At 35.2% G+C, this 284,560-nt stretch overlaps 27 protein-coding genes, 2 long non-coding RNA genes, 1 other non-coding gene and 1 pseudogene across 47 annotated transcripts; 14 read left to right on the forward strand and 17 right to left on the reverse strand.

Annotated features, from left to right (window-relative positions):
- Nucleotides 1-669: 669 nt before the first annotated feature.
- LOC117915592 (transcription factor PCL1) lies at nt 670-4,488 on the reverse strand. 6 transcript variants are annotated; one of them, XR_004651418.1, is made up of 3 exons: nt 3,325-4,488; nt 1,049-1,158; nt 670-909 (listed from the first exon to the last, which is right to left on the reverse strand). XR_004651418.1 is itself a non-coding variant. In XM_034831185.1 (3 exons), the coding sequence occupies exon 1, from the start codon at nt 4,271-4,273 to the stop codon at nt 3,338-3,340; it is 936 nt and encodes a 311-aa protein (XP_034687076.1). In that variant the 5' UTR covers nt 4,274-4,488; the 3' UTR covers nt 1,104-1,158; nt 2,172-2,203; nt 3,325-3,337. The 6 variants fall into 6 exon arrangements, 4 of the variants coding, with proteins under 4 accessions (XP_034687078.1, XP_034687075.1, XP_034687076.1 ...); XM_034831185.1 differs by lacking the exon at nt 670-909 and adding an exon at nt 2,172-2,203 and having other exon boundaries at nt 1,104-1,158; XR_004651417.1 differs by lacking the exons at nt 670-909; nt 1,049-1,158 and adding exons at nt 2,411-2,682; nt 2,858-2,932.
- Nucleotides 4,489-20,962: 16,474 nt separating this feature from the next.
- LOC117916501 lies at nt 20,963-21,835 on the forward strand. The gene is made up of 2 exons (XM_034832570.1): nt 20,963-21,385; nt 21,477-21,835. The coding sequence occupies exons 1-2, from the start codon at nt 21,023-21,025 to the stop codon at nt 21,639-21,641; spliced, it is 528 nt and encodes a 175-aa protein (XP_034688461.1). The 5' UTR covers nt 20,963-21,022; the 3' UTR covers nt 21,642-21,835.
- A 1,082-nt stretch (nt 21,836-22,917) lies between these two features.
- Nucleotides 22,918-34,658, reverse strand: LOC117915782 (pumilio homolog 2). 2 transcript variants are annotated; one of them, XM_034831462.1, is made up of 9 exons: nt 33,484-34,658; nt 28,037-29,631; nt 27,809-27,950; nt 27,577-27,684; nt 26,774-26,986; nt 26,441-26,551; nt 24,787-24,981; nt 24,025-24,199; nt 22,918-23,414 (listed from the first exon to the last, which is right to left on the reverse strand). In XM_034831462.1, exons 1-9 carry the CDS (start codon nt 34,105-34,107, stop codon nt 23,377-23,379), a joined length of 3,201 nt encoding a protein of 1,066 aa, XP_034687353.1. In that variant the 5' UTR covers nt 34,108-34,658; the 3' UTR covers nt 22,918-23,376. The 2 variants fall into 2 exon arrangements, with proteins under 2 accessions (XP_034687353.1, XP_034687354.1); XM_034831463.1 differs by having other exon boundaries at nt 28,037-29,628; nt 33,484-34,657.
- A 9,337-nt stretch (nt 34,659-43,995) lies between these two features.
- Nucleotides 43,996-45,785, forward strand: LOC117915776 (E3 ubiquitin-protein ligase RDUF1). The gene has a single exon (XM_034831455.1). The coding sequence runs from the start codon at nt 44,216-44,218 to the stop codon at nt 45,380-45,382; it is 1,167 nt and encodes a 388-aa protein (XP_034687346.1). The 5' UTR covers nt 43,996-44,215; the 3' UTR covers nt 45,383-45,785.
- Nucleotides 45,786-47,275: 1,490 nt separating this feature from the next.
- On the forward strand, nt 47,276-51,499 carry LOC117915778 (E3 ubiquitin-protein ligase SDIR1-like). The gene is made up of 9 exons (XM_034831458.1): nt 47,276-47,482; nt 48,461-48,568; nt 48,702-48,756; nt 48,848-48,900; nt 49,011-49,239; nt 49,385-49,496; nt 49,678-49,726; nt 50,476-50,613; nt 51,185-51,499. Exons 2-9 carry the CDS (start codon nt 48,491-48,493, stop codon nt 51,308-51,310), a joined length of 840 nt encoding a protein of 279 aa, XP_034687349.1. The 5' UTR covers nt 47,276-47,482; nt 48,461-48,490; the 3' UTR covers nt 51,311-51,499.
- A 103-nt stretch (nt 51,500-51,602) lies between these two features.
- On the forward strand, nt 51,603-53,682 carry LOC117915777 (zinc transporter 2). The gene is made up of 2 exons (XM_034831456.1): nt 51,603-52,777; nt 53,157-53,682. The coding sequence occupies exons 1-2, from the start codon at nt 52,174-52,176 to the stop codon at nt 53,546-53,548; spliced, it is 996 nt and encodes a 331-aa protein (XP_034687347.1). The 5' UTR covers nt 51,603-52,173; the 3' UTR covers nt 53,549-53,682.
- A 6,928-nt stretch (nt 53,683-60,610) lies between these two features.
- Nucleotides 60,611-62,815, reverse strand: LOC117916682. The gene is made up of 2 exons (XR_004651586.1): nt 62,253-62,815; nt 60,611-61,224 (listed from the first exon to the last, which is right to left on the reverse strand). It is a non-coding gene; the product is annotated as an uncharacterized LOC117916682 (long non-coding RNA).
- Nucleotides 62,816-69,833: 7,018 nt separating this feature from the next.
- Nucleotides 69,834-70,597, reverse strand: LOC117916764 (cyclin-dependent protein kinase inhibitor SMR4-like). Its single transcript, XM_034832935.1, has one exon. The coding sequence runs from the start codon at nt 70,507-70,509 to the stop codon at nt 70,282-70,284; it is 228 nt and encodes a 75-aa protein (XP_034688826.1). The 5' UTR covers nt 70,510-70,597; the 3' UTR covers nt 69,834-70,281.
- A 7,205-nt stretch (nt 70,598-77,802) lies between these two features.
- On the forward strand, nt 77,803-82,351 carry LOC117916798 (abscisic acid 8'-hydroxylase 2). Of its 2 annotated transcripts, none has more exons than XM_034832971.1 (8): nt 77,803-78,218; nt 78,439-78,757; nt 78,860-79,009; nt 79,274-79,522; nt 79,844-79,945; nt 80,056-80,241; nt 80,645-80,763; nt 81,633-82,351. In XM_034832971.1, exons 1-8 carry the CDS (start codon nt 77,971-77,973, stop codon nt 81,736-81,738), a joined length of 1,479 nt encoding a protein of 492 aa, XP_034688862.1. In that variant the 5' UTR covers nt 77,803-77,970; the 3' UTR covers nt 81,739-82,351. The 2 variants fall into 2 exon arrangements, with proteins under 2 accessions (XP_034688862.1, XP_034688863.1); XM_034832972.1 differs by having other exon boundaries at nt 77,805-78,218; nt 79,856-79,945.
- A 4,413-nt stretch (nt 82,352-86,764) lies between these two features.
- On the reverse strand, nt 86,765-88,324 carry LOC117916799. The gene has a single exon (XM_034832973.1). It carries the CDS (start codon nt 88,177-88,179, stop codon nt 86,989-86,991), a length of 1,191 nt encoding a protein of 396 aa, XP_034688864.1. The 5' UTR covers nt 88,180-88,324; the 3' UTR covers nt 86,765-86,988.
- Nucleotides 88,325-89,679: 1,355 nt separating this feature from the next.
- LOC117916260 (ATP-dependent zinc metalloprotease FTSH 10, mitochondrial-like) lies at nt 89,680-96,858 on the forward strand. The gene is made up of 8 exons (XM_034832211.1): nt 89,680-89,938; nt 90,040-90,289; nt 90,386-90,457; nt 92,134-92,267; nt 93,927-94,403; nt 94,594-95,361; nt 95,688-95,915; nt 96,129-96,858. The coding sequence occupies exons 1-8, from the start codon at nt 89,888-89,890 to the stop codon at nt 96,609-96,611; spliced, it is 2,463 nt and encodes an 820-aa protein (XP_034688102.1). The 5' UTR covers nt 89,680-89,887; the 3' UTR covers nt 96,612-96,858.
- A 1,578-nt stretch (nt 96,859-98,436) lies between these two features.
- Nucleotides 98,437-101,353, forward strand: LOC117917128 (uncharacterized protein C24B11.05-like). Its single transcript, XM_034833356.1, has 9 exons — nt 98,437-98,613; nt 99,550-99,627; nt 99,774-99,839; nt 99,933-100,030; nt 100,126-100,163; nt 100,253-100,340; nt 100,437-100,736; nt 100,895-100,960; nt 101,060-101,353. Exons 2-9 carry the CDS (start codon nt 99,567-99,569, stop codon nt 101,213-101,215), a joined length of 873 nt encoding a protein of 290 aa, XP_034689247.1. The 5' UTR covers nt 98,437-98,613; nt 99,550-99,566; the 3' UTR covers nt 101,216-101,353.
- A 533-nt stretch (nt 101,354-101,886) lies between these two features.
- LOC117917129 (ubiquitin recognition factor in ER-associated degradation protein 1-like) lies at nt 101,887-104,575 on the reverse strand. 2 transcript variants are annotated; one of them, XM_034833358.1, is made up of 10 exons: nt 104,400-104,575; nt 104,111-104,176; nt 103,813-103,893; nt 103,609-103,633; nt 103,482-103,514; nt 103,266-103,387; nt 103,027-103,157; nt 102,685-102,932; nt 102,375-102,589; nt 101,887-102,270 (listed from the first exon to the last, which is right to left on the reverse strand). In XM_034833358.1, exons 2-10 carry the CDS (start codon nt 104,111-104,113, stop codon nt 102,178-102,180), a joined length of 951 nt encoding a protein of 316 aa, XP_034689249.1. In that variant the 5' UTR covers nt 104,114-104,176; nt 104,400-104,575; the 3' UTR covers nt 101,887-102,177. The 2 variants fall into 2 exon arrangements, with proteins under 2 accessions (XP_034689249.1, XP_034689248.1); XM_034833357.1 differs by having other exon boundaries at nt 102,375-102,598.
- Nucleotides 104,576-105,089: 514 nt separating this feature from the next.
- Nucleotides 105,090-110,774, forward strand: LOC117915742. Of its 2 annotated transcripts, none has more exons than XM_034831418.1 (5): nt 105,090-105,314; nt 105,682-105,782; nt 109,339-109,420; nt 109,525-109,604; nt 110,201-110,774. In XM_034831418.1, the coding sequence occupies exons 1-5, from the start codon at nt 105,273-105,275 to the stop codon at nt 110,454-110,456; spliced, it is 561 nt and encodes a 186-aa protein (XP_034687309.1). In that variant the 5' UTR covers nt 105,090-105,272; the 3' UTR covers nt 110,457-110,774. The 2 variants fall into 2 exon arrangements, with proteins under 2 accessions (XP_034687309.1, XP_034687310.1); XM_034831419.1 differs by having other exon boundaries at nt 110,210-110,774.
- A 95-nt stretch (nt 110,775-110,869) lies between these two features.
- On the reverse strand, nt 110,870-128,228 carry LOC117917057. Its single transcript, XM_034833283.1, has 6 exons — nt 126,108-128,228; nt 118,740-120,853; nt 118,248-118,286; nt 113,457-113,493; nt 113,292-113,339; nt 110,870-113,229 (listed from the first exon to the last, which is right to left on the reverse strand). The coding sequence occupies exons 1-6, from the start codon at nt 128,103-128,105 to the stop codon at nt 111,193-111,195; spliced, it is 6,273 nt and encodes a 2,090-aa protein (XP_034689174.1). The 5' UTR covers nt 128,106-128,228; the 3' UTR covers nt 110,870-111,192.
- A 1,854-nt stretch (nt 128,229-130,082) lies between these two features.
- On the reverse strand, nt 130,083-133,111 carry LOC117916836 (scarecrow-like protein 33). Its single transcript, XM_034833028.1, has one exon. The coding sequence runs from the start codon at nt 132,645-132,647 to the stop codon at nt 130,320-130,322; it is 2,328 nt and encodes a 775-aa protein (XP_034688919.1). The 5' UTR covers nt 132,648-133,111; the 3' UTR covers nt 130,083-130,319.
- A 3,259-nt stretch (nt 133,112-136,370) lies between these two features.
- LOC117916837 (scarecrow-like protein 14) lies at nt 136,371-139,458 on the reverse strand. The gene has a single exon (XM_034833029.1). The coding sequence runs from the start codon at nt 138,818-138,820 to the stop codon at nt 136,703-136,705; it is 2,118 nt and encodes a 705-aa protein (XP_034688920.1). The 5' UTR covers nt 138,821-139,458; the 3' UTR covers nt 136,371-136,702.
- A 6,984-nt stretch (nt 139,459-146,442) lies between these two features.
- Nucleotides 146,443-152,989, reverse strand: LOC117916286 (telomere repeat-binding protein 5). 2 transcript variants are annotated; one of them, XM_034832240.1, is made up of 11 exons: nt 152,699-152,989; nt 151,120-151,301; nt 150,166-151,024; nt 149,819-150,028; nt 149,651-149,713; nt 149,467-149,546; nt 148,809-149,050; nt 148,371-148,395; nt 147,895-148,229; nt 147,581-147,644; nt 146,443-147,073 (listed from the first exon to the last, which is right to left on the reverse strand). In XM_034832240.1, exons 2-11 carry the CDS (start codon nt 151,198-151,200, stop codon nt 146,903-146,905), a joined length of 2,130 nt encoding a protein of 709 aa, XP_034688131.1. In that variant the 5' UTR covers nt 151,201-151,301; nt 152,699-152,989; the 3' UTR covers nt 146,443-146,902. The 2 variants fall into 2 exon arrangements, with proteins under 2 accessions (XP_034688131.1, XP_034688132.1); XM_034832241.1 differs by lacking the exon at nt 148,371-148,395 and having other exon boundaries at nt 147,895-148,215; nt 152,699-152,988.
- Nucleotides 152,990-157,826: 4,837 nt separating this feature from the next.
- On the reverse strand, nt 157,827-166,349 carry LOC117916377 (oxysterol-binding protein-related protein 3C). Of its 2 annotated transcripts, XM_034832342.1 has the most exons (10): nt 165,978-166,349; nt 164,676-164,769; nt 162,734-162,850; nt 162,566-162,638; nt 162,360-162,478; nt 161,883-162,004; nt 161,398-161,574; nt 160,875-161,019; nt 158,923-159,101; nt 157,827-158,336 (listed from the first exon to the last, which is right to left on the reverse strand). In XM_034832342.1, the coding sequence occupies exons 1-10, from the start codon at nt 166,073-166,075 to the stop codon at nt 158,090-158,092; spliced, it is 1,371 nt and encodes a 456-aa protein (XP_034688233.1). In that variant the 5' UTR covers nt 166,076-166,349; the 3' UTR covers nt 157,827-158,089. The 2 variants fall into 2 exon arrangements, with proteins under 2 accessions (XP_034688233.1, XP_034688234.1); XM_034832343.1 differs by lacking the exon at nt 164,676-164,769 and having other exon boundaries at nt 165,978-166,064.
- A 1,120-nt stretch (nt 166,350-167,469) lies between these two features.
- On the forward strand, nt 167,470-173,242 carry LOC117917149 (respirasome Complex Assembly Factor 1). 2 transcript variants are annotated; one of them, XM_034833397.1, is made up of 4 exons: nt 167,520-167,877; nt 168,512-168,615; nt 172,597-172,726; nt 172,843-173,242. In XM_034833397.1, exons 1-4 carry the CDS (start codon nt 167,761-167,763, stop codon nt 172,879-172,881), a joined length of 390 nt encoding a protein of 129 aa, XP_034689288.1. In that variant the 5' UTR covers nt 167,520-167,760; the 3' UTR covers nt 172,882-173,242. The 2 variants fall into 2 exon arrangements, with proteins under 2 accessions (XP_034689290.1, XP_034689288.1); XM_034833399.1 differs by lacking the exons at nt 172,597-172,726; nt 172,843-173,242 and adding an exon at nt 169,181-169,724 and having other exon boundaries at nt 167,470-167,877.
- A 680-nt stretch (nt 173,243-173,922) lies between these two features.
- On the reverse strand, nt 173,923-177,983 carry LOC117917145 (PGR5-like protein 1B, chloroplastic). 2 transcript variants are annotated; one of them, XM_034833392.1, is made up of 7 exons: nt 177,697-177,976; nt 177,099-177,161; nt 176,919-177,005; nt 176,093-176,330; nt 175,630-175,703; nt 175,336-175,434; nt 173,923-174,280 (listed from the first exon to the last, which is right to left on the reverse strand). In XM_034833392.1, exons 1-7 carry the CDS (start codon nt 177,928-177,930, stop codon nt 174,194-174,196), a joined length of 882 nt encoding a protein of 293 aa, XP_034689283.1. In that variant the 5' UTR covers nt 177,931-177,976; the 3' UTR covers nt 173,923-174,193. The 2 variants fall into 2 exon arrangements, 1 of the variants encoding a protein (XP_034689283.1); XR_004651628.1 differs by having other exon boundaries at nt 174,193-174,280; nt 175,336-175,447; nt 177,697-177,983.
- A 1,380-nt stretch (nt 177,984-179,363) lies between these two features.
- Nucleotides 179,364-179,435, reverse strand: TRNAG-UCC. The gene has a single exon. It is a non-coding gene; the product is annotated as a tRNA-Gly (tRNA).
- Nucleotides 179,436-180,430: 995 nt separating this feature from the next.
- Nucleotides 180,431-182,885, reverse strand: LOC117916753 (xyloglucan galactosyltransferase KATAMARI1 homolog). Its single transcript, XM_034832914.1, has one exon. The coding sequence runs from the start codon at nt 182,718-182,720 to the stop codon at nt 180,498-180,500; it is 2,223 nt and encodes a 740-aa protein (XP_034688805.1). The 5' UTR covers nt 182,721-182,885; the 3' UTR covers nt 180,431-180,497.
- Nucleotides 182,886-186,572: 3,687 nt separating this feature from the next.
- Nucleotides 186,573-191,147, forward strand: LOC117916881 (RHOMBOID-like protein 1). 2 transcript variants are annotated; one of them, XR_004651618.1, is made up of 7 exons: nt 186,573-187,149; nt 188,337-188,500; nt 189,075-189,238; nt 189,356-189,615; nt 190,255-190,381; nt 190,638-190,865; nt 190,976-191,147. XR_004651618.1 is itself a non-coding variant. In XM_034833087.1 (6 exons), the coding sequence occupies exons 1-6, from the start codon at nt 186,812-186,814 to the stop codon at nt 190,758-190,760; spliced, it is 1,176 nt and encodes a 391-aa protein (XP_034688978.1). In that variant the 5' UTR covers nt 186,573-186,811; the 3' UTR covers nt 190,761-191,130. The 2 variants fall into 2 exon arrangements, 1 of the variants encoding a protein (XP_034688978.1); XM_034833087.1 differs by having other exon boundaries at nt 190,638-191,130.
- Nucleotides 191,148-198,734: 7,587 nt separating this feature from the next.
- On the forward strand, nt 198,735-218,157 carry LOC117916029. 2 transcript variants are annotated; one of them, XM_034831832.1, is made up of 5 exons: nt 198,736-198,896; nt 206,052-206,172; nt 206,203-206,702; nt 216,634-216,750; nt 216,872-218,157. In XM_034831832.1, exons 2-5 carry the CDS (start codon nt 206,058-206,060, stop codon nt 217,751-217,753), a joined length of 1,614 nt encoding a protein of 537 aa, XP_034687723.1. In that variant the 5' UTR covers nt 198,736-198,896; nt 206,052-206,057; the 3' UTR covers nt 217,754-218,157. The 2 variants fall into 2 exon arrangements, with proteins under 2 accessions (XP_034687722.1, XP_034687723.1); XM_034831831.1 differs by having other exon boundaries at nt 198,735-198,896; nt 206,052-206,702.
- A 318-nt stretch (nt 218,158-218,475) lies between these two features.
- Nucleotides 218,476-220,716, forward strand: LOC117916696. The gene is made up of 2 exons (XR_004651589.1): nt 218,476-219,369; nt 220,553-220,716. It is a non-coding gene; the product is annotated as an uncharacterized LOC117916696 (long non-coding RNA).
- Nucleotides 220,717-237,184: 16,468 nt separating this feature from the next.
- LOC117916811 (expansin-A4) lies at nt 237,185-239,584 on the forward strand. Its single transcript, XM_034832992.1, has 3 exons — nt 237,185-237,409; nt 237,795-238,113; nt 238,826-239,584. Exons 1-3 carry the CDS (start codon nt 237,262-237,264, stop codon nt 239,133-239,135), a joined length of 777 nt encoding a protein of 258 aa, XP_034688883.1. The 5' UTR covers nt 237,185-237,261; the 3' UTR covers nt 239,136-239,584.
- A 5,733-nt stretch (nt 239,585-245,317) lies between these two features.
- LOC117917058 lies at nt 245,318-247,203 on the reverse strand (annotated as a pseudogene).
- A 2,626-nt stretch (nt 247,204-249,829) lies between these two features.
- Nucleotides 249,830-253,424, reverse strand: LOC117917060 (factor of DNA methylation 4-like). The gene is made up of 7 exons (XM_034833285.1): nt 253,191-253,424; nt 252,742-252,858; nt 252,410-252,511; nt 251,048-251,116; nt 250,664-250,951; nt 250,289-250,498; nt 249,830-250,132 (listed from the first exon to the last, which is right to left on the reverse strand). The coding sequence occupies exons 1-7, from the start codon at nt 253,422-253,424 to the stop codon at nt 249,830-249,832; spliced, it is 1,323 nt and encodes a 440-aa protein (XP_034689176.1).
- A 15,039-nt stretch (nt 253,425-268,463) lies between these two features.
- Nucleotides 268,464-275,799, reverse strand: LOC117915548 (protein INVOLVED IN DE NOVO 2-like). 3 transcript variants are annotated; one of them, XM_034831124.1, is made up of 8 exons: nt 275,720-275,799; nt 274,543-275,625; nt 273,701-273,882; nt 271,160-271,228; nt 270,776-271,063; nt 270,401-270,610; nt 269,579-269,811; nt 268,464-269,243 (listed from the first exon to the last, which is right to left on the reverse strand). In XM_034831124.1, exons 2-7 carry the CDS (start codon nt 275,441-275,443, stop codon nt 269,581-269,583), a joined length of 1,881 nt encoding a protein of 626 aa, XP_034687015.1. In that variant the 5' UTR covers nt 275,444-275,625; nt 275,720-275,799; the 3' UTR covers nt 268,464-269,243; nt 269,579-269,580. The 3 variants fall into 3 exon arrangements, with proteins under 3 accessions (XP_034687015.1, XP_034687014.1, XP_034687016.1); XM_034831123.1 differs by having other exon boundaries at nt 274,543-275,453; nt 275,626-275,787; XM_034831125.1 differs by lacking the exon at nt 268,464-269,243 and having other exon boundaries at nt 269,339-269,811; nt 274,543-275,453; nt 275,626-275,787.
- Nucleotides 275,800-281,455: 5,656 nt separating this feature from the next.
- Nucleotides 281,456-284,356, forward strand: LOC117917061 (subtilisin-like protease SBT4.4). The gene is made up of 8 exons (XM_034833286.1): nt 281,456-281,538; nt 281,641-281,732; nt 281,829-282,075; nt 282,218-282,811; nt 282,903-283,127; nt 283,220-283,331; nt 283,508-283,721; nt 283,806-284,356. Exons 1-8 carry the CDS (start codon nt 281,462-281,464, stop codon nt 284,354-284,356), a joined length of 2,112 nt encoding a protein of 703 aa, XP_034689177.1. The 5' UTR covers nt 281,456-281,461.
- Nucleotides 284,357-284,560: the final 204 nt, after the last annotated feature.

The raw sequence follows: 284,560 nt of genomic DNA on the forward strand, positions 1-284,560 counted from the left end.
CGACAAGTAGAATTTTGTACCAGAACTCCACAGCTTTGGCCAAGTCAACCAACACAAAACTTAATTTATGAACCATCACTTTCCTCAAAATCTGGCAGCATCATGCAGTGGGATATGCAGGAGCTGTGAGGAGTGGAGACCATGGGAACAGAATATTGGAAAGAGCGAAACAGAAAATAGAAAAAGAGGGCAACATTTCTAAAACAACATTCAAAAATCAATTTTTGAGAACAATTCTTCAAAGCAATCCTTAATTGTTTTGAGGAATAAATTGTTTAGAAACTCAAATATGAAAAATAGTTTTCTCGAGCCATTCTCCATGAAGGCATTTTGTACTTATATATAATGCAAAAATTCCCAACCTATTCTTTGTATTTCCAATTGTCTCTTTAGAACAATCTACAAAAAAAAAAAAAAAAAAACCTAACACTTCAGATTTGTTCTACTTTATTTTCATAACAAATTCTCAAAAAACAATCTACAGTTTGGCAAACGTATTTTTTAAGTTGGAAAACTGTTTTATATTTAAAGAACAAAAAACTATTTCCAAGAACACTTTCCAAACAGACCCTAAAATATTAGGAAGAAGAATAGGTTTTGCATAATCCATTACTCATTTCACTTACCCCAAACCCTAATCACCTAGATGACTTTTCAGACTAGAAAACAAAGATAACCCAACCCATTTTCCATTTTAGCTCTTCAGAAGAGCATTGAAAGAAATAAGAATATTACAGAGACAACACATAAAAACCACCTCAAAATCATCGCCACGGTTACAATAAGTGAGCAATCAGTCTTCAATGATAAAATTGTCTGAACACACACAGAGCTACACATCAACAGCTCGGATGTGGCTCCTGCAGTAATTGTTAAAGGAGAGCTAATATTTTTTATTCTTGGAGATCCCTGAAAAAGAACAGAGAACATAAAAGAGTAGATATGTCTATAACTTCCACAAATCAAGGAGCTTTTTCAAGATAAAACACCAAAATCTTTACAAGGAATTATCTCAGAAACTTGGAAGGGGTTAAGAAAAGTAGGTTACAAAAATCAGACGATCAATTGACTTCAAATCTTCTGAAACAGAATAAGAATCTTTATAAAGGCATTGAATATCCAGCAGGCAAAGCCTGCTAACTTACTTTTGCTTTATTGCTGAAAAGGAAGGTTCAACACACCCATTAATACATGAGAGAGAATAACATTTATCAGTTAATAAACAGGTTAAGAATGTATTTATGGACTGCCATCATCTAGGCTGGAGATAATACACCAGGAACCTCCTGCTATCATGCAATTAAGAACAGACACCCACACACACACACCCAAGAGAAAGATTGATATTTGGCCTGATTCATACATAATCCAAATATAACCTATCTGCATCTATCATGTCCAAGAATACAAATCAAGCAACCATGAAAGTTGAATGACAAAAGATATAATATATAATCTGAAATGCTTATCCAGCCATTTAAGTAGAAACCACAGAAGGATACAATTGACTATGTGTAAGGGTCAAAGACATCAGTTTGTACAAATCATTTCAGTAATTGATAGGATTTTCAATCACTAGAAACTTCAAAATATTCCATTATTAACTCATTCTTGCTTAAGTTTGCACTATATGAGCCTTATTTTGCATTCAGTTTTAAACATGCAGAGGCTCTCTTATGCTTTAATTAGAAATTATAAGTCATTAATTTCACAACAATGGCAATGATGAACAAAGTGGATGAGAAGTTTACACGAGATATGATGCCATGTCCTCAAATGGCACGTAACATACTAACACCTATTAGTTAAAGCATGATTGACCAAGAATAGGCAAGGCAAATATAGAGTTTCCATAAATCGAAATGAGGGGGACAAAGCAAGAGAGAGAGAGGTTAGTGAAACAACACTCCAAAGAAGGTAATAATTGCATCAATCTGTCATCATGAAATATGGCTGCAGTATAAAACCTTTAGTCTTCAGTAAGTAGAAAAAAGAACAGACTTGTAAACCAAACTGAAGAGGATAATTAATGAAGTACCATGAAATAATCCATATAAATATATGACTAATTCTACACACAAGTGTGCAGTTTTTCTTGAATCAGAGATTCAGAATGTATTTATTGAATCAACAAAACTGGATTGGAAGAAAATATTTGCAGAAGAAATTACCTGCAAAACTAAGCATTAAAAAGCCACTCTATCTGCAACAGAAAATGATAGATAATTGAATAGTATCCTTGTGTTTGGGTCAACAGCAGGAGTGGAGTGAGCATGGATTAGTTCAGAAAGAGAAGAACTAAGAGCACAGTAAAAACTTATCGATGAAAGTCTATATAAGGCAAAATAGAAAGTTGATGGAGGTGCTTATTATGCATAATATAACAGTAAATATCAAACCATATCCTAGATTGACACATACAACTTGCAAATGATATTTAATAAGTTAAAAGTAGAAACAAGTCCAAGAAGCTACAGAAATCTCAATCATCTACTTGATCCAATCCTTGATCTCTGTCCTCTTTTATAACACACTTTCTTATAAAGCAACAAAACCCATAAAGCTAGATAACTTGCTGTAGGAAGAGGAACATGAAATCGAGCAACATGAAATGCGTGCCTCCATCAAGAACCTCTAAGCCACCCCACCTCTCAACCCAGTGCATTGTTTCCATTAACATTTCTGTGCCATCATAATCCATTACCGGTCAAAACTCCATAGAAACAAACTCAGAATCATCCAGAATTATAAAACCATAAGAAAGTTAAGTATATTTAGAAAGAAAACAAAGGCACCTATCACAAAAGAAATAATCAGCTCATATAAAGAGCATTTGCTTACTGCCTCCACTGTCTACCTGGAAAATCTTGTACTTCAAGCCAAAGCAGCAGTTAAGAATGCTCAACTCCTAGCTCAACAAATTTTTCCTTTTCTGCAAAGTCAGTTTCATTATCAAATTTTAATGGCGTACCATCTCCAGGTTGTGGGGGAGGATGGTGATGACATTGGTGTTAGACCAAAACACAAAACCATCCAGCATTCACAGACTTGAAACCCCAAGAAGTTGCCACCACACCAAGCAATGGCACCTTCCATAATCTAGATTAACAACAGGAAAATTTAACACAATTATGCAACATAGAGGACACCATTCGAACCTAGCCACAAATTAGCAATCTGGAATAAGCAAGTCCTAGTTTGACACGCCCAGACACAATTCCAATCCGTGTATACCAATATCATTTCTTTATTACCGTCAAATAACTCAACATCAGAAAGAATAACAACAGAGCATACAGAGTTTAATAAGATCAAGAAAGCCACCTCGGGTATCATCTTATTGATCATTAGGACCGACATTTGGGTACGACACAACTGACCAATCTCTCTGCTGCAACATATTATAAGGATGATGAGACTCGTAGCCATGATATCCACCTGGACCTGACATTCCCATATGGCCATGGCCATGTGACACTCCAAGAACGGGCATGTGCATCATCGTCTGCCCATAAGGCATGGGAATTGGAACAGACATGTGACCATTTCCATGACCGTTCCCATGCACTTTTCCGCCAGACTCGTGCAAGCTCTGCGGCACCGGCGTGGACGCGAAAAGATGGTCGGACGAAGATGGACCCTCGTTAGACAGCCCCTGCATCCGTTTCAGGTAAAGTCGATACTTCTGTAGATGACTGGCGACGTTCTCCCGAGTCAAGCCCTCTACGTTCATCAGTTGCATAATAGTCTTCGGAACCGCGTTCTTGATGCCCAGATGCCCCACCACATCCACGAATCGCTTGTGGAGCTGCGGAGTCCAAACCAAACGGGGTCGTTTCAGCGTCCGAGCAGAGGGATCATCGTTCGAATTCTCCGTCCTCATCGCTGAATCGGCCTCCTCGGCGCAATCGACTTTCCTCACCTTCCTTGACTCAGACCCGGACCCGTCCCTATCCCCGGTCTCCTCCGGCTCCACCACCGCTGGCTCGCGGTTTCGCTCCTCGTTGAAAGACTTGAAATTGTTCGACGAGAACGAATGAGACTGCCCTCGAATGGTCGAAAACGTACTCTGCGACGCACGATTCACCTCCAGCAGCGTACGGCACGGCTCCGGCGTTATGCTGAACGCCGACGCCAGCTCCGGAGGGATCAACGGCTGAGATAGGGGAGTCAGATCATCGGCAGCGGGCAGCCCCGCCTCCCACTCGAGCACTCGCTCGTCATCGCCGCCATCACCTCCGTTAATATCACTCATCCTCACTTCTTCGCCCATCGAATTGGTTGAACTGAGCTAGGGCTTTCCCAGGTCAATCATGAACACCGATATATTATGATCCGAATTAGGGAATTAGGTTTTGCATCACGGAGATTGTTAGGAGGGTTGAATGCGGAGGAGGCTTTCGTTTTAGATATTTCGTAAGATTCGAAGGCTGTTTGGAAAAGGAGAAAAAGAAAAGGAAAATAATTTTCAATTTCCCTTTAGAGAGGAAAAGAAGAGAAAAAGTGCAATATCTGATTCCAGATCGGTCCTGTCCAGGTGCCAACGTGGACGACTTAGCCAGATATTTTTGATCTTCTAAATATCTATCCTGCTATCATCATTGGTCGAATCCCTCGTCTACACTACACTAGTTACTCGCCTCCTTTCCTTTCCACCTGTCGCCATCCTAACACCCTTACTCCATGCATTTTTACAACTTTTAATCTCACCCCAAAAAATAAACTAAAACCCCCATTTTAATAATTTATATTTATTTATAAAACTTAAAATAATTAATTTAAGGTTACTTTATTTTTTAAAATTCTTTTCACCAGTCATTTTTAAATTAAACATTAAAATAAGTAAATAATTAGAGGGTCGTGCCACCAGAAGTTGCTTTGAAATGGAGTACCGGGGAGTAGGTGTGAGTGGATGAGTGGGTCCCACTAGAGGGTATTAAGGTAATTTGGTGAGAGCCAGTATTGGTGCACCGCCCTTTGCCCTTGCGAAAGGGTCTAAAGGCATCCCGTCCAGCCAATAGGAAGTGAGAGTGTTGGTGAACAGCTGGTTCAGTGAAACGTGTCGATCTATGGCTGCACAACAAAGCAGTACCTCTGCCTAATGCCTCTGCCGTTGGATCCTTACACAATTCCCCACAATAACACATCCCACGGTGGACATCCCGTAATAATCTCATCAGGTCTGGTCCTGACAACACCGCCAAATCTCACGTGGCCTGGCTCGCTATTCTCATTCCAAGTAGCAATGTTTTGCCCACGTGGCATTTTTTCACCTTCCTCCCAAACCCATAAAATTGTATCACATCGCATAGTATATGTGTTATTTTCAGAATGCATGGGTCCCACTACTGTACTGAACCGCACTTTTCGATAGTACCATTGAAGCCGGTCCGGCGGCATTGATGACATGGATTATATTTATATCCACGTAGCATAATCCTAAATCATGCAACCGTATATCAACTAAAAAACTATGAGATCTTGAATTTTACTTTTTGCTTTTTAATTTTAATGTAAAATAAAAAAAAAAAGTTTACCATGCGTTTCAACAGTGATTTCAAATTCATTTCACAATTATCCTCAAAGATAAAAAAAAACAAAATACATATCAATTTAATATAAAAAATATACGTCATTTATTTTTATTATTTCTTTCGTATTAGTATATCTCACTTACCATTTATTACATTCTCACTATTTTCTTTTTTTCTTTTTTCTTTTTTCTTTTTTTTTTCTCCTCTTCTTCCATCGTAATCCATGGTCACATATTATAATTTTTATTACTATTTTTCTCTTTTTTATTTATTTTTTTTTTAATATGCTCATGTATTTTCTCATAAAATTTCTTTAATTTTAATTTCTTTTTACTCTCTAATTTCTCCATATTTATAGATTTTAATTATTTTTTTGGACATATTAAACTTAAAATGATAATGTATAACAAATAGTTAATATAACAAATTAAATAAAAACAAAAATATATAATGGACAAAAATGAAAATATTATTTCAAAAATGATATACTTGATGATTTTAAATATTTAAATTAAGCTTTAAATTTAAAAATTCTATTTTATTATTTAGAGGTTTATGATATAAGATTTTTTATATTAATACTAAACAAATGATTTATTTATTTTGTAAATTCTATCACATGTAAAATAAAAATATCTTTGTGATACTATTTTATTATTTACAGAATTTTTCTTTTAATTTTCATTTTAAATTTATCATATCAAAATCACAATAAGTGATGATACTTTTATCATTTTTCTTATGATTTTAATTTGATTGTGGATCTAACTTTTTATTTGGTTAAAATCTTTAATTTTTAATTAAAATAAAATATAAAAAATATATATTTTATATAAAAAAAAATATTGTATTTAACCTTTTATATTAACTTTTGGGATCTTCGATAAGTAATTGGAAGTCTTCGCCCACCCCAAAGCAAACTTTGGAATTCTAAGTATATCCATTCTTAGAGGAACCATGACCCCTATCTCTGTTCTCATGATTCATATATTTCTTTGGGGACCCTCAAGAAGAAATTGCAGGTTGTTCCCCACCCCGGAAATAACATTGGAACCCAAGGTACATTCTAAAGACAATTTGGGACATCCTTTACAAAATTTGACAGATCCTTAAAACAATTTAGTACATCCAATCCATGAGCTATCGGGACTTTTATATTCTTACCCATGGTTTGTTTATTTCTTTAAGGATATTTAGAAAGTAATTAAAGGTCGTTCCCTACTCCAAAACAAACTTTGGAACCCTATGTACATCCTTAAAGAAATTTGGTACATTATTAAGAAATTTTGGTACATCCAATCTTTGAGCTATTGAGACCCCTATCTATCTTCTCATGGTCCATATTATCCTTTGAGGTCCTTCAGGTAATGATTGAAGGTCATTCTCCACCTCGGAAAGAACTTTGGCACTTTTGGTACATTTTTTAGAAAATTTGATACATCATTTTCAAATTTTGGTACATCATTTACAAAATTTGGTATATCTTTTATAAAATTTGGTATATCCTTTATAAATTTTGGTACATCCTTAAAAATATTTGACACATCCAATCCTTGAGCTATCAAAACCTCTATCTTATTACCCATGGTCCGTTTATTCCTTTAAGCATCTTTGAGAAATGATTGGAGGTCATTCCTTACTTCGAAATTGACTTTGGAACACTAGGTACATCCTTGAGAAAATTTGATACATCTAATCCTTGAGCTAACGTGATACCTATCTTCCTTCCCATGGTCAATTTCTTCATTTGGAAACCCTTGGGAAGTGATTGGAGGTCGTTCCCCACCCCAGAACGGACTTTGGTAACCTTAATACATCATTTACAAAATTTGTTACATCATTCACAAGTACATTCTTAAAAAAATTCGGTACATCCAATTCTTGAGTTACCAGCACCCCTATCTTATTACCCATGCTCGGTTCATTTCTTTACAGATCTTTGGAAAGTGATTAAAGGTATTTCCTTACTTTGAAACATACTTTGGAACTCTAGGTACATTTTAAAGAAAATTTAATACATCTAATCCTTGAGCTAACAAGATGCCTATCTTCCTTCTCATGATCCATTTATTCCTTTAGACAACCTTAGGAAGTGATTGGAAGTTGTTTCCAACTTCGGAATGGACTTTAGCCTCCTTGATACATCATTTACAAAATTTGGTACATCTTTAAAAAAATTTGGTACATTTTTTATAAAATTTTGTACATCTTTCAAAAAATTTGGTAGATCCTTAAAAAAATTTGGCACATCCAATCCTTGAGCAACTGGGACCCCTATCTTACTACTCATGGTCCGTTTATTCTTTTAGGGATCTTTGGAAAGTGATTGGAGATCATTTCCTACTCCGAAACAGACTTTAGAACCCCAGGTACATCCTTGAGAAATTTTGATACATCTAATACCTGAGCTAACGAGGCACCTATCTCATTTCTCATGGTCCATTTCTTCCTTTGGAGACCCTTGGGAAGAGCTTCGAGTCGTTCCCCACCTCATAATGGACTTTAGCACCCTTGGTATATTATTTACAAAATTTGGTACATCATTCACAAAATTTGGTACATCATTGAAAAAAAAATCGATACATCTAATCATTGAGCTACTAGGACCTCTATCTTATTATCCATGGTTTGTTTATTCCTTTAGAGATCTTTGGAAAGCGATTAAAAGTCATTCCCAACTCCAAAATAGACTTTGGAACCCTAAGTGCATCCTTGAGAAAATTCGATACATCCAATCATTTAGCTAATTGGACACTTATTTCTCTTCTCATGGTTCATTTCTTCATTTGAAGACCTTCGGGAAGTGATTAGAGGTCGTTTCCCACCTCAAAATGGACTTTGGCAACCGTGGTACATTATTTACAAAATTTGGTATATTTTTTTTACAAAATTTGGTACATTATTCACAAAATTTGGTACATCTTTACCTCTATCTTATTACTTATGGTCCATTCATTCCTTTAGGGATCTTTGGAAAGTGACTAGAGATCGTTCCCTACTCCAAAATGGACTTTGGAATTGTAAGTGCATCCTTAAGAAAATTTGATACATCCAATCCTTAAGCTAACGGGAACATCTATCTTTCTTCCCATGGTCCATTTATTCATTTGGACAACTATAGGAAGTGATTGGAGGTCATTCCCTACTTTGAAACGAACTTTGGCCCCCTTGGTACATTATTTACAAAACTTGGTACATTCTTTTATAAAATTTGGTACATCTTTCATAAAATTTGGTACATTCTTTTATAAATTTGGTACATCCTTAAAAAAAAAAAAATTGTTATACCCAATCCTTGAGCTACTAGGACTCCTATCTTATTACCCATGGTTTGTTTATACCTTTAGGGATCTTTGGAAAATAATTGAAGGTTGTTCCCTACTCTGAAACGGACTTTGGAACTCTAGGTACATCCATAAGAAAATTTGATACATCCAATCATTGAGCTACAGGACATATATCTATCTTCTCATGCTCCATTTCTTCCTTTGGAGACCCTCAGGAAGTGATTGAAGGTTGTTCCCCACCTCGAAATGGACTTTGGCACCTTTGGTACATCATTTACAAAATTCAGTACATTCTTCACAAAATTTGGTACATCCTTAAAAAAATTTGGTACATCTAATCCTTGAGCTACTAGAACCCTTATCTTATTACCTATTGTCCATTTATTCCTTTATGGATACTTGGAAAGTGATTTAAGGTCATTCCCTACTCCGAAACGGACTTTGGAACCTTAGGTATATCATTGAGAAAATTTGATAATTCAATCATTGATCTAATTGGATACCTATCTCCCTTCTCATGGTTCATTTCTTCCTTTGGAGACCATCAAGAAGTGAATGGAGGTTATTCTCCACCTCAAAATGGAGTTTGGCACCCTTGGTACATCCTTTACAAAATTTGGTACATCTTTGAAAAAAATTGATACATCTTTAAATTTGGTACATCCAATTGTTGAGCTACTAGGACCCCTATTTTATTTCTCATAGTTCGTTTATTCCTTTAGGAATCTTTGGGAACTGGTTGGATGTGATTCCCTACTACAAAATGGACTTTGGAACCCTAGGTACATCCTTGAGAAATTTGATACATCCAATCCTTGAGCTAATAGGGCACCTATCTCCATTCTCATGGTCAATTTCTACATTTGGAGACCCTCAGAAAATGATTGGAGGTTGTTCCCTACCTCGGAACGGACTTTGGCACCCTTGGTACACCCTTTACAAATTTTGGTACATCCTTCACAAAATTTGGTACATCCAATTATTAAGCTACCAAGACCTCTATCTTCTTACCTATAGTTCGTTTATTTTTTTAGGGATCTTTGGAAAGTGATTGAATGTTGTTTCCTACTTCGAAATGGACTTTAAAACCCTAGGTACATCCTTTAAAAAATTTGATACATCCAATCATTGAGCTAATTGGACACTTGTGTACTTTTCTATAGTCCATTTCTTCCTTTGGAGATCATCGGGAAGTAATTGGAGGTCGTTCCCCACCTCAGAATGGACTTTGGAAACCTTGGTACATACTTTACAAAATTTGGTACATTCTTTACAAAATTTAGTACATCTTTCACAAAATTTGGTATATTCAATCCTTAAGGTACTAGGGCCCCTAGCTTATTACCCATAGTTCGTTCATTCCTTTAAGGATCTTTGGAAATTGATTGGAGGTCGTTCCCTATTCCAAAATAGACTTTGGAACTCTAGGTATATGCTTAAGAAAATTTGATACATCTAATCCTTGAGCTAACGGGACACCTATCTTCCTTCCTATCATCCATTTATTCCTTTGGACAACCTTAGGAAGTGATTGGAGGTCATTCCTCACTTCATAACGGACTTTGGCCTCCTTGGTACATCATTTACAAAATTTGGTACATCATTTAATAAATTTGGTACATCCAATCCTTGATTTATTGAGACCCTTATCTTATTACCTGTGGTTCGTTTATTTCTTTAGTGATATTTGGGATGTGATTTGAGGTCATTCTCTATTCCAAAATGAGCTTTGAAACCCTAGGTACATTCTTAAGAAAATTTGGTACATCTAATTACTTCCCAAAGATTCCTACTGGAATAAACAGACCATGGGTAATAAGATAAGGGTCATAATAGCTTAAGGATTGGATGTACCAATTTTTTTTAAGGATGTACCAAATTTTGTAAAAGATTTACCAAATTTTATAAATGGTATACCAAGGAAGCCAAAGTCGATTCTGAAGTGGGTACTGACCTCCAATCATTTCTTGAGAGTGTTCAAATGAATAAATAGACTATGGAAATGAAGATAGGGGTTTCGTTAGCTCAAGGATTGGATATATCAAATTTTCTCAAGGATGTACTTAGGGTTCCAAAGTTCTTTTCGGAGTAGAGAATGACCTCCAATTACTTCCCAAAGATCCCTAAAGAAATAAATGAACCATGTGAAATAATATAGAGGTCCTGGTAGCTCATGGATTCAATGTGCCAATTTTTTTTAAGGATGTACCAAATTTTATGAAGGTGTGGACCCTCCACCGGTCCACCGACCGGTGTGACTCGCCATTGAAAATAATAAATGTGTGAAAAAACAGTTTTTGAGTTTTGGGAAATTCGTCCCTAATGAGGGACAGTTTTTGTTTGGAGTCACCACTTACTTTTTATTTTTATTTTTGAAATGGAGACAATTAAGTAAGAACAAAAACCCCTCAATGACTCAAATTAGGAAAAAAACGGTCCGCAAAACTAGATTTTTTTTGTCCAGAGATCAAGTTACTTATTAGGAAGGTACCTCATGCGAGATAGCACCCTTCTAGGCTCGAGATCCGGTCTCTACTAGTGAATTGGATACATTGGAGAATATGGGTCAAAGATCAATCAATTCCCCCCAAGCTACATGGACTCATACAATTCTAACCGGTATTCGACATTCATAGGAAATCAACAATCAGAATAATGATGTGTACCTGAGGTCCCTAGCCATGCGTTGTAGAAAATGATGAGTCAATAAGCACAATCACACAACATTTGTAATTCCCAAATCTACTAAAATTTTTAGCCATGGTCAACCCTATATATGCAACCTCTAGTCCCTACCTGGTGGCCACCAAAGTGCAGCCATGGAACTTTATTACTTGGCTAACATTTAGCTACTCCAATTCCATTAATTTTCAGCTAGGAATTTAACACCCTTTTCGCTTGAATTTTCATACACTAATAGCCACAAATTCCATAATTTTCCATTAAAAAAAATCAACTAAATTTGATCAATTAAAGGCCACCAAATTCATGAAAGTAGCATACATGGAAACTTAAAGAATTAAATCCAGAGTTTTTGAAATTTTGGAAACTTTGGGAACGGAAACATAAAAAATTAAATCCGAAATTTTGAAATTTTGGAAACTTTGGAAATGGAAACTTAAAAAAATTAAATTCGGAATTTTGAAAATTTTGGAAATTTTGGGAACATAAACTTAAAAAATTAAATCTGAAATTTTGAGAATTTTGGGAACGGAAACTTTAAAAAATTAAATCCGGAATTTTGAGCATTTTGGAAACCTTGGAATTTTAAGAGTTGTGGAGTTTTGGAAAATTTGGTAGTCGAAACTTAAAGAATTAAATTTGGAACTTCGGGAATTTTGGTAATGGAAACATAAAGAATAAATTCTGAATTTTGGAAACTTGGGAATTTTGGAAATAAAACTTTGAAGATAATATTTAAAATGAAACTTTGGAATTTTAGAATTTTGAGAATTTTGGAAAATAAACTTTGAAAATGGTATTAAAAAAATGAAATTTTGAAATTTTGACTTTTGGAATTTAAATATGAAATTTAAGGGTTGCATCTTAAAAATTCAGTTTAAAAAAAATTAGAAAATCTATTTGAAGATTGAAATTTAAAGATTGAATAAAATAATAAAAAAAAATGATTGTAAAAATGTTATTTGAAAATAAAATATGAAGAAGAATGAATAAAGTAAATGAGTTAATAAGCTTTTTTTTTTTTAACTTTGACAGAGGGGCCAAACAAATGGACTGAACATGCTCCTGCATGTGACATATGGAAGATGGTCATATTGCCACCATTGGCGAGACTTTCGTCCTAGGAAAAAATCTACCCCGAACCTAGGGTAGTTCTAGTAAGGAAGGCCAAAAGGGGGCGCCGCCCATGCCATGGCGATAAAGAAAGCTACCATAGCCATTGGAGGGGCTGCAACCTAGGCCGGCGTCAAAGGAACAAGCCGCAATAGCTCCGGAATGCAGGTGAACTGGGTTGTGTGGTAGAAAAGAGCTATGGTTTAGGTGAAGGAGTGTCGTCTATGCCATGGCAGCAAGGGGAGCCACCGCAGCCACCGATGGAGTGACAGTCCCGACTGGCGACAAAGGAACAAACTGTAACAGCCAGAATGCAGCTAAACCAAGCTATTAGATACTAGAATGATTGGACCCATTTTTTTAAAAAAAAAAATGATCCAACTGAACCGCTAGGTGTGCCCGTAAGAGAAGACATTCTGGTTGAAGGAAATTCCTTGCTAGATCCTGAGATAAATTCTAGCCTCAAATCTGAAAATGAAGATGAGGGTGTAAGTGTACCCATAGAAGATTCCATAGGGCAGGGAGCAACTGGCATATCAGCCAGAGATGGTACGAATGGACAGTAACTCAACGTTTCTAAGTGATCAAATTTGCATGCGAGCCCAAACTTGCACATTCCACGTTGTGCATAGTGAGTGCACTGGGGTGCACTTAGACGGGAAGAAAGACCCATAACACTAAGGACACAATTGGCGGTATAGGTAGGTGCTGAGAAATATAATGGTGTTAACCCATACATCCAACCTGATCCAACAATAGGTTAAATACTTGGAGAGGCTATTGGACTGACAGACGTTGGGTAGGGACAAGGATCCCAACAAAACCACAAAAGGATCGTATATTCAACAAAAATGAAAAGAAAAAAAAAAATCTCATAATAGAGCATGACCGCAAGAGCAAACAGATAAACAAACCATTCTCAATATAAAAGTGGACATCAATTCTCAACTGAAATCCCAAGAGCATGATCTAAAAGTAAACAATTCCAAATCTAATATCAGTTTATAATCAACGGAATTCATAAACGAAAATGAACATAAAAGTTACAGTGATTATACCTAAGAACACATCTTTCATTCTTCAAAAACCGGTAAGTTCTCTTTCTCTAAGTCCCAAAAACTAACTGAAATCCTCCCATTTTCTCTATTTTTTTCTTTTTCTTTCCAATCTCCTCCCTTACTCTCTGAAACGCTCTCTTCTCTCTTTGTTTTTTGTTCTCTTTCTCTTTTCTTCACCTCCCTAAATCTGTTCCTCTTCAAAACCTTCCTAACTTCTCTTCTCAGACTTCATTTTTTTCTCCCCTAAGTCTCCCTTTTATCTCCCTCTCTTGAAAACCTCTTCATTCCCTCTTGAAAATGGCCCCCGTCTCTTCTCCATGCAGCTCATTGGTAACCTCCCTGTCAATTTTTTCCTTTTGATTTCCCTTTTCTTCTCTATTAAGATTCTCACCCGGCTCCCCTTTTCTATTTCTTGTAATCTACTTCTTCTTTTTCCCATCAAAACCTTTTAATTTTCAACAAAAAATCCAACCTCTCTCTCTCCCTCATCCCATGCTGTCCACCAGTTCCCCATTTTTTTTTTTAATAAACTAAAAGAATAAAAATAAAGTTAAACAAACCTATATAAAAAAGAAAAAAGAAAAATGTAATAATAAAAAACAAACATACAGTAAGTACATACTAATAATAATAATAATAATAACAATAATAATAATACTAATAATAATGATATTGATAACTAATAATAATAATAATAATAATAATAATAACTAATAATATAAGATTCCTAATCACCTACACTTTTCTGAAAATAAATACGTGGATGAATAAATAAATAAAGAAGGAAAAAGAAATAAATACCACATGCACATAACAATAATCTAAATATTAAACTACAACACAAATAAAAAAATAAAAAGCAAAATATCAAATTGACACAACTAAACATTGAAAATTCATCTCAAGCAATCCAAATAAGAAAAATCTCGTTAAATACTCACCTAATCTAAAAAATGAATCAATCAAGAAATTAGTCTTAGGTAATTAAGCCCAAAAAAATATTTAAATTACCTAGGTGACCTAAGTGGCAAGTGCCAAGGTGAATTAGGTGGGAATTAAATTAAGGACATGTGTCTAAGTGAGTGTACTTACCGGGCCAAGTGTATTTAAATGGGCCTAGGGTACCAAGAATGCCAAAACAAACCGGTTGGTCCGGTTGAGAAAAATTCTCAAATTTTGACAAAATGTTCTTTGAAGAATAGGGAATCCAACAAAAAAAAAAAAAATGGTGCACAATTTCAAGCTCAGATGAAGGAGAAATGACTAAAACAAGCTAGAATGCTCACGATTTGGACAAACTTCAGCGAGCTCCAATTGAACCGAAGTTTATGTAGAGACCTTAACCTTTAACCTATAGTATGATACAAACCAAAGAATTGACCATGACAGCATTTCATAATGAACCAATCGTTTGCACTAAACTGAACCATAGGTGAACTCAGGTGAAGTCTGAAAACCGATTAAGCCCAAAAAGTGCCCCATGGCCGTGACATACAAAGGTCGAGTACGGGCGACACCCCTAAGATACATGCAAGTGTCAAGGGACAAAATTGAGGGTCTACAGAAGGATGTATCAAATTTTATAAAGAATGTACCAAATTTTATACAGGATGTGCCAAGGGGGTCAAAGTTTGTTTTAAAGTGGGGAACGACCTCCAATCACTTCCTAAGGTTGTCCAAATGAATAAATGCACGATGGGAAACAAGATATGTGTCCTGTTAGCTCAAGGATTGGATGTACCAATTTTTTTTAAAGATGTACGTAGGGTTCCAAAATTTGTTTCAGAGTAAGAAACGATATCCAATTACTTTCCAAAGATCCCTAAAGGAATAAACGATCCATAGGTAATAAGATAAGGGTCTCGGTAGCTCAAGGATTGGATGTACTAAATTTTTTTATGAATATATCAAATTTTGTAAATGATGTATCAAAGGTGCCAAAGTCCGTTCTGAGGTAGGGAACGACCTCTAATCACACTTCCCGAGAGTCTTCAAATGAAGAAATGGACTATGAGAAGGGAGATAAGTGTCCCGTTAGCTCAAGGATTGGATGTATTAAATTTCTTAAGGATATACCGAAGGTTCCAAAGTCCATTTTGGAGTAGGGAACGACCTTCAATCACTTTTCAAAGATCCCTAAAGGAATAAATGGAGCATGAGAAATAAGATAGGGGTCCCGATAGCTCAAAGATCGGTTGTATCAAATTTTTTTAAGGATATACCAATTTTATAAAGAATGTACCAAAAAGGCCAAAGTCCTTTCCAAAATGGGGAACGACTTCCAATCACTTTCTAAGTCTATCCAAATGGATAAATGGACCATGAGAAGGAAGATAGGTGTATTGTTAGCTCAAAGATTGGATGTATCAAATTTTCTTAAGGATGTACCTAGGGTTCCAAAGTCTATTTCGGAGTAGGGGACGACCTCCAATCATTTTCCAAAGATCCCTAAACAAATGAACGGATCATGGGTAATAAGATAAAGGTCCCGGTAGCTCAAGGATTGTATGTACCAAAATTTTTTAAGGATGTATCAAATTTTGTGAAGGATATACCAAATTTTGAAAAAAAATATATAAAGGGTGCCAAAGTCTGTTCCAAGATGGTGAATGACCTCCAATCACTTCCTAAGGGTCTTCAAATGAAGAAATGGACCATGGAAATGGAGATAGGTGTCCCATTAGCTCAACAATTGGATGTATCAAATTTTCTCAAGGATGTACCTAGAGTTCCAAAGTATGTTTCGGAGTAGGGAAAGACCTTCAATCACTTTCCAAAGATCCCTAAGGAATAAAAGTAGCATGGGTAATAAGATAGGGGTCCTAGTAGCTCAAAGATCAGATGTATCAAATTTTTTTAAGAATGTACCAAATTTTGTGAAGGATGTTTCAAATTTTATAAATGATGTACCAAATTTTGTAAAGAATGTATCAAGGGGGCCAAAGTCCATTCCAAAGTGGGGAACGACCTCCAATCACTTCCTAAGGCTATCCAAATGGATAAATGAACCATGGGAAGGAAGGTAGGTGTCCCGTTAGCTCAGAGATTGGATATATCAAATTTTCTTAAGGATGTACATAGGGTTCCAAAGTATATTTTGGAGTAGGGGACGACCTCCAATCACTTTTCAAATATCCCTAAAGGAATGAACGAACCATGGGTAATAAGATAGGGGTCCCAATAGCTTAAGATTGAATGTACCAAATTTTGAAAATGATGTATGAAGGGTGCCAAAGTCCATTTTGAGGTGGGGAATGACCACCAATCACTTCCCAAGGGTCTCCAAATGAAGAAATGGACCATGGGAATGGAGATAGGTGTCTCGTTAGCTTAAGGATTGGATGTATCAAATTTTCTCAATGATGTACTTAGGGTTATAAATAGGGATGGCAACGGGGCGGGTTTTTTCGGGTACCCGCCCCGCCCCGCCCCTAATGGGACGGGGTTAAAATTTATTAAACGGGTTTGGGACGGGTTTGGGATTTTTTTTTTAAACCCGGGGCGGGTTCGGGGCGGGTTCGGGTATTGCCCCACCCCGCCCCGCCCCGCCCCGTTTACATATAAAATTATTTTTAAATTTAAATTTAATTTAATTTTAAAATTAATTTAATTTAAAATTTAATTTTAATATTTTTAATATATAGATAATAATAAATTTTTTTAAAAAATAAGTTATAAAAAATATAATAATTTTATTATTTATAAAATATATTTATTTTAATGTAATTTAAAATTTTTAAAGTAAAAAAAAAAAAAAAAAAAAAAAAAAAAAAAAAAAAGCTAAACGGGGCGGGGCGGGGCGGGTATGGGAATTTCCCATACCCGCCCCGCCCCGCCCCGCCCCGTTTATTTTTTTTAATGGGACGGGGATGGGAATTGATTTTGCTAAACGGGGCGGGGTTGGGATAGGGGCGACCCGTCCCGAACCCGCCCCGTTGCCATTCCTAGTTATAAAGTCCATTTCGGAATAGGGAACAACCTCCAATCACTTTTCAAAAATAGCTAAAGAAATAGACGGACTATGGGTAATAAGATAGGGGTCCAAGTAGCTCAAGAATTGGATGTACCAAATATTTTTAAGGATATAACAAATTTTGTGGAAGATGTACCAAATTTTATAAAGGGTGTACCAAGGGAGTCAAAGTCCATTCTGAAGTAGGGAACTACCTCCAATCACTTCCTTAAGTTGTCTAGATAAATAAATAGGCCTTGGGATGGAAAATAGGTGTCTCGTTAGTTTAAGGACTAGATGTATCAAATTTTCTTAAGGATGTACCTAGGGTTGCAAAGTTTGTTTCAAAGTAGGGAATGGCTTCCAATCACTTTCCAAAGATCCTTAAAGGAATAAACAAACCATGGGTAATAAGATAGGAATTTCAGTAGCTCAAGGATTGGATGTATCAAATTTTTTTAAGGATGTACCAAATTTTTTAAATGATGTACCAAGGTTGCCAAAGTGCTTTCCGAGGTGAGGAACTACCTCTAATCACTTCTTGGGGGTCTCCAAATGAAGAAATGAATCATGGAAAATGAGATAGGTGTCCCATTAGCTCAAAGATTGGATGTATCAAATTTTCTCAAGGATGTACCTAAGGTTCCAAAGTAGCAAATAACCTCCAATCACTTTCCAAAGATCCCTAAGGGAATAAACGAATCATGGGTAATTAAATAGAGGTTTCGATGGTTCAAGGATTGGATGTGCCAAATATTTTTAAGGATGCATCAAATTTTGTGAAGGATGTACCAAAATTTGTAAATGATATATCAAATTTTGTAAAAAATGTAACAAGAGTGCCAAAGTTTGTTCCGAGGTGGGGAATGACCTCCAATCGCTACTTGAGGGTCCTTGAAGGATAATTGGACCATGGGAAGATAGATAGAGATCTCAATAGCCTAAGGATTGGATGTACCAAAATTTCTTAACGATGTACCAACTTTCCTTAAGGATGTACCTTGGGTTCAAAAGTTCATTTCAAAGTAAGGAACAACCTCTAATTATTTCCTAAAGATCTTTAAAGAAATAAACGAACCATGGATAATAAATATAGAGGTCCCAGTAGATCATGGACTGGATGTACCAAATTGTTTTAAGAATGTGTCAAATTTTGTGAAAAATGTACCAAATTTTGTAAAGGATGTACCAAATTATCTTTAAGATGTATCTTGGGTTCCAATGTCTATTATAGGGTGGGAAACAACCTCCAATTCCTTCTCGAAGGTTCCCAAAGGAATATATGAGCTATGAGAATGGAGATAAGGGTATTGGTTATTCTAAGAATGGATATACCTAGGATTCCAAAGTTTGTTTTGGGGTAGGCGAGGACCTCCAATTACTTATTGAGGATTCCAAAGGAAAATATACACCATGATAAGTATGATAATGGTTCTGATTCCCCTAAGCATGAATTTACTTCTTCTTTTTCTTTTTTAAGGATGTACCTATTTTTTATGAAATTAATATAAAAAGGTTAAATTCAATTTTTTTTTTATGAAAAATATATTTTCTTTTATATTTTATTATAGTTAAAAATTAAAGATTTTAACGAAACAAAAAGTTAGATCCATAATCAAATTAAAATCATAGGAAAAATGATAAAAGCATCATCACTTATTGTGATTTTGATATGATAAATTTAAAATGAAAATTAAAAGAAAATTTATGTAAATAATAAAATAGTATTACAAAGATATTTTTACTTTTACATGTGAAAGAATTTACAAAATAAATAATTTTTTTGTTTAGTATTAATATAAAAAAACTTATATCATAAACCTCTAAATAATAAAATAAATTTTTTAAATTTAAACCTTAATTTATCAAATGTATTATTATAATTAATATTTAAAATCATCAAGTATATTATTTGTGGAATAATATTTTCATTTTTGTCCATTACATATTTTTGTTTTTATTTAATTTGTTATATTAACTATTTATTATATATTATCATTTTAATTTTAATATGTCAAAAAAAATAATTAAAATCAATAAATATGGAGAAATTAGAGAGTAAAAAAATTTAAAATTAAAGAAGTTTTATGAGAAGATATATGAGCATATTAAAAAGAATATAAAGGAAAAAGAGAAAACTAATAATAAAAACTATAATAGGTGACAACAGATTATGATGGGAAGAGAGGAAAAAAAAATGGAGAACGTGGTAAATGGTAAGTAAAGTATATAGATGTAAGAGAAATAATAAAAATAAATTATACATGTACTTGTCAAGGTGATATTAAATTGATATGTATTTTGTCTTTTACTTTTAAGGGTAATTATGAAATGAATTTGAAAACACTATTGGAGTGTATGGATAGATAATATTTTTTCCCATTTTACACTAAAATTAAAATACAAAAAGCAAAACTCTAAAATATCATATTTTTATTACTTGATGTATGATTACATGATTTCCCATTATTTTTATTCATTTCTAACAATCTAGATTTTAATGAAGATATCCGGTATAACGATCTGTCTACAAAAATTTGTATATGTCTATTCTATGTCATTTTAATAAAATTTTAAATATATATATTTTTTAATTTTATTAAACATTCAAATTTTTATTAAAAGACATTTTTCGTTAGTAATATACATTTGTTAGGCATGAACATGTAAGCTTGGGTGGGGGTTATGTTGATTTTATGTTTGATTAAGGGTGTTTGTAGTTGCCATGGCATATGGGACGATGGAGAATGAAGGGCATAATTTTTAGTAAGTAGGGTGGGACCAAGTGGCATGAAAGCCAACTGGCATACACTGCTACGACATATACACTAAACACCTTTTTTCTCTTTATTTAAGGTAGTAAAATATCCGACCATTTGGTATCGATGAGATTAAGGAATAATGGTATGCGGTACCAAAACCAAGACATTGAAAGTGCATATGTGACGTCACTTAATTGATGGTGCGCTTTCAACGCTTACCGAGAAGGGAGCCGAACACATTTTGTTCATTTTTGGGCCTTTAAAGGCCCAATCTAATATTTTGGAGGTGCAAGGTGCCCTGTTACCAGGATTTGGGCCGTTATTCTCATTTGAAAACTGTCATGGGCCTCATCTAGGATTGGTCACATTCCTGTGGAGCACAATCACTAAACCTGCAACCCCCTAGAGTTAAAGGATTAAATAAAGAGGTTTTTTTATTTTATTTTATTTTATTATGGGGTCATCATGAGGTTCTGATGGTTATGGCAATCGATAATCACAAGCTTATACAGAAATTACTGTACATTCAAAAAGTACCCTAAGATTCCCCTTCTATAGAGTCAGCACTTCTGCAAGTTGAGCAGGGAGAGAGAGAGAGAGAGAGAGAGAGAGAGAAAGTGGAAGTAGATGAACCATGGCTTCTGCATCTGTATGTGGATCTGTATCTCCACTGCCTTTCCCCTCCATTTTCAACACAAAACCTCCCAATTCGCTTCACATCCACAATTCATCTCTGCCATTCATCCCACTTCTTGCCTTACCAACCACTACCCCTCGAAAGAAAACCATCAATTTTCACCACCCGCCTCATGCAATTCCTCAGAAAAGCACCCAACTTTGGAGAATATCCGCTGTATCTGAAGATGCTTTGCCTTCAGAGGTGACCCCACTTGAGAATTCCCAGCAGATAGTGTCCACTAGTGATGAGGGTGTCTCCACCATTATATCGGCTCTTCTCTTCGTTGCTTTTGTTGCTCTCACTATTCTCACTATAGGGGTAAAGTAAATTTCTGAAATTTGCTCATGTTTTTGGTCGGAATTGATGGTTCTTGTAGTTTTTGGCTGAAATTACGATTGGGGTTTTTCAGGTTATATACATAGCTGTGACAGATTTCTTGCAGAAGAGGGAGAAGGAGAAGTTTGAGAAAGAAGAGTCAGCCAAGAAGAAGAATGGGAAGAAGAGGAAGGTGAGAGCTAGAGCTGGGCCAAGGGGTTTTGGGCAGAAGATTGATGAAGAGAATGGCGATGATTAGAATTCAAAAGAGAGATTCTATGTAAGCTTCTTGATGTCTCTGTACCACTAGTTTTGCCATCCTTAAGAAATGGTAGAGAATTGTGCAATGTATTCTGTGAAGTTCATACGACAAAAGAAAAAACAAATTCTTGGGTGATTTTTGGAGATTAATTAGAATTTTATGAAATTGTTATGAACTGTTCAGGCCTTCCACTTTGAGAATACAGATATCTGAATTATTACTTTTGCAGCAAGACAAAAATTTGATTGGGAGGCTACCTGCTGTAACTGTTTTCAAATGAAGTCATTAAGTTGTTTTCACTTAATTTTTTTAATGATTATTATATAAATATGAGAGAGAAAATTAAACACCACATGTAATAATTCATTTTAAAATATAAAAAAAAATATTAAAAACATTTTTATGTTACAAAATATCTGAAAAACTATCATTCCTTCAAAATTCATATCAACTTGTGATTCATGGCTTTTTCCAACCATCCTGAAAATCAATATTTGTTTGTGGCGTCTGAGAGACCTTGAGTACTGGAATGCAAGACCTGAATTTTCAAGTTAATTTAAACGAGACATGCATCAAAATTGGCTAACTGGTTTAACCTCCCTACAAACTTATGTTTAGCAACTGTCATTATTTGACTCGACATTATTATGGAAAGATGTAGGGAAAGCAAGAAGATGTAGCATCTATAAGATACCTGTAATACTTGGCTGTTCCAATTAGCAGAACAGTCTTCAATTGTTGATTCAGATTTTGAGCCATCAAAGCCACACTGCTAAGTTGACACCTCTAACAGGTTTGACAAACCCCAAATCCAGAAATTTCAAAGAAATAATTTTGCCCCCAAAATAGCATTCTCTTTTTTTTTTCCTGACCCCCCCTTTGGAGGAAAATGGGCTTTGGATTTAACCACAGACATTCATTCCCAAAACAGGTTACAGTTCAGGTTTTTGATTCAATAGTGTGCTCTATTCCACTTTCAAATCCAGCAACAATCACTCTACTCTCTACCATCCTAGCATTATTATCTTACCCCCCCTAAAAGCAATCACAATTGGACATACTTGGTTTCCAAATGGTCCTGCTAATTCAGAGTTGAGGCAATGCCATGAGTATGGTGCAACCAATGGGTGCAATCCCAGGCTGAAATTGGGAAGAATGAAACTACCCGAAAGGTTGACATCTCTTCATTCAGAGAAACTACATATGATTGGAGGAAGAGATTGCATGAAATGAACCATATATTAACACCACCAAGAACAAATACAAAGAAAAGTAGACCAAAACAAGATACTTTGAGCACAGGAGAAAATTGTACTTTAAAAGAAAGAAAGTAGTCGATAAGCATACATTAAACAAAAATATCCTGGCCTCACCTAAACATCAACAGCTCTCCACATGGCGAAATTTGTACAGTCGCGTTAACATATAAACTACCTCACCATTTTAATCATTTTTTACACCCTTAAAAACTTGTATAGTCATTTATCTCCTCTGCATGGACTTCCAAGTGTATTGAACACCTGAACCTCTCAGCTTGCTTGATTATATGTATAAACCTTAAACTACACAATGTACAGTTTTCCAGTACGAGAACAGCTTTATTGCCAATCAGCTCATATCTATCTTAAAGAGATAGTAGAACCATAGCTCTAGATTCCAGAGAAAGAGAAGAAGAAAGGAAGCTCACACTAGCCTCAGTTAGCTGTACAACTTCTTTCTTTCCTATGCCCACCTAAGCAGGGTGTGGAGACTGAATAGCAATTCTCCTTTCTGCAAACAATTTGATGTACAAAGGGGGTTAGAGAGCTATCTGAACATGGAAGAATCATGCATATGTTAAGATGGTATTCATAACACATAAGAACAAAATCAGAATGAGGAACTGGGCATTGATCATTTCCATACACAAGGGTTATCCAATGTTCCCATTAGGCATTTGGAAGAACGTATGCAATCCTTAGCATTTTGTCTATGAGTGATATTTCCACACCAACCAAAGTCAAATGAGTGCACTAATCATGCCATCTAATCGGTAAAATGTCATCAGAAGTCCATATTTCATAGCAAGGCTGAACCAAAAGATCTCCAACCAAAATTTACAAATTCCATTATCAGTGAACTACTAAAAAACTCCTGCCAATATAAACAAGTCAGAAGGAGTATGTCTATGGCAGTTTAACCCACGTGCTATCCACCAATCCCAATTTGTCAGTTAGTCGTGTTTATCTACCAAAAAAGCAGCACGTCCACATCCTAAAAGGAATGAAGAATAAACACAGAAAAAGGCAACTGCAAAGACATGTTTTCTTTCTTAAAAATGCAGCCTGAGCGACTATTTAATATGCATGCTAAAGTAAAATATGAGGGAAAGGATAGGTACCCCCAGCAGCAACAAGTTTCTCTACACGTGCAACAATATGCTTTCCATAAGTGTATTTCTTCAGTGCATTAAGATGAACCTTAATTCGGGACAAGATCAGCTCACGCTGCTGGTCATCACAAGTCTCCAGCACCTTTTGTACAACATAGTTTGCAAACTGATCTTTCATCATAGCCTAGATGCACAAGCAACAAGAACAACAAAGTGGGAAATAACTATATGTTGACGTAACCATGAAATCAAGCAATAAGCAAAATTTTAATAGCATCAGAACCATAGGATTTTTCCTTTCTCAATTTCTTTTTCGACAGACAGCTGTACTGGGAAAATGAAAGGAACACTAGAACCATTGCTAAAAACACTACAAGCAGAACTAATTTCAAACCACATTTAACTCTGGTTAAAAATACGAAAAAAAAAAATGTTATTTACCTAGAATATGACATAAAACATCAAGTTCAAGTTCATAAATCTTGTGAAACCGGCTAGAGGTTAGCTTGGGGAAAGCTCATTTCCCATAAGCCGCTACATCAATAGATGCAGTTCCACTTTAGGCTTACCATGCAAAATTCATGGTTAAGAGAATTCAGAGGTGCCAAGTACAGCATTACCATGGCAGGACAGAGACATTAAATAACAGGTTCCAGAAATATGTTTCTGTTCTGGCTCCACTACCAATCAAAGGCCTTACATAGAAACACTCCCCCATTTGACTTGGTCATTCCATCTAGTGGCAGAAAAGTAAATAGTGATTGGCCAAACCTGAAGAGGCTCATTCTCATCAGTAGTGCCAAGCATCTCATTCACCAGGATCTGGCGCTCAGCAGGACCGCCAAAAGTTAAACACTTCTCCACAACATTGGAGGCAAACTTCTGCTGACTCATCTGAACTATCTTTCCAGCTAATTCCTTAATTATAGCAGAGCGCTCGTGTGGTTGTCCATGCTCCAGAACATGCTGTTAAAAATAAAAGCAAAAGATTGACTAAGAAACAATGAAGTACACACACAGAAACGCCATGACAGGTAATCCAGGCAGAACATACATTTGAATATCGATTTAGACCAACAGCAGGGGGCTCAAAAGTCAAAACTAGCATCACCCAGCAAGATTTGGCCAGTTCAAGAAAGATATCAAAGCAGCACACTTAGTGATCGCATGAAAGTGCCAGTAATTTATAATATCAACAATTTATGCACCCCCAAGTGTCACTGGTATGTGTACATCTCAAGCTAAACACTTTATAGGAAGTTCTTGTTGGTCAGTGCAAAGATTAAGCCTGTCTTGGCACTGGTTGCGCCATTCCAACAAAAATGACTAAGTAAAATAGATTGAGGTATTAAACATTGAACTCTTGATGTAATGAAAAGAAAATGTAAAAGCAGCCTTACACCAAGGAAGTATACGGACATTAATGCTGGATAAATCAATGATGACTTGGTTGATATACTCAATAAACATCTAAGAAAAAAGACTCATTGCATATGCATAGAATGATCAAACAAACATTTAAAAGAAGTCTAGGAATTCTCTGAATCTTCAAACTCATACAAGATGCATATGCACATAAAAGGTTTATCAAGGCCCAAAATGCATGAATGTAACCTAGAGCACCAGAGTTTCATCTTTTACTGAGTCTTTCTGTCTCAGTTGTCTCTTTGTGCTTTATTTAGAAATCCTTGAAGTAGTAATGTGTGACTAATTGAAGACCAAGAATAGTTGTCGCAGTCTTATCACATTTTTTTGATAGGCTATCGTAGTCTATCATATATAATCTTTGTTAATGAATTTCTAGCAGTTCTTGTCACCTAATAACAGAGTCAAATTTGGAACTTGTTGTTAGGACCTATAAACCCTAGAAGCTCTTCTATTGAGCTGTGACTTCAATTACTTCGCAATTTCTTGATCTGTTATCTAATTTATTTACCACAGAGATATTGGATTACAATGATACATCACAAAATAAGTGTGAAACAGTCCCTATGTATATGATGAGGTTCACAACAGAGCAAATATGGCATTTAAAACCAAGTCATTACTTACTAATAAAAAATAAAAAATAAAACCCATCTGGAATGAGAAGACAGAGAAAGACTAAACAATGCAGTTGACAGACGAGTGCAAAGAATCTATGCTGCTAAAGTTTTATAAGTGGTAAGAGTACTAGAACAGAAAAATGCAAAATGGCTGTAAAAAGGGAAATACCAGGCTTGAAGAGCTTAAAGTTGTCAGTACAATGTTCATACAGAAACAATAGAAAAAAGTTGAAAACCATAATCACCACATCTAGTCATCTCAGAAGGCCTGTATCACACAAACAACACTTAACATGACAACAATACTTTATGTCACTGCCAGCTAGTTATAGAAGAAAATGTAAGTCAATACCAGTAGTGTTCTGGAAAAGATTACAAACCTGAACAACATAATTGCCATACTGATCTTGCGCCAGCATGCTAACAGATCCTAAAATCTCATCCATCACTTTACTCTGGGTTTTTGGATCCCTGCAGTGCTCCAGCACTCTCTGTCACATGAAAGACATCATATTAGACACACTTCTTTTTTCTCTGCTTTGTATGGCCTATTGGCATCTTTGTATACATCATCTATACTTTTGTGCACTCTTTTGTCTGATGCTTTTAATAGATTTGATCTTTGCCTATGAAAAATATTGGAAGCACTTCTTCCTTATGTCTTCAAATTGAACCCTCAAGATGTAAAAGATAAGCAATAAAAAATTTCTAACCTGTATCACACGACACCCATATGGATGGGTTGAGAGGGTCACAACCTGATCAAAGAATGTTGAGATGATAAACTGAATAGCACCTTCAGGAACACATTCAATACACTTTTGGATGACATGGTTTCCATTCTGATCACGCACACATCGCATGATATGACCATCAAGCTCCTCAACCATTTTAATCTTTTGATCTGGATCAACAACTTCTATTGCCTGCATGATTAGAAACATTTTATTATTGCCATCCCCAATGAACTCAAATCAGTCACAGTTCAATTAGGATTAGAACTTTGATGAACTTGCAAGCATGGGCACGTAGCAATTATCAAGATTAGCCTCTCTTACCCTCTTTGACTTTCATGTAGTACACAGTAAAATCAGCTGATAAATATAGAGGCAAAGAGATCCACCTTTGAGTCAAGACTACAGAAGCCATAGGGATGACTTAAGACCCATTCCTGGAACAGAGGGAAGTGTACTTGCTGTACATCTTTTCCTAGATGCAAAATTCAAAATTCCTGATTTTGATTGAGCAATCTAAGAACTATTCTATGTTTTTGGAGAATAATGTTCTTAAGATATCCAGAAAGTTCACTCTATTGTAGAGAAGCTTAATATGAAAGCATTATCATTCCTACCATACTAACAGCATTAATGAGCCATCTGTAAATCAAATGACAATCAAGGCGAATGACTGGTGCTACAACTGCAGATAATGAAAGATAGAGAGACCTTCATATGAACAACACACAATATCACACAGCAAAAGTCAAGTTGAGGTTTAGTGGCAAAACTAATGGTACCTTTTGGATCACTCGACAACCATACATTTGAAGGCTAAGTGTCAGTACATGACCATAAAGCTTGCCAGCCAGTTCTCTTCTCTGGGATACTAGTCCATGCTCAAAAAACTGAAAATTAGAAACAGTTGCAAATGTAAAACCATTTAAAATTATATAATAATAATAATGTGTGCAGATACACACACATATAGCGCGCATGCAAGAATCATGCAACGAAAAGAGAATTTCATACCTTTTGTATAACATAGTTACCAAACACATCTGTCATCAAAGAGAGAGCTTCGGGAATGATTTCCTGGTAAACCATGCTTTTCTCTTCTGTTGTGGCTGTTTCAAGTTTTTGTTGAATGAATCGGCTTCCATACTGGTCCGCACTGCTCATAGAAGATGTTAATCACATATCAATTGCAGGATACTATTAGAATAACGTAGCACAAAAATCTCTATGAGCAACATATACCTAAACTCAACAACATGACCAGCAATTTCTGAAAGCTCAAAACATTTGGTTTTGTTACTCTTGAACTCTTCAAGTAGTGAGGAGGCAAAGCCTTCATCCATGTTGCAACCAGCATCCAAGTGCCAGGGTGCCATGACTCCCCCAGCTAAGTTTCTCATCCCAGATGGATATCGCATATTGAGATCATTGTGTCTGATAGGACTTCCTGGTCCAATGGGAGAATTTGGAATAACAGGACTTGCTAGGGGACTTCCAGGGTATGACATGCCAACACCATATGCCGGGTTACCATAGTAACCATGATGATTAGAACCACTAGATTTACTGCCCAAGGGAACACCATACTGTGATTTCTGAGGAGAAAGCAGAGCTCCCAGATAAGCTTTCTGGAGTCCAAGTAAATCAACATACGAATTACCTAAGTAGTTCCTATCTACAGAGGGATCATTAAGAGCAGCAACTTGTGCTGCAGCATATTCAGCCGTCCTCAAATATTGGAGATACATTGGATCCACAAAAGGTGCTTGAAGAGCATTCCCTGCCATGTGATTCCCAATTCTATTGAGATTCTGTGACTCTGATGTAGCAGCCCCTATATTTGGCCCAGAAGCCAAGCCTGCTCCCAAAACTCTTGAATCAATCCCAGGGACTCCCATAGCTGATGCTGCAGCGACATTTTCAAATAATGGTGGCAAATTAGGCGCACCAAGCTGGCTTGCCATCATGGAAGCCAAAGCTGGATTCATGGAATATGCACCCAAACCATAGTTTGGAATTGATGAATTTGTGCTATCTACAAACTGCTGATAATGAGAAGGCAAGCCACCTCCACCGTTATGACTAGACATAGATGATCCTTTCAAGTACGAATTACCGGAGGGAACAGAAGATTTGTGTAATTCAGCTTGCCTATCAGCCATCAAGGAGTTGTTCAGCTCTGAACCAACACCATTGCTCTTAACTGAATCAGAATATGATGCCTTTCCTGACTGAGGAGCAGAAGGAATTTGTAAATGCCCAGATTCAGATTTCTTCAGGTATGAATGTTGCTTAATATTGCTCTGACCACCTTGTAGATTGAAGAGATAGCTTTGATGATTCTCAACATCCTGTTCAATCTGTGATGGCAAATGATTTTCTTCATCAATCACGCCATTTGTTGACAGGTCCATACCAGACAAAGCAGCCACCAGATCTGCAGATTCATTCATGCTAGGTGGGACACTACTAAAAGAGCTAGAACCATTAATTCCTCTCTTTTCAGAAATGGCAGTTCTCCCTCCTCCAATGGGTGTAAGACAGGGGCTAGGAGCCCTAGCAATGAGTTGGGGATCAGGAGTAGTGCTTCTTGATAAGGAACCACCCAACACAGAGGCATAAGTATATGAAGTAGGTGCACCAATATTTTGGACCGTTGATGAGCCCTGAACACTTGCACCGGATCGTAAAACATCAGCAGATTTCAATTCACGGCGTAAATGACCCAACTCTGCTTCAACAGAGCCCAAGGGTTCAGCATTTTCATCAAAAGCATTGCGGCTTGCTGGACGAGAAGGGTGTCCAGAGACAGGAGTGGTGCGCCCTAAATCATCCTGCTTCAATACCAAACTAATTGTTTACCAAAACAATCATATGACGATAATTTAGCAGAAATATGAATGGTGCTTCATCATAATGTTTTATCAATCAAACTTGATTCAAAGGAATGATGATACAACAAGGAACAAGCTAACAACTCATCAAAGTTGGCATATTTTAACAATACATTTGAATTTCTACAAAGCATTTAAAAAGAACATGCCTTCAGAACAAAACTAACAGCTTGACGTTGTGATTAACTGTCTCAAACAACAAGCAAATACATATTAAATAGTTTGTCTAAATCTTTATTCTTTTGGAGCCATGCTCTGGACAGGCATGTCACATATATACCCACCCTTTTAGGCTATTGATTTTAGTTAGGCTGCTTCTTATGTTCAATATCATTTGTGCACCACATTCTTTTTGTCAATTCTCTAATAGGTTTTCAGCATACATTTCTTATTTTATTATATATTATTTTCAGTTGGTTCTGATAAAAAAATAAAAATAAAAATAAATAAATAAAAATTGGTTAGAAACATTATTTAATATTTTGAAATTCCTTTTCATAAGCAAAGTAATGTATTAAAAATACAGAAAGGAGAAAACCATAGCACTTGAAGCGTATCTATACTCCACCCCTAGAGGGAGATGAAAGAGGAGACAGGAATCAAGGACCCAGTCCAATGCCCAGCCCAATCACCCTAACAATGAGGTTAAAAAGGGCAAATTACCATCCCAATAGTATTCCTTAGACCAAGAGAACAAGGATTTAAGGAACAAATATTTCAAAGTAACCACAAACAGCTCCATCTAGCCATTCATATTACCTGAAACGCTTCACTAACCAGCAGGTAATAGAATCCACCTATAGGCCTAATCAAACATTGCTAATCACCTAGATAAGCCCTGCCTGCCAGCGAGTGGATAGATAGGGCAGGCAAAGCACAAAGGGAAGGGATGTCTGAGCAATTGAAAGAGTCAGTTTTTACAACCAAGATATTGATAGAAATACTGGGGTTTGAATACCTCTCCATCTGCGAGGTCATAAGTTCTCCCTTTTCTTATATAGATAAGATAGAAAGGATAGACTCAACTGATATCGCTCCTACTTTTCCCCCCACACTGCCAGTTGCTTAATAGCTCCTCTTAAGGAGAAATGCTACAACCAAAGATACCATTTTGATATGCTTTAACCCAGCATCACAAATTATAAAGGTCAACTTTCAGACATCACATTAGTAGAACTTTGCAGTTTGTAGACTTAGCAATCTCGCCACAAACCAAAACGACATTACTGCACCACAGCGTTGGAAGTTGAAAGGTCAATAAGTTTTGAATATTTACTAAAACTTTATGGGAAAACCAAGAATCAAGATGAGGTGATATTGATGGCGATAAATACCTTAAAGACAACCATTTTTTGGGCATGGTTCTATGTAGATAACAAGGGAAATGCCCCTCACAAGGAAATGCTCCTCACAAGGGAAATGTTCCTCACAAGGACGTTAAATTGGAGATGTGCATATAGAATGTGACATGATAAATTTATCTTCATATAAACTATACAGGAAAAGTATATAGTGGTATTTTCCACTTTTTCCTTATTGGCCTCTGTTTGGTATGTTTGAAAAAACCTCATGTCACTAGTAAAATGGACTGCAAAAGGACAAACTGAATTGTGAATAGGACAATCCAAATTTTTCATCACTAATACACCAGTTATTCTTCACGCATCACAAATTGGGGCTGATAAAGCATAGCACATTTTTTCAATCCAAGTAAAGATGTTGAAGTAGATGCCTCAAATGATTAGCAAAATTAACACCATAAAAGTAGAATTAAAATATTGTGAATCTGGGGGGAATTTGGGAGATCCCTATAAGGTGACCTAATAATAGAGCTTCAATCAAATATGTGTATGGATGAAGAAGGTTTATTAATGCAAAGACACTAGCCCAAGTATTTAAAAATCTCATGTTCTAACATATAAGTTAGAATTTTTAAGAAAGGCCTCAACAAGCAGTATTAGTATATGCATATATATATAGGAAAATTAGGATAAGTACATTAATGAAAGTGCCTAGCAGAAAAAGGGGAGCACCAACCCATGTAAACACAAAGTATACAAGCAGCGCACATAAGTCCCTCCTTTTTTTTGGCCTTGTATATTTTTTTTGGCGCTTTTAATACAATTGCTTTACTTATCAAAAAAAGCACACATACTAAACAGAATGAAAGTAATCAATAACACCAACTGGCTAAACCAATCCCCATTCCATCACTGAGATCCAATAAGGGCAAAGTAGCCAAACCTAATCCCCCATTTGTCCATACAAACAAAGCCTTCAGAACCACACCATTTTAGGAAGAACCCAAATACCATAGTTCAAAAAGGTGCAAAAGTCTTGTAAGGCTTAGGCGCAACACAAGGGGCACACCCAAATGAAGTGAGACACAACTTCAGATACATGTCGATTTTATAAAATATTAAATATCATCAAATTTCAATTAAACTAACAAAAACGTCATGATTTCAAAACCTTAGAAGAACCATCTAACAAAAAACTAATGAAATTACATAAAGCCTTTTTTTTTTTTTTGATAGGTAAAGAAAAAATATGTATTAAAAAGAGAAATGCCAAAAGCACCCCAAAGAACACAGGGAGCATACAAAGGGGGCCTAAAGAACAACCAAAAAAACAAAGAGGGACTAACAAAAAACAGCACTCCTCAACAAGACCCTACACATAAAGCTTAAATATACTGTCAGAAATTTCAAGAATACAATATTATAGAAAGAAAAAGGAAACAACGAAGAAAGCCTCTCCAACAAGGTGCGCCTCTTAGTAGGTGAAGCATTATAGCTAGAGAATGATTGCACCTTAAGCATAGGCGCGCTTTAAGCGGACCCGTAACAACTATGCCAAATACTTTATTATTTCCCAAGCTATGCTAAATATAGATTAACTAATCCAGCCTTTATAAGAAACAAACCTACAAGAACAAGACATCAGCATAAATGATTCAAATTAACCATATGAAGGTGTAATAGTCCAGGGAAAGAACAGGGAGGCAATTATCATTTTTCCTTCAAAACATGTGCCAACCATAGCATGATTTGATAACCCAAAGTTCTCTATATAGATGCAATTTGTCACATGCCCAAACCCTATAAGAGACAAAACTACATGAACAAGAAATCAACATAAAGGATTCAAATTGACATGAAACATAAAAAATTATCATCATCAGCAAAGAGAGTGAGAGAATATCATTTTCCCTACAAAACACGTGTCAAACCTAGATCTTTAAGCTGATGACACAAACTTCTCTATATAGTTTACATGTCCGCCCCTCATAACAAAATTATGTAAACAAAAACTCATAATCTTGACATGTACAGAGGGAGCACGTAATCATCCGTTCAAAACACATGTCAAACAAGATTTTAAAAAGATGACTCAAACTTCCCATATAGATGCAATTTGTTACATGGCAAAGATCGCCAGTACAATAACCGTCAAAATAGACAATCCAAGGAAGGGAATTATACTCAAACCACAATCATTGGAAACGTGACAATACAAATTATCCCTTTAAAGCACATGTCATACCACAACCTTTATTCTGATGATTCCCCATAGAGATACAATATGATATATGTCAAATATGAACAGGAAACCATGAATGCCGCAACAAGGGCAAATTTTTCCTTGGATAGTCAAACTAGCACCTATCAAAAAGTGATAATCTACATTGTAATCAGAATATCTCAACCTTGGATATTCAGAAACAGTATGGTAAGTAAGAAGTGGACTTCAAAGAAAAACCATAGAAGCAGCAAAACCACAGAAGAAATTCACCTGAAAAATTTCTGCAAGACTCTTCTGTTTGCTCCCTAGTCCTAACCCTGACAAGCCGATGAGTCCATCGCCACCCCACTCTGCTGAACCGCAAAGTTTCTCTGAGTCTGCCTCAGTCTCTTCTTTCCGCGAATTAAACCCTGGTGGCATCGAATACATCGATCTACCAACACTACCACTATCATTTCTATTCATTTTCCTTCTATCTCCAATCCCTCCCAATCCAGAACTCCCTCCTTTCAGTCTTTGAGCAAACCTCCAATCCTCCTTGGAAAGCAATGGAGGTGGGAGCCGTGGGTTCAAATTCACATTTGAATAGTAATAAGAAAGGTAAGCTGGATCAGACCTAAGCTCCTCCTCAGACGCGAACCCATTCCCATTCCCATCATCTGGAAATCCCGGAAAGGCAGCTCCACCACCGAACAAACCCCCAACTGCATTCATAGAACCCTCAACAGTTGGCGGAGCAGACCCACTTCTGTACAAATTTAGCTCCTTTTCATAATCATCCGCCTCTTGACGCCGCTGCTCACGAAGCAACAACCCTATATCCTTCTCCAAATCATCCCCAAACGATCCGCCACCGTTTTTGAGCATCGGCCTCCTCCCCAATTCAGACAACATTTTCACCGGCTCCAATTGATCATCCAACAAACCAAAACCAAACCCTAAACCCTAAAAAGCTTCCAGAACCAAAAGCCATGCTCCCAAACACCTAAAACCCATGCTTACAACCTCAGAATCCCCTCTTCCAAACGGATAACAAAAAACCAAGACTTTATAACCAAAAACCAATTTTTTCAACTCCACTTCACCACTTCAGACCCTAAAACCGAAACCCCCCCTCGATCAAAACACGAAACCACAACCCAAAACAAACCATCCTCCCGCGAACTCCGTCTCATGAATTACCCAAACAAATTCCCCACAACATATTTTTCCACTTTCCTTCAACCTTGACAACAAAAACAACGGCAGTGTAAGAAAGTCGTTGCGAGAAACCAGAAAAACAAAAACCCAAAAAAGACAGTGAACTGAGATCAAGAAGAAGAGGAGCGGTATTGACGGTTGAGATCAATCCGGCGGCGATTTGTTCTTACAAGAACCCCTTAGGGTTTTGTTCCTCATCAACAATTAAATACAGTAATGGATTTTCCTTTTTGGGATTTTGTTTTTTTTTTTTTTGGGCGGGGGGGTTTCTTATTTTTCTTTTATACACCTCAAAAACTTGTGATTAATTGTTAATTATTTTTAATTTTCTAATAATTAATTGGAAATATTCCAAAAAAATAGGTGGCAACTGACTAAGTGAAAACCGACTGATGTTGAAAAAATTGCAGATATTAATGATGTTTGTTTTCCTCGTGTTCCAAAAAACTGACTGCCACGTCATCACTTTAGATCCATTTGCTCAGTAAAAGTCGACCGTTAACTCTGTGGTAAATTTATCTTTTAACTCTCTTTTTTTTTCTCTCTCCTTTTTATTTTATTTTATTTCTTATCTTCCATATCTAATTTTAGCCACATAAGCCCAACTTCTGTTTTTGTAATTATATTTCTTTTTTAGTTTTTTTTGTCTAAATAAGATTTTGTTTTAAGAGTCATGAGTTGTATTGAATCTGAAATGTATCTATTATGATTATTTATTTCATATAATCATATATAAAAAATAAAATTTCTTTTAAATACAACCTCTACCAATTTTTCATTTCATGAACCAAATTTAAATTATTATTCAACTCTATAAAACATTCAAAATATATATATTGGAGATCATGATTGAATAAATCCTTACAACTTTAAAATGTATAAATAGATGCTCAATGAAATTCCAAACTTTGTATTAAGGTCAAAAATCAATTTTAATATTATTGTGTCAACAGAAGTTTTAATGCAAATAACGTTAAATCAAGAATACAAAAATAAAATAATCAATACAAAAGTATACAAGATTGTAATGTAGTTCGAACTAACAACTATACTTATATTGTCAGATGAGAAATAATTTTTTCACTATACAATAGAAAATACTATAAATGACAGAACCGAATACAAGTATTAAATTATCGAAATATCTCATTTTTATTTACTTCTTGTCTTTATACCCTATTACAAGCCCTCTCACTTTATCGGGTTTCTTACATTCTTCCTTCCTCTCCGTTCACCTTGTGTAGTTTCTACAAGTCATCTCATATAATAACTTTTTTCCTTTACAACCTATAATATTTATAACAAAATTTTCTATTATTTTTCATATGTTATAATAAAATCTAATATTATAATTATACATAAACTTAAAAATATATTCCATACAATATCCTTTATAAAAAGGAATCTTTATTAATTAAAAAATGGGGATATTTGCATGGGACACTTGTCATAGTATATGAATTCTTACTATATTAACTTTCTTGATGTGATGGAAAATAATTGAAAAGAAAAAAAGAAAAGTGGAAATGACAAAACAAATTGAAGGCTAAAAGACTAACCAAATGGGGAGACAAAGGGAGAATTGGTTAGAGGCCATACTTCCTCAATAAAGCCTAGTTCCAATCCATGGGAAAGTGACTTCCCCCTTGAAGAAAAGTGGGTTGGAATTGGATTCCAAAATTAGGAAATCCAATTAAGTTTGGAAAAGATTTTATGTCAGTGAGAAAAGATGAGTTAATATGAGAAAAGAAGAAAGGGACTCATGTGCTCTTCCACTCTCCTCCATTGCCCTCATATGCTCTACGTCTTCTCCTTTTATGTGAATTAATGGTGAGTCACGTGCACCCATTTGTTTACATTATCTCTTATATTCTCTGCCTCAACTCATATCCATTCTTAGCCATGGAGGAATTCTAGATATGTATAGAAGAAAGCCCACGTTCTAATTCCATAGTCTTTATCAATGGTGTAGAAGAGGGGATGAATAGAATTATTGTAGGATTTAAGATAATTTAGAATTTATGATGAACAAGGGCATTGATTTAATAAAATTTCTCAAAATTTCATCAATTTAATTTTCAATCTCTCAAATAAGATACTCAATTGAAAGTTGATTGAAAAATTTCCAAGAGCATGTTTGATAGTAATTCTTAAAAACGTTTTTAGTATTTCTAACACTTTAAAATTTTTACCTTTTGAGTATTAAAAATGTTAAAAACACTTCTTAAAATCACTATTAAACAAAATCTACGTATAAATAAATGACATTCTCATTTAATTGATTATTTAGATAATATTGTAGGCTTTGAATATTTGAGTGATCAACCTTTGTACATTTAATTCATTTAAGAAATCAATTGAAATGTAATTAGTGGTAATTAGCCACCAAAATTTCATTACATTCCAAACTAGTTTGCCTCCAATTTCAAGAATTTCATATGTTCTTTCTAGGTCATTGTTGCCATAAAAAAAAAATGATGGATAATTAACAAGGGTTTGTTTCATAAGTGTTTTGAATAAATGTCAGTTTAGAAACTCATGATATTTTTAACTTATTTTTTGTGTTTTCAAATATTGTTATGGAGTAACTTTTATTTGTAATGTTCTATTTTCAATCATTTTTTTTTATATTTGTGTAATTATTTTTTAAAATACTTCCCACAAAACAATTGAAAACCATTAAAATATGTTATCATAAAACATTGTTTTTCAAAGCAATTTTACAAAGAAATGATTAATAAACAAATTTTTTTTTCATTTTTTGATTAAAAAAAAATATATATTCTCGAGAACAATATCCAAATATAGCCTAAATGATCTTATTCTTAATGATTCCATGATCCAAGAATTATAGCAGGAATAAAAAAAAAATATTATTTGAATATTTGTAAGTCCGTTTTCTAGGATCAAGGATCCACTTTAAGTAAGTGAATTAATACTTTATTTTATGCCCAATTAGAATATTTTAAATTAATGATTTGTAAACTTATTTTAGATTGATTAAATTAAATCAATTATCACCCTTTGTAATCATTGGGATTCAATTCTAAATTTTGTATTGAGAAATTATATGAATCCTAATAATCCAAAACAAATCCAATTGCATCCAAAACAATATATATATATATATATAGAGAGAGAAAATCACTTGTGGAGATTATTTTAACCTCCATAAATACAAAACATATGTCTATCCATCGTAAAAAATAAAACAAAATAATAATAATAATCCACTAAATTTAAATGAATCATGCATAATTTTACATTACCTATATATACATTCTTCATGTGTGACATGGATCTCTTCCTCAGTGAATCACCTTAAAAATATGTTAAGACTTGACCACTTGGTTACTTAAATGTTTGACCCTTGTCTTTCCTCTCTAAAAGTGATTTTAAGCTTTATTAATCGAAATCTTGATTTTGAGAGTTTTTGGAACTAGGGTAGAATAACGACATTCTTCGAATTTTTTAGGTTTTCTATTTTTGCACACATAAAATAACTTTTGAAAACTTTTTTAATGCAAAAACCATGGTTTTTTACTAGCGGCAAATCCATAAATGAGTGAGATTTACTTTTACGGGAGTAAGATCGAACTAAATAACAAAATTTGTTTTTAGTAAATCCATGGTTTTCTTTTTTCATAGTAAATTTTTATAAAAAAAATTGTAAATTTAAAATTATCATTAAATAAACATCACTTCTTGTTGAAAATGATAATAAACATTATAAATCCAAATATTAATCATCTACAAAATTTAAAAAACCTAGTTGGACATTAACAATCTTTGTTCACATTATGCAAGTGGTCTTTGTTCACATTAACAATCTAGTTGAAAAATCACTTAAAATGTGTTTAACAATGTTTTTTCTAAAAGCGTTTTTATGAGTTTCAACTGTTTCTTGAAAAAACACTATAATAGTGTGTTTAGTAGTGATTTTAGGAAGTATTTTTAGTATTTTTAACACATGAAAAAAATTATCTTTTAAGTATTAGAAATATTAGAAACGCTTTGTGGAATCATTGTCGAACGAACTCTAAGTGATTTTTCATATTCTTTAAAATATTTTATAAAATTTGTTAAACACCTTTTTTTTTTAAATCACTTTTTAGATTAAAAAAAAAAACGCTTCTTAAAATCACGGGTTTATAATTGTCAATGCCACTCGGCCCAAAACCTAAATTAATGATAGTTTTAGCTTCACTATTATCGGATTCCCTCAACACAACCGGCAATAAATAATTAGTTCTCAATGCCATTTGGTCCAAAACCCAAGCTAAATAATAGTCTTAGGAGTTAGGAATGATTAAACACTACATATTATAAATCATAGTCCTTGAAACCAGTAGGTGGGGGTGGGTGCGGCTTGGAACCTGGTAGAGACTTTCATGGCTGACTGGTGGCGTCTTTTGTTGAAGAAAATGTAGTGTCTCGTGAGCAGCTGATGATGGTAGCATTTGGCACCATATGTGAAAGGGAGCAAGGCAGCAGTCAACCCCAGCTTTGCTTTATTTTCGGTTACAATTTTTTGGCTACATGTCACTATTGGTGAGTTGCCACTAAAGAACATGCAAGTATCTCAATGCTGTTGTGCATACACGTATGAAATGGAAGGAACCCACTAAAATCCAAGCCCAATTCAAATATCCATCTTGCGGACTTTAAGCTCAATTTTTTTTTTTTTTATGACATTTATGTTATGTTTGCTTCGGGAAAATACTATCTTATATTTGGTTCTCAGAAAATATAAAGGAAAGAAAAAAAATATTAAAGAAATATGATTTTATCATATTTGGTTATCATATAGAATATTTCAAAGAAAATTAAATGTAATTAAAATTAGTTAAAAATTTATACATTTTAAAATTATTTAATCTTTATATTGATTAGTTAAAATAAATAAAATGAGTTTGAAGTATCAAATAAAAATAATTTATCATATTTAACTCCATTTTTTTTCTTTTTTTTTCTTTCCTTTTACTTTTCCTTTTTATTTTTTTTCCTTTGCATTTTCCCTTAAATTTTACGAGAACCAAACATAGCATAAGGAAAGAAAAAAAAATGCAAAGAAAAATAATTTTTTCATGTTTGGTTATCCTATGAAAAATATCAAAGAAAATTGAATATGATTAAAACTAATTAAAAATTTATGTATTTTTAAATTATTTAATCTTTATATTGATGAGTTAAAATAAATAAAATGAGTTTGAAGTAACAAAAAAAATAATTTATCAATTTTTAATTTATTTTTTTATTTTTCTTTATTTTTTCTATGTATTTTTCTTCCTTGCAATTTTCTTCAAATTTTTTCGGAACCAAACAGAACTTAGGATATTTGAATTCTCCCTTATATCAAGCTTGGTGGCTTTGTAAATAAAACTAATCTCTTTCAATTTTTTAACTTAAAAAACAACCCATTTTGACATTAATACCCCTCAAAATTATAACTATTTACATGTGTTTTTAAATGAAACGATTATTTTTATAAAATAAATAAAAAAAAAAAGAATATTCTTGTTCAAAATGGATATTTTTAAGATAAAAAAAAAGTAGAGGAATAATTTTACAAATTAGATTGGTTTGATCCCCTCTAGGGTATGTTAACATCTTAATGATAATGCTGAAAGTGAAATTTCGGTAGCAAAGTTTCTTGGGTTTCTCCATGAGGTCCTTGATGTTTGGCCTAGAAGGGAAGCTTGGACAAATCCGGAGTATGGTTGAGAGAGATTGGCTATGTTTCATAGAGGTGTAGTATACAGAACTTTGATCAATGCTGAAAGTGAAGTTTCAGTCATGGGGCAACCAAGCCAACATTATTGTCAGCAATGAATGGCTACTCAGGAACCCACCCAATCCATAGGCCAAGAACATGTATCAATGGCTACTTAAGAGATTTTACATGCATTTCCCGTCCTCATTACTATTTTGATGTTGTCGTACACTATAAAGAATATGACATCCCATGTCTGGTACATCTGTAATGAACCCGTCTTAACTATGTAAACACGTTTCAAAGCTATTAGATTTTTCCCAAGAATCATAAAATTCTTTGCAATTCTTTACGATATGCTCACTAACCAACGCTTGAGAAGAAATAGTGCAAAATTGGAGTGGGGTTCATAAATTCTCTATAGCTAAAAGTAGGTTTGTGATTAACTGATAGAGTCCGAATGAGCTGCACTAGAAAACTTCTTTTTGGTGAGGCAAGCTGCAAGGCTGGCATGAGGGGAACCACCACTCCACTCAGTGGCAAAAATGTTCAAACAATACATCTACTTTGCAACCTTCTATATAATGCATAATGCAAGTAGCATTGGACCACAGCACCAATACCTTCTATGGTTAAAAGATTGGGTATTTATCACAGCATTTCATCCAAGCACCACTACAATATTTTGATATTTTTGTGCTTTCAGGGAAAGGTGATCTTGTTCCTTGCTAGCTATTTCCAACCAAGGAATGAGCAAAGGTATATTCCTCACCTTTCCATATACTCTATTGGACCCAGGAAATGGCACAACACAAAGCAGGACCCCATTTTTGTTGATTTTCCCTTACAGTACGTTGTAGTGATGGTGTATAGAAGAAAATGACAGCAAACAACATGAATGTTATCTCATTTCTGGCCTGTTATGAAGTGGGTTTTCTGCTTTTTTTTTTGGGTTTTGGACATTTCTATCACAAGAACACCACAAGTATATAGCTTTTCTTGCAGGTTATTATTCTTTGGGGAAGAAACTTTGATTGGGTAAAATACTAAGAGAGGGAGAGATGAAAAGCATAGCCATTAAAATTGAGACAAAATGGTATTGGAAAAGGTTTGAGATTCCCATTACCATCTCTTTATCGAAAGCTTTCTTTCTAGTTTCCTCCCTTTTTCATTTCCTTTTCCATGAATTTGTGTGGTGACTAGCTCAGCCTTCATAAAGAAACCTCATGACTCTAACTTCCACCTTACACTCATTATTAAAGTGGGATATTGCAGAGAGTGAAAGCTTTAGTCCACTAAACATTCATCTTCCTTCCCAAATCTTTCAAATTACTCATTGCAACCAAAAAAAAAAAAAAAAGGAAATTAAAAAGAAAAACTATGAAGCCATGAAGCAAGAACTGAAAAATACTATTACCTAATGATGCACACTGAACTTTACATGGCTATAAAAACAAGCAACTCCCTTTTACCTAAGAAATCTACCAAAAGAAAGGGGCCATGTGGGAGTTAAAGGGTACTTTTCTAGCGTGCACTTCAACAGAAACTTATGGACCATGCTGTTTATTAGAAATGAAAGGGGTGGTGGAAACAGAGAGGAGTGGGCAACCAATGATCTCTTTCTTTTGGGTCTGTCCCCCAAGGTCAAGAGTGAACAACAATTTGTACTTTTAGCTACTTCTAAATGGGGGTGGGAGAAGGGAGATATAACAGAGCCTTTCCCAACTGTTTTCAATTTTTTTTCCATAGTTGGAAGTAATTTTTCTTTTTAGAAAATGGAATTTTGAAAAGTGTGTTTTCAAAATTTTTAAAAAAGTAATTCAAATGATTAAAAATAAAGCATTATAAATAAAATTTTTAAAAAAAATTAAAAATAATACAAATTCCCATATAAACTTTTATTTTAAAAAATATCGAAGCACCTAATAAGGGTAACTCCATTTTTTGTTATCCCCATATTTGAAACTATCCATTTTCAATTGTTTAGATATTGTGTTGGAAACGTTTTTTTCAATCCGATGTAAAATATCATATTCGTTCTATGTAATAATAATGTCTTTATCGTGTCCTATAAAATTGTGAAATCAAATAAATAAATATATATTTTTCAATGTCAAACAAGACTCAGGATCGATGATCGATTTTAATATTATTTATAATAATTAATTCTTAATTATATAAATACTATCCATTCTAATACGTACACGTAACTTCAAAACATGTGGAGATAGTTAAGTGCAACTCATACTATACAAACTTTTTTCAATCTCATTGGCGTGATGGTAAAACTTTTTGTTGTAGAAAATACCATTGCCTTGTCATTTTCTCTTTTGTTTTTGACTTGTAGCCCATCTTCCATTTGGTTGGCTCTCTTGCAAATTTGATACTGTTTTGTTTTTCCAGCAAGTCAAGTGTACCCTACCACCTTAAACCAGATGGGAAAAGGGAAAGTGTTCCATAATGCAGCCTTGGCCCTTAGGCCACAGAAATTTAAAGTTTTAATTTTTCAATTTCTTTATTTTCTTCCCCGTCTTGTTTAACATGCCTTTTCCATAATTATCAAGATTAGGTAACAAGATTTGAATGTCGAAGACAACTCTTAAGATATTGTGAGAGGTTTGTCAAATGTTGACTCCACATTTTCTTTCATATCTTTTACCTATATTTTCAAGGAATAGAAAAGTCCTTACTTTTGTTATTCATAGGTGATGTCAAAAACCTAATTATTCTTTAATTAAGTCATAATAATTCCCAAACATAGGGTAAGAATATTCATCATTTTATTCCTTTTGTTATTAAAAATAAAAGTTAATAGTTACACGACATCGTGACTTATGTCCTATCAACTATATATTATTTACTAAAATGCTTTTGAATCAAATATAAAGTTTTTTTTTTTACAATAACACTTATTTGAGAGGGATTGTAATTAGGGTGTTGTTATTCACGATACTTTTATGTATTTTTTAAAATATATTGAAACTTCGGGTGACGTAAAAAGAAAGTTAAAAAATAAAAGATATTTATGGAAATCTATTTGGTTTTACTTTTTATAATATTCTTTATGATATGATAAAAAGATTCTCCATCATTCAGGGATGTAGATACGAATCATGTTAAAATTAAAATCTCGTGTGTATGTTTTTTTTTATTATTTTATGTTTGTATTAGTAAACTAGTATTATTTGCATTAAAGTTTTCGTTGGCACAATAATTAGAGTGAAATTAATAAACATAATCGGTTTATTCCTTATCAATTTAAACTTTAGGTTTAAATTTATAGCATAAGAATAACCATGCCAAACAAGTGAAATTAATAACCAGTTCCTCCAAATCACATAGGTATAGAAAATCAATTTATTGTACCGTACATTTATTGAATGAGACTCATCTCACACATCAATCTGCAATTATTTTTTTGTACAAGACATCAAAATGAGAAGGATGCTCCTCTTTTCCTTCGTTTCAGTCGTATTCCGATGTTATTAATTAGAAGGCGAGTGTCAGCCGGCTTCAGCCTCGGTGGGGAATCTTTTTCACCACGAAACGGCGATGATTTGAATTTCAAAGTCGGCATTTTGAACACCACATTTCGCCTTCAAGTCAACGTCTGCCCCCGTCGCCAGCCACGATTCAAGTTGGACGCGGGAGTCGCCCCGATTCTTTTTCCTCATATAATTTATCTCAAATATTACCATGTGCTCGCACCTTTGACCAGTCCACTTCCACGCTCCACTCACGCCGTCAATGTCCATCCAATCGATGGCCGCCACGTAGGGAACGTCCGTCCAATTGCTTTCTCAGCCTCACGCGTCAAGACTACGCCGTTAACCCTCCAAGACGAGTCTTAAAAGCCTCATCTTCGTCTTCTTCTTCTTTGTATTCTTCGTACTCTCTCTCCTCTCTTCCCTCAAAGTTTCGCTCTTTCTGAGCCGTCGGATCTGGGTCGTTTCCGGCGAGTTGGGGCTTCTTGGCTTAGATCTGTTGAGTCAATTCTTGGGATCTTTGGAAGAGTCAACTCGGGTTGTGAATTGTTCAGGTAACCGAGGATCTGAAAAAGGATCGATCTCTTTTGTTGGGGTTTCTGGTATGGAGATGGCTTCGACGACGTCCTATTGGTGTCACAGATGCACTCGTTTCGTTAGAGTTTGGGCTCAAGATAGCATCGTGTGTCCGTACTGCGAGAGTGGCTTCTTGGAGGAGATTGAGGCCACGCCGAGATCGGAGAATCACCACCGTCGGTTTCCGGCGACTGCGATGTACATGCTGGGGAACAACCGGCCGGATTCGGAGCAAAGTGCGAATCTAGGGTTGCGGCGGAGCAGGAGGAACGCCGGTGATCGGTCTCCGTTTAATCCAGTTATTGTGCTGCGCGGTCCGGCTGATGGAGGTGGTGGTGAAGGCGGTGTTGTGGAGAGGAGTAGTTTTGAATTGTACTACGATGACGGGGCAGGGTCCGGGCTTCGGCCGTTGCCGGCGACCATGTCGGAGTTCTTGATGGGGTCAGGGTTTGATCGGTTGCTGGAACAGCTTTCGCAGATTGAAATCAATGGTTTTGGGCGCGGCGAGCACCCTCCGGCGTCAAAGGCGGCCGTGGAGTCGATGCCGACGATCGAGATCGTGTCTAGCCACATCGTCACAGAGTTGCACTGTGCGGTATGCAAAGAGGCGTTCCAGCTGGGTTCGGAGGCTCGCGAAATGCCCTGTAAGCATATCTATCATTCCGATTGTATTCTCCCATGGCTATCTCTCCGCAATTCATGCCCTGTTTGCCGCCACGAGTTGCCGACGGACGTTCCCGGAACAAGGAACTCGCCGGTATCTGGAAATGAAGCACTTTCTCCGGCACCAAATGAAGAAGAGACAGTGGGGCTGACCATATGGAGGCTTCCTGGCGGTGGGTTTGCCGTGGGGAGGTTTTCCGGAGGAAGAAGAGCCGGCGAGCGTGAGCTTCCTGTGGTGTACACAGAAATGGATGGTGGGTTCAATAATAGTGGTGCTCCAAGGAGGATTTCATGGGCATCCAGAAGAAGCCGATCCAGAGAGAGCGGCGGATCACTGGGCAGAGCTTTTCGCAACATTTTCTCATTTTTAGGGAGGTTTAGGTCTTCTTCCTCATCATCTTCTCGTTCAACTTCAGAACCTGGGTCCATTACCAGAAGTCACAGTCACTCAAGTTCGGTTTTCAGTAGATACGTTCGGAGGAGGAGCAGAGCTTGGGTACTGGAAGATCAAAGTGGAAATTCAAGATGGTGAATTTGGGAATGAAAATATAAGAAATTTCAGTTTTTTTTTTGTTTCGCAATCTGGATGGGATCACTGTAAATAGCTTTTTCTTTTTCCTTTTCAAGGGGTCTTACATTTGCTACATAAATGGTCGGGCGTTATTGGTTTTCAAGGATTAAGAATTGGCAGGAGAAGAAGGAAAGGTTTGCAGCAAAGCTTTGGGAAGTGAGGAAAATGGGTTTGCCTTGGTAGCGGATCTAATGGCATAAAAGCTTTAAGACATAAAGCATTCGTTACTTGCTTAATTTTGTAATTTGTGTTCCTACCAAAACAAAAAATTTTGTAATTTGTTTTTAGCTTCTATTCCAATCTCCAGTTATCGTCAGAAATTCTTTTCCTTGTATTCATTTCATCAAGTTTTCATCTTCTCTCACATCTCTCTCTCATCCTTATTTGTCATCCATGTCTTGCCCTTTTACTAAAGCAACTGGCTTCTGCCACAACTTTAATGTGCCAGCCCACTTCAAAACCTCCTGAATTTCTGGCGATGGTTCAGATTATGGGGTTTGTGGTTTGGGGTTGGTATAATATGGGTGAAAGTGGGATATGGTGGAATGTTGGCCTATTTTATTCTCCTCTAAATCAAAACATGACAAAGATTCGTAAATGATGTGATTGGAGTTGCAGCTTTGTTGGTTCTGGTTTTTGCCTTCTTCTTTTGGGACTAAGGAGAAGCTTTTGTTTTCCCATCTGATGGCTTCTGTGTTTGGTGTTTGCGAAGAAATCACTCAGCTTTAGCCTTTAGTCATGTGCCTTGTGGGTGGGATGTAGAGAGGCCTCTTTCCAGGGCAATTTCTCCAATTAGGCGGTTCGCAAATAGCCAAAAAGAAGTGAACAGAAAGCAAGCGTCGAGAAGTCCTGTAAAAACATCTGTGTGGTACCTAAAACCCTAAACCCTGAAGTACCCTTTTTACCCGTCCAGGAATTGACCATTACCTTCAAAAGCAGCTCCCCAGCAGCAACCTGACACTCTACTTGAGGCCCCATTTCCATCTTCGAACAACTTTCTAGTTGATCAAGTTCTCAAGTTCATACCCCCGTGTTCAAGTGTTTGATGCTTACAAATCACTCAAAACAGAGATTTGACCCAACAATGGCAAACAAGGTCCATGCTAGATCTCCCAAAAGGCTTTTATTCCCGATTGGGTGTCTTGCTTGAAGAGGACATTGAGCAGCTCGCATGGCAGTGTACGAAATTGTGAAGCATGCGAATCCCATACCCAATGGGTGTATTTCATTTTATACGCTGATTCCTTAGAAAGCAATTTCAGTACTTCGAGTCCACCCATTTCAAATCTTGATTTTCTGACCATAATCAATTTCTTTTTTCCCTTCAAACCCACACCATGTCGAGTTGAGAGAGATGCCCTGGAACTTGTTTGGTCGGTCCCAAAAATCGAATAATCATTACCCAATAGTTGAGTTCCCAGCAAACATGTCCGAATGGAAGCCATATGACTCGAATCCTTGGGATTCCCATACCAAATAATATCTCAGGCACTCTGTGGCCAAGGTCCACCTCACTGTTAGTAACGTGTTGGAAGCCTATGCTTGGAGTTGGAGGCTAATGCGTCTGTGATTATGGAGGTGGGAGGCGGTTTCGTCCCCTTCTACCGACCTTTTATCTGAAATCAGAAATTTGACATTGACAATTGACAAATCACAATGCCTTTAAACCAAAAAAAAAAATATTGATACCAATTTCATATGGTAAATAATTATAAATACGAACATAATTCATAAATATAAAATTTAAAATGATTAATAATGATTTAGGTGTAAGGCCCACCCCACATGCTGAAATTGAAATCCCACTTTCCTTTTTGCGACTATCGATCAGAGAAGCGACTGCAGATGGTCCAAATCCCAAAGTGCTGTGCGGTTCACACATGACATGCTGTTCGATGTCGTGGCAGCGGTCCGATGACATGCAAGTCCACGTGTCGTGGCATTTCCCAGAAAGGCCTCCAAGTAAATCTACCATAAACAATACACTGCAACTGCAGGAAACACAGGGAATTCACCCGCAAATGAATCTATCCCCCATTCTGCAAATTCCAGTGATTTCAGGTTTCGTGCAACGCTTTTTTCTTGTTCTTTTTTTCTTTAGATTCTCTTTGGTTGCCGAGAAATCGCAGGGAAAAGAGATGCAAAATTCGGAATCTTGAAAACTGGAATTCACTCTCCCATGGTTCCAGGTTTTTGCTGCTTTTCCTTCTGTTTCTCGGCGGCCAAGCGGAGGTTTGTTTCGATGTTGTTGTGTGGATTTCCGATGTGAATGTTTTTGTAAGAAGAATCGGGACAATGTGGATCTTGTGTTGTTGGAATCGGTGTTTGGAGATGTACTAGCGCTAGTAGAAGTAGTTGTCGTTGTCCATCAGTGGTGTTGAGGTGTGGTCGTGGGTGTATTAATCGCTGGTTCTGGAGAAATTTTTAGGAGGGTTACTGATTAGGGTTTTACTGGATTCTTCCTCTCCTGGCAAAATATGGGGAAATTGTGTGTTTGTTGAATGTTGCAATTGTAGCTGTTAATTAAAATTGTAGCTCTAAAGGAGCGGTTTTGACTTTGTTTCGAAGTAATGCTGTAGGTCTGGGATTTTTTATGCAATGGTTTTGCAATGTGGTGGAAAATGATGCTTTGAAAGTGTAAACAGATCTAGAATTCTTTAATAAGAATTAAAGTTGACTACTGCTTCTAGATGATGAGTTTAGTTCATTTTAATTTAACTATATTGATTGGAGAGTGGGAGATCAAGGTTTCATTTAGCACATATGGTTGGCATGAACATTTTGAAGATAAGGGATTGCGGCTTCTGGCTTTGTGATCGGATCAGTTTAATATCGTTTATTATTATTATTATTATTATTTTGGGTCTTACTTCCTGTGTGAGGATAAGCAAAACCTTAATTGCCGTTATATGGGGTTGGTTATGCTTGAATTTAGCTGAGTAATTTATAAGCTTCAAAGCTTTTGCAGATTCTCGAAGGTGTGGATGGCATATTTATAACTAATATACTTTGTGTTCCCCTATCATTTGATTCTTTTAGGTAAGGAGGTTTGCGGTCACTCCTGCAACCATGAGTTTTGTTTTTCGTGGGTCTCGAGCAGATATAGAAAGTGGACTTCCAGGATTTATTCCTCAGAGACCTGCAGTGGTGCGTTTCCTCTCACAGGCATATATATGTCTTATTGTACTGTGTTTTCCAATGTCAGTGATTATATATTTGAGATTATGCAATGGTAGACATAATCCATTGTGATGCCAATTCTTGTCCCTATTTCTATCAGCGTCTTCATCCATCTCGGCCAGTTAACACTAATTCACTGGCTTTTCTTGTCACAGGTAATGTTTCCAATCTATTTGCTCTATCTCCATTATTTACTATTCTAGTTGTGCTCATTTCTAATCCATTCCTTATCTGTTTGCTCGGCAGTGCTTTTGCTGTTTATGATTTTGAACTCTCATCAGATGTCACCAAACTTTCTGGTATTTTCTCACTGGCATCTAATGTGGGCATGTTAGTCTTTCTCAAAATTCTGAAGCATAATTTGTTAAATAGCAATTGAAGAGGTATTCATGTAAATCTATATGTGTAGCTCTGGCTAGTTGTGGGGTTTTTTTTTATGGCCACAAGCTTGAGGATGTATGCAACTTGTCAACAACTACAAGCTCATGCCCAAGCTCATGCTGCAGCTGCCAGTGGCCTACTTGGTCATACTGAATTGCGTTTGCGTATGCCACCATCAATAGCTTTTGCAACTAGAGGGCGATTACAAGGATTGCGACTCCAGCTTGCACTTCTTGATCGCGAATTTGATGACCTGGGTATGGTCAAGTCAATTATTGTGCAACATATGCCATGCTTCAAACTTGAAGTTGAATTCGTGCATTTCTTTAGAAATTATCAGAAGGTTCTAGCTGAGGTTTTTTTTGAAATTGCACTTATCATGAATTATTCATTCTGCCACAGATTATGAAACCTTGAGATCACTAGATTCTGATAATACTTCCTCAACTTCACTGAGTGAGGAAGAGATCAATGCTTTACCTGTTCACAAGTATAAGGTCACTGGTCCACAAAGGTAACTTGAGAGGATTTGTATTGGTAGTCTATTTTCTTGCAGATTCATGTGATGTATCAAGAATTATTATTTTCAATTTTTTTGAAGTTCTCTAGGAGTATTGTGGGGTTTGATGAGAAATCACATTTTTTTTTTTAATGGGAATTCTATTGATTTGATATGATTTTGAATTTGTTAACAGTGAGGGGTCATCAATGCAACAGGCTGCATCTTCTTCAGCCTCAGCTGAGGTATTCTTCTTTTGTTCTCTTAGGTATGATTGCATGACCAATAAGAACATGGAGAGTGATAATAGGGCAATGACAAGTTACTGGTGTTCTGGGTGGTAATGCATTATCCCTAAAACTCTATCAGTTGCTAAGAAGTAAGAATCCAGAGGAAAATAAAAGTTGCAATATTATAAGAATCATGTTCTGTATACCTCATTAAAAAGTTCTTATTATGAACATGGTGACTGGATGAAGTTATGATCATGGAATCCCTTTAAGTCTCCGTGTCAGGTTTCATATGTCAGAAACTGGCCTTTCCAGAATTCTTCATTGAACCTCCTACCTTGCAACCCACCCTTCTTTCTTGAGGGAGATGGTATAACATAAAATAGGTTTACATTTCATGGTTATTAATCAGTGGAGGGCTCATTTGGCTGTTAGGACAGTTTATCTAATAGAGAACCTCTAGACAGGTTATATAAAGTATAAACAGTGTTTTCATCCACTCACTCCATACCTTACTGGGTATAGGACTTCTGTTATAGCATTCATGCCTGCATTTAATCTCTAGTTTATTCCCTCTGGGTAAATGTCAAACTGAGTATAGGAGAAACTTCCTTTGTTAATTTTGTTTCACAAAGCATCTTTGATTGTACATGTCTGTTTGCGGATATAGATGTGGGCATTGAGGTTGGGAGAGGAAGTGGGCATCTGTTTCTTAATCATTATGGATACTCTTTTGTGTACTGTTTTTAATTTTTCACTTCCAGTTTGACGAGAAGGCTAGGCAAGACTCTAGAAAGGGGGACAGCAGCATGAAGGGTTCAGAAGATGAACTGACATGCAGCATTTGCTTGGAGCAAGTCAACAGGGGAGAGCTTGTACGTAGCTTGCCATGCTTGCACCAGGTTCATCATCTTCTTACTGTGATGCCACTAATTTTTTTTTGATTTATTCTGTTTCTTTGTGATAATATAAGTTGATGAATCTGGTTCAGAATGTCACATTAATGTCCCATTTGCATTATTGGATTTTTTTATTCAAGCCTTTGATCATGCTTAATATTTTTGTTTACTTAATTTGATAACATGTTGTACTATTTGCTAATTACCACAAATGCTACAAACAATTTTTTTTTTTTTTTAAATAATCTTTCTTGAAATTTTACCCTAGAGTGTCAAATGTCACCAATTACTCCTCTATTCTCTGCAAAATTAATGAATTATTCTCCATCATTTGAGGATGATATATGCCTTTTTCTATCTATCCATCTGCAGCATACTTTTGAACATATGTTGCCTCTCCTGAAGCTTGTTCTTCCTCTCTTTTCCTAGGAATGTTCTCCAAAATTCTTGCTGAATCTTATCATTGCACTTACTTTGCATCTAACTTTAGGTTGGAAATGAAGTTTATCTTGATATGTATGCCATTCAATTTGTTTTATATTTTGACATTTGTAACTGCTATTATGATTTTCAGTTCCATGCCAACTGTATTGATCCATGGCTGCGACAACAAGGCACATGCCCTGTCTGTAAATTTAGGGTCGGGGCAGGATGGCAGGAGAGCAGGGAGAGTGAAATAGATGATGCAGAAATGGTTTAATTGCTTTCAAAGTAGTACTATCTGTGTATGCAATCATCTATCATACTGGAAAATAATAAATGCTGCAGCATATTTGTGTATAAACTTTAGAAAAGTTGTTTATTTTTGCTTGGGCTTCTTGTGATGAAATCATGGGCACACACCAACTTTGTTAGATTACCATTTTTAACCCTTGTCCTTTGTTTTCAAGCCCCTCAGTCATTTTCATCCTTTATTATTTGTGTTTGTCATTCTTAGGTTATCTGTTGTCACTTTTTTGTTTTTTTTTTCCTAAAAAAAGAAAAAAAAAGAAAAAAGAAGAAGAAGAAAATTTGAGGGTGCTGGCACAATTCTGGTACGGGGCTCAAATATATTTTAGAGAATTCTACTACGACTTCAGGGCAAAAATGCCCTTTAGGCATACTACAGGCTATAAATAAAACACACTGCTACTTTAGAAAAAAGTTGGAAGTTAACAGATTAAAACCCAGCATCATCATCATTAGTTTCGTCATCGCTTTGATCACCCTTGTCATGGTATGCAATTTATGCTATGCTGTTATTTGTCATATCTCCTATATGATGTAATACAGCTCAGGGTCTTCTGATCCAAATTTCTAGGGTTGAATGAGTTTTGGGTTGGGCTGTTGCTCTGGAAATTCTGCCCTCACTGGCCCAATGATGGATGATTAGCATTAATTGTATGATTATTTTCTTATAGTAGCGATATTCCGTTTTGTGTAGTACAATCTTGGAAAGTCAATGCTGTACTGCGAAGTACCAGAAATGGGAGAGATATCTAGCTTTTTATTTTATCATAGCCCCTTTCTTCTCCTATTTGTCCTAGTAACATTAACTGATTCAAACCAAAAGAAAAGAGTTTGATGACCCCATTCATGGCCTCTGTTCCTTCCTCCAAAGCTCTCAAGTCAACCTTGCTAATCACAGCTCTTTTGCTTCTAAAATTCTCCACAATCTACGCTCATGGAGGTGATGACCATGGCAACAGCGGTGATGAAGACTTGCATGAAAGAGGTTTAATTTTGGTGAAAATCTGGTGTCTAATAATCCTCTTCGTGAGCACTTTTGCAGGTGGAGTTTCCCCTTACTTCTATAGATGGAATGAGAGCTTTCTTCTGTTGGGCACGCAGTTTGCAGGCGGGGTCTTCCTGGGGACCTCTCTAATGCATTTCTTGAGCGACTCCAATGAGACTTTTGAAGATCTCACAGCAAAAGCATACCCTTTTGCCTTCATGCTAGCATCAGCGGGTTATCTTCTCACCATGTTAGGAGATTGCATAGTGATCTTTGTTACCAAGGGTAGCGAAAGAGAGGCAAAAGTGGAAGCTTCCGAGGAGGGTGCGACAGAGGTGCCTGTGGGTCTCAACCCAGCATTCTTGCAGACAACATCTTTTGGGGACACCATGCTTCTCATCCTTGCTCTGTGTTTTCACTCAGTTTTTGAGGGCATTGCCATCGGGGTTTCAGGTAAACTCTTTAAAAACACAACTTGCTACCATCATGTGTTACCTTGGAAGCTCTCATTTATGCACAAAAATTTGGTCATTTAACAGACTTTGACATTTACTTGGCTATGTTATGGGGTGCAAAAGATTTGACACTTGCATATAGATCAAGTTTGAGCTTCCCCCTAGCACTGGTAGCCATATTTTGAAGGTTGGGTAGTTTCGATTAACCCAGTACTAGCTTGTTTGTGGGCTTATCTTGATTTGATATTCATATAGGGGTGTGTGTGTTTATGGGTTTTCTTTTGGTAACCTGAAAATCTATCATGCGTTTGGTTGTGATTTGATTGTTTGTTTAGCAGCTTCAGCCGATTCCATCTTAACAAGTTTGTGTTCTTCAGGTACAAAGGCAGAAGCATGGAGGAACCTGTGGACAATATCATTGCACAAGATATTTGCAGCCATTGCAATGGGAATTGCACTGCTGAGGATGATACCCAAGAGGCCATTTGTGACAACTGCGGCCTATTCTTTTGCCTTTGCGGTTTCGAGCCCCGTCGGAGTGGGAATAGGCATTGCCATAGATGCCACAACCCAAGGGAAGGCAGCTGATTGGATATATGCTATATCAATGGGTCTTGCTTGTGGGGTTTTCATCTATGTTGCCATCAACCATCTCGTTGCCAAGGGCTTCAAACCACAAACTCAGCTTTATTTTGACACTCCCTTTTTCAAGTTTCTTGCTGTGCTTGCTGGGGTGGGAGTCATAGCTGTTGTTATGATTTGGGATTAGTGAACTCATGAATTTGGTTTTCCCCACTATTTGTTTCATTGTAGCTGGTTTGAATATCAATAACGCCTGTAAACGATCCTTGTTTGTTGTGAAATGAAAAAGAGAACAATAAAAATGGCTGGTTAAGAGTGATATGAGAAAAGAAGTAGAAAGATGATCCTTTTTTTCTGTCTTTTTAACTAACCCCAAATGTCTTCTCATATATAGACTTCCACTTCCACGCTTAAAAGATACTTACAATAATTCCTTGGGATCACTGTTGTGTTTTAAGGACTTCTCAGTAACAACCTTCCCGCTAAAATTTAATGGGATGAAATATTATGGAAGGAAAAAAAAGTGCAATGCACTAATAAAGTCTTTTAATTATGCCTTCATTATGGCATAATGTTTTCTAGATCTTTGTTGTATAACAAATTTTTGTTCCCACGCATTTTGATGATTTATCTTAGCTTCTTCGATATAACAATTAGTAATACTTTGTGGAATAGGTTATATAGATTATTACTTCATCAAATTTATTGAACATCGATTTTATCATTGTTTGAGAGCTTATGAGTGTAGATAACTTTAGGAGAGATGTATTTGATTCTATCACACTTAATAGATTCTTCTTTAATCTCTACAAAATATGTGCAGTATTATTATTTTTACGAAGTGTTTAGCTTCTATGATTCTTGGATGTGTTTAATTATTGATTTCAATCGTATAAAATTCGAGTTTGAGATGAAAATAAACGGGTTAAGGATGAATTTGTAATTTTTTCTAAAATCCTAAGTGGGGTTGGGAATAGATTTGAATATTGCCTTGTTTTGCTGAGGCATAGCCCCGCCCATATATATATATATATATATATGAAAAAATAATGAAGTATCATGGTTTGGATTTGGGAATGAACACATCGCCGCCACGAAACCCCTCAAGTACCCTTCCCCATTATAACTCTCTTGCACTGCAACCTCGGAATTGATCTTGAATGATACAGCTTAAACTGATCACAAGTACTTCATTAAAACCCAGTGTGATGCTATGTGGGGGTTAGACTTTGTCTGATTTCAACTTATTCTTGATCAGCTTTTACACTGAACGATTAAAATTGATGCCTCTGGTTCACTTTCAGGTGTTGGGTCTCAGCAATTTTAACTGGGCATGCCCCAAATGGATTCTCAATTCTATGATGGAATACATTGCATTAAGGCTTTTGATTTTTTGCATTAGGTAGTCCATTTGGAGAGATCATCATTTTCCCAAAACGGTACAGAGCTTGCATCAGAATGAAGTAGTGAAGAAGAGTGCAAGGGGACCATGAAATAAAGGGTGGTGGTCTCTGAGCTGTCACATTCAGGATGGGAAATTTACAGGGACAATGCAGAACATGCAAAAGGAGTACTTGGATGATATGCAGCTAAGGCTGTTTCATTCCAGTCTTCTCTACAAAAGAGAAGGCTGTTTTATAGAATATTGGTTTTTGCAATTATTCTGATATAAAAATGTACTGTATCTGCATGTCATTATTCTCTTTCTGCTGCAGTATATATATATAAATATTTATTCTCTTCATCAGTTCTTTCCTTTTCTGATGGAATGGTGAGTTTTTGTCATCAATCGTACCTGGGTTGAGTGCTACTTTAAAAGCATGATAACTTGAATTGTGTATGCAATACTGCCACGACTGCATACATTAGTTCAGATGAATTTCAAGCAACCGGTATGCGGAAGATCAGGGCCTATACTTGGACCATGGAAATCAGGCCAGAGAGGAAGAAGCTGTAACATGTTAGGCTACGGAAATAGTTGTCTGATGGTGGGACTCTCTTCGGGGCTAACTTGCTGAATCATTTCGTCCGGCATTGCCCCTGTTCTAGTCACAGACCTCTGGTTCCAGCTAACCCATCCATATAAAAACAAGCAGTGGGCCATTTGTATATATATAAAAGAAAAGCTGTAGTAGGGTCATGAAACTCAGTCTTGAGAGGCTTATTACTAAGGTATGCCATCACCTACTTCATTTGTTTCCCTCTTCTTGATTTGTCTGCTCTGCAAGAGGATGATTTATTTACATTTTATTCAATTTCTTTATTTTCTTTTTTTAAAATTTCATGGATGGATGTTAAAATGGCCTATGGGGGATGTGGGATTTGAAAGTAAGATTTCAGTTTTCTTAGCTTCTGGTTCAATTTTACATGCATATGTAGGTATGTTGAGTTGGGTTAGAATAGTTTAGCTTTGGGGTTAATTTATTATCTATATTTGTAGCGATAACGGCTTACTAACAGAGCTGTCCAGATGGGGCTTATAAAAAAATGGAATAATGTGGCCATTTCTTGGTCAAAGATTTGAGCTCACACACCAGGTTCTCCTTGAGATTTCCGTTATGATGGCCAAGAACTTAATCATCACAATGTGTCTGGTCACGCACTTACTATATGATAATGATGGTGATTTTGGTGGAGAAGACTTATTAATCAATCAATGTGAAGGTGGAGGATCCAAATTCTACCGAGAAAATATTTTCAAATTCATAATCTTTTTCTTTTAGCTCTGTCTGTGCCATCCTTAGGGTCTTATATCTATACGGTCTGTCCCAATATCAGAAAAGGGAAAGTTGTGCAGACCAGTGACCCGCAACAATCCTTTTTTCAGGTTATCCTTTTTACTGTTTAGGCTAAAGGGTCAGAAAGGATGAGGGTTGTTAAACAAGATGGGGCTTTGCTTGGCTACAGAAACCTTGTCCATTATTTTCCATAAGTAAATTGGTGAGTCTTGGTAAAAACTTGAGCTCTGGTTAGCAAGGATGTTCATGGATCTCAGCAGTGAGACCTCCATGTATGGAGTTACCAGAGCTCTCATTAATAACTTCTGGAAAAGCTCTATTGGGGAAGGCTAGCTAGAGCTTTCCCGATAGTAATCCAGGCTAATGAGGTTTTCTACATGCATTAATGTCCGGCCCGGTCTTTCTAGGTATTAGATCAGCAAGAATCTCGGCTAAGAAGTTGTGTTGGAAAGGCTTGAGCTGGTAGGAGGTGGGAGGATGGAGAATAAACATGTCTTAACAACTGTGATATTTTTTTCTAGTTCTTGTGAACTATTGTCAGATCTTCATCATCTACCCTGTGTTGATGGAGATTCTTAGAAATTGACATGCCGCCATTGAAAGGATTGATTGAAATCAGAAGGCCCAAATCATGATATTCTGGATGGTTCTTGATACAGTTAATTATGAAGGGGATTCTATCATGTGGTGGGTTGCAATACCTTCTTGTTGGGAATGAATGGAGGGAGAATAATTGGAGATGGGCCATTCCCTATTTTATAATGAAGCTAAGGTTTAGCTGCAGCCCTTAAATACTATGATATCACTTTTTAACGGATCCCGATTCACCTCTTTTTTCCAAAAGAGGGCAGATGGGGATGCATTTACGATGCAGATCCAATTACTAATCATGTCCTATTATATTGGTAGTTCCAACAGCTCAAGGGAATCTCTCCCTCTCCCCCTCTCTCCCTCTCTGCTCTCATCCAGACAAAAATAAGAGAATAGGACTAGGAAAACAGATGGGGATGATAGTATGCAACATCCTTCAAACAAACGCATCAAGAGGAGTGTAATAACTCTTTCTAGTATTGAGGTTTGATTGAAAACTGTTCAATAATATTATACTAATCTCTTCTCACAACGTGAAACACTTTGTAGCTCAACTCAATTGAAGTTACAGTTTAAATCTACAATACACAAAGGAAAAAAAAAAAAAAGACAAGGAAAATCTATGAAACTGATCTCTTCTTGATTGGATGGCAGAGAGCATATCTGGATTTTCAAACAAACCCAGGAGGCATCACCAAGGAAGAAGGGGGATAGGGAGAGTGAGAGGAGAGGAGAGGAGAGAATTTGCTCCTTACTCGATCTGCCTACATAGCTTGCCCCCTTCCCTTCCCTTCAAGAGTCTCCATGCTTGTTTGAGGAGACAAGCATGCTAACACAACGCTTTATGATGTAAAACTTGGCCTTCTGTTCCTTGGCTAAGTTACTACACTTTCTGCTGATGGAAGAGCTCTTTTGTGAAAAACTCCTCATGAGAGGGGACTTGGAACAAGTGGTCTTTTGTGAGCAACTCCTCATGAGAGGAGCATTGGAGGAAGCAGAGGAACGGCTACTTGAACCTTCCTTCTTCGATGCTTTCCATTTGTCATCCATGTAAAACTCAGAGCATCAGCAGAAACCACACACAGTAAGTGGAGAAAGAAAGAGAGAGAGAGAGAGAGAGAGAGAGAGAGAGAGAGAGAGATGATTGACCAGGGTAGACTGGGTTTGTAGTGGGGAGGGAGGTTTGCTGGTATTTATAATGGTGTGGTGAGCAGTGTTGCAGACGAGTAGTGGGACTTGGTGAGAGTGTTGATTTAGTGTTGAGAGCAGCAGAGACCCACCGGGCCACCCCCACCCATATGATGAATTCAATTGTGTGTTTGATTGTATGGCTGCATGTACCATGGGCATATGATAACATTGGATGCTCCCATTTAGGACATTATTTTCTTCCTCTCTGTACTACCCCCCCTCCCTTCCCCTGGTTCTTGAATTCCCTCTCTCCTCCTTGAGATCCATCATTTCTTCGGGATGACGCAGCTCCTGTACGGTGCTCCATTATGCAGCCCCACCCAAACACATATTCTAGTCCTTCCCCATCTAAAACAAATACATTTTAACCTCGTGAATCATAGTGAATACAAGATATCTGTCTCCCCACACATGGTATGCCCAATTCTGGATACTGGGCGTTAAATGTTCCTTTAATTGAACTCTACCCCCAACCCCATTTTTACCATATAGTTAAAGAATCTCTCTCTCTCTCTCTCTCTCTCTCTCCCTCATTCTTTTCCTCTCTTTTACAGTTAAACACTGCTTTGGAGCTCATGCTTCATGTTTATGGCTTGGATGCCACACCTTTCTTCTCTTATTTCTCCTGTATATTTCTTTTACTGGGATTGTGGTTTGAAAGATATAGTATTAAGAACTGCTCTGAGATTATACCTAGATCAAGTGGGGATACATAGAAAAACTAGAGGTTTGGATTCACATGCACATGCCCCCAATAGTCAGAAAGATTCAATTTACAGCATGGCCTCAATTCAAAATATGCTCTTTGTTTACTCATAAGTTTGAATTCAGACCAGTATGCTCTGCTGAACCAACCACATGATGAAATTGATTTGCTTTCTGCTTATATATTTTTATCCAATTTATCATGTATATCTTTGTTGTAAAACTCACCCTTGTACTTCCATTGCTTTCATTATCTCCATGTGAAACTGTGAAAGTCAAAATCAGATCACCCACTGTCCAAAACTGACCATGTTGGGTTTTAAATAAGACTATAGCTGTACATTTTTGGGTCTGCTTAGGGTTTATAAGGGTGGATTTTTGTGGGTCGACCAAGAGCCAGAGATTTGAATGGTCAAAGAAATAAAAGTAATGGGTCAAAAATAGAGTCACATGGTGTGTAGAGGCTGATATACAATGCACCTCACTTTTCAGCTCATACTTAAGCTATAACACAAAAATTTTGAAAATCATGTGGGTTGAGAATATGAGCATTTGAAGGCCCACATGCAAACATGTGAGCTACACAAGAGGGAGGGCTTCAAACAACCATGGAAACTTTTTAGTACAAACCCAACAAAAACAGGTCAAACCATCTATAATTTGGTGCCTACTACGTCACCCTTCACATTGATCCTCTCTCTATCTCTCTCTCCCTGTATATATATATATATTGTTTTTTGAGGTCTTCACAGTTCACATTGTTGGCAATTTGAATTTGCCTTGTTTTTGTTGACCAATCTACATAAACCAATGGGAATTGGGAAGTGGGTTTTGTATAAGGATTTCCTAGGGTTCCAAAAAGTAATGAAAATCTTGTGTGAACCTTTGAATGGGGCATGGGTCTGAGACTCTGAGTCGTATGACATTTACCCCATGTACCCAACTTGAGCAAGGGAGCCTGGTACAAAGCTTTGGACCCCACTGCTAAATTTTTGGGGATTGGGTCCATTTTCATGGTACATTATTATTAGCCTTGGGCCCCACTCAGACCCATCCAGAATGGGTAGCAGATGAGATGACACCTACTGTAATTTTTTATTTTTATTTTTCATTAAAATAAAATACAAAAATATTCTTCATGACCCAATAAAGAAATTATTAATCAGTATTGATTTAAAAAGCCCCTCATTTTTGGTCCAACTCAATCATTTTTCCAGCTTGTAATACAAACATAAGTATCCTAATCCAAACCCATTATACTTCCTCCCTTTCATTATTAAATTTGGTCATTTACATAACGCTTTTCCACATTAATAGATTTTTCTTTAGTATTATAACCTGATGTCACCCACTTGCAGAATGCAGACAAAGAGAGGTGGTTATGCAATCAACCCATTCATTCTTTACTTTATTCATTTGGTTTTTTTCTAATTTATTAATATTTTTTATTATTATATTAAAAATATTTGAATTATCATTTTAATTTCATGTAGTAAATATAATTATGTGGATGTTTTTTCATAAATAAACAGGACAAAATCTCCAAACAGATCAGACAAAATGGCTAATCAGTCCACAATTCTCTGAGGATTGAAGTTGGATGACTCAAAACCTAGAGGCCTATCATCTTGTCAGACCCAATTGCTCAATTATTCAATCAGTTTTGAAATGGGCTATCTTGGTTTCAACTTTCACCATACAAAAATTACCTAGGAAGAAAGTAAATTATTATGATGGGAAAATTAGTCCTTTGTAGTCAGAGATATATGTGACAGTCACTGACCATCCAATCCTAACTACATATCTCTAGCTCCAACTTCATTTCAATCAAGGGTTTTTTTTTTTTTTTTTACCAAAATTTTTACTAGGTTTAGGCAATATGGGTTCAAATCCAATAGGCAAACAACTGAAATGAAAATCAGAAAAAAAAAAAAAAAAAAAAAAAAGGTAGAAGAAAATAAGCAACATTTGACACAATTTGCATACTTCATTTTCTATCTGAATAAATTTCTTTTTTAGAAAGAAAATAAAAACAATGAAATTTCATACCAACCTGATTTAGTTGGAACATTCTCTTCCTGGATTCTCTTTGTCAATCACCAGAAAAGCTAGTTTATTCAGCATTTGTCAGTAACTATAGGCAAAAGGAGTTTGACAGAAAACAAAGATGGTTTACATGAAGAAGTCTTGCAACTATCACATCTTCCTCCTCCTGAACCTAGGAAAACCTAGTTCTTGGAAGAAAAATACACTCTTTCTGAGACAGCTGACTGTAAACCGTATGTCACAATGAAAACTTTTGTAGTCTGGGATATTTTAGAATAGGGTACCAGGAAAAAGGCCAAAAAAAAAAAAAAAACACCATGCCTGCAAGACTGTTACTACAAATTAATGGTGGGTTTTCTTCATCCATGGAGGCATGAATATTGTACTTAATTTCTCTATTTTGATACAAAAATCAAATGGAAATGGAAAGAGGTTTCATTCAAAACTCAAAACATAACAACTATGGTTGAAGTGGTTGCTCTTTCTTATCAGTTCCATTTCCTTAATTTCTTCTTGCATTGCCACTTTTGATTTAATTTCCATAGAGAGGGCTTTCACCATCAACATTCTGCTCATCCCAAATCTCCTTTTCCTACAAAGACACACATAAATGCAGGCCATGCTTTCAGAATCAAGTGAAGTAGCTAGTAGTGTTCACAGCTCAAGGTCTTCCATTAATGTACCGAAAACTCCTTAAAACCTTAAGTAACATAATCCTAGTTTCATCTCTATTGGAATACAAGCTTTCTGAAAACTTGAGAGTACAATCTCACATGTCTGAACCACACACAACCTTTTTCAAACTAAGATCATTTTCCTCCATAGGAGTCTTTTTCCCTTTTATGAAAGGTCAGATTTCTAAAAGTCCTGGACAATCCCTTCTAGCAAATTAATTCATCCACACAATTAATAGCAGCTCAAATCTTAGGATTGATTACAGGAAAAAATTGAAAACTTAGTTTTGCAAAAGTCAGAGTTTCAAACGAATTTTTGGAGAAACATAAGAAGAACCAAAGGCCCATAGTTTTATATATGTTACCATTCTTGCACCCATCAAATCCCTGGAGAAAAAGCTGGTAGAAGGAGGGAGAGAGACTCTTTCCAAGTATAGAGAGAACTAAAGATGCTGACAAAAAGGTCATATAAATAACTATGTAACAAGCAGACATCACAGGATCCTTTGGAACTCAATGGTCAGAAAGGTCATATAAATCCTGCTTATATAACATAAGAGCATTGCATGATCCTTTTCAGATTCCTTGACCATTCGAACTTTAGTAGAAGTACTAGTTTGCAGTTAACCTGGAAATTTAAGAAACAAACCCTAATTCCATTGAGAAAGAAGCTTTGCAGCTCACACAAGTACTTGCTCATTAGCTTTTCTGTGATCCACAGTGGCAGGCAATGTAAATTTTATAAAACTGAAGGCACTTGTACTATGTGTCTTATCTAGAAAAGCAAATCAAAGGGACCCTAAATCAGAATCTTATGTATTTGAAAACCTATACTAAGCAGATAACAAAAATATATATTGAAAGATAATGATATATAACAAAGAACACATGAATATCATTAATCTTTGGGATGGTAATATGTAGAAGAAAATCAAGGAAGCATCACCTTCATGGTTTTCGCTGTGCATCCTTAACGTACCCTCTCCTCAACATCAAACTGAACATCAGTTTCTTTGGAAATCGAAAGGAAAGAGTAGCCATATATCTGCTGATGCAGCATCATCAAGATTCCCATATGAAAGGAGCCTTTCGAGTAAAGGGGACCTCATATACCACCCCCACTCAAAAAAAGCTTTTGGAGATTGTGAATCTTCATGATGCTGCATCCGCAAACACTGACCGTGGCCTTGAGATTATCCCATGCAAGCAAGCATAAAAAAGGGAGAGAAAACCCTAACCCTAAAAGAGAACACATGAATAAAAAGTAGAGAAAAGCAAAAAACAGAACCTGTAAAGCAAACAAACGCACCCCTATAAATCATTATGCAACTATGCTTGAAAGACCCACCCTGATTTACAAAAATACAAAACCAAAAAAGAAAAAGTTCAAAAAAAGCCCTATTTCTATAGTTCTAGACCTCCGCAGTTGACAGAAGAAAAGTATTGATACGAAGAAAAGATGAAAGAATAACAGTATAGAGTATGATAATAGACACGGCACCTGAGAGTTGCTGTGATGATTGGATGAAGAGGTTTTACAGTTTTTATATACAGGAAAGAGGACACGGGTCTTGGACTGATTAATTTTTAATGATATCATCGAACTGCAATTTGGAGATCCAAAACTACCAAAACCTAATATCTTAAACTATATGTATTCTGAGTTGTACGGACCTAGTCACCTCTACATACAGATGTCCAAAAGGTGGTAATGACATCTGGGAAGAAAATGAAAAAGCTGTCTCATAAAGAAAGGCGGTGCCCAACTGAGTCCAACCCTCATTCCCCATCGATCGGTTTGTGACTTTTCCCCTTGAAATACGTTTGGACCTGCAGGTTTGATAGTACACAATTCAATACTTTTTCAGATTAGTACAAATGAATATTTCAAATTTAATTCATTGTAAGGTTGATTATTCCCATTGGAATGTGTTAATCTTGTGTGTAGTCTTGGACTCTTGGGTGGTTGACAGGTTCGATTTGGCACTTGTTGGTCCTACATTCATATGATGATGAGAAATTTGGGGAATTTGTTCCTTTTTGTGCTAGCATTTCATGTGGGATGATGAGAAAAAGGGGGTCCTCATGACTCACATTATGTAGGTAATTCACAAAGCTTTTCTTTAATTAATCCTTCATATATAAATTTTTTCAACTTCAAAAATTCATACACAATGTGTCATAATTAGAGTTCAATTTAGTATGTATTTTAAAACTCATTGTGGCCCTTTCCCACTATAATTTTCATCCTTCCTTCAAATTGCCCAACTGTCCTCTAATGCTATAATATTAGTAACTCATATTCATTAGTTATTTTCTAGATAGGAGAGGCATCATTAATCCAACTTTAAGCTAGGAAAAGGGAAACCTTTGATCAACAAGGGCAAGTGGCCATGCATGCACTGCTCTTTTTATGTATAATTGACACTAATCATGTCTTTAATTTGCTACAAATTGGAAATGCTATGTAGGCACTACGTGGAAAGGAATCAAATAGTGTTCACCTTAATCGGCGGTATGTGTCGGATCAAATGTATAACTGACCTAGGATATATAATCAATTGCCCTACCCAAGTTTAGGGAACATGATTTTTCAACTATTAGGACATTCACAAAGTGACAGTTGTATAAGAAGAGCATTAGTTTCCCATGGGGGATGGAAAATTTTAGGGCCTATTGGGCCATGGTTTTAACTTTCAAATCCACTATCATGTCACAACCTTTTTTTTACGTGTACTTGTTGATAAGGCAAAAGTTTTTAAAGTAATTTCATATTTCCAATTATTTCATAAAACACTATAAAAGATATTTAAAAACACCTAAAGTTTGAAAAAAAAAATTATTTTAAACACCACAAATTTCCTTTTGTGGCATTCTCAATTCATGATATCAAGTGATGAAAAACCCACCACGGAAAAGAAAGGTGTTAACCCGATTTGATAACTTGTGTTTGTCAAGCTTGAATCAATGATAATGAGTTGTTTATTTCACGGTTGATTGAAATCATGAAAGAAGAAATCGTTAGTATGATATTCAATGTTAAAATAAAGCATGAGGTTTACACCTTACTTAATAAGTGGTTACTTTTAGCCACAACAAAAAAAGAATGATATTTGAAAATCAGGTTGGTGACTTTTAGAAAAAGGTTGAAATCTCTATAATAATAATAATAAAAAAAGGGAGTTAAATCCATTTACAATATTCTCATCACCATCAAGAAGTTAGATTTCGATCTTGACAAAATTTTCCAATTTGCTCATGACTTAGACCCAAACAATATAGATTTTGGATTGCACAACAATAAATTGCAAACAGTATAAGGAAAAAAAAATTGAATAGTAAACCATTAAGATAATTTGAATAATAATATCTCTAACAAAGTAATATACGCAAGGAATATCCTAAAATGATGTATTGATATTTAGTTGTTTATTTATTTATCTTTTATTTATAAAATTATTGATTATTAAAATTGAATTTTATCGGTTAAGCATTGGATTCTAGGTATATCAAAGGGATTATTTCCAAAATCATATCAGCTCTTGTAATTTTAAAGATGGATCATGAAGATATTGCGTTAACTTTACAACAATTACTACTTATTAATCTAAGTGAGCATCCTTTTAGGTCACAAAACTTGACTAAGATTGGAGCTTCCATGATTGTGTACCACCATATGACACACGTCACATTAGTACAAGCCATTGAAATTTCTAAACTGTCCATAAGGAGGGTTTAATTTTGAGATTTCAACTTTATCGGATTTCTCTATGTTTATTCTTTAATTACCACAACATTTTAGTATAAAGTCTACAGTGCACTCGACAAGTCATAGGTTGATTGTATTGAGAAACCCCAAGATTGACAACAACCCACATGCATGATCGTAAATAAATAAATATATAATCATCTTAGATTCGATTCCACTCTACAAGAATATTAAAAAGTTGATGAGGATCAAACCTAGTCCATTGTCCATTGTTCATTATCTGAGGGATCTTTGCTCATACTTATCCTCTCCTTGTTCTTTCTCTGGAAATTTGCTTTTAAAGTAACTAAAAGCTACTTTAAATAGCAAGTAGGAGAAAAATTATGGGTTGTTGTACATCTTGGTGGACCGTTTGGGTTATGGTACCTTTTAACTTTTCACTTGGTTTTTGAAAGATTTGATTACTTTCATGTCACGAAGACTATAGCTACTAAAATATTTATTTGAATTATGATTGAATAAGTGTCATCATATGTGTACATTGGTACACATTAGGTTATTTTTTAGTCTTATAAAGTGTTTAAAAAAAATACAATTTCCTTAGAGAAAATTAGAGTTTATTTGATCATGTAATTAAAAATAGTTTTCTATTTTTAAAATTTCTTAACACTATTTAGTTGTTATTTTCTGTAAACAATTTTTAAAAGCAAAGTGAAATGGAGAATAATTTTCAGATAACAAATATGAGTTGTTTTCACCCGTTTTTAAAAACAAAAGAAAAATATGGGCATATTTGACTATATTTTCTTAAATTTGTTTTTAAAAACTATTTTTAAGTTAAAAAATAAAAAATGGTTTTTAAAAATAAGTTTTAGAAGACATGATCAAATGGACCCTTATTTCTTTTACGTTCGATTGTACCATAAAAAATAATATTAAATTAAATATAATTAAAATTAGTTTAAAATATATACATTTTAAAATTATTTAATTTTTATATAAAATAATTAAAATAAGTTAAATGAGTTTGAAATAACATATAAAAATTTTATTAATTTTAGATTTTTTTTTCATTTTTTTTTTCTTTTAATCTTTTTCTTTATTTTTTTTTCTTTTTTGTATTTTCCCCAATTTTTTTAAGAACCAAACATAACTTCACTTTTTTATTTTGAATAATATCAATAATTATTATGTCAAAATTTAAGAAGATTAAGATAGAAATCAATTTTCCACATGCACACATTCAAAGTTTTTTTATTTTGAATAATTTAACCATGGATTAAGGTATGTAATATTTTAATTCTATATATATTTGAAAAATAAAAAAATTCAAAATTTTTAGGGATTATGAAATTTTTTTTCGTGAATGATTGGTGATCATTTATAAAAGAGAAAATTTAACAAATATAATTAAATAAAAACAACCTAAATTGGGAATCCAAACTAAATTAGGGTTAAAAAGTTCAAAATTTTCATTTATAACACGACACATAACAAAGTAGACCCATGACAAAATATAGTTAATTTCATTAACCTCTCTTGCAGTTTTGACTAAATACAACTAGCTCTTATAAATTTGAAATTTTATCATACACCTTCCTTATCTTGAATGAAAAGAAATTTGAGTAAAAAGAAAAAATGAAAAATGATATAAAAAGTATTTGATGAAATTTCTAATCTATAAGAGCTAAATATATTTAATCAGAATCTCAGTAGAAATGAATGAAATTATTGATGTACATCTTTGCTCACCACCATTATGAACTTAAGAGAAGAACAGAAACCATGTTCACCTGAATCATTATAACATTTGTAAAAGGTAAAAATTTCATGGATAGAATTATAACAAGCTTCATGTACATGACTAGTTAGGTCCCTCTCAATAGCTTTGTGAAAGCCAATTTGGATCCTCACACACATCTTGTATTATTGCACCCATGATTCCCAATTTGGGCATGGCTCCCATTTGGAGTATAAAATGGTCTATTATGATTATTATAATTATTATTATTATTGAAATGATGCGAGGGAATGAATCCCACTCACTTTTCCACCTTGGAGTATACAATAATTGTGCATGTATTTCAATAAACAAAATCTAAAAGCAGTTCAAAAGCACTGTTGAATCAAAGTCCACTAAGTGTTTCAAATGTAAGACTGCTTTTTGAATTTTGTGAAGCTACTATTTATTTGTTAATTTATTATTATTGTAAGTAAAAAGTATAAAATATCTTTTTTATTCCTTTAATTTAATGAGTTGCTACTAATAAACCCTAGTACCTATCTAGAAAAAGAAAAAGAAAAAGAAACAAATAAAATAAATCTAAAAAGCCCATACCCTCGTGCAATTTTTTGGCTTTATTCGATTGTGAAATGGTACGTTTGAGTGATTGAGAATCTTACTAGCAATGGGTCCATGCAAATTGCACTGGACCCCATTTAAATTTTAGGATCCGAATCCAAAGCTGAGAGCCTCAAGATTGTGTGTACCATGTACACTGCTACTATTCATCATGGGGTTACGTATCAATGGGTTCAATTTAATTTTAAACTTAATTTTAATTTTAATTTCAATTCTTTCAACATTGATTGGCCATGATAATTTTGTTAATATAGGGAACTTGAATACGATTGTATCGAATTCATATGAAATTTTTGGGGACTTGAATGCTGCCAAATTCTCATTCGATTTAACTCCTTCATGGTCCCACATGATTTCGCATTAATTTAAATTAAGAAAAGGACGAAAAAAAAAAAATTAGGTCCATGATTACAAGCCCATGGTGGGTCAAAATATGCGACTACCTCTTCAAGCCTGCTATAAGTCAGGCACCAACGTTCTCATTGTGCTATTACTTTCTAAATGAATGGGAGAGTGAAATAAAGTGAGAGCGAAAGATGTTGAATCTAATGAATGAAATGTAAATTATTGGAGAGTGAAATAAAAAGGATAATATGAAAAAGAAAATAGTCCGTTGATTAAATTAAATGAAAAAAAGTATAAATGAAGGGGGAGAAAACTTTATATTTTCTAAACTTTGATTAAACATTTGACAGATATTGTTGTTGTTTTGATCTTGCTAATATGTATTGGATCATGATTGACAGTGATCGATGTCTGGTGAGAATTGGTTTATGTTACAGGTTGGTGACTCAAATTCTATTTGGTCTGATCCAAAAAATCTCTGGTGCGACATAATGATAAAACTAAAATTAAGAGATTTTTTTATGTACAGTTTTTAGGGTTATAATAATTATGTTTTTATTGTAGCCACTCGTATCTACCCCGTTTTATACCAATTTTTGACATAGTGAATTTTATTCTCATTTAACCGTGGTTTTTCTCATCTAAGGTTTTTCACATTAATCTATGTGTTCTTAATAATATATTCAGGACATAATGCTCCCATGATTCAAATTTATCATCATTAACTCTAATATAAATTATCTGATAGAGTTTTGATTATTTCTTCTAAAAATCAATTGATATTTAACAAAAATATGTAAAACCTTTTATAACATTCAACATAATGTAGGCATATAAATAATGTATCTCAACTGGTTGAAAATTAAATTTGTTAAATTCCTTCCATTAATGAAATATTTAAATTAAATTTTAATCGTTCAACGTACATTAAGACAAACTATTAAAACTCCAATGAAATTAAACAAATACTTGTAAATAGGAATATAAATATTAAATTAATAATTATTATATAATATATGACTTTAAAAGATGTTGTACTAGCTATTAAGAATAGTAGGTTCTTACGTGTATTTAAAAATTATTTTAAGAATTAAAATCAATATATGTATAAGAAAGTAAATAGAAGAATAAATTATTTAATTAAGAAATATATTTATAATATAAAGTCGATAATTTGGTCAAAATTTTTTCAAGATATTATAAAGTATGGTTTTAAAGATTATCGTAAGCGATCTTTCCTTTGGTATTTCGTTTCTTAATTTCTTTTCCGTAAAAGAAAAGAAATGTATGGTGCATAGTTATGATGGAAGAAACACGTAGGTGAGTGACATATGACATCATGAAAACGTCACCAACCAGAGACCATTACTCATAATCATCATGGAAACCTAATCTCTCCTCGTTAAAAACCCTAAAGTAATGTTGAGGTTTGCCACACTTTGGGTTCATCAAAAGCATACATATTTTTTGACTCCCTTTTTCTTCCAGCCATTTCTGACCTTGCCTCCCACATGGAATTGACAAACGGCTCCGTTTCAACCCAAGTGTGGGACACCATCTCGTCTCTAAACTTTTTCGCTCTTCTTCCAACGTAAAAAAAGTGATCAAATTGGATCTTATGGTAAAAAATTTAGGGTATGATTTACACCATTTTAAGTAAAATATGTTTACCTATTAATGTATTTGTCTTTAGGGTTTTTTTTTTTTTTTTTTTTGTAATATTACAAAAAATAGTAATGATTAGCTGGCGTCAGGCCTATTTGGGCCTGAAATTGGGCCCTACATGTATCTGGAACTGGACCCGGTTACCAGGGCTGGGTTAGTTGGCCCGAATCACGTGTAATTTTTGGGGACGAAACTGACATAGGACTAACGGGTAGGTGGGTGTGAATCTCCGATCCTCGTAAGAATTTATAATTTGGGAAAAAACCTTAATATAAGAATCATAAAAATTATATTTGCTCATATAAAAAACACTCTACCAATTGGCTATTGGGTCGTTACGATTACAAGGCAAGAAAAGACGACGTTTAACACTTCATGTTGTTCTTCGAGCAGCACAAAAATCAGTATTATTTTATTTATCTAATTATTTTAATATATTTGTAGGATTGATAAGAGACAAAATCAATTGAAAGGTCTAGAATTTACATAATGGAGTTCGGTCTACGTGGGGGAGAGCAGAAAAGGCCCAACCAAGATGCTGATTCCACATTAATGGAATTTACAATCTCAATTGTCAAAAATATTTAATGAAATTTAGATCATATATAAAAGATGACACAAACAAATAGATAAATTGGGCCTAGAACACGAATGGGTCATTTACCCTCTATTAAATAACGGATCCGCCCAGCAAAACATGGGCTTTGACAGCCCAATTCAATTGGAGTGCTATTCATAATTGTACTACGTAAACTTAATTAACTATTCACTTCGTGGTTTGCGTCTCGACGTAGAGTACAACCGGCAAGGCCAGAACCACATCAAGGGAGGCACTACAGAAGGAATGACCAAGAAAAGGAACCATATGCACAAAAGCGACAGCGTTTTGGAAGACTAAGCACAGGCTTGGCGTCTTGGAGCCATGGTGAAGAGGAGTTCAAGATCAGGCGGCTGAAAATACCCGTTCTTGGGTGGCTCTAGCTTCTTCTTATACGAGAACGGCTTCTTCTTCGGCGCCGGTGGGCAGTCCGCCAGCGCGATCTGACACTCTCGGCGTTTCGGAGTGGAGCAGCCTTCCTGTTCCTCCATCGCGGCCTCGTTTCCATATTCGATCATCTCCATTTCTCGACCACTGCCGACAAGAGGACTACAGGAAAAAGAAGATGAAGAAGAAGGTTTAGACTCGGAGATGGAGAAACTGGGTGTTATATAATTTTCTTTATTATCCAAGATTGTGGCTTCTTCCGGAAGGCGCTAGGGGCTTTCGGGGAATCGTGCGGCAAGGATGGCTACAACTCAGCAAGTGCGGTGTCTACGTGTCGAGGTTGGGATGAGCTTTTTCCACCTGGATCGGACACGTGGCTGAGTTTTGCGCGTTGAAAATTGAAATCAGGCGCCAACTAAGGTCGGTGAAAGCGCGGGAAACTCGCTCATAGGCCCGTTTCAATCTAGACCACTAGTTTTTTTTTTTTTTTTTTAATGTTTTTTCGGCATGGATTTTGAAATAAATGCTTTGATCTTGGCGTACTGCGACAGATTCGTTGTGGCGTACTGCGAGAGATTCGCTGAGGATGATGGATGATAACCACTTAAATATATTTAAATTTTAGAAAATGTTGGAGATGTGGAAACTTTATAAAATGTGATTCTTAGAAATTAAAAAAAAAAAAAAGGGAATGAATCCGTTTCAATGATTTTGTGGAATTTGTTTAGTCACAATTATTTGAAGCACGCGCCTTGGAGAATTATTGGGAGAAAAAAATTATTAGGACTTAGAACAAAAAAGTATTTTAGTTTGATTTTATATGTGAAGGAAAAGTATTTTGCGTCATCACTTAAAAACCCTAAAGCATTCATAATTTTTCTCAAAATTTGTATTCTCTACATGCCATCATAGAATTCCAAAACTTCTAATCAATTTTCGATTCTCTCTTTTGTTTTAGTTCATTTTCTCAATTGTCTTAGAATATGAAATAGTAGTTTTACCTTATATATATATATGGAGAGAGTGATGGGGAATAAGAATTTCGCAAAGTGAAGTTAATGCTAATAATAGTGTGAGTAGTTTCATACTATAATAATGTTTAAATATGTTTAAAATATTTGAATATTTCAATTGTTACTTATAAGGATACTTCTCCTATGAAGTTGCCCATCATTCAAATGTTAGCCTATAACATTTAGTGACATTGTTAACTCAAGCAATAACCAAGACAAAAAAAATATTACTAAATAATAGCACAAAAAAATTTTGAGATGTCTTCCAAAAAAATTTGAACTTTAGGTTATCATAGGTGTTGAGTTTTTTTCAAGTTGATGAGTAGATGAAAGCTCTTTTAAACTTCCCTCTTCTAAGAATTATAAGAGTGTGACCCGAAAAGTTTCTAAGAAGGATCAACTAGAATATGAAGATGAAAGTGAACTTTACTAACTAGTAGACATGTTTGCTAAAAGTCTAAGGAAATTTGTTAAAAATTGAAAAAGCAAAATTCCAAAATAAGAAAATAAAATGTTACTAAGGAAAAAAAAGGAAAAGAAAGGAGTTTAACTAAAAATAATTAAATTGAATGCTTTAATTATGATAGAAAAAATACACATTATTGCTTTAATTATCCTAACCCTAAAAGGAATAAAAAGATTATACAAATGACTTTGAATGATTTTGACTTTGAGGTTGAGGAGTCAAATGACTCTTATGAGACTTAAAATGATTCACATATTATTGCTTTCAAAGCCTCTATGAAAGTGACAAACCCCAAGAATATTGAAAATAAGTGAGAACATGCCTATTGGGATAAAAATGATGATTTTGATGATATTAAGTCTACATATTCTACCTTGTATGCTAAAAGTTTGAAATCGAAAAAGGAATTAAAATTTAAAGATCCTTTCATTATGGATTGAGATATAAAATTAATGCAATGAAAGATAGAGTAAAATATTTAGCATCAAAACAACATAGCTTGGTTGAGTTGAGTAAAACCTTGTCCATTGAACTTTAAAATTTTATAAAGAACTCTAACCAAAATAAGATATTTCACCACAATACTAGAAAGTTAGATGATTTGCTTTTCAAGGGGAAGTCATCTCTTGACAAGGGAGATATTGACAACATCAATGAGTTTGTCACTCCTTGTGGTAGTAAGATTATTTTTTGTTAAGCATATGGAGACACCTAATGAAAGGATTCCATCAAGGACCTTTATCAAATGTGTCCTATGTTTTAGGTCTTGACATGATGATAGTAAAGTTTTATATTGAGCTATTATATAGATTTGGGACTCATGTAAATAGGTTAGGTAGTGAGTCCAACTCCCTTATGAATTACATCTTAAATATTAAAAAGAGAATGGAATCTCATTGTATGTCTAAGAAAAGTCAATCTCCTAATTTTTTTAATGGATTGTTTGGTTATAAACTTAAGGGGACACATTCTTTTTTTTTATTTTTTTTTTATGGTATTATTATTATTTATCTATTGCAAAGGGAATCTCAAGTTGTTCTTAATTTTATCTTTTTGCACAGGGAATCCCCAACCTATGCTCTCTTTGCCATTGATAATTATTTTAGGTTGATTTACACACATACTTTTAAACATCAAATATATTTTTTTTAATCATTTTTTTTTTGAAAAAATGAGAAATAAAAAAAAAATTAAATGGTATAAATAGATAAGAGGAATATATATTTATATATGATCATGTGGGATAGTATATTCCATATCTTGTGTAAGATTATTAAAGATGTGAAATAAAGATTGAATGAATTATTTCATCAATTATCTTATCTCATATTTGCTTAAACATAAATATAAAAAAATGAGATAAATTATCTAATCTCATCGTCAATCAAATATGGTCTAGAAGAATTAGTCTTTATTTTGATCCTTTTAATTAACAATTACAAGACCATTTTCAATGAACCAAAATGATTGATCAAATTTAGTAAATCGATTCAATTTCAAAGTTTTTTAAATTTAATTAAAATGATGATAAGATACATTGTTTATATATATATATATATATATATATATATATATATATATATAAATCTTAGAATTAAATTATAAAAAACAAAATTTGCTTGAGATAAATTTTAGTTAATCAAGATCTTTGGACTATTCAATGCAGGCTTCTCATTCATGGATTTTGCTTGCTTATTCTCATGGTTTTTATACACTCTGTGTGGGTTTCTTAGGCTATGGTTGATTCCCAAAAAATTTGATGGAAAAAATAAAGTATAAGAAAAAATGAAAGAAAATAAAAATTAGATTTAAACATGATAATTTATTTTATGTTACTTTAAATTCATTTAATTTATTTTCCTTTGATAAAATATTTTTAAAATATTTAATTTTTTGTTTAAATATAATTATATTTCATTTTCTTTTATAAAAAACTTTAATATTTTCTAGGAATTAAACATAGTCTTAATGATTGGTATTTGTTGAAAGGAGGTATATGAAACAACATTTGTATTTGTGATGGGATAATCAATTAATTGTACTAATACTCGGATTAAGATACACATAGAAACACTACTTAATACATGCATAGACATGAATATTGGGCCAAGGACATGACCCAACCCAAGCTTTCAAAACATATAAAAAAAGTTTGGGAATTGGATTTAGGGTCCATCACATGGCCCAACCCAAAACTTCAAAACTTATGTCAACGCTTAGCATTCAAACTTTACTTCAAGCAAATTTATTACCTTGTTTCTGCAATCATTTTCTATGATTACGATCTTTTTATTTTAAAAATTAAAACAATTTATAGATCATATTAAAACAAACTCAATAAAAAAAATATATCATTGACTAATAACATTTGTTTAACTTAATGAAATTTGTTCCAAGATGGATATTATTGGAAAGTATCTCAAATTTCTAATTAGTATAAATTTTTTTTGTAAATAATATTATATAAAATATTTCATAAGTTGATATATTATTGTAATATTATATCTTTTTATAGAATACGGAAAGTTAGAATATAAAGATTATATCATATGAACAAAGATGTGAAAAAAAATGAGAGATACCTGGTGGAGCAATGAGACTTATAATTTAGGATATGGATGTAAGAAATTGGGAAACATAAGAAGTTTTCAGACACAATAGTTTATTTAGTTTTATTCTCTATAATATTTTATGTGGTATAGTGGAATGATTTTCTTTCATCTATATAGATATAATTGACCGAACCATTTTAAAATATCGTAAATATGATTATTTTATTTTTGTATTATTGAACTAATACATTTGCATTAAAATTAAACTTCTGCTGATATAACATAATTAATATACATTCATACAATTAGCATTTGCCATTATTTAATATCATCATTAATATTGTAGAATAATACCTAAAAATAGTTTGAAAATATTTTTTTGTGTTGCTTAAAAAAAAATTAAAAATTTATTTACATTTTAAACGGTTGACTCTCATTGATCAATTTGAATCCCAAGGTTAAAATGGGATTAAAAAGAAAAATGATAAGACAATGATGATAATCCCCGTGAAGGCCTAAAATCACCTAGTCATCCAGTCTACATCATGCATGTTAAGCACATAACAACAAATACATATTATAACATTAAGGCTCCTACCCAATACTAAACTTTTAGTGTTATTGAATTTCTTTAATCAATTTCAATTCCAAGGTTAAATTGAATTAAGAAGAGGAACCATTTTTTAACAACAAAATTACTAAAAATAATAATGGAAATAATTGAAGGATTTTTGTCTTGATATGTAAAACCACTTTGAAGGGTGGTGAATAGATATTCAAATGATAATCCTCGATATTAAGTTTTTTTATTGCAATTATTTAATTATGATAAATATATTATCAAACTTATATACGGGATTTCTAATCACCTAATTAGACACAATGCGAAAAAACCACCATGTAAACCTCAAAAAACTTAAGGTTATCCTTTGGTCCTAAAGTGATCCATTAATTTTGAAAAGAATGTATATAGAATGATGACCAAATATGTTTACTCTCTTAAATCTTATATTGTTAAAATTTACACGTCTTTTATGTTCGCGACATAACATTCCCTTGATATTAAATCCCTTAGAGACTTTGTCAAAACTTGATGAGGTCCGACTTTCACACTTTTGTAACAAACAACAATTACTTTGAAAAAGGAATGGATCAATGTTAAAAGCTTTGAGACACAGGAACACAACCTTAATTCATAACTATATTCTCTAAGGTTTTCAAAATTTCAATAAAATACTCATTTTTATATTTGAAAAACCCAAGGTTTGGTTTGGAAAACAAATGTCTTTAATCTTATGGAAGCATCTTAGAAAATATGAAGAGGCAAGACTAATATAAAGAAAAATCAGTCAATGTTTGAAAAATGCTTCCTATAGGGCATTCAAATGCTAACGTTTGCATGCTTCCTACAGAACATTCAAATGTTTTCTCCACAAGACATACGTGGCTGGTCAGTATACATCTATATCAAGACCATTCCTTAAAACTCTTTATGACTTGAGACATATATATAGTCCAAAGTCGAATTGACAACAATAAAATTCAACAAAGTACACTGCATGCATGCATCTTCATCCATAAGAAATAAAAGAAAATTGCCAACAATAATGAGAATAGTATTTTGATTATTGAACTTTCTAGAAAATATGGCATGCATGGAAACATTTTCTCTCTGGATAAGAAGTTTTATCATCGTGCTGTTCATCTACCCCAATTCAATTCCAGTTAGATATGACATGTGGATTGAGAAACGTGCCACGGATTCCAGAGTGACCAAGTCAGTGAAGCTAATGGGTGTTGGGGGTTGAGGACTTACTGGATAACCCACAGCTGGCCATCTTCATATTTCTTTACCTATATTTTGACTTTTGACCAGCGTTCTACATCTGATCCTCCATCGCTCCCATTCAGAGCAATCCCCCTTACTTTCTTTCTTTCAATTCATCAAGTATAATAATGTCTCACCATTTATGTATCAATAAGTACCCCTATCCGGTGCCGCACGTCACAATTTAATACTATAAATTGGGGGCTAGGCGTGAAGTCCTCCGTCTACTTTGGCATCCCAAAGATGATCCTCAAATCATTTCCTGTTGTCCTGGAAATTATGGTGGGCCCCATCCAATATGTCACCGTCAGATTGAAGCCACGTGTGCTTTGACCTTTTAAACAAAAAAATCGTTTCCACAAAGCTGCCCGACTGGATCCCTCCACGTACTCCCCCGCCCCCACCCATCGATTACAAAATAGGCGGCTATCTCGAGGTCAGCTGCTACGTGGGCCAATCAGGGGAGCCATCGTGTCGCGGAGACCCTTGGAAAGTCCACCTTGGAGGAATGACGTGTTGGGATTTTCTTGCGGCAGCTGCGTTGAACTGCCGCCGGGTGGCCTGCGCGAGCACGTGCGGAGAACAAGTGTTTGGGATGGACGCTGGGGTTTAGACAGGTGTCAGGGGGATGACAAGTGCGAATGGTATGAAAAGAGGTGGCGCCACCTCTACAGAGACGGGTTCATAGGTGGAGGGGGCACTTGGTTTAAGGAGAGCGCCACACCCACGTGACAGTCACTACCACCCGTGTGTTTCATGGCTAGATTCTCCAGTATTCCAAGCCCAGTAACTTAGGGTATGGCCATGAGTCACAAAAATTGCAAGGTAAATGCTTTATTAGATCACATGCATAAGGATGAAGCATTGATATGGGGTCTATTTCCTGAAACAAAGGGCCGGGGAGATTGGATGGGATGCTTAGGACTTGAGGAGCAGAGTGAGAGAGTGACAGACGCAAGCCAAAAATAGAAAATAAAACTAAAAATGATAAAAACAGACCTCGGAAAACAAGTCGTGGGGTGTGGGCCACACATGGTGCTGAAAAGTACGGGGAGGGTGAAGGAGGAGGGAGAGTCACATTGGCAGGTAGTCGCCCCCAATGCTTACACCTGTGAGGTGCAATTCCCGTTGGCGAGCAGTAGCGTGCATATTACTGTAGCCACTGGTCACGTGTTGATGGATAGGGTGTGGTGAAGTTGTGGGCTGGTGCGGGTCGGGCCAAAACGTGTTGGGTTGACGAGGAGTTTGAGGGAATCACGGGGCAGGGTCTGTCTTTCTCTTTCACATATAATTCCACTTTCCAAATTAACCCACACGCTGTAGAGTAGAGCGTGGTGGTCATACCCACATTGTGTTACATGGTAGAAATGGTAAGAAACACATAAAATAGTCATGCATGTAGTAGAGAGCACGCACCACGTTAGGGGAGTGAGGAGTGAACACCTGGTTCGCATACAACACAGACGAAAGCAGCGTGTCCAATGTGTATACAAGGGAAGATTAAAGAGTGATGGTGGAAGAGTGAGGTGGCCGTGGGGGATTACGGGGTTAGGGTTAAACCACCCACACTGAAGCAAGCTCATGACGTCTGTCTCAAGCTCGAAATCCCAACTCACACCTTCTCCCTCTCTATATATATAAACACAAACCCACTCCACCATTTCGCCTTCACCAGTCATCACAAGTCCCTACTCTTTCTAACAAGTCTCTGCCAACTCTCTCTTATTCTGTCTGCAACCATGCACTACTTCTTCTTCTCTCCTTTGTCGGCTTCTTTTCTTTTCTTTCTTCTTCTTCTTCTCCTTCTTCTTCTGGGAACAGTTGTTGTATTCTTTTCTCTGTTGCCCTTTCGGTTTCTCCAATGGCGCCATCACCAACACAAACGTCTGCCACTGCCACCTGGTTCAATGGGCTGGCCTTATATCGGGGAGACGCTCAAGCTCTATACTGAGAACCCAAATTCCTTTTTCTCCAACAGGCAAAAACGGTACACAAGCAAAGCAACAGAAACGCGTGGAGTTTCTTATCTCTTCACTGATTTTTTTTTTTTTTTTTTCTGTTTTTTTTATGTTATTATTATTATTTCTTAAGGATAAATAGATGCAAACTCATGTGTAAATAGCAAGCTTCAGCTCTTTTTTTTTTTCTTCTTCTTCTTTTGTTGAAAAGTACTTCTACCAGATTTTTGAATGTCTGTTGGATTGCAGACATGGAGATGTTTTCAAGACCAGCATACTGGGATGTCCTTGTGTGATGGTTTCAAGCCCGGAAGCTGTTAAGGTTGTGCTAGTGACTCGAGCTCATCTCTTTAAGCCAACCTATCCATCAAGCAAAGAGAGAATGATAGGGCCAGAGGCTATCTTCTTTCATGAAGGGCCCTATCATTCAAGGCTCAAGAAATTGGTCCAGGCCTCTTTTCTCCCCTCTGCAATTAGAGGATCGGTCTCAGCCATAGAGCAGATTGTTCTCAAATTTCTTCCTACCTGGAACAACGGTGTCGTTAACACTCTGCAAGAGATGAAAAAAGTATAATAATAATAATAATAATTTATGAATTATATTGTCTTTTTCTCGCATATATTTATCTCTGGACCAGAAGAATTTTAACAAGCCCTATCCGTCTCTCAGTATACTTTTGATGTGGCCATCCTTTCGGCATTCGGGCACAAACTCGACTTAGAGATGGAGGGAATCAAACATCTGTATCGGAGTCTTGAGAAGGGCTATAATTCCATGCCTATAAATCTTCCAGGAACTCCCTTCCGCAGAGCCATGAAGGTAAGAAGGCCCCCAATTTCTAGAATTGTCAAACACTCGAGCAACATCTTTTTCTGTGAGTTTGGCTAGGTCCTTACTCAGTCCCACATTGCTTTGAAGTTTAAACAAATATTTCTCAAGCCTTTTGTCTCAAAGCGTGTGCAAAATCAATAAACATTATTGTTGAGTGAGAAACAGACCAATTTAGTTTTGATAAAGTCGGTTTCCTTTTTTGCTTTCCATCTTTTGATGTATAATGATGCGTTTTTACGTTGCTTTACGCAGGCGAGGAAGCTTCTCAACGAGACTTTCAGAAGATTGATAGCAAAGAGAAGGGGAAGTAGTAAACAAGGAGGTGGATTGCTGGGAATTCTTCTGGCAGCTAAGGACCAGCATCTGAATCACCTGAGCGATTCTCAAATTGCTGATAACATCATCGGAGTCATCTTTGCTGCTCATGATACCACTGCAAGTGCTCTCACATGGCTTCTCAAGTACCTACATGATAATCGAGATCTCCTCGAAGCCGTTACCGTAATTTCCTCCCCTTCCTGTTGATTCATTTCCTCCATTTTCACTAATTTATTCATGGACTTGGAAACATCATGGGTATATTTTGTCTGTAATCCGAGAAAATGTTTTCCAGCCTTCTGTTTGCTGTGATATTTTTTAGGTTTCTTGGTTGAGGATTTTTGCTCATTTTTTATTTTCAACTACCTATTCCCAATCATTGTTTTAAAATTTAAATAATATGTGAGAAAAAAGATAGAGTCGGTAGGATATATTTGGAAAAAAAAAAAGAAGATGATGAAAACTTCTGTTCAGTATTTTATGTATTCGTTGGGAATCAATCAGACTATATTGCAGAGGGAACAAGAAGGCATTAAAGCCAGCATATCAGAATCAAATCGAGGCCTTACGTGGGATGATACTCGGCGCATGCCGCTGACCGGCCGGGTACATGTGTTATCATTGACATTGTATAAAAAAATATGTATATTTGTATACATTTATATGATTTATAAAGCTGCAGAGTGAATTAAAGTGATGAAAATGAATTGAGACAGGTGATTCAGGAGACTTTAAGAACGGCAAGCATTCTCTCCTTCACATTCAGAGAAGCAGTCGAAGACGTAGAATTTGAAGGGTACTACATCCCCAAAGGCTGGAAGGTTCTTCCACTATTCAGAAGCATCCATTACTGTGCTGATTTCTTCCCTCAACCCGAAAAGTTTGACCCTTCGAGATTCGAGGTGAATGACCCTTCTACCACACAAACCCATAAATTAAACTGAGGGGGAAAAAAAAGGAAGAAGAAAGAAAAATCGTAATGCCATTTTTCTGAGCAAGATTCGAAGAACATTGTGATTCTATCTTGCCTTTTGGCAGCTCAAAAAACATAAGGTTATCAATGACTAGAATATTATCTACTGTAGAGTCACTTTCAAATTTCATATATAAACCTTTTGTATGTGTCAATGGATCTGAACTTGAAATCTTTCAAGTATCAGATCACGTGAGCCGCTTTTGTAGGGTTGCAGAGTCTTTTGTTTGTGGGGATATACATAGCTTAAAAGAAAAAAAGGGTTTTATCTTAGATGATGTATAAGTATGCGTGATTTTTTTTATATTTTATTTTTTTGTGTGATGGTGCAGGTGCCACCAAAACCCAACACGTTCTTGCCATTTGGGAATGGCGTGCATGCCTGTCCAGGCAGTGAGCTAGCCAAGCTTGAGATGTTCGTCCTCCTCCACCACCTCACCACCTCCTACAGGTCCTTTCTACCTTTCGTTTCCTCTCACCACTATCATATTTTTAGTTTAATATAAACTTTTATTAAAATTAAAGAAATATGTGTCTCAAGGAGGAAGCTTTTCGCTTTTGTTTAAAGGTAAAAGCAAAAGGTCATCCCAATAGATATTTAGTGAGGGAGAAGCAATGGGTATGGTTCACCCGCACACCTGGGCCAAGGTGCTGCTTTCAGTCCGGCCAGGGGTCCCATGTTGTTCCCTAGGCTGTGGAAGTGGTCCACGTCTCCGCCCTGTCTCGGTCTAGGGTTTTTTAATTGGGCTGGATAAGTGGGTACCATTCTACCATAGCAGAATAGAATTGTCAACCTACTGACATCCCTATACGTGGCCTTCATGCAACCCCATTATTCCAACATTATTCTTCCAACTTTTCCACGATTCATCCGTGCACAAAGGAGTGAAGGAGAGCCATTAGACAATCTGTCAAAAAAGCGCTTTTGGGATAAAATTAAGGTTACGTTTTGGTTAATTACACTCAATTTTGAAATTTCATCTAATATTTTGTTTTTTTATTTATTTTTATCTATTATTTTCACTTACCATTTATTTCATTTAAATAAATAAAAAAAACATTCGATGAAATTTCAAATCAACAAAAACGAGAATCAAATGTATGTAGCCAAATCCCAAGAGAAGACGAGCGAAAATGACTCAAGGTAAAATTAACCTGTATGAACAATGGGAAAGGGAGAGGTTGGATGACATGATAAGATGCTTTTGCTCCAAACCACTGCTTTGCTCTGCACATTTTAGGCCACACTATTCCCGACTTGTCCTCATTACAATATTCACGTGTTCTCAAAATATTTAATGAATGATAATTTGTGCTCAGGTGGAAGGTGGTGGGAGGTGAAGATGGCATACAATACGTCCCATTTCCGGTGCCGCAGCGCGGCCTGCCAATAGAGGTGACCCCAAGAAAAGCAAAAGCAGAATAATCAAAGAGCTTTTGCGGATCTCCACGACTCATAGAAGGGTTTTGGCGTGGTTAGAAGCAATGCAACCCATCTTACTTTTCCCTTTTACACTTTAGTTGTAGAGTAGTTGTGAGGGATCCCTTGCATGGCAAGCTTTTAGAATGTTATGTTGTAGTAAACAAATACTAAGAAAGAGTAGATGTTTAAATTTATTTGCATGTACAAGCTTGAGAAGAGGTTAGTCGATGAAGTAGTTGTGCTTATTACTGGATCTCAGTTGATTCTTGGGCGCACTCATATGTAAGGAATGAAGAGTGCTCTCTATGGTTACACGTTGAGCAAAGTCCCAGCACAATTTAGACCAGAGGTTCAAACAATAAGGGTTTGTCTTTTGTGTATGGAGCTGCTAAGGTTTAATGTATTTTTTTCTTAGCCTTTTCTACCTAAAGCAAGGGTGAATCATCACTGCAAGGTTAGCCACACAACAATAACAGAGATATGAGATGTGGAGAAGATGATGTTTGGACAGATAATCATGAATTTTGTCCGGAAAATCTGTGTCATTAGCTGAGAAAGAATGGTAGAAGTTAATGTCACAACATTCTCAAATATATGCATGTTAGTTGTATTTGAATACCTACAATTGTTATCACAGCTACCATTGTTATCACAAGCTCAGTAGATCACACCAAGAAAAATTCATGGCATCAATCTCTCTGCGAATCAGTTCTATCTAAAGATAAATTCGTAAATACATATCACTTACAAAGAAATGTCAGGGCAATGTGGGGCTGCACAGGACTCATCTTGAACAAATAACCCCATTCTTGAGAGCAAATTTGTTCCTTTGATAATTCATAGGAAGGCATCCTCATTTAACAAATTTGGAAATGGCAACAGGAAAGCTTTGAGCAACATATACAACACAAGAATGCTACTTAAAGACATCCAAGCTTAAATATCACCCCAATATTGAGAATGTATGGGAAGACATCCTTATTTAACAAATTTACAAATGACAACATGTAAGTTTCGAGTAAGAGAATGACACAACACATTCTAGAGTACACATGGGGAAAGATAAATGAGAAACACAGAAGAAAGAAAATCCCAGCCTACACATAGGAGAAAGATATCATAAAAGAACGAAGAGAAAATATTATAGAATACGTTAGATTATTCTCTGGATATTATAGTCGTTTTGTATATGGTTGAACAATTATAGGAATGTTCTAGAGATGTCAAGAACCCCCAAGGCTCTGGATTGTTATTTGGGTGCTTAATACATGGGAAAAATGGGTAACTAGAACAACCAGATTTTCAATTCCTTTAGAACGATACAACATTTATTAGTAAACAAAGTTTTAAAATTGTAAAGCTTTCTTAGATGCTGAAAGGTACTAATTCTTTATCTCCAATAAGCTATAGTTATTGATTTAGTACTATCTACAAAAAATGAGTAAATAAACAACATTTCACCACAAATTTTTCTTATAATCAGCTAAAACACATCAGAAACATATGCGTACATGGCATTAAAAAAAAAAAAATCTTTCTCATGGTACTTGGTGAATGGATTGAATTGCAAATATAAAATAGAACAGTTAATAAACAATACCATACCTAGAAAGGTTCCAATTACTATACGAACCACGCCACCATTGACTTATATTTTCCTTGTTATTCAAAACAGAATGAAATAAAAATCAAATAACAGGACAACAAATATCATCACCAAATAGGCAATTCATCTTTATTATTTTTAAAAGAGCCACTAAAGATATATTTAATGAAGTTTCTTCAATTCATTAAGATGGAAGCCTACCAACTAACAACTATAGTAAGGCTTGTGTTTTATTAGAGGAAAAAATGCAAAGTTGAAGTCTCCATATACATCACACTAAAAGCGTTCATTCTTAAGAAGGCCAGAACCCAATGTGGGCTCCATTTATTGTTTGTGGCTATTGCTTTGTTTCAGAATTAGTCATTCTCCTCATTAAGTACAAAGCAATAGACACATAAAAAAACAGATACTCAAGAATCAAAGAAATGTAAGTCCAAACAATTTACTGATGGCCAAATAAATTCTACAGAAGTTGACAAAGCAACAAATGATAAGAACAAAATAAAATAAAACAAAAACAAAAAACAGAAAGCAGGTTGTAATGGAAATTATTGTTGTTTCAATGACATAATATTGCCATTTTCCACAACAACCAACCGAAACAGCCAGGAAACAAAGTTTAGTAATTAATATTTTATTATATTGAACAACTATTTAGCAAATGCTTGGCATAAATCCAGATTGTCAGTTTCTAAGTCAAGTCTTCTATGAAATTCTTCACCTTTAAATCCTTCACTTTTTAAATTATATCAAACAACTATTTAGCAAACGCTTAGCATAAATTAAGCCATCTGATAACATACACATTCACTTTGACATCCTTCCATGTGACATGACATACCAACATTTTAAACCATTCAGGAATGACTGATTTTACAATTATCTTGTAAAATTTTCTCTAGCACTTTGAGATGTGTTTCATCGAGGCCACTTCGAAAGGTATTTTTATAGTAAAACACTAAAGAAAGAACTAGTTTATGTGGTTGCTTCTCTATTTTAAGTTTACAATATTCATTTAGAACTGTGCAGAAAGAGTGCTATGAGAGAACTCTGAAATGCTGCTAATAAAAAACCTTCCATAAGGAGAAGGGAAAATCTGTATTTAACAGAATCCACCTTTTTATCTCCCGAGTGATGTTAAAACAACACTGACATAGTATCGAGTGCTTGGTGATGCAGTTGCTTGTTGTATAGGACAAAAACTGGCAGGAAACCAGAACACCTAAGTTCCTAACAAAGAAAGAAAAATTGACACCAAATTGTTGCTTATTAACATAGATCCTTTCCCTATGCCATATCATTTACCTACAGCTCAACAAAAACTATTTTTGGTAGCCTGAACCCCACAAGACTTTCCGTAGGCTTTAGGTATAAGAGGTAAAATGGAATTATTTTAAAACAACAAGATGAAGTATGAATGTTATTATCAAGGCCTCATCTGTCAACACAAACATTTGTTGGAACTATGAATATTTGGGGAGTTAAAACGGCTAAGTCTAAGCATGATTTTATAACCTAGAGAAAATTTGATCTCAGCAGCTAATAAACGACAAACTAGCAATTTAAATTTAAAATAAGAAATTCTCTCTTTGTTTTTTAGAGCAAGTACAAAAATTTTGGTTTCCTAGAGGGTTTGCATTTATATCGTCTTTAATCTTTCCGAACATACAACAGCAACACTAAAATATCAATCTCACAAGAATAAGCAAGGACAATATTCTTCTTCAAAGAATTGTATTCAGTTGTTATTCTGACTCTCTGTTATTCTAGGTTAAGATTCAAGAAATGTCTACGCACTCGGTTCTTATTCTAGAGTATACCAATTGCGTCTGTTACTCTAGAGCATATGAACTGAGTGTGTTATTCCAGAGCAAAATTGAGTGTATTCTTCTAGATTATGGGAAAATGGGTATGCACTCAGTTGTTATTCTAGAGAATAAAAATTAAGAGTGTGTTCTTTTACCATATAAGAAAGTGTGTGTTATTATAGAGTATAAGAAACTGGTCGTGCCTTCAATTATTATTCAATAGCACAATAATTGAGTGTGTTATTGAATGTAGAGTACAATAAAATGTGACAGCGAAAGTAATACGATTGTTAATATCACAACAATTGTTTCCCATTATGAACACTACATTAAATAGACCAGTTTTATATTGATGGCCGTTCTCTGTTTTTTATTCTTATGGTTTGTATTGGGCAAATTACCAAAATATTTAGCAATTAGAATTTAAGAAAAGAATGAACTTTAGACATATTTGGCACATTTTTTTTTCTTTTGATCAACAGAATGATCCAAATAAATGAGAAGGCACATAAGCAGATTAGACAATATCCTTAGCAAATCATTTGAATATTTAAACTTATGTCTATTTAGTCTATTTGAGTATCCTCAGCAAATCATTAGAAAATGTGGGTGTGAAAAATTAATGGACATTTCTTTTTCTTTTTTACTTATCAAAAAATAAATAAATAAAAGTCCATTAATTTTTCACACCCACATTTTCTAGAACTTTCTATTTCAAGGCAGCTGAATCTTGGTTAGATGTCTAGAAAGCTTTCCTTCATGGGGATCTCAAAAAAGAGGCTGAGGCATTGCCGTGTTTTTTTTTTTTTCCAATTCAATTTTCCCCTTCACCAAATCTAATTTTTCCAAACTTAGATTTGCTAGACCATGATGATCAGAAGCTATAATTCAATATATATTGATTTTGATCATCGAGTTACATTTTACAAACTCATATCAATCTTTTTGACTCTCATTCTGTTTTGTCCCACTAGTAGGTGACACTTTTTTTTTTTTTTTTTTTTTTTTTTATAGGTAAAACAGAGAGTATATATTAAAAGGAAATGCCAAAACAGCGTCCCAAAGTATATAGGAAGTATACATTGGCTGCCAAAAGGCTCAACCAAGTGGAGAGGGCACTAGCAGGTGAGACTTGTCATTGACTAGCAAGCCAAGCTGGGGTTAGAGCTTGCCTCAGGTCACTCAATGTACCCATGTGCTTGTTGAAGAAAAGTTGACATCTAGAACTAAACCATATGGGGAAATTGTAGCTTTTGGCTGAAGCTTACCTCTTCAAACATTTTCAGAATGCATAAACAAGTCTTCATACTGGAGTTGCAGAGGCTTTAGTGAATTATTTTAAGAGGAATATGAAATCAAGGCCAAGGGCTCAATAAGAATTCCCAACTAGCACAAGAAAGATAATAGATCAAAAGCCAGTTTACTTTTGCAAATGTCTTAAGACCAACCTCACCTCCTGTGCTTGAAAGGGACCTATAGCTCCAAAAAAACTGCTATTTCTACAGGGAAAGGTAAGGAACTAAGGATTATTAACCATTTAGCATGAATCAAAGAAAGATCTATCCAACCAACATCATCACACCTTGGTAAACTAACTAAAATGAAAGCATAATAATGAATGAACAGACAAAAGCATCAATTAAGTTTTTATAGGTAAATTAAGAACTCTAAATTGATAGGAAAAGAGAATAAAGAAACATGAGAAACAATCATTAAAGGAAACTGCACACCTCTTCTATCTAATCTATCATGTCCTTTCCCTGGTTGCAAAGCTTCATTCTTTGAATCCCAGAAATTGATTGCAACATGTAAAAAAGCAACTGCATATTCTCACACTGACTAATAAACAAAAGGGATGAACTTGTACTTAACTTTATTTGCATACTCCATATAGTTCTCCCCAAAGGTCTCCACCATCGAGGCTTCCTCCAATTTTACTTTCTGCTCATAATACATCAAGCAAACAGCGATGACAAACAGGGAGCTGATGGGTGCCCGGAGTGCAAGACAGTAACTCACAAACAGAAGCATTGTAGATGCATATATTGGATGACGGACCCATCGGTAAGGCCCAAACTGCACAACTGCAGTAGGCACCACCACTTTTTCTGAGTACTTTGCAAGATATAATGTTGAGTGGTACTGCATAAACAGAGTTACCATTATCAATGCCCACACCCACAAATTGTTCCAACCACCTGGAATGAGGTGCAACTCTGGCCCTTCATATGCTGCCAGCCAATGCCCAACCATAACTCCAATGCAGAACAAAAGGCGATGCCAATTGGGTGGGCTCACATCCCATTTGGGATCATGCGGCCGAAGGAAGTAGTCCCCATAGAGGCGCTTCCTAACACTTACATTGAAAAAAAAGAAATAATGATACACAAAAAAGAACACAAAAGGCCATCCTTCAAGGAAGCCATTGAAATGGGCAGGTGGGACAAGGGTGAGCCAAGTAAAAACCGAAGTAACAATAGCAATTTGTTCAAACACATGAGCTTCACCGCACAAATGCCTGCGAAGGCAATACAAGCCATAAACCGCAACCCCAACAGCCAAAAACCATGGCCAGAACAACCAAGTCCAGCTGAAGTACATCCAAAAGAAAGGGTTCAACAGCAAATTCACAGTCCGTTTAGTGGCTGCAATGGACACGCATAATATCCCAGACCATTTACATATATCAATCGGGGTCAATTGAGAAAGGGTCGCTTTCAATGAATCAAATGAGAGGTTTTTGAGGGGTTTTAAAACTGGGTTCTGAGATTCTGAGCTGGTAGAGTTGGAATAGGAGCATTTGGGAGGACACAACAAATGGGTTCTCCTTATTTCTGGCGATAATGACAATGGGCACGCACGGAAAAAGCATTTCGAAGGGGGTTTGATGGTTTTGAGGTTCGAATTGTTGACATGTAGCTGGACTTGTAAGTGTTTGTTAAAAGGTCTGAAAGAGGGCTTGAAGGTGTTTGCGACAGCAAAACCAAATGGATTTATTCTCGAGTTGAGGAACACCGACGTGGCCTCCATTGTAGTGCAAGGTAAAGCGAAATGACGGCCTGCAAAGAGCCGAAGTCGATCAGAGATTACTAAGAGAAAGGGAGATGAAGAACTGAAGAGCCTTTTCTACGTGTCCGTGTGCCGTATTATCTATGAACTGTTCTCAGGGACGAGTTTGGATCCTTAGTGTAGTATATTGGGTTGGGCCTGGTCCATGTTTTTGACATCTAGTATCACTTGAGCCAAGAAGCGAATAGTAAAACAAGCAAAAATAGAAAAAAAATATGTAATTTTTTTTATTGAATAACCTGAAATAATAGGAAAATGAATAAAAATAGGAAAAAGCTAAGGGTTTTTTTGTGTTTTCAGAAAAAAAAAAATTATGTTTGGAAAAATTCTAGAAAACAGTTTTTGTTCTAAAAAAAAATAAAAAAATGTTAGGTTGAGTTAATAAAAAAAAAATTAGAATAAGTAAAACAAAATACATGTTTTAAAGTTTTTTTTTTTAATTAATAAAATGTTTTCTTCCATTAACGTGATATTATAAATATATAAATAATTTTCATATGTGCAATTCATTTAAATTAAAAAAAAAAAATTAAATTTTGAAATATTTATACTAGTTATAATTTTTTTAAATAAATGATGACTTTATCACTATATGTAAGTATATTGATTTCAATAATTTAATAAAGAAAAAAATGTTTGTGGTTGGGTGGAGCTGTGGAAACACAAAAAACAATTAAGAAAACACAAAAAGAAGGAAGAGAAAACACGAAAAATAATTTATTATTTGAACAATAAAAAGACAATAAAAATATCTTTTTATAGTTATCAAAAAATTGGTTTTTGATAACACAATAAACACAAAAAACAAAAACACACTTCCTTTCCCAAACAAATGTTTTTTAAAAATAGTTTTAAAATCAATTTTTGAAAATCGTTGTTTGATATTTTATAAAATAAAAGTTTATTGGAGAATTTAAAATGATTTTAAACCGTTTTTAATATTTTTAAATATGTTTTTAAAATAATTTTTATATTTAAAGCTTCCTTTTTAATCATTATAAATATATTTATAATTATTTTTAAAAATAGCTTTAAAAAAATGAAAACAACCAAAGAATGTTACATGAAAACATTATTTTCTGTCTTAAAAAATAAAAAATAAAAAATAAAAAGTAATTTCCTAGTTGTTGTTCTAAAAAAATTTTGCTAGACTATAAAATTTTTTATTTGCTAATTGTGAAGATAGGATAAAAGTTAAATATAATAAAATTTATTTTAAAACTTATATATTTTAAAATTATTTATTATTATTTGGTTACTATATTTTTAGAAATATTTTAAAAAATAAAATATGATGTTTATAAAATTTGTAACGGCATGAACAGCCGTATAATATTTTTAAATAAAAGCTAATTTCTTGGAATTCTTTCATAATAATTTATTGGATTTTATTAATACTAATTTGAAATTAAAAATTGTTTAAAACCATTGGCATGGGCTACTGCCGTGTTGCCCAAACAACTGAAAAAGAGAAACACCCACAAAGCAAAGATATCAGGCAAACAGTCCCTAGTATTTGTCTATCTTCATTCGAACTTGGAACCCTAACTAGAAAGAAAAAACATTTCTCTCAAATGACGAATCTGTGAACCAATCGTATAAGATTTGCTTCCTTGGATCCATTTGAAGAAATCCCAGTACTCTATTTCTGCTTCAGATTCGTCAAATAATGATCTTGTCGAGGCTTGGCCGCTCTCTGTCACGATCCTCTGCTGCAAAAGTATATAAGTTTTCCGCTTCTTTTTGTTTATTTGAGTTGATTGTTTTGCGTATTTTTATTTATTTTTTTATTTATTGATTTCTTTTTTTTTCGTTTTGCAGTCACGGAACGTGTTATCTGGTGGTAATGTTGGAAGATCGGCGTTTTTGAACGAAGCCCTTTCCAGGGCACCGCATTACAGTACCGACCTGGGTCAACTGGATGGTGGTTTAGGGTTTTTGAGGGGATATTTAACTTCCATTGGAGCGAGCAGAGGGTTCGTCGGGAAGTCGTATTTATCTGATTTGAATTTTGTTCTTGCGAACCCGAGAATCCGAAGGTTTTTATCGAGTGAAGCCCCTAAGAAGAAGAGTAAGAAGTTCATTGGCCTTTGTTTTAATCTTGTTGACATGCTGATTATTTTAATGTTTGATAATGTCTGATACATGGTTTGCAATTCAATTGCAGATTATGAGAATTTTTATCCAAAAAATAAGAAGGAAACCCCAAAAGGGGAAGAGCAGAAGTCAGAGTCAAAAGGTGAATTTCTCATTTAATGGCGTAATCCTTATGTTCTCTTTTTCTTTTTGCCATTTTGTTAGGGAAGAAATAGGTGCTTGGGGAAAAAGGTCGCAAGAAATTGGGTATATATTTACAATTGTCAAGTGTATCTGGAACAATACTTTGTAGGAACTCAGGATTTATATTTGGGCTGTTATTTTGTTTTTTTAAACACAATAACAACAATGAAGTCTTAAATCCCACCTGTTGGCATAAGCTACATGAATTTTTGTGCTTAAAAAGAAAAAAAAGAAACAATGAGACATCTCCTCTCTTTGTTCCCTCTGCATCAATTCAAGTGCCTTTTTGTCTTCCTCTTCTCCCTTGAGCACATTCGACTTTATTTGAATCGCATCATTGTTAGCAATCAATGGACACCCCTTTACCTATTGAATAAGCCCGTGCTTGTATTGGCTCACCATATCTTTTATGCTCTATGCCAGCTACCTTGTACAGCTCCTCCTCTACCCTGCCTTGCAACTGGCCATTTGAAAGATAGAACTTCAGTATGACACTTAGGACACACCACTATATTTTTATTTGAATTTTTCTTGAGGGTGTTTATTTTCAATTGCCCTATAAGAACAGATAGAAGTTTGTGGTAGAGACAGCAGATGTGCCATAAGGCATTATATGATCTGTCTACTGGATGTTCATTATTTCATGTTGGAGCTTGTGGCTGTTATAGTTTCTCCTTTATGCAGGATGTATGCTTGTTAAGGTCTATAGGTAGTTTTGTCTCAATTATTTCCACATTAATGAACTAAATGGAAGTTTTTTTCTTTGTTCATAACTTTGTATGAAAATGCCTAGTCAGATAGCCTGATAATAGTGTGCTGTTCTGTAGAATTGAGGGTTTGGTTGGGTTGGGCTAGGAAGATTTGTTTGGTGTCGCAACTTTTGTGCTAGGTTGCCAAAAGAGAATAGTTGTGATTCATGTGAGAAATTCGTTATCATATTTGAGGATGACTATTGAAGAACAGAATACTGAAAAGAGGTGATTGCTTGTTTAAAAAATCCAATACGGTTATTCTTTTTTAGACATTTAATCTATGAGGCCATTTTTTAACTAAAAATTCTCTCTTTATTAATGAGAAAATTAAATTGGGCTGTAAACAATTGTGGTGGAGGTGCACTGTTTAAAAGTTTTAAACTTATAGCAGACAGATGAATCTGTCATTCACTACAGAAAAATATACACGAGAAGACAAGAAGAAGGCAGACCAAGAAATGGACAAGCACCACTTTTACTGGACTGGAGAAATGAAGCTACCATCCATCACTGAACATTATATAAGAGAAGAACAGAAATTATGTGATGATTACTATACTATGGGCATGCATAACTTAAAATAAAGGAGTGAAATTAAACAAGCTAAGTTCTAGAAACTAAAGAGACTTGTAAAACTTGGATATTGGCCGAGTATCTATTGTGTTGTTACTTAAAGAACGTCAAATATGCTACTAAGATTCCTTTTAGATAAGTAGGATGCCATGCTGCATCTGTTCTTGGTTTTTCAAATTTTCATGCATATAACATGTTGCAGTTTTTTCTTTCTTTTAATTCTTTTATGTTGTTTTATTTGTTCTCTATGGAATATAGCATCTAGAATTTTTTGCGTGCTCTAATTACTTCCCCCCCCCCCTAATTTCAGAGGATTCAAACACAGATGATCAAGGAAATTTTCAGGAAACTTTCATGAAGCAGCTTCAAAATGTCCTAACTCCTTTGTTGGTGATTGGGCTGTTTCTTTCATCCTTCTCTTTTGGTCCACATGAACAGAAGCAGGTAAACATCATTTAGATTATGTTTTAAGGACCTGAGTTAGTTATTTATTATGCTATATTCTGGAATTATAGTTATTTTTCATGATATGATTGATTACAGTGGCATGGTGTGTGTTCCCTGATTTCTATTTTCCCCCTATTAGTTCTGCAAAATTGTATACTAAAATGTCGAATCACATATTTAAGGTTTTATTTTTTACTGACTTCATATAGTTCCTAAATTTCTTTTTTATTTTTCTAATTCATCTTGCAAAATTAAAGTTTGGAAAATCATCTTTTTTTTTCTTTATAAGTAAATTTTTGTCCCCATTAGGACTTGAACCTGAAACCTCCCACAAATCCTCCCCAAATCAATATCTTTTTAAAGTTCCCCTTTGTGTGGTGTAAATGTGAACTTGATTAGCCTAATGATTGGAGGTACTGTCACCTATCAAAAAAGGGGGAAAAATATTCATGCAGCATCTGTGTGAATTTGAGTGCATTTTCTCCCAATTATTTACTGAAATCATTAGGATATAACCATATTAAATGGAACTTCCTAGGAGTAGCAGATCTCTTTTACACTGCATATTGGCCTTAACACGCTGATGGAAAACCTTGACCCTCTTTACCATTACGCTGCATGTAATATAGCAAAACATGGATATTGAATTTCCTAGGAGTAGCAGATCTCTTATGCACTGCCTATTGGCCTTAACATGCTGATGGTAAACCTTGACCCTCTTTATCATTACCTTGTATGTAATTTATAGCAAAACATGGATACAACATTTTTGTTTTCTCTGCCTTTTTATTTGCAATGGTCCCACTTATTGAGTTCTAATTAAGACATTGTAAACTCTCCAGGGCCTTCACAGGACCACAACTTCTCAATTGAAAAATGATGCATACTTGAAACAGTAAAACATGTTAGTTGCTTAAAAGAATCTGTGCTATAATGCTGCACCCCTGCCTTAAAAAAATGACAGAAGAAATGTGTAACACAACTTCCTAATGACAAAAGAAGTACAGCTTAACTTATTGTTGTGAGTTTCTTCTATGCTTTATTTTTACCAAATTTCTGTGCCTAGAGTTATATCTCTTCTTGTGGTTTGGTGCTTCTTTCACTTAAACTGTGTTTGCAAAATATAGTTCTGAGAAATTTTTTCATGAAAGAATTTATATTGGTGATCCATTTAGTTATGTCTCTTCATTAGAGAACAAAACCAAAGCTCTTTACAAATGAAACTTGTTTTATTTTACTTGGCAAAAACTTTCCAGAAAATATATTCTTTTCATGTGGGTTATTAAATTGCTACTGGGAACTCTATTTATCGGTAATTTAAATAATAACTTATTATGTAAATGTATGTAATCTGAAGCTTCAGTAGGCAAAGTGGTAGCCTATCCTAAAATGTGCTAAGTTGTTTCTCTGCATCTTCTCATGGAATTTTCTTATGATAGTCTGGTAGCTTTGTTCCTCTTTTTGCCTCTACTTTAATAATTTTTTGGGTGATTGCATGGTTCTGAGGCACTTGAACTCAAAGGTTGACTTTTACTTTTCACATGATAGCATAATTCATATGTTGATGACTTGTGCCTGCCAGTCATTTCATTTTTTCCAATTTGCCTGTCTACATATGATTTAGCTTTTTAATGTTGGTTTCTGAATATGTTGCAGATTAGTTTCCAAGAGTTTAAAAACAAGCTTCTGGAACCAGGTTTGGTGGACCACATAGTTGTTTCTAATAAATCAGTTGCAAAGGTGTATGTAAGGGGCTCACCGCTCAATCAAGCAAGTGATGATGTTGTCCAAGGGCCAATTAATGGAAGCCCTGCAAGAGGAAATGCTCAGTATAAATTCTTTTTCAATATTGGTAGTGTCGAATCTTTTGAGGAAAAGTTGGAAGAAGCTCAAGAAGTATTAGGGATCGACCCTCACAACTATGTTCCTGTTACATATGTCTCTGAAATGGTCTGGTACCAAGAATTGATGAGATTTGCACCCACACTTGCGCTTTTGGGGGCCCTCTGGTACATGGGGCGGCGGATGCAAAGTGGATTAGGTGTTGGTGGTACGGGTGGAAGGGGCGGTCGTGGAATATTCAACATAGGAAAAGCCCATATTACGAAAGTGGATAAGAATGCTAAGAATAAGGTTAGCTAACTGTTTCTTTTGTCAAAGGTGGTTTGTCTTTAGTTTGCAGCATCCAATATTTTTACAGTATGCAATAATTATTATATCCTCCTTGCTCACCTATGGTTATAATCATTCGATTTTCTCTCTCTGACTATTATTATTATTATCATTATTATTGTTTGTTTATCTATTTTTGGACCTAGTACAGGTCTTTTTCAAAGATGTTGCTGGATGTGATGAAGCAAAGCAAGAAATCATGGAATTTGTGCACTTCCTCAAGAATCCTAAAAAATATGAAGAGTTGGGAGCAAAAATTCCAAAAGGTGCTCTTTTGGTGGGCCCTCCAGGCACGGGGAAGACCCTTCTAGCAAAAGCAACTGCAGGAGAATCTGCCGTGCCTTTCTTATCCATATCTGGTTCAGATTTTATGGAGATGTTTGTTGGTGTTGGACCATCCAGGGTGAGAAACTTGTTTCAGGAAGCAAGGCAGTGTGCACCTAGTATAATATTTATTGATGAGATTGATGCAATTGGTCGAGCAAGAGGACGTGGAGGCTTCTCAGGTTCCAATGATGAGCGTGAAAGTACTCTTAATCAGTTGCTTGTAGAGATGGATGGATTTGGAACCACTGCTGGAGTAGTTGTGCTTGCTGGCACTAATCGACCTGATATTTTAGACAAAGCTCTGTTGAGGCCTGGTAGATTTGATCGCCAAATTACTATTGATAAACCTGATATTAAAGGACGTGATCAGATATTTAAGATCTACCTGAAAAAGATCAAACTTGATCGCGAGCCGTCATATTACTCTCAAAGGCTTGCGGCCCTCACTCCTGGATTTGCAGGAGCAGACATTGCAAATGTTTGTAATGAAGCTGCTTTAATCGCTGCAAGGAATGAAGGAACACAGGTCACAATGGATCATTTTGAGGCAGCTATAGATAGGATAATTGGTGGTCTGGAGAAGAAGAATAAGGTAACTCATTTTTGACTTATTGCATTTGTTATATGATTCTTCGTCTAATGTTAAGATGTTTTTGTCATGAACATATATTTTTTTTTAATGCTAATTACTTCATCAAAATAGTATGTGCATTGAGTTTTACCAGTCGTCACTGAGAAATGATGTCCTCCAAGCTTCCCATTGTGTAGAAAAATGGTGTATGGGGTACTCTTATTCATCTTCCTCCAGTGGTTAATGTTTTGGGTGGCATAAAATTCTTCATCTCACACTCACATATTTCCTTTTTTAATTTTTAAAACCATCATAGGAAAATTTTCACATCCATGTCTGTTAAGCAGGTGATAAGCCAGCTGGAAAGACGGACTGTTGCTTACCATGAATCAGGTCATGCTGTTGCTGGTTGGTTCTTGGAACATGCGGAACCCTTGTTGAAAGTGACTATTGTTCCTCGTGGTACAGCAGCACTTGGTTTTGCCCAGTATGTTCCTAATGAAAACCTTCTCATGACCAAGGAGCAGCTTTTTGACATGACATGTATGACCCTTGGTGGTCGAGCAGCTGAACAGGTAGCTAATATTTCTTTAGTCTTTTCATATTGTTGGGTAGGATTAATGTTAAAAATGCACAAAGAAGCTATCTGATGTTTGTAACTCCTGAAATCAGCCTTGCATATTTAGTATATTTGCTTACAATATTAGAAAAGAAAAGACGAACCTCTAGTGTTTTGGTTTCAGTGTTTCCACCGTGATGATGACAGGGTTCATTTCCTATGGATGCAGGTTTTGATTGGTAGAATATCGACAGGAGCCCAAAATGATCTGGAGAAGGTAACAAAGATGACATATGCTCAGGTCGCAGTCTATGGTTTTAGTGACAAGGTGGGCCTCCTCTCTTTCCCTCAACGGGAAGATGGATTTGAGATGACCAAGCCCTACAGCAGCAAGACTGGGGCAATCATTGACACGGAAGTGCGAGAATGGGTTGGTAAGGCTTATGAACGCACTCTTCAGCTGATAGAGGAGCACAAAGAACAAGTAGCTCAGATTGCTGAGCTGTTACTTGAAAAGGAAGTTCTTCACCAAGATGACTTGACCAGAGTTTTGGGAGAGAGACCATTCAAATCACTTGAACCCTCAAACTATGACAGATTTAAGCAAGGGTTTGAAGAGGAAAATGATAAGAGTGGGATAACTCAAGACAGCAGCAGAACTGAGCCAGAGAATGGTGCACCACCTCTGGAACCAGAGGTCGTCCCCGCATGATAACTTTGGACATTCTTTGTGCTTGTACATGAATAAATTAAGCTGTTTACATGAATTATAATATTGTACAACTGTCATTTCTGATTATAGCAGCATTATCTCTTTGGAGAACTCTCTCCAAATTTTCTTCAAGGAGACCAGGTTATGGCTGTTTCAGATGATATCCTTGTAGATTGAAGTGTAGCATGGTGGTGAAATGTTTTTAGTTAAGCCATCAGTAAGTAAACTTGTTGATTCTCCTTGGTAATCTTTGCTTTCATGTTTGTATAATCATGCTGTTGGACCATTTGGTACGTGATGATCATGCATACTAAATTATTTTTTAAAACATGTTTTTAATTCCATTTTATGAGACCATTAGGGCCCATGATAAAGCTTCTATAGCCTACATAGGCATGCAACTTTCCTGCACTACCGGTTTCTCAGGCTTTGTTTTGAATTCTGATCATTGTCTTTTATGACAACAATCAATATTATGAAATTATGGAAGGCAATTGATCTAATTTGATTAGCGTTTTTTTCCTTTACATTTGTGATGGGTTTTTTGACCTTTTAAATTGAATTGATGAACAAAGTGCTCGTTTGGATATCCTTTCATGTTTTTTATTTTCATATGAACTATACTAATTTTATATCATATAAAAGTTATTTTTGCGGGGATTTGGTAACCTAATTTAATAACTTAAAATGGTTTAATAATTTAATTTAAATTATTAAATAAATTAAGTATTTTGGATAAAATAATTTAATGATATGATTTAAAGTTAAAAATAATTTTCAATAATAAATAAAAATAATTAATTTATTTTTAGATCAATACATCTATGAAAAACGCTTGATAAATCTTAAAAAACACACCAATATTATATATTCCCATTGAAAAACCCAATTGACATAATCATGAAAAAACTCGATATGATCATAAATCTTATAAAATGTGCCAATATCTCAAGTTCTATCTTTTATAGCACGAAGAAGCCACTCTTGGCATGATTATAACTATGACAAAAAGAAAACTGGAACATCATCACAATCACAAGTTCCATATTGAATGATTAGGAGAATCATGATCATATAATTATAAATGGGAAGAGAGGTGGATTCATCTAGAAAAAATTATCACGTGGGCACTGCCCTAATGTCAAAGAAAATGATGACGAAAAAAAATAATAATATATTGTGTCCATGCCTTTGCCATCTGTGTGTTTAATAATTATGAACCAACTGCTCATCTGCTTTCTTTCTAATAATGCCCGTCTCTTTCAATGCCCCCAATTATTGTACCCCGTACACCGTCACGTTTCATTTTTTTTTTTCCCTAAATTAAACAACCGAGATCTAATCGAAAATTCCCAATATCTCATCTGCATCACATATTCTAAAATGTGAAAATAATTTTAAAGATGGGTTTTCAGGCACATCATGAGAGAATCAGATGTGGAATAGACGAAGAAAATTTGAAGTCAAGGGGTTAAACTTTGACATCATCTTCGGATTTTAATATTTGGGTTGAGGTCAATCCCATTTCCTAGAACAATTTACGTACCAACTCCGCGTAACGCTTTAAAATATAGGTCACATGTTACGAATTTTGGTTTTTTTTTAAGGTATTAATACTAATCACGTGATTATGAAGTTTAATTACTGTAAAATTTAAGAGATTCTGTTGACATGGACACGTGTCGAGAATTGTGGAATTGAAGCCAGACTTGAGGGACGCGGCAAAATCAAAGTATCAAAGTACATGCGGGTGGCGTGTCGCGATATGAGGGGGCCATGAGAAAAGAAGGTCGGGATTTCAGCGGAAAGGAAAAGTAAGGGGCGTCTCGGGTGACTTTTCCTTGGCTTGCCATCCACGGACCACGCCTTCGAACGGCTTTGCCTATTTAAACCCCCTCACCCTCCTCCCATTTCAACACATCTCTCTGTTTCTTTACGCTTTGAGTTTGAGTTTGATTTTGATTTCTCTCTTTCTCGGCGATTTTGGGCTTGGTGGTGTTAGGTAATGTTCTCGTTTCTTGTTTCTGTTTGGTTTCTGAGAAAATGTGAGAGAGGGGAAGGAATGGCGTTTTGAAGTGTCACTGGATTTAGAAAAATGCTACTGTTTCCGGATTTTTTTTCTGAAGCTAGATGTTTTTTCCGATGAGAAATGTTGGAAATGGAAGAGATTAAAATTTTCGGTCTTGGATTTTTCATTGTTTAGGGCACGGGGAGTGAACACAGGGCTTGGTAAGGATGAATATGACTGTTAGGGCTTTTTAGTTGAAAGCAGAAACAAAAGAATTCCAAAGTTAGAAATGTGCGTTTGTGTCGGTGTTTTTTTTATTTTCATAGCAGCCAAACAGAGGGCTGGAGTGCCTATTCTCAGTAACATTGCTTGAATTCTGTGAGATTTCTTAGAATGAGATTTTTTTTTCCTTTTTAAGTAATATGATGCTTTGGGTGTTTGAGACTTTGGGATTAGATTTATGTGATCTGATTTTTAATGTTGAAATTAAAAGTGTATATTGATTAAATAAGGAATGATTATTTGTGAGCATGGCGTTGAAATCTGAATCTCTTCAGATTTTGTATTGGGTCCTTCGTTATTGAGGTGTAAGGAGTTTCAACTTCCTTTGGGAGCATGGTGTTTGGTTGAGTGAAATTGAAGAGCCAAAATGAGATTTTGAAAGTTTTATTTCTTTTTTGCATTGCTACTTCAAGTTCACCAAATCACACCTTTGGCGAAAAGTTTCCTTCTATCTCTAGACTTACTTGTTCCAGAACAATCATTGATGTAATGCATTTTTCATCAACTTGAAGGTGCCAAGGTTATGTTTAATAATTCTTTCTAATATTTCCAATCCATTTCTGCATGATACAAGGATTTGGGCTATATAAGATTTGAGCTTTTTGTTGATATGCTTATGTTAATGCTCTGCCCAAATTTTTTATTCAGAAACCTGAAAAGTTGAAATGGATCATGAAGACTGCTACCAGTATGATCAGACATCAAAATATGACTGTCTTCTATTTGGTAAGTTTTTATGATGAAATTCTTTTTTCCTTTAAGAACTGACTACATTATTTAGAACATTTTTTAATTGGATCTTATGAACACCCTATATTAGTTGGAGTATTTTTTGGAGACGATTATTAGAACTAATTGTATTTAAATTTCAGATATAGATGATACCCTTTATCCCCTGAGCTCTGGGTTGTCAGCACAAATCACAAAAAATATTCAAGGTAAGGCGAACATGATTTCCTGATTCCTGATTTTCATGGAAATTGTTAATTTCTCTTACTGATCATAAACCTTCTATCAATACCCTTATCTAGAGTATATGCTTCAAAAGCTTGGCATGGAGGAAGATAAAATTTCTGAAATGTGTGCTTTACTCTACAAGCATTATGGGACGACAATGGCTGGTCTCAGGGTATGCTTTACTCTACAAGCATCTGTCCTTCTGTTTGATATCTTTTTAAATTACTAATGAGAGCATGTTAAATTATCATGGTTTCTGTTTTCCAGGCAATCGGCTATAATTTTGACTATGATGACTTCCATAGGTACTAATTCACAACACCATCCCACACCCCCCACCTTTCTGTCCTTTTGCATTTTTATGTAAAAATTATGACAATTCTCTGTTTTGCAGTTTTGTTCATGGGAGATTACCCTACGAGTTGCTAAAACCCGACCCTGTTCTGAGAAGTCTTCTACTTAGCTTGCCTATTCGAAAAGTGGTAAGTTGCTTCTATTCCCAATACATAGACCATATGATATAAATGTTTTTAGCCCTTTTTCCTTGTGGTGACCTTGGTTTGGTGCTTGTGAAATAGGTTTTCACAAATGCGGATAAGGGTCATGCAGCTAGAGTGCTTAATAGGCTTGGTTTGGAGGACTGCTTTGAAGGGGTTATATGCTTTGAGACTCTGAATCCCATCAACAAAAGCAGCGTTTCTGAGGCTGAGCATGGCTCTGAGCTTGGAAGCTCCGGAACTGGCTCTGCTGGAATTTGTGACATTAATCATCTTCTTAGTGTTGGTTCAGTACTTCCAAGGACCCCAATTATTTGCAAACCATTTACAGATGCATTTGAAGAAGCTTCCAAGATAGCCGAAATCGATCCTCGAAAAACAGTAAGATAACCATTATGGGCTTATTGCATTCATTGCCTGTTGGACCTTTCTAACTATTATAAGTAGCCTCATGCAGAATACCCTTTCCATTTATTTTATTTCTATGCTTTTCCTGGACGATCCATTTCTTTTAACAACTTAAATTCTTGGTTTTCCAGTTGTTCTTTGACGACAACTTTCGCAACCTGCAAGGTGGGAAAAGTGTCGGCCTCCACACTGTGCTGGTAAGTTGTTGATGAAGACTGAAATAGTTCCATGACATTTTTCATAGATGGTATGAGAATGTTATCCTCACTAATTTTTTACAAAAAAAATGGATGTAGGTTGGCTCTTCCCACAAAACAAAAGGTGCGGATTATGCACTGGAGAGCATCCACAACATCAGGGAAGCATTACCAGAGCTCTGGGAAGCCAATGAAAAGTCAGAAAATGTCATGCATGCTGGAGAGATTGCAATTGAGACACCAGTTAGAGCCTAGTTTATAAGTGTTTGTGATGAATAATGAAATATTTGGTATGTATGTCACCCACGTCACTGTATTATTTGTGTGGTGGCTATGTTGTTTCTCTATTACAATTATCAATGATATCAAAGGCTCTTTCTTGAATTTTGTTCATCTAGCTGTCACCTCTGCTATTTACTTGCAAATATGAAACTCACTGGAAGTCCTGTGAAGCATAACGTGGACACAGGAAATCCATGAAAACGGTCACGGAGAGAAAGTTACAATCCAAGGGACGGTTGATAGGATCATTAAATTTCTATTGAAGGTCTAACTACTCACAGCTGTCTGTTCTATTTTGTGGGCCCTAAAGGCCCATGTTTCTGTTGGTCTAAATTTTATCTTGAATAGGCTGGGTTCGTTACCACCTGGGCTTAACTGCGACTGGAACAAAGATCTATTTTGGGCCCCGGCCTACCATTACCACCTGGCTCTAAAACCAAACCAAGGGTAACATATCACTCTGTTTGAAATTTATCATGTTCCACTCTTGAGAACAAACTAGTGTGAAGTTAAGAAGAATATCATACTGCATTCAAGCAGAGCTCTTTGCAGATTTACACAAAACTAGGGGCAATCTGTGCTATCTTTGAACAAACAAATCAGTAATAATAAGTCAATTTTGTATGAGAAGAAATTGCTAATAATTCAAGTGTGAAAAAGAAAAATGAAAAACTCCATTAAAACGAGCTTAGGAATGTTGAAAGCTCAGAGGGCACAAGAAGACATGATACGTAAGTCCTACCCGTGGAACTTGCATTTAGTTTACTGCATGATGCAGTATGCTCAATGTGGGTATCAAGCCGTGCCTTCTGCTCATGCTAATTTCAAATTTTGGGTAAATGGTAACATATGGTGAACAAAAAGAATGAATAAAGGTAGAGAATATTGGATTATGTTCTCCCTTGGCCAATTGAAAAAAAGTATAACCTTCATGATCAGTCTTGCAGTGTATACTTCTTCCCAGTGAATGCTTGGAACTTTGGTTTTTCCACTTCCTGAGGGTGCTTTTGACTGGCCATTGGGGCAGCCTACATCACCAAAGCCAATGCATAAATTGTTAGTTCCTAATTATAAGGTAATATGTTACCAGTCATAGGGCTCTTGCGCCACAAGATCAGGAAAAGAGGCATACTTCTGGTGTTTCTTTTGAGCCAAACACAACCTTTCTAGACTGCTGAAATGTAGTAGGGCTGGATGACGCGGGACCATTGGTTCCATCAGTGTCTTCTGGTTGCTGGGGCATGGGAGAGGAAGAAACTACTGCCACTGATTCTGTTATAGGCTTCCCATCCAACCGTCTTGCTGAACCAGTGAATGGCTTGAATTTAATTAGTTTTGTGGCAAGCTCTGTATCAACTGAAACATTGTAGATTTGCAATCATGTCAGTAGAAATCATCAAATCCCTCAAAGAAACCAAGGAAAAAAGAAAGAGGAGAAAAACCTTCTGACTGTGTCTCACTAGACTCTCTAGATTCTGTCTTGCTAGAGAGGTTAGATGGTTTTGGTTCTTCGGCTTCTTCATAATCAAGAGGAGGAGCAAAGTCCACCTCACAGTCTGTGTCAATAATACATACCGCAGCAGAGGGTTTGGTGTCTACTATATCAATGTAAAACTTCTTATTGCTATAATCAATCACTATGGTGTCACCAGTAGTTAAACAAGAGAAGCTCCTCAATTTAGTCTCCAACCTGCAAGAAACATGAAGAAGTAAAAGAAACATAAAAAGAAAAACATCAAGCTGCTCTGATAATGGCGTAAGAAACTCCAAAACAGTTGACTTACATGGCTCTCGGATTGGTGATGTCTAAGAAGTTCTTAGTATGGGGCTGCAGCTGCATATATGTTCCAGCCGGTAGGCTCACATTCTTTACTTTCACAATGTCTCCCTCTTCTAAGAGCAAGTTTTCCATCATCTAAAGTTTGAGATAAAAAAGAAAAAAAAAAAAAAAAAAGATCACCACAAAAGAAATAAAATCATAACATTCCACAAAGAGAAAAGGGGGAGAAAATAACATGCATACCCAGGATGGTAAGTGCATTGTGCCCTCCTTTGCAGTGAATTCTAGCACCCCACAATGAGTAACTCGTCCAGAGGCAGGATTTTTGAGTTTGAATAACATTGGGAAACTAATTTCTAAATTTGCTGCAGGGGGTAATTATATCAATAATTTCATGCTAATGCATTAGCAGAGCAGGAAGAAAAAGCAAAAGAGGAGAGACATGGAGGATCTACTAACTGAGGAGGACAAGCGCCGAGGCAGGCATTATAACTGGAAGCAACAAGAAATCACAACTAAAATGAGTAATGGCGAAGATAAACATACAAGAAATGATCCAGGGATCTATTCAAGAATATAAACATACTTTTATCACCCATTTCGAGCTGTGGCTGCAAGAATTCAGCACCAAAAAAAAAAAATGGTATTAGTGCTGTATCGAAGTCAAAGAAATACATTAGAAACTGATTACAAACATCAATTACCCCAATAACTAATGAACAAAAAACAGTTCAATCATTGAAATTCCTTTGCTTGGTTAAATTCAATTAACCAGAAATAGTTCTCAAACCTTATTCAAAGAGGAGGCAGGTAAGCAATGATATATCTGCTTGAAGATTGGAAGATCATCATCATAGAAGTATCCGTAAGACTACAACCACCAAACCAAACAATAATGTGAGTGAATACAAGTCCAGTTCGGGCTGAAATTCCAGCATCTATACAAATAGAAACCCAGAGCGTAAACCCTCCCACATCACAAACATGCAAAGGACTAAACCCTACTGCCTTTTTTCCATTACTAAATTTCTTCTCCATTAACAATTCAACATACAGAAGAAGAACAAACAGAGCTAGGGGTAACATACCATGATTACTGGTAGCCGGGTCAAGAAAATCGGAGAGATTTCCTCCACTAGAAGATCGCTAACAATCTGCACCCAAAAACCAACATCAAGTAAACAGAAATAAGTGAGCGGATTCATATGAAAATTAAACCCAATTCTCATCAACATCAGAAGTTAGAACCAAAAGCAAAACTCCTGTTATAAAACAAAAGGGTTAAGGTAATAATTCATAACAAAGACCCATCATAATATACAATGGAGCCCCAAAGAAAAGAAAATAACAAGAAAGAAAAACCAACGTAGCACATACCCAAAAGAAGAGAGAGTTTTTAAGGTTTTGATCAAAGATCGATGAAACTTGGAAAAGGGCTGGCAGTGACCCTTTATAACGGAGAAGGGAGTTGAGTGTCGTGGTACTAGTATGAATGAGATTCTGACTAGAAACCCGGAATTTGAAGTGATTTTATTGGTTTGAGATTGGATGTCATGATTATCAACATGTTCCGTTTCTTTTCTTAAAGTTTTCGATTTAGGAAATCTGTCTTTTTTTTTTTTTTTTTTTGCCTTTTTTTATTTCTTAAAATAAAAGGGTTTTTAAGGAAAAAAAAATATATTATCAATCTTTCATGAAACAAATCTTAAACCTCTTTGCATGAATGAGGAACTCCACCTTGGAGAAGGTTTGGCAGCCAACTTGGATCATCATCCCACGTGTCTGGCCATATAATTTAAATATTTAAAAGCATAAACTTGAAATTAATTTACGAATTTTATTCCTTTGTTCAAGAATATGGTTGAAAGAGGGTTTAATTAATTAAAATAATTTTATTAAAAATATTTTTAAAGACAATGGTTTAGTATTTGAATATAAATTAAATAATATTTTAATAGTGTTTCTATTAATTTATGAATATATATATATATAAAGTAATTTTAGGAATAAACCAAACTCCGAATCGAGTATCATGGGCCTGAGAGAAATCGGATCGAGTATTAGCCCGATCCGCCTGAAGTGTAACCCTAGCAACAAGGACCCTCGGAAAACTGCCCGCCTTCTCTAGTAAAACAGAGAGAGAAGGAGAGGTGCAGAGGCGTAGAGCGAGAGGTCGAGAGGGAAAGATTGTTGCTTCGAGCTCTATTGTGAGTTGTGATAGAAGGGAGGCACAGCTCCACGGAAGCTAAAATGTCAAAGCGGGAGCTTTCGAGTACTTTGAAGAACTTGAAGGTAAAACAATGGCAGACCACTAATAATTCTTGGAGTAATTTTCTATGTGTATTTTTCGTTGACTCCTGAACTGGGTTTCTCTTTAATCTTTTTGGGTATCCTTTGTTTCTTGGTAATTTTTCTTTATGTTTATGAAAATTCAACTTATTTGAGATTGTTTTGACATTCTCAATTGAAGTTTGAACTGGGTCTTGCTTAGATTCATCTGAGTGCTCTCAATTTCTTGATTTTAACATGAGATTTAAACCGGGTGTTGCTTAAAATCAGCCAGTGGTCTTCCTTTTCTTTTCTTTTTTATGAGACGCCTGATTTGGCCTTGTCAATCCAAGAAGTGATTTTGGATATGTACCTCTCTTGTTTATAACAGTTCATGCAAAGGGCAAATCAAAAAGAGGAGAAATCGAAGAAGGAAGAAGAGGTTAAACCTGAGGACAACTTCTTTTCACCCAATACCGTTAAAAGAAAATGGTACATATCTTCTTCTTCTATTGGTTATATTGAAATTTCTCATCAATCTCTGGTTGGTTGCTGAGAGAGTGGAGAAGAAATTTGAAGCCTTACACTTTAGTAACACCTGGATTCAGCCCTGTAACTTCAAAGGGCTTCCTTTGTGATAACCAGATAACATAAACTGGTTTCAAATTTCCTTTTATTTTCTCATCCTCCGTTTTCTCCACATCTAAATGGAATATGATGGATTTGGGCATTACCATGATTCTTGTATTCCTGGTTGATTTTTAGATGTTAATTATTATGAAGTTATTATTTCTGATATTGGCTGCATTATTTCATACATGCATTCTGTTTATTCGAGTCTAATTGACCTGCACTATTGAAAAGGGGAGAGGCAAGCATATTATCTATTTATCTTGGAATGAAGGATTTTTAGAACTAACAACTGCAAAGTAGGGTGCCAGTTTACAGTTGATGATCTTACTGGAGCAATTGTTATTGTGCATTCTGACTATAAGCTGTCAACTTCAAGTTGTACCCATGCATAATTGGACTAGGCAATGAAATTGGTTCTCTGGAGATTGACGGTCAATTGTGTATAAAATGGGTTTCAGAGTAGTAATGTCTCTGCTTGAAAAAAAAAAGGTAATGATCTCATCAAAAGCACGTATGGAAGAATGCCACGCTACTCTGAACTCATTTGGTTCAAATAACCTTCAATCACCTATGCGGTGGCTGTGGGATATTGGTAGACTGGTCATTTCATTTGATTATTTGTAATTCACCATAACCATCACATGGTTAATGCATGGACTAAAAATTCACTTTCATCAACTACGAAGGCAATGATGAACTAATTGTGACAGAAAGAGAACACTTTATTTGAAGGTTGCTACCCAAACTAGGTCAGCCAAGTCAGCCAAGTCAAGCTGTGGCTGAGCAGGTTGGCTGGTGACTCCATTTCAAAGTGGATCCATGGCCATCCTTGTCTAATGTTGATGATTAGAAATTTCTTAGTTTGCATGGTAACTAGAAATGATCTGGTTTTCACTGATTTTAGTTTGTGCGCCTTGCTCTGCATAAAACTAGGCTTTTTCTTTTTGTTTCTAGGTTATCTACTGATTTTTTTTTATAGGAAACAAAAAAAATATATATTGATAGAATTAAGAAGTACAAAAGAAGGATGAGGAATCCTCTCACAAAAGAAAACTAAACAACAAGAATACAAAAACAATAAGCTAAATGGTAATTACAAAAAGCAAACTCTCTTTGCTAGACCACCCCATTGGAGCTATACACTGCTAGCCAATCTAGTTGCAACTCATTAAGGGGAATGCCCTTAAAAGGCTGATTTTCTTATTTTGAAAATGAAGGTTTCACATTTTTCTGTTTTTCTCTCTGCTTTTCTTTTTTGTGGCAATCATTCTCTCAGAAGTCAGCCACTTTACGATGTCTTTTCATTTTTGGATTACTGGTGATTGACTTGTCTATTGATACATTATCATTAATTAAAGGTGTGAAGGTTACAAATAATTAAACATTCATGACTAAATAACAGGCTTTGATCTGATAAGGTCATTTAATGGTTGTTTGGAGCCATTAGGTTGGTGTGTCTGGTTCTTTTACTCTCATATGCTTCTTAATGTACTAGCTTCAGAAGGATTCCAATTGCTTTAGCCCTTTTATGGATTCATCTGTCTAAAATCTCTACTGGATTGTCTGAACCAACTATGTGTAGATATCACCAAAAGGTTATAGCAGGAAATTCAGGGGTGCCAAACTTAGGAGTCCTTCACAGCGAGCACTTATTTGGAGAGACCAGATGATCATACAATGTGGGGAATCATTCAACATGATATGAAGATCTATTTATCTATGCTACTCGTATATACTGATACTTGGGGATGTTTATTTTTGGCATTTCTTTCTCCCCCTTGGAAGCACTCCTTGACAACATTCTTTACAAGATGAAATGTTCTTCCACTTTTTGAAAACTTTGCATGATATAACATTCTAAAAACTTAACACTTCCTACATAGGACTGTTACCAGATCATGGTGGCTGCTTAGTTCATTGTTCAACATGCAATATTCCTAGTGCAAGTTAGGGAAGCCAAATGGTTATAGCAATGTTTCAATATCAATATCAATGTTGTGATATCACCAAAAGGTTATAGCATGCATTTAGGGTAGCCAGATGTAGAGTCTGTCACAGGAACCACTTATTGGGGAGATTAGATGATCATACAATGCAGGGGAATCATTCGGTCTAAGATGGAGATCCAGTCATCTGTGCTTCTCATTTATACTGCTACCTGGGAATTTTTATTTTTTATGTTTCTTTTTCTCTATCTTGGAAGCACTTCTCGAAAAATTCTTTACAAGATAAAAAGCTGTGCCTGTTCTTGAAAACTTTGCTTAATATAACATTCTAAAAATTTGACACTTCATGGAACTACTTGCAAAATCCTGGTGGTTATTGATTTATTGCTCAACATGCAACATTCATAGTGCAATGTTCCAATGTTTATGTCAGTCAGGTACCACTTTGGCCACTGTATGATAGAAATTACATCCTAACCATGAGCATTCATGCATATTTAGAAATCCAATGCAGTTAAATCAGGTAATCTGACCTTCGCCACCCTAATATGAAGGTTATGGGATTCTTGTGACTGTGTTCAGTTTAGGACTTTGTGGCCAAAATGTTCCCTGCTGCCATTTTCATTCATATCCCAAAATTGATTTTACAGTTCATGTCCTTAACCTTAGATCTCTTGGTGAAATCCTTCTGCTTCAAATCATAGGCTCCTAGTGTTACAACCCAAGACTGTTATGATTCATGCTAATACCTCAATCAAGAAAATTTGGGCCTCAAACTAGAGTAGGACAGGTTTCATTTTTCACAATTATAAGCCTTCTGGGAAAAAGTGAAAAAAATGAAAAGTAAAGAAACTGTACCATACTATGACCTTTTGCATTACACTTATTTTTGAATAGTTGAAAATAAGGACATTGCTGCTAAGAGATTTTGTAAATTGAAAGGGTTGTGCAGGTATTGAAGGGTTCGATGAAAATTTGGTGTATTAATACAGATATAATTCATCTGTGTGGTAGTTGTAGAAAGATGCAAATCTTTTTAATGGGGTCTGTTCTTGACAAGTTGTGGATATGAGAACAGATGTTAGCATCCTTTTCTTTGTTTGACATGAATCAAAGAAGAGCAATCATGCTGTGGCATGTTATACAATGTGCAATAGCCACCTGTAATCTATTTGAACATCCTTAACAGCTGTCTTAAATGCTTTCAACTTCTAGAAATGCACTTCCTGATCTCCCATGTCCTGCAAAAAGTAGGTGTAAACTGTCATATAAACAACCTTATTTGAGTGAGGTATCTTGCAAATACACTGCAAGATTAATACTCCCCATAAATATGCTAGTAGAATTGTGTATTATGGAATAGCTTCTACTACCTTTTTGGAGCTACTTATTTACTGCCATTTCCCCCAGATGGTTTCAAATGTTTAACTAGTTTCATTTGGATAACTATTGCTTTCACATATGTGCAGTGTGGTTATAATGGAAGGAGATCCCCATCCAGGAGCAACAAAAGGGCGCATGTCATTTCAAAATTTTAATCCTGCTATTGATGTGAGTATAAGGTCATGTGACCTGAAAAGTTTTCAAAGACTATTCACCTCCTGTGCATCTATTGTGGCTTTTGTTCTCCTTATCTCAAAGCCTTGTCTTGGTAGAAACTGAATGATGCAGCCAACCCTTGTCAGCCAGCAGTCTCTGCCACCTGTTCTAACAATCAAAGTGAAAAAAATTGTAGGTGGGTGGTTTGATCCTTTAAATTCTCTTGAACTTTTTTATTCTATCAGTTCCTTATATGATCTTTGCAGGATTGTTCATACTGCTCTTGAACTAATTCTTGACATCTATCTGCAACCTTTGGAAATTGGGATTAAAAAAAATAAAATACTGCTTCAAATTGGTTTGAGAAAATTGCTGCAACCTTCTGTCACCAGTTATGGTAATATTGTCAATCCTGTGAACATAGATTCTGAAACTTTCTGTCACCTGCTTCAGCTGTAATCTACAGAAAATGTGCGTCATAAAATTGTTACCTGAGTGCAGATTGTAAGTTAAGATTTCCTTGAGTTGATTTGGGATTGTTTAGTTATTTCATGTCAAAATATGGTGGAAACCAACTCCTGAGTTTCCCTATGACTTCGATTGGCTGGAAGCTCATGTATTGTTTATGTAGTTCCATGGAGTCAGGGGATTGCAGCAATTCACTCAACCAAGTTTGGAGCTAGTTTCAGGGTTTCCCATGTGTATGAGTCTCTTCTCCTTAAAAAAAGGTCAGTCTCATTATGGAAATGTACCGATACAACTTCTAATTATTTTCCATTTACATTGTTAAAGAGAAAACAGGTCTTCATTAGATGGAGAAGAGAGCATGAATGTGGATAAACCCAACTGCGATTCAAATGGAGACCTTAAACGGAAACAGCCTGAAGAAGTGTCTGAGTCTCGACGTCCAAGCAAATCACCCAAGGATGACCAAGGTGCTCGGAAATCATCCCCAAACAACAGTAGAGGTTCTCACAAGCAATCAAAGCACGAGAAGCTGGACTGGAATGTTCTGAGACCACCAAAGAGTCAGAACAAAAGAGCATAAACTTAATCAGGCCCTTGCCATTCACATTCACAATGGTTTGACGTCCTCTCTATCTACTAGCAGCTCCTAATAGTATTTGAATTTTGTAACCTTGTAATTCTACTAGTAATGGTAGTCAAATTTCTTATCCAGCGTTTATCTATTCATTTTTAGAGGGATGGGATTTGTTTTTCTTTCCTGTTCTTTTCTCTTTTCTTTTTCAATTAGTTACTGTCATTCCCATAACTGTGAAAGAAAATTGTATGCTACTGTCGATCTAAGGGTGTGGATTCTGCACTCTTCAGGGCACCATCTTTTCAAGCCTTCTGGAATTTGACATTTGATCTTCGAATAACAGTATGATGTTAGGTGGAGTTGGTTTTTGATTCTCAAACATCCCAAAAACCAACCCACGAACCACAGCACTAGGGAGATGATCAACTCAGACGTCAAGAAGGAAGAAGTTAATACAATGCAATGTGATATGGAAACCACACACTGTTGGGGTTCAAGTTCCTCATATTTGCCAGAATACATAGGCTTAGCTACCAAAAATTACTCAAGATGCTATCATTACATTCTATAGGCCGTAAAATAACTGCCACAAGTTCTGCTTATGAGTTATGAGCAAAGACGACATCCACTGACAGTGATCATCCATTGAAGGAACAGTAAGAAATATGCAGTAACAGAATACTGCTGCTAATACACCATGATCCTCCTTTCTGGGTGGTACATTGCTCGCATTTAGCAACTCCTAGCAAGGCTTCCAACAGGAGAGAGCATGGATTGTTCTCCCCTTCCAACCCTGCAGCATCCACCCACCATCCTCCTCCACCATAAAATTCTTATGAAAACCTTGCTTCACAGTAGTTCTCACTCTGGACAAGATCTCCTGGTCTAAAAGAAGCTGCCTGAAACCCGCCTTCACATCCCGAGCCTGCCACTGCTTGTATGTTTCTGGCCTTTCAAATCTCTCTGAACCCTCATGAGCTATGATATTCATGGAATACCTTCCATAAACCACTTTCTCAAACAGCATCCTATCTTGATCTTCTCGTGGTACAGTAGCATCAAGCATGTCAAATAGTGCATCATACTGGTGGAGTGCCTCCTTAAACCTAAGTAGGAAGAAGGGGCCATTGAAGGAACCATTCACAATTCCATGGATGAAAATTTCTGGATCGATCCTCCTGATTAGGTTGAGAACGGCATCCCTAGGACAGTCTTCCACTACGGTCTCATCCAGCAGGTTCTTTAACCTATACAAACTGTTCACAACAAGCTTCTCATCTTTGTCAATCTTGAGATCCTCAAGTCTGATATTTTCCCACTTCTCTGCTATGGCATGGTACTCAAAAGGGACCTTAAATCTATTACAATAATCTGCTAAGCGATATCCTGAATCCTCAACCCTTTCAGCTGGCCGAAAACCGGGTTGAGGAAAGTCTATTCCAGTAATGCGTAGTCTGGGAGGCCCACCAGGCCTCTGTGAGAGATGCTGGATGAAGGAAGGCCATTGGAAACCAAAGAGAATACCAAAATCAATAATGTGCAGCCTTGTTGCTTTCTCAGCTACTTTCCCAATCATCCAGTTTGCAAAGAAATACGACATTCTCTTGAAAGGGCATGCTGAGGCATATACCTTGTAAGCTCTTATGATATCAGCAGCTAACGGCCTTTCAATAGCAGGGGCTTTGTACTCTTCATATATCTTCATTCCAAGGCCAACCAGGCGTGCCTCAAGGCCATTAGCAAAGAAATGAGCCAATCTTTGGGACCCATCACCCATAGGAGAGGAGTGTTGCCTAATCAGCTTCAGTAGTTCAGTTGCAGCTCTCTGATCATTGCCCGCCACAGCTTGTGCGCATTGAATTAAAAGTGACCTCAAATCCACCACTTCCCCTTTACTGCGCCTCTTAACGCGGCCTACTTTAGTATTAGACCCTTTTGATCGCTCATTCTGCTGCAACTTCTTGCTTGCTTCATCATCATTAATACAAAGCTTGGACATATTTAAATCGTTATAGAGCAATGCCTCATCAAAAACATTGGGTGGCTCAGAATTTTGAGCATGAACTGCCATTTGTTTTGTACTCCTCCCTTGCAAATCACCACCATCATTCTCATGTTGATTTTTCTTTCCCTTCAACCTAGCTTTTTCCCGTGATTCTGAAGGAGCTGATATATCCCTTACACGAGCTACGGGTTGGCTCTCACAACATGAACCAGGAGCTAGAAAGGTACTTACGGAATTGTCTAGCAGCACATGGTTGATATCACTGAAGTTCCCTGGAGAGCATAAGATTTGTGAATTGGACTGAAAATTGGACTGCAACATATGGTCAAGAAGAGGGGTATGCTCGAGAGAGGCTCCAAAATGGCCTAGATCAGAGAACCAGTTTGAATCAACAAAGTTGGTAGCAGCACTAGAACTACTGGAATTCTGAACAAAATTGCCATCTGGATTCGCTGAGGCTTCATCAATATGGCGAAGAGGCAGATGAGTCTCACTGAGGACTTCGTAGAAGGATTTCTCAGCAGCTTGGAGGGCCAAGCTATCATGCAACGTGTTTGTCTTTTCCTCAATATTGTCTTCCATGAGCATCCTGTTTATGTACTTGAGACTAGCATTGAAGAAGCCCCCTTCCTCTGGGGAAGCCTCTTCCAGTCTCGGCCCTGCAGATTGAGCTCCATTACCAGGCTGAGAATCGTTTGGATGGGAAGGAGGGTCCATGAGACAGGCACTGAAGTTCAGGAAGAGATCAAAAAGGGCAAGAAGTTTAACTGCGTCCTAAGTTTGGTTTCTCAGAAAACTGAGGGAAAGAAAAAGAAAATATAGAGTTTGTGCTATACAATATGACTTAAATTCTTCAGAAAAAGGGCAGCGAAGATCAAAAGAAGCTGAAAGAATAGACAGAATACCATAAATACTATAAATTCAGTGTAGCTGAGAGAATAGACAGAACATTGAAAGTACACACTGACGAGAGGGAAAAATCAGCGGAAGAATTCACAGACCAAAGGAGGAAATCTCCTGCTGATCGGAGAACTAGAACTGTATAAAAAGGGATTTCCAAAAATACTGTATGGGAAGAGATGCACTGTGGAGCTTCAACATAACTTACTAACGGTTCATATACGTTTGATTAGCTAAGCACCAAATAAAAAATGATTATCATCAAAGGAAAAATACTACGGTACCGCACGCAGCCGGATTTTTCTCAATAGTACGGTAAATTAAAAAAGTTATGCTTAAATTACTATAGTAGAAGAAGTTATTACAAATATACGGTAGTTTTTGCCACATAGGAGAGAGGATTTGCCACTTAGGAGAGAGGAGAGAGGGTGAATGGATAATTTTTTTTTTAAAACCAAAATCATCTTTTCAAATTTCAAAAGTTAAAAGGGAAATCGTCTTTTCAAAAGACGAGTTCCATGAAAAAAAAATTAGTATTTAAAAAAATTCTCCATTTACAAGGGAACTCGTCTCTTGAAGAGACGAGTTCCATGAAAAAAAATATATATTTTTTAAAAAATTCCCAAATTATTATTTAAAGAAAAAAAAAAAACAATTCCTCAAAGGAACTCGTCTCTTCAAGAGACGAGTTCCATGAAAAAAAAAAATATATATATATATATATATATTAAAAAAAATTCCCAAATTATTATTAAAAAAAAAAAAAAAAACAATTTCTCAAGGGAATCTCTTCAAGAGACGAGAAAATAAAAATATTTTTTTAAAAAAAATTATCAAATTAAAAATAAAAAATAAAAAAATTCTCAAATTATTATTTAAAAAAAAAACAATTCCTCAAGGGAACTCGTCTCTTCAAGAGACGAGTTCCCATGGGAAAATTTTTTTTAAAAAAAAAAAATTATTTTTTTTTAACAAAAAAAACCCAAAAAAAAACAAAAAAAAAAACAAAACAATTCCTCAAGGGAACTCGTCTCTTGAAGAGACGAGTTCCCATAGAAAAAAATATTTAAAATTTTTTTTTTTAAATATTTCCAAATTAAAAAAAAAAAAAAAAACACAATTCCAAGGGAACTCGTCTCTTGAAGGGACGAGTTCCCACGGGGAATTTTTTTTTTTTTTAAATGTTTTTTTTTTAATAATACCCAAATTTAAAAAAAAAAAAAAAAAAACAATTCCAAGGGAACTCGTCTCTTGAAGGGACGAGTTCCCATGGGGAAATTTTTTTTTTTTTTTAAATGTTTTTTTTTAATAATACCCAAATTAAAAAAAAAAAAAAAAAAAAAAAAAAAAAAAAAAAACAATTCCAAGGGAACTCGTCTCTTGAAGGGACGAGTTCCCATGGGGAAAATTTTTTTTTTTTTTAAATTTTTTTTTTAATAATACCCAAATTAAAATTAAAAAAAAAAAAAAAAAAACAATTCCAAGGGAACTCGTCTCTTGAAGGGACGAGTTCCCATGGGGAAATTTTTTTCTTTTTTAAATGTTTTTTTTTTTAATAATACCCAAATTAAAAAAAAAAAAAAAAAAAAAAAAAAAAAAAAAACAATTCCAAGGGAACTCGTCTCTTGAAGGGACGAGTTCCCATTTTTTTTTTTTTTTAATAATACCCAAATTAAAAAAAAAAAAAAAAAAAAAAAAAAAAAAAAAAAACAATTCCAAGGGAACTCGTCTCTTGAAGGGACGAGTTCCCATGGGGAAAAAAATTTTTTTTTTTAAAATGTTTTTTTTTTTTTTTTAATAATACCCAAATTAAAATTAAAAAAAAAAAAAAAAAAAAAAAACAATTCCAAGGGAACTCGTCTCTTGAAGGGACGAGTTCCCATGGGGAAATTTTTTTTTTTTTTTAAATGTTTTTTTTTTTAATAATACCCAAATTAAAAAAAAAAAAAAAAAAAAAAAAAAAAAAACAATTCCACAAGGAACGAGTTCCATAGGGAAATTTTTTTTTTTAAAAATATTTTATTTTAAAAAAAATACCCAAATTAAAAAAGAAAAAAAAAAAAAACAATTCCTCATGGGAACTCGTCTCTTGAAGAGACGAGTTCCCATGGGAGAAAAAATATATTTTTAAATTTTTTTTTTTTAAATTCCCAAATTAAAAAAAAATAAAAAAAAATCCTCAAGGGTCCATTATATATTTTTAAAAAAAAAAATTCCCAAATTATTATTAAAAAATATATTTATTTTTTTTTTAAAAAATAACAAATTATAAAAAAAATATATTAAAAAAAAATTTCTCAATGTAACTCGTCTCTTTAAGACACGAGTTCCCATAAAAAAAATTCCTCAAGGGAACTCGTCTCTTAAGAGACGATTTCCCTTTTGGAATTTTTTTATATTTGAGATTTTTTTAAAAAAATATATTAATTTTTTTTCATGTGAAGAGACGAGTTCCCTTAACGAATTTTTTTTTTTTTATAATTTGGGAATTTTAAAAAATATATATATATATATATTTTTTTTTTTCATGGGACCTCGTCTCTTGAAGAGACGAGTTCCCTTGAGGAATTTTTTTTTTATTTTTTTATGGTAACTCGTCTCTTCAAGAGACGAGTTACACTGAGGAATTTTTTTTTTAATATATTTTTTTTATAATTTGGGATTTTTTTAAAAAAAATAAATATATTTTTTTTATGGGAACTCGTCTCTTCAAGAGACGAGTTCCTTTGAGGAATTGTTTTTTTTTTAAAATAATAATTTGAGAATTTTTTTAAAAATATATATATATTGGGCACTTTTTTAAAAAATATATATATATATTTTTTCCATGGGAACTCGTCTTTTGAAGACGAGTTCCCTTGAGGAATTGTTTTTTTTTTTTTTTTTAATTTGGGAACTTTTTAAAAATATATATATGAACTCGTCTCTTCAACAGACGGGTTCCCTTGAGGAATTGTTTTTTTTTTTTTAAATAATAATTTGGGAATTTTTTTAAAAAAATATATATTTTTATTTTTCATGGAACTCGTCTCTTCAAGAGACGAGTTCCCTTGAGGATTTTTTTTTTTTTTTTTAATTTGGGAATTTTTTTAAAAAAATTTTTTTTTTAAAAAAAAAATATTTTTTTTAAAAAAAAAATATTTTTTCTCCCATGGGAACTCGTCTCTTGAAGAGACGAGTTCCCTTGAGGAATTGTTTGTTTGTTTTTATTTATTTATTTATTTTTTAATTTGGGTTTTTTTTAAAAAAAAAATATTTAAAATTTTTTTTTTTCCCATGGGAACTCGTCTCTTGAAAGAGACGAGTTCCCTTGTGGAATTGTTTTTTTTTTTTTTTTTTTTTTTAATTTGGGAATTTTTTATAATTTTTTTTTCCCATGGGAACTCGTCTCTTCAAGAGACGAGTTCTCTTGATTTTTTTTTTTTTAATTTGTGTATTTTTTAAAATAAAAATATTTAAAATTTTTTTTTAAATAATATTTTGGGAATTTTTTTAAATATATATATTTATGGAACTCGTCTCTTCAAGAGACGAGTTCAATTTTTTTTTTTTTTAATTTGAGAATTTTTTTTTTAAAAATATTTTTATTTTCTCGTCTCTCCTTGAGGAATTGTTTTTTTTTTTAAATAATAATTTGGGAATTTTTTAAATATATATATATATATATATATATATATATATATATATATATATATATATAATATATATATATATATATATATATATATATATATATATATATATTTTTTTTTTTTTTTTTTTCATGGAACTCGTCTCTTGAAGGGACGAGTTCCGTTGAGGAATTTTTGGGAATTTTTTTTCCATGCGAACTCGTCTGAGACGAGTTCATTGAGGAATTGTTTTTTTTTTTTTTTAAATAATAATTTGGGAATTTTTTTTAATATATATATATATATATATTTTCATGGAACTCGTCTCTTGAAGAGACGAGTTCCCTTGAGGAATTGTTTTTTTTTTTTTTAAATAATAATTTGGGAATTTTTAAAAAAATATATATATTTTTTTCATGGAACTCGTCTCTTGAAGAGACGAGTTCCCTTGTAAATGAGGAATTTTTTTTAAATACTAAATTTTTTTTTCATAGAACTCGTCTTTTGAAGAGACGATTTTCCTTTTGACTTTTGAAATTTGAAAAGATGATTTTGGTTTTAAAAAGAAATTATCCGTTTACTCTCTCTCCTCTCTCCTCTCTCCTAAGTGGCAAATCCTCTCTCCTATGTGGCAAAAACTACCGTATATTTGTAATAACTTCTTCTACTACAGTAATTTAAGCATAACTTTTTTAATTTACCGTACTATTGAGAAAAATCCGCACGCAGCCTACCCGAGTCCAAATGGACCCTCAAGGAAAATATGAAAGGAAAAAAAATTCAATTTATATATTTTTAAATAATTTAATTATTATATAAAAGAAAAAGATTTGTAACATAAATTTGAAGAAAAATCTGACATTCCTTAAAAAACAAAAAAAAAAACAAAAAGGAAAATTGATCATCTCTGTGTCTTTACTCTTTAGCGATTGAATGTTATCACTACCGAATTTTCAATTCCCTAGCAATCTGGCCAATGTTTGATCGGGATAGTGGGAGTTGGGTTCAAAAGAGGCGGCTCTGCCCAGTGACATACTCTGAATCCCTGCAAATACAAACAATCTTATAATTTTCTGCCTTCCTTCTGTTTTTCGAGAAGAAAAAGGAGGTGGCTATGCATTTAGTCTCAACCGATGACAAATTCAACAAAAAGCAAGGCGGCAGTGCTCTAGTGGTGCAAAACCCCAGGTCTTTGTCAGAATTGATGAATAACTGAGGAAGCTATTATCCATTTCATAGATTTTGGAACAACCCAGAACCAGTTTCTACATTTTTCTTTACCTTTGATCCTTCTGCTTCATAATTTCCACATTCCCATCTCTACATATTGTAATTACAAACTGAACCACGGTGCCCCCAACTACTACACTCACAGCTAAGTAATATCACAAAGAAATTGGTAAAATTACCAAAAAAAAAAATACAGACTAAACCAGAGTTCAACAGAATCTGACTATATCTTATATTTTCTTCAAATCTCTTCAACAAAGATTTCTAGGGCTAACTCCATTTACATAGTAAGAAAGTGACTAAGAATGAATGACAAGCTGCACAGAAAGTTCCTGGAACCCACCATAGATTGATGATCTGGTAAGCAAAACATAGAGCTCACATATTCAGCACTATGTAAACAAGCACCGAGTGTCTGAAGGGACCGTCATGGTAAAAAGAATTCAGTATCTTTGCTGGGTTCTCTCACAGATCCAAAAAAAATAATCTAGTAGAGGACTCTGATCCACCTTTCTGCCTTGAAGAAGCCCTGCCTTTCAAAGCTCAGAATGAGGTTTCCAACAGGAGATGGCGTAGATGATTCGCCCCTTCCAACCTTGTAGCATCCACCCACCATCCTCATCCACAACAAAATCCTTATGGTAATCCAACTTCACAGTACTCCTCACATTTGTCACTATCTCCTGGTCTAATGGAAGTTGCCTCAACCCTGCCCTCACATTCCGGATCTGCCACTGCTTGAATGTTTCTGGCCTTTCGAACCTCTCTGAACCCTCACATGCTATGATGTTCATAATATCCATTCCAAATATCTCCCGCTCAAACAGCATCCTCTCTTGATCTTCACGGGGTACAGTTGCCTCAAACATATCAAATAGTGTATCGTAGTGGAAGAGCGACTCCCGAAACCGTGTGACGAAGAAGGGGGCGCTGAAAGTCCCATTAACAACCCCATGGATGAACACAGCAGGGTTAATCTCCCTGATTAATTTCAGAACAGCATCCCTTGGACTGTTGGCAACTACTGTTTCATCAAGGAGGTTTTTCAGCCGATACAAACAGTTCACAACGACAACCTCGTCTTTCTCAATCTTGAGATCCTCAAGTCGAATGGTATCCCACTTCTGTGCTATGGCTTTGTACTCAAATGGGACATGAAATCTGTCACAATAATTTGCTAATCTTCGGCCTGTCTCCTCAACTCTTTCTTCTGGGCGAAATCCAGGTTGGGGATGGTCTATTCCAGTAATCCGAAGCTTGGGAGGGCCGCCGGGTCTGGACGAGAGGAGCTGGATAAGGCAGGGCCATTGGAAACCGTAGAGAATACCGAAATCGATAATGTGCAACCTTGTTTCTCGCTCAGCTAGTTTTGCTATGGTTCGATTTGCAAATTTATGACTCATCCTCCTAAGAGGACATACTGTGACATATAACCTGTACGCCTTTATTATATCACTAGCCGGCGTTCTTTTCCTAACGAGGGCTTTAGACATCTCCAATCCGGTGCCAGACAAGCGTGCTTCAAGGCTATTGGCGAAGAAATGAGCCAACCTTTGAACCCCATCGCCACAAGGAGAGGAGTGCTGCCTGATCATCTTCAGAAGGTCATTTGCAGACCTCAGATTACTGCCGGCCATAGCCTGCGCGCACTGCGTTAGAAGTGCCCTCAAATCCACAACTTCCCCTTTGTTGCCCTGTTTCTTACGACGCCCTGCTTTACCATTAGCTTTTGATTCCCCATTCTTCTGCAATTTCTTTCTTGCTTCCTCCTCAACGATACAAATTCCAGACACATTTAAATCTTCACAAAGCAATGCACTGTCGAAAACCTCAGATGGCTCACACTCTTCAGCATAAAGTGCAGATTGTTTTGTGCTCCTCTCTTCTGAATCATAACCATCACCCCGTTGTTGCTTTTTCTTTCCTCTGATACCACCCTTTTCCGCCTCCAGAGCCTTTCCATTCGCTTCAAAAGGAATCGCTATATTGTTCTCCAGATCATAAATTACACGTTCAACAGATTGGCTCTCCCTAAAAAAACCACCTTTCAAAGGGGCACTTACAGGAGAGTCTATGAACTGTGAATTCGACATAACATTGGACTGCCATACCTGATTCACAAGAGGGGTTTGCAGGTAGGAGGCTTCAAACTGGCCTGCCCAGTCTGATTCAACAAAGCTATTAGCAGTAGCATCGCTGTTACTACTGGAACTGCTGCAACTTGTCACAGGATTATCATCTGGGCTCTCGATGTTTCGACCAATAGACTGAGGGGAATTGGGTTGAGGGAGAAACGGCTCACCAAGAACATCATAGAAGGATTTCTCAGCAGCTAGGAGGGCCACGCTGTCCTGCAACATGCAATTCTTATCCTCCAAGTCCTCTTCCATAAGAATATCACCTATGTACTTGTACATAGCAACGGAGAAGTCGCCTTCTTCAGTTGGAGGCCCTTCCGGTGTCGCCCCAGATGTGGCCGAGTTACAAGGCTGATGATTGGTTGGTAGGAAAGGAGGATCCATGGTGCCCTGGCTGAGCTTGTTGGATCTCTCAACAAGATTCTGATCTGAATAGCTGAAGACCGACACCGAGTCGTGGTCGAATTTGAATTCTGGCATGGAACCAGAAAATTCTCCGAGAAGGGTATCCATGGATAGCTAGAGAACATCAGAGCGGAGATTTCCCACAAGTCTAAAGCTAGAAGAATGAGGAAAAAGACAATAAAATTAGGAATCCGAGCTACATATAATATGGCTTCAATTATGAACAGAAAAGGAAGAGAACAAGAGAGGGCAGTAGAAGATCGTCACAGGATACGATTTTTTTTTGGGTAAATTAAGTGGGAAATCATCTACCAATAACAGGAAAATCAGAACTGTTTTCACACTCGGGTGCTTTCCGGGAAATTTTGGTGAGCAAAGTATCTTTTGATATTCCCAATGAGTGATGCTGGACGGACCCTTAACCCACGCGACACAGAAAGCGAGTGTGAAAGATCGAGACTGGGCTTGTGGAGGAAGGTACGGCACGCGTCTCGGCTGCGGTTTCATTTAGATTTGAGGTGTACAATTAATTAAGATTAACCTTCCAACAATAACCCATTGTCTCAAAGCGGACAGCCGCCACAATGCGACATTTCCATCGCCTAAGGTGGATGTGGCGGTGAATTTTCGCCTTTATCGATAAAACCTAAAAGGAAGTGACATGCCGAAATTTGTTACTTATTTTTACCGTCTCTTTTTCATCTTTCTTATATCGTCTCATTTATAATCATTGGCTCGACCGATAATTCACACGTGAAAAATATGACATAGGGATAATCATTGCCTACATCTATTTTTGACAAACAAAATCTTTTGTATTTAATATACATTAAATTCTTTTATATTTTTATCATATATACGTGTATAAAATAGGTAATAAAAATATAAAATAAGTCATGGGTATACATGAGGATGAAGATAAGTGAAAGAGAAGAATCAAAATTTTGACAAGAGTGTTATAATTATTAAATTTAAAATGTAGTCTATACATAAGATAATTATAAAATATTTATAATAAAAAATGAGATATATCTGAAATTATAATTGTAAAACATGCTCTTATTAGAAATAAAAAAACATAAAATTATAAATAAGTTAATTAATTTAGAGTAACTTTAAATTATAATAGTAAGTTATTTTATTAAATATAATTAATAACTTAAATTAAATTATTAAATTATATTAAGTTAATAAATTAATTAGTCTTTGGTAAAACTTAATATTTATTACTTAATGATTTAAGTTAACTCATTTTTAAGTTGTTATCTTAAAATTTATTACTTGTTTTTTTCTTAAGTAAAAATAATTTAAAATTTATTTTAAGTTTTCAAATATATTTACTCTCATTAATGGTAATTAATGTTTATCATCATTAATTTTAACTAATATCTATTTTTATTAATTTTTAAGTAATAAATTTACTTATTAAACATCCATATTTAAAGTATTTTAATATATAAGGTAACTTTAAAATATTTACTATAAAAAATGAGTGGTAAATATAATTTTATTAGATGTGGAAAAATAAGATAAAAAATATTTACTAGTGAGAATAAATTAAGTACTTTAAGTTAATATTTAAAATCATTTTTAAATTTTAGTTATAATACTAAATTATTTTAACAAATATGTTTAATCTACTTAATAATTTAAATTATGTAATTAAGTTACTTTAAGTCATTAAATTGATTTATATCAAACATGTTTAATCTACCTAATAATTTAAATTAAATTATTAAATTGATTTAACACCTTTTCAATGACATATAGAATGGAGATATTTTCAACTACTCCATGACATGTAAAATAGATAAACAAAACCATTGGACCTTGGTTCTAATAATTCCTTTTGGATTGACCAATAAAATCAACCCAAGAAAATATAGTTCCCATAGTTTGAAAACGAAAGCTTGTGTTGATTAAATGTTAATTTAGGTAGGGGGCAAAATAGAACACGTACAATTATTTCAGGCCAATGTTTAATTAAAGATGCAAATTTGGCTGGTTAGTGCCTTGTTGAAGGTCTTTTTTTTGGGGGGTGGGGGTGGGGGAAAGGGGGCCACTTGCCGCACTGGCCAGTGGCCACATGGTGGCTCCGGCAGTGACAGGCACTGACCCAGACAAAAGGCCAACTCAACCTCCATTATTATTACTTATTGACGCAGTCTCCAGCCGTGAAAAAGGAAGTGGCACTTGTGAGAGTGGACCAGATTCATGGCAGCCTCTCACTTTTCTCCCACTTAAGCCAGCAATCTTATGTGTATGATTCTGATTCTACCTTTTCCAACATTTTGTTTGTTCATGCACCCGTCTCATTCCATTAGAGTTGAGTCCTGGTCTAATATCGAGCTTCTCGTGGCTCGCTATGCCTCAAGCTGCTCCAACTCAGCATATTTTCAATCTTCCTCATGCTTCAACACTCACATTTTCAGTTTGGATTATGGTACCATCTGTCGTGAATATCCTTTGTTTGGTCACCATTTTTTAGGGTTATAACTTTGCCGGCCTGTGGAGTCTAACTTGAAATATTCAACCAGTGAAATTCAACTTCATTTTTTTTTAAGCTGGAATAAAGTTCAAATGAAGTATATTAGACTTGGATTTTTCAGATTGCATAATTTTTTATATATTTATACCAAATTTAAATAATAAATAAGACCGGATTTCAAGATAATAATACAAAAGTAAAATTAAATTTATATATCTTTTTAAAAATTTTAGAAAGTTTACAATATGATTATGATTTGACATTTTTATTAAATTTAAAATGAAATAAAAATAATGCATAGAATAATATAAATTATAAATATTATTCAAATATTAATTTAGGTTCGAATAATGTTTAGATTGCCCAAACCCTAACTTGGGCCTAACCCAAAGGGTTGCAAAAACTTAATCTAAACTTAATTTAAATATTAAAAATGGTTATCTAAATTTGTCCAAAGGTTGAATCAACTCAACTAAGTTTTATTGGGCTTATCCTTACAATTTTAGAAAACAAGTACTTATTTTAAAAGAAATATAAAAAAAATTATAATATATATATATATTCGTAACTTAATTTTAATTCCCTTAACTTTTTTCATGAAGAATTGAACATGAAATTTTTTTTATAAATTTTCTTTTCTTATATTTTTTTTTTTCAAATTTTTTAAAAATCAAACATAATTACAAAAGAAAAACATAAAAGAACAAAAACAAAATTAAATTAGAAAAAGTGAACCATTTTTTTTTCTTTCTCTCTATTCGTGCTACTGATGAATCCAAATCAGGCAGGTGAAGTTCTCAGTAGTAGGATCAACTAGGGATGGCAAAAAAAATCTTTCGGGTCAGATTCCACAAGGGTCCCCATGGTAGGGCGGGAACAAGATGTCATAAACATAATCGAGGTTGGAGGGGAGGAAACATTGAAAACACAAGTCAAGGATACAGGACCACAGGACCTGTGCTCCACCAATTAATATTTTATAAATAATAATATATTTATATTATTACAATATTTATTATATTTACATTTTGCATTAATAATATATTGACTATCTATTTTTATCTTGGATTTGTAACCAAAAGTAGAAAAATTAGATTATAATTTTCTTGTAAGTTCATTTAAATTATGATTTCAAGTCCAATTATATTAGAATTTATAACAAAAAAATATATATATTAGAAGCATTTTAGGAATAGGTATTTCCATCTTGATTGCATTATCACTAACTTTAGAGCTCTTTGGAAGTAGATAGATATTCAGACATGAAAATAGGGGTATAAGTGAGCACTACTTCTTCAATAGTTTGATTGAGTTTGATAGGAATTTTCTCACCATTTTTTGTTATCATTCACAACACCATCTTTTAAGGTTGCCACTAGAAGAGATGGTCCCCAATACTTCAATAATAGAAGCAGTACTTGCACTTGAATTGTCCCTTTCTTTCCCTAAGGTAAGCCCTCTTGGATAGAGTTTTATCCCAATTTGGACTGACCCTTACCAAGGCTATAACTAATCTTTGAACCTAAAGACCTAGTCATCCTCTTTAGTTGGACTTCAGTCCAGGTTTCTAACTCCCTCATGATGAAGGAATTTCTCTGAAAAGGAGGTATATATCTTATTTTCATCATCTACATCTTTGAAATTTGTATTTTTTTTTTCTATTAATTTTGATGTCAATCTCCATAATCAATTTTGGTTGACTTAATCTTGCCCCTACAGTAGTACTTAGATTCAAATTTAAACGACTAACTCAAATCCACCTCTAAACACACCTTTAGAAACAAACCTTTGGCGATCTCTTCATTCTTTTAATTGACTCTTAAAATCACCCTAGTTTAAGACATGATTTTTTTTACTATATTGGCTCCCCAATATTCAATAGGAAGACCAATTATCTAAGCACATAGAGTGGTTAACTAAGGATTTCACTAAAAGGATCAACTCCCTCTCTCCATTTTTAAGAATAATAACTTGTTTTTTAATATAAAAAAAAAAATGTCTTTCTTCCCATACCTTAGAGCAATCCTCAAAAGTACAAAATTTAAAGAGAAAGAAGTCATTTCCCAAATCTATGAAAAATGACTGACATGAAGTTTTCCATTATATTTTCATTTTAAAAGATATAGATTTTAGAAGAATCAACTTTCCCAAGACTTTACCTATGAGGTAAAGCTTGGAGAAACTCTCACAACAAGCCAAGTCTTCTAGACTAGAATTTGAGATAGGCTCGAGAATGGGGACATAAGACACAGAATAGACTCCTAACCTTAGTAAGAATACCTTTGAAATCCATTTTATAGAAGGAGAAACCATTAGAATAAGCGAAGACCAACAAGGAGAAGTCCCAATATTTGGAATTAGTAAAGAACTTAGGGGAGAGCATGCCTTTTATAAGCGCCAAAAATAAGACTAACCAAATGTGGAGGTTTAGGTAGCTTTCAATTGTCTTAATCTATTGGTTCCCTTGAAAAGCCAAGAAGGAACACGAGTAGTCAAAAATACATTCAAGAAGGAAGTCATTCTTAGTGATACCATTGCTGATCAATGATTCAATTAATTCAAACAACCCGTTGATCTAATTTTAAAAAACCATCATAGTAACTTAAAATTCCCGCTCTTTAACCATTTCAAACAACCCGTTGATCTAATTATATACTAAATGAAAATGCTTAATTTGTAACACAATTTGTTTTCTTAAGAGAGAGCATGACATTGGTAAATATATATTTTACAAAACGGGAAGGGCCTTTAAACGTACCTAGTGAACATTTCTTGATTTGGTGGGCGAGGAAAGAGGAAAAAAGAAAGGCGAAAGCAAGAGTCGATAGTGGTAGCAGAGCAGCATATAATGTACACTACTCCATGGCTTTTCAAGCTTCAAAGGTGGTGGCAAGGCTTCCAACAGGAGATGGCATAGATGACTCGCCCCTTCCAACCGTGGAGCATCCACCCGCCATCCACTTCCACCACAAAATCCTTGTGGTAATCCATCTTCACGATACTCCTCACTTTCATCAGTATCTCCTGCTCTAAGGGAAGCTGCCTCAACCCTGCCCTCTCATTCCGAGCTTGCCACTGCTTGTAAATGTCCGGCCTTTCAATCCTCTCTGAGCCCTCACATGCTATGATGTTCATGATATCTTTTCCATATCTCTCTCTCTCAAACATCATCCTTCCTTCATCTTCACGTGGCACTGAAGCATCTAACATATCAAACAACGCATCGAAGTGGAACAATGCCTCCCGGAACCGTGTAAAGAAGAAGGGCGTATTGAAGTTTCCATTTAAAACACCATGGACGAAAATATCTGGATTAATCCTCCTGATCAGTTCCAGAACTGCATCCTTGAGGCACTTGTCTGTTACTGTTTCGTCAAGCAGGTTCTTCATCCGATAAATGCTATTCACAACAAGCACCTCATCTCTGTCAATCTCCAGGTCCTCAACTTTAATAGTCTCCCACCTTTGCGCTATGGCTTTGTACTCAAATGGGACCTTGAATCTCTTACAATAATTGGCTAAGCGGCGTCCTGTCTCCTCAACCCTTTCTGCCGGCCGGAAACCAGGCTGAGGAAAATCTATCCCAGTGATGCGGAGCTTGGGAGGCCCACCAGGTCTCAAAGAGAGGAACTGGATGAGGCAGGGCCACTGGAAACCGTAGAGGACGCCAAAATCAATAATATGCAGCCTTGTTGCACCCTCGGCTAGCTTTGCAATCACCCGATTGGCATATCTATTTGACATCCTTTTGAAAGGGCAGGCAGAGACGTATAACTGGTAGGCTTTGATCACATCAGGAACTGATGTCCTCTTGGTAGCAAGGGCTGTATACATTTGTAATCCTGTTCCAGCAAGTCGTGCCTCAAGGCTGTTTGCGAAGAAATGTGCCAATCTTTGAGATCCATTGCCGAAAGGAGAGGAGTGTTGCCTAATCAGCTTTAGTATATCATTTGCAGCTCTCTGATTGTAGGCTGCCACGGCTTGTGCACATTGAATTAAGAGTGCATTCAAATCCACCAGTTCCCCTTTGTTGCGCTTCTTCTTAACACGACCTGCTTTGCCATTCGACCCTTTTGATTGCTCGTTCTGATGCAACTTCTTGCCTGCTTCACCATCACGTGGGAGCAAGGCACTATCAAACATCTCATCAGATGGTTCATCAGGCTCTTCAGTGTAGAGTGCTGAATGCTTGCTACATCTGCCTTGGGAATCATCGCCTTCATCCGGGTGTTGATTTTTCCTTCCCCTCGGCCCATTGGATGAGTAAGACCTCCTATCTTCCTCTGCATCATTTTCTTCAAAAGGAATCCATGTATTAACAGTATCATACAGCTCTGAATTCGGCTGCAGTATGTGATTTACAAGAGGCGTTGGTACAGGAGAGGCTTCTAACTGGCCTAACTCAACCATTTCGAATTCAACAAAGTTGTTGGCAGCAGCATTGCTGTTACCACTGGAACTGCTGCAACCCAGCACAGAAGCATCATCGGGACTATGGAGATGGACGTGATATGGAGGAGGATTGGGCGGAGGCTGAGGAGGAGACCGGTTTCCGAGGACATCATAGAAGGATTTCTCAGCAGCTAGGAGGGCCACGCAGTCCTGAAACATGCAGTTCTTGTCTTCCAATTCGTCTTCCATAAGAATCTCGCCCATGTACTTGAGCATTGCAGTGGATAACTCGCGGTCCTCTGCAGAATCCTCCTCCAATCTGGCACCAGAAACTGTAGCCGAGTTGTAAGGATGAGATTTGGTCGGGAGGAAAGGAGGATCCATGAATCTCTCAACAACATTATGATCTGAATTAATGGAAACCGACTCATGGTACAATTTATGCCCGTTCTTGGAGCCTGACAATTTTCTAGGAATGGAATCCATGAAAGCTGATGGAAATTTGATTTCCAACGTGTAACTCTAATCCTCTGTTTCGTTCTTAGAGAACCGAGAAGAAAATAAGAAAATGTCGAAGAAAGACAGAAATTCACTTCGGGAGACTTTCCGAGCTAGGGAACTCTGGGTTCAGACATAGGTCCACAAATGCTATCTGCCGAAGACGAATTCGTGACGCACGCGCCCATCCTAGGTGAGTGGAACAACGAAGGGAATTAGGGATGCACCGGAGACTATTCCACGCGCCCCCATTGCGGTTGTCATTGTACTGATGTAGAAAATCCACCCGCACGATCCCACTCTTTCGCAATTGCAGGTCAATTACCGGATAGCCGCCACAAGACGACAAGTTTTATTGACTCTTTAACCTGAGCCGCCACTCTACTCTACTTAAATTACCATAACGCCCTGCCGGCTAGCTTGCGTCAAAATTGCGAACGGAAGGGTTGAAAAACTAATAATGTAAGTCATATTTTAATCGTTTAATTCTTTAATATAATTAATGTATATATTTTATCACCGCAAATAACCTTTACCCTAAATAATAATTTTTTATGTTCACAATTGAATTTTTTAATAACAATCATTTGCATGGATTGAACGAACTAATAATTTATGGTGAAAGGTTTGTCATTAAGCAGTTTTTCGTACGGAACATTGTGTATTAATGAATACAAAAATAAATTAATATTTTTTTTATCAACCACTTAGTATTGGCACTATAGATTTATAATATCTTATATCAAATAAAAGAAAAAATTTATGACGTTAACAATATATATATATATATATGAATTCCTTTTGATTATATAAACATATTTTAAAATTATGTTTTCATTACACTTAGAATAAATAATATCTTGAGAATAAGTGGTTAGGTTTTTTATCTCGATATGACCTTTTATTTATTCAATTCTCTTGTTCATCACAAGATAAAGACATTGTGTTTGTATAAGGCATTTTGGGAGATATCACATTAAATAAGGGAAATACATTTATATAATTAAAAACGGGTCAAATATAATTGATCACAATGAACCATATTTTAAAAACTATCTTGTAATAATGATTAAGGGAATGTGTAGAATTTTGGGACATTGAGAAAGACATGGATTAATGAATACCTCCTGAGGTGGTTGTTGTGGCTGCTGGTGAGGAAAATTTAAGGTGGACCACCGCCCTTTCAAATTTTCAATAGTTAAAAGGGGTATCAATAATGTTAGCGATTTTCCATAATTAATTAGATTCATGGCACTTAGATTGGATTCATCATGGAACATGAACCTTTTTGTACCACTTTTACCTCATACCTTGTACTATTTTAATAAAATATTTCCAGAAATTTGACTAAAGGTCTCTGCTTCAGTCACTGGTTTGAAGTTTTGTGGACACCTGTTCGAAATCAACAATGTGTTCATGCACCTGTCTCGTCTAAGATGCTGTTTTTTGGCCCTTTAATGACACTTTGATTAATAGGCGTTGTTTAAAAGCAATTATTAAACGAATCTCGATGTCCTCACTATATTATAAGATGCTGTAACAATCGGACTACGTATTAGTGCAAGCAACACCGCCTTCATGTAGAGACAATTGAAACTCAAAATCAACAAATATCTCTGCTCAAACATAAAAAAATTTGGATCGTAATTAGATAAATGGTTGAACAAATAAAGTAAATTCTGAAAATAAATTGATTTAAAAAAAAACCAAAAAAAAAACAAACACCCTTTAAATTTTAATCATTTTAACAATTATTATCTTTTTAAACCAGATATCTAAAAATTTGAATAAAAACAATACAAAATAAAAAATATATTCATATTTGATTTTAATGATCCCACTTCCATTACTTTCAAAAAAATAAGCAAATCATGCATATGGAATAATAATAAAGTGCTCAAAAAATGACCTTTGGAAGTAATTTTCAATTATTTTAAAAATAAAATTATTCCAAAAACTCAAATGTAGAAAAAGTATTTACGCTATTTTCAATTTATTCTGTAGGAAGATACCGTGGTACAAAAATTCACATGCATTAGGCCAAACTGCTATCATACAAAATTTCAATCAATTACCTTCATAGTTTGAATATAAATTAAATTAAAGACCCTAATGGGACAAAGCTTACATCTGAAAAGACGATAAGAAGTCAGAGCACGCGCACAAGAAAATGGAGCCCCAGGATTGTCCAGTTCTGGACTCTTACGCGGGAATCCAACAGGAGGAAGCATAGAGAACTCGGCCCTTCCAACCCTGCAGCAGCCAATCCCCATCTTTATCAACCAAAAAATCCTTATGATGGCCCACTTTCACCTTGGTCTTCAATTTCTTTGCGAGCTGCTGATCTAGCTTGAGCTGCCTGAACCCAGCTTTCAGAGTCCGAACGTGCCACTGCTTGTATGTCTCCGGCCTCTCGACCCTCTGGGATCCTTCACATGCGATCACATTCATCACCTCCCGCCCGCAGAATTCTTTCTCAAACATCAACCTCTGTTCATTTTCACGGGGTGCGTTATTATCCAAAACGTCAAACACTGCAGAGAAGTGAAACAGTGCTTCCCGGAACCGTGTGACAAAAAACGGGGCATTGTAGGAACCATTAATAATAGAATGGACAAAAATCTGAGGGTTGATTTTCCTGATTAAGCCCAAAACAGCATTCCTTGGGCTGTCCACCACAATTGTCTCATCAAGTAAGTTCTTAGACCGGAAGAGACAGTTCACAGCAATCGCCTCATTCCTGTCAATCTTAAGATCCTCAATTCGGATAGTTTCCCACTTCTGTGCTATGGCATTGTACTCAAATGGAACATTGAATCGTTCACAATATTTTGCCAGTCGACGCCCTGTCTCCTCAACTCTTTCTGCTGGCCGGAAGCCCGGTTGGGGAAGCTCTATTCCTGTAATTCGAAGCTTGGGAGGCCCTCCAGGTCTGGCTGAGAGTCGTTGAATGAAGATGGGCCATTGAAAACCATATAGGATACCAAAATCGATGATATGAATCACTGTTGCTTTCTCAGCTAGACGTAAAATCATATGGTTTGCAAAAAAAGCAGAGATCTTCTTGAATGGGCAGGCTGCAAGAAAAAGTTCATAAGCTTTCAACATAGCAGCCGCTGACACCTTCTTGGAAGCTAGGACAGTATAAATCTCTGTCCCAGTGCCTGCCAAGCGTGCTTCCAAGCCATCAGCAAAGCAATGAGCTAACCTCTGATAACCATCACCAAAAGGGGATGAGTGCTGCCTAATCTGCTTTAATAGTTCATTAGCAGTCCGGTGATCATCAGCAGAGACGGCTTGTGCACACTGAATCAACAGAGTCCCAAAATCCACAACCTCCTTCCCACTGGACTGCTTTCTAATGCGTGTCTTTTCACCATTAGAGTGTGCACTTCCATACACCTGCCAGGTATTGCAAATTCCATTATGCAAGTCTTCATCACCAGTACAATAGTAAGAAGGCTCTGCTTTATCATCAGAACATAGCAACACCTTATCAAACATCTCCGATAGCTCATCATCGTCTTCTTCCAAATCAACGGCTGACAGCTTGCTTCTCCTTCCTTCTTCTAATTCGATATCAGCCCTGTGAAGATTCTTTCTTCTCCTTAACCATTTAGGTGAATTCTCCCTCTCATCCTTCTCTGTCTTCACAACCACCCTTTGAGTCTCCACCTTTGATTGTGGAGGCAATGTGCCATTCCCCAGATCAATAACAAGATTAGTAGCCTTAGGAAGGAATTTACTAGCTTCCTCTACCCCTCTCTTGAACTGCAAGATCGACTCACTATCACTAAAAATATTTGGAACCAAGACTGTTTTTGGTGAAGAGTCAACAACTCCATTACCGATGTTACTGAAGCTATCAGAAGAGGTGACAGAAGACGGCGAAGCTGATCCTAAAGCAGACCCAAAAACATAATTTTCAGGAAGAGGGTTTTGTAGGAAAGAGGATTTGTAGTTACGATCACCGGGATCAACAACCCACTGATGGTTCGCAGAATTGTGAGCATCAGCACTCCACTGAAGATTACTAGTACCATTGATACGACTGCTATAACTACCATAGTCACTGCTACTGCCCGAAACGCTATCATCCGGGCTGTCAACAACTTGGTCAACATGAACAGGGGGCTCACTCCGGAAGGTAGGATTTTGCCCACCAAGAACGTCGTAAAACGACTTCTCAGCAGCTTGTACCGCCAGCGGATCGTGGAACATACAGGCTTTATCCTCCAGATTCTCTTCCATAAGCACCTGGCTTACGTACTTGAGAAAACTATCAGAAGAGTCACCGTCATCGGAAGAATCTCCATCTGGGCTCAAGCTCGAAGATTGAGCAAACACACCCAGGTTCACATCAGGAGGAAGAAAAGGATGATCTAAGAAGTTAAGATCTAGAGGCGAGTGAGCATCAAATGTGAATCCATTTTCAAAATTTGGATACTGATCTGAACCAGTCAAAAAGGCTTGACCATTGAATTCGATACCATTCATCGCATCAACAAATCCCCTCAAACGTGGATCCATAGCCGAAATCTGAACCCTAAAAAATCAATTCCCACTAAACAACTAACTCTCAACCCTAATTTAGATTTCAGTTCCTATTTAGAGATCAACTGTAATTTACAGAAACCCAAATCACATAAGAATAAAAAAAATCATTGATACAACAACAAAAATGGAAAGGAAAAAAAATTTAAATTTGGACATACTCGTATCGAAAAGAAGTTACCAATACGGGCGCTACAGAGAAGTGAAGCAAAATTCAAGTTCAAGAACCCTGAAAATACATGAATTTGTAGAGCAAAGGAGAGAAGAGAGAGTTTGGAACCCAATCCCTAGAGGGGAGTAGAGGGAAAACAAACTGAACAGGAGGGTTGAGACCAGACTGGACGGTGCGATCGACTTCATATAAAGGAGAGGATAGGAAAGAGGGGATGCTAATCCTCGAAGCTTCTGTGAAGGCATCGGACGTGGCACTGCCACAATGCCAAGCTCCACCGGCTATAACCGGTCCTTCCGTCCAACAAGTGACTCTCCTCGCCACCTCTACTCCCGTTGGCTTTTGACCTGTGAATACTATAGACTCCTTCCCCTGCCGCACCTCTACTCGCCTAACTATCCAGTAACCTAGTGCCACGTTGGTTAAAAAAAATTGCGGTCTTTTCTGACAGCTTTTTTTAACTCAAGTGTGGAACTTTCCATTTATTGGGTGACGTCGGCACGGTGGCTTCAACCTTCTCCGGTCAAACCGTTATCCACCGTTGTACGTGGTCTACCTTCTCCTAATGCTGGGCCTTGTTCGTCCTCCGGCTCCACTTCAATAATATTCTTACTTATTATATTTCAAAAATATAATTGACATTTCCAATTTTCCAGGTATGGTAAAATCAAGCCATTATGCTGCTGACCATCTCAACCTCCATATTAGACATTACATAATTTTTACCTCCACTCTTTCGTCAAACTAAGAACATTTTTCTAATAGGTGGGAAAAAATTCAAACGAAAAATCATCTTTCCTTCGATAACTTTCTAATCGGGTCAACAAAATCACAAATTCATGAGTCACGTTTTTCATAATTTCAATAATGTCTTTTTTGGGCTTTTGTTTCTATCATCATTTAATTTTTACTTTTCAATGATAATAATCCATTACATGTATAAGCTATAGTATTAATGTCTCGAACATAAAAGTCAAAATAGAAGCATGATAAAAATATATGATGAATACAATGATTTTATTTCATCTACTAAATTAGATCGGGTTCATGGCACTTGGATTAAATTCATCATGGAAGATCAACCTTTTGCTACCACTTGGACCGAATACCGAATACAATTTTTAATCATAGTGTTCCTAACATTTTTAGAAATTTGACTAATGATCTTTGCTTTAGTTACTAGGTTAAAGTTTTGAGAACAGGTGTACACAATTAACAATGTGTTTACGCATCTGTTTCGCTCAAAGGTAAAAATGAAAATATCGGTAATTATGGATATATTAGTACTTTCATTTTACAGATATAACGGAAATATATCGACGGATATTTTGACATAAAATATCGATGAACCTAAAATTGATAAATATATATAAACATAAGAAAAAAACTTAAAAATAAAATTAGAAATATAGTAGATATTTTAAAATTGTTTTATTCAATAAATTATATACGTATAATATAATTTATCATATTTGATAATAATATTGTATGTGCTAATAAAAAAAATATGAATTTTATAAGTATATATTTATTATTAAATTATATCAAATATTATTCGATAATGATATTGTGATATTTGAAAATTTTTAAAATATATTAATATTAAAATTATAATTCATTTAATTTAATTGTATTAAATGATATAAAATAAATAATGATATATGTATAGTTTTTAATACTTAATTAATATATTAATGATATTAAAAACACTATGAATAAAATTATCACGATAATTTTTATATTTTCGGTATTCAAATAGATGAAAAAAATTCATTTAATTATAAAATAATTATAATTAATTTTTTATTTAGATCATTTTTTTAAATTTATGTTTATATGATGAATGTGAGTTTATATATATTTGGTGCAATTTATATATCAAGGGGTAAACTTGCCCTAGTGGTTGGCTTATTGCGTTGGGTTAGTCCAAATACTATACAAATGATAACCGGATTAAAAGTATGAATTCAAATATCTGCTAATGATTAAATAAGTAATACATTATGTAACTCATTAAATAATCAAATTTTATTTAATAATAAGTTTAAGTTATGTCTTATTTGATTCAATTTGATATATTCATACTTAATTTAATTAAAATCAAATTGTAAATGAATCAAATATAATTTAAATAAGTTCTAATTGTAATTATGTCAATCAGAACAAATTTGTGTGATGTAGATTTATTGAAAAAACAATTTGTTCATTAAACAATCATGAATTTGACTCAAATATAATTATATTTAATTTTAACCCACAAAAAACATGTTAAATCATAGTCAAATTAATAAATTGTATCAAACTTTGTGTAACCTCAATATGAACAATTACCATATGAATGGTTGAATGAAATAGCCAAAGGGAATAGAAATTAAAAAAAAAAAAAAAAGACTTTTAAGTGTCTAATTAGATATCCTTATTGTTTTTTTTTTAAAAAAATAAACTTATCTATAAAAGTAGAATATTTTATACAAAAAGTTTAGGTTTATCTTATGCTTTTAAAAATCATTTTTAAAATTTTTAAATTTTAAGATAGCAAAATTTAATAATCTGAGTTCTATCTAATAATAAATTCAAATTAAGTCTTATTTGAAATAATATGATTAATCTTGAAATCTGATAAATTTATACTCAATTTATTTAAAATCACAATTTAAATTAATTAAATACTATTTAAATAAGTTGTGATTATAATCATGTCAATTAGAACAATTATTTAATTGGTCAATCTAATCAAATTTGGTATAAAACAAGCTTACTAAAAACACTATTTGTTAATTAAATAGGTCATGAATTTGACTCAAACATAATAATACTCCATCTAAACCCGCAAAAAACACATTAAGTTATAGTTATATTAATAAATTGTGTCAAACTTTGATTAGCCTCAATATCAACCATTACCATATAAATAATGAAATGAAAAAAAAAGAAAAAAAAAAAATCTAAGTGTCCAATTAGATACGCTTATTATCTTTTGTTTTCAAAGTCATTAAATTTATCTTATATTTTAAGAATTACTTTTAAAACTTTAATTTTTTAAATAATTTTTAAAAATCAATCCTTTTTCAATATAAATAACTAAGAGTTTGTGTAACTAAATAAAAGTTACTACCAATTTTTTTATTTGAAAAACAAAAACATGAAGCCTGCCCATTTGATTGATTCCCACTCCCATCACAAAAACAGATTTATGTGGGGAACAAGGATGACAAAAATAGTAAACATGGGGCATGGGATTAGGTGTATAAGGCAAAAAAGGAAAGGGACCTATGCTTAAGGAGCACGAGCAAGGTCAACACTCCCTCAACTCAATCGCACGTGTGGGACAGAAAATCCATATTAAAAGAAATTTAATAATTTTGTTTGGAAACTTAACTAGAAAAGAATTTTATCTCATTTATTCTAATAAAGGCATTCAACAATTTCCAAAGATTATATATATATATATATATTTTTTAATTGTTTTTCACATTATTCTAAAATATAATTCATTTTCAAAATAAAATTTTAGAAACTAATTCAAATAAAAAAAAATTGGTTAATATTTTAGTTTCCAACGGATTTTCATGGAAGCATTAAATGAGTAGTCCTAAAGAGGACCAACTCCAACTCTTCCTAAGCATTACAACAAAGTCGTATCATACAAAATTTCAGTCAACTCCCAGCACACTTAAGGCGCTAATAGGATCAAGCTTATAACTTAAAAATGCTACAATAAGACCAAATGGATGTACACACGAATGTGCGTAGGAGAGAGATCTAAAACGCCAAAGAAGGCAGTACCGCAGATCACCCTTGCACATACTGGACGCTTAACTAACACTACTACACTTCCAGAAGACTGATTTCTGGCCTCCTACGCGGGTATCCAACAGGAGGAAGCGAAGAGAACTCGTCCCTTCCAACCCTGCAGCAGCCAATTCCCATCTTCATCCACCAAAAAATCCTTGTGGTAACCCAACTTAACCTTGGTCTTCAATTTCTTTGTGAGCTCCTGATTTAATGGGAGCTGTCTGAACCCAGCATTCAGGTTCCGAACCTGCCACTGCCTGTATGTCTCAGGCCTCTCAACCCTTTCAGAACCCTCACATGCTATGACGTTCATCACCTCCTGCCCCAGGAATTCTTTCTCATACATCAACCTGTGCTCATTTTCACTGGCTATGTTGTTACCCAACGCATCAAACACTGCAGAGAAGTGAAACAGTGCTTCCCGGAACCGTGTGACAAAAAATGGTGCATTATACGAACCATTAGTGATGGAATGGATGAAAATATGAGGATTAATTTTCCTGATTAAGCCCAAAACCGCATTCCTTGGGCTGTCCACCACAATTGTCTCATCAAGTAAATTCTTAAACCGGAACATGCTGTTCACAGCAATTACCTCATTGCTGTCAACCTTGAGATCCCCAATTTGGATAGTTTCCCACTTCTTTGCTATGGCATTGTACTCAAATGGAACATTGAATCGTTCACAATACCTTGCCAGTCGACGCCCTGTCTCCTCAACTCTTTCTGCTGGCCGGAAACCCGGTTGGGGAAGCTCTATTCCTGTAATTCGAAGCTTGGGAGGCCCTCCAGGTCTTGCTGAGAGACGTTGGATGAGGCCGGGCCATTGGAAGCCGTATAAGATACCAAAATCTATAATATGAAGCACTTTTGCTTTCTCAGCTAAACGCAAAATCATATGGTTCGCAAAGAAAATAGAGATCCTCTTGTATGGGCAGGCTGCAAGGAAAAGTTCGTAAGCTTTCAACATAGCAGTAGCTGACACCTTCTTGGAAGCTAGGACAGTATAAATCTCTGTCCCAGTGCCTGCCAAGCGTGCTTCCAGGCCTTCAGCAAAGAAATGAGCCAACCTCTGCGATCCATCGCCAAAAGGGGAAGAGTGCTGCCTAATCTGCTTTAGTAGTTCATTTGCAGTCCTGAGATCATAGGTAGAGACAACTTGTGCACAGTGAATCAACAGAGTTCTCAAATCCACCACTTCCTTAGATGACTTCTTAGTGCGTGTCTTTTCAGCATTAGACTGTGGATGTCCAGACTGCTGCAAGCTATTGCAGTCTTCTCCCCCAGTACAGTAGTAAGAACGCTCTGCTTTAGGATCAGAACATAGCAATACCCTATCAAACATCTCTGATAGCTCATCTTCGTCTTCTTCCAGATGAACTGCTGACTGCTTTCTACTCCTTTCTTCTAATTCATGATCTTCTCTGTGAAGATTCTTTCGTCCCCTCAACCATTTAGGTGAATTCTCCCTCTCATCCTTCTCTGTCTTCACGACCACCCTTTGAGTCTCCACCTTTGATTGTGGGGGCAATGTGCCATTCTCCAGATCAATAACAAGATTAGTAGCCTTAGGAAGGAATTTACTAGCTTCCTCTACTCCTCTCTTAAACTGCAACACCGATTCGCTATCACTAAAAATATTTGGAACCAAGACTGGGCTTGGTGCCTCATTACCAGTCTTACTGAAACTATCAAAAGAGTTTGCGGAGGCCTGTGAGCCAGATCCTATAGTCGAGCTGAAAACATAGTTTTCAGGTAGAGGGTTCAGTAAGAAAGAGGATTTGTAGTTAAGATCACCAGGATCAACGACCAACTGATGGTTCGTGGAATTGCCAGGATCAGCAATCCACTGATGGTTCACCGAATTGCTAGAGCCATTACTAGGACTGCTATAACTACTATAATCACTGAAACTACTCCAGGCATTATCATCAGGACTGTCAACAATTTGATGGGTTTGATTCCGGGAAGGAGGATTTTGCCCACCAAGAACCTCGTAAAACGACCTCTCAGCAGCTTGTAGCGCCAGCGGGTCATGGAACATACAAGCTTTGTCCTCCAGATTCTCTTCCATAAGCACCTGGCTTACGTACTTGAGAAAACTATCAGAAGATTCACCTTCATCGGAAGAATCTCCATCTGGGCTCAAGCTCGAAGATGGAGCAAACGCACCCAGGTTCATATCAGGAGGAAGAACAGGACGATCCAAGAAGTTAAAATCTAGAGGCGAGTGAGAATCGAATTTGAATCCATTCTCAAAATGGAAACTGATCTGAATCGATCAAAAAGGCCTGACCATTCAGTTCGAAATCGTTAATCGAATCAACAAATCCACCCAAACGGGAATCCATAGCTGAAATCCTAACCCTAATAAATCAAGTCTCACTAAACAACTATCTTTCAACCGCTAATCTAGATTTCAGAACCTATTAACCCAGACCACATAAAAATAAAAATCTATAGAACCAACTAAATAGGAGGGGGAAAAAAACTAAAATTTGGGCATATTCATGTTAAAAATCTGGCAAAGCAGAATCCAAGTTCTTCGACAACCCTAGAAATACATAAATTTCTAGAGCGATGAAAAGAAGAGGGAGTGGCTAACCTGATCACTCGAGGAGGATAGAGAAGGCACTCTGACTTGAAGAAGATAGCGGACGGCACAATCGGCTTTATAAAGGAGGGAAGAAGGAAGGGGGGCTGCTCATCCACGAAGCCTCCAGGAAATCGTCGGACGAGGCGCTGCCCCAGTACCAAGGTCCACCGGCTATAACCGGTCACTCCCTCCCGCAATTCGCTGCCTCATCCAACCGAATCTCCTCCCTTGAGTCGCCGCCTCTCCCCACCAGCCATTAGTTTCTGAATATTCTCGTCCCATTTCGCTGCTTCACGTTTACTGGCCTCCAATTCAACTCTCCAGTAACCTAGCGCCACGTTGACAAAAAAATAAAAAAAGCCTTCTTTTGTGACAGGTTTTTTATCGAGGATATGGAACTTTCCATTTCTTGGGCAGCACGTTCGCTCCTTTTGTGCCCGGTCAAACCCTTATCCAACAGTGTGTGGTGTACCTTTTCCCAATACTGGGTCATGTGCATTCCCTCACTTATATATATATTTTAATAATTTTTTACTTACAAATTTTTAAATAAAAATTAGGATTTCCTCCATCTACATTATTTTTTTCTTTTAGCTTTCACTCTTTGTCAAAATAAGAACTATAGCTTATAGTTTTTCTATTGAGTATTAGGTAAGAAAGATGATCAAACGAAGAATCTTTTTCCTTTGTAATTATTATACTTCATCATTTATTGAATATTTAATAAATGATCTCAAATCATTTGGTACGCTAAACCAATGACTTTTTTTCTATGATGTGCTGAGATGTAGAGAATCCTAGCCCACTGAACAAGTGCCCAGAATTGCCAAATGGATTGTTGGAAATTACGAATCTGACCAGCCGTCCACGTAATCACACAGTGTGAAAGGACGATGATGTTTTGCTTTGCGTTCTCGTGGATTTTCCACGCGGGTTGAAGTCAAACTGTGGACACCTGTCCTAGATGACTTTGGAGTGCCCGTGATAGTGTGATGGCCGAAAAGGACAAAAATAATTTTGGCAATCCTAAGAAATTCAGTGGATGAAAAAGATACGAGTACATTTCAATGAGGTAATTACCATCCATACCCTGTTGCTTGGAAGCCAAGCCTTCCGCGATAGAAGAGATCTCTTATCAACGAAGTCTTCCGGCTTGTTTGGATGCTGATTTTGAAAACTTTCCTTAAAAACAGTTTTTAATAACAATTTTTTATGTTTTTAGAAGAAAAAAATTAAATTTGAAAAACGTTTTTGTTCTTTAAAAAAAAAAACATGTTTGATTGAGTTAATAAAAAAATAAATTTAAATAAGTAAAATAAAAAACATATTTAAAAGTTATTATTTTAATTAATAAAATATTTTATTTCATCAACTTGATATTATAAATATAAAAATAATTTTTATATGTATAATTCATTTAAATTAAAAAAATTATTCTATTTAAAAATTTTTACATTAGTTATAATTTTTTAAATAAATAATAATTTTGTCATCATATATAAGTATATTAATTTCAATAATTTAAGAAAAAAAAATTACAGGTATAAATACGATCATCGTATGAAACTCATCTGTGTAAACATAAAAAATAATTAAAAAAATATAAAAAGAAAATAAAATATGAAAAATAATATATATTCTTTGAATGGGTGAAAAAATAATAAAAACATCATTTTATTATTCTTAAAAAATGATTTTTAAGAATATAAAAAACACAAAAAATAAAAATATATTTCCTTTCTCAAACAATTTTTTTTTATGTTTTTTATAAACAGTTTTGGAAAATAGGACCGGCGTTCATTTCTAATAGTTGAATAAACGGTACCGATCAACTCAGTTTTTGCTTTTTTTAACTTTGTAGTCAACCAGATTGGTTTGGTCAAACTGAGGAGGCAGGATTCACTCCTCCTTTTAGCAGTCAAACGGGGCAATAATTTCAATTGTCTTTTCTATTATTTTATTCTTTTAATGTTCTGGAAAGAAAAATAGCAGGAAAGAAAGTCTTCATAATTTTCTAATGTCTCAAACCAAGAAAAGATAATAAAGGAAGAGACCGCATAAGATAACGCCGTTGAATTGTGTGAAATTTTGAGGGCCCGTATTGTAATGGTTGTTGAAAACAATTTTTTATGGTAGTTTTTTAATGACTATTTTCTGATTTTCTGATTCCACAATTTGAATATATATATATATATATATATATATTGATATTTTAATATTTATTTTTAATGTAATTTGGTAGCCAGATAAATAAGATAGCAAAGAAAATAAAAATTAATCAAATATTTTTGTTTTGAATCTAACTATACCAATTGACCTCTAAATCTAGATGTTTTTTTGTAAATATATTTTTTCTTTAAATAATATATTTTTAATGTAAAAGAAAAAAATTAAAAATGTAAATAAAGAAAAACCCATCATTTAACATGTTTATTTAATAAAATATCAAACATAAGATTACAAAAAAAAATAATAATAATAATTTAATGAAATGTTAAATACAAAATCATAGAAAATTGAAGTTTATACCCATGCCAATACACGCACCGCTACACACCCCCGCACCCGCAGCAGCACACACCCCCAACAAGCTAACACACGAAATCGTGGTACGTTGGAAATTCAAACTCGTAGGATAATCTCTACTTTACTTTTTTATTTTATAAAAAATACATTTAATTTATACCCAACCTTGATCACTCACAAACCCTAATTATGCTAAAAATCCCTTTAATTACAATCAATACACACTTATAATTAACACTTAAAGTGTTCATAATTGGATAGTACAATGTCAAATAGCTTTGTTTGTTTGGATTAATGGTATTAAACAATATAAAACCAATAAGATATTGAATATGTTATTTGATAAATATTAATTGATATTAAGTGTTTTGATTGACACAATTGTTAAAATGTCAATTTTTAAGACTCATAAATACGTAATAGTCATTATGAACTGATAATTATTAATAGTAAAGATGGTAACATATAATTAAACGTAATCAAATACATCATGAAGACACCTTAATCATTTTTTAACCATAAAGAAGATATATTGCCACTTTTTTTTAAAAAAAACCTTATTTTACTTCGCTCTTCAACTTTAGCGTAAAAGGGAATGACAGAAAATTCATTCGGATATTCCTTTATACAGGTTGAATTACAATCTAGATTTCAAAGGTTATCCGAACCATCCTTGTTGGCGTGCACCTACAGTTCGGAGGTAAAATCGTAGCACATGTGTAATTAATTTTAAGTGAGAGGGGATTTGCTTGTGGATCCATGTGATTATCTTGATCGTCTTCCAACAGATCCACTTAGGTATGTTATTGGTTGAGGATACATGATTTTGTCTCATACTTCCTAACAAAAAAATATGATTGGTCGCGATTCAATCACCAACCCAACATTATCTTATAATTTTCTGACTTGGACTCTACTGGAAAGTGCACCAAACCAAACAATTTTAAATTACAACCTGCCACGACCAAAAAGATGGCGCAACACCTTTTCTTCCTGACCTTTGATTTTCCCAAAATTCAAAAGAGGAATATCAGAATATGAGGATGCTTAGGCCCATGCCCATGTCACCACTATGCAGATACATTGAACACGTGGGTGAATGGTTCGGATGGGCTGTCTCTTTCCTTTAATGCTTTCCCATTTGTGACAGTCAAAGGAGTAATTGAATGAGAGGCTTGAGCTTCAGGGCACGCAGGCCAAGCTAAATCCAGGGAGGTACGTGCAGAAGAAGAAACTGAGCACTTTTGACTTCAATTCTTAGCTCTTCATCACATGCAGGTGTCCTTTTTTCTACTAAAAATATCAGGAACCGGAGGATCAAAAGGAAGACGCACGAATGTTTGGTGACGTGTGGATTCGTGGTTTCCAGTGGTGTGAAAGTTTAAACGAGAAAATTAGTTCGATCTGTCGTGAGAATTTGAGAAAGGAATCTGGAAATATTGGACTGATTATTTTCAATGATGAGTATGGGAATATGATTTGTTGATGACAAGAAATTAATCATGTAATTTCACCAGAAAACTATCTAATGAAATCATAATAATAATAATAAACATAAATTTTTGACTTTTTATTTTGTGCTTCGTTAAGAACGGAAAAAAAAATAATTTAAAAGTAATATTCCTTTTTTTTTTTTTGACTTGATACGAAGAGGACCAGAACCAAGGAAAAATAAATATGATTAGTTCAATGTTTTTTCCTAAGGAGGAATGAATAAAATATTATTTTTTAATATTTATTTATTTATTGGAAAAACCCTTCTCATCTTTAAACCAGAGAAGCCCTATCACATATGTTGGCCATACAACAGGTGTGTTTCTGGGTTTGGACTATGACAGGCATTCAATCATATTCTTGGGCTGACGTTCCTCTTAGTGGGCCAGAATTTGTAAGCACTCGATTGAAAAACCCAGTCTAGCCTCTAGGGAACCCACAGTACAAATCAGGTCACATATATCGGACCACGCAGCATGTATGGTCCTGGGCTTCGGCTCTTCGGATTGAAATTAAGTTTTGATAAGCCCACTAATGAACACAGAGAATACCTGGGCAGAACTTGTCAGCCCATCAGAGAGCCCACAAATGAACATACATACATGCAAATCGCTTGTGCTGGACAGTATACAGTAAGAAAGAATGATCATGGGCTTGGGCTTTGCGGCCTTAATCGATGATTAACTCATTCTCAATTTGGGCTGGTCTCCAACATATACTCGGGCCCATCCACTATATGGGTTCGTCCCATGATAAATTATGGATTGGGCTGACTTCGGCCAGTATATTTGAGCCTAACTATAGCCCTAAACTAGCATTTAACCGTTGAAAGATCTAGAGAGGGTCGCTCCTAATTCCATGGATTCGGGCCCATTTTCTTGCTGTACAGGTCCAATCTTGAGCATACAAATTAGTTTGATTTTATGCTTTTTTTAATTATGCGATATACGACCTTTTTTTCTCTCCAAAAGTCATTCACAACTATCAATGAAAATCAAATAAGCATATGAAATTACTCAAAATAAGATCTTTAATCAACATGTGTTATGATTACATATTTTGAGGTGAGCCAACCCTTTTTTAATTCAATATCTAAATATACATAATCGCAAAATTTTAGAAATATTTTGAAAATAAGATCTACAAAATTTTGAAAAATTCAATATACATAACAAGTGAAATTAGATGATTAGACATCCAATGAAGCGCTCACAACAATGTTTTTCATAAAGACTTTTCGTAGAATAAAATAAAAGTTTTAGCTTATATTTATTTCCAGACAAGTATTTAGAAAAGAAAAAAAAATGTTAAATAGAAATTTATATATTTTTAAATTATTTAATTTTTATTTGAAATAATTAAAATGAGTTAAATGAGTTTAAAGTAATACATAAAAATGATTCATTTATTTTCAATCTATTTTTTATTTTTCTTTCATTTTTTTCTTTTATTTTATTTCTCCGAAAATCAAGTGTACCCATAAATAAAACTATATTGCGATTTGCGGATACATTTTGCAATATCTATTTCCCATTTTCAAATTTTTTTTCAAAGGAAAAAAGAAAAAAAAATAAAGTGATGAAATGGGAAGGTTGGATGTAGGCCTCAAATTGTTGTGGGTTAGTAACATGAGTAGAGGTGAAATTGAAAATAGAGAATAGGGACAGCCCATCAAATATAAGCCACATGAGAAGGAATCTTTTCATTTATCTTATATTATCCCAACTTAATTAATGCGTCCCCACTTTTTACGAAAGAGATGGGGATTGACATCCCCTCTTCCATTATCCACTCAATCTATGACACGTGGACAATGAACTTTTGCCCAACTCATCCATTAAATACCCCTAAGGAATATAAAAAGGTCTCATTTTAGGTGGGCTGCCCTCAATGTGAAATTGATACTCCAAGCCATGGAAACAAAGCCATTAGGAATTAGGATCAATCTACTAAAAATGGGATAATAATCATTTGAAAAAAAATATTTGGAAAATAGAAAATCCTTAAATAAGATAGAGAGAGAAAGGGGTTGATATTCTTTCTTATGCATGTTAGGATTGAATATTTCCTATTTGCTTAAAGGGGTGACAGATTTTTAAATTTATGATTAGAAAAAAATACAATTCGTTAAAAAAATAAATTATACTATCTTTTATTATTTACAATTCAATTAATGAATAAAAGCATTTATTTTAGTATATCAATAAATATTATTTTATATAAGTTAAATAAGCATTAAAAAATTATGTTATTCTTATTTTGAAAATTAATTAATTTTAAAAATATGTTAATTTATATTTCTATTTGAGAATATTTTTTTTCAATTTAAAAATAAAAAATTAAATTTTAAGATAAAGAGTAGATAGTTTTTATTTTAAATTTTATTTATAAAAAATTTAAAACATTATGAGAAAGAATAAGCATTTTTTTTCTTTATTTTAAAGTTTATTTAATAAATCGAAAAAAACCAACACTTTTTTATATTTTAAGTTTAATTTTTTTAGAAAGGGTTTAACGTAATACAATTAATTTAACAAAATTTGTCTACAACTTGCCGTCATATTCTATCTTACTTTTCTTTATTATATTAAAATAAAACTATTTAAAATTTAAATTAATTTTAATTATATTTAATTTTTTTTTATGAAAGATGAGAAATCCATTTTCTTTTAACATTTTTTTTGGATACCGAGAACCAAAATAATGATACTTTCACTAACAATAATTATTAAAATAATTAGTATAAATATTTTAATTTGAGACATTAATAATCATTTAATAGTCACTTACTTTATGAATATACAAGTGGGTCACACATATCTAAAGAAGATCTCACATGTCAATGTGGAATCATTTCAAATTAATAAAAATAAAAAAGTAAATAAACAAAGTGGTCATATTTGTATCATCTGAATGGCAATCAGATTCCAATCCACAAGTCTAATCTTATAGAAAGCCCCACCCATGTCGAACACACCATCACGTGCAAGCACGTGCCTTCCCCCACACTAACTTAACTAACTAAGCTACCCCTCCCACATAAGATTAAAAAGCTCCAGTCCCAAGCAACCTGTTGTTAGGTGCCCTTAAATAATTCAGGAAAAATTAAAAGACGAAAGAAAGCCAAGGAAAAGGTCTGGTTAAACGGCAGAATTATCAAGCAAGAAAGTGGGTTGCCAAACAGGGCATAATGGGAATCAGATCATGCTATAAGCAAAAAAATAAACTATGTGACATTGATGGAAAGATTACAATCACTAAACACTGCAAAGTCAGCAACAACAACTTCTCCTTCCTATTTTCACTTCTCCGTTTCCAGCCAAACCCCACAAAAAGGGAAAGAAAAAAAAAATGAAAGAAGGAATGGAATGAACAGAGAACAAACGCCAGTGTTGGCGTTCGAAATGAATTCCGTTAGCAAAGGCTCTTATTCTGTCGACCATTTACAGGCGCGAATCTTCCCAAATGGGAAAAGAATCACGGTTAGAGCAAAGAAATATTACATGAATTTCTTCAGACTTTTTCCCTTTTTGCTGGTGTCATTACCTTTTTACATGATATAATCATAACTAAAATGAACAAGACAATTAGACAACACCCCTCACCCCCACCACCGGTTTTCTTTCATCTGCCACCAACTCACATTCTTCAGAGGAGAAGGCAGGTCTCCGATTGGTGTTTGAGCTGCTGTTTGGCTTGCTGTTGAGACCAGTAAGCGTGGGCCGTTAGGACCCTATCCAGGAGTTCCTGGGGAACAGGCTCACCCCTCCTTTGCTGAGGGGATATTCTTGCCGTGTGCACCAGAGTTTTCCACTTGTCCTGCATACCCAACATTACCAAACCCCGCCGTCACATGACTTTTCAATCATACAAATCCAAAAGAAGATGGTAAAACAACAACCCAGATTGCTCTTTGGGGAAGATTCTTTAGCTATGGGTTATATGCTTTTTATACAAGATGGAAAGGAAAAGGGCATGTTGAGCACTGCAAGTAATTTCGTGTGAGACTACAACTCTCAGAGATTCCATGTGACAGTTGCTTTACAGATAAAGCTCCGTAACAGTATTAAAGTCAAAAACTATCTGATGATTTACCAGTTATGCAAGCAAAGACTTCTTGAACAGATAAAACTACTAGTCCCCTCTGGTGTGGGGCCTAAATATGAAGGAAGCCTTTTTATTTCTGGCGTCTTAAATAAAAGACTAACAGTCAAAAACCACGGCCAGAGATTTGCAGGATTTGAATGGAAAAAAGAAAGGGGTTTTCCTAGCAGGATGTCCAATATTTTGATTTCAAGGAGAAAAATGACAAACAAGTTCCCTTACCTTCAAATCTACATAAGTTCGGTGTTTTGCATTATCAAAAGCTCGCAGTTTCACATCACGCCACCTGCAGGATGGAAATATGGTTAGAAACTTGACATGCTGTAACATAAGACCATTTATGGAACTACAAAATCTGCACAGCCAATTCCTAACTGTATCCAGTCAATCAATGAATGGTAAAGGAAAAAGTTGGTCATTAGGAAAAAATTTGAGTCGTCTTTTGCCTTCACACAACTGAACATTGGTTTTAGCGGTTTTAGCCACTTCAATTGCAGTATCAAACAACTTCCAGAGTTGTGTTTCATAAAAAATACCTTCCAGTTCCAAGTTTCTCGACTGCTTGAACTAGTGCCTCCACTTCAGAAACAGAAAAAGGTCGACGAATTCGACGTTGCACAATCTCAGATCGCTTGGATTTTCGGTGCACAGGAACCACAGCTAGTGCCTCCATACTCATCGCAGGAACAGACACCAGCGCTTTAGAATCTGTTACACTTTTGTCAATTGACATATCAGTGTCAGGAGAGGGTGCTGAGTCATGATCACTTTCAACAAAGTCGCATAAATTAGTCACTGGAGGATCAGGAGAGGCATCAGAAGTTCCCTGATGAGCTACCGTGGGAGTGGGTGGGTACCTGATAACAGAGTACTAAGATATCAACTGAGCAGCTATTGTTGTAAATTATCTGGTGCTGTACCCAACAAAAAACTCAACCAGAACTTAAATTCATAACAAGATGGTTAATCCTAGCAATCAGGAGTCTTAAGACATAATAAGTAAAAGACCTACACTGGGAGTCAAGCTGGGCATCTGTCTTTATGTTCCAAGAGAAGCAAGTCAGTCCAATAATGTCTGAAATGCTGCAAATCTTTGTGAAAAAGGATTGGCAATTTGAGTAGTTCACATATTTCAAATTTTCCATAGGTCAGAAGATCTTTATTATAATTTGTGCAAGCATTTTTTATTGAACATAAATGCCTAACATTTTGTTTGTACGCTTTTCTGTCACATGTGACTTAGTGTACAAGTTCATGTTATTAGTTTGTCCAATATCTACAACATAATTGATTTTAATGGAAAAAAAAAAGAGTTTCGGGAAGTGAAACTCAAGTTTTAACTGCAAAAACCACCTCAAATGTAAACAAGTAACAGGCTAGGAAAGAAAGAAATACAACTAATTCAATTTCTGAAGGTAACAAATTAGAAGGCAGGGCACATTTGAATTACCTTTTTAGAGGCTGAGGTGTGTCGTAAGGAAGCAGAAAGGGATTATCTCCTGGACACAGGGCTTGGGGAGCTTGTGAAGGGTTAGGCTCCAGGGTAAATCCTAAAGCATCCATCTGGTCATCTTGAGAAATTCCAGTCTGCTGCAGGGTTTTGCTATCATCCCTAACCTTCTTGCCTCGAAGAAGCACACCGACACGTAGTCCGCCTCCAAGTATAGCAGTCACTGCCTCCATAACTGTCCTCTACAGAGGAATTATACAATATCAGTAAATACACAGTTCTATAATGCGTAAACGTAATATATATGTGCACACGTGTAAGTCGTAAATGAACAGCATAGCAATTACCCAAGTCCTGTGATCGTAAATGCAATAAGCATACAGAAAAATATCTAAGAAAACAAATCATAAATATTTCTTAGCAACAGCCCTTCTTAAAATAACTATCTATACACAGGATATAAACAGCTACATATTATGAGCAATAAATATTAACTTATGCCTATAACTAATAGGATGGTGAAAAAATTTCTTTCCAGAGGCGTAAAATTTGGAAAATATGGGTTCACGTAGTCTTGTTACACATCTTCCAAATAGCATGAGACAAGGCCTTAGTATGATACTTTAATCAAAACAATCAGAATGAAATATCAATATACCTTGAGGGAACCAACAGTTGCAGTTTCTGGAATCTCTATAAAGAGCTCTGGCACCCTGAAAGACTTGATCCTAAGCTTCACTGAGTAAAAGGAAATACATCTTCACATAAGAAATTCTTCGAATATCAGACACCAATCAAGTCAAAAGAGTACAAAAGAATCACTCCATCAAAGGCTCTCATACCGTGAGAATCCCTGGATTGGAATGATGTGTGTTGGCCTGCTACTGAAGCTGATGTGCCAATGCCTGTAAATGAGTTACCACTATTTAGCAAAGTGACGCAGATAACAGAAAATCCTAAAACTAAATAAAGATTAATATGAATACAAAACTAAGGGCTTTGAAGTAGACCTCCATGCAATTTGAGACCAGAACCAGAAGCATCACCGTTAATGCCCATCTGAGGTGAATCAGAAATTCTGTGACTACCATTTCCTCCTTCTGAATTTGATACAGAACTACAATAAAGAAGTTTCCTCTTTTTGAAGGGATAATTTCTTTGAGACCTCTGGCGTTTGTAACAGTTCCTTTTGTTGCGGTAAATGGGCTTTACTTCCCCATCTGGAAAAAAAATCATCCAAAATTGAATTCAATAGAATGCATCATGAAATTCAACAGCTTGATTAATGATAGTTCGAGAAGCAAGTTCAGAAATAGTGGAGGACCCACTATATTTAAACTGTAAAGCAACAACTTACCAACATTAGAAAGTCCATCCTCCTTCAATTTTGGGGTCACTTTCCAATATTTGGATGCTAATAACTTTCTTATTCTCCGGTCTCCAATACGTGGCAGGGGTCTGAACGACTTTGTCGAGGTGCTAGGTTGAGTGCACCCAGAAGAGTTATCGTCATCATCTCTACTAACTACTTTTACATCACCCCGACATAGGGGAAAAGAACCACAAGGAATATTATCTCTGCATGGAGGGACTTCAGCACTACTGTTTGAACTGACAAGTACAGAAGGTTTCCCATCCCAAACCACCGGGTCCTCTGATCCGAACATACCGGCCCCAGTATTGAGTATTGCCCTTCCAGTCTTAATTGGTTCTACTTTAATCTGTCTTTTAGTTTCATTCTCTAATTTCCGGTCATTAAACTCCCCGAATCCTGAGGAGCCTACCTCGACTTTGCTAGCAAAACTTTCAGTTTCATTCTTGCCATTTCCAATCACCAATTTCTCTGCACATCCAACCTTCTCTGAGCAATCAGAAGTTATAACAGAAGCAAGTGCTGAGCATGCATCATTCTGAGGATGTGGAAATTCCCTCAGGCTGTATTTTTGACCAGGCATTTGTGAGGAAAGCTCAGAAACAATGAAACTCGCACCCGAGTTTCCTTGATCACAAGGTTCTATTTTCAATGGTTTATCATCTGCATGTCCTTCATTTTTTACTTGATCTTCAGCAATAACACACTGCTCTTTTCCATTAGATGTATTAACAGAATCCGGAGATTTTTCTCCCTCCAGCAATAATTTGCCAGCTACTGTAGCCAATAAATCAAATGCGAACATTTGATTGTCTTCAACTTTTTTCCTAAATGAACCCCTCCTCTAAAACAAGTAAAAATATAATTAAACACATGTCAGTGTTTCAGATAGAAATAAAAAAGGAACAACGCTAACTACGAATGGTAGAATCTATATACCCTTGCCGATCTGGTAGCTCGGGGAGTGGCAGGGACCTGATAGCCATTAAATCCGTAATCTAACCTCTTCTGCAACACCATTTCTCAGATATCATACCAAGAATAACTCATCACCCTCAAAAACCAGCAGTATTTGACTGATCCTACAAATCACTTTGCTAAGAGAAACCAAGAGTGGTAGCCTATCCAAAAAGAAGAAGAAAAATTGCACATAAGCAATGAGTGTGGCAGTTTATTAATTAATATGAAAAAAAAAATTAAATGAAAAGCACGAAAGCCACTATTATGATCAAACATCATTTCTATTTTATACTAGCTGGTGGAAAGATATGACAAAACAAAAATTCTAGGAAAAATATCAGAATGGCCATCATCTCACAAACCGCCAATGCTACATTTGATCATTGGGAAATTGAATGAAGATAATTGGAATCAGGTAACTGCCACTCAAAACCTGAATTGTTACAAAATTCTAGCTTCTACCATTTTCATATCACCTGTTTTCCTTGGAAATCAAATTGACCCGGAACCAACTAACACCAGTGGGAATCAATTTTGACTTCTATTAGATCCACACCATCAGAAGTTGGTTGATCAATATGAATATAGAAAAACGAGTTCTAGCTCAAAGCAGCCAAACAAGGAACCCACAAAATTGAGTCAAAAAAAAAACCAGAGAGATTATCCACGATGACAAACATTATCATAATTTTGACGGCAATTAGCTTCCACATATCTAATTACTGGAAAATTGAGCAAAAATCACAACAAGCGAAATAGATGAGAGAGTCGGTATAGCTATATGCTTTAGCTGATAATTTTAAAAGAAAAAGGAGGAAAAAAAAAACCCCTCATGGCTATCTGATTACTGAACATCATATCCATAGATTTTATGCAAATCCCAAAAACAGAAATGAAATATTTTATGTCGTAAGAAGACAACATAATTTTTTTTTCAAATTACCACAAATCCCTGAGCAAAGATCCAAACAGTAGACTCTGAATAGCAATTTCAATTTCAGACATCTTTTTCATAAATTTGCGTGCAATTCAGACCAAAAGGTATATTAAAGATTCTTTTTTGGAGGAGGAAAAACGGTTAAAGATCTAAAACCCTTGCAAAACCAACTCGGAAGAAAAAAAATTGAGACGATCTAACAGAGAAAGAGAGAGATCCCAGTCATTTCTACCTGTTTTTCAAGAAGAAGAAAATCCGAACCTCGGATCGAATTCATAAGTAACCAAATTCTGAAAAGAAGGAAAATCCGAGAGAAAAACTTCAAAAAAGAACCAAAATTCCAAAAAAAAATAAAAAAATCACAAGAACTATAGCATCTTGAAAAAAGATAAAAATAAATTGCAAAATTGGCTTCTGTACTTGATCACCCGTTGCAAAATTCAAACTTTTCTTCGCTTCCTCCAACCATTTCTCACCAACCAAACGGACTCTCACACAAAAATGAAAAACCCCGACAAAAGAACAAAATTCCGAGCCAAAAAGAAGAATGAAAACAAAAAAAAAAAAATCAAAACTTTTCAAAATTGAGCAACGAGCAGCACGAAAATTCGATTCACCCACCTGTGCAGAACAATTTCCCTGTATGATAGAGCAAAAGCAGAAACCGTTGAAAGTAGAAATTCTGTTTCACCGAGCAAATGAAATTCACGACAAACGACAGGAGGATTTACAGGCTAATGTAAGATCGGACAATTGTCCGAGAATTCATGTAGAAACCTTGGCCAAAAAATTCGAAATTTTGTTCTCCCATCCCATTTTTCTCTCTCCTCCAAGAAAAATATTGTTTCGGACGCAACCTTTATTTTCTCTCTCCTTCTCTCTGTCCCTTTTCTGATCGCCAAAACCCTCTAAAAACCACCCACCATTTCTTAAACCCCAGCTCTTATACCATTGACTCCAGTTACCGGCCCTATCGGTAATTGGCCAGATGTTTACCTCTTACAGCCGGTTGTGGAAACCACCTAAAGACCTGTTCTTCACCTCTGGATGACCCACATCCGTGCCAGTTGTCTGAGATGTTGCCACGTGGAGAAGTCTTTTGGTCGTGTGGCTGTGTCTCCTATGCACGATCGAGTAAAGCGTTGGGTCACCCATGAGACTGTCTTCCGTAAAATTTTGTCACAAATAACATATGAGACGTGGCATTGTTTGAAATTTTTTTTCCATAAATTTCTAATTGAATTCTCCTCCCACGCGCCATTCACGTCATGGAAATATGCTGGTGTATTAGTTAAGATATTTATTATTTTTAAATACCAATCGCTATATAAAATCACTAATTAAATGTATAACATGCACATCTTAAATTTTATTTATTAATTAAGTTTATTTATTTTGTTGCATTTAATTATTAAATGAGTAAATGATTTTTTTGGAACATGTAAATGCTTTTAAGAAAATCGAACAATTTGTGGAAAAGGTTGGAAAAATTAAAATAAAATAAAAGCATGCGAAATTAATATTAAGTGCTCTTTAGTTTGGAAAGACGGTCGTTACTGTCACGTGGCTATAGATCTAATTCCAATATTTTTATACGCCTAATCTTATTAATATTATCCTATTTTGTAATTTAAGCAGCTTGACAAGGACGTTTTGGTCATTTAATAAAGACTAATATTATTTAACTAGTTTTTCCGATAAGTATGTTCAGGTTCAGCACCTTTTTTTTTTTTCAGTTATTAAAATATGTGGCCGTCGGTTTGAATCCATTGCCACATAGGATAAGTTTCTGATCCGACGTGGTTAAAGAGCGGGCCTCCATTGGTGCCTTTTTCTTAGTATTATCTCAGAATAAAAGACTTAAAAATAAAAAAACTATGAGCCGTGACGCCACTATCAAACATGACGGCGGCATGGCACCTCCGGTGAAGATAACGTTGACGGTGGTTTTACGTGGCGGCTGAGGAGCCAAGATAGTTAACGACGTTAGATTCGGAGGATAAGAGGCGGTGGAAGCATGAGGAAAAATGTAAGCGATTATTGAAGGCGTCAAAAACATGAAAATAAAACCGAAGGAGCTTTGAACGCGACGCCATCACGACGCTTTTTTGACGGTAGAACCGTCAAAAGAGTGTCTTGTTGTTGACACCTGTCACACGAAAAAACCGGCGGGCCGAACCTTAAAAAAAATGCTTGAATGGCACGTGTCGAGGCAGGAATGGCTCTCCACTGCACATCCTCTATTCACTCGCCGTTCCTTTTGCAGATGGTAGTTCCGGTCCTTATGGACAGTTGGCCAAGAGAGGAGAGATCTGGGCCGTCCAATATTTTTAAAAAAAACGGATAGATTTTTCATTTTATAATCAATGAAGTGAAAGTGAAACGGTTTGATAATTTCATTTGTTGGTTTACCAAAACGGTTTGAGAGAGAGGGTTTTAATGTGGCAACGGAAAATAAACTAACAAATGAGGTTTTAGTAGAGATTGGTTGAACCAAATTGGTGGGTTCATAAGTGGGAAACCCATGATTCAACAGTCTATTGGATTAAGTAGAGGGCTTTTTTCATATCTTGGACCTAAAAATTAGGGGAAGCCTAGTGAGGCCTACTTACTTGAAAGGGGAGGTAGGGTTGGTGAAGCAAGCTAAACTATGATTTCAATCATTGTATTGCAACTTTCTTCATTTGCCCTTCTCTTATATTTTAACTCCTACAATGTATGAACACCTTTAAATATCACATGTCATCACTGTATTCAATACAGAAGCAATTCAATAATTTAATATTTTGGCAATTCCAAATGTTTAAGGTCCATTGAAGATTGGTTCAGATCCATGTTTTGGCTATTAGAAGAAACACACACACACACAGATGCCCTTCCACTGGACTGGCAGTGTGTAATTCATCATGCAAGCTCCAGCTCACGCAAGCTAAGAGAACACGTGAAAAGGCAGCAATACTGTTTAATCATAAAAATATTTGTACATAATTTCTATTTTTCTTTTGGTATTTCTCCTATTTAAAACGATAATAACTCTAGCTATAAATGTCTGAAAGTGGAAGAGCACATGACCATTGGGTCGGTTTCATCTGGGTTTGGACTTTGGAGGAGAAAGAGAGAGAGAAAGAGAACCACCAAGACCCTTGAGTTAATGCTACAAAAATGGCCCCCAAGAAGCTGGAAAAGGGCTATATACGCAACTGTTTGGTTATTGGGTAAAATTGGTACAGCAAATCAATAAATGTAAAGATTTCAATGCCAATAATTCCCCATTACGTACATAGTCAACAGCTTGGCTCTATTTCATGTGGGGTTGTATTTATGACCTTCCAGAACAATGTGGGAATACCTTCTCCTTTTAATCTAGAATTTTATTTATTAGGCTAAATTTTCCTTGAAAATTTAGAGTGTAAATAAAAGGTCCAAGCAGACAAATTAAAAAAGTTATGGTTGAATTAAGAGAAACAGAGAGGAAGATTGAAAGTTCACGGAACTCCAAATGATTTCTTGACGTAAAAGCGACAATCGATATCATTTATTGTGGTCAAAGGAAGGGCATGGAGAGTACTGGCCTTGAGGTAGATGACAAGAAACCCTTGCAGATTTTTAATCTTCGGTTTTATTTCCTTTTTGGTTCGTTGGCACCTTTCAATAATAGAGACTCTTGAACGGAAAACAAAGCGTATGTCAGTTTATTAATGATTTTACTTAATTAACTTCTAATTAATAGATTAGCTTTTTGTATTGATTGAGAATACATGAACGAAATGGCATGTTGCTTCCTCATTTGGGATGCAAATAGATTCCTCGTTTGCCACAAAGTCTGCATCCCAATGGATTACTCTTGGCTTTCAAATAATTAGTCATACAACCCATTTTTATCATCTAATTAAAAAATTATTAAAAAGTAATTTCGTCAAAAAATTTAATGCGCGTTCAAAAGGAGAACATTAATCCAAACACGAGACCAAATTCAAGAAATTATTAATTTTTAGAAGCATGCGGGTAGGCATTATGGTTTATAGAAACCCTAGTGCCTTAGTTAGACAATCATGTCATTTTTGTCATAAATATGTACATGGAAAGAGAGATGATAGGTTTACATAGTTTTGTTACATTGCAGGGAATGGTTATGGACAGAGGAATTCACGTTCCCTATCTGTTTCAAGTTGTTGGGTTTTTTTATTTTTTATTTTCAAAAAAAGAAGTCTTTTTAGTTGTGTTTTTTTAGGCCAACTACGACCTCCTCTAGTCACAAAATTTACTTCCGAGGTCATAGAATAGGGGGGAGGTTGGTGGACCAGAATACCATAATAAATGACAGGCGTCACAAACCTGAGAGGAACTTCCCTCTTATGTTTTTCCTCCTTTGGCTGTCTCTTCATTATCAAATATAATCAAAGCGAGAAGAAAAAGGGAGGGGTGGAGAGTGCATCCAAAGTTTGAAAATTGGAACTTTTGGAGGGAAAAAGATGATTGAAAGGGCAATAATTAGTTTCCTCACTTTTGGGAAGTGCCTTACCCTGTTTTTTGTCCCCTTTTATCATAGCGTAGGGACGAGAGGAATGGGTCCTCTTCCATCTGTACCATTGGTTACCGTTGGGAGACGCAACCCCTGGTCCCTGGAAGTTGCCCAGTCCTATTTGGAATCTTATGTCTGAAATTATCAAACATACACTTTGAGATTCAAAGTTTCAAACTGTATAAAAAATTGAACGCTCTTCGCTAACCCCACTTCCTCATCAAGCTCAACACAAACAAACAAACAAACAAATATTGATTCTCTAGTTTAAATTTTGTCGGGGGGAATTTTTTTGAGCGTTGAAACGATCATGTAAGTATTTACGTTAAAATTTATAAAATTCTCAATATATTCTGAGACTCACAGGCATGTCTTCCCACTTTTTAATAATAATTTGAACTGGAACCTCGACATCCAACCGGTTCAAGGAAACAAGTCTCCTTATTTTCCTCTCTCAGATTCTGCTGAACATCAGGGGTATAAACTGAAAGTAATTTTTTGCAGCGGAATATTCTCCTGTCCTCAAGACTGATTTATTCACATCGATATTTTGAAGAGGATTGGAAGTTGGAACTGCCAATTAGGGAAGCAAACATACCTGAACTCAAGGGGTAGTTTCATGCCAACATTGTGTCAACTACACACCTACCATTGAAAATCCTCCAGCTTATGCATATGGTACAGAAAATAATAGTGATCCTCTAACACTAAGATGCACGTTGCAGAAATCTGCAGTCATACATGTAAATGACAAGTCGATTTCTTATATCCCAACATTTGATCGATGATGATGCATATAGTTGGATTTGGTCCCAAATGGAAAAGTTCTGATTTGAAAAATGGATTCCATGCGACCTAAATGCAAAAGAATTGAATGATTGGGAGGTTTCCCACATGCCAATGTACTATGTTATGCTTTTACAGTAGCAAGAATAAGCCATAAAACAGTCATACTATCATGTGATTTCAGAATACAAAGTACACAAATGGCAAAAGCTAACATTGGAGGAAAGAATCATTGTAAACTGCAATGTCGTTGATAACACAACTACAAGGCAGGGAGTGATGCAACTGTTAAAAAGGTTGGTTCAGCTGAAGAAGTGTTTCAAAAAGGCAATTATGGGGAAAAAAAATGCTGTGAACCATTCATATGCAACAGACAGGGCAGAGATGAAAGGAAAATCAAGGTAGGCAGTGATTTTTCAGAATGGTGGAACAAAAAGATAATGAGCAAGAAGAAAGTAAATCACTAGGATGCAATTCATCTGAAGAAACCTTTGGTACAAACTAATTGAGGTTGACTACAAGAATCTATTTTCATCATTCAAAAAGTTGTCAACCATGTAGCCATAATAAACTTGTAAACTTACTGGATCACCCAATAAAATTACCAAATAGGGATACAATGCACACATCAAAAGAGACCAGCTTCCAAATTAAGCCGAAATATCCAATATAATCCCACAAGCAAACCTAAAAACGGTATTACCTCATTCTGCAGACAAATTACCATACTGCCATGGGTTAAATTCAATTGATGCATAGTCATCCTTATCAATATCCCCAGAACTATCTACAGCAGCCCGATGTTCGGTGTATTTACCATTATATTGGTAGACTTCCAAATCACCCCAAGGTGTAGGTGTGACTTCCTCAGTAAAATCAAACCATCTTGGTGTAAACTTATGTCCCTTGGCCTCTCGGTTTCTCTTTTCTGCTCTTTGCCTCTCCTCCAAACTGAAAAGTAAGGGAAAGGTAAAGGGTAAAACAATGTACACAATTGAGTTCAAAGAAGAATCAACATTGGAAAAGATATGTAAGGACAAGCGCAATCAACATTAACTCACATTGAGCTATAAGATTAAAAAGCTAGAAAAATAATACTTGTTATCTATCATAGCTTCATATTAATAGCAGTTCATTATGATATAGCTAGTAGGCTGCTCGAGCTTGGCTTGCAGAATAAGAAGCTTTAAAATAGGATTGCAAACAGCTCACTTATCACATAAATAATCATGAGCAGGCCTTTAATCAAAGCTGATCTCAAGTTGCTCAGTTTGCCTTAAAAAGTGCTACAGCTAGCCAAGTAGTAGACTGCCCAAGCTTTGCCCAACAAATTAAGGAGCTCCAGAACTAGGATCGGTTTTTGGCTTTGTTCAGATTATAAAAAGGTTCAACTGATTTCAAACCACGCCAGAGCCTGATTTGAAGTTTTTTACTGGAAGTTTCATTAGGTTCGTCTTAGAGCCCTAGTAACTAATATCTTTTTAATTATTGTAAATGTTTGCATAAGCTTGCCACTATGTGTATGTCTGAGAGAGACCTGCTCTTTTCAGCACCAGCTTTTGATAGATCTCCCTTTTCAAGTGCATATCTATCAGGGCGCAAACGAGAATCTGATGCCAACAACTTCCTAGGAGCTGTGTCAAAGCTGTTTATTTTATGTGCAAAATGAGTGTACTGAAATTTGTCGCCCTCAGGAACATCAGCAACATGCCAAACCTGCAACAGAAAAGCAATAATGCAGTGATCAATTGACAATTTATCAGCACATAGTCTTTTTACAGCTTAAGTATCAGCAATGCATGTGCTAATGACAAGTTAGGCAAATATAAAGGATCCATTCAATTATAAATATTTCCACAGATGTTTGCTTATTTATGATTGGCAATATATCATCTTCATCACCAACAATGTTACATGGATTGGGTATGAGGTGTCAAGTGCAAGTGTGTGTCTAGGTGTTTGATTGTTCACATTTCATATTTAAGAATATGAAGTCTCAGCTGAAAAAGGATTGTAACTGGTGCTTGGATTATGACATGATAGAAGAGAAAAATAATAATTAGAAGCAAAAAATAACATATTTTTTAAAAACTCTCTTTCCTTTTTTCTTTTCTCCTTCATCCCTATTTAAAAAAAATTAAATCAAAATGATCAATAACCAAAGCAAAATAGGTGTATCCAATAAGGTTTTCCACATCCTTGTCATGTTATTGACATGGACATGTAGAATGAAGTTGAAGCATCTGGATATCACAAAATACCAAACATAAACTTCTTTTCTTTCAGGGGTATATTTCACAGTAAAGGAGGAGGGTACAATAATGAAATTTGGTTAAAAGTGGAAATATGGATTTGGGAAAAAAAAATACAGACAATCAATTTGCAAGAAATACATTGTTTTCATGCCTATCATCCATGAAAAGTGCACTAAAGACACAACTACTAACTAATTCTTAACAACGAAAGTTTCAATGGCAACACAAATGACATAGGGAAACCTATTGCAAATTTGGCCATATTACAGAGACTCAACCTAAATGACCCTGGTGGCTAATCAAACAAGGATACTAATCAAAAGTTTAAAAGTCTGCCATTTGTAAGCATTCTATATGATACCAGACGGTTTAACATGACAGACCATTTTATGCTAATTAGACCTCTTCATTTCCCAGTGTTATCATTAAAGAGGATTCTACACAAACTCTGGCTACTGAAATCAGAAGGCAAATGTCACTTAGTGTCATATTGACAAGTCTGTCTGATACACCTTAATTAGTAAAATATAATAATGTCAAAGATCTCGAGCTTAAATCAAACGGAGTGGACACAATCATCTTTTAACGTCACATTCAAAAAGATGCCTAAAGAAGGTTAATCCATATCACCCACAGGTAAAATACTAGAATTAATGTTCATAAGAGTCTGACAAAAAGCTTTACATTAGGAAGCATATCCAACTGATGTTCAACTTTTAGCTTTACTACAAGTTCGCTACAACAAGATTTCTACTGATATTAACAACATAATTAAGACACAAGCAACTCAAGAAATACATATGCTGAAACGTGGTGTGGTATGGTCACAAGAATCAATTCTTTAGGCATGTATTTGCTTGCATCTGGGTGTAAAATACATGGTGCCATATTTATTAGCATCAATTTTTTCTTGCATGCATGCATGTACTAGCATCTGGCTGCATTAGGAATTTTTGTGCACATGTCAAAGGGAGGATAAATGGTGTGTGCAAGCAATTGGGTTATGTCTATAGGACTCAACTATTTCCAACTTCAACTATGTAAACTCATCCCGACTTCATGCCTTCACTTTTCAATTGCGACAAATTGCTATTACCACCAATGACATAAATATAATAACAAGACCGTGAAAAGGGTTCAAATCAGTGCATGGCAGCATTCTAGCTAAAATATAAGCAACAATATTTGACTAGCACAACAACAAATAATGAAAACTAAATTCAATGAGATTAACCTCCTTCAGATCTGTGCCTGTAAGAGGCTCCCCTTCCATGTCACATGGTTGGTAACTCATTGACTCATTCCATTTCCCTGTCATCAATATTTTGGGTTCCTCCTCAGCATTATACACATATCCATCCACTTCGTAGCGACCAGCCCTACAACAAAACACAACTACAAATCAGACTACCAGTAGGCAGGGAATGGAATGCACATAAGCATATTACAATTTACAATTGCAAGGATGGTAATGAGAACTAATTTTGGAGCAGTCGAGGAAGAAAGAGAGAGAGAGAGAGAGATTAGAATTTCAAATTGAAGTACTTAGGTGAATTTACTAACAGTAAGTATATTGATAATCACTTCAATTAAAGTTAAATTTAACCAAATGTTCATCTCATGATGCCCTATCCCAAAATCCAGAGTATCAATTCTATCATGTTATTACATCAATACTACAGTATATTTAATATCCACAAGAGTGGATGCAACAAGTTTCCAAAAAGAAATAACTGGAATGAGAAATTTTGACATACCCAAACCAGCCACATGGTTGAAAATATAGCACAGCCTTGTCCCCGGTTGTCATATTGGACATTATCATCTCCCCTGGTGAATCACACCATGTCCGTCCAAAAATCAGGTTGTTAACCTTTGTGGGAGGTGGCACCAAATCTAGGACAACACCATCTCTTTTTAGAGTAACACGTGTTCTGCAAATGACAAAAAGTGAATCATCATATATGTTGTTTAGAATTTTAAAGGAAACAAAGCTTTACAGATGGAAAAATAAACACTGAGGTACATACAAGTGGTGCAATGTCACACAGACCCAAAACAAAGAGTAAGATAAGTCATCTAAGAATAAATACAAGACAACTTTTTCCCTCTCTCTTTCAGCAGAGAGAAGACATGGTAAATGAAAGAACCATTTCATTGGACCTCCATCTGACTCTAGAGAAAGATTTCTCATACAAGAAAGAAGGTGAAAAGTAATGGGAAACAGGGACATGATTCTAACCTTCCAACAGGATAGACATCCACGGAGTTCCCTAAAAATTTGGTTTTTAACTTTGATGTAACTTCATAAGTGAAATGCTCATTTTCAGCATGCCCAGCACTCATCGGAGGATGATGGCTGACTTGCTCTGAAATCAAAATGAATGCAGACGCATTACCATTATGAACTTTAGAACAGAGAAAACAATAATCATGAGGAAGCATCCTTCCATGAGAGAACATCCAGATATAATAAAAAGTTAAATAAATAAACCCTAGAAACATAATTTGACTGCTTGAAGCGTGTGTGTGAGTGAGTGAGTGAGAAAGAGAGAGAAAGAGAGATTTGATCATCTTGTAGGAGCAATGACTTGCATGAGAAACACATGAACCAGATGGGATAAAAAAAGAGCACACTTAAAACAATATATAAATAAAAATGAAATTTAAAAACCTAATAAATAAATAAAATAAAATAAAAGGTGCTCAAAAAACCTACTTGCTCTGAAATAAATGTTATTCCACCATGATTAGCCATTTCATAAGTCTCACCAAGAATGGGATTAAAAGGCTTCCAAGTTCGTTGGTAGGCATAATAGACAGATATAGCCCATGATGCTGCAATTAGTAACATTAAAGTTCCACCATTAACCAGATAATACATGTACGTATGCCCTGAAATATTTAATGCAAGAATATACTCACAAGCATACACCAATCGCATGTAAGGATCCTCGCATTCATCTGCTTTATCTAACAGGTGGGAATATTCCATTAACTGTCACAAGCATTCACAATTTGCAACATTTGAAACAGGCTAGAGACAATCTACCAAGATAAACATCAAACTTATACAAACTAGATGGCACATACTTCTGCCATTTTCTGAAGCATTGTCATTGGCTCAAAAATCAGAACTGGAAGTGTCACCATTGAGGTGACATCTGAACCTATATACTTTTGCATCATCTTCCAGTAACTGTCCCTTTCCTACAAGAAAACAGAACAAGCTCAAAATATCAGCACAAATAAAAAATACAGGATAAATTGCTAAAATATGATTTCATATCGGGTAATTCAAGACAAGATCATCACTGATTTATACAACCAGAAAAAAACTAGTAAGGGCAATGAAATACCATTCTTACTAAATAAAAACCTTAGTAACATAGCAATCTAGGGACAAGAAAGTTATAGAAACTTCCTGTAGGTTCATTGCCTTTGCTTCCATTGCAAACATAAGTGAAATAGAGAATCCTTTTTAAGTGTATTTATATATCACACAACACATATCGAAACCCAACATATGAATGAGGTCTGGCAAATCTCAAAATATTGGCTCATGGAATGGAGGGCATAATTATTCTAAAATATCTTGATAATCATAAAAGCAACGCAATACAATATCCTTGCAATTATTCCACTAACCAACTACATCACACTAAGTGACTGTACATGAGGCTGATAGTCTTCCACCCTCAACATTGGGAACCACTCAAATTTTTTAAGCACAAGTGAGACATTTACTCCAAACAGAACTTTCTTCATAGCATTGGTATGTATTCAAGTACTAATCAATTCACCTAAGATCCATAAAACTAGCCATATTTTTTGAAGAGATAAGAGTTATAATATAGACAATGATACATAACTGGACCTTCTATGCAATTTTATCTACGATCCCATCAAATTATATCAAGAGCAGAAGATTATATTTGACAACAGTAACACAAATGTCACGTGTGAATAAGACCTGTAAATGAGCGTTACCACTTTAAGCTAGGCCTAGCATAGACCAGGCAGCAGTCAACCTAGTTAAAGCTGGGCTTAAATATTCTTTGACAGGCAACAAGAAGATATGTGCATGTGTGTGTGTGTGCATGTATGTGTAACTAAATAACAAAACAGAAAAGTGCCTGTAACAAGGGCGCAAGAAGTACACACACAGTATATGATGCCAGAGAAATAGGCAAGCAGAAGAAAGAGGGAAGGCACAGAAAAACAAAACCCTTCACCCCTCCCTTTACTCAGAAGTAATCCAATCTACAAATTCTATTATGGACAAGGGATTCAACAAGCTCCAGCAACCTCACATGTAGATCATTTATTTATTCTGCTATTTTGGATATCAGATTTTTACCTGATCAATTCATGCTTTCATCTATTCTACATTCTTTTTAAGCATTCTTTTATTTGTATCCCTCTCCATAGATAGTTATATACCCAAACTTACATCCACAAGAAAATATGAGTTTCAGTTACCTGCCTTTTCGTGCCCATCGAACACTGGATTTACACTATCCAACACTCTGAAAGTGCTAGAAATAACAAGGCAGTCTCAAGTAGCTGACAAACTAGCCAACAAAACCAAATGACCAATAATGATCCGCAATAAATCAAAATGAAGGCAGCACAAAAGTACTAAATCCAATGACATTAATATTCTTCACACAAGTCAATTGAACATCAAATACAACCAAGAATGAATTCAGGGGTTTAAATAAAATACTTATGTAGATACATACATACACAGACACGAGCATAATAGAAGAGAAACCAATTATATCTACAATTATGGATAGTATTTATGACCCATAACTTGATCCACAGTGGGGCCACAGTGTCATCTTCAAGGAGAAGGTTTCCACCAAATCTTATATAACTAAGAAAACACAAACAAGAAATCTATATATCCCAAAACATTAATATTCCTTGCATAGGCCCACTAAGTGTCAATAAAATAAGTATGAATTCAACCATTAAAAAAAATAAAAATCTAATACAAAAGGTATTAAAGAATGGCAAAGCAACATGCCTCCTCCTTCCATCTTCCTCTTTGAGCTTCTTCTTCTGCATCTTCTTTGCCTCCCTCTGGGTTTATAACTTCCACACCTTCATAACCAAGCAACCTAGACGTAGAGGACAAAACTTAAGCATTGTTTATAAACCAGATTCTCAGCCACAATGCTTTCTTAACAGCATATATAATATAACAAAGATGACAACAAGATCAGAATCACAAGAAGGTTACTAAATAAACAAATGGAGTTTAAAATGAATCAATAGTACAAGGGCCACAGCCAAGAGTGGCATGGTTATTGTTGGAAAAGTAACACGGGGCTTGGATTGGAGACTAGGTGCCGATATGAGCTGTTTAAATGTTGCAAGATCAAATGAATCTGTAGAATCAGATAAAATACATGCATAATATTAACTATGTGCACATATATACATTGAGAACATGATTTTGAAGACTTTCTTCCCCATTCTTTCGAAGATTCATTGAACAACAGTGCTATCCAGAAGAATAATAATTATAACATTGTCGGATAATCACCATGAGCACATCCACGATTTAAATTAATTGAAAGGACTAGAGAACATAAACTCAAGGTTGTTCCCACACCTATTAATAAATTAGCAGAGGTCATGGCCTCAGGGATTGCACAAGCTGTGGCCTAGAGATTAAAGGATGTGCTGGCCACCGCTATTACATGCAGAGTTATCACTAGTAAATTATTAATCAATAACACATTTTGAAGCTCCACCAACAACAAATCCATAATATAAAATTTGCCTCAGGAAAAAAGGCATTTTTTAAGGAAAATATTAAGTTGAAAATCAAATATGAAGTGATGAATTCTAAAAATGGTATTAAAGCTATAGAGGAATGAACAGAACACCTATAACAAAAATTCATTACTGGTAACTTATTCAACAATTAAGATAAATCGACAAGTACTCACGCCATCAACATCAACCACTGCAACATACAAATAAATTCGAAACAAATAAACTGAAACCTTTTAGCTAGATCTAGAGCGATGGAAGTCAGACAACATCCCTCAATTCTTCAAAATTCAGAAGCCTTCTTTTTAGTAGTTCCACCCCAAATCTCCAATCCATCACATAAATCACTCAATTTTTTAATCAGAAGATCAAGCCAATTCTAAGCAAAAAAAAACTGTGATTTTCAACCTTCACAACCTAAAGTGAATCAAATGAAAACCAAGTTTACACAAACCAAACAATTCACTTGAAAACGATGAGGACGGATAAACCAACAAATGGAATAAAGTAAAATAATCATAGAATAAAAATAATGCATAATCCGTACCCGTTGACAGATCTGTGCATGGCGTTGCCGAACATGGACAAGCCGGAAGTCATTGCGGCGAAAAAGCCCTTACTTTCGTTCTTCTTGGGACTGCCCATCGCAATTGACCTCTAACTCGATTCCTCTTCCTAAGATCCAAACAGTTTCTGGAAAATCGAGAGAAGATTGATTGAAATTAGAGAGAAATTGAAACCCCAGATAGAGAAAGTGGTGGAGAGAAAGGTGCGACGACGAAGGGTGGAGATAGTTGGCGGTTCTGAATTTCGAGCGTTTTCGAGCGTTTTTTGGGATGCGGCTCTTTTTCTTTGAAGGGTCGACGACAGAGTGATGGCTGTTCTGGGAAGTATCAACCACGTGCAGAAGAGGAGCGTGAAATGGAATAAAGGGTTCCGCGGGGCGTATGGGCTTGGGTTATTCTGAGTTTGAAGTCGCGTTCCATGAAGTTGCATGTGGGCCCGTGTCGTGCCCCTTACACTTGACTAACGTCCACGAAAGCCTGGTCATGAATTTCAAAAAATTTGAATTTCATTTACATCCGCCCGGAGTTGTGCTCAAGTAGATTCGACACAGAGTGGTGCAAATATATATATATATATATATATATATATATATATATATATATCTTTCATTCATTCATTTAGGTAATCGGAAAATTAGAATTAAATATGATATTTAATTCTTTACAAAAAACAATATAAAAAAATAGTTGTGAAATCATTTATAATTATAAATATATATTTATAATAGTGAATTATTACTTTTTAAAAATATAAATTATTTTTAAAAAATGTATAAATTATTAAAAAAAAATTGACTCCTGATCAAATATCTCTTTAATCTACGCATCATTGAAAAAAAAATTGTCATTTTCTTATTATTGGAGATTTTATTTAAAGGAATTCATTTACATGAATAACAACATTAATTAATTTAAGTATTGATGGAGACGTTACAAGGAATCAAATTTGATTTCGCAATTGTTTTTGAATGGAAAGATAATAAACTACATGTATTGCTTTCACACTTGGAGTACTTTCACTTGTGGCATTTACTAATAAAGGGAAAAAAAGGAAAATAATTAAAATTAATTTTATATCTGTCAATTAATTCCCATAATCAACTTTAAATTCTATTTAATTAGACTAATCTGAAATTTAATAAAAATATTACTGATTATAAAATTTTTATTTTGATTTATGCAAATTTTCATATAAAAAATTAAAATATTAATATTATTTTTTTAAAATTACGATTTGATTTTAACTTTAACTTAATAATTAGAACATAAGATATTTTAATATCTTAAATGCAGGAGGCTTGCTTGACCAGCGCAAACCCACGAGGACGAAGGCTAAATAAATAGACCCAAAAACAAAAAGGGAAAGAGGAAGTGATGGAGGCATGTGGTATTTTGGTGCATTTATGGAACAGTGATGAGATCACGTGCATTCCACATAAGAACCAATACATTACACGATCTCATGCCTCAGCCCCAATAATGTCACGTCTACGATATACTACAAGTCTACAAGTCTACAACTAAGCCTTTTTTCCTGTATTTTATTTATTTTTTTAGCATTTAATTTATCATATTGCTTCTTTGGCACTTGTTCATTGTCTGCTCTCGGTTCCCCAATTCAAAACCCTAACGTCCACTGATCTTCGCTGTCTCCCACCAATCGCCGCACAATCCACTCACATTTTTGATCGATTGCTCTGTATTTAATCGTTTATTATTGAGATTTTTTTTCTTTTTTTGAGGATTTTGCGTTGAAGATTCACTATGAAGGAAGGGAAGTCGGTAAAATCTAATGGTCAGCAGCACCACCACCACCAGAACGGTCACTTGTCTCCGTTCAAATTCGCGAAATTGTTAGATCCAGAGGCCTCTTGGGACAAGGTGAGGACTTTGATTTCTATTTTTTTTTTTTTTGTTTGCCTGCCGAGAAAACGGTGGAAAGGGGGAGAAAAGAAAGAGTGAAATTTTGGATTTTTGGAGCTGATGCTGCTCCGGTTTCGACCTGTTATGGCCATCTACGTTTTTAAGGATTGTTTGGCCCTTTCTTTGAGAAATTAATTGGAGGACGAATGTTATCTGTGTGGGATTTCTTTAGTGGATCTGATATTGAGCGTGCGTCACACGGGGAGGTGTTGGTGGGATAGCAATGTCGAAATTAAACGAAATTCAGCCAGATTGCATCTATTTGAAGTTCTCAATTAGCAGTTTTTCATTGAGCAAGCTTTTATGGATAACTCTTGCTTCATCCTCAGTTTTTAAACTACCATGAAATAGAAAAATGTGAACTCTTTCTAACGTTACTTGCAAATGATTTATTAACTTCTGAATTTAAGCATAATTTATTTACCTAATCCACTCATTAACTCCTGAGTTTGAATGGAATTTATCAATTGAATCTATAAGTTTCAGATACCTTCAATTATTTAATATTAAAATTATGTTCGAGGGTCATCAATATGGCCTGTTATTGACACAATCTTAAGTTAGTGATTTCTACACTTTTTCTCCCCTGCAGGATCAATTGGGCGACGCTTTGCACTGGATTCGACAAGCAGTGGCTCTCGTGTGTGGGTTACTATGGGGTTCCATACCATTGGTTGGGGGCATATGGATCATCTTGTAAGTTGATGTTTTTATGCCTTAAGCTGTAGTATTATTTTAAATTTCTTTTTACAGTTCTTACGTTCTATATTTCTGTGATGATATGCATGCAGACTTGATTGTTACTACATATAAGTGAAGCTTTGATGACATGAATTTAAGTGGAGAACTATTTCTGCATTGTTTTATACATTGTTTGCAAAATATTAGGTTACCATTTTAATATTGTCATAGGACGCTGCTCCAAAAGTTAGGCATGTTCATCCACAATGAATGGCATTGGACATGTTTGAATGAATACTTAAATGTTTGAATTTTTGTTTGTTTTATGGGACCTCGATAAACACAGAGCTTCAATGTTTGTACTTCTGTTGCTTTAAATTTTAGCCTCTCAAAAACTTTTATGGAACTCTTGTGCAAAAATGTTTTCAATGGCTGCTAGCTCCAAGCAGTCTTTGCATATTTGAAATGACTACACATTCATCATGTCGTGGTTGAATCAGAGAGGTATGTTGCAGTTTGATTTTCTCTTTTTTGATAACCAAGCAAAGAGTATATTTATGATTAAAAACTTTACACCCAGGTACATCTGTCATATACAAAGGATAACAAACAAAAGGCATAGCAAGGAGGAAGGAAAACACAAAAAACTACACTCCCCCCATCTAGATCTCACCCAACCGACATTGATCGTTCCTCTTTATGCATCCTAGTCCAAGAAGCCAAGCTTCTCAAGAAGGAGCTCTTCAACAATTGAACCAGATGCTCCGCATTTTTGAGCGCCCTTCGGTTCCTTTCCTTTGAAATTGCCCAAAAAATACACAACTCAATACCTGTGTCTTGGTTTGATATAGAATTGCAAGAGGGAAAATTGATTAAGTTGCATATCCTGTGTTTCAATGGACTTAATCTTTACTTGATGCCCAACAGGAATGAGCATGGACTTCCACCCCAACTATGTTATCGGAAATACTTTGATGAAATACCCCACTCTGCATAGTTTTCATATTGGGAGGCAATAGATAATCTAACTTATTGACTTAAAATCATAGGGGTTGATAGAGTTCAATGTGATAGATTCATAAATCAATTGGATAGCATTGATTCTCACTGGATAATATGGGTTATGCTTCTCTTTTATAGGCAGACAGAGAGTATATATTGAGAAGCAGCAATCAAGAAGAGAGAGAAAGAGGGGGGAGAACACCTGTACATGGAGTATATGAAGGATGGAAAATGACTATATGGAAACAAAAAATTAATGAGACCCTGTATAAAAAAAAATTGTTACACCCTAACAACCTAGACTAGAGAAACAGGGAGCAAATAAAAACATTTTGAATATTGTGGTTATTAAGTTTATTTTAAGCTTGGTTGTGACTCGTTTAAGGAAATGTTTATGTATGCTGCTTTGGCACTATGAGAGTTGACCTGTACAAAAGTCCAAATTATTTGGTGGCATGGACCCGGGTTGTCCTTTCTATCTATATATTTTTATATGGAATGTTGCTTTGAAAGTTTAAAAAGAAGAAGAAGAAGAAGAAGAAGAAGAAGAAGAACCGTTAGGATGTGAAATTTTAAGTTCCTGTAGGTGTCTTTACCTTTATTGCAGCTATGTATAGAAAAGCTGATGTAATTCCTAGTCACAACATTCAATGAAAGGGCCTTAAGATGGATCTTCATGTTTGCAACAGTAATGGAGCTTCATCTTTCTCCATGAAATTTTTTTCAATTACTTTGTTATTGCTGTCTTTTGTGGTTTCATCAATAATTCTCAAACCTCCTTATAGAAGGGGGAAGAATAACTGGAAGATTGGGTTACCGATGCTGAGAGCTGGGAATCGAGAGGAAATTGTGAAAGGGGAATGCATCATCAATAATTGGTGAAGAAATTCACTTTAGATTTTCGGTTTTAGTGCAACCAATTTCCATAAACAATTGAATGAACTATCATAAATTTGAGAGTAGACCACCCAACAAAAACTGGGAATGATAATAGTTTTCATTTAACCAACTCATAAAAATGGACACTGGAGCTACATATTTAGTCTTTTCAGTTGTTTACTAGTTGAATGATAACTCAAACATAAACTCTGCATAGAAATTCTTTAACCTAACATAAAGAAAGTATTGTACGATGCTTTAGGAATTTGAGTTTAAACTATAAAACACACTGTTCGAGGTTTTCTTATTCTGGGTGGAAAGATTTAGATTTGCCTGGAAGGAAATAAAATGTCATTTTAATTTAAATAAAAGCCTTTTCAGACTAATCCCCCACTCCACCCCACCATAAGCTTTCATCTTGTCTTTACGTTGGTCATAATTTGCCTATTTGATATTTGGATTTTGCAACATCTTCAAAGAACATTACCAAATTCCATGTGCTCTTAATTCATTAATGGAATTCCCATAACATTGTGGAAGTTGGAGCTTTTGCTATACCTCTTTCTTTAAAGGTTCTAGATAATATAGTCTGGTCATGTGCAACAAAGACTAATTGACTGGAACATGGTGTGCTCCAAGGATGATAGTGGCTTGGGTATTTGAACTTTTGGTTCTGATGAATATATTGGAAGAGTGGCTCCAGATATCTGTTGCGGAAGAGTGTCATTATGGAAGAAATTGGTGTTATGGAAGCATAGGCGTGAGTACAATGTATGCTGGACCGAGAAGTCCAAAGAAGTCATGTCAGGAGACCTAAAATGCTATTAAGAGTGGATTAGATCCATTTACAGAGGCGGTGGGGCTCAAGACATGGGAGGGATGTCATATGAAGTTCTGGAAAAATCTTTGGTTTGGAAAATACTTTTAATAGAGGAATTCCTGAAATTATATGGATTGAGATCCAAGAAGCCTGTGTAGGTGATAATTGTGATCAGGGAGGGTGCAATGTTGTAGAATGTAGCCTTCATTATAAATAGTGGAGGAATTACTGAAAATATACTGGATAATGGTTGACCAACAAAACTTGGTATGTGGATGGAGGTGTGAATTCATGGAAAGTGCAGTTTCTTAGGAACTTTTGTGGCTGGGAATTAGAAAGTGTAGTGTCTTTCTTTGAAGAATTATACCATAAGCCTTACTAGGGATTGGAAAGCTGAGTAATTTTGGCAGTGGAGCAACAATGATTTATTTGACAAAATCTTATATTGAAGTATCAATTACCTGCACTGCAGAGAGGAGGATTTTTTATAAAGAGGGTCTTCATGGGCAGTGGTGAGAATAAGTGTTTGACTGTTGACTAGTTGATTAGTGGGAATTAGGATCATCCCAATAGGTTGATTAGTAGCACTGAATATGGATGCATTATGTACAAGGAGCCTGTGGCAGAGATGGCATATCAGTCACTTCTTCTTCATCATAAAGTGGCATTAGATTTGTGGGCATATTTTTTCTTTCCTTTTTCTTTTTGAGGTTCCTTGGTTTTATGACATGCCCCACTTTCTTAAGGGCAGATTAGCTTTCTTATTAAGTGTTTTGGGATGGTTTGGAGTGGTTTTGCATGAAATCTTCTGTTCGTGTTTAGACAGGGAGGAATTACAGAACTTTTGTGCATACCGTGTTTAAGAGAAATCGTCTTTGGTTAGGGACCATTGTCTTTGGAGGCAACCCCCCTTGTTCATTCTTTTGGTAGGGACTGATTTTTTAGGAATTCTAAATTTTAACAAAAAGGAAAAGGCTTTTGTTAAAGAAAAAAAGATCCCTCTCGCACCCCATACCAATGGGGTGCTTTATTCTTATTCCTTATTTTTGTAGGGTCCTCCCCTTGTTGGTTTTTTTTTTCCCCAAATGTAACTAAGCAACTTAGGCCCTTTTTTAGCAGAAAAATTCTGCATTTTCTGCTAGTATCTGTTGGCTCTTTTTTTCTTTTTGAATGGTTTTTGTGAAACTATCCTGTTTGTAAAAAATCAACTTTACGCCCTGGTGATGGTAATTACATATCAATGTTAAACCCTTCTTCTGTATGACTTGCATTGATCAACACATTTCTGTTTGCAGATTCTTGCTGATATCCTCTGGAATAATATATGGTTATTATGCAATAATACTAAAGATTGATGAAGAAGATTTTGGTGGTCATGGGGCCCTCCTCCAAGAGGGGCTTTTTGCTTCTATAACGCTCTTCCTGGTACTTATTACCATATCTCGGTTATTTGTCGTTGGGAATCTTTCTTGTTATGTATGGAGTGAGTAATGAATTTTTGCTTAGTGACTTAACCCCTTCTTTGGTATCTTCTTATTCAGCTTGCATGGATTCTGGTATACAGCTTGGTGCACTTCTGATTGGCTGGTGGCACCAACTTGGTTTCCATTAGTAATGGTTGAATGACGTGGGGCTTAGTGTCATGAGCCTTCATTGCCTATGCCCTGAAAACAACGAGAAAATGTCATAATTGCCATTGTTATTGTTTTCAACTCCACTTTGTTGATTGTTCAACACTCAATTCTGCAGAGCAGGAACCTTTCAATTCATGGTAAATACTAGATAGATGTTTCAATCACCGTTAAATTCATTCCTGCAATCCGCAGGTTACAAAGCAAAAAATCCTGTGAGCTTAGACTGGTTTATTCATCTATGTAGTAATCTCAGAGGAAACTGTTTTTTAAAAAGCTACTATTCGCGGCTTGGAGGCTTTTTTGACAATTCCTTTTTTGGGGGTGAATCCTATAGTTTATCTGCTTCTGTTGTTTATTCACCCTTTTTTGACTGCAGGTTTAAATTTGGTTAAGGATGTGCGAGAATAATGCACTGCCTGAGCTATTTATGACATCTCTCTGTTAGTGGAAATTTGGAATTTTTTTTTTTTGTCTCCAACCTTATTTTCATTTTCTTCACATCATCTTCATCAAATGGTGGATTTTTGGATTTTGTTTTTCAATTTTAAAAATGAATTTGAATGGGCTCAATCATTTATTTTTATCATCATCGCATGTTTCTTGGATTCTGGCGGTTTTCTCCTTACCCCACACGTGGGTTCTCTGGCAATCATGAATTGCTATGTGAGAGATGAATTTTCCATTCCTTCATTTTCATCTGAATTTTCTGGATAAATTTTAATTTTCGTATAAAGGGTAGTATGGATTCTCAAGGATTTAATTTATCTGAGTTTATTTTCTCGGCGACACAATTTCAACCAATATATATCTGTGCATGATCTTGTTTACTTATTTTTATTTTTCTAAATGTTTATTTTATTTTATTTTATTTTATTTATGCATCCCTTAATTTTCTTATTTCTATTTTTTTTTTTCCTCCAAATGAGGGATAAGGCTGTGTATAAGGGGTCGGGTAAAAATGAAGAGGTCCTGTGACAGTATTTTGAGTCATGACAAAAATGATCCATGTAATATTTGAAAATAAAGAAAATGTTCTAACATAATAAGGTCTAACCGCAGGAGGTCCTTGGTTAATTTTCAGACCGCCTTAAAAACACAAGAAGACATGCCTTCTCAAGTCGGTTGGTTTCCACAATTAACAATACAAGAATAGCCGCTGTCTGTAGACTTGTTACAAGTAATGTTATATTTAATTTTGACAAAAAGGAAGAAATAGGAAAGAATCATGCTAATCTACATGGAGCTTCACATGTATATCTTACATCCGTCTTCGGCGTTGGCCCCGCCTGCTTCTTGGAACAAGGTAAATACGGCCATAAACCCAACGTCTGCCTAGTGTTGATTGCTGCACAATGATATCACTCATGTGAAGTAAGCTGTATTCATTTCAAAATCAACACACTCGCAAAAGCAAAGAGATACAAGAAACATGACCAGAATATGTGCAGAAAAGAAGAATGCATATTTTTGGAAGATGATTTTCATGAATGGATGTTGACCCTTGGAAAGCATTTGCTTTTTTTATTGCTTGAGCTGACTTTCGTAGAACTCAACAATAAGTTGATCCCCACCCCTGAAAAACCACAACTCAATCACCATTGAAATTGTTTAAAAAATTAAAAAAACCATCCAGCGATGAATGAAATTTAGGCATACCCCAAGGCCCGCAAGAAAATATTGCAGGCCACAACATCAACACCATTGAAATTGTTTACATATTTCACAAAACCATCCAGCATACCCACAGGCATGCAAGAAGATATTAGGCTAGATTCGCGAATAGGCTTAACATACCTAGCTCTATTTCTGGCTAGATCTTAATCTTCCAGATCTTAGGGTTATATCTTGTGTAGATTATTTGGATGGTAAGAAACCAGAGGATGTCATCATGACACGAAGTTCCATCTGGGATTTCTGTGATGCAATTATTAACAAAATGTATGCTTTCTGCCCATGCATTTTTCATTTCTAGGATTTCCATCATTAAACGGAGCTCGAACCTCAATCACCTATCCTTGGTGTGCCCTGGAACCTTCCAACCCACGACCCACACACCATATCCCATGGAAACATGTGTATATATATATATATATAAAGAAAGAAAATAGAAAAGATGAGACCAAATGCATAAACTGGAAAAAAAGAGGACAATTTAACTCCAATAGCACTTGCATCTTAAGAAACCCAGAATATAATAATGTGTTTCATTCAAACTTTCATGTAAAGACTAATGCTCATATAAAAGGCACTATTTTCCTAGAGGACTGTAATTCCCTCAAAATCTTTGAATGCTCATATAGAAGGCACTATCTTCCTTCTCAGCTTTTCATTAAAATGATATGAGCAAATAACATTTGGTTTGTGAAGCATGCAAATCCTGGTGTTGGAAAAAGGGATTACCTCAACCTTGGTGCTGAATTCTAAAGAGCTTTCACATACATGACAGTCTGCACTATGAGGGGAGCTATTAGGTTGACTCGATTTCACAAATGCAAATACCTGCAAGGAAATGCTATCTAAATAGATGAGGATGGATCATTGAAAGTTAACCATAATTTGATTTCATGGATAGAACTGAAAATTAGTTTGTGACACTTAAAGGGAACATCCCACCACTAATCCACCCAAAATAATAATAACTAAAAAAATAAGAAATTAAACAAATTGCATAAGCTAATATTTGCTGGGACCAACCTCCTCCCCGCAATTTGGGCATGCCCCTTTTAGCGCCACCAAGTCATTCCTCCACAAGCCTTGAAGAACTCCAACTGCAAACATGGGTGCTCAAATTTCAGATTAAGATATAGGTATACACAAAATTAAAAGTTAACATACGAGATAAAACCATTTTCTTCAAACAAGGATAGAGTTTCTGAATAAAGGGTGTCAAAGCCATATCCCTAGTGATATTCCAATACACTACCAGCTAAAACATTATCAACTGTTTAGACAACCATGTACATGGAATCATTGCATTTTTCTTTCATTAGCAATTTAACATCATAGATAGTGTCACTTGTCAAGTAAGTGGTTAAGATTTTCAAATATGGCTTATGCCTTCAAGACTTTTTGATTTTATCATTTTATAACTTAAATTGGACAGACAACATGATTAGAAGGGTTCAAAGAAATACTTCTAAGGACATTGAATAATTACCAGAAGCTGAAGCAACTGGATAACCAATCACGGATCCCAATACCATGAAGAGAATGCCATTTGCTGTGGCAAGGAGCTGTAGTGCAGATGCTTGGCTGCTGTAGGAAAGTCCTGAATTGAATGCATCTTGATAAGCCTGGCCAACAGTGTAGATTATAGGCACAAGGCAGGCTGAACCACCAAAAGCAAGAAACAGGATCCAAATGCTTGCCAATGCGAAAACCTGTGAAGGATCTTCCTGCCCTACATCCATGTCACTCAATCTTCAAGTGGAGAAAAACCACTGCCCTATTCACTAACAAAAATATATTAAGCCCTCATGAACATCCGTGGAGATGTCACTGAGGTGTGTCCACAAAAATCTTCAAGAAAGAATGATCACTTATGGATAATTTTAGCTTTTTGTTTCTAGCACTAAAAACTAAGGATTGAAAGTAATTCAAAATGTATGATTTCTGACAAATGTGATCCTTCCCTCCAAAATATCCCCATTAAACTTCACATGAAAAATAGGTCATGCCAGCTCACCAAGAATATCACTTTAAACCATAAACTACACAACATTACTAAAGAAAAGCCTCATTGAGGAACATACAAAAAAATTTGATGTTTAACAAGAAGAGATTCTTCTGCAGATACACATCAAGACATGCTAATTTTTCAACCAAAATGCCAAGCTGGCTGGTAGGTTTTTTTTTCTGGATTTTCAGCAATGGAAATCTAGTGGCTGGTTAAATTTGAGGATGGTAGAGTTGAGGGGAAAAATTGTGCAGCAGTGGAGCCAACTTCACATCTATCCATATTGCCTGTTTTGAAATACAATTACCTCAGCATCTGCATACGTATAATGTCGCCTAAGGCTGCAACGAGGATACTTGACAACAGATTTCGAACCAAACCACCGTAGCTTCAACTGTTTCAATTGCATTCCACATATGAATTCATTTGGGCAAAAAACCAAGTCATAAATTAAAAAAAAAATGAATTGGAGAACAAATGGAATTACCTCTACTCTATCAAACATGTCATCAACTATCAAAGGCTCACCACTGTAATACGCATCCCGTGCCTAATACATAAATAATTCGTCAATGATTTTTACCTAGGCTGCTCAACTCCAACAAATGACCATCAAAGAATGGAAAAGCTCAAAGTTGAATTTAAAACTAATCCCTGTATGGTTTTCTGAGAAAAGGTGGGAAAATAAAATAAATTGATATCCATGATTCCAATTTCCATGAAACAAAAACCTCTATTCAACTGCGCCTAGCATGGCTTACTACAATCGAGCTTTCATTCTTTTGATAACCAAAAACAACATTACTTCCTCTAATTTCCCCCTTCTTTCTTAACAACCGAACAGATGGTAAGAAATTAAAATATTGAATCTTCCATTTGTCATTGTTTCCACTCAACTGAGCTCAAAACAACTGCTTGCCTCGGTAGGGGTGACCTTATCACACTTTTAAAAACTATAACTCAGATTTATTCTTCCTTTTCCTCATATTTCTAAGAAACCAAACAGATTACGTCGATAAACCGAACACAAATGGAAGCCCTAACTGGAATCACGGGAGAAGTGGAAATTGAGGTGAGCGACGTACCTGACAATAGAGAGCTTCTAGGGTTTCTTTACTGGCGGTTTCAATGGGTCCGACGAATATGCAAGAAGGACCCTCGGCGAGAGCGAGGTCGTTGCGGTCATTACAGGTGGAGACGCCGTTGCTCTTGGCGGAGATTCGAACCATAAATGGAGCTCCGGTTCGGAAGGTTCTGGAAAGCTCGGTGATGGTGGAACCAATCACGTGAGGTGAGATGGAGGGGCTTGTGACGGCCATGAACGAGGACGAAACTCTAGCGGGGTGCGGTCTAGAGGAGCTGATTTTACAGTTGAAATGTGGCGGTTTGGAGAAGAGCTCAGCCACAGGATTCGACAGCGGATTTGACCAAATTGCCCTCCGATATTAGTGCATGTTTTGTGGTGGCCTGATATTTCTTTTCTACTATTGGTCGTGGATTTAGTGCAATTTTAAAACAATAGCATATCAGAAATAATATATTTAATTGAATTAAAAATACCAAAAATAATGACTTATAAAATTTAAAATTTGTTAGAAAGAAAAATTTATTAAAATTACAAAAAATATTATTGATGGAGGACTTTGAGGATAGGAGATAAGCTATAGAGTTGTGAGAATAAAAAAGAAAGTCAATGATAATGATATAAGGAGAATTGAGCACCAACAAGCAACAAAGTTACGACTCTTAGGCAATGTTTGTTTTTTTGGCTTTTTATTGAAAGCAATTTTGTTTTAGAATTTAGGTTATTTGTTTTTTATTTTTTCATGATTTATTATAAACTTTTTACTAAATAGAAAAAGTTAAAATATATAATTTTTTCTAAATAGAAAAAATAACATATTGATTTTTTTTACTTTTTAATACTTAATAAAAATAAAATACCACAAAAATAAACAACCTAATATTTAACATTATTAAACATTAAGGTTCTATTTAGAATTAAGTAAAAAAAACAAATACCACCTTAATAATAACCTCAAATCATTTATAGAAAGTTAAGAACTTTGTATGATGGAATTAGAGTTCAATTAAATTAAGGTAGTGTTTTTTTTTTTTTTTTTTGCTTAAAACAATTTATTTTTAGAATTTAAGTTGTATGTTTTTTTATTTTTTAATGACTTATTATAAACTTTTTATTAAATATAAAACTCCAAAATATGTAATTTTTTTTAAATAGAAAAAAAACATAATAATTTTTTTTACTTTTTAATATTTAATAAAAAAAATACTATAAAAATAAGCAACCTAATATTTAATATTATTAAACATTAAGGTTTTATTTAATTAAGTAAAAAAACAAACACCACCTAAATATTAGATTCTTTTATATAGGACAATGTGAGCAAACTTGTCGTGCTGAATATTCAACCAATGAGAACTCTTAAACTTGCAAGCAAGAGAAACCTAAATATGATGCGAAATTCAGCCTCTCGTGTTAGTAGTAATCTATGTCACTTGATTATGATTGTTCTATTGATAGGGACAAATCCTCTAATGATTATTTTCTTATTCTTTTTGTTCTTCAATAAGTGTATCATTTATTACATACACTTCAACAAACTTTCAACAACTAAGACCCGTGATTAGTGATAAAATGGTTTTTCATTTCAACAAGTAACACCCATGATTAATAATAAAATGTCAAATTTATCATGTACATGCATAACAAAAAATACATGTGAGCAAAAAATGCGTTTGCCGGGAGTCGAACCCGGGTCTATTGCTTGGAAGGCAATTATCCTAACCGTTGGACTACAAACGCCCGTGCTTTACAGCTGATTCACATTTATATATCCATTAATTAGTTTCCTCCGGTTCCCCCAAGACCTAAATTCTGCCCAATAAAAAGACTTGTACATATTTTTCTGGAATTGGTGCATCCATGATTCCATGACCTTCTCAATCAAACATTCAAGTTGTTAAATTTGAACATATTGTCATGGTTAACCAATGGCTTGGAAAAGCCTAACTGAAATATACATCTCTATGCTCAGAAAGTAAATGAAGCTCATCACTGCACTTGATGGACAGATTTTCATGAAATCTCTACCTCCTCCTGTGGCATGCATTATAGAGTCTTCCCAGTTGACTAGCATAATTAGGCAGATCAAAGTTTTGATATAGGTTTTAAAATAATGGCGATTCTGAAACTCCACTCCTTGCATATATCAATTAACAAAGTGAGCCATCTCGTTGCCAAGAAAACAGGGGAAAGCAATACCCATTTTCCTTCATTTTGAAGATTGGAAACTGACATTTAGAATATAGCTCATTGGGTTATGGCACATGAGGTTTTGGGACCATTTTACTAGCTCAAGAAATGTAAAGTTAGGAAAGAATAAAAAATAATGGGATTCTGTGAGTTCAAGTCTTTCTTGCATGCAACTGTAAACTACATTGATCCATTTTCTTGCCTAGAAAATGGGAAGAATCTGAGATTCATACTGTAGCTCAAAAAGTGTTGGTATTCTGAGATTAAAATCAAAACCGAAAAAGGTTGTGAGTTCAATCTCTTCATTTTGAATACTATTATTACTGTGATTGTGAATTTGAAAGGTTTGAAGATGAGATGGGTCAGTACACATCATAAAACTGGTTTATGTATCACTACATTATGCTGCTTTCCACTACCATTTCTAGGAGCTTTTCCCACACACCAAGCAGAACTTAGCACATAAAAGATTTAAAACTAGTATCAACAATCCATTAATGGAAGTTCAAAAGAAGAAAAAAGGAACAAAAAAAGGTGAATGAACATAAACTACTATAGCTCTGTACAACTACAATGAAAAAGTTGAATTTGTTTGGTGTTCTGTTTCCTAGCTTAAAAGTTGGCATTTGCTTTATGAAAGAAAGGATCCCATTCATGTTTAGCAGAGTCTGTCCCCAACAAATAATACTTCCAAGACATCTCTTCATCAAAAGCAAAACTAGAATTCCTCCCTTCCCTCATATCCCTCCTCACTGTCTCTACTCTCTCAAGAACTGCCTTTACTGCTATGTCAAATGCATCCTCAAGGGTCTCTAGCCTAGACTTTGGATTTGCATATATTACTTTAGGAATCAACCTTATGACCTCCTCTCTCATGGCCACTACTTCCTCTCTTGGAATTCGATGCAGTATCTTCTCGATGCTGACATTCCCACTTTTGATGTTGTTGCCTGGTATGAACACTGAGTACTTCGTGTAGTTCTTGGGTAAGTGCCATAAATATTGGACATAAGCAGACCCTGGGTGGAAGAAAACTGGTATGCATCCTGCTAGTATGGAATCAAAGACTGACCGCCTGGTGTATGAGTCCCCTGGGGGCTGCAGGCAGAAAACAGAACTTTGAAACATTTTCATCACATTAACCGGCTTGTGGCACTTGCTTCCAACAAGTCCACATTCTAGCAACTTGCATTTCCTCCTTGAGGCAGAACACTGGTCGATAATCTGATTGCGTATGGAGTCTGGAAGGTTGGGTCGTGGGGCGCCTGCGAAAGAAAACAGGAACCGCCTTCTCTGCCTCCTCATTCTGTTCTGCCACTGGAACACCTCATTGTCATTGGAAGGATGGAAGTATGTCGGGTATGGTACCGCAAAATCATTTCTGTGCCAAGGACTTGATTCTATTGTCAACATTGTCATGTTCTTGAATGCAGGCAAATACATTAGGCCGTTACCCCATTGAGATAAAATATTAGTTTGCCTCCTGAAATCCCAAGAAATCCTCCCTGCTACAGAAAAGTGATTTCTCCCCCACATATCCTTCCACTCGGGTTGTTCTGAAAGCCACTTGCTCAGATCAGTAGAAGCAGTATCTTTCAACTCCTTGCCATACCAGAGGTAGCGAGCAACATCAAGCCCAGCATAGAATGGTACAAAAATTGCAGAAGCCAGAGATGAGTCATTTGTTAAGCAATCGTACTGCTTCATCCTGTTATGGAAAACGACTTCTAATGAGAACTGATTTGTTCCAAACCAACCAGTGTTGGAAAAAGCCCTCTCTGAATTGCTAAGCCGTGGACCCAGCCCCATATTTGACAAGTAAAGGCACATATCAGTCCATGCGCTAAGTGACTGGCAGTTCTTGAGCATGTCTTCATTGAATCTACTTGGGAGATCATGAATGTAAACGTATCGACCCGAGCAAGAATCAGATTCGATTACTTCACCTTTGTCTCCACTGCCCTGTTTGATATCTGTTCCAGTCTCTACACTGGGAACTGTATTGCCTTGTTCAACTCCATTCTCCTTAACAACTTCATCAACAACTGGTTCTTGCTTATTACCTGCAACCATTGATCCATTATTGGGCTGCATTGCCTGAATTCTGTCACCTTGTTTGTCCCCATTCTTCTTAACAACTTCATCAACAACTGGTCCTCGCTCATTCTCTGTAATCATTGCTCCATTATTGGGCTGCGTTGCCTGAATTCTACCACCTTCTTTAACTCCATTCTCATCAATAGTTTCACCAACAACCGGTTCTTGCTGCTTCTCCATCGCCATTGCTCCATTATTGGGCTTCACTTCCTGAATTCCGACAACTGGTTCTCGCTCATTCTCTGTGGCCATTGCTCTATCACTGGGTCGCACTTTCTGTTCAACACTGATTCTTCCATTCTCAGTCATAACTTCATCAACAACTGATTCTTCCTCATTCTCTGTCACCACTGCTAGATGATCGGGCTGTACATCTTTCTCAGAAACTGATATTTGATCAGTGTCTCCAATCTGATCACCCTCAACCTGTAATCCATCAATAGTATTCCCCCCATTTATCGATTCATTAACATCTATAGGCTTGGCAGTGACAGGCAATATACTAATGCTCTCATTGGAGACATGGAGAGATGAATCAATATCATTAGAATCATTGTTAACTGACAAAACGATTCCATTCTTTCCATCAAGTTTAGCCAGATAATGCAGGTAAAGCCATAACATCCAGGAAAGAAAGCAGGCAAAGGCAACAAACCAGAGATGATTTCGGTACTTGCCAATGGTTGATCTCGAGCATGGCATTCTCTTGAAGGCCATTGGTTTCCTGGAAAATCTCATACCAAAGAAATCTTCAGTACAAGAGATGGTGCAAAAGGGGAGTACAGTCTCATGCTAGACACAAAAAAAGAAGAATCAAAAGGGTGTGTGCAGAGCAAGAAAAGGAATTGGGATCTGGGGTTTAAGAATTTGCGGAAGGCAACATGGGAATTGCTTGAAAAGTGATACAGGGATTGCTTGGATTGTTGGAAAGTGGCTAGAAAAAGCTTGTTTTATAGGAAAATGGTTAATGGAAACGTTGAATCATTCAAGCCCATAGGCCTATTATGGCACTTCTAATTATTACCTAATGGGAATCAATTTGTGTGATTACCATTCTATCCTTGTCGGTCAACTTAGGAGAGTCTTGGCCTGCCACTGCTAACTCCTTATTACCTTAATCACGGGCTTCAGTTTCAATCCCATTAAGGGCGTGTTTGTCTCGATTGTATTACGAGTTCAAGTGCCAACATTTTTGGATCAAGAGGAGGTTTAACTTCAAAATTCTTGAAATGATCTTGTTTTTAATTCATTAAAAAGATCAGTATATTTTAATTATGAAAAATGTCAACAATAACGGGATTATACAAAGCCAACAACCGTAATCTTTCTTTAATCTAATAACATTTTATTTTTAAGAATTTTATTTTTTTTATTTTACTTGTACCTTCTCTAAACTTTCCAATTATAAGTGACAAACCATAGAACAAGCATACGGCTTATTGTCATATAGACTATAAAGATGATGTCATGTATGCATAGGTTAACAAAATAAACCATGAAGTTGTGACATGGGGATTATAAAAATTAAATTTATTTATATTTTTATTTGAAGTGTTCTTAGAAAAATTGTCTTTGGACAAAAGGCTCACATCTAAGTCAAGTTTCATAGCTTTGGGTTTGCTATCTTGATGAGAATTTTCCCACCGAAAGGGAAAGGTCCTTTCCTTTTAGGCCAGTTATGGGGAGGAGAGATTGGTCCTTTCCTTTTAGGCCGGTTATGGGGAGGAGAGATTTGAACCCCCAACACTTTGATTCATGGCTACTTGCTCTAACCCTTTTCACAAGGCCCACCCATCTCCATTGGATATATTCTTGGATGTGCCCTCCAAAAATCCCTAGACATTTCAAGTTTAAAAGATGTGAAAGCATGTTTTTCTATATGACTATAAGAAAAATTTTGTAAGTAATTTTTTAACTGTATAAGTGATTTTTCAAAGTTTAAAAAATATTTCATAGAATTTGTTAAATACTTAATTTTGTTTTTTAAAACAATAAAAACGTTTCCTATAACCACTATTAAACGATATTAGTTTGTTTCAACAACATCATCTTATCATATTGCTCAAGGGATGGGGGTGATGCGTCATTATCATTCATTTTCTCATTTTGTCATTATAATCCATGAATTTATGAATTCATGAATTCGTGATGGGCTTTAATCTTTTGATATTTTAAGCCCTCTTGAATTTTGTCACGTGCCATGCCTGCCCTGCAAACTACTTATTATCTGAATTATGATTTATTTATATATTAGGCAAAGTTCTATTTATTATTATTTGTTAGGAACGAATAAGGGAGTGAGCATCCTTCCATGGCTTAACTTTGTTCCCAAATATGGTAATTATTATATTCTTCTCAAATTAAAGAATCAAAATATAGTATCATAAAATCATGACAATATCTTAAAGTGAAGGAATTGTTTGGGCTTAATGGTATATTTTGATTAAGAATCACTTTTGAAGGGGGTTAAGTACTTTCCAATATTTCCAAACATTTTTTTATATAAAAATTAGGAAATTAAGCGTTTGATAAATTTGTGAAAATTAATTTTAAAAATCTAAATATTTATTTGAAGTAGTTTCTAAAAATCATTTAATAAATGATTTTTTTCAAAATTTTATTATTATATAATACATTACCAAAAAATTTATATATCATTTTTTTTTAGTTTATATACAAATATTAAGTAATTTTAAAAAAAATGAAAGTTTTTTTTTAATGTTATTAATAACAATATTTTTTTTAGCTTAAAGGGTTGGTTTATTACCATGGATTCTATAAAAAAAATATTACTTTTAATTTGAATTGAAAAAAAAAATCAACTATAGCATAAAGGGATATAAAAAATTCTAATAAATATTTTATTTCATACATAAAAATAGTAATTAACTAATTAACTTATTGTAATAATTAAAAATAAATTCTCAGTTTTTTTTTATTTAAAAAATCAATTAAATTCATTTCATTTTTATATTTTTATTGAATTCAACTAAACATATTAATAATAATAATTTATTTTTTATTTTAGGGAACAATATCAAATATGAATATCAACATATATTATACATCAATAATAAAAATTTCAACTAATATTTAATATCATGCATAATATTATTATTTTTTTAAATGATTCATATATTGTGAACTTAGAAAATCGATAATTAATTTTAAATATAAAAAATTAGATTCAAAATATTAAATTATTTAGAAAAAGAAATAATATAATTTATGGTAATAAATGGACATAAATTAATATTTAATCTTGTCATTAATCACGATAACTCCCCTTTTATTTAATATTATTCAACTAGTAAGAAGCCATAAGTCTCCCTCAAAAATAATTTTCTTACTATATTGCCTTTTTGACCACAGGAGAAGAGTACTGCTGAAACACTTCTTCAAGCCTTCAAGGAACCTTCTAGTCTTCTACTCGGTGGCCAGCCGGCCCAGCCTACTCCAAAGACAGAATTATTTAATCTGAAAGTTGAAAGCAGTCACAGTCGAAACTCTGCTTTTGGAATTTGGTGAGTTTTGCTTATTGACCCAAAGTCCACTCTCCGACGTCTTCATTACAAAAACCAAACCGGGCCTTCAGTCTTCAGGTTCCCTTCCAAGTAATTTTCATGTCCTCCCTTCCTTAGAAGGACAGCATCCTCCATTCAGCCATTCGTAAAACCATTCATATGCATTGAACATGAATAACTTTTTGGGTTCAGAATTGAAGGCATGTGAATTGGTAGGAAAATGTCTCAGTCTACGTAGAAAATAGTACACATATGTGGCTTTTGTCGTCGACATTACACGTTTAGCTTCTTCTTTCTGAACTTGTTAATTTAACCCACTTTGAAAGCATATGCTCCTTCACCACCCTTGTATCCATTTGCTAACGGGTCACAGTCGTGGAAGGTTTTCGACCATTACACCCACATTTTCTAACTTGGGAAAATTCGGCCCAATTTGTTTAATGATCATCATTTGCTTCATTCTTTTTAATAGTGATTTTATTTAATAATAAGCCAAACTGCAGCTTCCAAAATGGTCCGACCGTCCCCACTCAATATCTATTTTTTAAAAATTGATGTTAAATAGAAGCTATTTTTTTAATAGACATGTTTTCAATGTCACAATTTTTATGCTAGATTTCCAATAATAATATTTTATTTAAATTCCAACAGGTAAGTCGTCTACGTGGATGAAAGAGAAGTATCCACCCGCAAATGATTTTATCATAGACGGTAGACTAATTTAAAATGAATAAGTAAATTTACGAGTCAGATATCATCACTCATTTCAAAGATCTACAGCTCCAATCTGTTCCGGACACGGAGGCAAAAGCACGACAAAGCGGGCCACCATCATCATATCTAGCTGTTCTAAAGGACAACATAGAACGACGACGTTTCACGATGCACCACTTCAGAATCACCACCTACGCGCCTCGCGGCGGAACTGACGCACATCAGCGGGCTTTTTCCACGTGGCAGCGAAGTGTTTTCAAGCGAGGCGAGATCGCGTGGGAGCGTAAAGATGAGATTAGAGAATAATGAAGTTGATGTAGAGAAGGATACAGGGAATCCGTGTGAAATCAGAAACAGAATAAAAACTAAACTCAGGAAAACAAACACAAATCCAAACACCGAATGGAGAAAAAATGAGTCGCGAATGCGAAAGAGGCAGCACATTCACAGTTGTTTGAACCAACCTCAAAACCCTAATTCTGTCTCTAAAATCCTTTCTGTTTCTCTCACTACAACCCGATTCTTCTGAATTCAGATCGGGAAAATGGAGGCTCTGAGGTAGAAGTCGTGATCCGAATTTGAGCGGTCACGATGGGGTCGGACCCACCGTCGTCGAATATCGAGATTAAAATTCACCCTCGACGGCAAGACAACGTGGTTCATCCTGCGGTGCCGTCGCCGATGGGGGTTCCGGCAGCCTCGGCACCGCCGCGGCAGCAGCAGCATTTGTTTAGCGAGTTCAGGCCGTTCAAAAGGTGGTTTCCGTGGATGGTGCCGACGTTTGTCGTGGCCAACATTGCCATGTTCTTGATCACTATGTTCATTAACAATTGTCCCAAGAACTCAGTCTCTTGCGTCGCTGATTTCTTGGGGAGGTTTTCGTTTCAGCCACTCAAGGAGAATCCACTACTCGGCCCGTCTTCGTCCACGTGAGTTTTCTTTTTGGTTTTCTCTTGTCTCTGTTTGGTAGCCAGGAAATTGGTGGAAACGAAAAGGAAAGAAAAGGAAAGAAAAGGAAAAAGGATTGGGATTTTTGCAACACCCATTTCAATTTTATCCATAATATAAAGTTCCAAAAAATTTCAACCTTTTTCATTAAGGTTTCTGAGCTACCAAACGGGCTATTATTTATTTGATTTATGGGAGTTCTATTGGAAGTCGTTGTGTGAACAATGAATTTTATTATTCTGATGGAAAAATTGTTTTTGTGAATTGTGATTACCGTTTTTAAGATCGCTCAATGTGAAACAGCTTTTCAAACTAAAATTTTTGAGGGATGTTTTGTGTGGCTAATGTTGAATTTTGGTCCTTGGGTGGTAATTTGTGTTTGATTCAACATTTAAATGAAGAAATGTAGAGAAGAAGAACTTTATTTATGTATAATCTAGATGGTTGATTTAATACTTCGTCCAGCATTTTATTTGCTCCTCCCTTATTGTTGACTTTCAATTCTCAAGTGACAAACATGGAAAGCACTCTGTGATGCCACTGTTCTTCCTGTTACTGCACCTCAACAGACATGCTTCAATACTATTTTAAGTTCTTACATTATTCAACATGTGTACATGAAGTGATGTGTTTTTAGTTTCTCAATTCGGGGAATGGGGGTGTCTTATGGAAGGATTATGCATGTGTTACAACTAAGCTAGTGAATGTGAACCTTGTGTGAAAATGTTTTACAAGTAGAGCACTACATTAAGAAATGCAAGAAAAGAAGGGGGTGCAGGCCAGTTGGTCTGATAGCTCTGAACACTTGGAATAAAGCAGCCCACATTACAGCCTTACCCATACTGGAAATCTTCCGGGTTTGCTGGACAATAACACTTCAATAGACCTGTTCATCACTCAGCTTGCACCACCAATTCAAAGCTCCAGAACTCTTACACCACAAAACTAAGCAACAAGAAATAGTCCCCCATCTCCAACAACCTTTCTACATACAACACTAATCAATGTGAACCTTATCTCTACATTCTGAAGCATGCAATTTTTATCTTGATTACTACAATAGTGGGAATGTCACATGGAGCAATCTTCTGTTTAAATTATTACGAAGATGTGAGAATAGTTGCATGAAGGGATGATATCTAACCTACTATTCTCTGCTTTTGTCCAGCCTAGAGAAGATGGGTGCTCTAGAAGTGTCTAAGGTGGTCCATAGACATCAGGTGTGGCGTCTGATCTCTTGTATATGGCTACATGCTGGGGTGTTCCATGTACTTGCCAATATGTTGAGTCTTGTATTTATTGGAATTCGGCTAGAGCAAGAATTTGGGTTTGGTATGTGCTAAACTTTGCCAACTTCATCTTATTATATATCAGCTCTCAAAATTTCAAAATCCTCCTATGAGCAGCATAACACACATCATTTAATGGTTATAATTTCAAAGAAGGTGAAATACACAAGCCAAAGACGTTAACAGAGAGACAAATGCATCTTAGGGATCCATATTTCAAATCTTATTAATTTATTGATCTTATTGGGTTGGTAAGAAGTTATATTTTGCTTGTTTGATACCTATCAAAACATACACATATATATATATTGCTTGTTTGATGTTCAAATTGGAGACACAAAACACTAGGCTTAGTGGGATCATGTGTACTCAGATTTAATACCTATCTATTTCCACAACTGATTTGACATGATATCACCCTGCAAACAAATTCTGCCTCAAGAAATCAGAAATGTATTAAAGACAACATTTTTTTTCTTGATAAGCTAAAAAGCATACATAATATCGGAAAAATTGTCTCTGAACTTGTCAGAAAAGCTGTATAATTTCTTAAAAAGGAAGAAATAATCTCACCTTTGTCCTTTGAAACTCTAATTAATTTTGGTCTGGTCCCACAGTGAGAATTGGGTTGCTATATGTGGTATCTGGTTTTGGTGGGAGTATGTTGTCATCACTTTTTATCCAATCAAGTATCTCTGTTGGTGCTTCTGGTGCACTCTTTGGTTTACTTGGAGGGATGCTTTCGGAACTCATCACAAATTGGACAATATATGCAAATAAGGTACTTAAAAACTGCTCTCAATGACTTGAGGTTCCTTTTGAAAATTTCATTTCTTTGGAGTTAGCTACTTATGGGGGTCTATATCTCACAGTTTCAGTTTTTTTTTTTAATGCTCAGTTTGCAGCATTATTGACTCTCATTCTCATCATCATAGTCAATCTAGCAGTGGGGATCCTCCCACATGTGGACAACTTTGCTCATATTGGAGGATTTGTTTCTGGCTTTCTTCTTGGATTTGTGTTTTTGATTCGCCCCCAGTTTGGATGGGTTAGCCAAAGAAATGCTTCTCCTGGACATATTGCAGCTTCGGTCAAACCTAAACACAAGATGTATCAGTATGTACTGTGGTTTATGTCTCTGATACTTCTAACAGTTGGGTAAGTCCCTGGAAATCCTTTTAAGCTATTTGAACTCAAATAATGAGTTCCCTTGAGAGAACCTTAGATTAAATGATATTTTGATCTTCACTACAGGGTTAATTCTTGTCTTTTGGCTATTATATTGATATTATTTGAACCCTTATACAAGTTCTAAAAGAAAATATCCCATGGCACACTCATCTTAATTCATTTAGACAATTCAATGTATTTTTTAAGTAGCTTTTCCTCTTAAAGGTTAATTCTTTTTTTATTTAGATGTTCATGCATGGTTTTAACTTTTGCAAATCCATTCCAACTCTGGAATATGAACAAGTTTAAGCTGAAAAGTTCAGGTTTTGCACTTTGTATAACAATATTTAGACATTTTATTTTTTGACTTCCACGAACTACTCCCTTCCATTGACTGGATTCTAACCTGAAGTTGAAGCTTCAAAACTTGCTCACATGACTGCATTAAAACCTGAATCTCCTCTGGTTATTTTTTTCAGTGCTTTGCTTGCTAAACTTTGCTGTTTTGTATTTAGAGTCTCCCTTTGAAGGAGATTAAGAGTCTACTACACAAAAGAGATCATATGTAATGTACCTGGCATCATTAATCAGCGAGTTCTCTGAACCAAAGTTATGTACTTGTTGCAGATTTACTGTTGGCATGGTTATGCTCCTCCGAGGGGTTAATGGGAATGACCACTGCTCCTGGTGCCATTACTTAAGCTGTGTCCCAACCTCTAAATGGAGCTGTAAATCGCAACAAGTCTATTGTGAGGTAACTGATGTTTCTTTTCTTTTTCTCTTGCATACTTTCCACCAATCATTCCTGGATGAACTTCTCTGTTTATGAAGCAACCTGAAATAATGGAAAAATGAGAGACAAAAAGGGATCACCAGCGAAAAATTCTTTGATACCTGTACTGCAATCTGAGTCTGCTTAAATGAGTTTTTCTGCTGGGTCTCACAGACAACATAACAAAAGATCTCAGTCTGTGTGTTTAACTAAGCTTGTACCCAAAAATGCTTTGCAGTCCACCACAATCGGAAACCAGCTGAACTTGACATGCCTGAGCAATGGGAGAAGCAACATTTATTTATTGCCTGATGACAGCACTTCCCAGGTTCAGCAGCTATGTTCTCAGCTTTGCAATTGATGTACTCTCATATACATACAGGAAACGATAGAAGATTTCTTGAAGCATACGATTCAGTGCATATGATCCATCCGATAGAAGAATGTCATCATATGTTTTTACCAAGTAATTGTTATAATCGTTATTTCTACAATCCATGTAATCTTCTTTCTGTTGTTGGTGGTTCTGTAGTTTCCAGGAGGGTATTTCTAATGCAATTCACTTTTATTGACCAGCAACTGCAGCTAAAATAGCTTGTGGCGTAAACTTCTTTGGAAGATGCAGAGCGGTTGAATTCTTGTTGCTGTTCTTTTTGTCACTCCACCTCTTTGAATTAGACATTCAATGTTTTCGCCTAAATCCATGGTTCTTCTCTAGGGTATTGATTTTTTGGTTTGGTGTTTTCAATTCTCCCTTCCTCTTCCTTGCTAACACCAACTTTGCAACCATGCCCTTCATAGGGCTGCAAACATGACTTTGCTTGAGTCATGCCCAACCCAAATCCTAAATCCATGGCACAAATTTGGGTCATGTTTGGGTTGAGGATATCTCCTTTAGCGTTTGTTTGGAACCTTTGGATATATTTTTATTTTCTATTTTTAAAAAATAAAAAATAGAAATAAATTTAATATAAAATATAAGAACTCTTAGACATTTATATTGAAAATGGGAGGGTTTTTAAAAACCAAAAAAAAATTGAGGTATTAGAAAAACTTTTAATCTCAAATTTAAAATTTTTTTAAATTTATTTTTAAAGATATAATGTAAGTCTATATTTATTTATTTTTTTAAGTATAAAAGTTTCCAGTTTGAAAAATAACATTGTAAACAAAATCTTATCAATTTAATATTTTTATCGAGTATAAGAAAGTTATGTTTAGTTACTTATAATATCTTACATTATAACTTATAAATTATGATAGGGATACATTGTTTTCATCTTTATTATATTTAGTGTGAATTAAAGAAAATAAAGTAAATGAAATTTCAAGTTGAAATTAAAATTACATTTCTTGTCATTATTAGCATAATAGTGCCCTTTTAACTTATATTGGCATCATTTATTTCCTTATATAAAAGTATGATTATCTTAATTTTGTTTTTATTCAAAATTTTATGTTTTTTATTAAAATATTTGAAATATCATTTTGATTTTTTATTTTTTTTTTAAACTAAATTTTTAGGATTAATTGATTAACTATGAAAATGTTGTAAGAAGATTACAAAATAATTATATAACTAACCAAAAGTGGTTAGTTATAGTGCCCTTTTAAGTTTTAACTTATAGTGCCCTTTTACCCAAAATTTAATCTTTCAAATTCCTTTCAATATTATTTTTAATTAATAATAATAATTTTTCAAAGCATTAATACTAAAAAAAATATAGTTTTTCAAAACTCCATAAATATTAACTTTAATTAAGAAATAATGGTTTTAAGGGATTAAAAACTGTTCAAATAGGACACTTCAAAGCTTTTGAATCACAATTTAAAAGACAATGCAAAAGGTTTAGGTTAAAGAGGAACTTTTTAGAAGTTCGAAGCTTTTCAAATCATTAGAGCTTTTTCAAATCGTCATTGAATTGTTAAAATATTAAAAGGTTTCAAGTTTCAATATCCAAATCTATAAAAAAAACCTCTTCAATATGTGATCAAGTTGTTCAAACTCTTCGTTGACATTATTTAAGTCAAGACCCAATCCACAATAATACTCAAGTCATGCTAAAGCCCATGTAAAGACCCAAGTCATATTAAGATCTAAGTTAAGTCAAAGCCTAATTCAAGTTAAGGTCAAAGTTAAGCCAAAGCTCAATTCACAATAAGGTTTAAGTCAAGTCAATACTCAAACCATATCAATTCAACGTCCAAATTAAGCTCATGTGACATTAAATCTTTGCCAAACTTTGTATTCAAGTTCAAGTTCTTAATTGACAACTAGGAAAAGAAGAATAGAAAAAATAAAATAAAGATTGTACTAGTTGTGATTCTTTGTAATTCCAAATTTTGTAGCCTTAGTACATGTTAACCATAACCAAGAAAAAAACTAGAGAAATAATTACCACAACTTGAATTATTTTGAGTATCGTACTCAAAGACTAGCTTATAGAATTTGAGAGTACTAATATGGTGTGATTACTTTATCGAGAACCTAAGATGAAACAACAAATGTATTTATTTTGACAAATTGAATTGAGATAGGAAAACTAATTTGAGAAAACTAAACAATATTTGATTTTTAACTCAAATGATTTGTGTCTAAGGGTTTCACAATCCGATTCTAGGAATAGAGCTTGGAGTGAACAAGAATACTCAATTTATGGTGATCTTAGGATTTATAGGATCCATGGTTATTCACAATCAATTTGAGTTCTATAAACAAGTCTTGAGCTTTCCATGCTACTTTTTTCCTAACCAGTGGTATTACCATCTCGATTAACTTTCCTCCACCAATCTTTCATTTATAGATGATTTTTTTTGTATGACTTGGTTTGTTGTTCTTGAAGATAGAACTTGAGCATTTGATATTCTTTAATCTTTTTATATTGAAATTATTAATCAATTTAATACTTAATTAAAAATTCTCAAAACTTTGCTTGAGATATTGTTCTTATAGTGACTTTTCTATTAAATAGAATGCCTTCCTCAAGTTCTTCATGGTAAGTCTGCCCATTTTAGATGTTATTTTGTGACCATGAAACTTTTTATCTTCCTTTAAAAGTTTTTGGGAGTATTTGTTTTGTACATAATTTGAGCCTAAATAGTGACAAGCTTGATCCCCAAGCTCATAAATGCATATTTCTTAGCTATTCTCGAAATAAAAAAAGATATCAATTCTACCATTTTATTTTGTGAAAACAATGTGTTGTGTTGATATAAACTTTTTTAAGGATTATCTTATTTTTCTAAGGTAGTTCTAGAACTATTTTGTTCTGCATTACAAGAAGTTTTTAGTTTGCAAACAACAACAATATCCTCATCCGAAAGTAATGGAGTGCACTTGGTATATTAAGTATCTCATCTATTATTCTAAGTCTTTAATTTTCAGTATTCCTTATTACCTCCACTAATCTCTTTGGTGTCTCCATATCGTATTTATGATTTCCTATTGCTATTCGCAAAGGTATTCACACTAATATTAAGTATCCTATTTATAATTTTATTTCTTATGATCACTTGTTGCTCTCTTTTGGAGCCTTCTCTATGTCTTTTCTTATATTACTTTTTGCAAGTCTTACCATAAAGCTCTTTCTTATTGTAGTTTGAGGAAAACAATGGAAGAGGAAATGTACGCTTTACAATGAAATCATACCCAAGATCTTATTCCTAAGCCTAAGGATGCTCTAGTTGTTAGTTGTCCTTGGATCTTTACCATAGTGCACAACCTTGATTGTACATTTGATGGATTAGAGTCTTATTTGATGGCTAAAAGATTCACTTGGAATTATGGCCTTGATTGTACCAAGTCTTTTTCTTCTATGGCTAAATTGAATTTTCTATTAGTTATTATATCTATAGTAGCAAATGTCTTTTTTCCTAGTGACTTGAATGAAACAGTGTTTATGGTTAAGCCAGCTAGGTTGAGTTTAAAGGGGAGTATGCTTATTAGTTAAAGAAATGCTATTATGGACTTAAACCATCTCCTCATGCATGGTATGAAAAATTCAACAACACAATAGTATCTAATGGCATGATCAGAAGCCAAGTTTGTTTGCCTTGATGCTATCTACGTGTATGCTTGTTGTGTGGACAACCTTTAAGAGTAATTTGAGAAGAGAGAATGAGAGAAAGGAAAGAAATAAGGTGTATTACAAGATATTAGGTTTTTATCCACAAATCAAAATTGCATCTAATAACTTAAAAGTTGTCATTAAAATAGAGTTAGTGATAATATTTTAGTGGTTACAACGTTATCACTTTAAGTAATATTACTGCTAATTATTACAGCTTTAACCATAATATTTTTTTTTTTTAAGGTTAAAGTATGTTTTTAATGATAACACTTACTACCACTATTTTAAATTATAATTTTCACAAATAGTACAAAGTTGCTACTAAATGATAAAATTTAATGACAATTGTTTATTATCATTAATGTGAGCTTTTAGTTATGACAACATATTATCATTAAAATTATGCTTTTAGGAGCAAGTTTATGTCACGATTAAAAGAAATGTTTTCATGACAATTATTTATCATTATATATATATATATATGTTAAAAATGTATTTTTAGTTGCAATTGTGTATCATTGGTAAACATGTCTTTTTTGATATTAAAACATGCTAACATCAATAATGTGTGTTAGGAAAGAATAAAACATATCTAGGTAGATTATCACTTCATTCACTCAAAAGTCGAGTAAAAAAATAATCACTACTCCATGTGTTTATCAAAGAATCAACTAACAAACATATTCACCAAAGCCCTTATCTCAATTTGTGATAAGTTGAGAGTTGTCAATATCTACTTTCTAGTGCGAGGGGGAGTGCTAGAAGCCTAGAATCATAGGAGCAATTGTAAAAGAAATTGTTGGGGAAATTAAAGAAAGGATTACTAGAAAGATTTAGGAAAGATTGCAAAGGAAATTTGAATATTGTCCATTTTTTTTTTCTTGTAAGGACTCAAATTTTTGTTGCGATAACTTAAGGCTAATGTTATTGTCTTTAACTTCATTTTTCTAGTCTCTTTCTCCACCATTGTCTTTGTTTTCATGTATCTAATATCTCCCTCTCCTTCTCTCTCCCTTTTATGTTATACTTTGCTTATTGCATAATTAGCTGTGAAACCAAGGTTTGGTTAATCTCGGTTTTGATGATAACAAAACATTGTTTAAAACTAATGATTATATTTTAAGTGTGATTAGGCAAGATGATTTCCAAAGTGGCAATTACAAAGACATATCAAGCCAAAGATAAATCATGAAGAAGAAGACCACCTCAAAGAGAAGTGCTTTTCAAGACCCAAGCTTCATAAGATCTCTTTGTAAGGTTGTTGGTGCACTAGGTTTTTTCATGCATTCCATTCTTTACTTGTGCACCAAAATCATCCAAGAATTAATTCATTTTAAATCCTTTTAAAATTGGATGATTTCATGTTTTCAATTAAAACCTTGTGTCAAATATTTTCCAAACTTTTTTTAAAGGTTTTAAGTTGAAAAAGTTGGGTGTTGAGCCAAAAATGGCTCAACCGGTTGAACCGGATGAACAGTAACCGGTTGACCCCCAGCTCAACCGGTTGAGGGGTATGAACAGTAACCAGTCGACCGTTCGAAAAATGCAAAAATTTTCTCTTTCTTCCAGAACGGTTGTTCAACCGGTCAAGGTTGAACCTCGTCCGGTCGAGGTCCGGTCGAGGCCCAACGGTCACCTGCCAAGCATTAAATGCTAACGGCTAGTCAACCGGTCGACCCCCAGCTCGACCGGTCAAACCCCAAACGGCTAGTTTGACTTTTTTTCTTCTATAAAAAGGCTCCAATCTTCATTGTTTAAAGAGCTTAACCTTCCTAAACCTTTCTTGAATATATTTGAGCCTTTGAAGAGGTGTTTTGAGTGCACCATTGTTCCAAAACTTGCATATCTTTAGTGCACCATTCAATCCTAGTTTTTCTTGTATCTTTGAGCCTAAAGTTCTATTACTAGGATTTTGAGAGATCTTTAATTGTAAATCTTTGAGAGGAAGTTTTCCAAGAGTGTGGTATCTCTTGAGAAGTGTAAAGGGTGCTTGGAGCCAAAAGTCCAAGAGGGTGGATTGGAACCATAATCCAATTGTATTGCTTGAAGGCTTGGTGTGGAAGCCTTGAATCAGTGGAACCCTCACTCGGTTAGGAGATTGAGGAGAGTGGATGTAGGCCGGGTTGCGCCGAACCACTATAAATCTTGTGTTTGCATTCTCTCTTCCCTTACTCTTTTAAATTATATGCAATTGTGTTTATTTTGTTTATTATATATTTGCATATAATTGTCTCTTATTTTTACATAGTTTAAATTTGAGAAAAAGAGATCATCACCCTATTTACCCCCCCCCCTCTAGGGTGATTACCATAGTTTGGATTAGCCTCAAATTCCTAACATTAGCAACTAGTGCTAATTAGGTATAACGTTAATGTCTTTTATTCTTCTTATTATCCTAGGATTAGTGATATACGTAAACACTCTTTTAGATTTCAAGAGTCTACCTCATAATCTTTTGTAACTTTGCTACTTTTTTTCTTAAGAGTTTGTAAAAAGGTAAACACTTTAACATGAATCTGTTCAAGGCAACTACCTTTCCAAGGACATTCTTATTGTTATTTATTTATTGCAGCCATGACAAACCATTTCTCTTTTAGAGCTAATGGTATTGGTTGTAATATGTCAATCCCTTAATGAGTGAAAGGTTAAAGGGAAGTAAAAAATGCTAATGGTGAAACACCTTGACAATTTCAACACTCACCAAATTACTTGAGTGGAGAGACATAATTTTTTTAGGTGTATCTTTACTTAGACTAATATAACTATCTTCATTTTCACGGAGTTAGTCTTGTTTACTACCATTTACTTCTTCACATAATAGAATTATTTACACATGTGAGTTTTTCCATGTGTTAATACAACATTTATTGCATAATCGGTGTTTATCGAATGTAACATCAATGCATCATTTCTTCTCCATATCCTAAGATTAGTGGTGTGACCAAACTATTTCATGCCCTTGAAGCCTACCTTGTAATAATCTTTTGTCCACTTTGTTACCCTTTGTTTAAGAGTTTGGAAAAGCATAATCACTTTGATACAATCCTATTTAGTATGACAATCTACTAGAGACATTTCAAACCTAAGAAATTATTTTAATGACTAGTTGATTGACATCTTCTACAAGGTATTCTGTTCTAAGAATTGTATAATAATTCTTTAGGACAATTTATCCAATCTATTAATGAAACTTCGCATGTAAAATTACTTTATATTCAAACAAGGATACATACTCACCACTTTTCACTCAATTCTATAAAGTTCTTCCTTTACTATACTCATACAAAAATGATCACAATTCAATACTACGAAAACACTATATTAACTACATTCAAACTTATCAATCAATTTTCCTTTTTATATAATAAAAAAAAATCACATTAATCCTCTCATTGAACTATTATACCAATTTTCTTATGTCCAATTTTATGAAATTATTATTTTCTTTCCTATGTTTCAGCAGACTTACCAAAATAAAATTAATCATAAGACTCTCCCTAAAATTATTAATTACATTCATATATTTATTCTTCAATAAAAAGGTCATAAAGAGCAAAAACTACAATGATGACATGTTTTCATCCTATAAAGAAAGGAATAAAAAGGCCGATGTCACTCTCCTCAGTCATTTTTATTTTATGAGGATATTATTAATTAACTTTTAACATATAGATGTTTTCTTTTCTCTTACCTTTTAATGGGAAAATGTAATGAAAAAAATGCCATATTAATGAGATAATTTTGGTCTAATAAAGAGGATGCCATGTCAACAAGACAATTGCCAACTCATAATTTTTTTTACTAATGCACTAAAAATAAATTACTATATATTAAAATTTATTAGCATCAAAATGACAGTTCAATTGTTTTTTCTTTTTTTATGCAAAAAAAAAAAAATCTATACAGGAGATGCCATATTAATTGAGATTTGTCTTTAGCTAATAGACAGGAGGGTACAATGCCCAGAAGGGAGCATTAACTCATAATTTTTTAATAATTTATAATTCATGCAAATACAAAAATGAATTGTTTTATATTTATAATTTATTTTTAGATATTACTCCATTACCCAATAATTTCAAATTAAATCGGGTGGAAACGCCCACAGCAAATTGAGCGGGCCCTCAATTTTTTTGTAACGTCAATTTGGGGTCCCACAGTCTTTCGGTAAGATTCTTCCAGAAACACCTTAATCGGACGGCTATGAACGTTTCATCAGACGATTTTGATTTCCGAAACGCCTATAAATCAACGATAGTTTTCCTCCAACAGGCGTCCCTCTCCCTCTAGCTTTGTCCCTCTCCGACGGGTGTGTTTGCGGCTTTCAGCTAGCTGTTCATCTTTTGAAATTCTCTTTTAATTCTAAGTTTTCAGGTTATCTCTGTTTGCTGTAATATCGAGGTTCCTTTTCGTTTTTCTTGGTAAAGGTGCGTTCTGATTTTCTTATCACACCAACTGTGTTAGAATGTCAGTTATGGTTTATGAATATTTGTTCTGTGGATTTGCGTTATTGTTAGGGTTTGCTTATGAATGAAGAAATGGAGAATTTCAAAATGAAAAATGAAAAAAATGGGAGAATTTCAACCGTACCAGTATGAATATGATTCTGTTGATTTACGTTGTTGTTAGGGTTTTTGATGAATGGAAATCTGGGGGATTTCAAAATGCTTTGTTGGATCGTCAGATATTCGTGTTTTTCTCGTTTGCCGGTGTCGCGTGTCTTAGGGTTTCAAACTTGCGTGTCGTTTTCTGTTTAGTTGCTGAGAAAATGGCGGAAATGGAATCGGAGTTCTGCATCTTATACTTTCTGTTGTTTTGGTTTCTGAAAAATGCAAAATTTAATTATGGCAAACAATCATGTTATGGTCGATTTTAGTTTTCGATTCACATTCTCTATAATTTCCTGTTTCTTCTTCGTTTATCATCCCGAGGTGAGTTTTGATTCTCTTATTCCATAAACTATATTTGTGTGTAGGTAATGACATAAAATTGTTGGTTCCTATGATTTAGTCTGTTGTTAGGGTTTTTGATAAATGGAAACTGTTAAATTGTAGTATCTTTGTATTTTCTTTTTTCTTTTTAATTTTTTGGTCAGTTGTTAGGGTTTTTGATCAATGGAAACTTGGTGGTAGTTCAAAATTCACTGTTAAATTGTAGCATCTTGGTATTTTCTGTTTTCCTTTTTTCTTTTTTAATTTTTTTAATTTTCTGGTATTTCATGTGTTGTGTTTCAGTTGTATGTATTGAAACTTGTTCCTTTGGTAAGAAAATGGGGGAAGAGGAACCAGAAAATGAGATTCAGAATTGCATCCTCTTCCTCCATTTTCTCAACAGTGACAGACAAGGAACAAAATTTTGATACAGACAATTGAAACCCAAATATTGAAATAGCAGCAAATAAAAAAGTAATGGAAGAAACACAAACATGTAACAACAATCTCACAGATGATTTCGAACTTATTCCAATATTTGATTTATTGAAAAACTTGACAATAGAAAACTTTAGATTCAGAATTGCATTTCGTCCTCCTGCATTTTCTCACACATGGCTTTCTTTATTCTTCTTATTTTTATTTTTTTTATTTTTGGTGATTTGCCAAAAACAGCTGTTATGGAATGTGTATTTTGCAAAAAGGAAAAAAAGAAAAAGGAAGAAGTGACAATTCAAACACTTGGTCTTAGTTTTTTTAATCTTTTTATTGTCGACAGAAGTTACAATTGTAATCTTACTGGATAAACAATGACGCCATCACCTCATCCTATTGGAAAGCAATGACAATGCATTAAATCCATCAACAATTTGTTTCTTTGAATAATTAAAATGCTGTGTTTTGGCTAATAATATGGAAAATGTGTGAGTTGTGGGTATCATTGAAGGAAGTGAAATTGTATTCAGAGATTGCAATTTTTTTTTTCTACTTCTTAAATTTGCTTTCTAAAATTGTGATTCATCTTGGATTTTATATATGAGGAGGAATTGCAGCTTTAACATTCCATTTTATTTTATTAAAAACAATGATGCCATAGCCTCTTACCCTACTTGAAAGCAATGACAATGCATTAAATCCACCAACAATTTGCTTATTTGAATAACAAATGTTGTGTTTTGGCTATATGGAAAATGTGTGAATTATGGGCATTTTTGAAGGAATTGAAATTGTGTTTAGAGAATGCGATTTTTTTTCTACTTCTTAAATTTGCTTTCTAAAATTGTGATTCATCTTGGATTTTATATTTGGGGAGGAATCGCATCTTTAACATTCGATTTTATTTATAAATGGCTTTTTTCTTTCCTAGTGTAATTTTAGGTTGACTATCGATTTTTTCTTAGTTTTATTTTTTATATTTATTTTTGGTGGTTTGCCTAAAACAGCTATTATGGAATGCATATTTTACGAAAAAAGTTACAATTCAAACATTTGGTCTTAGTTTAAAAAAAAAAAATTTTTTTAACCTTTTTATTGTCCACAGAAGTTGGACAATTGTAATCTGGTAGTCCTCTTTGAATGAACAATGACGCCATAGCGTCTTATCCTATTGGAAAGCTATGACAATGCATTCAATCCACCAACAAATGGCTTCTTTAAATAACTCAAATGTTGTGTTTTGGCTAATAATATGGAAGAAGTGTGAATTATGGGCATCATTGAAGGAACTGAAATTGTGTTCAAAGAATGCAATTTTTTTTTCTACTTGTTAAATTTGCTTTCTAAAATTGTGATTCGTCTTGGATTTTATATTTGGGGAGGAATCACATCTTTAACATTCAATTTTATTTATTTAAAATAGCCTTTTTCTTTCCTAGTGTAATTTTAGGTTGACTATTGAATGATCTTTCATGTGGCTTTCTTTATTCTTATTCTTCTTAATTTTATTTTTTAGTTTTATTTTTGGTGATTTGCCTAAAACTGCTGTTATGGAATGTGTATTTTGTGAAAAAAAGTTACAATTCAAACACTTGGTGTTAGCTTTTTTAATCTTTTTATTGTCCATAGAAGTCGCAATTGTGATCTAATAGTCACCTTTGAACAAACAATGACACCATAGTCTCTTATCCCGTTGGAAAGCAATGATAATGCATTAAATCTACTGACAATTTGCGTCTTTGAATAACTCAAATGCTGTGTTTTGGTTAATAATATGGAAAATGTGTGAATTATGGGCATCATTGAAGGAGTTAAATTGGGGTTTAGAGAATGTGATTTTTTTTCTACATCTTAAATTTGCTTTCTAAAATTGTGATTCGTGTTGGATTTTACATTCGGGGAGGAGTCACATCTTTAATATTCAATTTTCTTTATTTAAAATAACCATTTTCTTTCCTAGTGTAATTTTAGGTTAGTTGTTGAATTTTCTCTCACATGGCTTTCTTTATTTTTCTTATTCTTCTTAGTTTTATTTTTGGTGATTTGCCAAAAACATTGTTATGGAATGCGTATTTTGCAAAAAAAGTTTTTAAGTAGGTTTGGTAAAAATAAATTAATGTAAAAAACAACTTTAAGTAATAAGTAAAGATAATTAACTTATTCTTAAGTTTACATCTTCATTTTATCTTATTATCCTCATTTGTCATAATTACCTCCACAATATCCTTTGCTACTCCACGACCTCCACTATTACCCGACTTTAACTGTTGCTCCACCTCCATTGTTGTTTCAACTCTCCTTGGCTTCAATATCAACATTACGAACAACCACAACTTCATCAAGAGGTTACATTTTGTATCTCATTTTTTGTAAGTTGCAATATAAATGTTGTTTGATTTTTTTAATATTAATTTTAAAATAATTTGTTGTGTATTTATTTAGTATTAAAATATTATTTCATCTTTTATAATAAATACTTTGTAATTATTTTATAAAATTTTAGGTATTTATAGTACTTTAATATGCATTTAAAAAAAAAATTATTACTTTATATTAATAAGGTAAATGTTAGTTATAATTTATGAGGGTAAATATATCAATTTGTGATTTAAAATAAGTTTTAAATTAATTTTATTAAACAACCTTAATACTTAAAGTAAGAATTAAGTAATAAATTTTAAGTCAATAATTTAAGTATAATTTAACTTAAAGTCACTTAAATTATTAAGAAATAAGTATTAAGTCTTAGTTTTTTCTCAATTTTTTTATATTCCAAAAGTTGCAATTGTAATATGTTAGTCCTCTTTGAACAAACAATGACGCCATAGCCTCTTACTCTACTGGAAAACAATGATAATGCATTAAATCCACCAACAATTTGCTTCTTTGAATAACTCAAATGTTGTGTTTTGACTAATAACTCAATTTGCTTTCTAAAATTGTGATTCGTCTTGGATTTTATATTTGGGGGGAATTGCATTTTTAACGTTCAATTTTATTTATTTAAAATAGTTTTTTTCTTTCCTATTGTAATTTTAGGTTGATTATTGAATTTTCTTTCACATGGCTTTCCTTATTCTTCTTATTTTTCTTAGTTTTGTTTTCTATTTCTATTTTTGGTGATTTGCTTAAAACAATTGTTATATAATGCATATTTTATGAAAAAAAGTTACAATTCCAACACTTGGTTTTAGTTTTTTTAATCTTTTTGTTGTCCACAGAAGTTGTAATTGTGATTGTTAGAAAAATTAGGCTAATCCAACTTAAGGTAATCACCCTAAAGGGGGGTGAAAATGGTGATGGTCTTTTTTTGCAAATTTAAATTATATGAATGTAAGAGACAATCATATGCAAGTATATAATAAAACAATATAAAGACAATTGCATATAAAGTAAAAGGGTAAGAAAGAGAGAATGCAAACACAAGATTTTATAGTGGTTTGGCGCAACCCAACCTACATCCACTCTCCTCTAGCTTCAATCCCAAGCTTGAGGTCCTACTTATATAAGACTTCCAAACCAAGTCTTCAAGCAATACAATTGAATTATGGTTCCAATTCACCCTCTTGGACTTTTGGCTCCAAGCACCCTTTGCACTTTTCAAGAGATACCCCATTCTTGAACAACCCCTCAAGTGATACTCTACACTTGATAATCCCTAAGTGATATCTCACACTTATATTTTTCTTCTTAAAGATTTATAAATGATTTCACAAAATCTTAGTACAAAACTTTAGGCTTAAAAAGGTCGAGTTAAGGGTCGACCAGTTGACTAGTCGTTAGCATTTAATGCTTGACAAATGACCGTTGAACCTCGATCGGTTCTTGATCGGACCTCGATCGGTTGAACAACTGTTCTGGAAAAGAGAAAATGTTTTTTTGCATTCCTTGACCGGTTGAGTTGGGGGGTCAACCGGTTCCTCATTTGGTTCAACCGGTTGAGTCATTTTTAGCTTAACAACCAACTTTTTCAACTTAATACCTTTTAAACAAATTTGAAAAACATTTGACACAATTTTTTAGTTGAAAATATGAAATGATCCAATTTTAAAGGATTTAAAATGAAAAAACTCTTGGATGATTTGGTGTATAAGTAAAGAATGTAATGCATGAAAATCTTAGTGTACCAACAACCTTACAAAGAGATCTTATGAAACTTGGATCTTGAAAAACACTTTTCTTTGAAGTCTTCTTCTTCTTAATGATTTCTTTTTGGTTTGATTTGTCTTTGTGATTACTACTTTGGAAATCATCTTGCCTAATTACACTTGAAATATAATCATTAGTTTTAAACTTTATTTTGTTATCATCAAAACCGAAATTAACCTAACCTTGGTTTCACAATGATCCATTAGTCGTCTTTGAACAAACAATTACGCCATAGCCTCTTATCCTACTGGAAAGCAATGACAATGCATTAAATCCACCAACAATTTGCTTCTTTCAATATCTCAAATGTTGTGTTTTAGTTAATAATATGGAAAATGCGTGAATTATGGGCACCATTGAGGGAATTGAAATTGTGTTAAGAGAATGCAATTTTTTTTTCTACTTCTTAAATTTCCTTTCTAAAGTTGTGATTCATCTTAGATTTTATATTCAGGGAGGAATCACATCTTTAACATTTTATTTTATTTTATTTAAAATAACCTTTTTCTTTTCTAGTGTTATTTTAGGTTGACTATTTTTTATTTTTTATTTTTGGTTCTTTTGATAGGTTGCTAAAAAAAAACATTAAAAAGTTTGCATGGCTTATGACAAGATGATGTTGAAATTGACATGGTGCAATTTGTAATAGATTGTCCATTCCATTTTTTAAAGATTAGGTGGAAAATTCTTTTCCTTTCATTACAGAAGGTCTCATTTATTACATGATTGTTAAAATGTTTAGTTGTTGTAGTGTACTACAAAGGGTGGAGACACATAGTGCTCAGGATGGGCACATGCTCAAAATTTGACTAAGGGGATTTGAACCCCTTACCAGAAAAAATTGAAAATAACCTATTTATTGCCACTATGCTATATGTTAACTTCATTCATTTTTGCTCCCCTCCCGGCACAGAGATATATTATGATATTTTGCCTTCCCTCAATTCATTTCCTAGCTTCGCCACTACTACTACTACTAGGTTTGAATGTGTCTTTGGGGAATCAATTTGAAATGTACTTTATATATTATTTCTTCTTTTGCTATTTATGTTTGATGTGCATGTGTAAATAATGTGAAATTGCCAACTTGCTCTTGGAAGTTTTAGATAATTCATGTGAATGTGTACTATTTGTACTTAGTTGTTAATGTCGATTAAGAGAATGGCTTTCTTGTGAGAATATGAAAGTTCTATTTTCTGTCAATTCAATTCATGGATAAGTTATGTATTTAGTTGTTTGTTAGATTGCCTTGCACTACTACCACTACTAGGTTTGATCATGCCTTTTGGGGAATCAATTTGAAATGTATTTTATATATTGTTTCTTTTTTTGCTATTATGTTTGATGTGTGTGTGTCAATCATGTGATGTCATCAACTTGCTCTTGAAAGTTTTAAATAATGTATACAGATGAGTACTATTATACTTAGTTGTTTGTCAGAGTGCTTGGCCCTTGACACTTGGTCAACTATGTGGCCTTTGCTTGACACATGATGAGCTATAACTTTACTACTAGTAGTAGGTTTGAACACACCTTTTGCGGAATCAATTTGAAATGTATTTTGTAGATTTTTTTCTTCATTGCTACTACCTCTAATTTGAAATGAACTTCATACATTATTTATTCTTTCATTATTAATATTACTACCACTAGGTTTGAACACGTCTTTTGGGGAATCAATTTGAAATGTACTTCATATATTATTTCTTTTTTCGTTATATATGTTTGATGTGCATGCATCAATCATGTGAAATCGTTGTGCAAGTTTTAAATAATGTGTATGGATGAGTACTATTGTGCTTAGTTGTTTGCCAAATTGCTTGATGCTTGACGCTTGGTCAGCTATGTGGTTCTTGCTTGACACATGATCAACTGAAGCTTTTGTTGACCATTACAATACTTCACTTCGGCAATTTGGCAAATGTACTCAAATATGCCATGAACTTTTGAAATTAAGAGGTGATAAAATTAGGGAAATGTGATCGTTGTGCATAATCACTTTCAATCTCTTTTATGGTTAAGGCTTACAGGGTTTATTCTTATTAGCCATTCTTAATGATCATACAGGTGATCATGGAGAATGTGAAAGACAAGGGTAAAACCTCCAAACCACAATCAGAAACAAATGCTTTAGCTAAGAAAAGTGAAATTCAGGCGACTACTTTTGAGACAATGGAGACTAATGTTGAAGAAGCTATTGTTGTTCCAATCAAAAAAAAAGAAGCTATTGTTGTTCCAAACAACAAGAATAAGGAGGAAGTATTAAAAGAAAGGGATTGTAAGGAAGAAAATGCAAAAAAAAGGATCAAAACTGATATGAGAATGAGTAAAGAAGCAAAAAGTGGAGGAAAAGTAGAAAGGAATTCTACCAAAAAGAAAAAGGTCATCAAGACGAAGAAAACAAGTAAAAAGAAAACACTAGAGGATACTAGTGCCAAGGCAACAAAGGAAGCAGATAAGCCCGAATCTTCGAAGAAGAAGGCTGATAGTTTTGGAATGATTTTCATGTGTAGTTCCAAAACGAAGAAGGATTGCTACCATTACAAGGTTTTTGGGCTTCCTGCAAGTAAGAAACAAGTAGTGCAAAAGATTTATAAAGGCATGAGGTTGTTTTTGTTTGATTTTGATTTGAGATTGATGTATGGGATCTATAAAGCTACAGGACCTGGGGGTTATAATATTGAGCCCAAAGCTTTCAAATCTTCGTTCCCGTCTCAGGTTAGTGTTCATAATTTAGAATTTTATTTAATATGTTTTGGCTTGATAACTCGATTCATGTGCTTGTTTATTAAGTATATTAGATTGATTGCAAATTAGTTTGAGAAGGTGCAAGTAGACTTACAACTTAGGTGGGCTCAACTTGACGTTTCCCAACTTTGGGTGGTCTTGTGCAACTTGATTAGTAATTCGATTTGTGCTTAGGCAAAGTCTCATTTCTACGTTATTCGAGTTGGGCTCTAGTTGGAGGTTTGAGCAACCTAATCTCGTTGCTTATCGTATAAAATGTTACATCATGTTATTGTATTATATACAAAAGAGATATTAGTAAATACTTTCTTTTTAATGCTTGAATTTTATGATACTTTCATTCCTTCAAAATGAAAAATAATCTCGTTTTATTTGGTGGGTAATAGTAGGAAGCCATCTTAAAGGATGAGGGATTACATGTTTTCTTATAATAAAAAAATAAAATGAGAAGGTATGAATTAACTTATAAAAATAAACAAAATAGAAGCATGATATTCGGGAGATCCAAATTGAAAACACTAAGATATTGAAGGGAAAGAGAAAATGCAAGTGTCTCTAACCTTGGGTTGAGACCCTTTTTGTTGAAGAATCTATTAGTTGATGAGTGTTAATATGATTGGTTTTTGTTGTCATAGATGTCTAATAGACATTATTAGATCCCACTCCTTTTAATTCTAGTTGAACTTTGCTTGATGGATGTTAGTCCCATTTTGAGGAGCCTTTTGTACTTGTTTGTTAAAATGAAACCCTTAAATAGGTAATTGCAATGATCTTAGGTTTTAGAGAATGAGAGCTTGGAGAGAAGTTGGTGGCCCCAGGGGAGGAAGAAGCTGTTTTGTGGTGGAGTCCAAATCTTACGAGATTCTGGTTGAGGAGTTGGGAGGAAAGTTGAAAGGGTGGATATGGGAGAGATGCAAAGGTATCTCCTCTTGGATTAGATTCGGGGAGGCGAGCTTACGGTGCTTACTGGATGGAGTAGAAACTTGCTGCAGAGAGTCTAATAATTGAGGATGGGCCATTGGCTGGGAGGAGGGGAACAAGAAGTATAAGTTGGGGCGACGGTTGAATGAGGCAGGGAGATTCATCCTCTGCTTAGTGCGCGACTCTGAATCAAAAAAGTTCAGTTTAATCTTTCCAGAGGGGAAGGGACAGTCCCTTGGTTGGAATTTATTGGCCGTGAGGTTGAGAGATCTTGGCGTGGCCCCATCAGGTGTCTTTCTGGCTCCCAAAGGACCAGAGGGCTTGACGAGGGAGAAAAGAGAATCGAAGGTTCAGTGGCGGGAGAAAGGGGTGGAGCTGAAATCCTATGCAGATGCTGTTAAGATAAGTCCGAGAAGGGTAGGATAGTCTGTCTGGTTAGAGGTGGGGGAAAGAGAGGTGCGAGAAAGGATTGATCAGTTGAGACAGTGTTTGGTAGGTTGGTGGGGTCTCAACTCAGCTCCCGTTCCTGAGTTGGAGTATGTTAGGAGATGGGCGTCGCAGCATTGGGCTCTGAAGGGGAATCTAAGGGTTGCTATGTTAGGCAGAGGCTTCTTGTTGTTTGAGTTCGAATCTTCAAGGGAGGCTGAACGTGTTTTAGCTAGAGGTGTAAGAAACATTAAGGAGAATGTTATTGTTTTGAATAGATGGAACCCTGAGGTGGGGTGTCTCTGCAAGGATTCAAGCGCTAAAGAAGTCTGGGTAAGGGTGGTTGGGCTCCCCCTTCATTTGTGGAGCACGGAGATTTTTAAAAGAATAGGGGATGAGTGTGGAGGATTTGTAGCTATAGATGATAACTCGTTGTCTTCGTCTGAGATGCAGTGGGCTCGGATCCTTGTGAAGTGTGTGGAAAGGGAGTTTCCCAGCTCTGTCCAAATCGTTGTGGGGTCGGGATGTTATTCCCTGCAACTTTGGTGGGAGCTTCCTCCTTGGTTCACGCAGGTGGTGTCGGCGGGAAGTCTCAGCGGGGAGGGTGGCTCAAGGGGTGGAGAAGAAGATGGTGGAAGTCAAAGGGAGAAGGTGGAGCAGTGGAGAGTGCAGCAGGGTAGGCTTGACGTGTCGTCCACTGAAAGAGTTCCTCTTTCCCCCCCTGTTGTGATCTCTGATGCAGGTACTGCAGTGGAGGGTAGGGTAGGTTCGGCTGATGGACGTGTGAAAGGGGACAAGCAGTCTGCTTCTAATACGTTGGATGGCTTTGTTTTTGGGCCAAATTCTGGGCCCAACGGATCTGTCATTGGGGTGTTTCAGGGCCCTTCCTTTGAAAGAGGGGAGAGCCAGGGCCCTCTTAATGTTTCTCTAAAGAGTGTGGGCCACAAATTCAGGCCCATTAACTCTCTTGATGAGCTGGGCTGCAGAGAAGGGGAAAAGGGCGCGGGCTTTGGGCTCGAAGGCCTCGTAGCAGTGGCTGGAGAGGCTTTAACTGGGGAAGGACCTTTGGCTTCTCGTCCTAGGGCAATTTCGACAAGCTTGGAGGTAGAAGCGATTGGAGTCGCCGACCCTCTTGACCCTGGGGAAGTTCCTTCAGCCTCTCGTCCTAGGGCTCAAGCGATAAGTTTGGCGAGAGGCGCTTCTATGATGCTGACCCTTTTGTCGGCATGTCAAGAGCTCCGAAGCAGCTGGAAGTCTTTGAGGTGGTAAGAGGGGAGATGACCGACGAAGCGTTGCGTGTCGAAGCCTCCAGGTATGTCGACATTTCTTCGTTTTCTGTGGGGGGTCGGGAGCTCTTTTCTTCTTCTCTTTCTTCTGGGTTTGCCCGGGCTGGAGCGGAGGCGGCCTTGTTTGGTTTGATCTCGGCGACTGAGGGAGAGGAGCAGCTTCCTTTGAGCATTATTCTGGTAGATGGCAGCACTAGGGAAATGGATATCGAGGGGGAGAAATCCTCGGGTGGTGATGGAGGGGGGAGTGAGGTTGAGGTTTTGTTACAAGATTTGGAAGAAAAAGAAGGTCGGTGGGACGATAGTTGTTTGGCGAGATTCAGTAAGTTCTTGGGTTTTTCGATGGGTGGTATTGAAGGTGAAATATTGAATCTGCTCCTAAGGACTAAGAGAAGAAGAGAGCAGAACATCAAGAAAGAGATTTCAGGATCCACTAAGTTTGATCGTGAGTTGAAAAAATTGGAGTGGTCCGTTAATTATAATGGTGCGAAGAAGAAGAAATCTTTGGTCAGAGTTGGCGGGGTTAGAATTTCGATCCTTAGATGAAGATAAAGATACTATCATGGAATGTTAGAGGGGCCAATGATAGGGCCAAAAGGAAGGTTATTAAGGCTTTGATCAGATCGCAAAGAGCGGATTTGGTGTGTCTGCAGGAGACCAAAATTCAAGATATGTCCAAGGAGATTGTCCACAGTCTTGGAGTGGGAAGATTTTTAGGCTAGGGTGCTATGAGTGCTAGGGGGGCTACTGGTGGGGTCGTAGTGTTTTGGGACAAGAGAGTCTTGGAGTTAGTAGGCATGGTGGTGGGACTCTTCTCAATTTCATGCCGTTTCAAAAACTGCGAGGATGGCTTCTTGTGGACCTTTACGGGAGTGTATGGACCCACCTTGAATCGTAATAGGGAGTTGTTTTGGGAAGAATTAGGTGCCATTCGAGGGTTATGGTCGGACCCTTGGTGTATTGGTGGGGATTTCAATGTGGTCAGATTTCCCAGTGAGCGTGGTAGAGAAGGCAGAATCACTGGATCCATGAGAAGATTTTCGGAGGTGATTGAGGAGTTGGCCTTGAGAGATTTGCCTCTCCATGGGGTGCCGTTCACGTGGACTGGAGGGCTGAATGGTCTTTCTAGGTCTAGGTTGGATCGTTTTCTAATTTCGGAGGAGTGGGAGAATCACTTCAGTGGGGTAATCCAGTGTTCTCTTCCAAGACCGGTGTCTGATCACTTTCCCATTCTGTTAGATGGGGGAGGAGTGAGGAGAGGTCCAACTTCGTTTCGATTTGAGAATATGTGGTTAAAGGAGGACAGGTTTAAGGATCTGTTAAAAGGCTGGTGGCAAGGTTTCAATTATAGTGGGTCCTATAGTTTTATCCTGACAGAAAAATTAAAGGCTATAAAAATTAAGTTAAAGGAGTGGAATTCGGAAGTTTTTGGTAAAGTTGGAGTGAACAAGAGGCTAGCTTTGGACAAGGTGTCTTATTGGGATAATCAGGAGCGGCTAAGAGTTTTAAATGACTGGGAGTTAGAAGCGAGAAAGGAAGCTAAGGAGGATTTCAAGAAATGGGTGCTTATGGAGGAGATTTCGTGGAGACAAAAGTCAAGACAGATTTGGCTGAAGGAATGTGACAAGAACACGGGATTTTTTCACAAGATGGCAAATTCCAACAGAAGGAAGAATTGCCTGAAAAAAATTAAAGTCAATGGCACCTGGCTGTCAGAAGAGCAGGATATTCAAAGGGGAGTGGTGAGGGCCTTTCAGTCTCTTTTATCAGATCCAAGTGGCTGGCGCCCCAGTGTGAACAATCTTGAGTTTGATAGCATTGGGGCAGAGGAGGTAGCTAGGCTGGAGCTAATGTTCACTGTGGAGGAGGTTTTCTTGGCTCTTTCAGAGTTGAATGGGGACAAAGCCCCTGGCCCGGATGGGTATACCCTAGCTTTCTGACACTTTTGCTGGGACTTCGTCAAAGACGAGATTATGGGATTTTTCAAAGATTTCTTTGAGAAGGGAAAGTTTGTCCGAAGTCTGAACACCACCTTCCTTGTCTTAATCCCAAAAAAGGGCGGGGCTGAAGACTTGACCGATTTTAGACCCATCAGCTTGGTGGGAAACCTCTACAAGCTGCTTGCAAAGGTCTTAGCCAATAAATTGAAAAAGGTTGTGGGAAAAGTGGTGTCTACTATCCAAAATGCATTTGTTGAAGGTAGGCAGATTCTTGATGCAACGTTAATAGCCAATGAGGTCATAGACTCCTTGCTGAAAAGGAAGGAAAGTAGGGTTCCATGTAAATTGGATTTAGAGAAGGCCTACGATTGTATCAATTGGGATTTTTTGCTGTCAGTGATGCAAAAAATGGGCTTTGGGGAGAAATGGGTTGGGTGGATCAAATGGTGTTTATCCACTGCGTCGTTTTCTGTTCTGATCAACGGCTCTCCAACCGGTTTTTTCCGAAGCACTAGGGGGTTAAGGCAAGGGGACCCCCTATCCCCTTACCTTTTTGTTTTAGGAATGGAGGCTTTGACTAGCCTCATTAATAGGGCAGTGAGAGGGGGTTATCTTTCAGGCTGCAGGATAAGGGGAAGGGAAGGAGCAGGAATTCAAGTTTCACACCTGCTGTTCGCTGATGATACGCTAGTCTTCTGCGAGGATTCCCAAGAGCAATTGGCTTTTTTAAGTTGGTTACTCTTGTGGTTTGAAGCCACTTCTGGATTGCGCATTAATCTGAACAAAAGTGAAATTTTGCCGGTGGGTAGAGTGGAGAACGCTGAATTACTAGTTGCTGAACTGGGTTGCAAAGTGGGATCTCTCCCTTCTACTTATTTGGGGCTCCCTTTGGGTGCTTCGCATAAGTCGGTGATGGTTTGGGACAGAATGGAAGAGAGGATGTGCAAGAGACTTGCCTTATGGAAGAGGCAATTCATTTCCAAGGGTGGAAGAATCACTCTCATTCGGAGCACTTTGGCGAGTATGCCAACCTACCTCATGTCCTTAATGCGTATGCCAAGAGTGGTTAAATTAAGACTTGAGAAAATTCAAAGGGATTTCCTTTGGGGAGGGGGAGCGTTGGAGAAGAAGCCCCACCTAATAAAATGGGGTATTGTTTGTTCTCATAAAAAGAAGGGTGGGTTGGGGATTAGAGACCTCACTACTCTCAATAGGGCCCTTCTGTGCAAATGGAGTTGGCGGTTTGCGGTTGAAAGGGATTCCTATTGGAAGCTTATAATTGGCACGAAGTTTGTGGTTGTTAGAGGAGGTTGGAGCACTTGCAGGGGTAGGGAGGGCTTTGAGGTGGGGCTCTGGAAAGAAATCAGCAAGGAAGGGTTGTTGTTGCTCAACAATGTTTTTTTTTCGGTGGGGGATGGTAAAAGGGTGAGGTTTTGGAAAGATACTTGGTGCGGGAACACTCCTCTTTGTGAGGCCTATCCCTCCTTGTTTGATTTAGCGGTTTCTAAAGACGCGAGGGTTGCGGACTGTTGGGATTCAATGGGGGAAGTGGGAGGGTGGAATCCCCACTTCCTTAGACCTTTCAATGATTGGGAGGTGGAGGAGGTGGAGAGACTCCTTCTGATCATTCAAGGAAAGAGGCTGAATACTGATTTGGAGGATAGGATGGTGTGGAATGAGACGAAAGATGGGATTTTCTCTGTAAAATCCTGTTTCAATTCTCTTGACCACAACAGTGCAATCCCGTTTCCATGGAGAATTATTTGGAGTACGTTTGTTCCTACCAAGGTGGGCTTTTTTGCTTGGGAAGCTTCTTGGGGGAAGGTGCTCACTCAAGACCAACTAAATAGGAGGGGCTGGAATTTAGCTAACAGGTGCTCCTTGTGTTGTGATGAAGAAGAGACGATAAATCACATCCTTATTCACTGTTCTAAGGCGAAGGTTTTGTGGGATCTCTTGTTCTCCTTATTTGGTGTTAATTGGGTCCTCCCATTTTCGGTTAGAGACACTCTTTTAGGTTGGCATGCTCCCTTAAAGGATAAGAAGCATAGTAAGGTTTGGCGGGCAGCTCCTCTTTGCTTATTTTGGATGTTATGGAAGGAAAGAAATAGGATAGTTTTTGAAAATGAGGTCCTATCACTTTAAAGATTGAAAAATTCCTTCATTTGTAATCTCTTATCTTGGGCTAATTCTTCCATAGTTGAAGGCCCCCTTTCACTGGTTGGGTTCTTGTTGAGGACTGGTAAGGGTTTGTCTTTTTTGTTTTCGGTTTTTGTAGGTGATGCTTGTATACTCCCTGTATACTCTAGGTCACCTTTCTTGCCCCCTTTTTAATATATTTCTGTGCGTTTATCTATCAAAAAAAAAAAAAAAAGAAACCCTTAAATAGGTTCCACAATATATAGTGACAAGAGTGCCAATTTCACTATGATTGTGCATTGAGTCCACATTATTACTTAAGTCTAACTCCCGACCGAGGCAAATATATTAGCATTAGAGTGCTATTAGGGGTTGGTCTTCTTGTGACCAGTCCCCTTGTCATGGCTATTTGAGTCTTTATGAGTCCACATAAATACATACATACGTGTGTGTGTGTGTGTGTGTTAAAAAGTTGATTCTTTAACAACAAGATAAAGCCTAAGCATAAATGAATGCTAAGAGATGCAAACACAAGGAGAAAAAATACTAGTTTGGAGTTGAATTGAAATCCTTTGAAATTTCAATAAAGGTGGTCAAAGCTAAGGCGGCGATTGGTGAGATTATCGAGAAGGGTCGGGGGTTTTCCTCTTGGATCATATTTGGTGAGAGGGGTCTAGCTTGGTTGCTAGAGGGGGTTGAAGCTTTGCCATGAAGGGAAATTGAGAAAGCCTTTCAAGGTGGAGTGGATTGAAGGTGGAAGAAGCTACAAGTTGGAGCTGTGCAACAACATTAGTGGATTCTTTATATGCTCAATTTTGTTAGTAGAGGGGAAGGGTTCTCCTTAGTATTCCCAGAACATAGGGTTGTCCTATGGGAATGGAAAACCCTAGCCACCAAGTAGAGGACCAATGGAGTTGTTCCTTTGTTTAGACCTTTGGAGGCCCTCAAGGTGGATGTTTGACGACCAGAGGTGAAGTCCTCCAAATGGTGTTTCTTTTGCAAAGGTGGTGAACATGGGTAAAAGGGAGGTGGTGAATAGATGTTTTAAGGTTTAGAGGAGAGTGGAACAGGAGAAGATGATGTTGACTACTTTGAAAGTAAGTCTTCATCTTGTGCTTCTTGTCGTTGGGGCTAGAAATGGGCTTTTGAGGATGGTGCTTCAAGATGTCTTGTTGGAAATCTTGGAGAGTGCTTTGAAAGGTCCTACTTATGAAATTTTAGTCAGTTCAAAGAGGCAAGAGTTTTCTAAGGAGAATATCGGCTACCATTTGGTGGGAAAGGAGCATGCTCTGCCTGGTTTCTTTTATGAGTTGGTAAATTTTAGAGTTTTGTGAGAATGTTAGTTATGGGCTTTGCAAAGGAGATTACATCTTATTTGAGGAAGATAGAGGCAAGGAGAGGGCATAGTGTTTCTACCTCATGAGTAAAGAGGAAGGCAAACTTGACATCTCGTTTGGAGAGGGAGCGTTGGAAATTGGAACGCTCAATAAATTACAAAAAAAATCTCTTATAATAAATAAGGGTATTGAGAAGAGCAATGAGGATTTGGCTTTCATTGCATGATGATGCTAAAAATTCTATCTTGGAATGTTAGAGCTGTACATGTTGTGGAAAAGTGGAATGTCATAAAGTCTTTGTTGAAGGGCCTAAGGGGGAGTTCTAGTCTGCTTACAAGAATCAAAGGTGCATCAATTGTCGGTTCCTATGGTGAGGAACGTAGGAGTGGGGAGATTCTTAATTTTGGAAGCAAAGGAGGTAAAAGGGTCGATTGGGGGCATTCTAGTTTCTCTAGGGCAATGGGGTATAGGATTTGATTAGGTGGTTGATTTTTATTGTCCTCTCTTTTTGCTTGCTTATTGGCCTTATTTGTATATTGTGTGTGCTTTGGTGCGTCTTTTCAAGCTTTTTATATATTTTCTTAATTTACCTATTAAAATAAGTAGTGTTGTATTAAGAATAACATTTTCAAGAGGGTTTTGGAAATCGTTAAGCCGTAGGCTGTCTCTACTTAGGGATAAAGTAAGGGAAGCCCCTTTGCAACCACCATGAATAGGCTTCTACACGTTGTGGGTCTATGAAGTATTTGGACATTCGCCTAACGGTAGGCATTTGTGTCAACCTACCATAATACTATGACATTGGATGAGTTATAGAGATGACGTATCAACCTTGCCCTTTCTTCACTTTTCATATTTTACTCGAATTGCAGAGCTTTTTGATGGAAATTGTGGTTGTTTTGGGGTTTGTTTCATTTGAGAAATTGACACAAATTATCAATGGCAAGAATGTGTGTTATCAAGAAAACATCCTAGTGTCCTAGTAGTGAAGCATCCCTTTAATTTGTCAGAAAGGATGATTAGGGGATGGTTAGCTTGAGGTGGGATGAAGGGAGCATAATGATGATGAAAGTAATGACAGAATCATGATAAATTCTTTGGATTATCTTTCAAGTGTCTGAGATCTTCTGTTTGAAGGATCATGAAGAGCTTGTAGAGCTGTCTTTCAAGTCTCTAGCATCTTGGGTCAAAGGGTGATGAAAATCTCCTTGGGCTTAAGTTTTTGTTTGGGTTTTCTATGTACAGAATTTGAAGCTCTTTCTCTCTGGGACTTCTACCAAAACAAAAGTCCCTCTCCATGATAAAAGTAATCCTATTTATAGGGAAGATTGATGTCTATTCTTGACTGATTGGCTTTCATCCTTTACAAGAATGTTTCTTAGGAGATTCCTAGGTAGAAAATGAGTATTCACATGTGTTAAGGTAGATCATGTGACATTTGATGTCTTACCATGTAATTTGATTTATGCAGGACATCACTTGTATTTTTGTTTGTTTATTTATTTATATGGTTGTAAATTTTTTTTTATTAGGTAACTGAAAGATAAAGTGTCTCTCTTCTTTTTAATTGTACTTTTAACAAATTAATTGAAGCCCTATGCCACCCATTAAAGAAAGGAAACAAGTACATTGGTATTGCCCCATGCAATCTCAGGAGGCAGTATTGGCTTTATCCTTCAGTTTTCTTGCCATCCATTATTTTGTTTTAGTTACTGCAATTATAATATATTTTTTTGTCTGGCATCTGTGTAAACTTGGTTTAGAACACTTACACAAGAAATGGAGAATTAACCTAATTATATGGAACATTTTGATCATTATTTAAGTATTCAATTTTTTTTTTTTTTTGTAGGTCCGGTTCTCTGTTTTGGAAGATTGCTTGCCGTTGGCTGAGGAAAAGTTCAAGAAGGTCATCAAAGATAACTACTATAAGAAGAACAAGTTCAACTGTGAATTGAATTCAGATCAGGTTGGAACTTCTCTTCTTTGTACATATTTAGATTCAAAAGCATGTGTAGCATCGAACTAGCTAAACTTGCTCTCGTGCATCTGATGCCAAATGGTGATTGCATTCATATATTGGTCAATAGGTGAAGAATTTGTGCAAGCTCTTCCAAGCTGCTAGCAAGGGCCCCAAGTCCAAGGATTCGGGAAGAAGTCTCAGAGGAGAAGGCCGTACAGCTTCAGATCGGCAGAGAAGAACCCAGCTAGGTCGAGAAGAAGAAAGGCACCCTGTATTGCATGAGGACCGTCTTTATAAGGAGCCTCCTGCTCTATATGAGAGGGAGGTGTACACATCTCCAAGGGCATCACGGCCTCTACATGCCCCATTGCCTCTTCCGCCAGCTGCTGCAATCCCTCCCCCATCATATGCTTATAAAAGGCCGTTAGAAATGGAAGTCTACAGAAGAGAACCACTCCTTGGTGGTTATGATCGACAGCATCTAGACTTGGAAATGAGGCGTCAAGATGATATTGAATACCGTGATCCCTATGTGCGATACAGAGAACCTCCTTTTTCCCATGATCTGATATATTCTGGTGGCCGGTCATCTGGATACCATCCTCCTGCAGGTCTTCGACCTGAATATTATCCTCCAGCTGGCCCATCATCTAAACACCATCCTCCTGCAGGTCTTCGACCTGAATATTATCCAGCTGGCCCATCATCTGAACACCGCCCTCCTGCAGGTCTTCGACCTGAATATTATCCTCCAGTTGGCCCATTGTCTGAACATCGTCCTCCTGCAGGTCTTCGACCTGAATATTATCCTCCAGCTGGCCCATTGTCTGAACATCGTCCTCCTGCAGGTCTTCGACCTGAATATTATCCTCCAGCTGGCCCATCATCCGAACACCATCCTCCTGCAGGTCCCCCGCTGGAATACTATACTCTTGCTGGTCCATCATCTGAATACCTCTCTGCAGGATGGCAACCTGAGTATCTTCATCTTCGATCATCATATCGTTAGTAGATCCCAATCTGAGATTGGTAAAAATCTGTTGTTCAATTTTCCCGAACAGTTCTTATTCAGTACTCATGGAGAGCTTTGCTTCATGTTTTCAATTAGTTTCTTAACAACATAGTGACTTTCAAACAAGGTTAGCTAATGCTGCTTGCTTTAATGGATACTTAAACAATTGATTTGTATGAAGTAAGTGGGAATTTGGTTGGGAGAAACCTCTTAAGGTTGGTTTTGATTGTGCAATATTTTCTGCATTTTGTTTAGTTTAATGGAGCATGTTGAATTCTGTTGTTTTGTTATCACAGCATGGTCTGCTTTGTTATTAGCACCCCGATTGGTGGGTTCAATGGACCATATGTTTGCTGTGACAGAATTTTTGAAAGCAAAGAACTATTTTTAGCTTATAAAAATTTAATTACTCTTCAGTCTATTATATTTGATAAATGCACTCTTATTTAGTCGTTTTATATGCTAAATGGGGGTAAAATGTAATCATTATAGAATCATGGCGAAGGATTGCATTCGAATGAAGATACAATTTTTTTTTCTTCCTATTTACTAGTCTTTGCAAAAGAAACTTTTGTTTCCATATATTTTCATTTGATATCATCTTTATTGAATGAAAATTTTGAAATCAGTTTTCATGCTCTAAGTTCATGTATGATAGTTTTATACACCAGAATATATGCTTTACTTGCATTATCCCTTTTTTTTATCCTGATTTGGAAATTTTCTTTTCCATTTTATCTGGTTGTCCTTTTGAATATATTGGAAATTTCCCTGTATTTTCAGTTTGATATTTTTCTAGTTGGGTTCATTTGATAGAAAGTTAAGTCACTGTAGTATTGTATTACTGGCAGTATATTTAGGGTAAATGATCCAAATTTTCTATTAGAGTGTTGCCTGGATTATTCTCATCTCTCTCTCTCTCCCCTCTCCTAATAAATCTAAAGTATGATTTTCTGGTAGATCTGGATACGAATTAAGCATGTGTCCTGTTTTTTAACGTGTTTAATATTTCCTCTCAGGATATTCCATCATTTTTTTAGTGTAGGGCAAGTTAAGCAACAGTTAGGGGTAAGTAGGCCAGTGGATGAAAGATTGATTTTGAACCTAGTTTTGCTCAATGACCCAACAAAGTTTAGCCCAAGCAACAGCTAGGGGTTATTGTGCTCGGGCGAAAGATTGATTTTGAAGTTAGTTTTGCTCAATGATCCAACAAAGTTTAGCCCAAGCAACGGTTAGGGGTTATTGTGCTCGGGCGAAAGATTGATTTTGAACTTAGTTTTGCTCAATGACCCAACAAAGCTTAACCCTAGGACTGTACACTCAAGGAGTAATTCTGTGGCGAGGAGTATATAGGGTTGGATGTTGTAGTTGAAGTACCATCCTAGTCTTGGTTTGGTTATGTGAATCTCTTTCTTCTATCTTTTTTTTCTTTCTTTGTAAGAAATAGTTAACTCTGAAATTGATTTTGGTTCATGAAATCACTCTTTTACTAAAAGTTACTAAAGTGTCTTGATCTCAGAGATGTCAGTAGCTAAGTTTGTAAATTTGTTGCAGGATGGTACCACATATGGATTCAAGTTTCCTCTCTGAACTTTTCACCTTCTTTCTAACAAGTAAGCAGCTAACAAATGCCTGTCCCCAAAATTGATTTGGTTTCTATTTTATCTGAGGTGATTATTGTAAAAGCTTCAAGTTTCACTATTATTTGTGTGATCATATTCGCTGTAAGTAAATTTTGCCCTTGATTCTTGAGTAAAAAGCATATAACAAAAAAAAAAAAAAAAAAAACATGTGGATAGAGCAGGCACAGTGACACTGTAAAGCAGTCACTTAAAAAGTCTCGCTAAATGGTCAGTACTGTCTATGCTTTGAGAATTGTTCAACTTCCCTTTTTGGATTTGTGTATGATAGGCACAATAATACTCTAGAGTGAGCTAGATGGCAGGCCCATTTCTTGTATAATACATGAGAATTTTGTTGCACTTCCTTTAGTATAAGCAGAGTAGTTATGCATTTTACTTGGATGTTTTGTGCTGTTCATCTGCTGAAATACTATTAAGACATTATGTAAATTCAGGGGAAAATCAACCTGTATAATAAGTACATGCATAATATATTGGCACCCACAGGGAAAGGTTGGTGAGGAAACGAATTTTGTTCATAATTGGTAAAGATTTCCTCTTGAATGCGGGGTATGATAGATGATGGGTTAAGATTACATGCATGTGGTGGGTGGGGGATTTCTATAATTCCTATTGATTAAATTCTAAAATATCACTCTCCCACTCATACAACTTTCCCTTTTTATTTTGCTTTTGGGGCTAAGATTCTGACCTCCTTTTGTGTGAAAAAATAGAGGTAGTTAAGTTGGTTGTTACGGTAGTTTGTCTTCAACTAGAGAATTGAGTGTAGGAATATTGTAAAGAAGAGACCTTGATTGCTTTGGCCTTTATAAAAAGAAAAGGAAAAAGCGTATCCACCTGAGGACTGATCGAGTGAAGGCGGTGGTATATGGGAACAAAAGGATTAAAGGGTGTTGAAGATATGATGCCATTTTTTTTCTTTGGTTGCTTGAGAAGCTTATTCTTAGGGATTGCGTAAAGCTGAAATCCATCAATGTGGGAATGCAGGGTTTAGAAAAATGGTCCCTACATCCAACTAACGGTTTGATAAAGACCGGGCAAGTGTTTTGATGATGGCATGCCTGCCACATTTAGTTGCTACACTTATTGATTAATGTTCTTCTTTTGAAGTTGTTATCATTTGGTTCTGATTCTAATTTGCTTTCTGTTTTAGGTGTCTGTGTTCCTCTTGTTCTCTTTCAAACTGTCTTCTGCTAGAATTTCATTTTGTCTAGTTCTGTTTAAACTGTGTACTACCAATCAGAGACAAGTGATTTGTTACTAGAAATGTTGTCAAATAAAGGAGAGAAATTGTCTCTTGACATTGTTTTTCCTTAATGTCTATTTGTCGTGTATTTAAATTTTCCATGATAGGAAACATCTTTCATCTTTAAGATGATACGAGGGTTCCCCCAATATAAGGATTCCTCGAATAGAACTCTTAGTTACCTTAAGTAGCATTTTGGACTCTTTTTGTGCATATCCAAAGAATGAGAAGGAAGGTGAATCATAACACTATGTAAAAGAGATATTAAAATTCTGACAGGGGTGAGTTTTAGTTTTCATGAGAATGAAATTTTTATTGCAATTTTCATGTCTAATATAATATCTAAACAAAGTAGTGAATGAGAAACAAAATGAATTGTCTATTCCAATGTTTCAAAATTTGGACACTATATAACGGTATTAGGGAAGTTACTATAAAAAGTCGATAGTAAAAAATTTGGATGCTAAAAAGTTATTACCAATATGAATTCTTTGTTTAGTCCTACCGTAAATACTAGATGAATTCTATCATAAGAAGAATCTTTTTTTTTTTTTTTATTCTTATTAGCATGGCTTCTGTCAATTTCAAATAGTTTTTTTTTTTTTGTTATTTTTGTATCTTTTATTTTATTTTTCTTTTAGGTTTTAAAATCTGATTTACATTTTTCCATGATTACGAGGAAAAAAATCCCTTGAAAGATTAATTACTGTCCACTTAAGAGTGATATGATCTTACATTTATTTATAGTGGGTCCTAAAATTTGCATTAGTACCCAATGCTTCTAATCATGGTTGAAAACTTCGTTTTTTTCATTGAAATTTCCTTGAAATATCGTGTTTCAGCGACCGGTGATACGAAATAAGGATGCAAAATATCGATAGGAGAAAAATCAACAAATTTTGGCCAAAATCATAGAAAAATCAGCTTTAGGTGATATATCGATGAAATTTTGAATTAATCGTCGGCCATTGTAGAATTTCGGTGATGTTTCACCAATTCTTTGAAAAAATCGGCGCCTTCTCCTTGCTTCCATGGTACTTTGATTTGACGGCTTCAAGCTTCCCCGCATTGATTTGATAATCTAGATCTAGTCCGAGCTCCAACGGTTAATATATTGTGCATCTAATGGTCCAAATTGAATCTGGATGTGATCGAACGATTGTAATTGAACTCCAATGACTATATGATGATCCAACGGTCAGATTTCACCTAGATTTCAATCTAATAGCCAATTTTGTTTTCCAACGATAAAATGAGATTCCAACAGCTATTTTAGCCTAACTTTTTTCTATAAATAGGTCATTTTTCACCAATTTCATCCACATTTCATCTTTGATCTTTCATTGCTCCCAAGGTTATTCATTTTTTTTAAGGTATGTTTGTTTTAAATTTTAATTATTTTTGTATTGAAGTGTAATTAATTAGTATATTATTTAATTCTTTAATTTTATTTTTTTTCTTTTCAATTGTCATTAATTAGTACATCGATTTTTTTTCTTTTCATTTGTAATTAATTAGTATATTTGAATTAATTAGTACATATTTTAATTCTTGAATGAATTTTCATAGAATTAATTTAGCTTAGTTAATTTATTAACTTAATTAATAATATTAGTAGCTTCCTAATTTCTTCAATTTTTTTTCTTTTCAATCATAATTAATTAGTACATGTGAATTAATCAGTACATTTTCTAACTCTTGAATGGATTAGTAGATTTTCATATAATTAATTTAGCTTAGTTAATTTATTCACTTAATTAACAATATTAGTAGCTTCCCAATTTCTTCAATTTTTTTTTCTTTTCAATCATAATTAATTAGTACATTTGAATTAATTAGTACCTTTTTTAACTGTTGAATGAATTAGTAGATTTCACAAAATTAATTTAGCTTAGTTAATTTATTAACTTAATTAACAATATTAGTAGCTTCCCAATTTCTCCTGAGAAAATAAAGGTTATGTTTAATTAAGAAAAACACCCAAAATGGGGAGTGAATTGGGTTTTCTAAAATCTTTTCAATCACAACAAATTCAAACACAATATAAACAAATAAAGAGATAGAGTTAGAGAATTTAAACTTGAGTTTTGTAGTGGTTCGACATTTCCTTACTTACGTTCACTCTCCTCAATCTCCTAACTGAGTGAAGGTTCCACTAACTTAAAGCTTCAACCAAGCTTCCAATCTTCTTATACTTGGATTCCGGCTCCAATGAGCTCTTACACAATCTCTTCAAGATTCAAACCTCTTAAAGACTTTAACACTTAGATTTTACAAGAAAGAATCACTCAACCTAGCTTAAGGATAGCTCAAATACAAGACAAAGTTAGGATGACACACAAGAGTGCACTAAATGATATGCAAGTGATGATTTAATTCACTAAGAAAGAAATGATAGCTTTTTGGTCAAGAACAAGTAGATAGACAATTGATTGCAAGTGTTCTATTGTCAATAAATGAAGTGGAGCTCTCAATTTGTAGGTTTCTAAGCTTGGGATCCAAAAACAACAAAAGGTAACCTCAACTAGTTGAGCTAGAGGTCGACCAGTTCACTAGCCGTTGGAGCATTTAATGCTTGATAGGTTACTGTTACCTCGATCGGACCTCAACCAAGAAGAGAATTACCTCAACCGAGAAGAGAAGGCTATTGGGAAAGAGAGGGAATTTTGTGCAACCCTCGACCAGTCATCAACCGGACAAGGGTAACCGATCGACCAGTTCCCTAACTGGTTGAGCCGGTTGGCCATAACCTCGACCGGTTGAGCATTTTGGCCCCGAAAACCTATCTTTTTAAATTCCTTTCTTTTCTAACACTTAGGCAAGGTTTTTAGATGAATTATTATGCCAATTTGAAAACATTTTGCCTAAGGTACATTTGTTAAAACTTGGGTTTTAATGAAATCGAAGTTTTAAAGAATAAACCGAGTTTTCTAAATTGCATGAAACAATATGAAAACTCTAAGTGCACTCATGCATTCATCTTACATTAGTTTCCTATGATCACAAGTCTTCAAAACATCTCAATCTTGTATCCATTTGGTCATTTGATGAATTTGTGAGTTTATGCCTAAGATTCTTAACATTTAAACCAATTAGTCATTCAACTATGATTTGTTATCATCAAAACTCGATTATGAGAACCTTTGGGCTAACATCTCCAATTATTTTTCTTTTCAATCGTAATTAATTAGTACTATTTCAATCATAATAAATTAGTACATTGAAATTAATTAGTACATTTTTTAACTCTTGTATTAACTTAATTAACAATATTAGTAGCTTCCCAATTTCTTCAATTTTTTTTTCTTTTCAATCGTAATTAATTAATACATTTGCAATAAGTTCATTTTTAATTACTTGTTTAATTTAAATTATTTGTAATTACTTTTTTAATAGATTTGCAATGGCTAGTGCAAGTGGAAAAAGAAGTGGAGGTAGAGGTGGAAGTGGAGATGGAGGTGGAGGTGGTGAGAGTAGCATGTTTAGCCGAGATGTAGCTTGGAAGTATTGTTCGCCAGTAGAGGGAACCTAAATGGGATAATTTGTAATTTTTGTGGACTGTTGATGAAGAGTAGAGACATCAATCAATTCAAGTTTCATTTAGCGCATAGAGACTCGAATAACAACACCAAAAAGTGTCCTAAAATGCCACTCGAAGTGAAAAAGAGATACAAGAGATGTTAAATGAAAAAAGTAAAGCAAAAGCAAAGAAAATTGCACATATTGAAGAGATCTAGATCCAATTATGTGGCACTATAGGGGCTAGGCATAAACATGTCATGGACAAGGGTGATGATGAAGATGACGAAGTGTACATGTATCTAGTAGATATGCACCCGAATGAGCGAGATGCTTATTGAGAAGCGGTTCATGCATCGAAGGCAACAAAATGGGAGCTGCAACAATATGAAACTGTTGTGGGAAGCAAGCGTAAAACGGGGAAGTTGTCACGCCTTAGTGGTGCACCAACAATGCAAAAATCTCAAAGTATGTGACATTCACACCCATTACCGACTATTGCCACCCTTCCTCAACAAGTCTTATGGAGCAAGACAAAAAAAAAATATTAAAAATATATTAAAGAAACGATGGGACGCTTAATAAGCAAATTCTTCATTTATAATAGCATCGCACCTAATAAAGTAAACTTTCACCACTTCAAGAATATGATTATCGGTGCACAACAACAAGTAATTTTTAAGTTCTCAAATCTTATATTGTTTCATACCTTGAGTAGCTGTAGTCTTTTGTGTCATGTTTCAAATATTTTTTACATATGATTTGTAAGAATGGGAATCAAGCCTCCATCTTCATATGAAATAAAGAATAAGTGCATGGAAATGGAGTACAAAGATATGGAAACTTATATGAACCAACAAAGAGAAAAATGGAAGACATATGCGTGCACCATAATGTTAGATGGATTGACAAGGCCCACAAAATTAAGTATAATTAATTTCATGGTCTATTCAAAAGGGAGTACGATGTTCCTTAAGTCAGTTGATGTATCGAACATTATCAAAGACCACAAATACATATACAAGCTATTGGAAAATGTAATCAAAGAAGTTGGGGTAGATAATGTGATCCAAATTGTCATAGATAATGGGTCAGCGTTCGTGAAACAGGAAAGTTGTTGATGAAAAAGTTTAACTTATTGTGGACCTTATGTGCGGCATACTGCATCGACTTAATGTTTGAAGACATCGGGAAAAGACTTGACGTTGCAGATATGATATGTAGTGCTCGAAAAATGACCAACTTCATTTACAATCATGGTTGGTTACTTGCAGAAATGAGAAAGTACTATGGTGGAGACATTGTTGATCGAGAGCTACAAGGTTTGCTACAAATTATTTCGCTTTTGAAAGTCTTCTTAAAAAAAAAAGGTTGATTTGAAGAATTTTCTTATAAGTGATGAATAGGCACTACACAAGTTTAGTTGAACAAACATTGGATGAGATATGGAGAAACTAATGTTTGACCATCAGTATTGGGGTAGAGTGACACATTTGTTTCATACTTTGAGCCACTATATGTGGTGCTTCGAATTATGGATTCAGAAGTTGTTCTTATAATGTCGTTTGTGTATGTGCTTATACAAATGATGAAAAAGAATCTCATTCGTTAACAAGTTGGCGATTGGATATTCAAAATAATCAAAGATCGTTGGGAGAAAACACTGAGACAGCCACTTCATATAGTAGATACTTAATTTTCATCAATTGTTACTTTGATTTTATTTCATTTTCTCTTACAGAATATTAAATCTATATCATTTTATTGTAGCATACTTCTTGAATCCAAGGTTTCAATATAGGCTTAGAGTTGGTAGTGATCCATATTTTAATTGAAGTAGTCCATGACGTATTTGCTAAATTAAACCCAAATGCTGAATCGATTGGTTAATTTGGAAATGAAGTAAACAAGAAACTCTTATTTTACTCAATTTAATAAAAGAATAATTTCATTCGTCATTTTATTTGAACGTTTACTAACAAATATGATATTAACAAATAAATATTGAATACATAGTTTGTGCTTTTCAAGATGCAAATAGAGGATTCGGTGATCGACTGACGATTGCATTAAGGTCAACCATAGTGCCTGGTGAGTACTATTTTTTAATAGAAAAAAATTGATTATCATTATTGTAAATTCATCACATAAGTATTTATATAATTATGAATTTCCTTGCAGCTAAATAGTGGTTCATGTATGGAACAAACACCTACATTGAAGAAGTTGGCCATTAAAGTTCTCTCACAAATTGCGTCATCATCTACTTGTGAGAGAAATTGGAGCATGTTTGTTCTAATCTACACAAAGCAACAAAATCATTTGGCTTAGCCTCGATTACAGTAATTAGTTTTTTGTTATTATAATATGAAGCTAAAGTTATGCGATATGGAGCAGAAAATGATAGAGTTGCTGAGAAATATTACCTTAATCTTCTTGATATTTCAACCGAGGTGGGTGAAGAAGAAGATAATCAATTATTCCAATGGGTTAGACCTATACATTTATAAAGAATTTCATTGAAGTTAAGTCTCTCTATTATCTACAAATACCATTTATAATGACTCATATCCAACTGTGTAGATATTGTTCGTTTTATATCTAAATAGGGTTCTTACAGCTTTAAAACGCGTCTATATGGTTAAAAAAAACTTATACATATACAAGGTGAGAAATTTTCTCCCCTATCCAATGTGGAATATTACTACCCAATGCAGACACAACGTCTTCGTTGTGTCTCATGGGATTATGGAGTCAAACCGATATACACTCTTTATGAGGCCAAACAAACCCCACATCGAGGGTTAGAGATCGACTCTGATACCATTTGTAATGACTCACACCCAATCATGTAGATATTATCCGATCAAATTTCATTAATAAGAATTTAAATTAGGTTAATTTTATGTTTTATCTATAAATCTTGATTAGAATGGTGATCTATTTGATCTCGTCTTTGAAACAAAATTACAAAAATAAAAAATAAAAAATTAATAAAAACACAAAAACAAAAATCTCTAACAAAAATTCGAAATTCAATCAAACCCAACTTAAAAAAAAAAACAAAACAAAACAAAAATTAAAAACCTAATAAAACTCAATTGCAAAAAAAAACTCTAATAATAATAATAATAAATAAATAAAACCCTCAAGTCAAAATCCCAACAAGAAACAAAACCAAAAGTCTCCAACAAAAAATAATTGTAAAAAACCTCAACCATAAAAAAACCCTAACAAAAAATAAATACAAAAATCCTAACTAAAAATAATTGCAAAAATCCCAAATAAAAAATAGCAAAAAACTGCAAAAAGAATGAAGAACGTGACAATTTTAAGGAAGAAAGAAATATGGAAGAATTCTTGGAGCTAATCTTTATTCCTTGATGAAAGAATGATTGAAGAATTAAGAATGAAGGGTAATGACATTTTTGTTGAAACAAAAGACAAAAATGTTCAAAATGGGTTAGTTTTTTAAAAAAATGAAGGGATTTCATTTTTTGAAAAGGGGCAATTATGTTTTGGACTTAGCTGAGCCCAAAAAATTCACTATTTAAGCCCATATAAGTTTTGCTAGTTTTGCTCCGTATAAGTTCACTATTTAAGCCCAACACCTAGAGGAAGTGTAAAAATTGAAAATAACGATATGAATTTTTTATCTTTCAAAAATGACCTATGAAAAAAAAATAGAAAAACATTAATTTAAATTTTATTCCTCTTACAAATCTCAATAAAATTTAATATAATTTAGTGATTTGGAAAAAAAAACACAAATTTTCAAATAAAAATAAAAATAAATTATTATTATTATTTAAAAATCAAACATCTTGGAAAATATATATTTTTAAAATTGCGTATATAAAAAATAACTAAAAATGTGTCAAATTTATTTTTTTAAAATGATATATTTTTTAATATATTTTTTTAAAATTAGTTTTCTAAAAATAATAAATTTTCAGAATAATTATTTTAAAAAAATTAAGACAAAAGCGTTTCTCAAATATTATGATAGAAAATGGTTTTGAATGGTATATTGGTCTTTTTATATTTTATATCATCTCCATCAATTATATAATTTTTATGAGTCAAATATTAATTTTTGGGCCCAACCGGGTCCAAAAACAATTATCCATTTTAAAAAAGCATTTAAAGTCGTTTAACATCTCAATAAAAAAATAAATCAAGATGTCATGGACTTGTTTGAAAATATTTTGAAGAATAGTTTTACAATTGTTTTAAAAAATAAAATTTTATTTGAAAATTTAAATATGAAAAAAGGCTTAAATATAGGAAGAATGAGAATTGAGAAGAAGTAAAAATGAGTCATGATCATGTTAGAAGGACGACTTTCTTAAAGTAATTGCCATAGTTGCACACAAATTTGTTGTAATAATGACATGATACTTTTCTTAACTCGAAAGAAATTTTATTTTTATTTTAAAATTATATTCTCATTTATTTTTTTATCCCAACAGAATGAAAATTTTCATTTGAAAACTTCGATTAGCAATCCATATGACAAGAATAAAATTTTGCATGGTTTGTCTAAAGAATTTTGTCTATGGATAATCTCAATAAAAATAACACTAATAAAATTATCCATGTAGCGAACGGATGAAGGACCAGAAGAAGAGAAAAGTAAGGTCAAAATTGTTTAATTTTTACATAAAATAAGTAAAATAAGTGAAATGAGTTTCAATAAATATTTAAAAGTATTGATTTTAAACTTATTCTTCTATTTTTTTATATACTTTTTTAATTTTTTCTTTCTATCATTTTTCCTTAAAATTTTGGGGAATAAAAAATAGTTCAATAACTATTAGAGAGGGAAAAATAAAATCAGAAAAAACAATTCATTATTTCAAAGCAGGGTATTAAAAAATTATAAATGTTTGCCAGCCCCTAGAACAGAAATGTGGAATAAAATGAAACGTTTATTCGTCCTTTCTATTATGTCTTTTTTACTTGTGATCTTTAGTGATTGTACGTGGATAATCCCAGAGCAGAAGCAATCTGAAGGACGAGTGAGATTTGGTGGAGGAGATTTTACCTCTTTCATCATCAGTTATTATCCGATTCTGGGAACACCACCACCACCACCATGTTGCGGTTTTCTAGTGAAGGTACGTCCCTGTCCATTTATTCCAAAGTGTAGACAGTTCCAGAAAAACCAGTGAGAACCAAACATGAAAAGCCGCCCACAAAAGTGGCCTCTGTGGGGTGCTAATAATATGTATTCATACCACCTCAAGTGGGAAAGCTTACCACCTTCCTGCTTCACCCAACATCATCATCATCCTCCTCTCAACCATCTCTTTTTCTGCTGCATGTGCCATTATTTCATGAATGGTCAATTTTCTGACTCTGCTTCTACGTGCCACCCAATATGTTTTCTTCTTTCTATATGCTTTAAATATTGGTTGGTTGCTCCACTGTAAACAATGTGTATTTCATTAAGGGACAATGCAAATATTTCATTATTTATATATATGTATATAGGAAAATGCTAAGTTACCTACCTACAATACAAGATTTATATCATTTAATATATATGATGATATCTAAGTCGTTAAATGATGATATAAATAAATGAGATCAAGTTATAATAGTATAAATAAATGAGATTAAGATATAATTAATGAAACAAAAAAATATATACGATGACATCATTTGATTGATAGTACAGACAAATGAAATTATGATATAATTAATATGATAAAAAAATATATACATAACACTATTTGAGAAGTTTTTTTTTTCTCTCTAAAAATCAATAAATCATGTTTAGAAATATGGGAGTCATAGATGAAAATTTTTATTTAAACGTTGTGTTTAACTTTTAAGAAGTTTTTTTAAATAGAGTGTGTATGTGTGTGGAATAGACAAACTTTCACTTAAACCATGGAAGCAGGGGAAGTGAATGGCAATTCTTTACTACTCGCTATACATTTGGAATTATTTGTTTAAAATTACTTTTATTAAAAATAAGAGTAATTTTAATATTTTTAAAAGCCTACCTTTCATTTTGCCTTCGATGAAAAGCCCACATCTACCCCCCTCCCATATTTTCAAAATTACAAATATATCAAGTTGGGTTGCGTGGGATCCACATTTTAAAGTCCTAGTAAAAAATCTTGAGGAATTGTTTTTAAGATTTAGAAAATTCTCCAAAAAAAAAAAATTAAAACGAAAATAAGTTCTAGATAAGTATTTGACTCTCAACTACTGAAAAAAGAAAAAAGAAAAAAAACTTACACGAAGTCGGTCCATTTTTATTTTATTTTTCCTATTCTATATGTTATAATGGATGGACAAAGATGATCAAAGCATACCCATTAAATGAGGGGTCACATCCAAGGGGCAAAGCCATGGGCCAGAGCCCTCAGATTTTGACAAAGAAGATGACGCACTGGAGGTGTATTTTTATATTTGAGATCACATGAGGAGGAAGGATGAGAGATAAGGATAGAGTGGGTGGAGAGAAAACAAAATATTTTTGTACATTTTGTGGGGGCACATTCGCTTGTCCCTCTTCTCACATGCTTATGGGTGTGTTATCTTTCTTTCTCACCCACATGCATTCTTGTTCCCAGGATCATATACCAGCTTTTCTCCTCTTATCATACGAGACAACACCACATGTGATGTGAGGATACCCCCTTTTTAGATCATTTTTTCAAACTACTGTTTGGCCATGTTCTAACTGAGTATGATTCACAGATCATGTGTAATGTGTGTATTATCCCCTTGTTAAGAAACATCCTTGAATTGGGTCTATATTCCCAACCATATACGTTAAGGCAATGGACAAGGGCCCATGTAAGTTGAGAGGTACATTTTTTCCTACTTTCTTGGTTCTCATCAAGTGGGTCAGCTCCAGCCTCCAGTCTTAGAGGTGTCCCTTACGCAACCTTCCATGAATTTTGGTATGTATTTATTCTGTAGCATGACCTTATGATTAAAATTCAATTATCATTAGGTAAGAAAAACCCACGTCTTGTTATGACTATGATTCAATCAATGATTAGGTAACGAAAAACCATGCCTTACAATGAAAGGGGAAGGCACTAATACACCGTCCACCTTGTTCTAATCCATTGAATTCTTATCAGGTATGCATTCTTTAATTATTTCTTCTACTTCAAAGTATTCATTCTTATTCTTTGTACCTGTGCTTGGGAATATGATGAAATGGTCTGTGAATATTGAATGTATGGTTGTTGGCAAAAAGGTCAATGCACCAGAATTTTACACAAAGCCACCTCCACATCTACCCCCAAAGCTATGCCTCACCGACGAAAATTGTACCCTTTTCCGACAATCAAGCCCCAATTTGTGGCCACCAAATGTCCAAACCACCACTTTCCTCCCACATCCATGTGTGCAATCGGGTCATTGTGGCCATAGGCACCAAGAAAAATCATCAAAAATTAAAAGTCATCTGCCAACCACTTCGATTTAAAAAATCCAAAGTCAGAAAAAAGAGGGTTCTATTTTTTATTTATTTTTTATTTTTTAAAAGGAACCCATCCACCAAAAAAACCGTGGCGTATGTAATTGCATCTTTGAAGCCTTTGATGACGATTGAGCCCACATCTTTCTTCAAATCTAAGCCAACCAAAACTGACCCATTTCTTAATACTATTCTTTTCGTGGATTTAAGCTGGTGTTTTGGTACGGCAACAATGGGAAACGGGGGTTTTTGGGTACGGTATACCAATATGCATGTTCTTTATATCTTTGTGCGTGGGTCAACTTTGAAGAAGGAGCCTGCAGTGGTATGTTTCACGTTACAGGCTATTAATATTATACGACTCCGTTTAGTTACTTTTGACGGATTGGTCTGCCTTGTCTTCAGTCTTTCATTACTTTTTACAGTAAAGTGGAATATTTTATTTTATTTTATTTTATTTAGACCATAATTGACGTCTGCTGCAACTTGACAGGCTCGTAGAAAAATCCACCTGCATTTGCCTTGCGTATGAGACGTACCGGAGTTAAAGTTTAATAATATTTTTGACTTGTATCATACATGCGCATGTAAATTTGGCCTCGAGGGGTATGGGTTTCTTTCTTGATGCAATATAATATAAAATTTTTAGTTTTAAGTTTTAACCTAAAAAGTAGTAGCGTTTAATCAATTCCACGTGTATAATTATCAAAATATTCATAGTAAAATGTAAATATAAAAAAAAGTTAGGGTACGTTTGGTAACCCATTTTCAAAAACAATTTTTTATTTTTCAAAATAAAAAATCAGAATAATATATTTGAAAATAGTTTTTTTTGTTCTAAAAAATATATATATAATGCTTTCAAAAAATATTTTAAAATTGTTGTATCTTGTTTTCACTTATTTTCTAATAATTGATTTGAAATATAATTATATAAATATATGGAATGATTAAAAATAAAAATCATAGACATAAAAATTATTTTTAAAATATATTTAAAAATATTAAAAACATGTTAAAAATATATTAGGTTTTTAAATAGATTTTTATTTTAAAAATATAAAAAAATTTTAATTATTTTAAAAAACGGTTACCAAACCCACCTTAAAACTTTTAATTTGAAAAAGATAATCCAAATGTTATCAACGTTTTATTTCATTTTAATTAATTAGTGTATGAGCCAAAATAAGCTTTATGAGTAACATTGTTGTTTCTTCCTTTATTATGTTTTATTTGATCTCATGGGTTTTTTATTTTCATTTATTTATTCTTCTTTTTAGAATCAAAGATAGCTTTGATAAAATCATCATGTAGAACTTTCACCAAACATAAAAACAAGACTTTTGACTTTTGACTTATGACTTCTGACTTAGGAATATCCAACTTTTTTACCCACTTATTCATTTGATAAAAAATAAAAAAATAAAAAAATATTTATTTTGCAAAAAAATTACTGAATGCGTCATTAAATTATCAGAAGATTAGTTTAAAAAAATTCAATTTTGTTGAATGATTCTTGTTTTATTATCAAGATCGGTAAAAAGTAGGTCACCCACTTATACTAGAGAACCTGCTTCCTAGAGTAAAGATTCCAAGGCATAACAGTGCAAATGCATAATGGTTAAGCCATGAAAGCAACAACCTTCATAAATTAATAGAAGAACAAAACCGAGAAGAAAAAAACAAGAGGAAAATGGATCGGGGGCATATAAAAACTGGAAAATGCTTTATGCCTATTAGTCTCCAAATAGAAGCATTCCAAAGGTACAGGTAGATTACATGGCCACACCCCTCACCTTTAAATCATATGTGGAGGTCAGATGAGCAGACTCGTATCTTATCTTAACAGATATAAAAATATCAAAGCACCAAATCTTTTTTCATTAGACCAGAAGACAATATCAAGTAAGACGTGATACAAACAAAAAGATGATTCACTGCCTAACATTTTATATTCAACAAATACCTTTATGACAAGTTTCTCAATCGTGTATTAAAATGTATTCACAAACTAACAAGATTTAGATTCAACAAATTGGTTTTTTTTTTTTTTTTTTTTCCCTAAGTGGGCATAGTGCATTAATAGTATATTTATAATTTGGCATGTTTAGGCATACTCTATGAACTTTGTCTTAAACTATCACTTATTTCTAAATCTTAAAAGCCTTTTTTTTTTTTTAGGATATTTGATAATTTAATATAATATTAAAGTTAAGATTTTTAGAAATGGATTTGAATCCATATCTTTGTTTAGTTATTTAAGGGTGTTTATAAATCAAATTTAATGATTTAATATAACTAAATAATATGAATTTATAACTTAATTTAAATCATTGATATATTAAATATATTTAATAAAATTTTAAAAATAAACTAAAAGATCATTTTTTTTTGTCTAATTCTGAATAATTTCATACTCTTACTGTTCAAATTTTTTATTTTTCATTAATTGTCAACGCTGTTAGGTTTCATTTTTATTTTATTTTTTTGGGCTAATAAGTTCTCGTGACTTTAAAATATTTCTATGTGATTAAAAGGAATTTATCACTCATAATACTAGAAACTTTTTCTATATTATATGTGATATGTAATTTTTAACATTATATTTGTAGTGAGTTAAATTCAATTATATAAATGTATTTTAAAGTTGCAGTGATTCACTAATACAATATCTACACAAGATAGAACAAATAATTATAAATTGTATTATAGTCCATTCTCAATTATGAAGCCATCTTACAATCTCATACACATGAATAGTTCAATGTGCTCATTAGTACCTAACCCTAAGATGTGAATCATCCAAGGCTCGTTAGCATGACATACTCCTCATGTTTAAATCAGGGTTTGAAACCAAACTTCTCCTCAAGAGGATAGATGAGGCAATTTAGATGAGATCCAATGTAGATCTAACTTTTTATTCATTTGTGATATCTGAGCGGTTTGGGTGGACCATCACAGCTCCTCTTATCTCAAGAATCCATACATCTATTTTCAGTGTATGAATGGACTACCTCCAAGCACAAGTTTAAGTTTGGCCTCAATGGGAAAATAAAATGGAATACTTAACAATGCATCTTCATAAATCAAGAACTATAAGATTATCCCTTTCATTTTGGTATGATGAAAAGATAGTACCATTTGAGGTTTTTTTTTTCTTTCTTTCTTTTTTCTTACAATCCCATTGTAAATAGTTGATACATTGCATTTATATAAGAATAATTGTAATATCCTACATCAAATAAGATAATAAAGTGTAAACTAAAAAAAATATTAGCAAAAAAAAATTAAATAATGATACATTGCATATATAAAGATAATTGTAATATCCTACATCAAATAAGATAATAAAGTGTAAACTAAAAAACATATGATATTTATGTAGAAATTAATAAGTTATAACATAAATATTATGCATATAAGTGGGTAATTTAATTATGTGAAAAAAGTAAATCGTTATATTTTAAGTTATTGAATATTATACATATTTGGTATCAAATAAACGAATAAAATAAAGGATGATTTATTCATTTAGAGTCTTAGCTTTAATTGATAAAATATATGATAATTTTATGTTTGTCTTCACAATTCAACCTCATATTCCCTATTCTCCACATAGGGAAAGGTAAAACGACTAATTGTTTTTAAAAAATTTCACGTGGGGTTTAATTATTAAAGGGATTTGACTTTGGGACAGGAAAAAAATGATTAAACCCGTCACAGGATTGAAAGGAGGGAAGCACGCTGGGAGCATGGGCAATCATGGTGCCTTCAGCCATGCATCTAACCCCCACAAACCCAAATCATATGACACCCAATACGTGGACGACTTTGAATGCGTCCAGCCACCCACAGTACCCTATTTTTTTTGAATTCCAAGTCCCTCTCCCCCTGCTGGGATCTCATCGGAATCTCACACTCGTGGTGTGGTAATATGGCGATTTACTGATGTGACATGGAGTCTCTATCCACCTCTTCTCTTTCACAGCTTCTTTGCTCCCAATCATTTGCTCCTCATCTACCTTCTTATCAACTTTTTACCCAGCTACACCTATCACCTTGTTCCCAATTTTTTACCTACCTAAGGAAAAAGCTTAGCGAGGGAAGAGTTACCCACCCAATTTTAAATTGGGACAATTCTCTTTTGGATCCTATTGCCCCAAAAATTAAGATTTCACTGTACAAATGAATGGAAATGATATAAAATATAAAAAGATAATATATTATTTAAAATATTTTTTATCATAATATTTAAAAAAATTGATCTTAAAATATTTTTTTAAATTTATTCTGAAATTTATTATTTTTAGAAAACTAATTTTTTAAAAATATATTATAAAAATATATCATTTTAGAAAAATAAATTTGACATATTTTTATTTATTTTTATATACACATTTTAAATATATATATATTTTAAGAGGTTTAATTTTTAAATAATAATAATTTATTTTTATTTTTTTAATTATTAAATTATATTAAATTTTATTCACGTTTATAAAAGAAATAAATTTAAATTAATATTTTTTTATATTCAATAGATATCATTTTTTAAAAGATAAAAAATTTCTATCAATTTTTTAATTTTCACATTTTTTTTTAATTTTGGATTTAAATAATAAACTGATATGGATCGAAACTTAATTTTTAGATCCAATTAGATCCAAAATATAATTATCCCTTTTAAATTTACGTTGAAACTGTATATATATTCTGAAAATATTTTTAAATTTACTATTATTTATATTGACAACCTCATATAATGTTTTAAATTTGGTTTCCCGTAAATCAAACAGATAGTCATAATTAAGGTTGGTGTGGGCCGTAAGTCCATTTTATAATAATAAAGAACACCAGTCACGGAGTCACCATCCAATCCAATGAAGCCAAGACGGTAAAAGATAAAAAAGAAGACGAAGGCGAGAAAGCGCGTGTGGCTCGAGAAGTGAGTGGGGTCGCCACCCGCTGGCCCCTCACAGTTAAAAGCTGGACCGACGATTACGGGATTAAATGGGACCCAGGTCAGACGTTGGATCCTCTCTGGTTGTTACGTGTCCTCCTCTAGTGGGATTTAGATTGTGTCCATCTCATTCTTCCAATCACAGCCGCTTCTTACGCCACCCCTTCCGTTTCGCTAATGCTCTTTACTCCTATGATCCTAGGGTTAAATATATATTTGGAATAAGATGTAATAATAATAATAAAAAAGAGGTGTATTCAAACATTCTCCATTTTTGTTAATGTTATCAGTCTTTTAAGGTGGAGAATAAAAATTGATATTCAAAGATGGGTTTTTTAAGATTTTAATGTGATACTTAGTCTATTAAAAAATTGAGGTGAAGATTTCATTTTCTCCACTGCAGTGATTTTGGGTTGTCATGTTAAGAGTTAAAACTTGTGGGGTAGGAGGAAAAATAATAGGATTGAGCAAACTCTGTATAACGGGTTTACAACTGGAATCGGAGACAAATGCTGTGTTTTGCTATTCAACGAGACTAGTACTGAAATTCCGAAAATGCCACTGATACCTTCCCATGCTTCTCCATAAGTACTCCACCCAGCTCCTTAGCTCCTCACCCTCTTCTCTCTCTCTCTCTCTCTCTTTCTCGCTCTAAAGAGTGGTGTTTGGTTTGTAGTGAGAGAGAAAATGGCTGTGGGCGTTGTGGTCTGCTTTGCTTCCCTTATCTCGTTATTCTCACTCGTTCAAGCTAAAATTCCTGGCGCCTACTCCGGCGGTGCTTGGCAGAGTGCTCACGCCACCTTCTACGGTGGCAGTGACGCCTCTGGCACTATGGGTACGTCTCTCTTTTCAACTCTTTGCTTCTACTTGGATTAGTGATGTACATTACTGGCTTCAAGTCCAACGCTCAACAGTTTACCCTGCATTTTCGTTGAAAAACAGAGTCTCTCGCTTCATATTTTGCTCTCCTTTTCCCTTTCCCTTTTCCTTTTTTATTTTATTTTATTTTTCTATTGAATTGTTTCTCCTCTACAATTTCCTACGTGACCTGAAGAGTCTTCGTGAAGATCCTTGGCTTAATCGTGAAACCCATCTCATTGTCTTCATTTTATGTGGATTCCATGAGATCCCATGGGTGAATCCCCATTTCGAACTGCATTACTTCCATTTCCAGTGTTATAGATCTGGTTGTCACTCGTTACGTTAACTTCTCCCCACAGGTGGAGCTTGTGGATACGGTAACCTTTACAGCCAAGGGTACGGCGTGAACACAGCTGCACTGAGCACAGCACTCTTCAACAATGGACTCAGTTGCGGCGCTTGTTTCGAACTCAAGTGCGCCAATGACCCCACGTGGTGCCACTCCGGCAGCCCCTCCATTCTTATCACCGCTACCAACTTCTGCCCACCAAACTATGCTCTTCCCAGCGACAATGGCGGCTGGTGCAACCCTCCCCGCCCCCACTTCGATCTCGCCATGCCCATGTTCCTCAAGATCGCTGAGTATCGTGCCGGGATCGTCCCCGTGGCTTTCCGCCGGTGAGTTCCCCGTTCACACTCTCACTCTGTTCTTATTTTATTGTGTCAGAGTCTGGTGACAGTCTTTATTGCTTTTGACAGATCTTCGGTTGGGTTTTTTCCCCTTTTAAGTGACCGAAATGCCCATATTATGTTTATCAATTTACACAAATACCTCTCTGGATATAGTTAAGAATCGCTGCTGCTACGTCGTTTAGTTAATTGGAACCGTTCCGGCGGTTTTTGGTCACTTTCGGCGGCTTGTTTTTACCGTTATTGTCTCTAAACGCTAGAATTACCCGAAACACCCTCCTAAAACGGCTATATAGGGATACACTCAAACACACAGAGCAAAACGACAAAACGACATCGTTTTGGTTACGTTAAATGTCACGTGACGTGGGTTCCATATATGGACCTAAAAATGTGCCACGTTGCCCTTATTTGGTCGGATCTGGACGGTTAAATAGATTTGATCAGAATATAGGGACACGTGGACATTGCACAGAGCCCACGATGCGTTGTTTTCCATGTATTATCAAACCTGAAACCCTAGACAACACACGGTCTCCCAAGCTCATGAGACCCGTTCATCGATGTGAAAGGGCCTCTGATAGAAGCACGTCCACTAGGTCCCACACTGAAGTCACGGCCCACGTTCCACCGTAACAGAATGTTTGAGGAAAATGACGAAACAACCACTGATGAATTTTAAATGTGAAAAATTACGCAGGGTGCCGTGCCGTAAGCAAGGAGGGATTAGGTTCACGATCAACGGCTTCCGGTACTTCAATCTGGTTCTGATCACCAACGTGGCAGGCGCAGGGGATATCGTGAGGGCGAGCGTGAAAGGGTCGAAGACAGGGTGGATGAGCCTGAGCAGGAACTGGGGTCAAAACTGGCAGTCAAACGCAGTGCTGGTGGGGCAATCGCTGTCGTTCAGAGTCACGGGGAGTGACAGGCGCACATCAACATCCTGGAACATCGCACCAGCGCATTGGCAGTTCGGTCAAACCTTCAGCGGCAAAAACTTCAGGGTGTGATCATTGGTCATCAACAACTCAACACTTCGAATTTTCCCGCCTTTATCTATTTCCATATTTACCCTTCTTGGCGCCAAAATATTAGATTTTACTTTCTTGTCCTTTTTTTTTTTTTTTGTTTTTTGACTGTATGGTGAGTGGTGGGTGACTTTAGTATTGAAGACTGTGAAGGAGGGAAATTGGGGAGGTTTTGGTAGGAAAAAGGAAAAGAGTGAGTGCTTTTTTGACTACTGTGTGGGAAATGGGAATTTGTGAAGTCCAAGGGAAAAGGTGAAAGTTCAAGGAATAGTAGGGAAAGGCTGGAGAGGCTGCAGAAATGTGTAGCCCGCAGCTTATAATATTTGAGTACTCATATGTTATAATGTAAGATGTAATGTAATCTTTAACAATCAATCTATTGTAATTGACAGTTGAATTGGAAATTTTTTTCTTGGCTTTGGTTGTTGAAACTTGAAACCCTTTTCTCGTTGTGGTTAGATGGGCTCGTGGAAAAAGTGGCCTTGGACCAGGAAATGTGGAATGGTTTTAGGATCGCTTTGAATATTTGAGGACTTCACTTTTGTGAAGTGTTTTCCATGATAGTGGCCTTTATTTCCCGTCGATTTCAGAAAAAGATTTGCCAGGGAATCATGTTTCCCTACCAGTTTGCCTGCAAGGAAAGGGACTACTTTTGACTTTTGAGGACTATAACTTTTCATGGATCACCTTTGATTACAAAGACTTTGGTCCCAGAGATTATGAGCACGATGATAAATGAAACCCAAAATTAGAGTCTAACTTAGACAAGCTTTGATCATATGCTTTCAACTCTTTCTTACATACCTAAATAAAATCATTATAAAGTACTTTTCGAATAAGCTTACATATGAAAATTGATATCAAAGGGCCCTCATGACCATTTTGATTAGTGGCGCATTGGACACGGGTACCAAGGAGTCCCATTTAAAACGAATAAGAATAGTAGAATACCACTTCTTCAACTGAAAACGAATAAATTGGTTAGATGGGATGAAATAATTCAAATTTTTGTGAATTTAATCATTTTCATATTTTTGTTTAAAGAGTAATTTATTTTTATATATATACCCTTAATTATTTCAAGTATTTATATGCTTGTTTTAAACTAAAAAATTATTTTATGAGGAAAAAAATAAGGATATTTCTATAAAAATGATTTCAAAAATAGATGAAGGTTGAATTTTTAAAGTTTAATAAAATAACCCACTGAAAAATGCCAAAAAGTTGACAACAAGAAAGAAGTTTTGAGCAGGGAAAGAAAAAGTGAAATCTCATATTCCAGTTGAAGAAAATGGACCACGGTAGCAAAATCTGAGCTGTAAGCAGATAATAACTACAAACAAGTCACGTCTAAACTCTAAAGAAATGTGTAACAAAGTAAGTGGATTTTGATTTTTAACCACACTAGCACATGGTGGGCCTCATTCTTTCTTCATATTAAATGGGAAGTAGTTTTTCCTTCGACTTTTCCTATTTCCTTGAGACAAAACATCTTTGGATTCCCACCTCCCTAAAAGGGAAAACAAAATAGAGCTTTGGATACCTCCTCTAATTCTCTCTTTCCCAAATTTTTCCTGATGCTGGTTTGTCCTTTTTCATTCATAGCATTGGCTTTCACATCAAGGTATAGGTTGCCATTTCAATGATTCTATTGGCTCCTAAATTTGGTTCATTGGAGGCCAGGCAAGTATTTGGTCGAGGCCCACTGCCAGAGGCCAATCAGGCCTGCAAATCAGTTTAGGCCTATTTGGATCAGAGTCAGAGTCAGAGTCAGACTCAAACCCATGTTCAAATGATCAGAATCCAATGGGCAAGCCTAAAAGCTAAAAAGCAAATAAAAGATGTGTATGGAAGATAAACGATGCGATATGTCTTTGAATCCATTTCCAACATTAAATTTGAAGATAAACTTCTTTCCATATAGAGAAAAAGCTTCCACTACAATTGTAGGTCTTTTAATAACTTTTATTATTTTAATTTTTTTTAAGTTAGGATACATTAAATCATAAATTGATTTCAAATCTTCTAATTTAATGTTGGAAATGGAGGAAATTCAGAGGAACTATGCCAAAGATTTGGTGGAATTTTTAAAAAAATTTTAGTTCCCCAAACTAAATACTAAGTTATAATTTTGTAATTTTTCCACATTATCATCATATTAATATTTTTATTTTATTGTCTCCAACTTATGACATTTTCCTTTCCCTTCTCCTGTCTATTTCATTAATATTAAATAGTAAAACATATTATTTGATGTAGGAAAGAAAAAAGTGACTAAGGTTGCAAGAAATAAAAAATAGTAACTTAAACATGTTTTTTCTTTTCTTCTTTTTTTTAGTACTTTCTCTCTGCGGAACATTTTCATATAAAGGAGTAGCCTGCCTCTAACTTCGAATAAGGGGATTTAAATTCCTTGTAAGGGAAAATCGAAAAGGGTTTAAGCTTTATTGATTTTTTTGCCCCTCCTTGAAGTATATTCTCGTATCTTAGCCCCCTTCCTCTTCAATTCATTTCCTACCTCCACCATTGATGCTGTTTGGTTGTTGTAAATGGTATTTTAAACAAATCGTTATTTTGATGGTAAGATTTCACGTGGTTGCTATTGGAAAAAAAAAATAATACAAAAAAAATTAAAAAAAATTTGTGGTATGTATAAGTATTAATACTAAAAAAATCAAAACTATAATTCAAGAACATTTTTTCATTAATAATAATAATATCAAGAAATATATTGCTAGATAGTAGAAGGTCTTAATCTAGGCATACTTCGATCTTAGTCCTTTGATGGTGTCCTCATGATATAGCGAAAAAGGATTTTATGGTGGTAAATGCTATTTAAGTATGCACAAATACCCACAATTTAAAAAGACTCGCTCAAAATGCAAAGGGAGAGAGAAATAACAATTATGTGTTTGTACTTATGTGCTTTGTAAATAAGTTTTCCATGTTTAGAATGCAGAGAAAAGATGAGCCCTTTCTTATAAACACTAAGGGGAAGGGCCTAGTAGAATTAGATCAAAACTCCCATTCCTCATTTCTAGTCGAACAAAACACTAACTAAAGAAAAACTAGGAATGGAGAAAAAATAAAAAGGACTTAATGTCATAAGAGTTTACCCACTTTGGATGACTTATGCCTAAAAATTCTACCATCTCCCACTTGTATGGATTGTGCAAAATGATAATTATTTTTTTTTTTATCAATCCCTTTTACCATCTTGATTCATACCGGTAATGAAGTATATGACTACAAAAAACATAAAAGGAAAATCAAGAGTACTATGCAAAATCCTTTATAGACAAGTTTAGTTCATCCCTAAAAAGTCTTAGCATGCTCCAAATTCTTTTCATTGCAACTCATGAATATATTTCAAAGTCATGCTCCAATCAATCTTGCTCATGAATATATATTGCAACACCTTAATTACAATATAGAATATCATAGTAAGCTTAAGACTAGAATGTGTAACTAAATAGTCTTTCCTCCGCCCTCATGTCTTAGTCTACAAGGATGTCTCTTTATGTCATATCAATCATGACCTTAGACAACACATTAAAGTTGCATATTTTGCCTTATGAAATAGTGGTCACATGGGACATAAGAGGTGATCACAATGACCCATAAGAACTCATATAACAAGGTAAAAATGGATCTTTTTATTCACCTTCTTGTTTGGTCACCAAGCACATGTTGTATGAAGTGCATGCTATGGTGGAGTTCTTCAAACATGGTGTATGTCATATTTTGAAAAAGTATAGAACTTAATCCAATTGCATCAAACACTCGATTAAAGTGTTTCATATGCTTGTTAACTCAAACACCATATTGAATCTCGTATTTGGCTTACACACATGCTAGGCATAAATTGTAGGGCTCACCATAATTGGTCCTCATCAATATATTTGTGGACCTCATTTTTTACCCATCCAAGGCGTCATATAAAATATAATAGTCAAGCATACTATTTAAGCACTTTGGGTTCATTGTATCTCATATTTGCTTACTATACAAAGAATAAAAAATGATCAGTCATGTTAGTGAGCTAATCTAATCTATGACTATCAACATACCTTTTCAACTATGGTACTAATCATATGGTGAGTCTAAGTGCTTGTCCTAGTCACAAGGATAAAAAAGGCTAGCCATTGAAAAGGAAAACATAAAACAAGAAAAAAAGGAGAGAAAAAGAAAAAAGTGAAAGGGGAAGGTGAAGACACCAACCAAATTATAACTCACAACATGTTGTTGAAGCTAGAGTAACAATGTCCACAAACAACCCAATGCCCTTAGAGATGAATAAGACATTGATCATTAAAGCTTTAGAAGTAGAAAAGGGGTAGAATTATTGAAAAAAATGGCTCTTTTATAGAGAACTAGGAGTAAACCATTGCATAGGGAATGTGAACGTTAACATGATAATGTCATCCCCCTTATTGATGGACACAATGTCTCCTGCTCCAAATTAATGACACCTCCATAGAGCACCGCATCTCCTCATTTGGTGTCAACCAAAAATTTGATTTGCTCGAATAACTTTTTGCACTCACCACCTCTCTAGACTAGGCATTACTTCGAAAAGGGGGTATAATTGAGGAAAAAAAGGCTTAGTCCCCATCAATCTTGACTATGTGCCTCAACTTCATAAATCTAGTATGATCCCAACCAACCCAAGTTAGATTTCTTTGCCTGATCACTTACATAAAGTGACCTAACTATAGTACGGTTTTACATGTTCAAGTAAGTGTGCCACACCAAAACATCCTTTTGTTTCTCATAATAGGACAACATTGTCACTAACTTTGGTATGGTTGTCTCCACAGAGGTTGTCAACCATGTAACAACTCCATGGACTCAGCCCATCTAGCCAGAGTACGTCACCTATGAACAACCCAAGTACTCTTCCTAAACTTCTCTCCTAAGATGATATATATAAGGGATACCAAAATGAAAGAAAGGGGAGGTTCCATGCATTCTCCAAAACACCCTGCCACTTTTTATTCTTTCTTCCTTAATGCTTGCGTGGAATTTAACTTAACCATTTGAGGAGAATTTCTAAGGAACCCTACGGTATTCTTTACTATGCAATTTGTCCTCAATTTCTTCAAGAAATTGCATCAGAGTTCAAATCCGCCTAGTTAGCTTGCATCCGAACCAACAAACAAGATGCAATTTAGCTTCCTTTCTACAACCAAGAGGGGCTTTTAGCCTCAAATGAGAACTTATAAGATCTTTGATATATTTGAATTGCTTTCAAGTAGTTGAAACTCTAAATAGGAAATGAATTTGTTTCCCATATTGGAGATTTCAATGCATTGCCCATGACCATAATTTAAAATCAACACAATTGCTTAATTGGTATCAATATCATATTAATAGGGGAAAGCATTGGATTCTTTCAAGGACCTAGGATTAACATCTATGCTCTTGATTTTTAGCTCAAGAACAACTTAATGTCACGAACTTAGTCTTTTCCTAAGCTCGTGCGACACTTGGACAAGTCAAAACACTTAATCTTGCTTAGTCAGCTTGACTCCCAATGCTTAGCTCGCTAGGCTAAGATGTTCACGACTCGAAAGCTTTAAAAGGCATAGTAGGCAACTCTTAAAGAATATAAGCTTTTATTACTCAAGAAAGCCTTTACAAGTGCTTTGGGAACTCACTTGCTTGGTTGGTTAGACTCTTGGGTGGTGCCTTGGTCAAATGAGGGTCTCACTTATTTATAGGCACTAATGGAACTCTCTGGAACCTTGAAGAGCTCCTTACAACTCAAGAATAATAATATAGAACAACCTACACAATTCTATGTACAAACCTATGTACAAGATGACTTTGGAAGATTGTAGAACACCCCACACTATTCCAATGCTCTCCTAACCAAGTGTAGAGATGTGTGGACATCTCTAGCCCTCTCTAGAAGCTTCTATGCTCTTCCACTTTGTAGCTAAGTGTAGATGTCTCCAGGGGTCTCTAGAAGTTTCTCACCTCCTATATAAGCCCATGGGGAGGGTCATTTGAAGCATCTTGTGACATTAAGCTGGGAAAGGAGAGGGAGAATAAAACACCTTTCATGTAAATAAAATATGTAGATTAAAGATTGGAGCTGTTATTAGCCTTCTAGCTAGTGATAAGCATATATACAATCAAAAGTAGCTGCATATGCCTTCTACTAATTACACATTCAACAAAAAAGTACTTTTGAGTTTTCATGGTTCATCCCAGATAGGTATATTTCATTTCAATGTCCTCCAATCTTGCAAAACATAAGCTACCCATCTCAAGCCTTTCTTGCAATATAGGAACCGATTGCTCGGAGATCAGATTCACCGGCTGATTTGTCAGCAGATTCGTTTGCTGATGAATTAGATTCATTACCCCAAGTGCAATATCCATTTCCCTGATTGTCCATTCTCCGCTGCATTAGTATATATGACAGTTCTTTCAGTGTCGCCTTTCTTCCTTCGAAGTGATTCCACAACTCGTGTTATGTACCTACCACTGGGATTGTATTCATTCATCTCAGTCAAAGCAGTTGTTACAGCTATGTAAACCTCCTCTCCATAGTCACTCTTCAGAGTTCTCAATGTCTCATTCTTTTCATCAATTACTTCCTGAGAAGCAACATTGGTACAAAAACTGATATAGTAAGCAGCTAAACAACAACAGATGAAAGAAAATATTAAATGGGTATTATATACCTTGCTTCCGTCACCTGTTTCGATCTTAAAAGAATGCCAACTTCGATCTTTGAGGAAATGCTCCCAAAGAGAACACAGCTCCAGAGCTTTCTAAGATGCTTCTTGACTAGGATATTTCTTCTTGATTGCAGTGTAGAATGGTTTATAGTCAAGATCTCCCGTGTTTTTAATGCCAATAAAAGAACTGGAAGCGCTGCTGGGCAGTTCTTTCAAACCCTGCTGGACATGAAAGTCAGCCTTTCATCTAAAGCATGATAAGGGAAGGAATCAGAATTCATAATTAACTTATTACATTGATCAGCTCCTTCCGTGCTTCCTGCAATTCATAATTACTTTTCCGCTCTTTGGCGATGAGAACTCGGTTCATCGCTTCTAGCTCAATTTTTTCTTCCATGTTATTCAATTCCTCATGCTTTTCTAACAGTTCCTCTTCGAGTCGAACAATTCTTTGATTAAGTCTATCCTTTTCCCTCTGACATTGAGAGTGAAAGTAAAACACTCTTAAGGACGACACTAATTCAAGAATGATTACATATCTAATAATTGATTTTGTAATTCAACAACAGGCAAAAGCAGTGGCAACACCTTCTGATCTTCCTCTGAGCTCCTCAGCTTTTTGTTCGTTCTTTGTAGCTCAGTGATCTTCTCAAGTTCTGCAGTGGGCCAAAAATAAAAATAAAAAAGGACTGAAAATCCTTTACAAATTAATGAACTAAGCAAGAAAAACGAATAGTTCTAAGCTTATATTCCATGTTTTGAGTTGCAAATCTGTTGGAGAACCCATATTCTTCTCACTCATCAGAGTGAATCTGGCACTAAACATTTAAAAACTACACAATCTTAAATACCCAAATACGCAAAGAACACAAGGAAAATTATTCATAAAGAAAATAGCTTTCTACTCTTTTTCAAAAACTGACTAAATGGTAGACTCCTCACATAAATACTTTATAAGTACCTTCCTACTTTCAAGAAAGCGCTTGTGTGACCCTTTCTGACATTGGTAATCTCGTTTCTTCAGAATTTTTGAACGCTGTTCAAGTTTTCTTGAAAGCGTTGCTAATTGCTAATTTGGAAGTAACAGACTCCTGGGCCAACAACATTTTCCCGGAATCTTCTCTTGCCCTTTTCTGCACCTTTCTTATTTGTGATCAGCAATGGTCAAACACAAAACAACACCAAATAAGCTGTTTGGTTTTGTCAAAACAAAAATAGCTGCAAAAGGGTAAGTAATTTGATTTCAACTCACTTGTAAACTCCGGAGAAAGCAATTTCCATTTCTGGTAAGATGTGTCATGGTCTTCATCTGCAGAGACTTCTTCTTCAGAGTTCTCCATCTCTTCAGAATCCGCCATTGGGGCTCTGAATGTTAAAGACTCTGGGAAATGTATATTTAAGTAGATTTGTGGATCATTTAATTCTTTTTAATCAATTAATTCTATTCAAAATAGGTAACTGCAGTGACCATTATTGGTCTTCGGGTAATGCTTCCAGAGACATGACAAATGAAAAGGCTTCTCATTCTGTGTCTTTTTTGTAGCAATCTGTATTATGCTTTATATAAATAAATGTAGAGGAAAGCAACAAGAGACTGAATTGAATAATTCTATGGAACAACTATTTGTCTCGTAATCTGCTACTATTATTGGAGAATACTTTAATTCCTAAGATTTGACATCACCATAAGAATGATGAACAAAATGTGGAACTCCCACCAAGGTGTAAAGTTAATCTCCTATCGAATTGCAAAAATTAATCTCCCATTAAAGTGCAAAGTAATGTTCTCACTTATGTAAAATAGTATATGAAAAACCTTTTGTCTAAGTAGGGTATTAGTGAAAATATAAAGATTATAATATAAGGATTGAAAATTTTAACTCAATTAAAACAAATAGGAAGAATCGAGCCTTATTGAAACAATTAAGTCCTATACAATATTATTATTAGGTAATATTATACAACTACACAAGAGACAAATACTTTTATGTGGAAAACCCTCATTGGGGAGATAAAAATTAGACATCTAATATAATAATCTATATGAAATCAAAATATGCAAATTTACCTGAAAGCTTTATCATTTTCATATGTGACGTAGCACCTCCCATGGTCTTTCCATGAATTTGATTGATGAATTTTCAAGAGAGTTTAGGAATAATAAGGCAAGTTAGGATTGATTCTCTTGAAGCATCAAATCCTAAAACACATTTAAGTAGGGTATATACAGAAGAAAACTTAACGGATTTTCGAATCAAATTAAAAATCATATTTTACTAAAAACAATTTAAAATTTTAAAAATTTAGAAAGATTTAATATTTTAAATTAAAAAAGATTGGAGACAATTTTCTTCTTTAAAATTCTTAATTTAAATTCTTTTTCAATTTTTTTTCCAAATTCTTTTAAAAAAAAAAAATGAGGGTTGGGGAAATTACAAATTTGTCATCACTTAATTAGTTCATGTGTTGAGCACATGACACTTTTGTTCATTAAAGTTAATGCGGTCACATAACAAATATACATTCTAGATATTTAAAAAGTATGGAGGACACGTCGTAAAAAACAAGTTAAAGGTTTGAGGTAAAGTGTAATAAATCCTATTTTTAATTTTTATATTTAAAATTTTAAAATTTTTTATTTTTGTATTATATATTAATAAAGTAAGACTAAAAATCAATATAGTTTCAAATTATCCTGAAAAAACTTTTAAATTATGTTTGGTTCACGCAAAGTTTGTAGGAATGCTATGGTCACCAAGCACATGTTGTATGAAGTGCATGCTATGGTGGAGTTCTCTCATTCTCTTTTTTCTTGAGTCCAACAATCATACAGTTTTAGAAAAATATTAGAAATTAGACTGAAATCAACTAAAATCAACAAGCTTTGATGAAAGCTCCTATTTTCTTATTTGATAGTTTTGCTCTCAATTCTTACAATTTGCTGTCCGATGAGATAATTGCGTAACCACAAATGATTTTCCAAAAAAATGAAAAGCATCATCAGTTGCGCTTTCTCTGGGCCATATGATTGATGCTATTGTATTAATCCTTCGGATGCTTCGGCCCCTTTATGCAGCCAAAGCTACAATTGGCTGATAAGTGAATTTCAGAGTTACAAAAATGAAATATCAACCTGGGATCTCAAAATTTCCTGCTTGTTATGAAGGAAGACCCATTGAACTAGTCAAAATCAAATCCCATAACCATAGCTGAAGCTTCCAAGCTTGAAACTAAACCCAAGAGTATCCCAGAATAACACCATGCATGCCCAACTTCCCCTCAATCCTCATACGGCACCCTGCAATCCACATTAGGCAGCACAATCACAGAGCCAACCCCTTCACCATTTTGCATAGGAAGTAATAACCAACTTCACCTTGCATCAGGACCATCAGTTGAGGTAAAGATTACAGAACTATCAGTTGCACATCAGTCGTAAGTCATAACCATTGTTTCACTTGCATTACATGATGAAAGAAAACAATGTCATTTTCCCTTGTAGAATGTCTAACCAACTTCATCTACTATCAATTACTCCCATGTGAAGAAATATTTCTCTGTACATAGTCATCAATGTCAAGAAGCAGTAGCTCGGCAGCAGCTTTTCATGGGGGAAGTAGCCTTCCGACCTAATCAAAAGCATTCCACTGCATTCATATATAAGTTGAATGATAAAAGGCTGGCCATCCAGAACAGAGACCATCATCCAGAATACAATCAAAACATAAATGACGACATCCAGTTCCACTAAAATCACTTAAATTTGGTTTTAGAAAAATAGTTAAGATTGGTTTCAGTACTTCAAAACAAACTGTAAAGAAACTTCAGATGCTATTTGAAACTGGACAAAATGACTTCATCCTGATAGGTATTCACAATTTTCAAAAACATGACTGTAACATTAATCTGAAGACCTGAGATCCTGTTTTCAGCAATTCCTGCCTTTAAATCACAAGAGTAAAACTGAAACTCGAGTACCAACCTTTAGGTTCTCTTCCGCTGATGCAATCTCCATTGCTTCAATATATCTCCCACCCCCTCTCTTAGAGTTGCTTTCCGACCTTCTTTGAAATTCCATAGCTCTGAGACTACGTACCTCCCACTTGGATTGTACTCATTCATCTCCTTAAGGGCATCAGTGACTGCCATATAAACTTCATCACCATACTCATTCTGAAGATCTTTCAATCTTTCATCCTCTTCATCAATTATTTCCTGAGTGACCACATCCAATAATAAACCATTCATGATGTTATATACATTAAGAAAGATGGAACAAAAAACTGTTGATCAAGAAATGCAAGGCAAAATTTCACGACCATGATATTACTAGCTTTTTGAAATTTCAAGTTTGTGTGTGCCACACCCCCACGCCCCCATTGAGTTAATCATTTCATAAGGATGATAAAAATAATCACTAGTCTAGACCAATCAAATGCATACCTTACGGTTTCCTTTATCAGTAATGACCTTAAAAGGATGCCAGCTTGAATCCGTAAGGTTTTGCTCCCATAGGGAACACAACTCCAGAGCTTTCTCATTTGCTTCTTCCCTGGAATATTTTCTTTTCATTGCTTTCTGAAATGGTTTAGTGTCCAGATCTCCCATTTGCTTGACGGCAATAAAAGCGCGGCCTGACCGTCCTTTGAAATACTGCAACACACAAAAGTAAGACTTTCTACCAGATGATGAAGCCATTGCCACACATTAAGAAAATTTTAAGCAGTGACCTACTAAACTACAAAACATAAGAATTGTTCCATTGACCTTTCATTCCAAACGTATAAGGATATTACCACACTAACTAAAAATCCTTACACTAATTATCTCCTTGCGAGCTTCCTGCAACTCATCATTGCTTTTCCGCTCCTTGACAACAAGAGCTTGATTTTGTGCTTCTAGGTCATCCAACTCTTCTTCTTTCTCTTTTAGTTTTTCTTGAATCTCATCCATTTTTATCTTCATGTCCATATCCCTATTCTCTCCCATATGTTTCATTACTTGTAAAGCCCCCCTCATACGCTCTATCTCCAATTCCAGTGCCTGTTTGGCATCAAGTTTCCTTTCTAGCTCAATAATTCTTTTGTGAAGTTTCTCCTTTTCCCTCTGCCATTGTTCATCCACAAAACAAAATTATGAAATTTCAAATATTGTTTTATATTAAATCACTAATTCAATTCACAACAATATCCAGTAACACACCCTTTGATCTTCAGCCAACCTCAAGACATTTTCATGTGCTTTCTTTTGCTCTATGGTTGCCTTCATATTCTGGAAAAATAAAAAATGATATTACATATTGCAACTCAAGAAACATTTTGGCATATATGTGTAAGTTTCATATTTCATCATGTAAAAGTTGATTAAAACTGAACTTTTTAGACTTTTAATCATAACTTGAAGTGCCAACTTCCAACTAATCCTCTGATAAAGATCATTGCGTCAAATGTTTGAAGCTTCTACAAGCTTTCAATCAATATAAAATAAATAAACAAATACATTTTTTACCATGTACAAGCATAAAAATACCTTTTTTTTATAGGCATGTACAAGTGTGAACATCCTTGCCTGGATTATTGACATTTAGGTGCTCGGTTCTAAGTTTTGACTTCCAATTCATCTTTATTTCCTCAAAAAACTCAAACAATAAAAACTAACATTGTAAGCAAAAGTCTTTATCACATACCAGGTTAATATTTAAATCATCCAAAACAATATACATTTCATTCAAATAATCCTTCCCTAATATTTGTTGGAAAAATAGTTATAGTTGGGATTCAGTCTCCCATAAACACCTTCAATAATGTTTACCCATATATCATTATGTATGTTGCTTCCTTCGTGTCATCCATTAGCAATCTAAACTACCCTTTTAGACAATAGTCTATTGAGGTTTTGTAATGACAGAATCAAATCTGACATTAAAAACTATTACAAAATGTCAAACCTAATTGTCTAGTATATTATCCTATATTTATCATGAGATATAGTCAAGATAAGAGATGTACTGGTGGTACTATTATTTTACATGAAAAAGTGTATCATACTGGATGTATAGCATTGGGGTATCATCAACTTTTGACAACTGTAGTTACAAGCTTGGATGAAAATTCTGATATTGTCCCAACAGGACCTAAACAAACTGCACCTGAGCAGCTATAGAAACCAATCTTAAATATTAAAGCCACAAAATATTGTAACTAGTGAAATATATTTGTCTCCAAAAGAAAAGTAACACATAATATAGACACTGACTATCGAAACCAATGCAAGAAGTGAAAGTGGCATCATCTTCTAGTAAGCCAACCCTGTGGGGACTCCTCTCCATGTGTCATTTCCCCTCAGTACTGCCCGGGTAGCGGCCACAGTGTTCGGAGCCTCCCATCTGGGCCTCAAGGACGTACGACAAATGTCACTGGACTCCCTAAGCAAACGACGCCTTCCAGCCAGCCTTCAAGGCCCCTTTGCTACGTGTGATTATTTACATCTGACATGAAAGTGGCTGATGGGATCTCCCCTAATCCTCACGCCCATGTCAATTAATTATCACACACTACCCCATACCTCAGCAAGTTGAAAGGACGGGCAATTGCATGATTGAACATCATGACACAACTTCTGACAGCACCTGCTAGCCGCCCAAAACTGTAATGATAGCCTTGCCACCTGTAGGGCAGCCATCATTACAGAGAATGTCAAAGTGCATAGTCAGCACTGCAGTGGCTTTCTCCTGAGCACTATAAAAAGCCATTTTGAAGCATAACCCAGGTACGCGCACTTGAGCCAACCTACTCATTCTCTCCTTAGAGAAGGGCCCTACCTATCTCTGTCTAACTTAAGCTTCGGAGAGGCATGCCCGGACCACATGTCTGAACATCCTTTGTGCAGGAACTAACCCCCCTCAGAATTTCATACGACAAACTCTTCCCCATGATCCATGATCTCTCCGATTTTAGATGGTCGGAGCCAATTAAGACAGATCCGGCGAAACGGGACCGGAGCCAGAAGTGTGCCTACCGCAAGGATCATGGCCATACCACGGAACAGTGCAGAAGTCTCCACTACTTAGTGGAAAGACTAATCAGGGTTGGGCACCTAAAACAATACTTCCGCACGACCATAAACAAAGGAAAACAACCGGGATTTGGCCATCTAATCCCTATGACTTCGGCAATCCCTAGAGTTGTCATCAACTACATTCACGGGGGCCCCGTTGATGAGAAATACAATTCCAAACAAAAAAAAAACAAAGATTGCCCCATGCGGCCTCCATAAGGGAATGGGTCAACTCCATCCAGTATAGCTTGTCGGATGGAAGTGCACGCCTAGAAGATGGCACAATCACCTTTCCTCCAATAAACGCCAACCGGGTCCTACAACCACACAAAGATGCCCTGATCTTGACGCTAGGGATAAGTGGGTTCGATGTAAGAAGAGTTTTAATCGATCCGGGTAGCTTAGATGACCTCTTGCAGATGTCGCCCAATAGGAAAATGGGTCTCCTACCATCTGTCCTGAAAAACCCAGGGCGGATGCTATTTGGATTCAATGGAGCCACAAAAACTTCATTGGGAGACATTGTATTACTCGTACAGGTTGGTCAAGTCACCCAGAACGTATAGTTCTTAGTAGTAGAGGATTTATTCCTTTTCAACACCATCATGGCACGCACATGGCTTCACAACATGAAGGTCACTCCCTGTACGAATCATCAGATAGTGAGCTACCTCATCGATGACTGATAAATCGATTTTTTTGGCAGTCCGCTGGCTACGCACCAATGCTATCAAGTGGCGCTTGAGTCTAGACTCCCAAGCAGTAGTGAGCCACGTCCGGAACCATTGAATACGAAGGACCAATAGCAATTACAGAACCCGATGAAAAAAAAAACACCTACCACCGACCCACTCCAACATTTGCATATCTCAAACAGCAGTGATCGCATTACCTATACAAACTCACTCCTTGCACCAGAAGAGTTAAAAGTACTCGAAAACATGCTTCAATAGAACAAAGACGTCTTCACATGGACTCACTCTGACATGCCCAAAATCTATCCATCTATAGTCTCACATCGACTCAACACCATACCTTCCTCACGACCCATTTGCCAGAAGATTCAACACTTCCACCCGGACAAGCAAAGAATCATCCAATCTGAGGTGGACAAATTGCTAGCAGTCGGGTTTATCAGGGAAGTTGAATATCCAGATTGGTTAGCAAACGTGGTGGTTGTCCCGAAGAAAGAGGGAAAATGGCGAGTCTGTGTTGATTACACCAACTTGAACCACGCTTTCCCAAATGATTGCTTTTCGCTGGCCTAAATATATCAAATAGTTGACTCAACTACCGGACAAGGAAAGTTCTTCTTCATATATGCATTTTTCGAGTACCGCCAAATCTTTATATTCCAACCAAACGAGGAGAAGATAGCATTCGTGATGCCACACGGACTGTACTGCTACAGGGTTATGCCATTTGGGCTCAAGAATGTTGACGCCACTTATCAATAGCTGATGACAAAGATCTTCAAACCCCTAATTGGTCGAATCGTGAAAGTCTATAACAATGATATTATGGTAAAAAGCAAAACCCATGGTGAACATGTCCAACATGAAGCTCAACCCGTCTAAGTACACATTTGGTGTCGACCCAAGCAAATTTCTAGGGTTTATGGTAACACAAAGAGGAATCAAAGTCAACTCATATCAAATAAGAGTCATCATCGAGACGTTTGCTCTGAGCAACAAGAAGGAGTTGCAATGCCTCACAGGTCGCCTAGCTGCACTAAGATGTTTCATAGCCTGCTTCACAGACAAGCTAAGGTCATTCTACTTCACACTAAAGGGGGCAAGCACGATCGATTGGACGGATAAATGCGGACGAGAATTCGACGAAGTTAAGGGCTATCTTACCCAACCACTCATTCTGAGTAGCCCTCAATCCGGTGAATAGCTCTACATGTATTTAGCCGTGTTTGACTGTGCGATCAATGTTGTCCTGTTTCGTCACATAAGAGACAAAGAGCAGAGGCTCGTCTACTACGTGAGCAAAGCAATGGTTGATGTAGAGACCCAATACTCCAAGATGGAACAAACGAATTTAGCCTTGAAAAGCGCCGCCTAAAAGCTTTGCCCATACTTTCAAGCACATCAAGTGACTATACTCACGAATCAACCACTCAGAAGCATTTTGCATAAATCGGATCTATCCGGGAGAATGCTAAGGTGGGCCATAGAGCTAAGTGAGTATGGAATCAAGTATCAACCCAGACTGGCATTGAAATGACAAGTCATGGCTGACTTTATAGCTGAGCTCCCCCAAAAGCCATCCCACCTAAATCCATTCATTTATAGTCTCACATCGACTTAACATCATACCTTCCTCACGACCCATCTTCCGGAAGATTCGATGCTTCCACTCGGATAGGCAAATAATCATCCAGTTCGAGGTGGACAAATTGCTAGCAGTCGGGTTTATCAGAGAAGTTGAATATCCAGATTGGTTAGCAAACGTGGTGGTTGTCCCGAAAAAAGATGGAAAATGGTGAGTCTGTGTTGATTACACTAACCTAAACGACGTTTGTCCGAAGGATAGCTTTCCGTTACCCTGAATATATCAGATAGTTAACTCCACTACGGGACAAGGAATGCTTTTCTTCATAAACGCATTCTCCAGGTACCACCAAATCCCTATGTTCCAACCAAACGAGAAAAAAACAGCCTTCGTGACGCTTCACGGACTGTACTGCTACAGGGTTATGCCATTTGGGCTCAAGAATGTTGGCGCCACTTATCAAAGGCTGATGACAAAGATCTTCAAACCCCTGATTGGTCGGATCGTGGAAGTCTATATCGATGATATTGTGGTAAAAAGCAAAACTCGGGGTGAATATGTCCAACACTTAGAGGAAACATTTTGCCTAATGATGGCGTACAACATGAAGCTCAACCCGACTAAGTACGTATTTGGTGTTGATGCGAGCAAATTTCTAGGGTTTATGGTAACACAAAGAGGAATCGAAGTTAACGCGGATCAAATAAGAGTCATCATCGAGATGTTTGCTCTAAGCAACAAAAAGGAGTTACAATGCCTCACAAGTCGCCTAGTGACCGAACTTCTCTATTGTACCAAAATACTTAGCCTTTTTACGTAGTAACTCTGGTCAAGAAAAACTAGAGAAATAGTCACTACGACTTTTGTAGTATTCCGGGTATCGTCCTCAAGGATTGGCTTATGGAAATTGTCAATACTATAATAAATGAATTGCTTTCGTTTAAATCCTGAAGTGAAAAACAATTTGTGAATAATGTGAAACTAAGTAAAAGAATTTAAATTAATAATAAAATGAATATTGATTTTAAATTCGATTAATTCAAGTTTGGGGTTTTCCACAATCCAACCTAGGGTATAAAAATTAAAGAAAACAAAGGTCTTTTAAGTATATGATCTTAGGGTTTTGGGATCCTTGGCCTCTCGCGATCAAGTTGAGTTCTATAACTCAAAATTGCATCTGAAACCTAATTTTTCCTTTTTAAAATAGATTCTTAAAACCATCAAATGAATGAGATTGATTACCAATTTAAGATTTGGCTTTTTAACCCTTCCTACTCCTTATAGCTTTGTTTAGGGGTAAATAACGATAGGGAAGACGAGGATAACTAATGATCAAGAATTACCAAGAATCACTAGTATCGGGTAATAACCTACCATATCATTCCCTAAATGAATTCACAATGATAGGATAAAAAAATGATAAATTGTCACCCAACCAACAATTAATCTCATTGTTATAATAATTTACCCATTATCCCTATAGGTTTCTTAGCCCTTAAGTTTTCATGCTTCAAGCCCTAAGTTGGCTCTTACCCTCTCATGGGGGTGATATCACATTCAAAATCCATAATAGGGTAAAAATCCATAATTTGAATCAAAAGAAACTAAAAACAATATATTTAATAAAAAAAAAAAAACCAAAGTTCTCGTCTTCTTCCACCTTCAATGTCAAACTTTCCGGAAAAAGATCTAAGATCCCTAAAACTTAGAATTGAGAGAGTTTATATAATACCATCAATTACCTAACATGTGGCACACTCTCATTGGACACTTATTACAAAATAATTTCTAAAAATGATTAAAAAAGATTAAAATGGTGATTTCTAGTCGTGTGGGGTCCACTTAGGGCAGATGAAGTGCCCTAGATGCAATTCCCAAGGTAGAGGAGGTGAAACATCAAAATGGCAGTGGGTGAATTCGAAATTGGTGTCATTTCGAAGTGGATTTTGAATTCATAAGTTGAATTTCGAAATCATTTCGAAATGACCCTCCAACTTGGTACAATTGTCTTCAAATGGCCATAACTTCTTCATTTTAGATCCGATTTGCACACCGTTTGAAGCGTTGGACTCTTGACTTCCCAAGCTTCAAAACGGTATATAGTATGTATAAAATAGACTCTATAAAGTTCTCTAAATTTTTCCTCAAAGTCAGAGTATATAATGCCATCAAATTTTTGAATTCTAAATTTCCATGCAGTTGAATCTTGCTTCATGCCTCATTTTCTATGTTTTCTTGCCTTCTTTCTTACTTCAAAATGGTCATTTCTCATCTTCCAAACTCATGATATCCTCTTCTTGCTTTTCTTTACGGTCCATGAGTCTTGACTTACTTATTTCCTTATTTAATCCTTTCTTGATCTTTCAAAATATAAAGTGATTCAACTTGAACCATTTTCTTCCCTTGAACCTAAGATAAGTCTCTAAAGTACAAATTAAACACATGGCTAGGGCCTTAGCATTGATTTAGGTCAAGTTGGGTGATTTGAATGTCCTTTGGTGCACAAATCATATCGAATATGTGCCATTAGAGCACATATTTTGGCTCCAATCACCTAGTTGCACTGGGACGTTTCATAGCCCGCTTTAAAGACAAGCTAAGGTCATTCTACCTCATGCTAAAAGGGACAAGCACAACCGGTTGGACTGATGAATACAGACGGGCATTCGACGAAGTCAAGCGCTATCTCACCCAGCCACTCATTCTAAGTAGTCCTCAACCCGGTGAAAAGCTCTACATGTATTTAGTCGTGTTTGACTGTGCGGTCAGTGTTGTCCTATTTCATAACATAAGAAACAAAGAGCATAGGCCCGTCTACTACGTGAGCAAAGCAATGGTTGATGTAGAGACCTGATACTCCAAGATGGAGCAAATGAATTTATCCTTGAAAAGCGCCGCCTAAAAGCTCTGCCCGTACTTTCAAGCCCATCAAGTGACTATACTCACGAATCAACCGCTCAGAAGCATTTTGCATAAACGGGATCTATCCGGGAGAATGCTAAGGTGGGCCATAGAGCTAAGTGAGTCTGGAATCAAGTATCAGTCCAAATTGGCACTGAAATGACAAGTTATGGCTGACTTTGTAGTTGAGCTCCCCCAAAAGCCATCCCACCAAACGGACTCCCCTGAGAAAAGATGGTGGGTACTCCATGTGGATGTAGCATCTAGGGCCTCCGATTTCGGGGTAGGCCTAATTTTACAGTCACCAACCCGGGAGCTACTAGAATAGGCTATCTGACTCGATTTCCCTGTCTCTAACAAAAAAACTGAATATGAGGCAATCTTGTCCAAACTGGACATTGCCCTTACCTTAGCAGCAATTAAGTTGAAAATATGCAGCGATTCTCAATTAGTCATCAAACAAATCCAAAAAGAATATGAAGCTAATGACGAATGCATGGCTCACTATCTCACATTGGTACAAGTTAGCTTAACAAAACTAAGCTAATGGCTCGTCGAGAGAGTACCCCAAACAAAAAACTTAGAGGTTGGTGCACTAGTCGGAATTGTAGTTACTCTCCCTATAAAAGAAGTCATGCTACTGCTTATCTACCTCCAGACTGCATCCTCAATCGCAGCAGCATCAATATGTAGTACTATTGAGATGGACATCGACTGGACGCACAAAATTGTAAAGTACCTTAGAGCAGGGGAACTACCTGGAAATGAAAAGCAGACTCACAAGATCCGGGTGCAGGCTGTCTGCTTCACTTTAATTGAGGATAGCCTTTACAGGCGATCTTTTGGGGGGTCGTAGCTCAAATGTTTGAGCGATCTGGAAGCATAGTAAATCTTAGTCGAGCTCTACGAGGGCGTATGCAGAAATCATGTAGGCGGACACATCTTAGCGCATCGCGTTCACACGCAAGGGTACTATTAGCCCACTATGAGGCAAGACGCTGAAAACTATGTCAGAAAGTGTGATTGGTGCCAGAAGTACTCTCTCATTCCTCGTATGTCATCTGAAGTCCTCAATCTGGTCACGAGTCCTTGGTCGTTCGCACTATAGGGGATGGATATAGTTAGCCCTTTACTCATTGCAGTCGCACATAAAAAGTTTCTACTCGGGGCCACTAACTACTTCAGCAAATGGGTAGAAGCGGAAGCCTATACTAGCATCAAAGATAAAGACGTCTCCAAGTTTGTCTAGAAAAACATCATTTGTCGATTTGGGGTCCTACAAGCAATTGTAGCAAATAATGGGCCACAATTTGACAGCATTGCCTTCAGAATATTTTGTTTCGGAACTAAAGATCAAGAATCTATATTCCATGCTCTACTATCCTTAGAGTAATGGACAAACAGAAGCAACAAACAAAATCATATTCACTGAACTAAAGAAAATGCTGGAAAAGACCAAAGGAAAGTGGGTAGACAAGTTACTAGGGATCCTATGGGCATACCGGACAACCCTCGAACGGCCTACATGGAAGCCATCATTCCAACTGAGATAGGCATGCCCACAGCCAAAACAGTCGTTCAAGGCCAAATGAATGAGAATTAGGAGCCTGAAAGACACTTGGACTAGGCAAACGAAGTAAGAGGGAACGTGACCATCCGAATGACATCCTATCAACAAATAGTTGATTCTCGTTACAATAAAAAGGTACGGTCACACGTGTTCTGAACTGGAACCTTAGTTCTCAGAAGAGTCTTCGAAAACACGATTGAGAAAAAAGTCGAAAAGCTCCAGGCTAATTGGAAAGAACCCTATGTTGTGACTAAGGCTGGAGACTCAGGGGCATATCATTTGCAAACACTGGACGGGGTGCCCCTGCTCCACCCCTGGAATGTATCCAACTTGAAGCAATACTATTAGTAGGTTTGGCTTGTCAAAAGTGAAATAAGTACGGAAAGAAGAATAAAAAGAAACAAATATGTATTAGAAATTAAATTGTTCGATACAAGGCCATATCCGGCCAAGACAATTAAAGAAAAAATGCAAATGTATCATGATTGCCCACCAGAAGGGCCGACTGCAACAGTATCTCCATCTCCCTGGATGGGGCCGCCAGTTGCTATGTCCTCATCATCTGAAAAATAGGGGGGGATATCATGAGCTATGCCATGTTTCTTCATGCAGCATCGATAGCCGAAGAAAAAAAATTCATCTACCTGCTTCTGGTATTCGTCCTTCAGTTTCTTTTTCTGAGCAACAAACCCTACTCGAAGCTGCTCCATCTCCTTCCTCAGCCGCTCGTTTTCCTGCTCGATCTTCTTACATTTGGTCTCTGCCACCTCTCCTTTCTCTCTCAGTCAACGTGCCTCAGCATTGGTTGTCTCTTTCTCCCATTCTGCCATTCTCAGTGACTTGACTCCTTCGCCCACAGCCTTCCGATCAGCAATAAGCTCGCTCTCTACCAACTTCAGCTTGAAGCGGAGGTCTTCACTACCGTCTATGTGCTGAGCAATATACGCTCTCATAGCCTCAGCAACCTCCAGTTGTTTAAAAAGTAGAGTGCGATGCCGCATTAGATTGCGGACGCCGGCCACCACCTGAAACGGTAGTAAGAAAGGCGTTAAAGCGATCAAAGGCTAAGGTACCATGAATTGAAGATGAGTAAGGCTTACCACTTCTGCCGTCTTCGTGTAGGATGCCTGTGTCAACACGACGCGCATTAAGGAATTCTGGACCAACTAGCTTGAAGCCCCACTCAAATGGGCTAGGGCCCCATGAGCCCACAAGGCTCTCCCATACCTCTTCACAAGCCCATTAGGTTAAAGAAAGTGGGCTAGTTAATAAACCCACTTAAGGTGTTCCTCTTTTTCCTATGTAGGACAATAAAAAAAAAATCACATTTACATTCTTCCTACAATCCCCCATAGAGTATAAACGTGATATTTTTTTTTTTTTTTTTTTTGAGGAAAAAATGATCAATGCATCAATACTGGTGCCCAAAGACTATGAACCAACCCTAGGACAAATAAGTATTGAATCACATAAACATGATATATATATATATATATATATATATTGAGGAAAAAATGATCAATGCATCAATACTGGTGCCCAAAGGCTATGAACCAGCCCTAGGACAAATAAGTATTGAATCACAAAACACAGTGAAAATAAATTTATATGAACCAGTGTTTCTTGATGTAACTCTATGGACTTTTATCCACATTGGTTTTCTCAACTTCACTACGAGCTGTACAAAATGGATTGGCACAAATAGGCCATGCGCCCTGCTTGGATATTCATGAGAGCTCTAAATAACCTGCTTAAGTTCTCATAGGAAATGGTCCCACCTCCACTCTCATATAGGTTAATCCATCAAGTATCTTCTGCATTAAACATACCATCCATAAGGAATATGGTATTCATTAGGAGTAAACACTCAACCCTAGTCAATGCAAAATACGCTCTATCTACACCATAGGGATAAGCTCTCATACAATTAGAGTTGATGGAGCACTTCAAGTCAACAAGTGATTTGTTATTACCCATATGAACCTACTTCATGGAATTTCCATTCTAATAGGTTGGGTTACCACCACTCTTGACTTCTGTAATATGCATAAACCCCATTTCCCTCGATGTTTCTTCCACTAGTTTCTTATTTAGTGGTTTAGTCAAAGGATCGACCAAATTAAACTCTGACCTCACAAATTTTAGGGATATAACCCCTGTTTCAAGTAGCTACCGTACAATATTGTGTCTTAGGCATATATGTCTGTTCTTCCCATTAAATATTTTACTCTTAGCTTTAGCAATTGCAGCTTGGCTATCACAACGCATAGACACAGATGAGGTTGGTCTCGTCCATAAAGGGATGTCTGCTAAGAGGTTTCTAAGTCACTTAGCCTTAGAACTTGCAATTTTTAAGGCAATAAACTCAGCTTCCATAGTAAACCGAGTAATGCAAGTTTCCTTGGTAGACTTCCAAGAAACTATACTTCCACCAAGGATGAAAACATATCCACTGGTGGATTTCATCTCATCTGAATTCGAGATCTAATTTGCATCACTAAATCCTTCAAGGACACTTGGAAATGCACTAAAGCACAAACCATAGTTAATGGTGCCTCTCAAATACTTAAGAACTCTACGAACAACAGTCCAATGGTCTTGATTAGGACTTTGGGTGTACCAACTCAATCTACCTACTACATAAGCAATGTCAGGTCTAGTACAATTCATTAAGTACATTAGGCTTCCTATGATATGAGCATACTCTATTTGGGCAACAGTATATTCTCTATTTTTCTTCAACTATGAGTTGGGATCATAAGGAGTTGACACTGGTTTACAATCAAAGTGTTCAAACTTCCTTAGGATATTTTCAACATAGTGCTCTTGAGAAAGTTTAAGCCCATTAGGTGTTCTAGTTATTTTAATTCCTAGAATCACCTCTGCATCTCCTACGTCTTTCATATCAAACTCAGAACCTTGGAATTTCTTGGTCTCACATAATACCTCTAAGCTAGTTCCAAAGATCAGCATGTCATCAACATAAAGGAGGATGACTACACATGTGTTATCCTCATACTTGCTGTAGATACACTTGTCAGCATTATTAATGAAATATCCATTAGTTACTAACACAAGATCAAACTTATTGTGTCACTATTTGGGAGTTTGTTTTAACCCATATAGTGATTTAACCAACTTACACACATTTTTCTCCTTCCCTGGAACTACACAACCCTCAGGTTGTTCCAAATCCCCATTCAAGAATTCAGTCTTGACATCCATTTGGTGTATCACCAAATTATGAATGGAAGCTAGAGCGATCAATACTCTAATTAATGTTATTCTAGTCACAGGGGCAAAGGTGTCAAAGTAATCTACATCATTCCTTTGTTTAAAACCTTTGGCAACTAAACGAGTTTTATACTTCTCTATGAACCTATTTTGTTTTAACTTTCTTTTAAAGATCCACTTACAACCAATAGCGTTTGCACTAGGAAGTAAATCTATTAACTCCCATGTATGGTTATACATGATTGAATCAATTTCACTGTTAATGGCCTCTTTCCAGAATGGTGCATCAGGAGAAGTTATAGTTTCTTTCTAGGATCTAGGGTCATCATCTATTAAGAAGGTGTAGAAACGATCTCCAAGGTTTGTTTATTTCTTATCTCTTTTACTCCTTCTAGGCTCAAATTCAGAAGGTTCAATATACTTGTCTCTACTTGTTTTTTGAACTTGTTGCTCACCATTTAGTTTCATAGGAAATATGTTTTCAAAGAAATCTACATTCTCTGTTTCTATTATAGTATTGACATCTACAAGACTGTAATTTGACTTAGTAACAAGAAACATATATGTCGCACTATTCTCAACATAGCCAATGAACATTGCATCAAAGGTTTTAGGACCTAATTTTCGTTTTTTAGGTTCAGGGAAAAGAACTTTACCTAAACACCCCCACACTTTCAGGTAAGCTATATTAGGTGCATTACCCTTCCACAACTCATAAGGAGTTTTACCAGTTTTCTTATAAGATATTTTATTTTGAATATGACAAGCGGATAGGATAGTTTCCCCTACAAATTCAAGAGTGCTCCTAAACTTACCAACATTGCATTCATCATTTCTTTTAAGGTCCTATTTTTCCTTTCTACTACTCCATTAGACTCAGGGGAATAAGGAGGAGTAGTTTTGTAAATAATCCCATGATCTTCACAAAAATAATTAAAGGGGTTGAACTCATACTCTCCTCCCTTATTAGTTCTAAGCCTTTTAATTTTCTTACTTAGTTGATTTTCCACTTCATTTTTGTACTTGATGAAAGCATCTCTTGCTTCATCTTTGTTTCTCAAAAGATATACCCTTGTATACCTTGAGTAGTCATCTATGAAAGTTATGTAGAATCGTTTACCACTTCTAGTCATTGTATTTTTTAGGTCTCCTAAGTCGCTATGTATTAAACTTAGTAGATTTGATTCTTTTTCAAATGATTTGTAAGATTTTTTTTGTGGTTTTAGATTCTACACAAGATTCACATTTTCCATGGTTTTCTAAGGACAGTTTAGGGATTAAACTCAATTCAACCATTTTCTTTATATATGAAAAGTTCACATGTCCTAGTCTACCATGTCAAATATCACAAGAATCAAATATGTAAGCAGAAGAAGAAGAAGAAGATCCATTATTATTGATAATATCGGAAACATTCAACATAAATAAACCCTTATTACAATAGCCCTTCCCCACAAATGCATCATTCTTGGTTAAAACTATTTTATCAAAGTCAAACAAGATCTTCACTCCTGTTTTCCCAAGCAAAGATACTGACACTAAGTTCCAGCTGATATCTGGCACATGAAGAACATCATTGAGGGCAAACACTTTTCTAGAGGTTAGCTTGAGGAGAACTTTCCATTTTCCAATCACTGGAGTAGATCTAGAATCACCCATGAATATTTGTTCCTTTCCTTCCTTTACAATGGTATAGGAAGTAAATGCACTTCTATTCCCATAGATGTGTCTGGTAGCCTCAGAGTCTACCACCTAGTCCTTTATATTGGTGACCATGCTCACCTCAGAGGAGATTACTACTGTGATCACCTCTGTCTCTGCCAGATTTGCCTTTGAATTGGACTTCTTAATTCTCTTCCTATGGCGACATTGAGCTACATAGTGTCCGGACTTACCACAAACAAAACAATTACCCCATTTTTTAATAGTTGTGTTCTGGACCTTGTTTGATGCATTGGGCTTGGTCCTAGAGTTTTGCTTTTTGGACCTATTGTTTTTGGGTTTGGGTTTTTCTTCTACTACATTAGCCTTAGAAGACAATTCCTTAGTTTTCTCAACATTGTCCCTATTTCAGTTTTGTTCCTCAATCCTAATATGGATTATGACATCTTCTAGGGACATCTGTTTCCTTTTATGTTTCATGTTATTTTTGTAGTCTTTCCAAGACTTTGGAAGAGTCTCTACTAAATAACCAACCACAAAGGGTTTGGGTAATTTAATGTCTTCAATAGCTAAGTCATTAATCAACAAGTGGTAGTTATGGATTTAAGATGATACATCTTTATCCTCGATCATTTGGAAATTTCTAAAATTCCCTATGACATATTTTTGAGTTCCTACATCTTCCAAAATATATTTTTTATTCATTTCATCCCAAATTTCTTTTACAACTTTAAATTGACAATAAATATATATATATAAAATCATTAGAAATGGTACTCAAAATAACATGCCTAACTTGTTTATTTCCAATTTCCCAGGTTGGTAACAAATGAGAACCATCTTCTGGTTTTGGGTCAATCAAAATGTGTCCCAAGCTCACTACATCAATTGCAGAGAAAACTCTTTACTATCATCTCTTAAAGAATGTCCCGTTGAATGGATCAATTTTAGAGGTATTAGGATGGGTGTGAACTAGGGAAGCTTCCATTTGGATATATTTCAAGATTGTTGGATTAAGGGTATGGAAATAAAGAACTAACCCAAAAGACACAAAACAAATAACAAAATGAATAGTAAGAAAAACTTATCGGTTGAGGCGTGACAAACATTGTCCTTGAAATAGATCCACCATCCTCAAAGACGAACTCGATGTACTAGGACACCAGTGATCTACCTTCAGAATTCAACAGTCAAATCTTGCCTTGGGTGCACTCTGTAAGCGAGACGTGTACAACTCGATTCTAAAAAAATTCATCCGAATGGATGTATGAAAGGCTCTTTTAAAAACTCTCTGAAAAATTCGTATTCATATTTAGAGAGTGAGGGGTGACCTACTTTTATGGGTCACTAACACAATCCCAACAAAACTCTACTTATAAGCGGAATAAGTGGAATGGAATTCTACTTATAAGTGGAACGAAACTCCATTAGCACAATCCTAATAAAACTATTCCCAAAAATATAAGACTAAGGTGGTGTTTGTTTTTTTACTTAATTCTAAATGGAATCTTAATGCTTAATAGTGTTAAATATTAGGTTGTTTGTTTTTGGTAGTATTTTATTTCTATTAAGTATTAAAAAGTAAAAAAAAATCAACATGTTATTTTTTCTATTTAGAAAAAGCTATATATTTTGGTTTTTTCTATTTAGTAAAAAGTTTATAATAAGTTATGAAAAAGTAGAAAAACAAATAACCTAAATTCTAAAACTAAATTGTTTTCAGCAAAAAGCCAAAAAAACAAACACCACCTAAGTCAAATGGAATAAAAATTAAAATAAAATAAAAAACAAAAAAATTATTTTGAATTTTGTTAAAGTTAGTCGAATTCGTTAAAACACTTCTTCAGATTTACACTCTTCCTACATAACAGACCAAAGAGCTTCTCCAAGTGGTAAATTTCTGCTGAAGATTGAGTTTTGACCTCTTTCCTTGCAGCATTTCTCCCTTGTCTTATAGTTCCTGTACTTTGTAAGAATCAAATGTTTCTCTGTTTTACCTAACATACTGTCTTAGCGTACAACCTTAAGCCTTCCGCAGCTAGACATGGTTGAATATTCTACTTCTTTTCCATGTTTAACTTGAGACCCATTTCATTCTCACAAACTATTAGAACTTCCCATTCTTGTTTAAAAAAGTGCCTTAAAAGTTTTCTTCGTCCTTTTTTTGTTCATATTCTGCAATCCTTTTACTTCTAATATCTATATCTAAACTCAGAATCCCAATCACTAGGTCTCCTCCTTCAATCTGGTGCCTCTACCTCCCTTATAAGTTCATCTCAATCTCATAACTTTTACTCTCAAAACCGATAACATTTAAAGCAGCATACAACACGTACTACTTACGAGATATCCACCAATTGTGGACTCGATAGGACTTAGAGAAACCTTCCAACAATCCAAAAGAAACTTGGCTTTAACGAGGAATGAGCTTAAACTGATTAGAAGAAAAAGAAAACCAAACAAAGTAGGAAGAGTTATACCATTTTCTTCTCTTGGCTGAAATTTAACCGATCCACATCGAGTTGTTTCTGGCGTTCATCTAGCTGTTTCTTCTGCTGCTCCAGTTGTTTAGTTTGAGAATGGAGGTGGGCTGTAATCTTTTCATACTCTGACGATAGTTGTTGGAAATGATAGAGAGCATTCTTCTGCATCTTTTTTATCCCTGATCATCATCACGAAATTTGAACAATAAATTAAGGAGCTCCTTCTCATAGGACTATAGTAAATGAGTTCGGATTTAATTTGGCCGTACCATGGAGCTCCTGAGATGTATCTCCAATCATATCCTCCGTCGCCGAAGCTCTCGCCATCAAACAATACTGTAGCAAATAAAACTGAAGTATGAAGTATCATACATCTCACAATTGATACAAAAGGCCAAAAATAATAACGGAGGTGATTGATCAAAACTAAAAGGTCGAGCCATGATAATAAACCACCCAAATCGTTTTCCTGTTTTTTCCACCAAAACTTTGAAGAAAACAGATTGAAGGCTTCAACAAGAATCATCACACCTCCAAAAGACCAAAAATAAAAGGAATGTGAGAAAACAGATTTCATTACCTTGGGTTGGGCTGCTCTGCCGGAAGAAGAAGAAGAAGAAGAGGAGAAAGTGCAGTTACAAACTTACAAACAAAGATGAAGAAATGAAGGGATGAAAGAAGTGGAAGAGACGTCTGCATTTTACACCCCATTCATTGGCCATTAATCATTGTCATTTCCGAGGCTTATTTTGAAGGAAAATGTCAAAGAAATAAATAACGAAGAAAAATAAAACAAATATAAATTTAAAATTAATAAATTATTTTTATATATAATTTTTTCAAATTTATTTAACTTTTTATTCTTTTTCTATATAAAGTTTAATTATTTAAAAATACATAAATTTCTAAATAATTTTAATCATATATGATTTAATTTTATATTTTTATTTAAATATAAATACGATGAAATCATTTTCTTTAACGGTTTTTCCCATATTTTCTTAAACCAAACACTACATTAAAAAGTGAGTTTTAAAGTGGAATAATGAATTCTATTATCATTAATTTTAATTACTACACCATTTATTAATGCTTAGTACGCATTTATGTCAGTGAGTAAATAATGCTTAGTGATAATTGTTTCATAAGAGAGGCAGAATGATTAAAACCTTATCATTTACCATCCATTGCGGTGGTGATAAAAAGATAGAAAATGAAATGAAAAATATTACTCCGAGTGGTAACTAGAAAAAAATCTGGGAATACAAATATTTTCATGCATCTACCCCTCGCAACATTTCATGGTCTTGAAATTGGGTCTAGTAAATACCATTACATTTGCTTCTCTCATTCTCTTTTTTCTTGAGTCCAACAATCATACAGTTTTAGAAAAATATTAGTAACTGGACTGAAATCAACTAAAATCAACAAGTTTTGATGGAAGCTCCTATTTTCTTATTTGATAGTTTTGCTCTCAATTCTTACAATTTGCTGTCCGATGAGATAATTGCGTAACCACAAATGATTTTCCAAACAAATGAAAAGCCTCATCAGTTCCGCTTTCTCTGGGCCATATGATTGATGCTATTGTATTCATCCTTCGGATGCTTCGGCCCCTTTTTGCAGCCAAAGCTACAATTGGCTGATAAGTGAATTTCAGAGTTACAAAAATGAAATATCAACCTGGGATCTCAAAATTTCCTGCTTGTTATGAAGGAAGACCCATTGAACTACTCAAAATCAAATCCCATAACCATAGCTGAAGCTTCCAAGCTTGAAACTAAACCCAAGAGTATCCCAGAATAACACCATGCATGCCCAACTTCCCCTCAATCCTCATACGGCACCCTGCAATCCACATTAGGCAGCACAGTCACAGAGCCAATCCCTTCACCATTTTGCATAGGAAGTACTAACCAACTTCAACTTGCATCAGGGCCATCAGTTGAGGTAAAGATTACAGAACTATCAGTTGCTAGAGCATATTTTGCACATCAATCGTAAGTCATAACCATTGTTTCACTTGCATTACATGATGAAAGAAAACAATGTCATTTTCCCTTATAGAATGTCTAACCAACTTCATCTACTATCAATTACTCCCATGTGAAGAAATATTTCTCTGTACATAGTCGTCAATGTCAAGAAGCAGTAGCTTGGCTGCAGCTTTTCATGGGGGAAGTAGCCTTCCGAGCTAATCAAAAGCATTCCACTGCATTCATATATAAGTTGAATGATAAAAAGCTGGCCATCCAGAACAGAGACCATCATCCAGAATACAATCAAAACAAAAATGACGACATCCAGTTCCACTAAAATCACTTAAATTTGGTTTTAGAAAAATAGTTAAGATCGGTTTCAGTACTTCAAAACAAACTGTAAAGAAACTTCAGATGCTATTTGAAACTGAACAAAATGACTTCATCCTGATGGGTATTCACAATTTTCAAAAACATGACTGTAACATTAATCTGAAGACCTGAGATCCTGTTTTCAGCAATTCCTGCCTTTAAATCACAAGAGTAAAACTGAAAGTCGAGTACCAACCTTTAGGTTCTCTTCCGCTTATGCAATCTCCATTGCTTTAATATATCTTCCACCCCCTCTCTTAGAGTTGCTTTCCGACCTTCTTTGAAATTCCATAGCTCTGAGACTACGTACCTCCCACTTGGATTGTACTCATTCATCTCCTTAAGGGCATCAGTGACTGCCATATAAACTTCATCATCATACTCATTCTGAAGATCTTTCAATCTTTCATCCTCTTCATCAATTATTTCCTGAGTGACCACATCCAATAATAAACCATTCATGATGTTATATACATTAAGAAAGATGGAACAAAAAACTGTTGATCAAGAAATGCAAGGCAAAAGAAAAAAAGAAGGAAAAAAAGGGGAACAAGTTGGAAATCCAAAACAGTAGTAAACAAAGGGGCAAAATGACCAGATTTATAATCCAATAACAAACCAGTGGAGTGCACTCAAGCAGGATCTGTAACAATGCCATCCCGCATTTGTTGCTACAAAACAATGATGCGTAGTAGCAAGTAATAGAAACCTTGAATAAGGAACAGAGTGGGAAAGACAGAAAGCAGGAGAATTGGTGGTTTACTGTGTGTAGCTCCAAAGCACTTTTCAAACAATTTCTTTTTCTTCATAACCTCAAATAAGTTTTGGCAGGTTATTCAATAGGTACAAATGCATGTTCCCAACTCACATTCACGTATAAAAGCAATTAAAAATTTCACGACCATGATATTACTAGCTTTTTGAAATTTCAAGTTTGTGTGTGCCACACCCCCACTGAGTTAAGCATTTCATAAGGATGATAAAAATAATCACTAGTCTAGACCAATCAAATGCATACCTTACAGTTTCCTTTATCAGTAATGACCTTAAAAGGATGCCAGCTTGAATCCGTAAGGTTCTGCTCCCATAGGGAACACAACTCCAGAGCTTTCTCATTTGCTTCTTCCTCGGAATATTTTCTTTTCATTGCTTTCTGAAATGGTTTAGTGTCCAGATCTCCCATTTGCTTGACGGCAATAAAAGCGCGGCCTGACCGTCCTTTGAAATACTGCAACACACAAAAGTAAGACTTTCTACCAGATGATGAAGCCATTGCCACACATTAAGAAAATTTTAAGCAGTGACCTACTAAACTACAAAACATAAGAATTGTTCCATTGACCTTTCATTCCAAACATATAAGGATATTACCACACTAACTAAAAATCCTTACACTAATTAGCTCCTTGCGAGCTTCCTGCAACTCATCATTGCTTTTCCGCTCCTTGACAACAAGAGCTTGATTCAGTGCTTCTAGGTCATCCAACTCTTCTTCTTTCTCTTTTAGTTGTTCTTGAATCTCATCCATTTTTATCTTCATGTCCATATCCCCATTCTCTCCCATGTGTTTCATTACTTGTAAAGCCCCCCTCATACGCTCTATCTCCAATTCCAGTGCCTGTTTGGCATCAAGTTTCCTTTCTAGCTCAATAATTCTTTTGTGAAGATTCTCCTTTTCCCTCTGCCATTGTTCATCCACAAAACAAGATTATGAAATTTCAAATATTGTTTTATATTAAATCACTAATTCAATTCACAACAATATCCAGTAACACACCCTTTGATCTTCAGCCAACCTCAAGACATTTTCATCTGCTTTCTTTTGCTCTATGGTTGCCTTCATATTCTGGAAAAATAAAAAATGATATTACATATTGCAACTCAAGAAACATTTTGGTATATATGTGAAAGTTTCATATTTCATCATGTATCATATCATATCATGCTTCATAAATTTTTGGTATATATATATGTGTGTTTGTAAGTGTATGCAAATATGAAATACATATATTATAAATGCATGATGAAACAATAGATAACCAATTTCAAAAGAGGTAAATGTCAGTGTTCATTAATCATTGTGCATATGCAAAGAAATTTGAGCTAGAGTTTTGGTGAATTCATCTTAACAAAGTATATTATTTTATTTCGTGCATTCATCAGAAAATTCATAAACTGAACCTTTTAGACTTTTAATCATAACTTGAAGTGCCAACTTCCAACTAATCCTCTGATAAAGATCATGGCGTCAATTGTTTGAAGCTCCTACAAGCTTTCAATCAATATAAAATAAATAAACAAATGCATTTTTTACCATGTACAAGCATAAAAATACCTTTTTTTATAGGCATGTACAAATGTGAACATTCTTGCCTGGATTATTGACATTTAGGTGCTCGGTTCAAAGTTTTGACTTCCAATTCATCTTCATTTCCTCAAAAAACTCATACAATAAAAACTAATATTGTAAGCAAAAGTCTTTATCATATACCAGGTTAATATTTAAATCATCCAAAACAATATACATTTCATTCAAATAATCCTTCCCTAATATTTGTTGGAAAAATAGTTACAGCTGGGATTCAGTCTCCCATAAACACCTTCAATAATGTTTACCCATATATCATTATGTATGTTGCTTCCTTCGTGTCATCCAGTAGCAATCTAAACTACCCTTTTAGACAATAGTCTATTGAGGTTTTGTAATGACGGAATCAAATCTGACATTAAAAACTATTACAAAATGTCAAACCTACTTGTCTAGTATATTATCCTATATTTATCATGAGATATAGTCAAGATCAGAGATGTATTGGTGGTACTATTATTTTACATGAAAAAGTGTATCATACTGGATGTATAGCATTGGGGTACCATCAACTTTTGACAACTGTGGTTACAAGCTTGGATGAAAATTCTGATATTGTCCCAACAGGACCTAAACAAACTGCACCTGAGCAGCTATAGAAACCAATCTTAAATATTAAGGCCACAAAATATTGTAACTAGTGAAAAATAGTTGTGTCCAAAAGACAAGTAACACATAATATAGACACCGACTATTGAAACCAATGCAAGAAGTGAAAGTGGCATCATCTTCTGGTAAGCCAACCCCACTAGGTAAACAGTCTTAAGATGCCATTCTCTCATTTAGAGTTGACATCTAAAGAGGGGAACCTATAAAGAGGAGGGATACTTTTGAAGAGATGTTCAAAACATTAGGTTTCTTTTCCTTCTAAAGTCTAATAGCTGCTGGAAATGCATGAAATTTAATCTAGATCATCTTGAATTAACTATGAACTAAGTTTTCAATCAATATAGAACTAAGTCAGGCTTAAGGTAAAATATCTTTCACCATTTGTGATTTAAATTTGTTGTGTTCCTAAACATCGCTCTCTATGTTATGTTTCAAGGGCCAGCACTTGAAGCTACAGATTTAGTCAAGTTAACATTTACATTGGCACTGATGGACTGTTGATCATCCATCTATCTTTAACAAGCTTCCAACTAAACCTGATTTACCTTAACTGTTTGTTTTGTTTTGCTTCCTTAAACCTAGAAATCCATTCTACAGCACAAGTTTTGTTGAACTCTAGCTTTTAATCTCTTCTTCAAAATCCTTTGGACATTATTTTCTGTTCCACTCTAACCTTTTGACTCAGCAAGCTACCCTAAAGCTTAGGCATTATTTCTTCTTTCAATTTTTCTCTAACTGTAGTTAATTTTTCCCTGCTAGATTTGATGGCCTTATACTCTTGCATCATAAAATAGTTCATGGTGTGATAACAAAAACACACTAATGCAGATATGCAAGCATCAAGGCATGGCAGAATGCAGATATATAACAGGGGTCCACCTAATTTTTTATGAAAACTTGAAATCCTACAAAGCCAAATGATCAAAGTTATATGCATAGAGCTCTTTTTCCAATTTAAATTATGAGCATGTAGTCGATTTCATGGATCAATACAAACAACAATTGAAATAAACAAACAACAAATAACACATTTACTCCATCAAAGACAAGAAATTCTGCAAAGACATCCATCCCCACCCTACCCCACACCAGAAAGGAAAAAGAAAACAAGAAAAAGAAATAAATGCATATGCAACCATGTATCACTGAAAAAAAGCACTCATATTAAAACAAGAGGTTATTTTCATCAATGCAACAGGAAATTATAATTTTGTTGCAATCAACCATAAGTGTTTAGTCAATAGAATCATAAAAACACTATTATGAAGCAGATGCATCGATAAAATCTGATTAATGATTCAACCAAGCAATATTCTCACACAATTGGTATTGATACGGTACCATTTTCTTCTCATTATAGATCTTCCTTCTCTCACTTTCATTTTGGGCTTTACGTTTCTCCAACTCTTTCTCACGTTTCTCAAGTTCTTTCTTCTGAGCTTCTAATTGCATTGTACTCTTTGCATGCTCCAACGAAATTTTCTCAAAATGATCACGTGCTTGCTGCTGAATCTTTGTTATCTCTAATGCACAAAATGTAAAACAAGTAAACTATTTAGAACATGGTACCGGGAAAAAAAATTATTGTGCCAGAGGAAGTTCATTTTTGCACCATTTGGTAGCAGAAAGCTCAAATCAAGATAAATTTAATATATATATATATATATATATATATATATATATATAAGCAACAACCAAAAAAACTTAGGCCCTATTTGAATCATGGAAAGTTTAAGCGCAAGTATGAAGGAAGGAAAATAAACAGGAAAAGGGAAAGGGCAAAAATGAGAAGGAAAATAAAATTTAAGTTTAAGCTCAGTAATCTTTCTCTACCATGCTTTTCCAGTAGCATTGTTCTTTTATACAGAGAAAGGAGAATTTACAAATGTAAAAGTTTCTAAATAATTTTTATTTAATATTTTATTTTCATTGATATTTTCCATGGCAAACCAAACAAAAAGTTTGAAATTCCTTCCTATGTTTTTTCCGTTTCCTATTCCTTTCCATGAGGTTCACACCCTAGAGATTTCAAGAATTATTTCAATTGAAACCTCTTTACTTAGACTCCAGGTATCATTCTTTTACCAGAGCCTCTCTGCAACCCAATGGCCATTAGCATGATATAAGATGTAGCAGCTCACAGTTAAGCTATTTCAATCACAAGTCATTCTAAGAACACATGCCTTCATTAAAAGCCTGGTGCATTGCATCTTTCTGTGACATCACGTTGCTTAAGGATATGGAAGTCTCCGCGTATTTGCTCTCAATCTCCTTAAGGCGCATAGTCTTAACCTCGATCACATTGGTAAGGTTAGAAACAAGTTTTGTTGTTTTCCGTTTATCTTCTGCTTGTATTTCCTCAACAGTTTTCAGGTCCCAACTCTTGCTCAGATGTTCACCAAAAATGCTTTTTGAACGGTAGTCATCTTCCCGAGCAACCCATCCATACAGTTTATCTCCAAGGCGTTTTGCTGTTTTCCAATCCCTTTTCCCACGATGATCCGCCTCAAACGCCTTATCAAAGGCGATTGCATTTGTGAATCCTGGCCAGTCTTTGTCAAATTCCACTATGGCAAACCCTGAGTGACCTCGGTGGTTCCAAAGCGGATTAACCCTCGAGGGGTTGAATCCTTGAGCGGCTAAATATTCTTTAATCTTGGTACCACTCTCCCCAACATATCGCCCATCAATCCGTTGAACTGGAATGTTGGCTATGATGCCCACCCAAGGCCAAACAAAATGCCCGTCAGCATCATTCGCCGTAGAACTTTCAGTATCTTTGGTGGACGCCGGTGACTGCTTCGTGTCCAGATACTTGTCCAAATATTTCATCAAAGCTAAATGCCTCGCTTTCTCTTTAACATCGCCGCTTCCTGAATCTCTGCCAACACGGGAAGCGTGTTGGAGAAGCTCTCTGCACCGGTAATCTCGATCATCCTTCCTGGGGCAATAAGGGCATCTAAATGTCGTATCTGAAATTTTCACCCTCACGCTACCATTCTGCAGTTCTCTGTAATACCTGTATCTGTAATCATCCAGTTCAGACTCGCTAATGCGGGTATCAAATCTTGAATTCCGGGCCATCAAAACTGATCTGAAATGGAAAGGAAATCAATAAACGTAAGCATGAGCAGTACTTAAAGTCCTCGCCTGAGTCCTTTATTACGATTGTAGAGAGAACTTGTGGAACAGCAATTTTCCCGTCAACCAAACAAAGCAGAGAAACAGAACATGAAAACACAGCATAACGGAGATGAAAGTGGTACCTGGAAAAAAAAATTTGCCTTCAAACACTGTTTGGTGAGGGAATGTGCCAAGGGTTTTAAGAGAGAAACTAGAGAGACAAAATTAGGTTTTTACTGTGTGCTTCAGAGACGAACCGCGTAGTTTTCTTCTTCCTCCCTCTGTTTCCACTTTCCATAACCAAAACGTATCTACGATTTTTGACTGCTACTCTCGCGTCAGAAAGTGGGTTGCACTTGCGCTCTAGGGATGGTGGTTTAGTAGTTTCCCGGAACTTGGTGGGCGAAATTGTCATTCAGATGACACGGAGGGCCTAGTTGCGCGTCTACAATTGTAGACTAGCATTGCGTGGGTGTGACTGCGGGGCATTTACGTTTTGATTTTATGGGCCCGGAGTACATTTGTCAAGACAGGTGTCAAGAGCTCAGAGCACGTGAAGAAAAAAGTCCATTTAATTCAATATTAATGTGTCAGTAATTAAAGATTTAGCCCACTAATACATTTGTGGGAGACAGAGAGTTGCAAGTAGATAATTAATTTGAAGGAGCTTGCTTTGAGCTTGGCCCAGAGGTGTCCCATGATATTGACCCGGCCATTACGGGCCAATACGGCCCACTTAAAAATTGTGTCAGGGGCGGTCAATGCAAGGTAAATAGGTGACCCGCCCATAAGTCTGCGGGTTAATCGTGTCTGAGGGCCGTGGCCCATGCTCTACTCATTTGTTAAAAATTTTAATTTAATTTTTTTAAGTCATTTTTTCTTAAGTTTTTTTCATTATTAAATAAAAAAAATTATTACTTTAAACAACTCTAATAATTACATTTTTTATTTTTTATATACCTCTAATAATTATTCTTTTTATTTTTTACATTTATATTTATCGAGTTTATAATTGTAAAATTTATAGAAATGTTAGTTTTTTATTTTTAAAAATAGTAAAAAAAATTATATATGAATTTGGTTATTTTTTATCAAAATAAAAATAAATTTAAAATAATGGAATATAAAAGGAAATGAAATATAAAAAAATAATTTTTTTATTCAATATTTCAATAAATTACATGAAAAAAATCTGTTTTTTGACTCCTAAAACTAGTCGTTATATAGTTGTTGAAATAGGTATTATAGACATTTGACATACAATAAAAAGTATAAAGTATAAAGTAAAAAGTGAAATTTAAAATAGCCAAGTGGACCGGCACAGTGGGCTAACACGTCGAGCCAATAGGCTGTTTCTTTAGGCCCAGCATGGTTGGCTCCTTTGGGTCATGTCGACCCAACTTGCTACAATGTTGGGTTGTGCCAGTCCGTCCCAGCCTTTTGGCATGCCGGGCCACGGGCCAAAATGGGTGGCAAGACCCAATGGACACCTCTAGCTTGGCCTAAACTTTTTAAAAGTAGTTTTATTTTATTTTTGAAATTTGAAATTTTGATTAAAATAATAGAATTTGAGTGAATAAATCAAATAGAATGAAAAAAAGTATGTTTCCATACAAAACAATCATAAATTAGTAATATAAATTTATAAAATATAAATTTTAATTAATTAATTAAAATTAATTAGTATTTCATACTTTTTTTTGGGTCAAATATATTATCTTTGACCATTCAAATCCTATGTTTTAATGATATAGGTGCTACGGTACACCATCATCTTAAATACTATTTTTGATCAATAAATACATGAAATTTGAATTATTTTTAGAGAGTTTCTATTTTATAATAATTTTTATATGAGTATGTCAAAACTTATTTTTTTCTAAATAGAGAATAGTGGGGATAAAGTGTTCGTTTCGATAAACTTTAGGGTTATGTTTGGTTCGCGAAAAGTATTAAGGAAAGAAAAAAATATTTAAAAAAAAATGATTTTCGTTGTTCTATGGAAAAACTTTAAAAAAAATCAAATATAATTAAAACTAGCGAGCCACTTACACATTTTCAAATTATTTAACACTTATATCGATAAATTAAAACAAGTGAAATAGGTTTGAAGTAATAAATAAAAATAATTAACTTTAAATTTGTTTTTATTTTCCTCCATTTTTTCCTTTTTTTCTATTTGTTCACTTTATTTTCTTTTCCTTACATTTTCCATCAAAATTTTCAAGAACAAAACATAGTCTATTTAAATAAAATATATCGACTTCTAGAGATTTATAATAAAAATGTAATAGATTTTAAAAATTGATTAAAAGAATTCAAGTATTAAAACCTCAAATTTTAAAATTTTGAAAATATAGTTTTTAAAAATATAAATTTCTATATAAAATATAACATGCAATTACATGGATATTTTAAAGTATAACACAGGAAATGATAACATGCAATTTAAAAAATCTACCATTTTAATATTTTTCAATTATCTTGTAGCTTGAAAATATAATTGATTAGAAAGGTTGGGTTAGAGGTGACTTATGAGAGCTATATTATCAAAGTGACTATACACGGGTGATTGGTAAACTAATTTAATAATTTAAAATGATTTAATAATTTAATTTAATTCGTTAGATAAATTAAGTATGTTTGGTAAAATAACTTAATGGTAGACTTAAAATTAAAAATATATTTAAATAATAAGTAAAAATAATTAATTTATTTTAAATTTCATATCTTCATTTTACAATTTTTACCCACATTTGTCCTTGTTGCTTCCATGATCTCTTTAACTATTCCATAACTTTTATTATTATTCGATATTTTTTTACTTTATAAATATGTCAATTTGATAACTTAGAATAAATTTTAAATTAATTTGATCGAACAACCTTAATACTTAAAATAAGAATTAAATAATAAGTTTTTAAATCAATAACTTAAATATAATTTAACTTAAAATCAACTTAAGTTATTAAATAATAAATATTGAATTTTATAAAAAACCTACTAACCTTTTTATAATGATCCAAAATAATAACTTTTACATTAAATATTCAAGAATAATATGGAGGCCTTCGGGGACAAAGTATGTCATAAGTCCAACAAGCTTGACATATGTTTCTCGTGTCTAAACAAGTCTCCAATCCTACCCTCCAAAGACCAAGGTGCTCAAACACGTCCAAAAGTATTTAGATTAATCTAGTGTAAAATTGTAACAAAGAAATGACTAACTACAACCATGCGTAAGTGCAATACAATATACCTAACAAGATTATAACAAAGAAATGACTCTATCATAGTGATTGTCCAATGATTGTCCACGTGTTCACAGAAGAGGGAGAGAGAGAGATTATGTACAATGTTGTCCACGTGTTATTAGTAAATTCATAGAAGAGAAAGAAAGGGAGAGAGACTGCCGAATTTATGTTAAAGATAAAAAAAAAAATTAATTTTGCACCTAATTAAGGGAAGGGTGACTGAACCATGATGAGCTAAAATTTAGCCATGACTCACGTCCATGACTAGTCATGGCATGATTTTAGCTACTGTGGCAACCATGCATGTCTTCTTCTCGACCCAGTCTCACCCATAAGCTCTTGATCATCTTAATATGGGCTCGGACTTGACCTTAGTAAACTGAGATTGGTAAATGTTTCGGATTAAATAAGATTAAGCTTATCATGTCGGGAGATTAAGAAAATATGATCAAATTAAAATAAATAAATAATTATTAAAGCAAACATTTTGATAGGAAAGATTAAGGTTATGTTTGGTTGTAAAGTTTGAAGGAAAATGTAAAGAAAAAAAAAAAAATATATATATATATATATATATATATATATTTAAAGTTAATAAATTATTTTATATACAACTTCATATTTTTTTTTACTTATTTAACTTTTTTATATAAATATTTAATAATTAAAAAATATACAAAATTTTTAATAATTTTAATTTTATTTAACTTTTTTTTTAGTATTTTTCATAATAAAACAAAATATGAAAAAAATTAACATTTTTTTTCTTTCCGGAGTACTTTTAGGTAACAAACATAGCCTAAAAAATTTGGGAAAAAATCTTTATTATGTTATTTTTCCAAATGTAATTTTGCTTTTATTGTAGGTGTAATGTGCCATACTATTAGTCAAAAATAGCAAATAAATAAAAATAGAAACTGGCTACTGATAGAACTCTATTAAATGCTGGTTACCATTCTTACAGTCTCAAATATAACGTACACTTAAATACTACCTTGTCATGAGATATTAGTTTTTTAAAGTGTATTTTATAAATAAATATATATACAAATTTTGAACATGCATGCAATATATTTTTCAAGGACAAACATTTGATGTGTTTCTGCTTGAAAAAAGAAAAAATTTACCAAAAGAAGGATTTGCAAATTATATGAAATAACATAATAATAATAATAATAATAGATTATGATATATATATATCCTACAATTGTAAGGTAGCATATCCAATGGTAATGATAGCTTATATCATGTTTATATTTAATTTGTAAAATAAATAAAAAATAATATAAAATATATATTATTTTCAATGTTTAAAATAAAAATTATTGCATTATAATATTTTCTATTTAAAAAATTGAAATTTCTCTTATATTTAACAATATTCATGATTAAAATATTTAAACTTTATAAATAATTTTTTTTTATATATTATGTTATTCAATATATAAAAATAATTTATATATTATATATAATATTAATTTATAAATTTATTTCTTAATTTTTTAATTAAAATTTTAATTTATAATAAAAAAATTATTTTACGAAATGAATATATAAAAAATAAATCTATGATATATAAGACATGCATATCTATCTTAGTATGAGATTAACATATCTCATATAAAAGGGATAAACATAATCAGGATAGATAATATATTTATTCGCTTGTCTTATGAGTTAAACATATGATAAGTTAAATGATGAGATAACTTATTATATCTATCACTTTATATGATATAATATCTCATTTCTTATTTTATCTCATACTATTTTTGACCAAGCAAACAAGACCTAAGGCCATATGTTTGGTTCACACGAAATGCTAGAATTTTTTCATTTTTTTAAGATTTGTTTCCTATTATTTTTCTTTTATCCCTAAAAAATTTCACATGAAAAGTATACAGGAAAAGAAAAAACTAATTAAGGAAAATAATTTATAATAATTTGTTTGGACAACCTAGATTTAAGACTTTTTTTTCTTTAAAAGAAAGTCTAAGAAAACTGGAAAAATTATATTCCCAACGAATTTAATTTTGTTTCCATCAACTTTTTCAACAAATGAAATAAGATAAAAGTTGTAAACAATCATCACTTTTTCTTTTTTAACTTTCTATGCTTCCGTTCTCTTTTTACTCCTACTAAAACCTCATTGCAAGAATCGCACTAACAAGGACAATTCAAGAAAAATGTTATTATTATTATTATTTTTCAAAAATGTCCATTGACTTGATCGCCTGACTTGATCTTCCTTTTTTTTCATATAAGGATCTATCTAATCTTGGACATCACTTGCTTTTATGGAAACATTCCAAGGAAAATACCCCTTTTTTATAGCAAACAAAAGGACCTCCATATATATCTTTTCTTCCCATCTATTCCATCCAAAAGTTAATTTGATTTACACAAGGATATTTGTTTTCCTAAAATAAAATAAGAACAAAATTCCTGAAAATAATCCACCATATATAACTAGTGAAGGACAATACGCAGATCACCATTGTTGGAGAGAACCAACCATGGCTAGGTTCAATTTTGTTGGGGTTTTCTCCATCTGTTTGCTTGTTTTTGCTACAAGCTTCAAGGGTGGTGCGGCTAATGATCAAGAAAGGAAGGCAAGTCTTGTTTTGGCTGTTGATCAACAGTCATTTTTTTTTTTTTTAACTTGTTTCTTATGACAATGATACTGATCTATTGATCATGATATATGTAGACGTATATAGTGTACATGGGAGCCCTCCCTCAACAGCAATTCTCACCTTTATCTCAACACCTTAGCATCCTTGAGGATGCTCTAGGGGGCAGGTAACCTTTGATTTTTCCCTTTTTAGGTGGGGGGTTTGTGATATGATTATATTCTTATGAACTACTTTTGGTTTGTATGATCATGCTTTGCTCTCCATAAAGTTCACCGGAGGACTCTCTGGTAAGAAGCTACGGAAGGAGTTTCAATGGATTTGCAGCCAAGCTCACAGAACAAGAACGAGAAAAACTGGCTAGTATGTATAGCTGCATCGATCTTTGTGATTCAAAACAAGTTCATTTATTTGATTTATAGTAAGATGAAAACTCATCTTTCAGACCTTAATATGCAGGTAAGGAGGGAGTGGTGTCTGTTTTCCCAAGTGGAATCCTTCAACTTCACACCACAAGATCTTGGGATTTTATGGGTTTCCCTCAGACTGTAAAACGAGTTCCAAGTATTGAGAGTGATATTATCATCGGTGTTCTTGATACTGGTATCTGGCCTGAATCAAAAAGCTTTAGTGATGAGGGTTTGGGCCCTGTCCCAAAAAAATGGAAAGGTTCTTGTAAAGGTGGACAAAATTTCACTTGCAACAAGTAAGCCTAACTAATCTCCTTTAGTATTCACAATCGCCTCTAATGCTGTAACTCTTGTATAATTATATACACATTAATGTTGATTAAGCAGAGATAATCTCCTCTTTTTATGTTCTTTTATATTGATGATCATACTCGACAGGAAGATAATTGGAGCTCGAGTATACAACTCGATGATATCTCCGGATAATACTGCAAGAGACAGTGAGGGTCATGGAACCCACACTGCCTCCACCGCAGCCGGAAGCGTAGTAAAGGGTGCGAGTTTTTATGGAGTGGGTAAAGGAGATGCAAGAGGAGGAGTTCCTTCTGCAAGGATTGCCGTATACAAAGTGTGTTACGAAACAGGGTGCACGGTGGCAGATGTGATGGCTGCCTTCGATGATGCTATTTCTGATGGGGTTGACATAATTACGGTTTCACTTGGAGCAGCTGCAGCATTGCCTTTGGACTCCGACTCCATTGGAATTGGCGCTTTCCATGCTATGGCAAAGGGTATTTTAACCTTGAATTCTGCAGGAAATAATGGTCCTGTCCCAGTATCAGTAAGCAGCGTTGCACCATGGATGGTCAGCGTAGCAGCCAGCACCACTGATCGCAGAATCATCGGCGAGGTTGTTCTTGGAAATGGAGTTACTGTGGAGGGTATTGCCATTAATTCTTTTGAGTTGAATGGAACTAACCATCCTATTGTATATGGAAAGACCGCTAGTACATGTGATAAACAAAATGCCGAGTAAGTTCAAGAGGTTCATCCATCCTTACCATTAAATTACTTGCTACAGAAATTCACACGTAAGTATAATAGAATTGCGGCTGCACTACAGGATTTGCAGGCCCTCGTGCTTAAACGAGGATTTGTCGAAGGGAAAGATTGTGCTATGTAAAAACAATCCACAAATATATGTAGAAGCTAGTAGGGTTGGTGCCCTTGGGACAATCACGCTAGCCCTGGAAGACCAAGAAAAAGTTCCATTCATCGTCCCTGTACCCATGACAACTTTGACTCGTCCGGACTTTGAGAAGGTGGAGGCCTACATCAATTCCACAAAGTGAGGATTCTAATAAACAAGTAGTACTACATTTACATTTCTTGAATAATTGTTTGGTTTTCTTGATTGTTTCCTTAAAATTGTGTTTACAGAAAGCCTAAAGCAAACATACTGAAAAGTGAATCCCTCAACGACACTTCTGCCCCGGTTGTGGCCTTCTTTTCATCACGAGGGCCTAACAGAATCGTACCAGATTTTTTGAAGGTATATATGCCCATGTAGTCCAGAATAGTGATTTTAGACAAGGTTTTTAACCTTTCTAAAACTAGAAGCTTTCCTATAATCACTGGCAACCAAGCTCAAAGCCTCTCAGTGATAATTTTGTTTCATTTCAATATTTCTTTCATCCATTTCTCAGGTTCACTTTAATATTGTTGCAGCCAGATATAACCGCCCCCGGTGTTGATATCTTAGCTGCATTTTCCCCAATTGCTCCTATTTCGGACGCTGATGAAGATGACAGGAGGGTGAACTACAATTTCTTATCAGGAACCTCCATGTCTTGCCCCCATGCTGCTGCAGTTGCTGCTTATGTCAAGTCCTTTCACCCTACCTGGTCTCCTTCCGCCATCAAATCCGCTATTATGACTACCGGTAATCTTCATTAATCTTCCGCAGTTTTGGACTATTACATTTATAACTTTATGTTCTAGTTTTCTAAAATTCTTGTGTTTATAGCCCAGAGACTGGACCCCTCCAACAACCCAGATGGCGAACTCGCCTATGGATCTGGCCATATCGATCCTGTAAAAGCTAGAAGTCCGGGTTTAGTGTACGATGCCTCCAAAGAAGACTACATAAAAATGATGTGCACCATGGGATATGACACAAATCAAGTGAGGCTCATATCAGGAGACAACAGCACTAGTTGTCCTAAGGATGGTAAAGGCTCTCCAAGGGATCTCAATTATCCTTCAATGGCAGCTAAAGTTGACCCAAAAAAGCCTTTCGCAGTGAAGTTTCCAAGGACTGTTACAAACGTTGGCTTTGCAAATTCCACTTACAAAGCAAAGATCAGAATCAGGAGTCGCCATATAAAGGTCCAAGTGAATCCTTCCACCCTCTCTTTCAAATCATTGAACGAGACGAAATCTTTTCTTGTGACTGTTACCGGAGACGGACTAAACTTCGAAAAGGATCCGACTGCGTCTGCATCGCTGGCTTGGTCCGATGGCAATCATCACGTGAGGAGTCCCATTTTCGTGTATGTACTCAAGGATGGATTTTAATCCGTAATTGTCACAGAAGTAGATTTATTTCCTTTCGATCTAATAATCAAGAACATGATGAATTTGATATTCGTTCACATTTTTTTAATTCATCTCCATTGAAGGAAACCCCTTTGCCGCATTTGAATAATGACCATGAAAACTACATGTAAATAAATAAACCAATTTTTGTTTTATGTTTACATAATTCGCTTAAGAAAATAA

Source organism: Vitis riparia, chromosome 6 (genome assembly GCF_004353265.1).
Source record: "Vitis riparia cultivar Riparia Gloire de Montpellier isolate 1030 chromosome 6, EGFV_Vit.rip_1.0, whole genome shotgun sequence".
NCBI classification, from domain to species: Eukaryota; Viridiplantae; Streptophyta; class Magnoliopsida; order Vitales; family Vitaceae; genus Vitis; species Vitis riparia.

Excerpts from the sequence above, each read along its gene's own strand:
- LOC117915592 (XM_034831187.1), bottom strand. The coding sequence starts at position 4,273 with ATGGGCGAAGAAGTGAGGATGAGTGATATTAACGGAGGTGATGGCGGC.
- LOC117916501 (XM_034832570.1), top strand. The coding sequence starts at position 21,023 with ATGGCTTCTGCATCTGTATGTGGATCTGTATCTCCACTGCCTTTCCCC. Across the intron at positions 21,386-21,476 it reads TCACTATTCTCACTATAGGG|GTTATATACATAGCTGTGAC; the intron begins GTAAAGTAAATT and ends GGGGTTTTTCAG.
- LOC117915782 (XM_034831462.1), bottom strand. The coding sequence starts at position 34,107 with ATGTTGTCTGAATTGGGGAGGAGGCCGATGCTCAAAAACGGTGGCGGA. Across the intron at positions 27,685-27,808 it reads GTAACTATGTTATACAAAAG|TTTTTTGAGCATGGACTAGT; the intron begins GTATGAAATTCT and ends TCTAATTTTCAG. Across the intron at positions 24,982-26,440 it reads ATGGCAATTATGTTGTTCAG|CATGTTCTGGAGCATGGACA; the intron begins GTTTGTAATCTT and ends TATTTTTAACAG.
- LOC117915776 (XM_034831455.1), top strand. The coding sequence starts at position 44,216 with ATGGAGATGGCTTCGACGACGTCCTATTGGTGTCACAGATGCACTCGT.
- LOC117915778 (XM_034831458.1), top strand. The coding sequence starts at position 48,491 with ATGAGTTTTGTTTTTCGTGGGTCTCGAGCAGATATAGAAAGTGGACTT. Across the intron at positions 48,901-49,010 it reads AGATGTCACCAAACTTTCTG|CTCTGGCTAGTTGTGGGGTT; the intron begins GTATTTTCTCAC and ends CTATATGTGTAG. Across the intron at positions 49,497-49,677 it reads AAGGTCACTGGTCCACAAAG|TGAGGGGTCATCAATGCAAC; the intron begins GTAACTTGAGAG and ends ATTTGTTAACAG.
- LOC117915777 (XM_034831456.1), top strand. The coding sequence starts at position 52,174 with ATGACCCCATTCATGGCCTCTGTTCCTTCCTCCAAAGCTCTCAAGTCA. Across the intron at positions 52,778-53,156 it reads CATTGCCATCGGGGTTTCAG|GTACAAAGGCAGAAGCATGG; the intron begins GTAAACTCTTTA and ends TGTGTTCTTCAG.
- LOC117916764 (XM_034832935.1), bottom strand. The coding sequence starts at position 70,509 with ATGGAGATGATCGAATATGGAAACGAGGCCGCGATGGAGGAACAGGAA.
- LOC117916798 (XM_034832971.1), top strand. The coding sequence starts at position 77,971 with ATGCACTACTTCTTCTTCTCTCCTTTGTCGGCTTCTTTTCTTTTCTTT. Across the intron at positions 79,010-79,273 it reads CCTTCCGCAGAGCCATGAAG|GCGAGGAAGCTTCTCAACGA; the intron begins GTAAGAAGGCCC and ends TGCTTTACGCAG. Across the intron at positions 80,242-80,644 it reads TTGACCCTTCGAGATTCGAG|GTGCCACCAAAACCCAACAC; the intron begins GTGAATGACCCT and ends GTGATGGTGCAG.
- LOC117916799 (XM_034832973.1), bottom strand. The coding sequence starts at position 88,179 with ATGGAGGCCACGTCGGTGTTCCTCAACTCGAGAATAAATCCATTTGGT.
- LOC117916260 (XM_034832211.1), top strand. The coding sequence starts at position 89,888 with ATGATCTTGTCGAGGCTTGGCCGCTCTCTGTCACGATCCTCTGCTGCA. Across the intron at positions 90,290-90,385 it reads TGAAGCCCCTAAGAAGAAGA|ATTATGAGAATTTTTATCCA; the intron begins GTAAGAAGTTCA and ends ATTCAATTGCAG. Across the intron at positions 90,458-92,133 it reads GCAGAAGTCAGAGTCAAAAG|AGGATTCAAACACAGATGAT; the intron begins GTGAATTTCTCA and ends CCCTAATTTCAG.
- LOC117917128 (XM_034833356.1), top strand. The coding sequence starts at position 99,567 with ATGGATCATGAAGACTGCTACCAGTATGATCAGACATCAAAATATGAC. Across the intron at positions 99,840-99,932 it reads AATCACAAAAAATATTCAAG|AGTATATGCTTCAAAAGCTT; the intron begins GTAAGGCGAACA and ends ACCCTTATCTAG. Across the intron at positions 100,341-100,436 it reads GCTTGCCTATTCGAAAAGTG|GTTTTCACAAATGCGGATAA; the intron begins GTAAGTTGCTTC and ends CTTGTGAAATAG.
- LOC117917129 (XM_034833357.1), bottom strand. Across the intron at positions 103,634-103,812 it reads CTGCCTCCTCTTTGAATAAG|CCACAGCTCGAAATGGGTGA; the intron begins GTTTGAGAACTA and ends GAATTCTTGCAG. Across the intron at positions 102,271-102,374 it reads GCTCAAAAGAAACACCAGAA|GCTGCCCCAATGGCCAGTCA; the intron begins GTATGCCTCTTT and ends TTGGTGATGTAG.
- LOC117915742 (XM_034831418.1), top strand. The coding sequence starts at position 105,273 with ATGTCAAAGCGGGAGCTTTCGAGTACTTTGAAGAACTTGAAG. Across the intron at positions 105,315-105,681 it reads GTACTTTGAAGAACTTGAAG|TTCATGCAAAGGGCAAATCA; the intron begins GTAAAACAATGG and ends TGTTTATAACAG. Across the intron at positions 109,421-109,524 it reads ATTTTAATCCTGCTATTGAT|AAACTGAATGATGCAGCCAA; the intron begins GTGAGTATAAGG and ends TTGTCTTGGTAG.
- LOC117917057 (XM_034833283.1), bottom strand. The coding sequence starts at position 128,105 with ATGGATTCCATTCCTAGAAAATTGTCAGGCTCCAAGAACGGGCATAAA. Across the intron at positions 113,494-118,247 it reads ATGAAGCAGAAGGATCAAAG|TTCTAGTTCTCCGATCAGCA; the intron begins GTAAAGAAAAAT and ends CTTTTTATACAG. Across the intron at positions 113,230-113,291 it reads TGAAGAATTTAAGTCATATT|GACGCAGTTAAACTTCTTGC; the intron begins GTATAGCACAAA and ends AACCAAACTTAG.
- LOC117916836 (XM_034833028.1), bottom strand. The coding sequence starts at position 132,647 with ATGGATCCACGTTTGAGGGGATTTGTTGATGCGATGAATGGTATCGAA.
- LOC117916837 (XM_034833029.1), bottom strand. The coding sequence starts at position 138,820 with ATGAACCTGGGTGCGTTTGCTCCATCTTCGAGCTTGAGCCCAGATGGA.
- LOC117916286 (XM_034832240.1), bottom strand. The coding sequence starts at position 151,200 with ATGGTGTTGCAGAAGAGGTTAGATTACGGATTTAATGGCTATCAGGTC. Across the intron at positions 148,396-148,808 it reads ACACCTCAGCCTCTAAAAAG|ACAGATGCCCAGCTTGACTC; the intron begins GTAATTCAAATG and ends TGGAACATAAAG. Across the intron at positions 148,230-148,370 it reads TGCCCAGCTTGACTCCCAGT|TACTCTGTTATCAGGTACCC; the intron begins GTAGGTCTTTTA and ends TTGATATCTTAG.
- LOC117916377 (XM_034832342.1), bottom strand. The coding sequence starts at position 166,075 with ATGGGCAGTCCCAAGAAGAACGAAAGTAAGGGCTTTTTCGCCGCAATG. Across the intron at positions 162,639-162,733 it reads TGCTTCAGAAAATGGCAGAA|TTAATGGAATATTCCCACCT; the intron begins GTATGTGCCATC and ends TGCTTGTGACAG. Across the intron at positions 161,020-161,397 it reads CAACCATGTGGCTGGTTTGG|GGCTGGTCGCTACGAAGTGG; the intron begins GTATGTCAAAAT and ends GTTTTGTTGTAG.
- LOC117917149 (XM_034833397.1), top strand. The coding sequence starts at position 167,761 with ATGAAGGAAGGGAAGTCGGTAAAATCTAATGGTCAGCAGCACCACCAC. Across the intron at positions 168,616-172,596 it reads GGGGGCATATGGATCATCTT|ATTCTTGCTGATATCCTCTG; the intron begins GTAAGTTGATGT and ends TTCTGTTTGCAG. Across the intron at positions 172,727-172,842 it reads CTTCTATAACGCTCTTCCTG|CTTGCATGGATTCTGGTATA; the intron begins GTACTTATTACC and ends CTTCTTATTCAG.
- LOC117917145 (XM_034833392.1), bottom strand. The coding sequence starts at position 177,930 with ATGGCCGTCACAAGCCCCTCCATCTCACCTCACGTGATTGGTTCCACC. Across the intron at positions 176,331-176,918 it reads ATACGTATGCAGATGCTGAG|GAAGATCCTTCACAGGTTTT; the intron begins GTAATTGTATTT and ends GATGTAGGGCAG. Across the intron at positions 175,704-176,092 it reads TCCAGTTGCTTCAGCTTCTG|TTGGAGTTCTTCAAGGCTTG; the intron begins GTAATTATTCAA and ends CCATGTTTGCAG.
- LOC117916753 (XM_034832914.1), bottom strand. The coding sequence starts at position 182,720 with ATGAGATTTTCCAGGAAACCAATGGCCTTCAAGAGAATGCCATGCTCG.
- LOC117916881 (XM_034833087.1), top strand. The coding sequence starts at position 186,812 with ATGGGGTCGGACCCACCGTCGTCGAATATCGAGATTAAAATTCACCCT. Across the intron at positions 188,501-189,074 it reads AGAGCAAGAATTTGGGTTTG|TGAGAATTGGGTTGCTATAT; the intron begins GTATGTGCTAAA and ends CTGGTCCCACAG. Across the intron at positions 189,616-190,254 it reads CTGATACTTCTAACAGTTGG|ATTTACTGTTGGCATGGTTA; the intron begins GTAAGTCCCTGG and ends TACTTGTTGCAG.
- LOC117916029 (XM_034831831.1), top strand. The coding sequence starts at position 206,058 with ATGGAGAATGTGAAAGACAAGGGTAAAACCTCCAAACCACAATCAGAA. Across the intron at positions 206,703-216,633 it reads AATCTTCGTTCCCGTCTCAG|GTCCGGTTCTCTGTTTTGGA; the intron begins GTTAGTGTTCAT and ends TTTTTTTTGTAG. Across the intron at positions 216,751-216,871 it reads GTGAATTGAATTCAGATCAG|GTGAAGAATTTGTGCAAGCT; the intron begins GTTGGAACTTCT and ends ATTGGTCAATAG.
- LOC117916811 (XM_034832992.1), top strand. The coding sequence starts at position 237,262 with ATGGCTGTGGGCGTTGTGGTCTGCTTTGCTTCCCTTATCTCGTTATTC. Across the intron at positions 237,410-237,794 it reads TGACGCCTCTGGCACTATGG|GTGGAGCTTGTGGATACGGT; the intron begins GTACGTCTCTCT and ends TTCTCCCCACAG. Across the intron at positions 238,114-238,825 it reads GTCCCCGTGGCTTTCCGCCG|GGTGCCGTGCCGTAAGCAAG; the intron begins GTGAGTTCCCCG and ends AAAATTACGCAG.
- LOC117917060 (XM_034833285.1), bottom strand. The coding sequence starts at position 253,424 with ATGTCTCCCAATGAAGTTTTTGTGGCTCCATTGAATCCAAATAGCATC. Across the intron at positions 251,117-252,409 it reads CGTCCTTTCAACTTGCTGAG|AATATGAAGGCAACCATAGA; the intron begins GTATGGGGTAGT and ends TTATTTTTCCAG. Across the intron at positions 250,952-251,047 it reads GGTTGGCTGAAGATCAAAGG|AGGGAAAAGGAGAAACTTCA; the intron begins GTGTGTTACTGG and ends GAACAATGGCAG.
- LOC117915548 (XM_034831124.1), bottom strand. The coding sequence starts at position 275,443 with ATGGCCCGGAATTCAAGATTTGATACCCGCATTAGCGAGTCTGAACTG. Across the intron at positions 273,883-274,542 it reads GCACCAGGCTTTTAATGAAG|AGATAACAAAGATTCAGCAG; the intron begins GCATGTGTTCTT and ends TTTGTGCATTAG. Across the intron at positions 269,812-270,400 it reads CTGATAAAGGAAACTGTAAG|GAAATAATTGATGAAGAGGA; the intron begins GTATGCATTTGA and ends GTGGTCACTCAG.
- LOC117917061 (XM_034833286.1), top strand. The coding sequence starts at position 281,462 with ATGGGAGCCCTCCCTCAACAGCAATTCTCACCTTTATCTCAACACCTT. Across the intron at positions 281,733-281,828 it reads AGAACGAGAAAAACTGGCTA|GTAAGGAGGGAGTGGTGTCT; the intron begins GTATGTATAGCT and ends CTTAATATGCAG. Across the intron at positions 282,812-282,902 it reads TGTGATAAACAAAATGCCGA|GATTTGCAGGCCCTCGTGCT; the intron begins GTAAGTTCAAGA and ends GCTGCACTACAG.